Here is a 288,358-nt window from a genome sequence, read left to right on the forward strand (position 1 = left end):
AGCAGCAGGGCAGTGCTGGAGAGGCTGCAGGAGAGAGTAGCCCCAGGAGCTCCAGACCCTTGTCCTGTGAAGAGACAGGACAAGGGGAAATGGCTTTAAACTTAAAAAGGGTAAATTTAGATTGGATATAAGGAAGAAATTCTTCACTGTGAGGGTGGTGAGACACTGGAACAGGTTGCCCAGAAAGCTGTGGATGCCCCATCCCTTGAGGTGTTCAAGGCCAGGCTGGACAGGGCTTTGGGCAACCTGGTCTGGGGGGAGGTGTCCCTGCCCATGGCAGGGGGTTGGAAGTTGTTGATATTTGAGATCCCTTCCACCCCAAGCCATTTTATGATTGCCTTACTCCTTACCTTGCTAACCCCAGCTGGAGAGCTCCAGCCATTGACCAATAAGCAGACCTTACACTGGGGCAGCACATCAGGAAAAAGAGTGAAAAAAGCTTTGGGCCATTAAGACACAGATGGTTTTGAAATACCATAGTTAATTACAAACTCAGTGCTCCCTCATAAACGATTCCTCAGTCATTGCTTACACCCATGGCATGGATGGGAGTTGGTCACAACGAACACACCAAGCCCACCAGCAAGGTTCAGGAGTTCTCCCTCTGGATCTCCTCCAGCCCTGATAAAAGGATGACCTGCACTGCACCACTGGGACCAGGCTGGCCTCAGGACTCACTGCAGCCTTGCATGTTCACATGTCGAGCAGCCCAGGGAATCGGCTGCATTTCTGGCAAAGTGAAATCTGATGCGGTTTAGAAGTAGAAGGTAGAGTGGAAAGGATAGTTTTTTAGGACAGACATTTCCATCATTTGGGTATTTTATATGGGAAATTTTAAGATCCAAGGCAGGATGGCTGATGGAGCAGAGCATTGATTTAAACCACCAAGTGCCACCCTGCCCAGCACTCTCAGACTCCATGCGACTGCTCAAGCCAGGCCGGTGCCATCCAAAGGCAGGAGCGAGCAATTCCCCTTCTTCCTCCAAACCTACATAAAGCAGAGAAGCTGTTCAGCAACCAAGAACTAGTACCGTGCCCAGCAGCTGCTCCTGTCCACCACCATAGACAGCAGAAGAACTAAAACAAAGGGAGAAGATTAAGGAGTGGTTTTGCAAGGAAGAGGCAACAAAGCTCCAGTAGCAAACACCCAGCAGTTCCAGGTCAGAAACATGAACAGCTGATGCCCCGTGCACCAAGGTCTATGCTTTTCCCTTGGAAAGCTCCCAAGCAGAGAAGCTGAGAGCTGCAGGCCAGCCAAAGGAAGGGCACACAGCTCTAATCTCCTTGCCCAGCTGCATACGCAGAGAAACTGCGGAACACAAATGCTGGAGGGAAAACACCAATTATTCTCTGTCCACAACCACCATGGCTGGGAACTACGATAGCAGCAGGCAGCAGCAAAGATCTGACCACAACAGTTGATGTAAGAAATTCTGGATTGTTTAATCCATAGCCATTGTTGCAGACAAACAAAAAAGAAGTCTATGTTGCTAGTCCTTCGAAAATGGGACTCAATCTGGATTTACTATTTCAAGTGTTCTTTAATGAGACCAAAAATAAAGACTGCCCTATACCTAAGCAATGCTTAAAACCTGTTCTCTGGAAAATACAGTTCCTTTAAAATGCCTTAACATGTGACAGGACAACTATGACATGATTATTTAATACCTATTTTCTATAGCAAGGCTGAGGTGAAACTTACTTCTTTCTCTAAAGGCAATGAACTCAGGATGATGGTTACCATTTCATATACACGCAGAATTGTTGGTTGCATACAGATTTTAATATCCGTACAATCCTAGGAAAGTTGGTTGTGTTTTTTTTTTCTTTTTTTAATCAAAAAAGTTTTGTCCCTTCTCAACTAGATTCAAGTGTGACACTGACAAAAAGACTAGGGAGAAGTACCAGGTCTAAGAAAATTTTATTCCTCTCCATAGCACAGCACATGGCTTGCCTTCTCTTCAGCAGGGACCTCTGCTAAGCATCCTTGACAGAAAAAAATAAAAGTTAATAAAAGAAGAATCTTTCTCGATGCAGAAGTGTGCCCACAAGAAGCCTAGTACAGTCACACTGGTATTTTCCATCTGTAGCCATGGAAAGTTACATCAGCTGCCCAGCAAATGAAGCTGAGTGTGTTCTTGCTTGCCTACAATTTTAAAGTCTCCTTTCCTCCTTTCCAGGATGCTGACAGCTTGTTTCAGGTATAATCACAGCAGAGACGTGTCAGGTGCATTAAATGTTTGCTGACTGATGCAAAATAAATCTTCCAGGTTTCTTTACAGCAATTATTTCTTGTTTTCCCCTTCAATTCTTCCCCTCCCCAAAAAACTTGATTTTTTTCACCATAACTTAACTTTGTTCCTGTAAAACACTAACCAACAACCAGGTACCATTATTTACTGTGCTAAGAGAACTCAGATTTTACACACTGTTCAGAACATCTAGCTCTACAAAAGTTTACACCGGTATACACGGAGAGGGAAGTTGATCTCCCCACCACTGGAATGGAAAGAGCCAAACCGGCAGCCTGAGCTGGGACGTCATTCCTTATGGCTGTGCAAGCCACCAGAGGTAGTGATGGTGCGGGTTCTTCAGCAACATCCACCGGGACCTGTACAAAATGGACAGTGTTCTTCCCCCAGGTCTCCTCAAGCCCTGTGCAGTATTTCTGGGGACAAGGAATCAACGCAGTGCAGAGAGCAGGAACCCTGCCCCACGCTAGGTTTAAATCAGCGTACTAGACTCTAGTGGTAACTGGTAATGAAACAGCAGAGTTTTCACTATATAAAATTTATAAATTTATTTTTTGTAAAAATCCAAAGAGCACGAAGACATCTCACTCAAAATACTGGTAAATCAAACCACACTTAGAAAAATGAAAGCTGATTTTATTATCTTATCCACAGCCAATCATTTGACATGAACATGCATACGTAATTTTGCTACGCACACACCACAGTTTAACGTTAGTTATTAAAGGTTAAACATACAACATACATCCTTACAAAAATGAGTCAAAATGCAAACGTAACTTTTAAACAAAACAGTTTTTACTCATTTAAAAAAACTTTTGTGTTGGGTACCATTTTGTACAAACACAGTTAATTTAAACAAATCTGCTTTTAGTTTCCTCATGGTTGCACATGAAAATAAGCTGCAATAGAAAATGAAGTCATCAAGGGATTTTTAAATAGCAGAAGTAGGCAGTCTTGCCATGCAGAAGAAGCAATATTAAATATTAGTTTTTCAAAAAAAGAAAAAACCACAAGTTTAAAAATATTTAGTTCAAGTCACAAATCTTTCCCCAGTACAGAGAAATCCAAATGCAACGCATAATTAGCTGCCACTTAGGATGGCTATTCTGAAAAGTAGAAATACTTTCCAGAATTGATAATTTCATTGATTTGGCACAGAAAAGAAGTCTGAGCTTACTTAAGAACAAGAAAGTGATAAAAAAAAAAAGGTAAACAGGAAGAGAGAAGAAAAAAAAAAAAAAAAGCAAGAATGAACGAGATAGTAGTTGCAATCACTAAAAAAAAATCTGTGCATCTCAGTCATTGCAGAATACTGTCTGTCTACAGCAGGTGCGAATTCCAGGTATTTGTTATTGCAACATGGATTTAATTTGCTTGGAGGTAGTCTCATCATTCAAATGCTTTGTTGTGTACCTAAACACAGAAATAAAAGCCAAGTTTAGAAGAGTTTAGATGCTATTACGGTACAGATAGGTTGAGCCATAATTTAAGAAATTGTGTTTGTTAGGTCACAGTAAGCCCCTCGACCACTGATCACCCACTCCATGGTTACCCCAAGCACACAGATTGAACATTCAGAAAATTGTTATCAAAACTATACCCCAAGAGCCTTGCAACAAGAGGAATTAAAGAAAAACCCTCAGCTAGATGTTGGCTCACATGGTCATATGCCAGTTTGTAGCAGTAAACTCATATGAGCAGTTGTGGTAACCAATCATGAACACTAGCACCAGCTCTGAGCTCTCTGTCCACAGCAATATCTTCAAATAAGACATGGTTGCAGAGATTTTTCTTCCACATTTTCATTGACTAAACCATTTATAGATTCCTTAATGACAATGGATTTAACCACTTTTTAGCCTAATTTCCTGTTTAGCTAAGAAACTGTGCTCCTAAACCCAAAGGGTATAATATGCATATTATATATGTATATTTTATATATACATATGCATTAAAAATCTCTGCTTTGTCCATGTCCCTGTTTGTTAGGTGACTGTCCTCAACAAGTATCAGACCAGCCTTTGCTCTGGTCCTCATTTTCCTGTTAACATACTTCAAAAGGCCTTTTTATTGTCCCTCACACTTCTGGTCAGCTTCAACTCATGACTCTTGGCCACACAAAATCTCTCCCTACAAAGCAAGCATCATCCACATAGTCCTCCCATGTCACTTGACCTTGCTTCCAGAGACCATACACTTTCATTTTCTGCCTAAGCTCTAGCAGAAGATCCCTGCTGAGCCAGGCAGGCTTTCTGCCCTTCCTGCTTGACTTCTGACATTTTGGTAGTGCCTGCTCCTGCACTTCTAGGAGGTGGTACTTAAAAAAAAAAAAAAACAACTGACCAGCATCAATGAATCCCAATGTCTTTTAAAACAGTTTCCCAGGGGACCTCACTAACTAGTCTGAATTCTGCTCTCCCCCAGTCGAGGGCTTAAGTTTTGGTGACAGTTTTTTTTTCTATTGCCAAAGATTTTAAATTCGACTACTTCATGGTCACTACAGCCAAGGTGGCCATCTCTCGCCACCACTTCACCCACAAGACCCTCTCCATTTACAAGCAACAGGTCTAGGAGAGCACTTTTCCTAGTCAGCTCTCTTAGTACCTGTACCAAGAAATCACCATCAAGGCACTTCAAGAATCTCATGGGCCTGTTTGTCTCCAGTTTTGTAACATTCATAGTTGACATCTAGGAGGTTGAAGTCCCCCATAAGCACAAGGGCAGCTGTTCTAGAAGTCTCTCTGAGTTCCTTAAAGGATAATTCATCAGTCATCATCCTGGCCAGGTGGGCTATAGTAGACTCCCACCAGAAGTCTACCCACAACGAACTGAACACAATTAAAATATTTCTATGAAATTAATTCTGAACAGCTGATCTCCCTCCAAAATCCTTATCACTTTTAAGACACATTACTTATCTCTTGAGAAAACAAGAAAGCTTCCAACACTCCTCCAGAATCAAAAAGACTCAGGTTGACTTAATTTCTCATAACATCTTGAACCTGCTTCCACCTTGCACACACATCACAACTCACCTCTGCATCTCTTCCTGATAATTCCAAATGTGATGAAAAAAAGTATATATATAATTTAAATATCTTACCCAAATGAGTCAAATGTATGAAATACTAATATCATTAAAATATTTAAGTATGAATTGTGTTAGTGTGGCAAAATGTCAGCATGACAAAATTCGCACTCCTTAACACAAAGTACACAATGGAGTGAAGATGTGAACTACACTTTCTGCGTACTTTACTAATCAGAAAATAAGTTTTAATATAGCGCTTTCTCTCTATAAACCTGTGTTTATACTGATCACAAGAGATTCAGAGATAAGTAACAACACAGGTACGGAAACACTCAAGTCTCAAACCAAACCCATTTTTTTCTTTAATAATCTGAAAAAACTTTCAAAGTGAAACCATCTATGCCACCACATCATTTCACTTCTCACCACATCTTAACACAAGGAAAAACGAAAACAAATTTAAAGGAGTTTCACTACTGATAAGAAAAATCAAAACTACCCACTACAAAACTAAGAGAAAGACAAATTAAAGCTTCCACACTTCAAATGAAGTGAATGCATGGATAACCATACCCAGTTTTGCTTAACTATTAGCAATGAAATATGGTAATTTTTCAAGTAAGGACAAGAACAAAGCCTTCACCTGCCCATCATGGTTCAGCATTTCTCGCCAAACCTCTGATGCTGGACACCAACATGAAGAACAGGTTACTGACTAGAGATACGGCGTTGTGACCCAATTTGCAGTTTCAATTTCAAAGAATTACTCATTCTTTCTCTCTCCAATTTATGTGGTGACTTCTCGTCTTGTATATTCTACAGACATTGACTCTCCTGCTTTTTTACTGGGAGGGTGACAGAGCCCTGGAACAGGTTGCCCGGAGAGGTTGTGAAGTCTCCTTCTGTGGAGACGTTCAAAACCTGCATGCCATCCTGCGCAATGTGCTCTAGGTGATCCTACTCGCGAGAGGGGATGGACTGGATTTTCAGAAGTCCCTTCCAACTTCAGCCATTCTGTGATTCTGTGAAATACCTCGCTACAAATACTTTGTGACAGAGGAACAAGTTTTTGCTGGGTACCTAGGAAATATCTGCCTTATATGTCTTGAACTATTAGCAAAACAAAAATTGTATTACTCATACTCTACCAATAATACATAAAACACTTAAGACACTGTCAAATCACACACAGGTGAGGGTATAGCCAATACAAACCAATCCAGCCATTTCTTTAGGAAGCTGACAGAAATCACAGTGCACCTACTGCAGCTGCTCACTTGCATGTTTGGAAGCTCAGTCAGTAGATGTGATCAGTTAGTTTCCAGTATGTATTGTACTTTATACCTGAAGGTAGTAACACTGTTGACCAAAAGCCACTCTGTCACATTTACCTCTACACTCTTATACTGCATGCAGTTGAAGTATGCAGAAAGATATCTTAGAATGAACAAACATGCAACCTAGCTTTTTAAACACTGTTTCTTCACGTGTCCACACCTCCAGACACACTGGAAAAGAAGTCTGAAATAACCACATTCACTTTTTTCATGTAACACTGAATGAACACCTCATGGCTGAAGGAAAGACAATAGACAACTTCTGAAAATCCACAGAAAAATATTTCAAATAAAAGAGTACCTGAGAGCATTTAGAAGACCTTCTACACTGTTAGGAGGCTGGTCTTTAAGAACTTTGATGCATCCTTTCATCTAGAAGTTAAAAAAAATTTAAACATTTTTATATGAATACCTTTTAAGTTTACAAAAGTATTTTATATTGCTTGTCAGTAAAAAAAAAACTTATTTAGAAATTGCAGCAGCATAGATACGCTTTCTTGATATTGGAAAAGAATTAAGCTTTCAGTATTACGTTTTCCTACAACAGAATGGCTCAGTTAAATTCAAATCTGTTTTATCTTTACACAACTTTGATATCACGCTCAGCTGTATCAATATTAAGAAAAGCAAAGATTGTTTACAGCTCCTTACAATAGATCCATTGAGAACGCCATTCAGCCAGTGAAATAATGACAAAATCTGTAGCTAATACAATCAGAGAATAGCCTATTTGAAACAACCACTAAGCAGCATATGTTAACAGCATGCATTCCACAGACTTTTACTATATAACAAAAGCAGAAAGTTAGACCTTTAGACCTGAAGACTAGTGGACAACGAAGCTAGCATTTTACAAGAAAGTGAGGAACAAACCAGATGCTACTGTTATTTTCAGTCATTCTGATTTCTACCTTTCAACACGACTGTTCAGAGTATTTCAAGACGCTACCTGAACTCCGTTGGATTTTTCATGACTTGACGATAACCAATATGTATCTGAAGGCCTGTTTTGTATTTCTCACTACTTACATTTATGTTTTGCTGACAGTTAACACCATCCTTTTACTATCAATCTGAAAGGTACATCTGCCCATTTGCCCCTGCCCATGGCAGGGGGTTGGAATTGGATGACTTTAAGGTCCCTTCCAACCCAAACCACTCTGTGATCTGTTAGTAAAACCTGGAGGGAAGAAAGGAAGCCTACAGCAGCTTAAATATTCAAAAGATTATTCAGTAACAATAAACTTACATCAATTTTTGAAGTTTTGGCAAAAGCGCCCACCGGATGCACATGGTCATAGAGTATGATGACACCCACCATTACCCTCAGACAGAATGATACTGTTTCCTCGTTTGTAAACCTGCTTCTATATTCACTGCAATTGAAAAATACAGAGCATTATCTATCAAACAATACAAGAGATAGCTACTAGTAATGACCTAAAAAAGATTAAAGAGAAATCCTGCTGTATATCCTCAGAGAAAAATACAGTTTTGAGAATTCTCCTTTTTCCTTTCAACAATATGACTACAAAAGTCAGATCACTGCTTAGAAAGTGTTAACTGGAAGTTGAAGATTCTCAAACTTAAAATAGTGCCTTGCTGCTACAATATTCCACACTTTCCCTCACCCCCCCAGGAAAAAAAAAAAAAAAAAGATTAAAACAGAACACACTGACTTTGCTTTGAGTGCATCCTATCCTTTTTCCCTGCACCCTCTAATATACAAGCAACACAAAATTCTGACTCAGAAAAGGAGGGTGGGGCAAGCCTAATGAACAATGCTTAACCACTTTCTTGAACAGGTCAAATCATTCTTAGGCATGGTAATAATATAGTGTTTGAAGCTTCTAATAGGCTTCAAAACAAAATTTATTGTGATATTTGGTCTGAAAAAAGTAAGACATCATACCTCCTCTGAGTAGTTTTATCAGTGGGAAACTAGATCTCAGAAGAAACACAAAGCATAGTTTGACTTTCTGTTCATACTCCCAGAGCCTCTCCAATTTATAGCAGACAATAGACTGACTTCATGCTTAAACTTGTCTCATGAATTCCCCAGAAAGGGACACTAATTTTGTTAGTCACTAGTCAGTCCAACTTCCAAGAAGGTACCATCCAAAGCACTGCCCACAACCTCTCTTCCAGAAGGCCCCAGGCAATCATGCTCAAATTTTCCTGAATTATATATGAGAGAGCCTTTTATAAAAAATAACAAGAGGTTGCCTAGCTTTCAAAGCCAATCTATTTTAAAATATTAATATGTTCTGAAAAATAGACGTGATTCGCATGGCCAGCAAAATGAAACAAGTTAGTTGTTACCCTTGACATGAAACTAAGTTGGTAAAAAGTAAACAATTCTTAATTACCCAAATTATGTTTTTTCTTATGCATCATGTCTTAAAAAAAATGGATGTAATTCATACACTATACAAGCACTTATTGTACTCACGGGGTTTCCAGCATGACCCTGCACACACTGGCCATGGTGCTTAAACAATCCGTAGTATTCTCTATTGGTAAATTTTTATTCTGCAGAGAAAGATAAACAGTTTCCAATTTAACTACTGTGAAAGATTATACTACAAAACCTAAATCAAATCAGTAATCTGGTGGCACAGAAACACAGAGCAATTAAAAACATGAGTACAGCTAAGGTAAGTTAGGTACTGTTGCATTTTTGTTTGTTTTTAAACATTACTTTAAAAATTAGCAACCCATAGGGCATAGTCTACACTACTGAAGCCTATTATATAGGTTTTGCATGCTTGTAGAACTATCACACACCATTGACTTTTGGCGAGTTTAAACAAAAATCTAAGAAGTATTACAGAAATTACAGAAAAAGTAATACAGAAATTTCTGTAGTAAAACATGTGCATGTGCTGGAACAGGAAGACTTAAAATTGTTTCAGATGAACATTTCAGTCAAAGAAATGTAAAATGAGATGCAATTTTTCAAGGCATTTCAAGTGTAAAGCTGAATGAACAAGTTATTAAATGGTGTGTATTCTTCCCATTTAGGACAAAATTCATCGTGTAATTATCAGAAGCCAATCACAATACTTGTAGTGACAAGAGTCTATCACTGATATTTAGATAAGAAGGAAAAAGGATGGATTATGATCTTGGAATACTTGTTCAGTTCTGTCTCCTCTCTCCTTCCCCAGTAACGTAAGCATACTTAACATTATATAGTCAAGCACAAAGGTGCTTTGGGAAGGAGAAAAGGAAGCAACATTGCAATTCCCTTCCCTATTTCAAGCACACGCAAAAAAAAAACAAGCTGCTTCCCTCAAAATTTTAGTTTCTGATCCAAGAAACCACCAAAGCATAGGTGACATGCTTACCTCCCTCACCTTCCTCCTGGAGAAAAGCTTTCACTGGGAGTGTTGTCATTTATTTTATTTATTAAAAAAAAAAATAATAATAATCCATAGGGACCCTAATTCCTACAGCATCTGAGAAAGACGCTTCATGTTTCCTGAGGACCCAAAAAGCAAGTTTTGTTCCTAGATGACAGATTAAGCCTAGTAAAAGCTTTGTGTTTCTAAAGCAATGTCTGTCCCTGCATGGTTTTGAAGTACACCATCCAACCCATAAATTTATATTCTTACCTCTGACACAAATTTTGTTGTAGCATCACTTAAGGTTTTCAACATTGGTGTTGCTTCAGCGTAAAATAAAGACATTCTGTTTGCCAACTCATTATTTACTTCATTTTCTCCTTCTGCCTATAAAACAGAAGGAAAGAAGAGTTCAGTTGTTCTTTATACGGAAAAAATAGGAGATAGTATAAAGGTAAATCTCATCTCATCTAAGGGTTACCTACTGGGACATTGTTAATCCTCATACGGCTCAGAGTTCTTCTATAGTAGCTGAAGTCATTCTGTATAGCAGGATTTGTCATCTACATAGATATGGAAGAAAAAAAAGTTGTTCCAAACATCTCAAGAAAGATATAAAGACAAGTTTTCATAAAACTTAATACTGAGATCAAGAAACATTCAGCCTTCTGAAGTAAAGTCCTGTGATGTTGCAACAGAGATTCTCACAGCAAGCCCTAATGAGAACATGAAAAACAGTTGGTCTTCTAATAGGAGTTTGAGATTAGTAGGTTGAAAAAAGTTCTGGAAATGTGACTTGAATTAGACCAGTACATTAATGTCATCTCAGCTTAGTTCCTTGCACATTAGTAATAAAATAGCTGAACAATTGGATGTGCATATAGAAGAAGCAGCGGCAGCATTATCCCAAGAGATCTGCCAAATTCAGCTTAAGAAACATGATTAATATGTACCAAAATGTAATGAGTGCCTAAAGCTAATATATTTCTTCTGTGTTCCAGTTAAATCTAACCATAGGATGTGTGAACTAGCCATACATAGCAGGTATTTGAGCATCTAATACACGATCTATTCTAGAACAGAACACAAGACAAACTCCTTCAGTAAGCAGACTATTTTCTTCTTCTGAACATTTGCACTTACAAAATCATGTCAAGTTCTTACCTTAAGCTCATCAAACCGGAGTGTGAAGTGAAGAATTTCTGCAAACTGCTTAGCAAGAGCCTGCTCTCGCTCCAGGTGTTGTGTTGGTGAATATGGAGTGCTTGTCAGGGCTCCCAACAGACCTCGCAATCCCGCCTCTTAAATCAGAGAAGAATGTTTTGCAATATACATCTGCACCTGCACCTTGTTTCTGTATTCACTAGAATTCTGCACACTACACTTAAAATACCCATCTGCCAAGACACATGGCAATTAATAATAAGCAGGATTGATGAATTGTTTCTATGTGCCACTGTTACCATATTTACTTATAAACCGCTATAAAAACTCAGTTTAATCAGCACTATGACAGCAATGAAAACTTTAAAAAGTTTTAAAAGTTTTGTCCAAGCCCTGTCTGCAACGTGTAAAATATATTTCAGCAGTCTGTGTTAGTAGACTGTAGACTTTACAAGAAGATAGCATGAAATTCAAGGTATATACCTATCAGCAGAAGCTACATTTTGTTTGTTTTTAAGATAAACTCAAACTCAATGTATTAGCCTACCAGCTGGTTAGTGCTCCTCAGAGTTAATAAAGGGGTAGGGAAAGAAGATGGCAATTATACTCCCATTTTCTCCTCTCAGGTATCCACTAAAATCTGTTTGCTTTCACACGCAGAAGGTGGTACACATATATAATAAAATCCAATCCAGTGCATGGAAGGAATCTATACAGTAAGAGCTTTTATCTAGTAACAAGTGGTTGACCTGGATATGATCCATGTCTCTATATGTCAAGTGTACCAAATGAAGACAAAAAGCCAGTTCAGCTTACCTAGTCTTTGAGAAAATTCATAGAATTTTTTTAGTTTGCCTACTAGTGGAACAACTGCGCCCCATGCCTTCTCTTGCAGCTTCTCATCGTTGGGATGCTGTATTGCCTTAAATTAGAAAGAAAAAGTATGCTTAAATTAAAAGATATCTGAGACTTTATTGGAAATTCTCTGTAAGGTGATTGTCTGAAGAACTACTTATTTAGAATTCTACCGAGAAGTTCTTGGTAAAGAGACAAGTGCATGCACTAACCCAAGACTGTTCCAAAAGGATCTAAATACTTCTGTTGAAAATAAGTATCCAGGATACCAGGAAACAAATACCAAAAAATCATAATGAAATTGTTAAAAATAAAGCTACTCAGAGTATGAAAACTTACATATATCTAGTTAATTAAAATCAGTAACTTCATTGGGTTATCTGCAAACTAAACAGTTTAGTGATCAAAGCCTCTTTGTAATGTTAATCACTATGACCAGTTTCCGAAATTGTAAAAAACCACAACATATTCACTGTGAAATTCAGGCTAAGTATTACAGTAGGAACATTTAGGTACAATCAGCAACTTAAAGACATGGAGTATGCCAGAGCTTTAAAGCATAAATGCATAGACCTTATCTTTAAGGCTTTTGGCTTGGAAGCTTACTGTAAATTCAACCTCCCCACATTTTTAAGACAGAAACTAGCAGTTTGAAAATTACTAAGAAAACAAATAGAAGTGCTCATAACTCTCCTGTTCAATCTTTACAGTCAAGTCTGTGATTCCAAAAGTCACGTTTTCAGTCAACTCTGCGCTACATGTTTCAACGCACTCCTCTCTGGACCCTAAAAGCTTCCTCCAGGCCTTATCTACCTCCTCTCAGGTAGATGTCTCTCTCTTCTTTCCACAAGAGAGCTGCAGGCTTTGGTGTCAGATCCTACAGCCTCTCCTTGAACACGCTCCTTTCTTGAAGGATAAATGAACCAACTCCCCTTCTGCGGGTTTTGTGTGGCACAATTACCCTTCCTAAACCTAACTTATGACTTCAGAGAGGGAATAAAAACATCATGTTACTTATGAAAGATGAATAGCTATAAGTTATCAAATTTATGTCAAATTAGCAGGCTTTTGTCTGCTAGGATTTCTTTGAGTACGATATAGCAAGTACCTCCTCATTTTAGGAGCATTTATTCCACTCTCTACTGAAGATAAAAGAAAAACAGTGACATGCTGTACAGAAACTTTGCTCCCATTCCAAACTCCTACTGTAGTAAATAAAAGCCAGTTAAAAGGCATTGGAAAGGTCTCGTGTGCTAGGATTCCCACACAGGCTTCTTCAATTAGCACACAAAAAGATGTTGACATTACTGAATATTGTCTTGTAGTCATACCATAATCTTCTCAAATCAGACACTAACTCAAGAAGAGCTTATGTGGTAATATAAAAAAAAAAAAGTAACAGCAACAATTCCACAAAACATTTGAAGAGAATCTTTCACTATTACACAAGTGCGTTAATATTACTGAAAAAAGTGACATCCATTTTGCTGTTAAAAAAGGAACATTCCAGAGAGGGAATTCATGACAGCAATTTTAAGAGACAACATGCTCTGCCAAGACAGCTCCTGCAAGCAAAGTTACATCCAGTGGTACTGTTAGGATCAACGAACAATCACAGGCTGTGCACAATCGTAACGCTCTGGCTCACCTCTCGTATTTCATGGCCAGCTCCTCTATATGACTGCAAGTCTTCCAGTATTCCTTCTGCATCCTTTAACACTACATTCACCTGATTATAAATTTCCTTTTCAGATTCTGTAGGTTGGGCATCTAAACAGTAGAACATATTACATACATATATATGTAACAACATTACGGAATTCAAAAGGTAAACCATCAGCTACGGACAAATTCTTCATGTATCAACTCATTAAGAATTTTTGTTCTCTGAAGAGCTATAACAATGTATGAGGAACTCCAAGAGTAATTGCATTTACTGTAGTGGTCTTTTACATTAATTTAGCACCCCCAAAATCTACCTGGAATCTATTCTGACTTATTTACAATTAGGTTAGAAAAAGAAATCCTGGCAGGTTGCCTTTATATCAAGGTAACCAGTCCTCACATTGGGCAAACCCTCACCTGTGCTACAAACTCAGTGGATAGGACTTGGTTAAGTACTCAAAAAACACGTTCACTGCACATATGCTAACCTTAGCAGGAGGCATTCAATTTCTGCTGTTATCTGGAAACACTGCATCAGGTTATTTTCCTGCCTCCTCTGTGGCTGGTTGGAAAGCAGCTGTATCTTTTACTTTTTAATCTATTTAATTCACAAAACATTCTCTATTGCACTAATTGCAAAACTAGACTTGAGAACAAAAAGATCTAATGTAAACGTGTTCTTTTTTTTTTTTAAATCCTTTTCATTTAAGGATATATGTTGTCTCCTTTTTTTTTTTTTTTTTTTCAATAACGAACTAAAAACTTTCCAAAAGCAGATTTGATCATTTCAGAAAGTTACACGTGTTTAAAGAAATGTCATTCAATAGGAAGTAAGTTTTGAGAAAACCAAGGCTCTAGCATTTTAACAAAATCTCTTGGTACAAATCTCTGAGACCTGGCTTACCTGACACAAGATCAATTTTTCTTTTAAATTTCTGATGGAAGCTATAAGGTTAGTTCCTCTTAGACTGATATAAAAAAAAATTACTGTTAGTGTCACTTATTACAAAAGAGATTCTCATCTGTTTAAATAGGAAAAATATGATACTAAATAAATAAATATTAGGGTACTTTAATTCAGGATATCCCATGTTGGAAGTCAGGGGATTAACAACAAATCCCTTTTTTTTTTTCTTTTTTTTTTTTTTACAGGGATAAACAAAAGCTATCTATGGACAATATATCCTCATAATCTTGTGCTGTTTAAAGAGACTGGAAAATATCTTTTTTAAATGGAAGTGCTTTTTCCATGACCCACATGCACAACTCCCACTAATGATGATGGAAGTTAGGGACATTTAAATGGAAAAATCACAATATTGCAGTGTTACACACTAGAAAAAGACATTATAAAGCAGAGTGTGCATTGGGAGAAAACAAAAGTTTCACATGCATTGCTTGTCTGGATTTTGCTGTAATTTGTGCATAATACTTATTTTTATGGTTCATTGCAGAGAAAAATAAAGGAGGCATTATTAGTAAATATGCTTATACAGACTCTGCAACAATTTTCCTGTGCTATTTTGATAACCACCAAGAATTATCGTGGATGAAATAGAACAGGTCACTCCTTTAAAGAAATAAAATGTCTAAGAGCACCACATCGATTAGGCATCGAGTAAAAGTGGCCAATGCGTTTCAGATCATCACAAAGGTCATTTGTAATTTTGAAAGCTGCTGAAGACTGCTGTAAGAAATGAAGACAAAAAAAAATGAGGGAAAAAGAGCAGACAGGTAAGCACCAGTTGACTGGCAGCGGTTCATGCGCAGACATGAAATGCTGTAGTGAAATACAGACTAAGACGTGAAGCTCCGTAGCGTTCCAGATTGTGCTGTTAAATAATGCAATCAAGACTTGCCACTTGGATTGTCTCACGCTGAGCACCCCTCCTGCCTGTTTAATTTTTCATCGTACTTTTTCTTCACGCTCTCTTCTAAGGACAGCTTGTTTTCCTACACTGGGGTCGGGGGGTCTGCCCAGCAGAAGGGCCCATGAGAGCAACTCCTCATTTCAAAACCCCCAGACAAGCAGCACAGACGTGGTACTGTGACCTTCCACGTTCAGAAACAATTTGGATCTGGGAGATGATTTTCATGTGGTCATGAAAATCTTCATCTCCACAAGTCCACCAGCTGTATTTTAGTTCCCTAAAATGTTCCTGGAAGGCATAAGCCATTGTTTTAGGTTAATTTGTTGTGGGGGGAGAAGGGGTTTTTTTGTTGTTGTTATAGCAAACTTCTAAATATACCCATTTTAAAGTCCAGTAGGCACTGGATTATTTCTTTTGGTATGTATTTTATTTTGGTGCACCTTCGACAGACAAAACCTATAGCTTGCTTTGTCCCAGCTAAGTTCCTCATCCACCTGCAATTCCTCCTGGCCTAGACATGCAATGAAGCATTACATTTTTATTGAGAAAACAGCTCAAATTTAAGAAGTAAACCTAAAGGGATTGTGAAGTGAATGTAAAAGAATTTAGAATGGATTAAGATGGGTTAAAGTGAGACAATGTAGAAAAACTTCAAACTGCAGAGCAGGCTGGCTCAGAGCAATTGACTTCTTTGCTCCCTGGCGTGCTGCATCCTGCCCAAGGTGGGAAGAGGGAAAGGTGAAGAGGGAAAGGTTTGTCTTTCCAAGCACTGCTGGAAGCCCAAATAAACAGAGGTAGCATTCCCAGATACCAGTATGTGTCTGAGAACTTCAGCTATAGGACTTTCATTCGGACTTGAACTTGTTTCCCTCACCACCTAGGGCACGGAGCAGGAAAGCAAGCTGGAAATCGGTTTGGCAACTGAGGAAGAGCAGCCAGCAATGCCAGGTATCCAAACAGCAGGATGAGGAAGGAAATTTCAGGGATTCCCTCTTTCCCCTTACACAACTAAGGTCCTGTTACAACTTCAGGACAAGGTTTGGCTTTTCCCTTGCAATACTGTCCATGAGAAGAATAAATTGGCAGGTTTGATATAGTTGCCAAGGGAGCCAGCCCCTGCTCATTCATGACAGCTTTCCACTTCTAATCCAATATTAAAATAAATAAGTAAAGACTGAGGTCCTTCAAGCAAAAGGGGAGTTCTTTAAATGATTTTTAGATCTAATCAGACCATTACTGCACTAAATGCAATATACATTGAGGGTTCAGAAGGCTCACATGATAACAAAGACAAAAGAGTAGACCTGAAAGAACACAGATGCTGTTATGTGAACAAAAAGCTATGAAAATATGACAACATACTGCATGCTGGAAACACACATATCTAGTGATTATTTAAAAAACATATCTAGCTATCCTAAAGACTAGTGAAGGGACATAAAATCAGGGTTAAAATTTTATGCTGCACAGCAAATGCTATTTAAACTGGTATTTTTCCCAGGAAAGAAGTCATCTAAAATTGGCTGGGACAAAAGCCACCAGTAGGGGGGAGAAAAATCCCAGACTGCTGAAGATGAAATGATTTATGCATCTCTATCATCATTACTCCAGAGAATGTTATCTTTGTGGCTTTTCTGAAACCCAGCCAAGTTCTTTGGAGGTAATGCAGAACACATTCAGGGCTAGCTTGAGATCACTGTCTGCAAGCAAGAGTACTCTGTGCTTTAGCTACTATTCAAATCAGGAAATTTGGAAAGGATTTGCACTGTGACAGTGGTGACACCAACATAAAAGTTGAGCTCTAAGCTTCCAGTGTTGCAGGTCGCTGGTTTAAATTTATAACATTATCTTCACGAAGCTGGGCACTTTGCTCTGCTCACGTCCAAGCAGCACTGCAGAGACATTAGGAGAATATTTGAGACAATTATTTGTTTGAAGTAACTGAGGTGGATGACCAAAGAAAATATGAGCTTAACCCGTGTTAAGGCAGGGTAAAGCCCATTATATCATTTAATTAAATATTTTTAGCGTGTATTTTAAGTCACAGAAATAACTGGAATCTATCACCCAGCTAAATATCTGTAAGTCTCATAAACCTGTCTAAAGCATTTCCAAATTCAGCATCTGTATCCCTACAAAGCTTTATGGACATTTGATTTTTGTCTCTATGGTACTGTGTCAAGAAACATTTAACTAGCCAATTCATACCTGGATTGAAAAACAAAATACCTAAACCTGTATATTATTGGGCCAGGCATAACATAGCATTGGCAAATTTAGTTTTAATACAGAGCTTACTTGCTCATCCCCATAAAAACATAAACTTAAGTATCACGAGATTAAGTGCCAAGTCTTGAAGAAAGATCTTGACTGTGTCAGAGCCAAGTTTCTGTCAAGGCAAGCTATCTGAAACAGAGGAGAAAGAAGCGCAGATACACAGTATAGCAGCAGAAACACACACAGTGCAGAGTCCAAAACGAATAAAGAACAGTCTAACAACTCAGCCATAATACAAGTCATTTCATTTGACTGCGAATGTAAACATTTCATGTCAGCAACCTGCTTACTCTCATGCCAAATCTTGTTCATGCTCAAAACATGCACTTAAAAAAAAAACTGATAGATAAAAAACTGACTTTTAAAGTAAATTAGCAGCAATTATCGTTGAAATTGATTTTTAGAATTATGCCCCTTGCATCCAGCTAATTTGAAGTAATTTAGTCCTATATAATGGTTAGTATTTGCAGATGAAGCTGGAGCTGCAAATTTCCCCTGCATCATTTCTCCCTACTTCACTAAATTGCAACTACTCTGTGAATACGTAAGACTTGAACTGTTCTTAACCAACACTTTTATTTGCCAGTTCTTGAACACGACCCTGGATTATCTTCCTTTTATGGCCAATCGGTGTGGCTACCATCTTCCCATAAACAAAATGTTCAGAACAGACAAATGATAAAATCAACAGTACAAGACAAGGGTTTAGAAACGTTACAAGTTCCAACAGCATTAAAGCAAAAACATGTTTCTCCAAGCATTCCCTTTTCTGTTAGAACTAATGTAACCAACTGCCACTGTTTCACCAAACAACTGAAAAATAATTTAGAGGAAGGAACAAAAGATAATAAATCTCATATTATCCATATCACAATACTTTTTTTTTTTTTGTTTTGGTATGCCATTGTATTTTATTACATGGTCAAAATGCACTTGAAGATTAGTTTTCTTATTTTACGCTTGCTGATGCGCAGCTGGGGTAAAGCAATAGCGTATCAAAGCCAAGTGATTCAACATGCAGAGCAGCAGCCAACGACACTTACCTGCCATTCTTAGGCTATGTTATAGCATGCAACAAAAACTAAAAAGCAGAAATATCAACAGTATGTGAACCTTCCAGAAGGCTTGGCCCTGATCGAAAAAGCAACACGTCTCTTCTTTTCGAAAGCAATTTCATCTCTACGCATTGAGCCTCCCCTTTAAGGAGGGATGAGGTTAACTGTCAAGTCCCAGAGCCAAATCATGGAAGGTCTACATACACACCTGTAACGGGGTGTGTAGAGAGCTATGAATAGCTGTTGTGAGCCAGTCAGCACACGCAGCGTTGTTCTGCACCTGCAGGCACACTGGAAGTGCACAAAAAATAATTAGGTTTAATATTTCATCTTTCCTTTAAGATGCACGTATCTCCTTGTAATTTCAGTAGCTCTTCAAATAATTCCAATTCTTTAAAAAAATATTTTACAAGTTCTGATTAAAAACAAACAGCATTTTTGTTTTTAAAATGGGAACCATGTCAGATTCCAGAGGTCAAAATGCAGTTTGAAAGGCTTCCCTGAAACAAGGATTTTACATTTTAGAAACTCAGGGTATTTTAAAACAGATCATCGCTTTCATCAAAAGCTCGCTGAACAATTATTCATAGCTCAGGCATGCAAAGCTGTTAGAAAGATGGCAAAGTGAAAACATACATTTAGTACATGACAAATGCAGTCTACTGCAGGCAAAGAGTAATAGGTATATAAAATCATCTTCTCACTTTCAAAATCAAGGAAAAAATTTGGCCCCTGCTCAAGGTCTGTGCATGTCAAAACTTTAAGAAGGTTCCCCATGTTAAGGTACCTGCCAAGACAAGAATGAGAGAAAGAAAAAAAATATTCCTTTATAAGAAGGAACAGCCCAAATGTAGTCGAATGAAGCGATGGGGGAAGACGACCAAAGGCATCCATCAGGCATGAACCCGTCCTCCAGGCTCCAGGTGGAGGGAGACCCCACCTCGGGGCCGTACAGCTGGTGGTCCCAGAGATGCAACGCAGCTTCCCTGTCACAAGTGACGTGTGTCACCACCATCTTCTGTCTCCCCTTGGAGAAAGGGGCATGACTCCAGCTGAAGGTGACTAATTCTGTCCCGGTACACCCTAGCACCAGTGTCCTGAGCAGGAGTGCCATGGATTGAGGGCCAAGTACCATATTGGCAAGCATTGTCATGGTAGCCATGCTACAGATTTTTACCTGATGGGACAACAGAAGGGAAGAGCTTTCATTTTGGCAGCCCTTATAATTTTGTCAGAAAGCCATTAGAGAAAGCTGAATCAGGATACATCATTTCAGTGTGCAGAAAATGCTATCACAGGTATGCCCCAGATCTCTGACATGAGGTGCCTAAAACATTTGAGCAGCTCAGACGACTCCACTTTGGACTTCTGGGTGTCAAAATACACATTAACTGCACTGTGAATGAACAAACCAGAATCAAGAATGATTTCGTACTCACTCATATGTAAGATAGGATTACACAGAACAACTGCTCAGCACAGATTACCATGGCATACTGACAGAATTTTTCGTTTTATGATCACTCAATTTGCAGGCAGATGGACGGACATCACTGACCACAGAGACCCAGAATGACTAAGCACACGAAAAGAAAATTTACACAGCAGCATGATGGTGGCTTGGCTACTACTGAAAAATAATAATAAAAAACAAAAACACAAAAACAAACCACATGCAACCCTTTTTCAATTTGCAGATTTGCAACTGAGTCCCCTGGCCTTCATTCCAGCAGGTATAAGCAACCCTACCGTTACCCTTTTAAACGCACCAGCTGTGAAGGGCTGAGAGACTTACTTTCAAAATCCAAGAAAAAATGTGCTGCATTGTGGTCTATGTCCCTGGTTAGCACCTTAATGAGATTACCCATGCCAGCAAACCTAAAAATAAAAATGGCAAAATAATTTAGTTCCAACAACCGACTCCTGTGTTCATGACACGCCTGGGGGCAGCTGGAGCAGGGCTCCCATCCAGCTCTGCACGCTGCAGATTCATCACCTGGTGGTGGGAAGCAGCAAGTGTGCACTGGACAGTGCTTCTCTTCTCCCCTTCTTCTCCTCCATCAGTGGAAAAAATGAAAAGTAATAGCTTTGGCAAAAACGAAGTTCTGAACTACTGGCTCTTTTTATTGGAGTTTGATAGAATTAAAGAATTGTTACCTATGATGACTGAGCAATTGCTTTGCATAGCTGCTACAACCCACAAAGCAATTATTTCTTAGGAAAAGAGTAGCCTCCAAAGGACTGGTGCTGCTACAAGCCTGATTTTGACTCTCTCCATAATGCAAAACAAAACTCAGAAAGCCTCACAGCAGTAATCTGTGACCAATGGACAGTGTTCCCCCCAATAAAATCAGGTAAAAGTGAGAAGTCGAGAACAAGTTAGTCTTTTCCAAAAACAGGAGGTAATCAAGTTTCCACAGCTCTTCTTATGTTTGCTGTCACATCCCAGCTAAAAAGAAATGAAAAGTGGAAGAAAAATTAAAAGTTATTAATCTAGGTCAGATAAATTCACAGAAGTTTCAAACTTTACTGTAAGTTTCTGAAATCAATACCTTCAGTAGGACTACGAAAATAGCATTTCACAAAGAGGCAGCCTTTTCAATGACCTTCCAGTGTCTTAGAGACTTACAGAGGCTAAAAACACTTCAAGAACTACAGCCCTGAAATATCAGTTCAGTGGGGTACTGCTGCAAGACAAGCTAAAGATACTACCTGAATATATATTTCAAATCTTTTAAAAATAAAGTTATCAGTCTAACGTTGGTCTCAACCATCAGATCTAAAATCAAGTGTAAGGTTAGTCTAACTCTGCTGATCTACCAGTGTCTGCTCGTTTGTCTTCTGCTTTAAGATTGATGTACTTGGATGAAAGAAGCAGCATGGCAGTAAGAATTGTGAGTTTATGAGGAATTAAGAAAACTGAAGCAGTGTGAACCCTACACAAACTGTTTGGCAAACCAAGTCTTTACATCCTGCGCTGCCAGATTTGTTGAGTTCCAAAAGCAAATGCAACTGGTGTGTGAGAAGAAGCCAGCCAGCACTAAGTTATTTGCTTTTCAGGATCCACAAGATTCAACAATATCTCACACAATCATCAACAGCTGGGGAATCCGCAGTGAACTAATCCCTGGCTTTTTTACACTTGCTCAGGGCCAAATCAGTAACAGTCTAACAATTTCTGCAGAACAACCAAATGGGTAAAAATCCAGATTTTTAGAAAAGTTTCTTTGACCACAGTGGATTCTGCTCATAAGATCCAATCATTATGTGTGTGCTTGTTTTTTCTGCATGTTCAGCTTCTCCCTTGGATCACCTGAAAACACAAGTCCTGTTTCCTCAGCATGTGAACTTAAATCAGAAGTCCAATCAGATCTCCTAGCCCTTATGTGTGAAGATTTAGATTAAGATGTCCAGATTCAACTCTCATTTTCCAAAAAAAGAAATCCATCTAAACAAATGTTTCTTCAAATAGACAGCTTTCCTGCAGCTTTCTGTTCCATAGCTTACTGAGCAGCTCACGCATGTGCCAACAACACTGTGTAAAGAAGCAATACCAGAAAGCAGGTTATTACTCTTCATCTCACAGGAGCATTCTGTAACACAGGATTGAAAGAATTACTCGGTCCCCTCCCTCAACGAGGACATTCACAGTCTGGAAAACGCTGAAATGGAGACATTCTGAAACGCTCTCAATGACAGCAATCAAAGGCAGAAGTACAAGCTGCCTGATGACAACCAACTCTGCAGGTTCAGCTTTAAGAGCCAAACTTCAATCACAAAACTGTGCTGTAAGTGTTGCAATTCCAGTTAACAGAAGAGTAGCTAACACACAAAAGTGAATGGTGTTAAGAGATTAAAGAGAACTTTATGCCTAAAATTACCAGTTACTGACATGCTTCAGCTCTTCAGCTGCACTATCTCCTCCTCCACAAAAATATTTTCAATATCTCATTTGAATTCTCCCACGTAGGTTTGATATCAAGTGGCCTCCTAACAGCTTACAGGGTCATGCACGTGGTGTAAATATTGTATAACATTACTTCTGAAGGTCAGATTAGGGGAAAGCTTGTAGGGCCGAAATACTTCAAAGGTGAGGTTGCATGTAGCCACGGCAGAACAGATCATTTCATTGATTCCCTACCACTTCCTAAAATGGGGGGTAAATAGGGGGCTGGGGACTCAGATTTGCAATGTGAACAGCTTCATTCTGACCTTTATCTCCCCAAAAAGTTAGAGCCATAGAATATCCCAAGTTGGAAGGGACCTACAAGGATCACTGAGTCCAACTCCTGGCTCCACACAAGTCTACCCCCCAGAAATAAGTTAGTTTATATTCATACACAGTTTCTTTTCTGGGAGTGAGATTAACCAACAGCAAAGCCCAACACAAGGTTGGACACTACCCTGGAACACTAGGCACAAAAGAGACTTCAGCAGAAAATGCAACTGACCCACTGACAGCAGGTCAGTGAACAACCTCTCCCAGAAAAGGAGAGGAACTGAAGGTGAGAATTAATTAGTTCAACCGTGGCAGCAACAAGACAACAGGTGATGTAGGAATGCATTCAAATTTACACAAACACAGAGCTGCACGGACACTTTGTAGTAACAAAGCTCTCAACAGATTTCTTCTCCCTTGTGTATTGAGCACACTGAAACAATCTAGATATACTTTAGCCATATCACAGTTCCATGCAAAAGACACGATCACATTTGCTTTCTTCACAGCCAAATAGCTGCCACATGTTCAGTTTGTATGGAGTGAGTGGAAATCTGGCAGAAGCTGGACAAATGCAGTATCATTTCCGACACTTACCAAGGTGAGTTCTAAGTTACTCAAGACTCTCAAGTATTCCTAAACATCACAGGACTTGGTGTGCTTGAAGAACTGTAGAAATGACGATTCCTTTAAGTTGTAATCTAAAAAGCTAGACCTCAAGCAACTGGGAGGATTAAAAAAGCCCAATTTAGACCAAAGTTAAGGTGATATAATGGATTAAACATTTCTTGGGAGGACAATTTCTCTCCCCTTTTTGCACTCCTTGAAGCAAGGAGTGAATGCAAGATTCAAGAGATAGAAACTGACTCTTGCTGTGAGGCTAAGCACTAGTTTCTTGGGCTCTGAAATGGCCTAGAAGTGAGACAGTGGCACACTGTTACAGTGTGGAGCCCCCCAGATTCATGGAAGAAGCTGTGGATCAACATGCAATGGCTCAGGTTAGATGACTCTTCACTTCTGTACATTATTTTGCTTCGAAAGGTATAGCTGAGCAGCAGAGCTGACCTGTTGCACATACACACGTGGAACCTATAGAGGCAAAATTAAAAGTGACCGTTCTGTGAGGCTGTGGTATCAGCAGCCCACCTGAATCAACCCCAGGGTACAGCAATGCAGCTCAGAGATGCCTCAGGCTCCTGAGGAATCCAGATTTAGTAGAGTCTTGTTTTGTTCAGGATGCTTATTTGCACTTCTGCTGGTCCCAAAACACACGAAATTAGTCCATTACTGGCTCTAAGATTAGAGGTGATGACAATCTGCATGTTGGAAAAGGAAACAGTGTTAGAGACCAGCCACTGCAGTCATCTCCAGAGCCCGCTTCTACTATCTGATGCCCTGTAAAAGCATCAACACAGAAGATTTTAGCAGCTCTATAAAGACTTATCTTGGTAAATTAATACCACAGTGGCACGAACAGATTTAGAATGGATTTACCAAGCACTCTTCCAATTTCCTTGAAAGCCCATGTCTTCAGCTCAAGTAAGTACAACTACTGTTTTTAGAAAGTCAGATATGGTTCCAGTTGCCCGGCCCTGACCTTGCATCTACTCAAGCAGATCTTCCAGTATGAACTGTGTCCTTCTTGAGCACGTTGCCACATCAGTCAGCTCTGATTCAAGAAAGATTTAAGCCTATAGAAAGATCAAAGCCAACGCAAGCACTACTACTGACTGCATTTCCTACCCTGCAGTTTGGCTTCGTCCCAGAGCTGACTCAGAACTGGAGGTGACTTCTGTGGGTGGTGCCCCCTTCTGACCCACCATCACTCAGCTGCAACTGGAACAAAAGCCACACTGGGGTTACCCTTATCAAGAGGGATTTTGCACCTTTCAATCAAAAAATCAAAACATTCACAAACCCAGTCCTAAGTACAGTTTAGCTTACTACCTATTTGCTCTTCCACAGCTTCAGATCAAGCTCCAACACATTTTATTGAGTATTCTCATTCAGAAAAAAGCATGCTTTAAAACCAAACTTTCCTCTGAGGGGTCTTAATCATTAAGATTTTATAGTACAGTGCCCAAAGGTAACTCATTAGGAAAACAGACAGCGTAAGATGCAGTAAATACACATTTTACACTATTGAAGTTTTCTGTTGCCACGAATCCATCATCACAAAATCAGAGTAGGGAAAAAAAAGCACGCTGCTCGTCCGTGTCCAAAAGCCTCCCATCCCTGTGAAGCTGCCCAGAATCCCTCCTGGCATGCTCTGAGCGCCAGCACAACGCTCGAGCCACGTGGAGCAGGTTGTGGGAAATCGAAGCCCTAGCCAGGAACAGGCTTTAAACTTGACCTACTTGCACAGAATAAGACATATGGGATGCCACATCTCATTACAGTGATTTGGCCCATTACAGCCTTATGGGGTTGTATGATGTTGAGGGCAGTGCCATGATCAGACAAGCGGAAAGCGAAGGCATATTTTCAAAACAAGTCTTGCACGCATGCCCTTCATGCTGAAAACATCCCTGACACATTGCAGTGCTTTTTTTCTAAGCTAAGCCCAGGGGAAGTTTAATAGAAATACACAATGCAACTAAATTCAGGCGAGCACCGAAGACATTTCCCCCTCTCTCACCTGAAAGAAAAACTGTACGTTAACAAGGATTGTTTTCAACCGGGGAGCAGCTGAAAACTTAACTCTTTGTAAAAGGCAAAACACCAGGAGGATGCTCACATCACAGTCTGAGTTTTGCTTTGTTCTGCTGGCAGAACAGCATGCTTCCAAACTAATACCAAGTTAAATAAATGTGAAAACCCATGGCTGTCACCAAAGAACACCTGCCTCTAGAAAATGCCAGCTGACCTTTCAGAAAAACCATACACTATTCCCTGACTCCTTTTAACAAAGCTTAGGACTGAACAGGAACATCCAGAGAACAAAATCTCTGCTCAGTGAGAAGCATGTATCCATGCTCTGGAGTTTGGAGGTGCGTATGCAAGCACACACACAGAGCATGCACTTTCTTTTGGGGATTGAGTTTAAAATTTTCAGCTGGTCAGGAGTGTGCGCTACAAACCTCTCATCCAGGGAGATTTTGGTACAATTCAAAGTGAAAAAAAAAAAAATAGTATTAACATTATAGTATGACACAAAGTGCTTCAAGTTATAATCTGAGCGCTACCACTACCAGAAGCCCAGCTGAACGTCTCCCTGTATTGTTCCTCCGAACGATAATCCTATCAGCCCAGCAATTGTTTCAAGGCTTACTGAACATTGCCTGCCTCCAGTATCTGGCCACCAACAGGAAAAAAAAAGCCAGTGCACAAGTGGCTGCCTGCATTAGCAGAATCAAAGGGAGCCCTCAGCAACACACGAGCTCACGAAGCGGACAGCCCATCGGGCTGAGTGTCGTTTTCTGCCCCAGTGAAACAGTTCAGCTCCGCAGTCAGTGAGAATACAGCTGCCCTCAACCCTAAAAAGCCAGCGAGGGCTTGTGAACTACATTGTAGGAATCCTTTTTAAACCTTTTTAATATGTCTTAATATTTTCCTTGAATCCAAACGCGTTCTTCTTAGTCTAATGCACATTTTTTTTCTCTCCTGAGAAGTGCCCGAGAAGCACAGATACCCTCTGACATTCTAATCCCCACTGCTATTGTTATCGTGGTGCTTAAAGTAATTAAACACCTGACATTAAATGAAGTCCCAAAGTAACAAAACACATTGGCCAGACAAGAAATAATTATTAAATATTCATTATCACTCAATCTGGAAAAGACCAGAACGTGAGAACTGTTAACTGTGGATTTAGGAAGGAGAAGCTGGTGCTATGAGCTTGAAACGGGTTAGATTTTGGATGAGCTGCTCTCATATTCAAGACCCATCAGAGCTATAATAAAGTTATTAATGTTGAAGGTGTCAGTCCAGATGCTGTAATCTGAATCTAAGTGCTGAATCGAATGCATATAGGAATTGCCATTCCAGTCACCAATTCCACATAAAATGTGATATTTTATTCACCACTAAACAATTTGTTCTAGCAAAGGGAGGATTTCATCATTTTACACACACTTTTACAGCATACTTCAGCCTAAACCTATGCAAAGGCCCACACACTGCTTTCCACTACTGACATCTAGCGGTTATTCTTCCACACACCACTAGTTACAAATCATTTTTGATTTTATTCCCATGAACAATTAAAAAAGGGGATAAAAAGCCACTGAATTTCCTCTTACCCAAATAAAGCAAAAAAAAAAAAAAAAAAAGTACAAGAAAATGTTTCTCTATAGAAAAGGAAGCATTCAGGCTAGTCTAATAAAAGTACTGCTTAAAGGTTATTTAGAGCTTCCTCTGACACCAGTTCTTTTGGCTAAACTGCTTTTGATATAATGAACTACCTTTGCTGAAACTGAAGTTACTTTTTTTTTTTTTTTTTTTTTTTTTTTTTTTTTTTTTTTTAAGATCACACATCATCAATAAAGGCTCCTTTCTGAACAACAGTGAGCTCAAAACCTGCCATATCAGGAAAACGGAGCCCTGCCAGGGAAAACAGCCTACTGAAAAAGGCTCACATTCCTTGAAACCAGAATTGTAAAATACAGGCAGCTCCGTGTTTATTCAGACCATTTTTCCATTTAGAGGAAACCTAGGGAAAGGATCTGAAGACTCCACAGTTCCTCTAGAAGTGGCAGCGTTGAAGTCTTGTTAATTTGGGAATATTTTAGTGGCACAGCTGACAGTGAACGGCTTAGTTTATCATAATTCATGTCATTATGGAGTGTCAGACAAGTTCACAGCAAGACCTAGTTTGTCTGGAAGGATTATTCTGATTTTTAAAATAGAATTTGTATTGGAAAGGGGAGAGATGAGGCTGTGGAAAGTCCACTCTGATTTACCCTTGAGTAACTCTGCAACTATGCCAAGGGGAAGCCTGTAAGTAAAAAAAAATAAATAAATAATAAAAAATCGTAACTTTTAGGAGACAAAAGGCTTTCTCTAGACATATTTATACCCAAACGCAATTTACACTTCACTTTCTCCTTAGAAGTTTAAAATCTCAGGAAGTCTTCTGCAGTGCTGTAACTCCTCCAACAGGGGTCACTGCCTTACAATTTCATCTTCCAGATAAAGGGAAGCGTATAACAAATGTGTTGACACTATTTTACACTATCTTAGCATCTTACATGACTGAGAGCCAGCAATTTCCTTCCAGCCCAAATACAGTATTTAACCAACTGAGATTATCAGGGAAAAACTGGCTGATCTTAAAGTATTTTTTCCTCCATACTGATAAAATGATAAAAACTGAATGTTCTCAACTTTCTTTGAATAAAGAAAATATTGAAGGTACATAAAGATGAAAAAATACATTCAACAGGAGATGGAGATTGAAATTTTTTAGAAAATATTTTTACAAAAGCTCTTCTTACTCTACAAAAGAGGGTATGCCTATTAAAACAGCGCTATTTCTCTACAATAATAAGTTTCGTAATTCAAGGCTATGGTTTAAGAGCTATCAAGCTCCTTTATCAAAAATAAACACACAACCAAAATAATTTGTGTGCCAAGCCCTCCTCCTGTCAGTTTTTCATCCAAGAATAAAAAAACTAAGTTCTCCTTTTATTGTCTGGACAGCAGTGAGATATGTTCAACCCCTATCTTCACTACAGGGTCTAATACAATTGCTCTACCACCCTGAGTTGGCATTTCACTCGTGAAAAAGCATTCTTCTGCAATCCTGAGTTTATATGGAAATGTGTTTTCCTTCAGAACAGCTCCATTTCCATCCATGCAAATCAGACTGCCATACACTTCAGTAAGCAAGCTGGATGAAGTTTCCTCTGAGGCTCTGACAAACGGCCTGCCCAGTACTGCCATCTAATGTACTCATGCAAGGAGTACAGTCATCCGCATTGCTCCTCGATGCTGAAATGAAACGTTTCATTTTAGTTTGGCTCTGAACCACTACACTGAAGCCCTTTCAGTGCCTTGCAGCTCCTATCCTAACAATGTTATATTATCTAGTCAAAAAGCTGATGGATATATCTAGTCATTTACATATTTTAATCTCAAAAGATTTTCTCAGCATGTGCAAAAACAATCTCACGTGTATGAACCTGATGCTGACTGTCCATTTGAGAATTTCATTGACAACCTGTCCCTGGCCAACCACAGAGAAATAGATGTCCTATGGCCCTCCAAACCTCATAGCAGGGAAGGCAGAACTGGGTATTCCAGGAAAGCTTTCTGATTTTTCTGTAGAGCCTTCCTTTACCAAGCCACCCGTCAGACAGAGCATGCTTGCAGTCAGCTAACGAAACCCACCAGGTTCCTGATGGTACAACAGAATACGATCAGCAGAATGCTACCCCATCCACCTGTTTTCAGAACAGAAACAAAGTCAGACAGGCATTAGGCTGGGAAAAAAAAATGGTCTCTACGTGGTTGTTTGCTTCTTCAAAATTTCACAAGAGATTTCTTGCAAGATCAGGTTTCTGCAGCAGTCTGTTATTTCCAGTTAGTTCTTCAGATTGTCTCACGAGGCATAGTATCAACTACCTAGAGTCTCAATACTATTTTTTCCTTGTTAGAATGGTAGTGTGGAAAAAAAAGCCTAGACCAATGCGAACTAATTGTGCTGAATATCTCGTTTTATACTTTTTAATTCCCACCTAGTTTCCACTATTGGAAATACAGGGGAACATTTGCTATTCCCCAGAGATGTTACACAACCTGTAATCCTGTGAGATCAGCAGCAAGTATGAGGAGCGTTATGTGGAGCTCTGATTTCCTGCACTGGTCCCTCAGTGAATTCTGCAAAGCCATACCGCCTTGCACCACAAGATGTTTGCTCTACAGGTCTAACAGAAAGGGACCTAGAGACTCAAAAATCATTAGGTACTTTAGAGGAGACCCTCCTTGGTCTAGCTGTGATAATGCAAAAAGAGTAACTTTTTAAGAGGCGATGATATATTACAAAAATCTCTTCTGGGGGCATTACTGAAAGGAGGGCTATCAAAGTGTAGTGAGCCAAGCCAATCAGATAATGGTAATCCAGCTGACATAAACTAGCTGGATTTTTGCTAAAATTACTCAAAAGAGGGCTTTTAAAGGGAAAGACAAACAAACAAACCTACAGGATTAGAAGGAAGATCCCTAAACAGTCAGAAGAAACAGACAAAAATAGTAAGTGATCAATTCTCACTACAGAGGGATGTTACCAGTGGAGGGAGTTTCTCGCAGTAATGCTGTTCAATACATAAGCAGATGACCTGGGAAGGTCCAGAGCAGTAAAGAGAAAGTTTGCAACTCATGGTGATATTCAGGCTAGTGAGGAAAAAGGCAGGCAGGCAAAAGAACCTCACAAAGCTAACATGACATGACAATGAAATCCAATTGTGGAAGTGTGAAGTGATGAACCAAAGTAAAAACTATCCTAACTTTATACTGAAGATTCTCAACTCCAAGCTATTACAATTCTGGAACAAAACCTTTAAGTCACGTTCAGTTTAGCTAAGGTTTGCATTTAGCTGCTCATAAGCAGAGCTAAAAAAAAAAAAAATACTTAATCTAGGCGTTCAGAATTAAGAAAGGAATGAGGAACACCATTACACTTCAGTATTGAATCTGCAATTTATACAAGGGAATTCTAGTCCCTTAATCTCAAAAAAGAAATGGAAGAACAGGAAAAAAATAATGAAGGACTGCACACATGATCAAAGCTCTGCCACAACTTCCACAGAAGAAACAGTTCAGCTGTCTTATTCTCCTCATTTGAAAGATTTTCTGACATGGGGAAAATACAACAAAGAACTATAAAGTCATAAGTAATATGAGGAACACATAAATAAAGAAGCAAAACACAGACTCTTAACATTTACCAGTTGCACTAAACAAAACTAGAAGGAAACAGGCTGAAGAATAAATAAGGAGCTGATGGGTCTTTTTGCAGGTCAGCGCAATTCACTGAGAAAGGATGCTACAAGTCTGCAGCTGTGCTAGGGGAAAACCAGTACATACGTGGAATTTAAAGCCATTAAAGAACACTGAACACATTTAGCAATTACATTTGACTCAAGAACACTTGGTCTGAAAATATTTATAACCTAGAACCATCATCAATATATTCCCTCCTGGTTTCTGTTCATCCCTAGGCATCTATTTATGTTAAAGGTTCAAGTATTACTGTATTTTAAGCTTTTTCAATTTTTAACCTTATTCAGAAAGTGCCATCTAATTAAGTTTGCTGCATTCTTTAAAGGCTTTAAAGTTTTCAACAGTCTCTAGAACTTTACCATTGTTATCTTACTGGTGTTTTCCCCGTTCAAAATGTTGCTTGGTTAGGGCTTCTACCAGTCCCTTCAAGCCCTTTACACTGGTGATCCCCTTTTGGTTTGAGATGCTATCAAACTTTCGGCAGCTGTTTTGTTTCAGCATGGTTGGAGAAGGTGAAAACATTAACAGTCAGAGATATCTGAACTGATGGGCCGCTCAAGTGGCCAACATCATTTCTGTTTATAACTGATTTCCCTTCAACACCAGAAACGTTGATTCAGTTTCTCCAAAGAAAACAGAAGTTTCTTGCCATGTGCTGTAGCTTTTCTCTGGGCAGCCTTTCCTTCTGCAGGCAGCAGCATTTCCAGCGATACCCTGAGCTTTGCTAGCTGTGAGGGATGACTCACCTTCCTGAGCAGAAGCAGCACTGTCCTGGTAGAAGAGTAAGTGAGGAGTGGGAAAGGATTAGCAAAACCAAGTGCATGTATCCAGAGGGAAACAAAATGGTAATTTTTAATGGTACTTGGCTACACAGCCCCATGGTCCGCTTCAGTTACTCTTACACGGTATCCTTTGCAAATGCACAGCCTGCTGTAAAGGTTTGCACTGGTTCAAATTGCAGCTTTGCTAAAACACTTACCCGTGACTCTGGATTTAAAGGCTACTACCAGGTGAAAACACTACTACTGCTAACACTGGATCTTCTCCTATCCATCTGTTGCAGATTGGGAAAAATATTACTGTATGCTTGCCCAGTTCCTAGACTCACTCCATAACACAGGCAAGATAGTAAATTAGATGGACTGTTTATCTGATCTGGAATCACTATAAGCTCTCCAAAAAGTAACAAAAAACGATACAAATCTCAACAAAACCAGTGTTGTTGTTGTTCTTTCAAAGCAAGTCTTTCAACACATTTACCAAATACTAAAATCAGGGAAAATTATTTCTGTGACATTTATGCCTTATATTCTTAATTTCTGAATGGGATATCAAAAGAGTTTTGGACATGGCACTCAAATGTTTTCCCACTATTGTCAATAAAACTGATGAAAAATTAATTGATCTCCCCAGAATTTGAATAACTTTTTCATGATTCATCAGGAATGGAAGAAAAATGAATCCCATCTCACATTTGGTAGTTACCTTACTAATATGACACAAAAGACAGCTATGCTGGCACAGCACAATAAACACATACTATAACACATTGTGAAGTAGCTTAAAAAAGTAGCAGGTTATAAAACTAGAAAGGAAAGCCTTCACATGAGCATATACTACCTGTTCAGATTTATAAACTTTCTCAGAGTAATTGCTTCTGGCTTAAGGCAGGTGGCTCAGAAAAGATTTGAAGTTATGCAGTAACATAAGTAAAGAGACAAAAAAAAAAAATACTGAGGAAGAAAAAACATTCAAATTTTCCAAGAATTTTAAACATGATCTTCCAGGATAAGTTTTAAAGTGTGGCTAACTACTGTGTTCTACACACTAAAAATGCACATTGCTACAGTGAGCCTTCAAAATCATTACTAGGCTGTGTGGTGATGTACCAGGTAAACAAAAATCCAAATGCTTGCAACCCATTTAGTATCTTTAACCACGGGGACACATGCATTAGGCTACAGATCAAGGGCTTCCCAAAGAACATGATGGCTTGCAGAAGTTGTGGAAGCAACTTGGGGAAAAGAAGTTCTTGAAGAGAAAATTGCTAATATTCAGTATGGTCCATTTTACCCGTCCATATTAAATTTTTCATTCCTTATGTGTCGGGAGAGTTTTCAAGCAGGTTAAGTTTCGGTTCTTACCTACAGCCAGTGCTGCACTCTGTTCTTGGCCTCCACTCTGTTTCAAAAGAAAAAAAAAAGATTATGAAAATACATTCCTTAGCACCAAAAACCTTCAGTGTAATGCTATGCAGCCTTGCAAAAGCTAACACATCTGTTCCAGACAGTACTATTCTTCAGAATCTACTTCATAAATGTAGTTCTGAAGCTATGTGTTACTGACTTTTGAAAAATACATGAAAAAAATAGAATGCAGAATTGTTCTATCTGTAGGCATACAAATAAATAGGGAACAATTATCTGGCAACAAACTTGTTTCTAGGGAAAAGGGCTGCTGGTGTTAGATACTCTGAAAGAACACATATGAGATAATAAATTTAATTACTAGAGGGTCAAAGCTGTAATAAAATATCAGTGGCAAAATTAGATTTAATTCATATTCCCCTAAATCCCACCTACTCTCACCAGATACTTTATGCATGTTTTTTTCCTCCTCATGACCATAGACTGCTCAATTCACACTTTGAGGCAAAACAACAAAAACCAGAACACTAACTGGAAAATGTTGGTCCCCCTACAGGTCGGGGCTGAACTCAAGTTGTGAACAGAAACCAAAACCAGTCAGATCCAACAGAAACACTACTTCAAAAAGCTCATTTCCTGAAATAACAGAAAATTGAAATAAAAAAAAATCACACAGGAAACAACATTTAAGAACACAGAAGTTTCTACCTAAAAACAGATTTCTGGGTAGTCAAGAGCACCGGTTAAGATTATTTTGACTGGAAGTCCAACTAAATTTAGATAGACTAACTAAACAGAGCTATTAACAATCAGGAACAGTCCAAATTCATTAGAATGGCCAAAGTATATGAGTAAATGTGAAAATAACAGGCAGAAAAAGCACAATAGGAGCAAAGGTAGGAAAAATTTAAAAATCCCTAACAGTATTAGTTTATTGCTACAAATACACGACTAAATTTCCAATTGATACAATTATTAGAAAAATGAAGAACTGCTCAGCTCTTCACATCTTTCCATATAGAATATCTCATTTGTAAGCGCTGAACACTTTTGAAAGTGTGCTGATGCTCAGATAGCTTGTCCTCAAGGCTTCAGAGAAATGAGTGAAAGTTGATTATTAACAAAAGTCTTCCAGGGCTCTTGTGATAACGGAGAGGAGGACAGAAGTTTAGAGCCCTTAGGCAAAAGGGAAGCAACCAGGAAAGCTCAGAATTATAGGTCTGTTAGACCAAACAACAGGCAGAAAGACAGGAATCCACTAACTGGATTCCCATCTTTGTCACAGAATCACCTCAGTTGGAGCAGACCTTCAAGATCACAAAGTCCAATCATCAGCCTGACCCAAAGAGCCCCATCACTAAACCACGTCCCTGTGTGCCCTGTCCACATCTCTTCAATACCACCAGGGATGGGGACTCCACCACTTCCCTGGGCAGCCCGTTTCAATGCTTGAGAGCCCTCTCCATGAAGAAATTCCTCCTGATGTCCAACCTGAGCCTGCCCTGGCACAACTTGAGGCCATTCCCTCTGGTCCTATCACTGGTTACCTGTGAAAAGAGGCCAACCCCCAGCTCCCCACAGCTTCCTTTCAGGCAGTTGCAGAGAGCAATGAGGTCTCCCCTGAGTCTCCTCTTCCCCAGACCAACCACCCCCAGCTCCCTCAGCCGCTCCTCACAGGACTTGTGCCCCAGGCCCTTCACCACACACTTCTCCACACACACTACAGCAACTCAAAGTCCCCCAAACTGAACACAATATTCAAGGTCTCACCAGTGCTGCATACAAATGGACAATCCCTTCCCCGGTCCTGCTGGCCCCACAATTTCTGACACGGGCCAGGATGCCATTGGCCTTCTTGGCCACCTGGGCACGTTGCTGGCTCATGGTCAGCGGGCCACCAACCAGCACCTCCAGGTCCAAATTTAGTCCCGATGAGCACGCCTTCATGCAAAACAGACTGAGAATATTTGATGCTATCAACTTGGTTTATGCTGGCAAGCCGATCGGTATGAAGTCACACTGCAAAACCCAACATCACGGGGTATTTTAACTGTTGGTATTAACACTATGCTACACAATAAAGCACAGTGTAAATAGGTAAGGAATTGACTTACAGATTTATAGCAGTCAGTGGGGAATAATCACCAAACATCTATTAAAAATGGCAGGATGTGAAATTAATGGCGTGATGGATTCTTTCCAAGACTAACTTCAGGATGCACCTCAGTTCAGACACAAGCGAGTATCTGAATAAAGATGAGCCAGTGGTCAGGGTGCATTACCACATCTCTCTCAGCAGAGAGGACCTGCAATATACATCGCATCTCCCTTCTGAATCTGATTCTCAAGGGCTGGATGTGAAGATTGATACAGACAGAATACCAGCAGGCAGAAGATGAAACATATACCATGTAATTCAATAGGTAGTGAAAAATGAGTAATACAGAATCAAGCATTTTGCTTAGATTTCACAGTTTTGAGACAGCCAAGTATCAAACGTTATGTCACAGAGAGAAGCAGTTGTGAGGAATATTACCTTTTATTCAATGGGTTACCAGCTTGTGGATTTATTTTATTTTAAAAGAGTCGGGCAGCAGAAAGATTGATGCATTTCATTTTTTGGAACCTCTGTTACACAGACAGACACAGCCCCTGACTTGCAGCCTAACTTCACCACAGCAGGAGGAGGCTGAAGCATATGCTAACAACTCCTTAGGCCAAGTGGAGCAGGAACTCAAAGAGTTGTCACAGCAGTTGGAGAATAGATGGGAGAAGGCCTCCACAGCCATTAGTGCTGGGTAGTGAATCAGCAAGTCAGGAAAAGCCTGGAGTTGACAGAAGTTAAATGCTACCCAAATAGAAAAGAGGCACTAAGTAAACTTGGCATCCTGCAGATAATGAAAAGATTGCTAACAGGCTAACCAGGGGCTAAGCTCTGTGCTTTGGGTATCCATCTCACATGGAAGTGATACTGCTCAACTCAGCAGTGCATGAGAACAGATCCCAGAAGAGCACGAGCTCACCAGTAACTGCCAGCATGCAAACAAGGTCCTCTGCCCAGCTCCCTTGAACTTCTTGAGAAACCCCTACACGTAAGCACCGCCTTGGCAGCAAATGTAACAGATATGGACTGGTAAGAAAGGGGATTTTGCAGCTTTCCAACACCACGGTGCTTCCGCCTACAAAGAACTGAAGAGACTGAGTAGTAAGAAAAGACAACTTTGTTAGAAGGACCTTGATTACTTGCTGTGTCCTAGCTTGGTAGCTCAGCTCATCAGGAAACTTCAGAATTGCTCCACGAGGCAAGCTTCCACCACTAGTCAAAGCAAGTTCACAAAGGATTCCTGCACTCCATTAAGTGTTAGGCACGCAGGCTTTAGCTTAATACTAGGTGTTCAGAGAACAATCCCCTTTGGTACCTTGACAGATAAAGTATTTAAATCACTTGAAGTTCAAGATTGCACTGGGATTTGCCTTGCAAGCATCACCAACTTGGGCTCCATGCAAGCCCGAGGTGGGCTGTGGCAGAGATGTCCTGGGTCCAGGAACCTGAGCATCACATAAGTCTGAGGAGAACAGGACCTAGCTCAAGGACTGCACTGCTCAGGCATTTTTTTAGACACTCCTCCTCTACTGCTTCAGTTACAAGCTTGAAATGAGCTTGAGGAAACCACTCCAAAAACTGGTTACTCTTAGAGCTGGAAGTACACACTGAAAAAGAATACAAAAACAAGCCCAGTCCAACACAGAACCACAAGTCAAATACATCCCACATGCTGTGGGTAACAAAGAAAGAACATTAAGAAACGTTTAGTAATAAAACTTGATTTTTGACTTGAGTAACAGCAACTGATGGCTAAGCTATCAAAATAAATCATACCTAAGATTATGTTTTAAAAAAATTCAAGGTTTCCGCAGATGAGCCCAGATTCAATCCTAGGTGGACGTGAGCTCTACTGTTGATATTAATGGTGCTAAAAGAAGACTGCTAAATCTGCATGGCAATCACACATTAAGTCTCTGCAGAGGATGTCTATAACTACTTATCTCAGTTCTTATAACAGAGCAGGCAACCACTGGATTTACTTTAATACCACCTTTCTGACCTCTGGTTGTAGAAAGCATCAGCTCCGATCTTTCTTCACTGTTCGTTTTCAATCATCCCTCTAAAGCTAAGTTGGATCTTTACAGTTTGGGTGTTGTTCTCAACTTTTCCCAATCCTACATCATTTCTCAATACTGTTTTATAGGATCCCTTATAACTCAACCCTGTTTTAAACCTGTAATTTCATGACAGAAATGGTGGTCTGATATGAAAGCTTGCTCATTAGTTCTGGACCTGTGCTAGCCACCTACCCAAAGCACATGCTATGCTTCTGGTCCTTTACTCACCGAAGAAAGTTCATTTATGCCAACACAGCCACTGTGCTATACAGCTGTATTAGCATTCAGCTCTTCACACTTGTCATCCAGACAGCTACGGGCACCCTCAGGTCCATGTGCTCAGCTAGAAGCACAGTTAATTATTCAGCATGCTCCCAGAGAGGTCCACAAAGCACTGTTTCAGTTTCCCTAATGCTTAGCCCAAAGTCCTGGCCTCAAAGTGGTGTGGCAAATAGCTGTCAGGTTTGCTTTGAAGCAAATATTTCATGGAAGTTGAGATGCTGCACTATAGATGCACAAGAAGGGGACAGGGTTGTATGCATAAACCCTTCCATCCAAAAAGGTGGCAAAAACAGATAATTCACGAGCTTGTATGGCATAAGAGGATATTCACATGCTGACAAGACTAATACTCAGCATCTAATTTGGCATTTCATCCACTTACAACTACATTTTCCACACAAAAACATTATTTTGGCTTAGCAGTAACCGTAAACCGAACCATCCTAAGCCTAGTTTTTGCATCTTGTCAAATATTGGTACAGAAAAGAAAGCTGTAAGTTGAAGTCCAAGTCCAAGGGATTCCTTACACCAAATCAAAGAGTTCCAAATAACCCTTTTGATTTCTCCAAGCAAGAGAGAATTATGACATGTTAGGTAATGAGAACACAAATAAGGGCTTTCAGGAAAACAGAGATTGGATTTGGGGCTGTGCATGGGGCAGGGGAACATGAACTGCTGTATTCTGGGCTAAGCACCTTCATGCCTTACTGCAAAAAATGGGAGAAGGGGAACAAAGCCTGCAAGAATTATTGAAGCAAGTCCCGTGTCTAATAGCCAATTACACAAACACCTGAACTTGCTGTTTCTGGTAGTACGTTGTGTCCTGTATTTCTTCCAAACTTTCATAGGCCTAAATCCTCAAGCAATTCAGTCCCACACACGCTACACAAGCAGAATTTTGAACAGCTCTGTAGCAGTCAGGTTTTCCGTCCTCTCAAAGTGTTCAAGCATTCCTTTGGTAGGCACAGATACTGAATACCTTAACACCATTAAGTGATATTGCTGTTAGCTGTCTGTTTATTGCGTGTTTAACTTCCCTATGACTACTTAACCTTGCTATTTTTCTGCTATTAATGCTTCCTTTGAAGTTTCACCGTTAACACCCATTTGCGAAGTGTTCCTGAACACCAGCCAAGTGATTCAACAGCTCTTTATCTGAGCCCTGTAAATGATGCAATTTTTTTGGGGGGGGAACATGACAGTTGAAGAGAGTTGTGACTCACCAAGATGCGAGTAACAGAAACAAAGCCGTACCCTGTCCCAGGAAGCTTGCAGCAATACTCACCCACTTGCATAAGGAAAACATTAAGACAAGAAAAGGTCAAAAGGGCGTTCCCATTCACCATTATTAGGAGTATGTTATCGGCTCTGAGCAATCCCAAGACCCGTGCCCCATTCAGCAACACTTGCACAGAAGAGCCCTTATGTCTTACAGTCTAGATTCCTACACCCAGAGTAAACCACTTTCCTCAGGATTACACTAGGCCCTATCAACAAAAGGGAACTTCTGCCATGAAAGGGAACCAAGGGGGGAACAGAACAACCTACCACCCAAAAGATCTTTACTGTTGCTTTATTTTTGTTTGGTGAACTTTAACCATAATCCTCAACCATACTAGAAAATAAGAACTGAAGCCCCCGTTAACACCCCATCAGGTAGAACTGTAGGGTGACTCCAGACGAAAGCAGCTTAGGGTAGAGCTCCAGCAGCAACACAGCAGCATCCCAGCTCTCAGATGCAATGGATTCAGTTATTCCAGATTTTAAAGAAAACACACTGGTTTTTAAAAAGCTTGAAACACTGTTCTGACTGAAACTAGCAGCAGTAAATGCTTCTCTCAGGCTCAAGGGGATACCTAAGCAGCTTGCTTCACCTCCTCCCAAAGATCCCCATTCTTCCCCACTAAGCAGCTCTCGGCAGCAGCTCACTCGCAGCAGTTCCTCATGCACAAGCCTTGAGCATCACCGTGCAGGTGTCTGGCTCCATGGCAGAGCCTTGGGTCAGCAGTCAGTTGTGCTGGGAGCCCTCAGAGCAGATCCCCTGCAGCCAGAGGAGCCGTCCCACAGCGCTGGCAGTCCCCAGAGCACCTCCTACCTGCCAAGCAGTGCCTTCACCTCCACCCCGGCACCCGTCCAGAGAGAGCGGTGATAACCATTCCAGCTCTAATTACATAAAGGAAGCTTTTCACATCAGCTGAACAGTAATATTTCACTAATCAAAGATCATGATTACTCTAATACAGAGAAAAACATGGGTGATTGCATGCTAGTAAAGAATAGTACGTGAGAAAACTCAAAGCAATCCTATCAATGTGTGTCCAGAAAGGATGAACCTAACCAAGTTATTTTAACCTGCGACCTAAATGTTTAGTCAGAAGCATTTCAGATGAAAGCATGGTCAAAAATTCCATAATACTGACAAAAGACACAATGTGTAAATACCAGAGTCTGGGCCTAGCTCCTAGGGACCTTCACGTGCATTCAACAGCTTTGTCCAACAGACAGGGAAAAGAAGAGAAGCTGTAAAACAAAGTCTTAATTGCTGCACTGTAATTTAGTGATACTGAGTCTCAACACCTGCACAATATTTCTGCTCAATAAAATCCAAAATTACTTCCAAGATGAGATAAAAGGAAGCAAAAATAATAAAACTGCAGCTGCGGCCAAGCAGTAAGCTGGGCATTAACCAGATCTGATGGGACTACATGGTAGTGGTCCAGCTCCCTACAGAGCTTTTTAAAAAAAAAAAAAAAAAAAAGAAAAAAAAAAAAAAAACACAAAAAGCATATAAGAGCCCTTCTGTAAGCCAGGAAGTGAAATAAGCAACATCTGACATCAACCTCCTAGAACAGACCATATAAAATGTAATGTGAAATCTCAATCACCTGTCTCAACAAGCACAGCTTTTCGGGCCAAATGCCGCTCTAGTGAAAAAAGTTTACATATTTTGCAGGTCTGTTTAAAAGTGACTTTTGAAAAAGTCAAAACAACCCTTAAATTAATGTCTTTGATTTGAAGGTTCATTGAACAAACAGAACTAAACAGTTCATGTTGTCCTGAGCAATTATTTACAGGTGAAGAAAAATAGCAGCTTCACCTTCATAAACAAAACGGCATGGCTCAAGTCTCGAGCAGAGCACAGTGTGCTATGCGAGCCATTAGACCAGACTGAAAACCCCGCTTCTTTTTCTACTTACTCTACTAAGCGTTGCAGCAGGACTACTGCATATAAAAGAAGAACATTTTGGAACAGCTCAGCATTGAATTCCACTTGATCACAGTCCAAAAAAAACAACAACCTGTCATTGATCATTTGCAGGTTACTGCCATCTTCATTCAAGGTTTTCAGTAACTGTATGCCCACTGTGGAAGAAAACATACCATGATACATTGCATCAGCACAGGCAGACTAAGCACGTATCAGCAGTGAATGCAAAATTAGGCTTTCAAACCAGGACTGCACAGAAGATTATAAGCCTTTGATCTATTCCCATGCTATTGCAATCAGCCGTATTAAACAAGCCCCAAGACAAAATCCAGCAAATAGGAGATGGCTCAGTTCGACCTAAAAACTGCCAGCTATTCCTCTTTCCTGCCTTAGATACCAGCATTAATACAAAATAAATGCATGCTGATAAAAAAAATGAATAAAACCATCAGGATTTCTACCAAAATCTTTTCCAGCGAGCGACAAAAAACACAAGAGGTGTGTGTGCACCCAAGCTCCATTTTCTTAGAACCATTTCAACAAACCCACAATCACAGAGGTGACATCAGTTCAGGCTCTGCCAAACTGCGAAGAGAATTTATAGGCAAACCTGCAGCAATACATTTAGAGCAACACTATCAAAGGAGATGGTTTTTAACTTTTGCCACAAATGGGAAGTAAAAGCGGTTTCCGTTGTCGGAAAGATACTCGTTTTTCTTTATGTATTTACAGTATGTGACCTTACGGTGATGGATTATTATTCTTTTATCCTGGTGGTTTCCCAATATCCTACAGTTGCTCTCTGGTAGGCTCTGCAGTGAAAGCTTTTCACGTTACTCACAAGCACTTGGAATTTCATTCCTTTCTATACTGGCTACATAAGGCTTCCCCAAATGAAAAACCTCCTTCTGAGCACCCACATTAAAAGCTGCAGGTTTTTTAACACCTATTTCCTTGTTTAATAGAGGAAACATTTAGCATTGAGCAAAACAGAACAGAACCTTGCTTTATATCTCTTGCAGCACGTTTAACTTTTATATAAACTTCCCAGGCAGTCAAAGCCATACAGAAGCCTGTAACACGTGCAGTATGGCCTCGCTCAACAAAGTCTCTCTTCTGGATGAGATCCCTCATTACTAACCTTCCGTAGGCACGCAGGTATGGGAACAGACAGAAACAAACCTTCCTGTTCTTTTCAAGTCTGACAGATACCAAGGGATCTGCACTAAGAGACTGAAACAATTGCTGAAGAAATTTTAAGGATTCTGCCCACAAGGAAGCAGAACATTTAAAGTCGTGTCAGCCAGACAAACGCTACCTTGGAAGAGCTATACAAGCCACAACAAAGAGTTCCCAAAATTAATAATGAAGTGACATGGATGCGTTTTGTTTCCACTCTGCAAACATTACACCAAAGGTGTTTTCATGCTTATTAAAATTAGCACAAAATGCAAAACCTGTTAATCCACACACAGTGCAATAGGAGCACTGGAACAGACTCCACAACATGTTAATCAGTTTAAGACATCTCCCCGCCATCGTTTTACAGGGGAACAAGTTTAAGTTACGTGGAAAGATTTTTAAAATCTTCAAGCACGCACACAAGTTCAAGCTGCTGATGAGAGAAGCAGCTACAGAATAAGAATGAATAATTACGACAAATTATAGCTGCTCAAAAGCAGAAGATCGTTAGCAAGATCTTCTCTGAATGATTGATGCTCTGAAAAAACAATCCTGTATGAGGTAATATAATGAAAAAGAAAAGCTACTACATGAAAAATAGGGCAAACACTACAATGTTATATGTCCTTCACTGCCTGTGATAATGGAGTGCTGAATCATTACAGCCATTTGGGCCAGCCTGCCCCACACTAATGCCCAGCTGGCTAAACATTTCGATCTCAGTACCAAGATGCAGACACGTTGTGCCCCAAGTGATGCAGTGCTCGCAACCACGTTCTCTTTTCAGCATATTCCCAGAGTTGGGAGCTCCAAACTGAGACCTCGGTGAGCTCTAAGATGTGCTACAGCTGAGCAGGTCCTCACCTGGTGTCTTCCCAGCCTTTAAAGCTCATGCTGGAAACAGTGAGATCAGGTTTACGCAATGCTACCCCTGAGCTAATAAAGCCCTGCTTGGTCCTAAAGGAAATACTGAAGGAAGACAAGTATTTTACCACGGTTGCAGACAAAGAGCTCCCTTCTAGAGCTACCCAGTTTCACTCAGCACAGCCATCCTGTTTAACTTCTTTTGGCAAGAGATGGGGCTAGGGGAGTGGGAAGGGAAGCTCAAGTAAGGAAACGCACAGATGACCTCTAGCACTGCCCTCACTGCTGGGCCAACAAGCTTTTCAGTTGTGCCCAGGGCAAGCTGTGCACTCAAATTTAGATGTATCATTTGTTCTATCATGTATGATCAGAATAATCCAATACTTAAAAATGATTACAATACTTAAAAATGATAATTACAGTGCAGTTCAAGACTGATGTCAGTGAAGTACCTCAAACTGTGACGTACTAGAAACCACAAGGCTTTTTTTGCTGTAAACTGAAGGGGCACGCACTTTCAAACTGGGCATCTGGGAAGAAGTTTTATACACATTTTAGTATCTGGAGCTATTTTACAGAGCTCAGCACCAGAGCTCTCCAAATTATAGCTCACAAATAGCTGTAGCATGCAAACTATATATAAAAAAAGCCTAGACGAAGTCAAATGTTCTCGCTACGTCATTTCTGACAGATGCACATATATTAATGAGAGCAAAGCTCTGAAGGCTTGTAGGCTTGGCAGAGCAGCAGGACAAAGTGTTTTAATATTCTCTGTCAACCCTGGTTATTAGCGAGAGCTGTACAACACAACTTTGTTCTATCTCCAGTTGTTTATAAAACTTTGGTAAATTAACTATGGCATGGGAAGCTTAATAAGCATCTGTAAATATTTGGGTCACTGAAGCTTAATGTTTCCTTACTGGCTAGGACGCTGCTTCGTTTCGCGTTTATCCTTGGACCCAGCTGCTCATCCCATTCTGGGCTAACGACTGTCTCCTGGGTTACTCAGCCCTGTAGCTCGAATGGTAGCACTAACAGAAGCACAGGATTCAAGTTTTATAGAAGGTGTATAGTAAGGGATAGTCACAAAGGAAAATTGCACACTTAGTTTACAACTCTCTGGATGCTTCCCCTCCCTACTGAAGACTACTATTTTATTTATACTGAGTATGTGAGAAGTGAGCTGTTAATCTGGTACCACCTATGGATGCACACATGTCAAGTCACATTCAGATGGCCTAAATTCTCATGTTTCCTTGTGACTGGCTTGGAACAGCATAGCTCAACCCCTTAACTGGGTTGGTACGCTGCCAATAAGAGGTTGTAGCTCTTCCCTGATGATCTTTTTACTGTTCTGAACCTACTGGCAACCTACAAATGATTATAAATGCCTGTGAATTATGATACATCCTTAATTATATTATCATGTACTATTTTCAGTGAAAATTATGTCTCATTGAACACCCTTAGAATAATTAAAAGCACACTAATAACATCTACCAAAGCACCTGGAAATTTCAATTAGCATGCTTAGCCATGTTCAGCTTCTAAAACAGATTTCTTTTAAGTTTCCCTTTTTCTCTCCCTCCAGGCTCTGAAGCATCAGATCAGAAGTTTCAGTGTTCAGTTATGTTTCAAGTAAATAGCCTTTGTATAGTAAAAGGCACTGGTACATTGTATTAGTCTTACTGGAAAATGCAAATAGATGATGTTCAAAGTTCCACTCCAGAAAAAAGGTTAGTCTTTTTTCTTGCTTGGTAGAGAAGAATTTAATCACTCTGTATTCTATTTAAATCCCCACATGCTATTGACCAATATTTTGCCATTTGTCTGGTGATCTAGAGCTAAACACAAAAAGTTATTGCATAGATTATTTTTGGATTTAAATAGATCAAAATAATTTGCTCTCCTTGGCCTAAAATATTACAGAAAACAAACACTCAACAAACAAAGACACCTAAGGAAGTGTTTACCAGTTGGTAGTATCTTCTTGCAGTCTTAACAGAGAACTCTCCTTCCTCAGATTACCGATGCAGCAGCTTCTCTTCAGAATCTGAACAAACAGAAGAATTCCATTAAAATGAAACAATACACAGCATTTCAGTTACATCAGCCAGTGCCAGTGGTAAATCAGTGTTAAACCTGTGGTGCCAAGGAGCCAATGTGCTTTAGGGATCCAAATAAAACATAAAACACTTGTGATTTTATGGAACTGACAGTACAAGCAAATAAACAGGCTTCCTTACAAACTGTTCTGTGAGTCAGTAAGGCAATTAGCTATCCATGATCACAAGCATCAGAAATAGATTATTACATCTCAGCACTACGGAGCCAAGTTACATTTCGTTGCAGAAAAAAAGGAAGTCTCTATGGACACATACATATATACATACATATATATATTATATATGTATATATAGTGCATACTGGGGGAAATGCTTTGTTGCTACAGTTCTCATCATTTAAAGACAGATGAGGTCAATGACAACTTACACCTTTTTGAACTTACTAAGATGACTTACATTTGCCGCTTCAAAATTAAGTTTCTGGTTTAGAAACTTAAGACTCTTACAGTGCAACTGAACAACATTTCCTATGGAAATGTTCCACTGAGATCTACTGCAAGCACTCCAGGTGTCTTTCTGTTTATTTGGAGAAGGTTTACACAACAACCAACACCTACCTTTTTTAGTGCAGTAACTGGGTGATGAACTAGCCAAACTAATGCCTTTGTGTTAGGGTATTACATAAACCTGTCCCATGGGAGGTTGGCAGGCTTATCTCTCAGAGATTTCAACTAATTTACCTATAGTTGAGGGGTGTCACTTCACCTGCCTCCAGTGAAGCCGCTGCAGGCATTGCTCCTGGTACCACAATCTACCCCGCAGATACTTCACATCTCAAGGGTTCTTTTAAAGACTGATCCTCCCATTTAATCCTACAGTTCTCTTTGTTTCAGTAGAGAAGTCAACCCATTCCTGCAATGCATCTCATATTAGAGATTGTTTTAGAAATATAAAATACTGTCACATTAATGACATCTGCAGATCCAGCTGAAGAGACATGAAATATTCAGTGATAATTTGTACTACTTCAGCTTCTTTTACCTTAGATAATCCTGATTAACGAGCATTTAATAGGAAAGTATGGTGCTTCACAGTGAAATTTCTAATCAGAAAACAGTACTACGGATTTGTCCCAACTCAGGAAGGAGGAAGGGAAAGGGAAGGGCTCTGCAGTATTGGGGCTGGTGGATTATTTGAGTTTTCTGAAAGCTATCATCAGAAGTTACTATCCATTCCCTCCTCCCCTTCCCACCAAAAAGTACTGAAACCCAAACAGCACAGCTAGGAAGAGAAGGCAAGGACTCTAAAGATTAGTAGGGGTCATTATCTAAAATTTAACTGATAAATAAAATAAATTTGTTCTATTTGCAGTCACACTGAAAAAGTCTTTTGCTACAAATAGTTTTTTACAAATAGTAAAAAACAAAACAAAACAAAAAAAACACTGTTAATCAATTATAAGTTTTGCTAGTTTGTGTGCACATACAATAAGCGGTACCTGGCCAGTTATCACCCCCCCCCCTCCCAGCACTGTTGTATGAAGTACTGATTTGTTCCCCTGAGGAAGCAGAAATCCAAGAAACATCCATGACACCTTACTCGTTTTGTTAAAGCACAGGCTTTGTTTCAACATTTGTTCTCCTAGCATATTTCAGGCATGGCTCCTGCCAAGGAGCTCTCTAAAGTTAACAACTCCTGACAATTCAGTTAAACCCCCCTGATGGAAGCCGTAAGGTCTTATACTCACACGTAGCTCAGCACATCGCTGTCTTCAGCCCTGACAACTGGATTTGAAAGTTCTCGGGGCTGTGACCACTTATGCAATTGCAACATGCGTAATTTCCTTCAACACTCAACAAATACTTGGATCCTACTGCTACGCTGCAATAGAAAAAGCTTCCTATTCAGTACTAGAGAACAGATTCTTTTTCAAGCATGACTGCTGATTTCATTAAACAGAAAACTTGGGTTACACTTCCACTGGACCAACTCACATCGCCAGCTTTGTGTGTTCAAACCTCGTCATAATTACATTAAGTAGCATGAGGATTTTGTCTTACTGAAAGCTGTATCTAACCCAGCGTGGAGATCCTCCTGCCCCATGCTACCCCAGCACTGCTCTCCCCCTGCTCAGCGCTCCCCATGCTGCAGCTTCCCCCTAACACCTCATTCCTGTGTGCTGGCCATTCAGCCCAGGATTTACAGCTTCAGAGCAACTCCAGATGGTAAAAGTCAACATAGTAGAAGACCAACAGGTAGAGAGGAGCAGAGAAATCATGGCAACATCCACTCCCAGAGGAACTCTTTGATCTGCTCGTGCTGAGCAAAGAATAAAGCCTGGTGCAACATGAGGAACTGTTGAGGAAAGGCACTGCTGCAGATTTGGTCCCTACAGAAATTTGGAAAAAAAAATGAAATAAGAAAATAATAATCGAGCTTTCAAAGTAACTACCCCTTATATTCTTTTATATGGTCTAGATGATCTGTTTCCATTGATAAAACCTGTCAAGAGCTGGTAACCTATGATATAAATGACAACACTGAAGAATTAAGCAGCTGCCAGTTTAGCTCTTAGCTTTCTGTCAGTATTCATTCAAAAAAATATTTTTCTTTATTTCAATAGACCTCTGTGAAGCAAATTAACACTGTCTCTTTGACAGGCTAATTAGAATAGCTGGTAAACAACAGCAGAACACGCTCATTCTCAGAAGACATCCTTGCTTGCCCTCTGCATACCGCCCTGGCATGGCTTTGTAAGGACAAATCCAAAAGAAGGAAGCAGACAATAACCCTACCTGTTTCTGGCAAATTAGGGAGACCTCACCCGTTTACTTCAGCAGCCATCCCTCACAACTCACCTATTCGTTTAGGGGACCATCCCTTACCTTAGTTTTGTCACTGAAAGGGAAGGTGGAATTCAGCTCCCCAGCACAGTGCCCCATTAAATCTAGTTCTCCACACAAAACTCATGCTCACAAAAATTATTAACCGTAAAGGTGCAAAGAGTCTTCCATGAGTCGCATGGTGTTTGTTTTGCTCTGGTGTACGTGTTTCAACAGGCACAACCTCAGCCAACACCTCCCAAGCCTCCACGTGTTGCCCTTATGTGAGCTACGAGAACCTCCTGCCATTAAAGGCTGCATCCTCCACAGAAAATAGTAAAGCCAGTAACAGGAGGTAATGCATTTTACTGAAAAAAAAAAAAAAAAAAGAAATTCAGAGTACTCCATGCTACAAAGTTTGCTGAAATATTGTGGCAAAACAGCCCTTATTGCCAGATACAGCAGTTTCTAGGCAGGGGTTGAAGTCACCTCAAGAGGTTTTTCAGGCTTTGCCAGTGTAAAAGCAAGAGCCCACTCATAGGCCAAGCACGCCCTGTGTTAGAGCTGGGTCCACAGCATCACAACCAGGTAACAGGAATTGCTTGGAAAGAAAATGAAGTCAAAGTGTTTCCTTTAACTCAGCACAAACCATCAGCTGCCAACCCAACAGCCTCCAGTGTTCTGTCTTGCTCGCTCGGACACTGGCCTCACAGAGACACCAGCATGGTGAGGGCCTGGGGCAGCCTGAGCTGCCATTTCCTCTGTGATCCCTAACTTGGATGGCAGGCAAAATTTACATCTCTGTGGGCTTTCAAACAACTTGACAGGGTAGGTAATTGTAACTAAAAGCTCTGCCTGGCTCCTATGTATAGGAATATTGAGAGCAGCCCTGAGGAGAAAGGCCTGAGGGTTGATGAGAAGCTCGACATGAGCTCTGGGGAGACCTTACAGCACCCTTCAGGAACCTAAAGGTGGGGAGGGACTCTGTCAGGGAGTGTAGTGATAGAACAAGGTGGAATGGCTTTAAACTAAAAGAGAGGAGGTTTGGATTAGATATAAGGAAGAAATTCTTCACTCAGAGGGTGGTAAGGCCCTGGCAGAGGTTGCCCAGAGAAGCTGTGGGTGCCCCATCCCTGGAGGTGCTCAAGGCCAGGCTGGATGGGGCTTTGGGCAACCTGGGCTGGTGGGAGGTGTCCCTGCCCAGGGCAGGGGGTTGGAACCAGATGGGCTTTAAGGTCCCTTCCAACCCAAGCTACTCTAGGATTCCATAAATAACTCCACCTGGCATCAACCTGTATACCCAACACTGGTGCAGAGACACAAACCGCATTTAAAATCACGTGTTAGACACATCATTATCTGTGCTCGACTTTGCTTAGCCCAAAACACAGAAAGTGGAGAAGACAGCAAAAGGAATTTGAGGCAATGCACCCTCCCCAACATGGATCACAACAGACTGTGAGTGACAACAACCCATCAGCAGGTTAATGTATATCTGAAAGGCTCAGCATAGAAAGATGGGTTAGAAAATCCCTATAAAGATCCTTAAGGATAACTAAGTGTCAGAAGGCTTCTGGTAGTTTATAAAGAATTCTGTTGCCAGCCATAAGACAGCAGGCAAACCGAGCAGTCAAAATAACCCCTGCAGAGCTTCTGACAGACTGCTTGCTCTTCATAGTATGGCAGCTATGAAAAAAAGATCCAGTCCCCTATAAAAGCAGGAAAACCAATAAACACTAGCATTCCTATAGATAGTTTCCACAGAAAACAAAACTTGGTTGAAAGCTTCCATCACTCACCAGAATGATGCAAAGTTATTTTTTCCTTGCCAACTTACAATGCCAAAACTTCAATTTCCAGTTGGAAGAAGAAACTGTTCTGTGACTTGAGGAATTGCTGGTCAGAGAGCTATTAACATATCCCCAGTAGTTCCCTTCTACACAGCTGAAAAAGTAAGTTCTCATTTCTTTATTTTCAGGAGAGTAATGAAGCTGTTTAAGATCAAAAGAAACAATACTACAACTCAATAGTCTGAGCTTCAGCTGCAAATCACACAGTTAATAATGATGATGCTCCAGTGCATAACAAAGATTAAATGAGTTGTTTCCAAAACACAGTCCAGCTCTGCTTCCTCAGAGCTCCATAGCACTCGAGAGGTGCTCTGACCATTGTCAATTGCTAATTTTCTTTATTTACCAGACTTTAACATTTGATGATACTCCTTATGTGTTTGAGTGGGAAGGCACTGAAACATTCACGTACCAGAAGTTAATTCTTTGTGTAAAGTGAGGATTGTTCAGTTAAATTAAGAGTTGCAGAGATGGAGACAGAAAGCACTCACACATAACCTTTCCCTGTCCCCACAGCAAGTGTTTGGCGTGGGTTTATAGTACTACCAGTCCAACACAATGCATTAGCTGAAGTATAGTTTACCAAACAAAACACTGACCAGCTCTTCTCTGTGAATTACTCCAAAGTCACAGAAAGGATTTCCAACTGTAAATGCTTTTCTTCTTTCAGTGCCATATCTCAGCCATCAAACACCAGACCTGACATTCTGATCTCACAGTTGCATGGCTTAGCTACTGTCCTTTAAAACATAGGTTCTCAGAATAACCTGAAGTATTACAGAGGGTCTGAATCTGGGAATACTGCCCTTACCAGTTTTATTATAAAAATCTCAAGGCAAATTCATGGGGAATAGCTCAAGATGCAGGAGAGCTCATTCACACTTCATCAGCTTTGGCTACCATTAGACCATCCATCCATCTTCCAGCCTGAATTCACTCACCTAGTTGGAGCTCAGGAACCTGTGCCTACATTTACCATAAACACAGCAGCAGAAACATCACAGATCTTGCATTTAACATAAAACTGAAACCGCTAACAACAAATCTCTTTAACCATACAATGAGCATATTTCTTTATTTAAAAGAAATGTGGAACTGGAAGTACAGCTGTACTGATAGGAATCATTTGAATATTCAAACATGAGACAGAGAATTTAACTATGGGCAGCCAGAATATATCTGAGGCAGGACTTGAGAAAAACACAAACATAACCAGTATTTTATTCAGTTCCTCTTTAAAATAGTTATTCATATAGTAAGGAGGTCAGCTCCTTCGAGTGGCTCAGCTCTGAGGTGAGCAGGCAGGACACAGATGAAGCATTCCCCAGCTTAGTAATGAAATAGGTTTTTATAGCAGGATGAAAACGGCAGGTCCACAGTTATACAGACCAGTAGTAGGATTGCTCCTACTTCAGTGAGAGGATGCTCCTGATACAAGGCAAGGAAGAGAATATAGGAAAAGAGAACTTTGAAAATTTCTTCATTCTGAAGCACAGGCATCACATCTTTTGACCTGATATCTCAAGTTAATATTTTCTCCTTAATTATACTATACCTGGCCACGAGACTGAACAAAACACATTGTTAGAACTAGGAATTAATCCACAGGATGAACACAGGACCAGTCCTAATTTGTCTACTCTTTAGAGAGGTGGAATAAAGGAAGGTCTGTGTGACACAAACCAGCAGACCAGCAGTTGGCATTGACTACTCTAATGGTTGAAGATAAACAGCCTACAAGAACTCTTCCTAAGTAAGGCTCATAGCAAGAGGATAGCAGTTGCACATCCAGGCTCCAAGAACAGTTTCAGTTTTCCACTGGACAAAGACCTATTGTGAGCAAAGATTAGAACTGAGCCATTTCCCATGCCATAAAAATACCTTCTCACCAGGTCGTACTGCGCTGAGCCTTCCCTAGACCCACCCCTTAAACCTCTATTTGCAAAGTGCCCCAGCTCCCGCCAGGACAGGCACCAGCCAGGCTCACACAGGCGCTGAACTCCCCAAACAGATCAGAGGTTGGTTTCCCAACTATGCAGAAGAGCCTGCTTCTTTTGCATTAGGTGCAATTTAAATGCTCTTACTACTGAAACCAGGTAGCAGGGAAGGTGTACGAAGCCCTTGATCTAGATATCTGGTCAATATAGCCTTTTTTTTTCCTGTTTCCTAATCAGCTGGATTTAGACAAGCTTGTTATCTAGTCTACAGGTATTACTTCAAGCTCTTAGCCTTGTTTACAAGACCTAACTTAATCTCATGTTTAAGTAGCCTGAACTCTTCGCTTAGATGGCCTGAATGATCTTTTTAGGGCCCAAATATTTACCATTTGCTCTCTTAGATACTGCAGTGCTTCAGACCTCGAGTAGGAAGTCTCACCCTCGGAGGGCTGTTTGCACGCTGCCTCAGCTCTTACATCCGCTTCTCACCAGAGTCATTAGAGGCAACTGGACTCCTATTTCTGCACAGGAAATCTGATGAACTTTAAGCCATTCTTACACTCCCACATCCTCCCAGCACTTCAGTCTGCATCTACAGTACGAGATCTTTGTTGACAACGTAGTTAGAAGGGCCATCATCTCCACAGGCTTTGCACCATGCATTCAGTGCATGTTACAGGCGAGGTCAATACAGCAGCTCTACATTTTTTCTAAATTGCTTTGCATTTGTGGTGACAAAGGAAGCATTTAACAACAATTGCTATATTTTCCTACTGAAGTGCAACAACACCAACATTCAAACGGTCACATATGTGTTATAGAGGCTACGACAAAGGAATCAGCTCATCCTTTCCAAATCAAAGTATTCTGGAACAACAGGTAGAAAAAAATCTACTTTTATTTACAGACTGGTTGGACTGCAAAGCATTTTTGCTACTACAAGGCTAGAAATACTTGTTTCAAGATTAACACCTTCTGGGGTACAGTTTTTCACAGAGAAATGCAGCTAAGAACCTGACGTTAAATACACACATGAAAGAAAGGCCCCGTATTAGATGAAATTCACATTGTAGAGTCACACCCAGCACAAGTTCTTGTGGATTTTAAGTTGCTGAGCATAACTAAAAGTGCAACAAGAGACGGACATTACGGCTGCACTTCATCTACTTACCAGTAAATCAGAGTGGATGAAAGCACAGGTATCATCAGTACAAGCCCTGTACCCACCTGCAGTCATTGACACAAAGTTCTAGGACCACGGATTTCAAGAGTAATAGAATAACAGGAATAAATGGTATGAATAAAGCTTAACTAGACTTGAAATTGAAGCGCCTGCCTTCTGGAGTCTCCAAATTTACATCAGGGACTTCATTTGCAAAGAGCTTTACAGCCACGTGACAAGCGAGTTGCTCTACAGGTGGAGCACGCTCCCAGCTGCTCCTTCCTGAGCAGCCAGCAGGGCCCTCACTCACCTCATGTGGCCAAATGACGGGCAGCAGCACCATGTAGGAGCCCCACACTCAGTCCTACAGAGGCAGAGAGTCGTGAGCTCTTCTGAAGCACGACATCTGGAGGAGCGTTACCTGTGTTGTGCAACAGGAACCTGGGAGCAAGCTCCAGCTTGGCAGGAGGTACGAACAAAGTACACACACGCAGCGCAGATGCATGCCTTCTAGGAAGAAGCTGGGTCCACCGTGTGGTGCTGCAGTGCTCACCTGCTCCAGGACTGTGATTCAGCGCCTACAGAGCTGCGCAAGGACGATGATTCAGTGCCTACAGGGCGTGTTGGATGGGGTACAGCTGCACTGATGAATTGCACACAACATACGTGTCTGGCTGCTGGCAGGAAAGGGCTACACATGCAGCGTGGAGCACTCAGAAGTTATCTGCTACAGCAGGATTGATTAAAGTCTCCTTGCCTTCAGGTTCCTTCAAGATTTTCCTTCAGAAATCTTCCGTATCATCTATTTTAAAGGAGCTTCAGAGCAAGGGAAGATAGTTAACTGTCACGAGAGACAGGATTTAGCTCAAGGCCTGTCACGCCTAGCATGGGCTAGAACAAACATTACCTACTATGGGATTATTTGCATTGCCATTCATGAACTTAAGCAATTTATCAGGGACATCTCATGTGGCAACGGCACTGCCAAAGAACCGGATGATTTATTGGTGCTCCTCTAGCAGAGCTTCCTATAGCAGGAACTTTCCAAACACTGCAGACGTTTGCGAGCAATCTCCGAGTACTGGAACACGACAGAAACAAGGCCGAGGAAGTGAAACTTACAGAACTATAAATCCCATTAATAAAGATATGCTTGTCACTGTGACTGCACTACAAAATTACTTTAGCATTATGGCGCTGTCATGAGCACCAGAGAGAAACTAGAACAAACAAGCTGAGTTTACACAAGCGATGCAAAACCACTTGGCCAATCAAGGGGCTTTTAGTAGCTTTCCTCAGTCTATCTATAAAAATGAATGTGGTGTTACTAAGCCTCTGAAAACCATAAATATTAACCGTATTCAGTGTCTTATCATCAAAATACAGAAGTGGATGTTGGCCTTCTGTGCCTGTATCTCTCATATTTTTGTGGAATTTTGGTTATTTGCTTAAAAATACAAATAGCAGCAAAAATAGCATTACAAATTTGAGCAAGATCTACCAGGTCTGAGAGAATGAAAGCTTTTCACTTGGACATGCTTCAGTCAATGTGTAACTGCAGAGAAAACAGAGGAGTTTCACAGATAATTATTCATCTTGCTCTTATCTTACATTAGAAGGTATTTAGCTACAGGAACTCCATCTAGCACTGCAGTAACACGCATTCAACCCCAGATTTTAGCACAGGCTTCCTATTTGCTTTCAGGTAATTAACACTGCCGTACCTCTACCTGCAGCAAGGCTGCACATACACCACCAAGCATCACAGGACCTGAGCCAAGCGTGTAGTCTTTGAACTCTGCTAGAGGAAGAGATGGCAAAGGTAAAATTGGGTGAATCTGGAAAGAGATAAGTGTAGCAGAGGCTGCCTAGAGACCTTCTGGCAGTCCCTGAGGACACACCATGCCGAGCACACCAGGTAACAGATCTCCCCACTGTTTCACATCAAGAACACCAGCTGCTGACACAGGGCAGCTCCAAAAATCAGAGTGCAATTATACCTGGCAAAAGCACTCACGTTAAACTCTTGGGCATCAACTGAGAAATAATGGAAGTTGTTTTATTGTTGAAAGTTCTTGTCTTACAGGCAGTAAAAAGTTAACTATTTGAGCCAGTCTACTCTAATCCTGGACGTAACAGTAACTTTGCTTCAACATATGAATTAATATTCTACCCCAAAGATGCTTTATTAGTACTATTTCAAATTAAAAATCATGCAAGACATCCCAAATCACTGATCAAGTCATCTTTTCACAGAGGTTACAAATAAACATAAATAAAAAAGTGATGAATATATGTCAAATATCATATACATGGAAAAAAGTTTCACCCAGCTCAAACTGCAACATTGGTTGTTTTTGGATTATTAGAGGAGTGTCTTAAAATGTTGGGAAGTATCAGGTTAATGATTTTTAATAAATGAGGACAACTTTTTAAGATCAAAAATGAGTGTAAAAGTACTGTTTTCATTCTACTAGGTGTATTAGCAGTACCATACGTATAAATAAATTGCTCCACGGGCAAGCCTTAGATTTGAAGATAAGTTTGTGGTCTCTGTGAAAATGCTGAGCTAGACTGAAGCCATTAACAGGATCCACCAGCTCTGTCCTTTCCTGCCTCCCTGGAACAGGGCCACCAACCTCTTGGCTGGCTCCTGGTCAGCCCCGCGGGCAGAGCCCTGTCCCAGACAGCAGACACCATGCTTATGGCAGCTGAGAGCACGAGCAGTGAACAAGCTACCAACCAGTTCCAAAAAACGTGATCAGGTTTTCTCAAGAAGTCAAAGAAGTCAAGAAGTCAGTCAAAAACTAGGTAGGGAAGAGATGCTTGCTCTGCAGGGTGGTTTCTCTCTCTCTCCATAACCCCAGAGTCCACGCGATTTCTGTATCACCACAAACCCCTGACATACACATACACTTGAAATTTTGATTACCATAAGAAATTTCACCAATGCAAACAGTGTTTTACAGACATTTAGGGTCTGCCATTGCCCACTCTGCCCACAACACCAACGAGCTGCTTCAACACTACCTTACCCCAAGGATCACTGTTCCAAAGAGGCACTTTGTTGTTGGGTCGAGCTAGTGCAACACCTGCAATGATGGTTTCTGAAATAACTTCCCTACCAGCCACTAACAGCTACCACCCCAAGGAGTGGCTCAACCTTTTTGAGTTGCAACTCTCTCTACTTTGCGTTGTAAGCCCATGCTCTGTAAAGCCAAAGGCAGAACACTTACGTTCTTCTAGACTTTGGGGTCTTTGTTCTACCCTTTCTGAATGCCGCTGTTGTCGGAAAAGGTTTTCAGCCTGGGGTCACAGTACTTAGAGCACCCTGGGCTCCACAAAGGTGTTGTCACACATGCACACACAAGAAACAGAGCTGGAAAATTCCGGGTTTAAACTGAATATTTTAAACTATCAACATTAATATATTAAAGCCAAGTTGTGTGTCCTGGTAAGTGAATATATATATTTTTAAATGCATTTCGTATCTTAATTTTAGATGTTTCCAATGAAAACAGAAACAAAAACACACAGAACAACTCTGCCCTTACACAGACGTTACTCCAAATTGCACTCGGCCATATCAGGAACTCCCAGGAGCTGTCAGGGACACACTGGACGAGAGAAGACACCAGCTCGGAGCTTTTATCGGAACTTAGCGCTGCGTTTCATCACAGCTCAGTAGCTCCCCTGAAGGTTGTGTTTTTTTTAAATAAAATGTTTTGAAAGCTTAAGAGTTAGCAATGGTTTTAAGTGATATTATTTGTCATTGTTCACGATTTTGAAGCTGCCAAGAGCAAATTTCAGCTGTCATCAAGCTCCACGGTTACCCTTAACAGGCTCCTCTGATGCACAGGCATTGTTATCAGAAATATTCATCACTAAGGCATTCACTAGTGTTGCAACAGTTCAAAGACACCACCGTAAACACCGATCCCAGCACACAAACGTGTAGCTTTCAGCCCTGTGTTAAAGGATAAAAACTTATTTCTGCCTTGCTTACTCTTTAAAACGCCTGAGTGGGTATTTTAGGGAAAAAAATGAGTGCTTGTGAAGTAACTGATCTTCAAGACTAGTTGTGCTTTCCAAAATCCTAACCAAGTCTACTCTTACCCACTTACAAAATAAATGCTCCAAGAGACTGAAGTCAACACCACTGCAACTCAGAGAAACCTGAAACCTGTCCACACTTTTTTTTTCCCCACTTGTGAAGGCAGAGGGCAAGCAGCTCCTGATGCACACTAACAGTCAGAACCCCTGCAGTAACAAAGTCAACAAAACCCAGTAATTTCCACTCCTATCACTTGGAAATCAGTGGGCACAAGTTAAACTGCCAAGAAACCCAAGCCACAGGGCTGGCTTTAGTTAGAAGAACTAAAAAACACACACAGCACATCACCAAAACAAACCAAAACCTGTCCCAGGATTATTTGAGGAAAAGCGACCAGGCCAAAATAACACCGTTGTTGGAGAAATCTCAGCCTACTGGAGCTTCACGCTTGGTATCGAGGCCTTGACTGGGGTTTCATGGGCAAATCAGTCAAACAGTAAATGAAGTCAGGCCACAACTTACCTGAGGTGCTAGGTGAGGAAGAGGAGGCACCTGCAGCTCCCAGCTTTGCTCTTGTAAATCTTCAAGCTGGGAACCATTTATAACATGAAGTTACACAGCTGGATCACATTAAGGTAAGTACAGGCTGGCTTTTTTAGCCTGCTGCTGGTATTTGACTGAAAGGGGAAGTTAAGCCCTAGTATCTGCTCCTTCAGTCGAGGTGAACCTGCTTCTGGTTTCAGAGCACTGGTGAAATCGCACTGCCTGTAGCTACACTCAAAGAAATACAGAAAAGTATCCCTTACTGGTAGAAAAGTCTGGCTAGTTAGTTCCTTTCAACAGCAGAAAGGAGATGAAAAAATAATCCAGGAGTGCCACTCTTAGATGCTTTCAACACTGCAATGGCATACGAACTACAAAAACAATCTTGTATGTATATGAGCGAGCATCCATAAAACCAAAGGGTGAACAAAACACCTCCTTACAGCTTTAGTCTCCCAAAGCACACACAAAACCAGTACCTGAAAGCAAACAAACAAAAACCTGGTACGAATGCACAGAATTCAAAGGCGGCACCAAGGCCCCAAGTAGTCAGTCCCCCCGTTATTCCTGCAGTCACACGGGCAGGGGAGCTGCTTGTGACAATGATCAGAGGATTGGATTCATCTCCCAGCTTTTCTTAAAAGCATTCACCTTCACAGCTCTAATGGGAGGACTGACTTTAAAAGGTGTTTGCAAGACTTTCAGTGGTTCCTAGCTTAAAGCTCTGTTATCAGACCCAGAAGTGCCCATTTCCCCTTCCCATAACAAAAAGATCAGTTGGCCAAAATGACCAATTTTTTTTTTTTTTTTTTTAATTAAAAACAAGAAGGATGCTGGAATTGCCTAGGACAGCTCTAGACATTACCCCTTTAAGTCCCCCATGAGAAACGTGTTGGTTTATCCAAGCTGGAGCAGTAAGCATCATTGTTGCCTCTACACAAGTCTGATATTGTCAGAAGAAAAGCCTTGAGATACGCAGACCTAAAAATACCTGATGTTGAAAATCAACATAACCAACTACAACCTTGAGAAGAACTGCTAGAAAATTATTTAAGCTCAGAAAGAGCAAGCAGGCAGCGGGGGTGGCAGGAGGTAACATTAGCCACTTTCTCACCCGTCCTCATTACCTCCCAAGGGGAGAGGGGAACACGGCCTTTGCTGCTGCAGGACGCAGGAGGTTAGCTGCAAGGAACAGCAGGAAATTAAAGAGACAACACGATGAAAACTGGGGGGCAGTTGTTACACCAGAACACAGAGCCATACCATAATTAAGAACGGGATTGTTGTAGCTGGATCCAATGAAGCAGCTGAACTCATGGTGTTGGCTGTAACCTTTTATTTTTTTATTTTATTTTTTTTTTTTAACTGGAGTCAAGCTTTCATCAACTCCCGCGTTACGACAGTTTGTTCAAGGAGTCAGGCCTGTCAAGCCCTCTTGCAGGACTTCAAATCCGTACACACTTACAGCTTCCCTCAGTCTAACCATTATAAATAATCTCAGCTTCCTTGTTAGCAGCCTAGAGTCAAAGCTGCGCTTTTCATCACCCTCCTGTTATTCTAAGGTTACTCAACACACGCCCGTGACGTTGTCTTGAAGAGACCTCCGTTTTGCTTGGTGTACTTACTCAACGCAATTCCTCCCAGGATTAACCAAGGCTCCCATTTGATTTACCCTTCAGACACCGCAGCGGGGCTGCCTGAGTAAAGCTGAAGCTCAGCTCCTCCCCCAGGGTCGCGGATGCAGTGAGGCTGATCTATCTGCCCAGTTTCCAGAGCAGAGACTTACCCCCAAACAGTGCTTTTATTTATTTAAACACCTCCCATCCTATCTTCCACAGGACGGAGCCTCTGCTTTCCAGTTACCCTAACTTCCAGCTGCATCACAGGAAGAAAAATCCTGTCCACGCTCAGGAGCTAGCATTCATTAAGCACTGCTTGATTAGATGTTACTGCAGAAGGCTACACTCAAAACTCAGGTACACCAGGATGAAAATAGACAACAGAGACAAAAAAAATTTGCTGGAATGTATAAAAAACTATTTCGCCATTTATACTCCATTTATAGCACTCCACCAGTTATTTTCAGAGCAGCTCGCAGAATAACCCGCTGCACAGCGGGGACTGCAGCCCTTCCCTGCTCATCTTTATACACACACACACACAAAGCTCCTGCTCAGCAACCAAAATTATAAAAAAAAAAAAAAAAAAGGCATAAACAAATGTTTCTTCAGCCAGATTACTGCTTCAGGTACTCGCACAACTCCTGCCAGCGTTAAACTAAAATACGGCTTAGAGTTTTGGTGAGGGTTTCTGTGTGAACACGAAGCCACTACAAAGACACGGTGCCCAATTATGCTTAACGCCGTTTGTCAGAACTACCCGGGGAGGCTGATGCTTATCTCAAGGTTGCTTTGAGGCAACAGGTTAGCAAAACAACGTCTTAAGTAAGGACCACAGAGCACAATCGAGTCCCATTCGGAATAGATTTCTGAGAGGATCGGAAGCACAGCATCATTTTAACACAGATCTGAATCAGAAAATGTGCAGTTTAACTTCCCAGCAGGGCTCGTGTATTAACACAAGATGCAAGTCAACCAAATCTCGGGGCTTTAGGATATCCCACTAACCGCTAGCACCACGTACGGCTGCAGTTTCTACGGCTGCTTGGACCAGCAGCACAGAAAATAAGCAGCAGAATCAGCTTCTGCTGGCTTTCCTCCTTAACAAGTTATTGACCATCTTTTGATGACCTTCAGGTTAGGATAAACAGCTCAAAGACTTGATCTGGTGCAAGGTTAGGGTATTTCTGCTGAGCTCTATAAGCACATTCAACTAAATGTGTGGTGGTGAAACTGTTCCTCCCTTACCAAAATTTAAGGAGACTTGGGGATGTACTGGTGACTACAACACGTGAGTCCAGAAGTTAGCTTGTACCACGCTGCTCTAAGCTGTCCTTTCTGTTCTGATGACCTACTCGTCCTTAACGAACCCAGATGGAAACATGCAATCCAGGCTGGGAAGAAATAAAATGATGCAAACTTAAATCACCAGACAGCAGAAACATCTGAAAATAAGTTTTCCCACCCCGTCACTCACTGCTGGAGAGGCACACGAAGCTACGTAAGGCTCTTAACTTCAGGGAAACATAAAGCCACCAAAATAGCTGCAAAAAGTCAGTTTACACACGGCATGTGAATACCAACGGGAATCACAGTGACAAAATTCATCTGAACCACACCTGCTAGCAGAAAACTCCCATCTTCAAGCAGAAAAAAAAATCCAGTTTCACGCACAGAGCATCAACAACCCACTCCTAGGGCAGTCACCCAAAGGGAAGAAAACCAGAGTACCAGCACTGAGAAGCAACCACCCCACGAGCCAAGCATTATCTCTAGCGTGGAATTTTGCAATTCTGCATATTTTAAACAAGTCTGTTTAACACTGAATAGCGTTAGGAGCAGCTCTGTTGGAAAGCTGCTGGAGCTCTTAATTGGCAACTCCATTCCTCCTGCCCCTGCACCCCAAAAGCAAGAGGAAGGAGAATTTGTTTTTTCCTCATTCAGCAGGTTAACCTGAGCTTCTCCTGCTGGACACAGCAGCAAAAAGACAAGCCTAATTCCACACAGAGGCTGGATTTGCAGAGCAAGAGATGCTAAGACTGATGCAAGTGATCTGGGAAAAAAAAAAAAAAGTATGTATACACCCCCCCACACACACACACAGAGCTTTACAAAGTCACCTTCCACACAAGATGGTGTAAAATGAACAATCCCTTAGCATCTTTACTAAGAAGGAGATCACCACATGAAAGACTCTCAGGTCCTGATCTAGAATGACTTCCGAAGCAGCTCTCAAGGCACAGATTTCACATCCACTGCGATTTACCAGGATAAGACTGGCTCCCCTCCCACACTATTCTTTGGCATAAAAATATCTCACAATCGATCTCACAACCAGCACTACCACTACCTTTAAACACTGACTTTCAGTACTGCTATGAAAACAAGTACAGGAGTGTTTTGTTTTGTTTTTTTAACTAAATTTATAAACACAAGTGTCACAGCAAGTACCACAGTTACATTATTATGTGGAGAGAAAAAAAATAAAAGCCTGATTTAATTTATTTCACACCTATTACGCCTGCTAACTGGATGCCAACTTCACGTACCGCGACGAAGTTACTCATTCCTTGTCACCCTGCGCCGTGTTATTTATTCCATATCCCTTGATCACATCACCTCTCAGGTGCCTTAACATCAAAGCCCAGATAAGGTCAGCATCCTGTCTCTGCGCTCCAAGGTTTTCAATCATTTTAAGCATCAGCTCGGTCTGCGATCAGATTTTACAGAAAGCAGACGTGTCTATTAATTTACCAGCCAAGAAACTAGGTCAGCCATTTCCTGAGGTCCATGCAGATTCGCTACAATCAAGCAGAAAAAGCCGACGGTGGTGCACGTGGACAGAGCCCCTCTGCCCACCTGTGCTCCTCCTGTCTCTGCTGCCATCGAATCTCCCCATCACTTAGCCTGTTCCTCAAAGGGCAAGGGCAAGAATGAACTTACAGGGTGGAAGTCCTGCAGCAGCCTCTGATGAGATATTTCCATCGTATCACGACTTTCTGGTCCCATGCTGAAATATCGGGCATTTCCACTCCCCTCAGCTGCAGTGAGTGCCAAGAGCAGTGTTTGTATGGCTGTGAGAGCCTCTCCCTAGTTCAGAGGGGCCACCAGTTGTGCTTTAAAAATAAATACAAGGCTGCTTTCAGCTGACAGCTCCAAATGGCAGTGCTAAAGGCAGTTTAGTGACCCATCAATAGTCAGCAAGATTTCCTCAGTGCAGGCACGGACAAGACTTGCCCCGTTTCAGAACAGCAAGGGGAGTTCGGTCAGTGATTGGCACCTGTACGGTGTGGATAAAATCCATTTTACACCTCGACCAAGGAGTGAGCATAGCTGGTGCTTCCAAGTCACCAGGATGTTTTTGTTGTTTTATTTTCATTTTTCCATTGTATAACCACGCTTCACAACATTATCCATACCCCACTTCAGGGAAGAAACACCCCTAGGGTACTACGCTCAAGAAGATGTTAATTCCTTTAAATCTGGAGCACCCTTTCAACACTAACTGTAGAATAAAAGGAACAAAAGAACCACGTTTTGCTATTGTATCTTCTTTGCCTTAGCTAGCAGGCTTCCTTTAGACAAAAAAAAAAAAAAAAACACTACCATAAACCAAGATGTTTAATACTGATGCTTACCACTTAGGCTCCAAAATTGGTACTGATCCCAATTTCATTTGGGATCAGCAGATGCTGAGAAGAAAAATAAGCAGAGCTAGCAGCATTGCTGTCCTCCTGTCCACAGATTACCCATTTGCTGACTTCCCTCACCTCAAACCCCCACCTGATACCAAGCAGGATCCATGGCATTTTGTGTGTAGAGAAGAAAGCGGGAGCAGGGCTGATTTCAGACCCCTTTGGGTTTAAATAGTTTAAAATAGGGTGTGTGGGGTGCTTTTTTGTTTTGCTTACATGCAAGATGACATTAACAGCCAACGTTTTTTTCATAAAGCCGAGAACACACACACACAGCTGCGCTCTCCCTATTTTTCACGCAGAGTACAGCAGTTCTGCATTTATTTAGCAACAATACTGAACCCTCTGCAAAGGTTTGCTGCAAGTTCAGAACAGGAGAACAGCCTACATTTCATGTTTCCTTCCTTCTGTAAGGTTGAGTCACATCCTTCGGTCTCCTTTTAGAAAGCTAACAGATCACGTTAAAAGAAAAGAAGTATCTTTTATGGAAAAGTCCCGCATCCAGGAGAACACACAGCACTGGCAAAGGCCACAGTTCAATTCCTTGGCTCATTTTCCACGATGACACAGACAGAGAACTGCACACCTTCTCTCCTGCTGGAAGCAAAGCCTGGTGCTCCTCACAGCCAGCCAGCTTCGTCAAAGGATTTCACAGCTAAAGGAAAGACTTTAATGTTTATTAGGAGTGAATTAGCGCAAGCCAATTCCTTGAAATGACCGCATTAAAAACACACCTCACGTATGGGAGAAAGCAGAGTTCGATTGCCCTTGGAGACACCAACAGAATGCCCTCCTAAAGAGTATGAAATTTGAATAAAAAATTTTAAAAAAAGAATGAAAAGAGTAGGAAAATCCAAATGAAATTAAGATACGTATTTGTTTCCTTCAGTCCCTCTAAAACTCCACATAAAACAAAGCTTTTATCCCACTACACTTTAAGCCCTCACTGCCAGCAGAAGGAACACCCCTTGCCTCCTTCCCTCCGTGGTACCAGCACGAACCCCGCTGCCTTCACACAGGCAGAGCTCCCCGGTTACACTACCACAACCCCAGAAGTTGGCTGAAACCTGGACCAGTTTCCCCAGTCAGCTTAGTGCAGCCTAACTGGTGCCTGGGCTGGGACAAGCAAAGCTGTTCAGCTGCAAGCAGGTAAGTTTCAGCTTTACACAGCTACTTCTAGTCATACAACACACTGCTGTAGCCCTCTTCATCACGCTGGAATGGCCAGGCCTCTTCAGTCACTGCATGCTTTTATGATTGGCACAATTCAGCAGCTGGAATTAGAGGAACTCCATTAAAACTAATGAAAAAAAAAAACACATTGCAGACCTGCTGGAGTAAGTTGCATTTGTCACTACAACTTCCCAATGAATACACTATCAGATTCTGAAACAAACAATTACTCACATCCCACGTACCATGTAGCATTGTGTTTAAATATTTTATATTGATAAACAATAAGCCTGTGTTTATATTTATCACATGTTAGATTATGCATTACTATCCACACCTGCCACTGAGTCAGGATATGGGCAATGAGACAAATGCAAATACAATAATTTTCTTATAAATGGGACAGCCAGACAGAGCCGATCCCCTGCTACCAGGGGGACGAGGCATTTCCATCCTCCCTGCTCTGAACAGGCAGGAGGCCCTGGTGCACTGTTTCAGCCCTGATGTGCACCCTGGTTTCCTATAAACTACACCCAGGTTTCACTGTAAACCCACTGCTCCCATCGCTTTTAAGTGGCGCAAGACTCTTTAAGCATGAGACAATTCCAGGGCTGCAACTTTCAGCAACATTTTCAAAACTCAGTTCTTTGAAGTCTGGCTGGCTCTTAGAACAACAATGCAGCACATTTAGCACCACGACCACACTATTTCCATGTAAAGATTAAACTGGCCCCATTTTGCAAGGTACACGGAGCCAATTATTCGGAGCAGGTGCTACAGCAAAGAAGGAACTAATAGTTCGGTTTCCTGGGCTGAGGACATGGCTGTGTCAGAGACGAGCTTCCCCAAAAGGTTTTCTCTTGCTAATTGACCTACAAAATGTGGGCATAAAAACAAAACACAGACACAAGCAACCTAAAAACAGAAGATTCCCTTTCAGACGTGGTCAAGACAAACACCAAAAGCTCAGCCCAAGCAGATTTTCAGAATGACTCGTGCACAGGTCAGAAATTTGTCACAATGAAGTCTCAGGGAATAAGAGATGCCAGCTAGGGAGACCTGCATCTTGCAGCAGTGGTATCTGCAGCCTGGGACAAACACTGCTAGGCCTATTAATGATAAAGATAGGAGATACCAATTTTACTTTTACTGCCCGATATCCTACTAAAAAAGCTTACAGTACCAACCTTAAAGATTAGTTTCACTGAAAAAGCAAGCATTATCTTCCTTTTTTTTTTTTCCAAAAAGAATGAAGAAATTCAGTTTCCTTTTCAGACAGCGTTAACAATGCCAAACGTAGGAAGCAGCAGGACAACAACCAGAGCTATGGTACTGCCACATAAGACACTGCTCACAGCAGTTGCCCCAAACATCTTGGTTTTATGAGCATTCAGGGGACAACAAAGCAGAGAGAAGCGTGGTGGATCAAAACAGAAGGAGACTCAAAGAATGTTCCCTATGTCAGATATTTCCTGAAGTACGAGCGAGAAGAACATTCCCAATAAATGCCAAATAAAGAGGATTAGGAGGGCAATGAGTGAAACTGCCCAACCAGACATAAAGCGAGGGCACGAGACCCACCGTGCAGTTACTGCTGTCACGCTGCCCACAGGCAGGACAAATTTCAAGCCCGTCCTGTAGCAGCAGTCTCAGAAACTTATGAAGCACAGAACAGCTGCCAGCAATAACGAAGAGATGTTCAGCACAGTAACTGGCTGAGGAAATAAAAACACACTCTTTAGGTGCTCCCCTTCAGTGAAGGGCAGCAGCAGAAGTGTAGGAATCTGTACTCTGAGACCTCCTAAGGAAAGGGGGAAAAAAAGGAATGCCTCAACTCAACCAGCTTTAAATCAAAAAACAACACGAAAGTATCCTGAATAAACAGGGTCTTTATAAAACCTTACCCTAAACAAGAGAGATTATTCAGACATCTAACAAGGATTTCACTCACTGTCTTCCATTTCTTCCCCTGAACTTCCAAAGATGAACTGTAACAGCAGCTTTCATTTACGCTGACCACTGTCCTTGGAAAAAGATACACTTAAGTGCCTTCGTAAAATAACAATCAAAAGAAAAATAATTTATAAAAAGTATCTCAAATTGTTAAATGAAACTTCTACTCATTTACAACACACGATAAGAATGAAACACCCTATCACTTCGCCGAGAACAGCAGCTTACCAGGACTAAAGTAAATACTTGAAATTGTGTTTTTTTCTAAAGCTCTGATTCAGAACCAGGAACTAGACCGATTCTGAGCACCACAACTGTGCTTGTCATCAGAAAGCCTTTGGGTTTTGTGTTTATTTTTCCACACACCAAGTACTGGGAGATGTTCTGCAAGCAAGTTAAAAGCTCTATGCTTGGGGAAGCCAAACACAAATTACTTGAAGGTACCAAATTATTTTTAGGTCTTTGTCTGAGCATATTACACATACACCAAGACAAAATCAAGCAGCATTGAGTCATTCTAGCAGCGGCCTAAAGCCAAAGCATTGTGAAAATTGCTCTATATTGTACTCGGTCGGTTTTATTTCCTGACAACTGTCAGCAACACGCGGCGTGCCCTGATGAGTGCATGCAGGCTTGGCCCCTGGCAGCGAGGATCTGCCCTCAGCATGTGGAACAAGAGCATAAGCAGCGCCTGCACCGCTGGTGTACCAAAATAGAGGCCTGAAAATCACTCAAGTATTTTGGCCAGCAGTTAAACTATACGTTTCCTAAAAAGACACGTGGGTTCTACATCAGCTCGAGTGTGTTTGGGATCCAAACTGCCCTACCGGAGATGCTATTTTAGGATATAACACAGCTAACTATACTGCAACGTATGTGGACACATATGGGTCCGTGGGTGCGTGTCTGTGTCTATATATACCCACCAAGCTATACATGGAGAGCGATGGGAAGATCCCGAGGACGTTGCTTCACTGCGCTCCCGTCCTCTGGGTTTGTTTGTTTGCCTAACTCGAGATGAAGTTTTACCATGACTGTACTTCCTCTTCTTCTTCAGGGCTGCTGCTCCCCGCTCCCTCCTGACTCAGCCGCACGCAGCCGTGCTCTGGCACGCCGTGCTCCTGCCGGGTGGCACCGCAACGCTCGCTCCAGCCGGCGATCCCCGGGTTGCATAAATCCACCCATGGAGGTGAAGGTGGGGAGAGCTGACAGATCGCGTAGCTGAACGCACAGAAAGCCTGCAGAAGGCCAGAAAACAGCACCCGAGGCTCTGATTGTTTGATCTTTGTTAGCTCAGCCATTTTTACACGAAGTATCTCCAGTTTGAACGCCGATGTTCAAGTTGTTTGTCACCTACCCTGTACCACATCGCAGCCAGCTGTGCTTCTAAGAAACCCCCAGCACAGACTTGGCTTTTCAGATCAAAACCATTCCTAGGATCACTCCACTCCCTAACAGGGGTCAGAAATCTCAACTTTAAGGGCTCAATAAGATATTTGTCACTGGTGAACGCAAAGCTTTCAAGAGAAACCTAGAAGAGAAGCGTTCTTAGCCCTGCTAGCTGCAAAGCTGATCAGCCAAACATGAACTGAACGGAAGCCAACACAGTAGGCCTGGCAAGAAAAGGCAAAAAAACCACAGCTCCATCAGCAGAGGCTGCTGTTCTTTTCTTTACCCAGGAGTAAACTCGCTTTTTCCTCCTTTTAAAGTACCACGCAGCTCTCTAACCAGCGTAAGCCACGTTCGTAGGGCTAGTCTTACACAGAAGCTCCCTGAGCACGTTGAGCTAGCAGGAGGATCCAAAAAAACGGAGCAGCAAAAGCGTTTTTACCCTTCCCTCTAGTGAGGGAGCAAACAGATAGGGTTCTTCTAACAAGAAACTCGAGAATGAAACAACAAGCGCTGGTGGTTCCTGCCTTCCAGCGGCTGCAGCAGGACTGCCTGTCAAACGGAGCAGCCGAGCAACGTGGAAGGCTGAAACAGAGCCCCGGCTGCAAAACAAGGTGCCTCACCCCTCCTTCACCACACAGAGAGAGAAAGGAGCTCTGTTCGTAAAGCTGCGCCCCCGCTCTGACTTCCCCCTAGCACCTGAACCCTACCAGGTAGCTTTTTCCACCCCCTGGGAGTTTGACCCCAAAGCTGTGCACTGGGGAATGCAGGAACCAGCGCTATCTGCAGCGCAATCAGGGGGCTGGGGATTACTGATAGCACACAGCTCCGGGGAGCCACACAATGCCAGGATTAATCCTTCCGCATTTCTCTGAGCGAGCAGCGTATTTACGTGAGGAAAAAAACAACTCCTAGGAATACCTTTGCCTTTATGACAGCGAAATGGCAGCGTCCTGCCGCAATAAACCAAAAGACCTCGAGCGCTGCCGTGTTCTCCAGTTGGGTTACGGTGGCTGCAGGTCCCAAAAGCAAATTAACGCGAGATGTGAAGTCAGAATAAAGCCTTAAAATAGAATCATGGCAAGAAACAGCAGCGGGTTTGGTAGGGATGTGGCTGCAGTATGTAAACTAGTCTGAAGAGACGCGGGTTCCAGTCATTTCCAGCCATGCATGCAGAACTATCTGAACTTCTCTTCTTCAGGCCTCTGCTCCTCCTGTGTAAAATAGGAAGCAAGCCACTTCCTCATCTCGCTAGGCCATTCTGATAATAAATAACTGCACAGAAAGTGTGCTCTACTACAGTAGGAACTATACTAGAGAAAATTAGTTGCATTTTGGGAGTGAGAACTGGTGAGAGCATGGCAAGGACTGAATTAACAAGCACCTGGCACTGCACCCTGGGACAACACATGGACCAAAGTGAAGGGGTGGCACGGGGCTGGGTGTCCTGGGCTGCCCTCCTCCCAGTGATGGGTGGCTCAGCTGCAAAGGAAAGCCCAAGTAGACAGCCCTGCCTAGCAGGTAACTGCGGGCACCTCACCTCTGCACCTAAAGGGCATGTACTTGTGAGAGTTAATAGTAGAAACTGGAACACACTCACTTATCAATTACTTGTAACTTCAAGACCTCGTGATAATGTATGAAATGTTATAACGAGGACCAGGCAGCATGAAATTACTACAGAAATGGTCTCGTAGAAAATGAGATGTTCTTTCGACAGCTCTGATGGGAAAGGAGAGGCAAAACTATCTTTGTTGTGTGTCTGAAAAGCTGCTCAATGGCTCAGTGCTCCAACTTCTACCACCTCGCCACGTATTGGGCCAAGGCAGCAGAGACACGCTGGCTGCTAGCGGTAGTGGAAAAGACTCAGTGTGCTTTAGCTGCAGGCCGTTCCCAACAGCTTTCCTGACTAATTTTTCCTGCAAGAGCTCTTTGTCCCAGTGACTGATTTCCCTCACTGACCCCAGCAGGCTGGGTGAGCACGGACCAGCGCTGCCGTTCCTACACGATCCCGCAGCGCCTGCCCCATGTTCCTCACGCGGCCAGCGAGCTCCCAACACAGCTCTACACTAATTTTTGAGCGAGTTTTCCCCAAGGCAGCCCCAGATTCTACTTAGCATTTTTTCCTATTTTCAGCTCCAAATAAGCTGCTCCTCCTCCTAGCTTACTGCTACCACCCCTCACCTCAGCTCATCCCCATCCAACCCCTTTTCTACCCCCATGTTGTCTGACTGGACACGTTTATCAGAGCATGAGTTGTCATGGGGTCAAAACAAGGCACACTTTGGACGAGGGATGGGGGGAAAAGCAAAGTGAGATGCATAAACCCCGCAGAAAAACCCTGCTGCAGAGCTCAGGCACGCCAGAGCTCTTTGAAGAGCTGTCAAAAAATTTAAAGAATAGTTACAACATCTGTTCCCAAGCCTCACTTTTGGCAGCTACTGAAGTACTTTGACTGAAATTCTCTCGAAAACCTGACACAATATTAACATCAATATTATGCAACATTATTTGCTCGAAGTATTAAGTCTTCCTCAACAGTGACTTACACCGCCAGCCTCACCTACAGGCAGCTCCCTGCTGGGACACAATCCCACCCCGTGCTGGCTAAGAAGCCTTCCTCACTGGATGGTTTCTCCAGAAACAAGGTCGAGCATTGCTAGAAGTGGAAACTTCAGAAAAGGTAAGAAAACAATTTAGGATTTGTTAGGATACTCGAAAGCTCCTGTAAGATCATCCTCTGAACTTCTAGCCAGGAGATGCCAGCAGGTCACGGTCTTCTGTCACTGCTGCTAGGTAACAAATTCAGCTCTGAACTCCGAGCTGCAAAGTTAAGCACTGCTAAAGCACTTCAAGTACCCCTTTAGCATGCAAGAGGATTACATCTGCTTGCTTCTTGTTCCCACATGCAGCTGGCCATCTTCTGCAAGAAGCACCCAGAGCAAAAAATTGCTAAACCCTTCTTACGGTTCAGTTGGCTGTTCACCTGACAGATCCACATCCCTTCCCAGAAAGCACACAAACAGGAAATCTAAACCCTAATTCAACTGAATACCGTCCATCACCAGCCCCTGTGCTCTGCCTTGTCCATAAGATCCCCACTTCTGTAAGAGGTCAGCGATTTTATCTTTAAGATGAAGCTTCATGGAGTCTAGTGGTTACATATTTCACTTCCACATCACACCAGTTGCAAGTAACCATATGCCTCAGCACAGAAAAGGTGCAAAGACAACACCAAGAAGCGAACTGGCTTTTCAGGCTCTTGCCCAGGACACACTTGGGCTGAGAAGTTTCGCTCTCACAGACACTAAACAGGGAGGTTTTGTTTGTTTGTTTTTAAGAAATAAGAGCCATGAATATATTTCATAGTCAGACTTACAAGTTTTTTTTTCAGCCTACCAGTGCCTTTGAACACACAGCCTAGAATTCAGAAAAGCACACTTTTTGCGGTAAAAAGATTAGCCTGACCCGTACGTCGGCAGAAGTTGAAGCACACGCCCTGTTGTCCAGCACAGACCCCAAAATCCCCTTCTGCGTGAGGATGTCACCCTCAAGCCTGCCATAAATCCAAAGAATGGGAGAACCAGTAACCTCCCAGTGCCACACCTGGCTGGAAGCAGACTCAATTACATCTGACTTTTGAAGTTCCACGACTGCTAGATCCACTCGTCACACAAACAGGGCTTTCCAGTCAGCTCATTTACAACTCGGGCTCCTAGGAGCTCAGCTCTTACCTCGTACAGCACCTCAGAAGAAGTTACTCACGCTAGCACTGCATTTAATTTAGTCATCCGGTGCTACAGGAGAACCAGAACCGCCTCGTGGCTGAATTTCAGAGGCTTGTGAACCACACCAGTTGAGCACAACTCACTCACAGAGCAGCCTCCTGCTACCGGGGAATGGTTAAGCACGCAGGCTGGAGCCGGCAGGGCTTTTAAAAGATGTATCTAGGGCAGCCTTCTGCCAGGTTTCCTCCTTCCTCGACTGGTTATTGGTGCTGAACTTCTTTTGCCTGGTGGTCACTGATTCAGGCCGAGCCTGCTGATGAGAATCAGCCTTGCAGACAAGCGTATGAACTGCCTGCGGGATCAGGCTCTAGGTTTTGGTGTGGGTGGCAGACAGAAGGCCTGTTTTGCAAGGCAGGCTATTTTGGGAACGACAGCCACACCAAACCGAGGGCGCTCAATCCCACAAGCTAAGCTGTCCCAGACCCAATTCCTATTTGCACAGAGCCCACCTGGGAATCCCAAGGGCTGCAGCACCAGGCAGGCACTTGGGAAATAACTCCACAGACCATAGGGCACTTCCACCGAACAGGAGCCTCCCCCTGAAACGTTATCAGAGGAAGTTTTTATATACTTGAAGTTTGGACTTACTTTGTTTCAGAGATGTTTAGTCTCTGATTTTTCCTGCAGGCCCATGAAGAGCCCGTGTAAGAAAAAATTCTGGCTTTGGTCAGTCACACACCATGCCCTACATGCAGGGCTGGAACCGTAGGTTAGAGCAAACAAGGCAGACAACGATCTTTCCTCACATACCCAAAATGGTTAAAGAACACTAAGAAAGAAGAAGTCTGGTACCTAAAGGCCTTGTAAAAATTAAGATTATTTTTTTTTTAATTTTTGAAACTTGCAGAGCTCCTCAGAAGTACACAACTAACCATGTAGCCAAGACCACAGGACTCAGTTGGGAGCAGATGAAGGCAGCACACCTGATGACAAAGGTTGTAAGAACGAACGTGAGCGCGTGTTACCTCAGGATATCGTCAGCCTTTACCTCCTACCTATGACTCTCTTCGAACCACCCTGAAATTTAAGCTATCAGGAGTGAAAGGCAAATGAGCACACCATTTTGCTTTCACCTTTCAAAACGCTTTGTCTGTGACTAGTTTCGCTGTCTCCACAGCGAAGGTACGCTCTGCACGTCAGGCTTTCACATGAGAGGGGCCACAAAGCACCATTTCTAAAAAGGAGAATGCAATTAAAACCACAGGAGATGGGGAACACAGAAGGAAGTACTGTAACTAAAAATACCTCCTGCTCTACCTAGTCAATTCTAAAACTACTCATTGTTTGTTGGTGGTTTCTGCTAAGCTCTGCTGCTCACATAATCGCCATGCTCAGACCCCCAGTAAGCGCTGGAATTGCAGACGCAGAGCAGCGCCTACACCAGGCAGCTCGTTACTCTCAGCAAATTTCAGACGGTTTGAAACGTTCTGCCAGCTGCAGCAGCCAACTTTTGGCGCTCCAGAGAACATTCCTGAAGCACAGAAGGAGGGAAATTGAGGTGAATTTCGAAAAGACCCGGGGACTGACAGCAATCTGATAAGCCACTTTCTTCGTACGCGTGAAGAGAAAAAGCAGGCTTCTCCTTGATGGGTACTTAGAGGTATTAAATTAGATAATCACAAGAAAATATTAATACTCTTTACATAGATTAACATTACAGGAAGACTTATGATTTATTTATACCTGCTCTTGATACATGCGAATGAATGGGTGTTGAAAAGAAAGGTGCAGACAACTGGTCCTCACTTACAGCTGGGAAATGCTTTGAAATAACCCTTGCCCTGCGTACCTGATGCACCTATCCCAGGTGCCAGCACCTCACACCCCCAGCTCCTGACTCCCTGAGGCCTGAGCACAGCCTGCTAAGCACAGGAGCGCAGCGCTGACACTCAAGCCTTGGGTAGGTTCAGCATTTGTGTTCGCTTGGGCTTCACACCTCACCTGTAGCATTTTTTCTTGACTACTGATAGTCCATGAGATGCAATCTGACAACACTCGAAGTATTCCAGCTTTGAAGATGTATTTCCATTCATTTTTATGGTAACCCCCATAATATTGGCTTATAATATACTTCAGGGTAGTTAGCAGCACCTTAAGAGGCAGCAGTCATCCTTCTCAACTGAAGCCTGACTACATCAATGACTAGAACAACTCTTGTAATTACAAGAGAACAAGTGTTCAGGAAGGGCAGACAGAGGTGATAACCTTGATTTACTCTAGCACAGTTGTTTCTTAAAAAGAACAACCAAATCGTCCAGCGACTGCTTAGAAAAACAACCTGGCTCCTCACACATAAGCTTTACCTCTGCCTGCTTCTACCACAGGGCACTCCTGACTTCCATCCATGCCCCAGCTGGCAGGGGACAACAAAATGATACTGCAGGCAGCCCAGGCACCTGTGTGCTCCTATGCACAGTGTGGGGGGAAAATCCTGCGTTTACATTCACCATGCCTAGGCAGCTACCGAAATCCAAAGCGGCCCTCTCCGTACTCCTGGCCACATGACGAAGTCAGTTCCTATTACTGTATCACCCAATAATCCAGCAGGCAGCAACACAAACATTCCCCACCTCTCTCTTTATAACATCCAGGTGTCTAGTGAGCACCAGCAGAAGGCTGGAGACAGACACCTCGATTCTCTTCCCCACCTACCTTTCCATGACCTCCTCATTTCAAAATTACTGATTCTGCTAAGAATTATGAGGAGATACAACATAAAATACTTTCCATATTTTCCTTGATGCAGATGGTACAAGACTCACGCAAAACTCAGGGAAAGGAGCAGAAGAGTTATGTTTGCACGAAGAGAAACAGCTAACATCACGCTTCTGGAGACAGCGAGGCTCCTGCAGGAAAGGTTTCCTAGGAAGAGGCAGAGGATTTCAGAAGACAGCCTCTCCACTCATCAGTCACCTCAGGCGGCCTCAGCTAAACTGCAAACAATGAAGAAAATCTGGAGCACCTGATGACAAAGGGAAGTTATGTAACAGAAGGGATCCAATTCATTCCTCCCTTTCACACAATGGTGAGGCTTCATGACAGGGGTACCCTAAAACCGATCCTGGGATCACTTCTTTCTACTGACCCTATTCTCTGGCACCCAATATATGTAGCCAGGAACCTCACAATCTGACTTCAGTAAAATGCTACCTACCTTCCTCCTAAAACCTTGTTTCAGTCATGAAACACTCTCTCTAGGTCAAACAAAAACCACTCCTATTTCAGAGAAGAGCGGTATTTTATTCACCTGATTTAGGTTTTTACAGTTACCCTTACCACACAGAATTGAAAATGTTTTGCAAGCCTAACGAAGTATCTCACTAGAAAAAGGTATTTGTCAGGCAGAAGCTGACAAGTTTAAATACCAGTTCCAACCCTGACAATTGTAACCTCAGGTTAGTGGCTAAATCCCTCTGTCCAGCACCCTTACCAACCAGACCCTAGAAAACGCTCATTAATTTACAGGTATAATCAAAGCCCGTGCAGACAGAACACAATGAATGAAACTATCGGTGTACAAAAGGGAAAAAAAAGTTTGAGTAAAAGAAACTTTGCAGTCCATAACAGAAGCGGTAGCAGGGAAGGAGACAGATTACTGTATTAACCAAGATGTTTTGCTGGTTTAAGGATGCACGTACATATTAATTCAAGGCTTGTATTTCCCCATCACCCCGTCAGAAATGCAGGATGACAGATTTTAAACGTCGCTGCGACTCTACCACCACAGCAGAAAGACAGCTGTCATGCCGCCACTGACATCTGGATCCAGGGCTTGCTGATGCAATGGAACAGATAAAAAGGGGAAAAAAAAAATAATAAAAAAAAATAAAACACGTTTCAAGAGCCGTCGTGACTAACAGGCTCTTGATTTCGGCGGCATCCAAGGCATTCCTGGGCAGGAGGCTGCTGTTTATTAATAAACGAGACCTCAAAGTAACAAAACCGGGCTGAGCTGCGTGCGCCCTCGTTCTCGGGCGGCACAGGGCGAAATTCAGCCCCAGCCCGGGTTTGGTTTTTGGTTCTTTTGCTCCTGTAAGCGGCAGCTCGAGGCCACCACCATGTCACACCACTGCAGCGACAGCCCCAACACCTCGGCCACCGCACCCCGAAATGGGGCTGGGCACTGGGGGGGGCAAATCCCCTCGATTTCTGCATTCCCCCAAAAATTTCCACCCCCCCCCCTTAATTTCTGTATTCCCACCAATTCCTGCACCCCCTCCCCGATGCCTCCACTCCCCCAGATTTCCGCACCCCCCCCCAAATTTCTGCATCGCCCCCCTTACCCCTGCACCCCCCTCAATTTCCACATCCCTCCCAATCCCTGTGTGCCCTCCCAACTCCCACATCCCCCTAAAAAATTTCCACACGCCCCAAAATTTCCCCATTCTCCCCCAAATCCCTGCACCCCCCCCCCCTTCCCCAACCACCACCCCCAAGATGCCGGCAACACCTTCCCCAGTCCACCCGCTCCCAGCAACGAGCCCCCAACTGGGGGGGACCCTGAATCCCCCTGGGGACAACCCCACACCGAGAGACCTGGGGGACCCCAAACCCCCCGGGGGGACCCCAAATCCTCGGGGGGGACCCCAAATCCCCTGGGGGGACCCCAAATCCCCCCGGGAGCGGGGAAGGAGGCAGCGAGAAGTTGCGGGGAGGCTCCCTGAGGTGGAGCAGCGCTGAGGTAACGGGGTGAGGGCACCAAGGGGGGACCTTCCTCCCTCCCTCCCTCCTCCTCTTCCTCCCTCCTCCTCCTCCTCCTCCTCCCCGCCACTCACCCAGAGCTTCAGCCGGGAACCGGGAGCCGCTGCCTCCTCCCCTCCCTCCCTCCCTGCGGGCCGGGCCGGAGGCAGCGAGCGGCGGCCGGGAGGAGGAGGAGGAGGAGGAGGAGGAGGAGGAGGAGGAGGAGGAGGAGGAGGAAGGGGAGGGGGGGGGGGGCAGCCGCAGGGGGAGCGCCACGGGGGAGCGGCGGTGCGGGCGGGCGTGCGTTGACCCGGATGTACCGGTGGGGAGGGGGGGGAGCAGCGCGCATCCCGGCAGGTGAGTGCGCAGGCGCGCCCGGCTGCCAGCGCACTGCGCATGCACCTGCTTTGACTCCTTGTGTCTCGGGCACGGGAGGGGGGGGGAATGGAGGCGGGCGGGTGGAGTAGGGGGATGTAGGGGGTGAGGGTGAAGGGGGTGAAGGGGGTGAAGGGGACGAAGGGGGGGGTGGGGGGAAGCAATGCTTCGGTGCGGGGCTCCAGGCTACCCTGAGGGTCTGCAAAGAGTGTGTGAGGGGGTCTAGGGGAAGTGAGGGTATCCACAGAGGATGGGGGGGTTGTCCTCAGGGCATCTCAGCCAAGCTGTGAGGGCTGCTGTGGGCACAAGAGGTGTGTGGCCATATAGAGCCATAACGGTTGGGGAAGCCCTCCAAGATTGTCTGCGCCAACCATCCCCCTACCACCAATGTCACCCACTAAACCATGTCCCCAAGCACCACGTCCAACCTTTCCTTGAACACCCCCAGGGACAGGGACTCCACCACCTCCCTGGGCAACCCGTCCCAGTGCCTGACTGCTCTTTCTGAGCAGAAATGTCTCCTCGTTTCCAGCCTGAACCTCCCCTGGCACAACTTGAGGCCATTCCCTCTGGTCCTATCACTGGTTACCTGTGAGCAGAGGCCGACCCCCAGCTCCCCACAGCTTCCTTTCAGGCAGTTGCAGAGAGCAATGAGGCCTCCCCTGAGCCTCCTCTTCCCCACACCAACCACCCCCAGCTCCCTCAGCCGCTCCTCACAGGACTTGTGCCCCAGGCCCTTCTCCAGCTTCGTAGCCCTGCTCTGGGCACATTCCAGGGCATTTATGTCCTTCAGGCACTGAGGGGCCCAAAACTGAACACGGTACTTGAGATACATACATCCATTTACCCTGCCCCTCCAGGGTCCCATCCTGCCCAAGGAGGTGGCTGCTGAAGGAGAAGGACACCCAAGTTCACCCAAAAATGCCAGTGGTGCAGCACAGCCCTGAAACCTCCTCACACACCTCAAAGTCCAGGTCTTTGTCCTCATGAGTCACCACCGCCATTTGTTTTGACATGAGCAGCCTTTGCAGGTGAAGCATTGAGACTTAACACCCTAAAGCGAAAAGCCACTGACTCAAAAAATATGCGTCGTGCTCCAAGCCAACTGTGTGATTTATTTATTTTTATTTTAAGGCCTGACTCAGGGGTTCTAAGGAATGAGATGGGAAAGGACATAAAGCTCCTTCTTGGTGAAAAGCAGGATTGCTGACTTAAAGGCGTACGTAAATCTCTTTGCAGGTGGGTTGTGTTTTAAGAAGTAAGCAGAAAAAGGGAAAAATTAAATCCTTTGGTGAACTCTGAGCTGCCAGAGCATCCTGAGAAGGAACGTCCCACTACAGCAGTGGCAGGAGTCATCGTGCTCTCCGTTTCCCACAAAATGTAAAAGATATGCAAAATGTGTTAAGAAATACAAAAGTGTCCTTTAATGACACTGTTGATTTACTTATGTAATTTCCTCTCCACGTAGACATCTGCATGCAAAAACTAAATTCTGAAGGTTTCACCTTTTCCACACCTCTCTCATAACTCTGGTTTTGGTGTCATTACGCTCTGGGACATGGCACACCCCGAGTTACTTTTACTCCTGGTAGAGACTAATTTGCAAAAGCAGAGGGATAACATCAATATCCTGTTTTGGGGCTTGCTTCTTTTGGAAAATTACATATACACACACAGGAAGACAAAAGTTCTGCTTTTTTTTTTTTGCTTTTTTTTTTTTTTTTCCTCTTAACGTTATCAGGAATCTAGACAATTATTTTCAAAACTTTCCCATGAAGTCTCCTCTGACCTTCGCATTGAGTGGCTGAAGAAGCCAAAGGCCAGTTTACATTACGTTTGGTGAGACTTCTCACCTGATAGGTATCAAAAAGCCACCTTGGTGAACACAAAGCAACTGCAGATTTCAAGGCCTCGACTGTGATAATTGGGTGCTGCCATGTACTCTCCACCAGGAACAGCCCGGAGAATGAGAGGACAGCGGGGCAGGAACACACAGATACAGCCAAGACAAAACAGGTGGCTGGCTCTCCCTGCAGCCTCGCATACACAGCGTCCAAAGGTAAAGCGTTATCATCGACAAAGGTAATTACTCAAACTGAAAGAGCCATACAAGACACCTGAAAGTCTAACCACGTCAGCTACTTTCTCTTCTGAAGCCAAGCGCCAGTTTGATAACTGTCAAGTAATAGTGAATGCAGAGCTCTCCCTCCCCAGGCCAGTCTGAGAAAGAAGAAAAATAGGAAGTACTTCAGAGATTTACATGTCAGTGTATTTCTCTTCTTTGCGTTTTCACAGCTGTATATATGTTAACTTGAACTGATAAACTTAGGTTTTCTCCTAACTTGGCAAGGGGATTAGCGTAGATGATCTTTCAAGGTCCCTTCCAATCCCTAACATTCTGTGATTCTGTGAAGTACAGATTCAATAAACTAATGATTTGAAAGGACTGTGGATAAGATAGGATCCTGGGATATAAAGGAGGCAGTCCGTGAGGATAGTTTAGCACCAAAACCTGCCTGACAAACTCAATTTACACTACACTATAAATTCGGTCCTCAAAGAGCATTCAGGCAATACCAGGGCTGGTAAACCACGCTCCTAATTGTCTGCTGCCTCCACCTAAACAGGGAAAGGGGAGTGCTCAGGCAAGCCTGGGGGGGCTGTTACAGGTTAGTACAGATTGGAGCAAATAGGTGAGATGTCCAAGAAGATATGAAAGAAGATTTTCAGAGAAGAAGCTGATGAGCAGAGTGGCAGAAGACCAGAAGTCCCAGTTCTGCTTGTGTTTGATTCCTGTAGGTGGGTAGGCTAAACTGAAAGTGCCTGACATGACTTTTCACTTCTGCTGCAGTAAGAATTTTTTTGCAACCAGCAGATAAAAAAATCTGCACTGTAGGAGATCGATGCAGCCTCCTTCCCGAGATGCTGGCAGGTCACTACCACATTCTCTCTTCTCTGAAGACATTCAGAGTCTGCTTGCCAGGCAAGGAGAGATCCAGGTCCCACTGAACTGGATTCAAGGGAAGCAGAACCACGCTCCAACTTTATGCCGGATTCATCACGTGGGTTTAATGCGAGCCTGGGGGCTCTCACCTCTCTTGCACAGAACTTTGTCCTGTTGCGTGGAGCTAAGGAAACAATGCAACCGGCCTCAGGGAAGAATGGTTTTTGATGTTCATGACACTGTGAACTGCAAGGAGTTTGGGGAGGGGAAGGCAAAAGAAAGCCTCTCCTACTGAAACTATAAGGAGTTTTACAGTAATATTTACTCTTTAGGGCTCTCCCAAATTTTAACATACCCTCTCATCTTTCAGGAGTACAAGTAAGAGTGCTCAGAACCTGAGCATCACTGATGCTTTAACAGCAGCTGCACACTAAGACATCCACATCCCATGTAATAATTGAAGCATGAAAATTATTGAACAATCTGGAAAATGTTGCATGACTTAAAAACCTGCCAATTCTCGATTAGTTCTGACTTCACTTTTAATTTCTTAATTGCTCCTTCTGAATAGAAAACCATTTAACCAGGTTAGTACTGGGATAAATATATATATATATATATATATATATATATATAAAAGATGATATTTGCCAGTTTGCATGATAAAATTACAGAATGGAAATAGAACATAACTGCTGCTAGGGTCCTAAATGGCTGTTGATTGTTTTGTTAGCAGGAGTAGTGTTGCTGGGTAGGTAAAATTCACCCTTAGGAGAGAAAATGGGTCAGAGCATGTTCACAGAGCAAAGATTATTAAGCTCCAAAAGTACTGTTGGATGTACATGTAGCATATACACGTCCATATGTACCAGTGACAAGAGATGACTTTATTTTAGCTATAGATAGCCAGACAAATTAAGACAGAGAAGCAAAACTGCCCTTGGGTGCCATGCACAGCTACAATACTTCAGCTACTTTTAGGCTTAATGGTAGCCTAGGGGAGAAAGTCAAAAGTAGAAAAGGAAGTCATCTTTTCTCATTTGTACTCAGCAGGGACAACAGCGTGCGTTGTCCACTGACAAGTGCTGTTTGTGTGGCGGGGGGGGGGGCAGCACTAACTTTTCCATTACGTGGATGAAAATGGTAAGTAAGCAGCCCCTATCCATATCCATACAGAGATTTTAATTTTTAAAGAGACGAGATTTCTCACAGCAAAATTTCTAGGCTGGAAAACGGCAGCAGCTTTGCAGAGATCTTTTGTTACGCTGCCGTGGTTCATAGCACCTTTCAGCCCGGATAAAGCTCCCATCAGGTTCTGCCCTCCCTCTTCCAGGTTCCTCCACCTTTTCGAGTGCATGCCTGGCAGATGAGGGATTGCAGGAGCAGTCACATTCACACTACAGTGTCCTTTAGGGCTCTCGTTTTGGGTAGCAGAAATCCTCTGATATAAATGCAGCAGTATAAACAGTTGCAACAAAGTGCGGATGATCAACATAAATTTCAGAAAAAGCACAGACAAAACAAAAAGCCAAGGTCAAAGCATTCTGTGCTTACAAGGATGCCTGAAGTGCTTCCAGATACCGTAAGAGCAAACAATTACAATGTTTTATACTTGTGTTTTATACTAGTGTGGAGTCAGGCAATGCCATCTCAAATTGCCATCCCTCCCCTCAAAGATCGTTTTGATACCTAGGTGGCAAATGGGAAGAGCAATGCATTTCAGAAGCTCTTTCTTTTTACCCTAGCAAACCTGGAGAAAGTCCACTGTCTCCTGGTGCTGTGCCCCAGTCACTTCACGTGAGTACCTACATTAGTCACCTCCTCTTCTGCCACTCCAAATCTGAGATTATTTTCGAGTTCTCTCATCTGTTGATGCAATTGCTCCCTGCAAATGATCAGCACAGCCTCTTGGCATGCCTCAGCTGAGAGCCACGACGCACGCTCCATTAATGAACAGCTCCTCTAAATCAAATGACGCAGGAGACTTCGGTGTTGGATTGTGATCAAAGATAATAGGGATTTTATACAATAAAGCTCTTTTGTTTTTACATTTTGCTGCCCTCCCTCAGCAGAGCAGCTTACCCGTATGAGACAGGGAAGCAAAAAGAGGAATAAAAAGAAAATGGCAGGTGTTAAGCCTGCATTTGAAAAAAGAAAAAAAAAAAGACTGTAGACCAGTAAGCATAAGGGAAGGTGGAAAGAGGAACTGCAGCTTCTATTTTAATCATATTTTCTCTCTACTGGAAAATAGAAAGACAAATTATACTGGTAGACCTGTCAGAGAACAGAGCAGAAGGCAGCCTGAGATGCGAACATCTTCAGGCATCTCATTCAAGTCTGTAACACACAGAATTTCTTCCCTAACCAATGCATGGATACCAGCGTGCTCAGTACTTTGAAGAACCACAACGGCAAAAAAGCTGTGGGTAGCAAACAGGCGAACTGGGTGAACTGGGCAGCAAAAGCCCTGCCATGCACGGGAGATAACCCAGCACAACCAAGGGCAGCGGGTCATGGCCACGGACTGCAGTTGCCGACGTAGGGCACTCAGGTGGGAAGAAACACGAAATGCACGGGCTTTTTGTGACCTGTCCAGCACCCAGAGGTCTGCTCCTGGTCGCTCAATGCAGTGGAGAAGCCACGACCACTTCAACAGGTGCTGGGTCATCACCTCTGCGTCTGTGGAAGCACCCGAACGTCACCGCACGGGTTTACTCTGGGGGGCAGCTTCGGTGCCTTGCTGAATCGGGGTGCGTTGGAGGGTGCCAGGCACTTCACCTGACCTCCCATTAGCCCTCAGTCAAGTCAGTCTGTAAAACCGAGCTAACCACCAGGAGCACCACAGGAAACGAGCACCCTTTGTGAGCTGGAAGCTCCCCACCAGCCTCTTTCCCTTTTTTTTTCACAAAATGTTTCGGGTCAATCAGCAGTGTAATGGTGTTCCAGCTAATGGATGGAATCAATGCTTCAGAGAACAGGGGAGGCAATATTTAAGAGGGCCAGACTGTTTCATTACCCTCTGGAAGGGAAAACAATTTTTGTTTGGTGGATTTCAAGCAAAGGTAATAACGCCACCCTGACGGAAACAAATATTCATCGATTTCGTCGAGAACTCTGCCTACCTCAGGAGCAGGAGGCTGCACAAGGCTGGTATTTTACCTTTGATCACAGCCTTTGTAGTGATGTAATCATTTTGTTTGGCTGTTTCTGGGTGTTGTTTATCAGCATTTGGTTCATAAGTGGTTTTGGGGCCTCGTCTAGTTGTTACCAAGGGATGCTGTCAAGACGTTAGGAGACCATTTCACTTTGTCTCAGCTGTTCCCTTTGCTGCCGTGGCTGTTACTTTCCTCTGGGGATCGCAGGGGATGCTGAAAACTTCCAGCAGGGAAATCAGTAAGGTAATTAAAGCACCTCAGTGCAGGGCGCTGGAGAGGCAGTCTCAGAGGGGCCAATTTCAAACCCCAGTGTACGAATGCAACTTCACAGCCCAGGAGTGGCAGCAGGCATTGCTGGGGGAGACTCAAGCAGGGACACGCTAAAGCCACTGGCTGTGTCCCTTGGCTTGGGTCTCCTCCATCGCTGATGGCATGACAGCGAGCCGAGGGTGCTCTGCACCCCGCGGGGCTGCAGTGCCACTTTTGAGGTTTTTTCTGTCCTTGTCCCCCTCGTCCATGTTATAAAGACCTGGCTGCTTGTGCCCATCTGAAATGTACGAGTTCAATTTAGCTGATCAAAACCTGGAGTGGTTTTGTAACATCTACTTGAAGAACTGCAAACAAAACTCATCTCCATTTGTGATCTGAGCGATGTTGAGTACAAGGCTGCTGAATAATGAGAGAAAAAGGACTTAGGGTTGGGTTATTGGCTCACCAACTGTTTCACCAACTGGATCAACTGGATCTAAGAAGTCTGGGTAGCCACAACGACAGCAGCAGAGTCCATACTGCTCATAAAAGCAAAAGTCTCTAACGGCGAAGAGGACTTTGCCAGCAGAGGAAATAGAAAGCCAGGACTCTTTCCCATGCGGTAATCTGCGAGGGACAGACTGGGCGCAGATGAAGGCTGCCGTAAAACAAAGCGCTGGGGCATGCCCTCCAACACTTCCTCCGCTGAGCAGCAGAAGGGCTGCACACCAGACATCTCCCTCTTCCTTCTTCCTGAGCGTGGACGTGGCACCTTGGGCTGAGCCCAACCCCGAGTGCAGCTGGACAGCATGCAGTCAGCAAGAGAAGGGGCTAAAGCTGATGCTGCACATTTCGGTTACTTAAACATACACCGAGCTTACCTGATTAATGAAAAGCTAATAGTGTTCATGTCCAGATGAAACACCCCACGCATGGGTTGGGAAACATTCTGCTCATACCAAGCTGGACGCAGCCGCGCTCGAGACCGGTGGATTCCCCAAGCCAGAGCTGAGGTGAGGTCTGCTGCTGATCAGAGTGGAGCAAGCAGCTTCTGCATTGCCTCTACCTGAATGTATCATAAACTCTTTTTTTTTTCTTTTTTCTTTTCAATGGGTGGTCATATCCACCTTGTTATAAAAGATTCCTGTCTCAGGAAGTTGAAAGAGCCAAAAAAATGGAAAGAAGTAAAATATTCTTCTCCTGTGAGGCGCTAGGCTGTACCTCGGAAGAGCTTTGCCCACTTTTCTGGCCTTGGACTTCTTGTTAAGCGTCAGGAGAAGAAGCCTGGAGGTTTTGCAGCGAGAAAGCTCCAGTGGGAGACAGAGGGTGCACAGACCCAAATCCATAGGGATTCCTTAGTTATCCTTTTCACAAGACTTTTTATTTTTTAATTCTTATTCTCTTCCAGGCAAAAGCAAACAGTATCTGCTTCTTCATGCTTCTGTTATGTGCCCATTCTTATTTTAATCCTAATCACTTCTCTGATAAACTTTAAAAGTGTGGGAGGGGTCGATGTAAGCAAACAACGTTGCTCAGAGAAGACCAGCAGGGATGTGAAAGGGTCACGGGAACCACGTGGGAGCAGAGATGAACATAAGGACAATGAGACAGTCCTAAGTGTGCGTGCTCCTAAGTGGTTTTAATGGGGTCACTCCTGTCCTGAGGCACAACACGCTGCAGCTCGGCTGGCAGACTCCGGCCCGGAGCTTGTGAAAGGCTTTGCAGATGATTTTAGCATGGAGGGGAGTGTGCTCAAAGAGGCCCCGTGTGTTGCCAGATGGCCAGGAGGGGCACGAGTCCCCTACAGAAGACTGAACGGCGACCCTGAAAGAAGGCAGAGTAGGGGAGAGCTGTGCACAGAAAGGCATCTCACCTGGCTGAGGCTTGGACACAGGTTTCAGAGGAACAAATGGATGGCTTTCAAAAGGCTGCAAAGGGAGGAAGCATTACAATATAGTGATGGTCACTGAGAAGGAATGGCTGCTAGCTTATTCCGCAAGAAACCTTTTAATTTCTTCAATGCAGGACATTTCAAAACCTTCCTCACCCACCAGAAGTCGAGCTATTCCAGCCAATGCCTCAGCTTTCACTTTTCAGTAGGGGATGTTCTTCTGTTATTGCAGAGAAATAGAGAATATACTGTGAAATTAGGAGTGAAATTACCTACACAGGGTCAGTAACCAACACCTCGGGGCAGCTCAGCCACGTAGCAGCCGGGAACTCTCCCGGTTCAGAGCCTCTGTCACAAACCCTCCTGCAGAAGCCGGCTCCCCCTGCCCTACAGTCCTCCCCGCAACGAGGCGCCGCAGAACTGATCTCCGCTCCACTCCATGCAGAGGCTTTATTTCATTCTGAAAGGTGCCGAGGGGAAAACACACACGTGCACCCAAAGCCTTAGGATAAAGATTAAAAAATGGTTACTGTTTTGTTGCCGTTCCTTTGTTCGTTTGTTTGCTTTCTGTAGTCTTTAAAAATGCTTAACACCCTGCTTGGGAGCTGCGTGGTTCACTTTAATGCAGTGTTAACCATTGCAATTCATTAATTGACTTTTATGTTCCCATTAACTGTTGCAATCAATTCTGTCCTGATACTCCACACTTTTATCTCTGCTATGAAGAAGCTCGATTAGCTTTGCTTGGCTCCAAAACAATGCAGTGAACTATCCTCAATTATTAATAATCCGCTTCCCCTCCAATAAAGCTTTTTGGACCTTCACTACGGTCCGATGATATATTTATTTGGCGTGCAAGGATCAGAGCAATCCTGTGCACTCTCTCTGGGAAGGGACCCAAAAATAACTATCTGCTTGATAGCAACCCAAGGGAGCTCCTAAGGGAGTGAGAGTATCGTTTCAGGGCAGGTCATCAGTGGCTTAGGGAAATTAGTCAAATCTGTGCCTGGGGAACAGAGGCCTCAGGGTTTGTAAATGTGCGAGAGAACCTTTCCCCTCTCGGTCACCAGTTCAGTCCCAGCTGGTGCAGCGTGGCCTGGAAGCTCTGCAGCATCTCATGAACTCCTGGGGTCCCCTGAAACAAGCAGTGGGGCTCCTCACGGGCACGCACTTACACCTTGGAGCCGCTCCTGCTCCAACCGCAGTCTCAGCAGTGACAGACAGACACAGAAACGGAGTGATCCCTGCTGCAAAAAGTGGTAGACTGGCAATGTTTTAGCTGCCAGATGTGGAAAGTGGGCTTCATCCTGGCCGGCAGCACAGCTCTGGATTTACTGGGGGCACTTTTCCCTTCTTGAAAGGAAACAAAACCACGCATTACAAAGCAGTTTGTCTGAACCTTTCCTCACCAACTCCGCCAGAAGGACCCAGAAACCTTGCCAACCCCCTCCTGCAGTGCCCTAGCTCTCGGGCAGGAGCCGATTTCACACCCGGAGGCCGGTGCTGGGAGCCCCAGGACTGCAGGCTGCGCATCCAGCCCCGGCACAGGTCTGCTCGGACAGAGAGGAGACAAATGCTGAGCACTACAACCGCAAACCGCAGCTGTTGATGGGAGCTGGCAAGAGATCAGGGAATGCCGGGAAGCACAGAGGGCCGGCAGCAGAAGGTAGCAAGCCGAGGAAGGCTCTCTGATACTGGAGCTCTTTCGCTCGCTGCTTTTCCATCCTGGCAACTGGTTTCTGTGACTGTGCAAGGGCCCTGGGCCAGCACGGTGCAATTTTATGTGGTTATGCCTAGGTTATGTTGGCACTTTTCTGGGTAAACATGTCTCCATGCAGGCTCAGGTTCACCAAGCTTTGAATAATTTGCAGCTATGCTCTCTGCCGATAGCTGATTCCAGTTGCCTCTGTGTTTTATTTGAGGAGCAGAGCCCTGGGGCTTGCCAGGCACCCTCCTCCCTCCTTCTAACTCAGGACAGAGCCGTGCTGAGCAGCAGGAACAAGCCATGGAGAAGCCCTGTCTGCCAGCACGGCTGCAAGCAGGACACACGACGGGGCTGGAGGCTCTGTGCAGGGACCCATAAAGCTGGAACTGGGCGTAGGGGCTGCTGCGAGACCTCAGCCGTACCCTGGTGCTCCTGTTCCTTCACGCCCTTTTGAGTGGAAGCTTCTCAGGGCTCTCTTCATGCACTCCTAGGGTTTAAACCGTGCTCACATTCAGGCAGGGGCTTCAGGATAGTGCAGTACTATGAACGGCAAAGAGCACAAAAGCTTCCATGTGCAGAAAAGACAAAAGATAACGATAAGGCAAGGCTTCCTGTAACGCTCACCCTCTTCTGTTACCAGGATGTGCAAATCTAGCTCTTCCAGTCCATTATGATCAGCCAGCTTACACTCAGTGGCAGGTGAAATGTCACACCTCGGGGTTCATTTTCACTGCAGTAGGCAGAGAATTTGTCCTTTAAACACCCTTAGTATTAATGGGAAATTGAGCCAGCAATTTAAACTCCAAGAGACACAAACGTCTCATGGGGAACCCTTTGCAAACATGTTGACATCTTGATTCACAAAATGAGACACTTTTAAAAACAAATGCAAATTCGTTTCATTCAGGATCTGAGGTCAGATGGGTGCTGGAAGAGAAATGTGCAAGGAATGTTCAGTGCATTTGTCAAATATTTTCTAATCCCTGTATACTCAAGGGATGGAAAGGAAGGGCAGTTTTCCAGTTCTCTACATTACCTCTTCAGATGGGGCTGGGACATAAATTCACCTAGTTTACTGGCAGTAATGGTGTTGAGGGCAAAAGGAGGCTTTGGGATAAGGAACCAAGTTTCAGTGACCTCCAAAATTATGTATTTTTCACTCTGGGATATGCTCGGATACAGCCTGCCATTGCCTGTGTTTCGTGTGGGAAGTGGGATGCTCCAACCGGGTACGTGGGGGCAGGCACGAGGCTTCTTTTCCTCCACATGGTGGGGAGAGAAAAGGGAACCCACTGCCTGCGGTGTCTCCTCCGGCAGAGCCTTGCTTGGTGGCTTCACAGCAGGGTTTGCAGGACCAGGGATGTGAGCATCCCTGCAACACAAAGCCAGCTGCCTCCCAGGGGAGCACAGGGGCTCCGATTTTGCCCACCAGGAACCAGCAGAGGAGGAGGAGAAGTGCTTGGGAAGTTCCTCTCCGAGGTCTCCCCGAGGAGCCCCTGCCCCTTCCCTTCCCGCAGGGGGTTGTGCTGCCGGGAGCCGCTGCTCAGAGGAAGTTGCACGACTTCGGGCCCTGACTGAGAGCGATACTTTCCTCCCAGACACGCGGACGGCAGCGAAGAGGAAGAGGAAAAGCCCCACGCAATATGCAAATGGCCTCCTGCAGCTCGACGAAAACATCTGCCCAGGAACACCTCCGAAGCGCAGGCCCCGATTGCTGCCTCCAACTGGCTCATTTCTGCAGGAGAAGCATTTATGGGTCCTGCAGCACCTCCGCGAGCCCCCCGCAGAAGCAGGGGGCAGCCTCCTCGCCCCAAGCAGCAGGACCCCAATAAGAGCGCACCCACCGATTGCTTCTCACGGCAAGAGATTTATTTAAAAGAAAAAAGACAGATCAAACAGAACCTCAACAAGCTAAAAAGACCATTTTTTGCATGCACAGCAAGTCGAAGTCCTAGGCATAATCACCCCTCGAAGGCATAAAGGTATTTTAGAGGTATGATGATTCCTGCGACAGCCCAGGATACAGCCCTGGGTAAGAGCAGCCCTAAAACAAGCACGACTGAACCAGAAGCCAATTTTGCTGATAAAAGCAATGCCAGTAACACCTATAACCGGGGCGTCTGACCAGCTGTGGGCGCAGGAAGTCCTGGTGCAAGCTTTGCAAGGTGAGAGGAGCAGGAGGCTAAGTTTGCAGCTGGATCCCTCAGCCTTGCACTGCTTCTCCAGGCAGCTCGGCAGTTCATCTGCGCTGGGTAATGCCAGCCCTTGGAGTAAACTTGTCAAAGCTGTGCTAAGGCAATGTTTAGTGTTGATTTCCAAGCACCCTCCAGCCCCTCTGAACATACTAAGGGTTGGGGAATATCCATGCCTGGCAGTGAGGGCACTCGCTGCCTGCTTGCAGGTCTGCACCCAGCCTGGATCCAGCCCCTGAACCCCATCTCTGGGATTTGGATGATTTTAAACCCTACCTGCAGCTCTCCTGACTCTAGGTGTCAAAATCTCCCCTCATCAAGCACATACGCAGCCCACAAATATACACACAGAGCCATATGTCACCTCCACCAGCAGGACCAGACAGTTTCACCACCACAACTCCCTCCCCAGCAGCTCCCGGTCCCTTTCTTCTTAACATTTTCCCTTCCACCAGGAAGCTCCCACCTTTCCCACCAGTCCATTGCCCACTGACTCGTTCTCATAAAACCATTTGCATGGCTCATGCTGCAGGTGAAAACAACGGCGGGGTGCAAAGTGAAAGCTGGACCTGCTAGGAACCGAGCAGACTGAGTCATTCTTGTAATAGGAATTATTTCGGCAACTGGTTTCTGCTGCAGCCCATTAATAGCAACGCCATCACAGCGGAGGAAAGCAAACCATAGCTGGGGAGAGGAAACAAGAACAAGTGTCTGAGGAGCACTTCTCCCTCCCAGGAAATGGGAGGTAGAACCAGGCCACACCTGGGCTCTGATGACAAGTGACCCCGGTGCAGGACACCCAAAGTTTCATCCATAGCAGCCAAGGAAAGAAATTAAAGGTAAAAACGTGGGGCACTGTTGACATGTCACAGCACTGAAAGTAGCACTGGGACCAGCAAAATGTTAGCAGGTTTGGGGCAGCTCTCCCCTAACTCCTGACGACAATTTGCAGAGAGGAGAAGCCGCAAGGACAGGAGTGGGACGAGGCAAAGGAAGTGCGAGCTGCAGACCTCTGCTCGCCTTCCTTGGCAGTCAGCTGAATATTAATTCCCTGTCGGTTTGCGTAGCCACAGATAGGCCTGTTCTTTTTTAATTTTAGCCCTTGCCTAATTTAAAACTACAGGCATGCTATTTTCATGGGCTTCTTTTTTTTCTCTTTTTGACGGGCTGTAAGCCGCCAGATGCACCCCACAGGGTTGAGTAATTGGTCTTGTCCCAGGGGAGGTGGCAACCCTTAGTGAGAAATGAGGAAATAGAAAAAATTACCCATAGAAAAAACTGTCCCCACAGGCAGGGACAGCAAGCGGCACCCAGCCCAGTCACACACGGCCATCCTCCCTCTCCCACCCTCGTCCCCTCCAGCCATACACCCACCCTGCTTCCCATCACTTGCCCTGGCTCCTCTTGTCCCTATGTGCCAGTGTCACTTGTCTAACACAGAAGTGCTCTTCGTGTTTGCAGGGAGCCTCCTGCATGCTGGTTTGTGCCCAGTGCCTCCTGTCCTGGCACTGGGCACCACTGGAAAGCGCCTGGCTCTGTCATTGTGCCCTCCCTTCAAGTATTTGTACACATTCATGAGATCCCCCTGAGCCTCTCCTCACAGGAAAAGGGCCCACCATCCCTTCAGCACCCTGGTGGCCTCCATCAGACTCTTCCCAGTATGCCCAGCTCCCTCTTAAAAATCACAGAATCATTAAGGTTGGGAAAGCCCTCCAAGATCACCTGCTCCAACCACCCCCTACCACCAATATCACCACTAACCCATGTCCCCAAGCACCACATCCAACCTCTCCTTGAACACTCCCAGGAACAGGGACTCGACCGCCTCCCTGGGCAACCCGTCCCAGTGCCTGACTGCTCTTTCTGAGCAGAAATGTCTCCTCATTTCCAAACTGAACCTCCCCTGGCACAACTCGAGGCCATTCCCTCTGGTCCTATCACTGGTTACCTGTGAGCAGAGGCTGACCCCCAGCTCCCCACCCCTTCCTTTCAGGCAGTTGCAGAGAGCAATGAGGCCTCCCCTGAGCCTCCTCTTCCCCAGACCAACCACCCCCAGCTCCCTCAGCCGCTCCTCACAGGACTTGTGCCCCAGGCCCTTCCCCAGCTTCGTAGCCCTGCTCTGGGCCTCAACGTCCTCCTTGTAGTGAGGGGCCCAAAGCTGAACACAGCACTGTACTGGGACACTCAGAACAAGCCACAGCCCTCCAGCTCCAACCCCACCAGCACTGAGAAGAAGGGAGAAGATCCCCTGGACATATCCAGATGCCTGTCCCCTGCCTCTGCTGCAACACTCGCCCGCAGCGAGGCGCCGACCCCCCGACCAGGCGGGGATCCTGCCCACAGCACGTGAGGCGCTGCTGGCTGCTACTGAGAGGAAGCGAGTGGGTGGAGGGAAAAGCCCAAAGCGAGCAAAAATCAACAAACAGCACGCAGAGACACGAGCACAGAGTGCCCGGCATGGTTACAAGGACCCCGAGTTTACAAAATGCTACACAAATATGTGCAGGCCACGCAAACGTGTGCCTGAGGTGTGCGAGGAACCGGGAGGCCCTCAAAGCCCGAAGGGACCAACAGTGCCTCGCTGGGCAAGGGCACAAGTCCGAGCAGTTATTAATAGGCTGCACACCCCGGCATATTTTAATTGAGTACTTTCAAGAAAAGCACTTTAAAGATAATATTTTTTAAAAAAGAGGAACTGTTATTTCTAAAACAGGCACACAGGAAGCCCAGCTCTGCTGTCAGTTTTTGATAGAGCCGTAGTTCCTCAGTGAAGATTTCTCCCTGAGTTTCTCAGTGAAGATTTTTTGCAGCCGTGCCCAGACCTAGGAACACCACCTCCAGTTATCAGCCTCTTACTTGCACATTCCCAAGCTGTAAAACTTTCCTTCCTTATCAGCTCTCGTGGAGCAAGATTGGCAGTGCTGTGGGTTCAGTAAGACACCATAGAAGATGGTAGAAGAGTAATGAAAGCGGTCAGAGCACTGGCTGTGTATTATTCCCCAAATTTGGCAGCAAAGGAGGATTTCAAACGTACACGCTTGGCCCGGCGTGGCTGCCTCCGAGGCCACTCGGCGGAGAGCTCTTGGAAAGCGGGCAGCGCGTCTGCTCCGCCGGTTACAGTGATCGCTGCTGACAGGTCCTTCATGGTATCACAACAAATTAGGTCACAGATTAGATTTTCATAGTGCAGATTGCATCTACTGCCCGTGATTTTTTTCCTCGAATAGCGAGGGTTGTGGCCGAGAGGCCTGGGCTCAAGACTGGCAGCAAGGCAGATGTGTGGGGTGGGAGTCCTAATTCTGGCTGAGACAGAGGCTGTCCTAGGCAGGCTCAGATAAATGTCCTCATTTGCTGCTGCAGTTGGAAGGCCTGATAGTCTTCCCTTTCTACCCAGGAAGCCTTTGAGAAAACAAGAAGAGCTTGTTTGCTAGATACCCTGGAGTAGGTCTCACAGCATTTCTGCAAAGCAGATATCAAAAGCAGCATTTTTTTTTTTTTAGATTGCATTTCTGGGTGATAGAAAAGCATCTCATATCATGTAAAAAACCTGCTGGGAACGGAAACCAGAGCTGTACATCAGACTTGTCCCACCTAATTCCACAAGGTCACACATATACTCAATTTGAGCATCTCCAATGCAGGAGGGTTTTAAGGAAATAAACTCACGTGTGCAGCATTCAGAAAAACAAGCAAACAACCAAACAAAAAACCCACAGAACTCTGGGGGGAAGAGTTTTAAAACCACACCCAGCAGGGACAGCAATACAGCTCAGAAAGCAAAAGAAAATCCACGCTACATCAAGATCCACATAAAGCAGCGCAGAACGAAGGTTTTGAACAGCTGGGCAATTGCAGACGCCGTGCAAGGCGCTCTCTATCCATCACGAAACACAGCCTGGCTGCAGATGGGAAATCCCCGCTCCAACAACTGTATTGCAGGAGCCTGGAGCTCTGCAGGCTGCTCCGAGGCCATCTCCTCGCCCAGGGGCATGCTCCTGCAGGGGAAAGCTCCTGGTGGGACCGTGCAGCTCTGCATGACAGCGGCGATGCGGCAGATAAGCAAGCTTACAGCCACGGTAAGCACTAAAGGAAAACCTAAACCAGACGATTAGGAAGATAGATCTCGGCTGGAGCTAACCTCAGAGGCAAGCCTTTCTAAGCCACGGTTGAGACAGGCACCGTAGGAACAACCTTCAGCTTACAGGAGCAGTCCTGATGTCCACAGTGGCATCGTGCTCCTGGACACTCACTGGGCGGACAGGAGACCGCGCCGCTGCCACTCAGCCTCTGGAGCAGAGGCAGAGCGAGGCCAGGTGGTACTGAGCCTACTGAGCAAGGCTGTTTGCAGCAGAGGAACAGACCAGGCCGTCTTCCTGTTCTCGGTGAGGCAAGAGAAGCACACGATGCTGTGCCTGTTCCCCCACTGCAGGCTCAGACAGCCCAGTGCCAGGTGCCCTCAGCTCTGCCTCAGCTGAGCCCCGTCCCGATGCCAGTGTGGCTGGCCTGAGTCACCGCAGCTGCGACTCCGGCTCCGAAATGATCTTACCCCTCATTTCAGCAAAAGTTTTTCGCAGGAAATAAGCTTTTACTTTCAAAATACTCCTGTCCTTGTTCTTCTCCAACAAGCACAGGAAGTATCTCAGCCGAACATTGCCCTTTATTCTTCTAAGTCACTACTTATTCTCTGACACCTTTGAGTAAAAAGAAACAGCGGTGCACAGCGGCTGTGCCTTCCCACACCTACAGGCTGCGTTAGGCTTTCCGCTGCCCTCTCACACTGCTGCCGCTGGCCATGCCACCTCTAGAGGCACCAAACGAGGCCTCTTTATTTTGTTTTTTTCCCCAAGCCTGAGCTGCACCATGGACATCATTGCAAATCCATTTTATGTGCTCCTTGCTGAGCAATCCAAACTATCGATCTTGCTTAAGGAAAGAGATGCTCTCGACCTTACTGGAAATATTTTTGGAAGTCCTGTTTGTCAGACAGCTCCTGCTGGCTCCCAGTTTCAATGTGGGACACTGCTCTCCCTGCTCAGAAACCTCATCTCTCCAGCGAGCTTCTCCTCCTGACCCACAGGACCATCCATGCCACCAACCCCGCTGCACCCTAAAAACCAAGGGGTTACAACCAGTGGAAAATGCACTGACCATGCCCATCAGTCTGACCGGGAGCAGAGCAGCCAGGAGCCGATGAAACCCCACACTGCTGGGGGTTTCATTTATTAGAGATAATGAATTTTTAAACCACAAAACGATAACGTGACTCTACGCTGCGCAGCCAGATCACGGTTTAGGGGTGGCTGCGTGCGATTTCCTCTCCGTTTCACCACGGATCCTTTTGAAACGCCACGACTTGCTCAAGAGGCCGGGGCAGTTTTCGCACAGAGCCACCACCGTGACCTCGCCGCCATCCCTGCCCAAGCCAGGCAGCCCCCAAAGCAGGCGTTCTCGCTTCCTCACCCAGCTTCTGGCCACCTGAATTTCGGCCATGCAGCCAGGAGCAGGTGCTAGATTGGCATGAGGAGCCTCCAGCCTGGCACCTGTCCTGGCGCGAGGGGACAACCCAATGCAACTCGCCCAGCCTGAGACAGAAACCGACCCTCAGATCTCCATCCACTGCAGGCAGCGGGACGCGGAGCCAAACCCCGGCTTCCTCCCCAAAACCATCCACCCCATCTCACCCTCAGCTTTCCATGGCCATTTGGGGCTGGGTCTCCTGCCCCCCTCCGTCCTCCTAGGAGGGATCTGAGGGACCACCACGGGGGGATCCCCTCCCAGCCCCCCGCACCCTCCCTTCCTCGAGGCGAAGGCGAGGCCCCTCAGCGGAGCTCGGAGCCCCCCCAGCAGACCTCGATGGCCCTCTGCAGGGCTCCGGGTGCCCCCTCCTCACCCTTTACCCCTCGGGACCCCCCTCCCCGATTCCCCCCGGTTCCCCCCGGGGCTCGGTACCTGGGCGCGGGGCCGCCCGCGGCGCTCAGCCCGCCGCCGCCTTCCGGGTTGCCGGGGGCCGGCTCCGCCGCCGCAGGTTGGGCGGCGAGAGCGGTGCCGCATCGCTATAAAAGGAAGCCGAGCCCCGGGGGGAGGAAGAGGAGGAAGAGGAGGCTCCGGCACCTTCATCGGGCCCGGCTGGGCCGCCCTGCCCCGGCCCGTTGCTAGTGAGCACCAGGGGAGGGCGAAGCATCTCCCCCCCAACCCCCCGGGGGGCTGGGGGAGCGGCCCCAAAATGGGGGATATGAGGAGGGGGGCTGCGGGTTGGGGGCTGCTGGCCTCAGGGAGGGGTGCTGAGGTGGAGGAGGAGGAGGAGGGAGGGGGATGAAGGTTTGTAGCCAAAGGAGGATGTGGGCACAACCTGATACACTCAGCTGTTCTGCAGGCACCAGCGTGTCCCCTTCCACCTCAAGCACCTGGGGTGGTGACAAATCCACTGGGGTTTCTCCCCACCTGGGGTCCCCCCTGGGAGCCTTGGCAGGACCCTTCTTCACTGTGAGGGTGGTGAGGCTGCCCGGAGAAGCTGTGGGTGCCCCGTCCCTGGAGGTGTTCAAAGCCAGGCTGGATGGGGCTTTGAGCAACCTGAGCTGGTGGGAGGTGTCCCTGCCTATGGCAGGAGGTTGGAACCAAATGGACTTTAAGGTCCCTTCCAAGCCAACCCATCCTGTGATCCGATTCTGTGATACGACCCGGCCTCATCCCGCTACCTCAGCATGCACTGTGACAACCTCAGCATGGCCACCCTAGTCAAAACGCACATGAAACCTGTGAGGAAGCAGAGGATGAGGCAGCTTTTGCAGAAGTAGGAAGATAGCAGCCAGCAGCGACACTCAGAAGTGTCCTGGAAACTTTAAATGCGTATATACCAAAAATAATCTCCTACAACAGTCTTCAGAGTGCAAAGGGTGACAGAGCACTGCCCTCAGCCCGACCAGCTGGCTTGGGCTGTGGGCTAGCAGCTAGAAGAAGGCCCCACAGCTCATGGTCCTGGGGACAGGGCTGTGCTCAGGCACCTGTGACAACCCTGAGGAGCCCTGCATGGTGTCTCCTCTCTCATACCAACCATCGATGGCATCTTGCTCACAGAAGGAGCAAGGATTCCCCCGGGACCCCTGTCCCACCCACCCAGCACAAAGGGCTGCTCAGGCTGCATCAAGGCTCTCCCTCCAGCGACAGATGCTGTTGTCCTCCAGCACCGTCAATCCCTTTCAGGAAGGGACAGGGATTAGATGGGGTAACAGCTCTTAAGGTAATTTCTGTAAATGGCATTCTGCTGGCCAGCTTTACTGGCAGGAGCTTGCAGGGGACTGATGCTGCAGCTCGCTCTGCAGCCCCAGTGAGGCCCTGTGCAGTGGCACACAGCTCTCTGCAATGCCACAGTGACTACAAAACCTGTACACGGCCCAAAGCAGATGGAAAGGTGACAGCAGGGAGGCTGGAGGCAGAGCTAACAGCTCTGAGATGCTACATAGGAAACAGGACTGCTATACAGAAGCACTGAGCTCAGATCTCTTCTATTATGCCACCACTTGCAAGTTATTGCAGTAGATGAACCAACACTGTGGAGCACAAGCAGAACAGATGCCAGCTATGCAGAGGGGGAGGTGGCGACCCTAGGAAGACCCTTGGCTAAATAAATATTGCTAGGGGCTTTACTTTGCACAAAAAACACACCACTTAGGCAGAACACTGCCATTGGAAGATGGCAGGAAGAAAGTTCTGCTCTTCACGGTTTTGAAGTAGAGGGGGTTCCTCCACACCCACATTTATTATTGTTTTTTAATCTCAGCTCTCTCTGCGCCCCAGCCGGGAAGGAGGAACAGGAGGAGCTTTTCTGCTGCACCTGGTAGCATCTCACTCAGACCTAGCAGGAACACAGATGCTGGGTTGAAGAATGATCCTGAGCAAAATCCAGCCCTCAGCAAGGCAGCTGTGTTCCAGACCTGTGCCATAGAGATAGGGGAGATGTCAAAATCTCTTCTGAAGAAGCCCCCATCTTCCACCACTCGATGCCAGTTCATTTCACATGAAGCTCAACGCTGGAAGCTCCTTGCTCTATAGCTGTCCGAGCTGCTACATTTCCCTCATAAGCAGGCTCTGTGCACCCTATGGAAGCAGTTTTAACATTTTCTCTCCAGTGCCTTTCTGTAGAGGTTGGCCTGCTTCCTATATAGGGAAGACAGAGACTAAGGAACACCCTGGATCATAGATCTGCCCTTCATCCCCACGCTTCTACTGAGGCAACATCCCCCGAGTTGTTACACACAGCTTCTTCCAGCTCCTGGACGAGTTTCCACCCAAGAACAGGTCTCAGCTGGAATAAGAGCACATGGCTGGCAATTTCAGGAAGGAGCTGCAGCTCACCGACTGCTCAGCTGTAGGGGCTCTTGCTTTCCTGCCTACAATTACTGCAGTAGAGCTACAGCTCTAAATTCAGCATTTACAGTGAATCAAGGGAAGGCTAGGAAGCATGAGTTTATAGGTCTAGGGCCAGGGATAGGATAGCTTGTGTTATAGGCAGGTGATTACAGGCAGTGTAATCTGTCCTAATATGGAAAATAAAAATAAAAATGCCTGCTTTCATTTTCAAGGTATTTTTGAAACTGTGTGGCTCCTGGGGTCATCAGGTCACTCAGGCAGGCTGCAGGCTCCAGCAGAAAGCCATTACAAAACCCCTGCTTAACCAGCAAACAGCTGCTGACTTTGGGGCAGGCTTCGCTCGAGATGTGGCTTGTCTTTTTCAGTCCCAACGTTCAGCAGCACTTTTTAAATACTTTTCCGTAAGCAGCAGGTTTTGACTTTTCTTTAAACACTAAACTCCAGCTCAGAGGCATGTTTATACTTACTAGAGTAGCAGGGATGTGGAATCAGGGAGGGACAAAGAAAAACAGATTACAAAACAAGGTTTGAGAACAGCTTCAGACTTCAAGCTACTGCATATTATTCCCTACTGTTTACAGACAACTGTAGTAAAATCTTCCTGTAGTACTTCCTGGAAAAGAGACTAAGTAAACTAGTTAGCAAAAAACTTGTTAATGCCACTAATTGAACCGAACAAAGGTAAATATAGCGAAATAACCTCTATATGCAGCCATTCTAGGGCAGTCTTACATGTCCAAGGGTGATTCATTTACGCAACGTGATTAAGAAAAAAATATGAATTCAGATTTCTGAATTTCTGGTGGTACCTGAAGCATAAAAATATCCTCAAACTTTAAAGGAAAAAATAAAAATAAAAATGAGGGAATGGACATAACTACAGACCACCTTTCAGCAAAAAATAACAAACATAAGGGAGGGAACATTTCTAATCAGACACTACATGAGCCAAGACCAGGCAGGCAGGAGCTGCACAGCAGCATTAACGCTGGATTTAAAGCTCCAGGTAAGCTTAAAGCTTGTTCTAAACACCCGTCCATCAGGCAGTACAGCAAGCTATTGATTAGCTTCTCCTCTGCAGCTATAGCAGCTGCAATAGCCACCACAAATTGTTTGTCCCTCGCCCCCGCTATTATAAAAGGAGACTAGAGCAGACATCTGCCCTACTGCATACACTGGGGTCTGTTCTGCAACTTGCAGAGGAACAAGGCAAGGCCTGTACAGTGACACACTATCGGTTTTAGCGTTACTCCAACACCAGCTGACAAGAACTAGCCAAAACTCGCAGGTCCTGTGCACGCTGCGGCACAGGGGGCTGCGAGCTTAAGTACAAGTTGACAAACAGCACTTAGCTTATCTCAAGAAGAAACTTGAGCACTCTCTCGGCAGATGGCTGGGCTCTAAATCATGTCCTGTATAGCCCTGAAAGTATCATTAAGACAACTTGACATAGTTTGCATTAGGTAAGAAAATGTGGGGCTTACAGCTGTATAGATGGAAACATCTCACAGTCCTGTGTACGTTCTGTGGCCATCTCATAAGCCTCTGTCTGTTTTAGAAGGGCTAAAATAAGTGTGTCACCCCCAACAGCCTTAAACTCAAGGGCAAGCTGCTTAGTTGTCTGTAAGAAACCAAGGTCTGAAGCTGAACTTTAAATATTAAGGGATAACTTTTGCTCTTCTGTCATATTCTGGTTTCCTGACACCAGAGTGTGACCAGTCCAGGGTGTGAATGGCACGAAGCTGTGAACTGGGAACAGGACAGCCTGTTGGGAGAGTAAAGTTACTTGTTATTGATGCTCAAGTCAACTATCACCCAGAACTAGAGTTTGGGGAAGGGGGAAGAATCTGAAAATTATAAAATCATATTTATAGGGCTGGAATATATAGTGCTTTTTTTTTTTTTTTTTTTTTTTTTTGGGGGGGGGGGAGGGGGAGGAGAGAGAGGGAGGCTATTCAGAGTTTCATTGATTGGTATTTAAGATTTGCATCATTTTCACTGGTGTTGACCACTAGTCTTTGTTAAATTATGAGCTTTAAGTTTGCCATAGAAAAGAGTGAAAAGGCTGAAACTCTGTAAACCTGAATAACAGGGGGTGTTATTGGAGCATGTGCTTGTCTTGGCCTCTTCAGCACCAAACAGTACATGAAATACCCACCTCAATTTTGGCTTGCAAAAGGAAATCATACATGTCAGTGAAGAGCAAATAATAGGACAAAGACTGAGGTTACTGGAACCAGCAGATCTCTGAATGCTGCTGTGTGAAATACTGAGACAAGGTAGAAACAGAGCAAGAGCACCACTATTTAACCAGACTGCTTCTCCTGCTCCCTGGTCCACATTTCACTCCCCCTCCTCCAAAAATGTGTAGGCTATGCAAATTCAAAACCCCAAACTGAGCAAAATATTCCACGAAGAACCCAGGCAATGCCTGCACTACAGCACAGCGCTCAAGAAGCTACCTCATCGCAGCAGCCTCCTGAGCCCCGTGCTGTTGCAGTTACTATTTTTGATACAAACCAGACCTGATAACTCTACGCTCCAACTTTTCCTCCGGCTAAAGGATGAGAAAGTAATTTCAAGCGACTTGTTCGTTTTTGGAGCAGTTGGGTGTTAAATGAAAAACTTTCAAGCACCCAGCTGGGGGCAAATAAAATCTAGGCACTGGATCAGACCTGAAATTCTAAGCAATAACGTCACCTCCGTCCGGGAAAGGTTAGTACTGCTCCAGTCAGGCTGAGGGCTGCTGCTGGGTTTGGTTTTCCTGCTTACAGACTCACAAGGCAGAAAGGCAGAGGACCAAGCTGGGCAGCTCTTTTCAACCAGAAGGGCCAGCTTTAGAAAACAAAGACACACCGGGGTTTCCACGGGGCCTACTGAAGCCACAGAGAAAGCAAATTGAAACTCATGGACCAAAATGTTTCGATGCTAATTTTAGTAAGTCAAGTTTTCCAGAAAAAAAGGGGATTGCATCCATATTTAACAACCGTTAACACATTTAAATGGCACTACAGAAGGGGTGGTTTATAGTCAAGAGGAAACATGTCAAGTGTTGAAGTTCTACCTGTTGGGAATGCAACCTTTCTCCCTGGATGATATTCCAGTTGACAAAAGGGCCTTGGTTCAGATATCTGGGATCAACTGAATACATTTATTTAAAAGCAATTTTAAATATTAAAAAAGTAGAAATTAACACATACAGTACTCAAAAACTGTCACATTAAATACATGTGAATAGACATGTGTACTGATGTTTTACCTTAACATTCAATGAGAATTCAAGATTTTAACTAGTGGCATGATCAGATCTGATTTCTGTACATGTGATGTTCAATGTAATAAAAAAATAAATAGCAACTGTTGTTCAACAGTAAATAAGACATCTGCAGAGCATACTTCCCCCTCTGGGGGCACCTTCCCCTGGCCCTCCCCCCAGCCCCTATCAGCTAATTTTCCATAAAGATTTAGACTTTCCAAATACTATGTCATGTACAAAATCGCAGACAGTGGCTCATTGAGTTCAAATATAATACTGTACTTAAACTCAATCAATATCATACATTTTCAGATTTCTTATGACCCACAATAAGCCAGAATAAACAGAACTATTGTTCCCGATGGAACTCATTTAATTTTATAAAATGCATATGTATACTATTTTAAAGAGCATAGAAAAGAATAGACATTTGACTCTACATAATTTTACATGCCTAGGTTTTCTCTATATGGTTTGCTTTTTTATCAGTTTATTTCAAGATCACTTAAAAATACAATTGACCACAAAAGTGAATAGGTTTTGTTCTTTAATGCAACTTAAAACATTGTATTAATGGCTAAAATGGAATGCTAAATAAATGCTAATCCTGACTTCCTTTCCATAAAAAAACAGAGTAAAGTCTGAAATACTGGAACTGGTAATACTGAAGATTAGATGCCAGCAGGCTTGCTCACTCATTGTGTAATTTTATTTTTTTAATAAACTTTTATCATAAGTGATAAAACCATTAACAGTTGATAAATGTTTTTCCATTTTTTTCCATCTGGGGTTTAGACTCGTATTTGTTTCCATATTAACCACAAACAGAATTAAATATTCACTGACTACAGTCTTGTAAAACTGAATTAAAAATGAAAGCCCTCAGAGAGCCTGAGATGTGCTTTTATGAAATGAAAATCTTTCCATGCAGCCAAGACAATCTGCTTTGAAATCGCACTGCTAGGTACTGAAGCCAAAATAACATTTAACACAAGTAATGCGAAGCTACGTATGGAAGTTATGGAACCCGCTACAGACAAACCATGGGAAAAACCACAATTGCATTATGTTTCAAAGTTAAGAAATGATCTTGAAAGTGACACAGTTAATGAAAGTTTTTGGTAATGCATGTAAGTTTTTTCTGGCAATGCAGCTTTAAACCAACTTTCAAGAAACCTCAGGTCAAATGCAGCCTTCTAATGATTTTCTTACCAATTAGTTTTATAATAATGTTTGTTAGCTGGTGCTTTGAATTGAGACTACTACAGTTACTGTTTAGTGAACTTTACTAAAACCAGCTCGATACTTGTCATCCAAGTTATTAACAGCCTGATCAAATGCATGAAAGGTCGTATTAACTTCCACTTTCTAAAGCAATTAAAAATAATTTAAATTTATCCTTATACCACCACTTAAGAAATTTTATTTAGATAACTAACTTTTAGCAAGGTTGAAGACAGAGGAAAAAGAACCCACAAAATCATTTTTCAAAGAGCCAATTTAGCTATAAACAAATACTGTTGCAAGCTCACATTAATCTGAATAGCAATTAAGTTAAAATGTTCTCTTCTTCAAATGTAGCTATATGACTACAGTACTACTTTTGTACAAAGGCAGGTTTCAAGTAAGCATCTAAATGCATGCATAATGTCAACAGTTAACATTTTCTAGAAGTCCTTGGTTACTAAGAATTCAGTGAAAGAAACCAGCAAATTTCACATATATCTACGAAAGAACAATGACTAATTTTCATTAAAATAAGTTTTCGGATGAAATAAATTTGTAACTTGTCAAAGTGAGGTAATATCACAGGGGAACTGCAATCACAGTTTGGCATAGGTCCACATAATATAAACATGAAATGCTGTATGCACACCATAAAACATTACTGTTATCTGTAAAGTCAGTGAATATTTGTCTTCATAATTACACTTAACTGAGCACTATATTAAATAAATACCGAAGTGGGTTTCATAGCTGTAAACTGCATACACTTAGAAACTGCAGACTGATTTTTAAATTGTCCAAAACCATTCACTCATTCTAACTTTCTGCTAATTGTATATTGAGAATACCGAGTTATTAGGAACAGTCCTTTCTGTACAGTTACATGGTTGATGGAGACCACCTATGTTTGGAAAGCTGGCAGTTCATACATATTTTTAACAGCTTAGACAGAGATGTAAGTGCTAGATGCCGAGGATGGCTTCAACGAACCCAATAAGGCGTGCCAGGTTCCAAGGCTACCATAATACTGGCAAAGGCAGAATAACACAGTATATTTACAAAACATATAATTCAACCTCATGAGGTGAAACTTAAATGAATTCTTAATTTGTAACAGCAGCTATATATACAATTGTGCACAGGATTACAGGGAGGCAGCAGCGTTTGCTTTTGCTAAAAAGCCCGTCTTGCATGAAGAATGTGCAATGCTCAAGTTTAGTTCTTTTGTTGTTTGTTTTTACTAGTCTGACAGAATGTGCACAAAGGACACTGGAAAGACCCCTTTCCTCTCTGGCTGTCCTTCGATGTGGCCGATCTGCAACACAAGAGAAAAAAAAATGTAAATCTGCATACATATCTTGTTCACAAACAGCATTTATTCCATTAAAAACCAGCTGAATTGCATAGATACTATGGAGCCTCCGCAAGTTCTTTGATAGTTTAAGGCATACATTTGAATTTTGTAAAGGAGCAAAACAAAACCACACGAGCATATTATAAATAAGACAAGCCAACTACAGCTAAAGAGAGCAAAGCTACAGCTGAATTTAGAAGCCTGTAGGGGCTATATACACCACTGAATTTCAAGAACCTCACCAAAACTGAAGGCTGACTCTCTATTTTCTGACAGATTAACTTGCAGTAACAAGGCACGTGTCTCTCAGAAGCATTCATCTTAGTTAACTGAATAATGCTAAACATCTCACTTGAGGGAATGCCTGCTTACAATTGTGAAGTTACTTATGATAATCTGCATTGCTGGATACAATAAATCCTAGATAAAATTCACTTATTTGAAGTGATAAAGGCCTAGCTGTTTGCTCATTCAATTATAGCATGATTTCTAACGATTTATGTGCATAGTAGTGTTTGTAACAAACGACAGCATTGTCTCATTAAGCACTTTCCATATACAATTTCTTACATACTTTGAATAATAGTCATTTATAAAGAAATTTTCAAGCAACTTCTAACAAAGACAGCACTTTCTATATGAACTTTTCGTGTTCAAAATGCCTTATGGTAAACAATTGTCAAACTGATAGCACGGGGGTAGCAGTCTCGACTGACCACATAACCCTCTTCTCATCCTGCTACAGCACTGCTCACTACTTTCAGAATAATAATGTGCCTCCTTCCTCTTCCACGAACTAACAAAATGGGAAGGGGAAACACGCAGGGCTGGCCATTTCCTCTTGTGGAGCCAAATTTTTTGAAACGTATGAGTCAACAGCACTCATTTCCCCCCTCAGAAATGCTCGAACCGGAGCGCTTCATGGAATTTGTCAGGCATGTGGCTTCATAAAACCCCTGCGTACTTCACAAAACAGAATCAGCAGCTAACAAAACTATAATCGTGGACTGAATGGTATGGCGAATACAGCAGCTTTTTGCTGCCTGTTGCCCCTTTGATACCATCTTTTCAGCTGAAACTTTTCCACATTTCAATGCCCTGCTGATCAGTGAGAGGAAACCATGCAGCTAGAACCAAAACAGCAAAGATTGCATCGCACTTAGATTAGGAAATCGTAGGCAGCACTGCAAGAAGAATTTGTTTTAATCAAATTGAAGGCAACCTGTCTCATTTTCCCCCGTAATAACTCTCAGGTGGGGCAGTTTGATGCAGGAGGGCTTTGGAAACAACAATTAGAGTTTCAAGGGAGGTTGGAGCCCCTGAGCATGGCTGAGAAAGCCTGAGGTTAGCACTAAATAACCAAAGACAACAGCATAGAGAAGGGGGGAGGAGTATGATACAAAATTATGACACAGGATGGGAGAAAATGTTGATCGGCTACGTCTCATTTAGGGAAAAAAAATCAGCAACTGGGAGCACTAATTTCAAATAGTTTTTCAGACTCCCAGCAGCCCCTATAGATAAAAGTTATCATTTCTGGTGCACTGCAGATAATTACACTTCCCATTTTTCATGAAGAGCGTAAGCATGCTAAACAGGGTGAAGATATGACACATCCTCTTTACTTGATGGAAGGCTAGAGTATGATACAGCCCAATTTACGTAAATAAATAAATTTAGATGTGTTGTTATGAGCCTGCGATAAAGCCAAACCTAGTCAGAATGCTGCTAGCAGACTCCCAGGACCTTGCAGACCCTAAGAGAAAAAGGGGGTCTCTTCTAACATGAGTTTAAATGCTGGACATCTGTTTGTGCAAAACAACCTGCCCCTGCTGTGTTCCTCTCCTCTTCCTTCCCAGTAAAAAAAAAAAACAAAAAACAAACAAACAAACAAAAAACAACAGAACAACAACTACAAAAAAATATAAGACAAAAGAGGCTGTCCTTTAAAAGTCGTAAGGAAGTTTTGTGGAGCTATAAAAGGCAAAGATACATACCCACCACTCTTGGTCCTCTTCACCAGTTACAATAATTACTTCTCCTTCAACAAATGTGAGCTCATCATCGTTATCTGCCTGGCAGTCATAAATGGTCTTCACTCGCCTAACCTTGTTCTTTCCCTAAAAATACAGAGAAGTTTTAGATGAAAGACATGAGGAACAGCGAAAATGTACCGAATGAGTTATACCTTCCAGTTATGCTTTGTGTTATGAAAATGTGAAGCCCACCAAATTTCCTTCTCTGTAATTAGGGCATGAAAATCTAAAAACTACAATTCAACAAGGAAAAAAAAAAAGAGAAAAAGGAAGATACCTACACAGGTCTAGGTTTTTTCTTAAGATTCAGAACTCCCAAGAGACTTTTATACCTAGTGCACTGCATAAGTATCCTACACATCTTCCATCAAAGCTTAAATAAAGTCATTACATTCTTCCAATGCACAACCACCCTTTCTCCTACAACACATACATAACTAAAAAAAAAAAAAAAGGCAGAAAATGAATTCCAATCTCCTCTGAACACTACAGGAGTGGTACAGACTGAGGAAAATGCTGCCTTTAAATCCCAGTATTCCTTTAAATTTGGGGTTTGGGTCTAGCAGGAAAATACAGTATCCTCTGACTTCAAATCTGCTTATAGTATTGAATCTGGAAATTATTTCTGAATGGGTTTTGATCCATAATGTTAGTGATTTCTTATTAAAAAGAATCATAATTTCAGATGGCAGCATTATTTTGTGATGATAGTTTCCAATAGATATTCTCACAGTTCCCCTGTTTTGAGTCCAAGTATTTTCTAGGTCATATTTTGCTGCATGCTGCTAATTCATGTGAAAAAGCCTGAGCCATGGACTCCTCCCTGAACATATGTTTCTCATGGCAGGAAAAATGCTTTAAATTATTTCCAAATAGACTAAGTAAGCAATGTGAACAGAAATATGCTGCTACTTTATATTCACAGAAATATGCTGCTGCTTGAAAGTCCTGTGTTTTTATACCCACACTTCTTCAGAAACTGCAGTTCCTCTTTGAACAGAAGTAGTCAGAAAACAAGAATGCAAAAAACAAGAAGAGCAGAAGGAGATGAGAAGCAGGAGGGCTACAAAGAAAAAGTCAGCAGGTTTAGAGGAATTTGCGCCAAAAGTAACTTCACTGAGGAAATTTCCTAGGGAGTCTTCTCTTTGCTGTTACCTACCCTCTGCGTTTTGGCAAAAAAAAAAATAAAAAATGCTTGCAGTTCAACAGCAGAACAGACGCATAGCAAGCAGCACTCACACTGAAGTTATAGAAAAACAACAATTACATACGTAAGAGGTGATGCAGTGAACACAACGTTAAGACTAGAAAAAATGTACTCTTGAGACAAATGAATAGAAATACCTTAGGTGAAATTCATATGAGATCAAAGGAAGGTTTTTTTGTCCCCCTCCCCCCGAAGGATTTACTGCAGCAAGAAATTACTTCAAAAATGCTTTCTCTTTTTTTTTTTTTTTTTTTTTTTAATAAATTCAGGTAATTTGAACAGAAATCTTAACTATCGCAAGGGATTGAAATTCAATTTTAATGGATATTTGGAGCCCGTCCCAGCTTTCAACTCCAGAGAAGCTTTGCAAACAGCTCCAATCAATGCTCACTGGATGAAGGGACACAACTACTTTTGACAGATAAAAATTGTATCATTCAGCAAGGAGACTGCTGGAAGTTTTATTCCTCTAACCTTAGAGGACTGTGTGCAACTCTGTTTGTAAGAACCCATAAAAAAAATACCTGAAGTTGCTCCTGGTTCTTTTTGCCTAGTACTAGAGACAACATTTTAATATTTTATTCCTTTCAGCTAGAAGAGAAGTAGAAAGAAGAATTCGAGCCTGAGGTGGTATTAAACTTGGGAAGGTTTACAAAAGGATGGATATGAAGAAAGTGTATGTTTTTAGAACAGAGACTGGGGTACTGGTGTGTGAAAAAAATGAAAGTAATTCCAGGGCATGTAATTTGCAACTATAAACAAAAAACACACAAAAAAAATCACAGCCCTGTATCTAAATATTAGTATCTATTCAGAAACACGTTTTTTCTGTTCAAGACCAAATATTAATCAGCTGTTATAGTCATTAAATAATCCCTTTATGTTCTTATTTCCACTCAACAATTGTTTAAAAAGCATTTTTTTCTCTGTAAAACACATACACACACAAGTGTTCAATGTTATTTATGTTATTTTACAATCATTCAGAATAGGCTTCATTTCTCAAAAAATATCCTTTCAATACCTTATGTGTTATCAGTGTTGGTATTTCTACCTAATAATTTTGAACAACCGGTTTTCTAAAACTTCCGAAAACTAATCTTTGCTCCTCTATTTGGTAGCTAAACAGGCAAAAACAAGACTGAAGTACCCACACGTACTTGTGGCTGTTCTCACAGGTCTTAATGTTGCACTGTCATGTAGTATTTCATCAGTTTGTGCTGAGAGGAAATAGCGACAGGTTGAAAGTGCAAGCAAAACACATTTAAGATGAACTCTTGCACATTATTGCTGGAGGAAAAAGAAGTGCAGTGGACAAGAAAGCTGTATGTGCATACACAATGCTGAGCAGAGGAGTGGAAGGTAATTATCATGGATACATCATCATTTTGATCACTCCAAAAGAGAGGAACATTTAATGTACTGAACATATGAAAACGGCTGAATTTGGAGAACACTGAATTTTTACTCGTGATGTTTCTGTATAAAATAGGGGAAGAGTTTAAAAAACACAAACCCAAAAACCTTATCCACCATTTGCTGTCATTCCCTCTATTAGAAAGGGAAAATAGCTGACCAGTGTCATTTGCTTCCTTGTATTTAAAAGCACATAAACAAACAAATCATAGTTGCAGACACCTTTTGATCAGATCCCTGTACTTTTTATTTTTAATCTAATCTCCAGAGTGATCAGGAAGCCCTAGCACCAACTGTCTTCCTCAGCTCAGATAGGAAGTTACAGACAAGTCAAGCATAGAAGCCAGGCAGAATAATGGCCCTACACAAAGTGTTCTTTCTCAAACAAGCACACGAAGGGAGAAACTCACCCTCTGCTTTCACTACCAGAACGGAAGTCACATTTCCTTTCACATAAGTGCTTTGCATAGCCAATTTGACAAGCAAAACCAGCTCCTTTTTGATGTATTCTTAATGACGAAAATCTTGAGAGCACTCTGGAGTTTCATAAAACGATTTCAATATACATATGCATGAAAAAAAAGCCTCCGTTGGATGGAAATTGCACTTGCTAGCAAGATGAATAGCAAGATGAACTGGGGATTGAGCAAGGAGACTTGGAACCTAGTTATAGCCCCAGCTCCGTTACGGCACACCATCCAGCCAGGTCTATTTTAGAAATTGAGCAATATATCTGAACTTCTGTTAACCACATAAGTACACTTACATCAAATATTCATGACAGGAACATCCACAAGTTTGTCACAGTTTACCTGTAATTTACTTTTTTTTTTTTTTAAATCTACCGATTAATATCGGTCAGCACTAATAGGTGCTAACATAATTTTTAACAGTTACAAAAATCAAATATATAAATATTCCAGTAATCCACAAAGCAGTCAGCAGACAGCAGAGAAAACCAATTAACTCAGAAGTATGACTTGCACAGATAGACATGCCCAAGTTCCCTAGTAAATCTAAATACATCAGCATGCTCCCAAGACTACCATTTTATATTACTAGTATTTGCTTCAGCATGCAAGAGGCCTTGTAAACCCCAAGGATTTGCTGAAGCTGCTTGGAAGTACAAAAAGAGAACCTCATTCCCCGTCCCAGCCCATAACTTTACCAGCTTTGTGTGCTTAGCTCAAGGGCTTTCTTTTTTGCACAGATACTCCTATGGCAACTTCAAAGCCTTGCATGGAAGATTTTAACTAGCTGGAATAATACCTACCATATTTATTTTCCTGGGAAGTGGCACAGGGGTTTCTGGCAAGGTATGCGTTATGTCATTAGACTCTTCAGATGCTTGCTTTTGGACGGTGTCTCTAGATTGTACATTTGGAGAAAGATCTAAGGAGTGAGATTTTTGATTCGCCTCTGAGGGCTGAGGCTTTGGTGATGCTTCTCCACCTTGAGTTTTAGCCAACAGCTCTCCAAGCTGAGGTTTTGGAGGAAGGTCCTTCATTTGCGGCTTTGGAGGTAAGTCTCCAAGTTGCGGTTTTGGTGGCAAATCTCCTAGCTGAGGCTTTGGGGGTAGTTCTCCAGGCTTCGGGGGTAAATCTCCCACTTGAGGTTTCTGAGTTAGTTCCAGAGGCAGAGGCTTTGGGGGCAAATCTCCAGGTTGTGGTTTATGTGGTATATCGATGGACAGTGAGGGCTTAAACATTTCCGTGTGCTGATTGGATTTATCTATTGAAAGATGATGACTGGTTTCTATTTTTCTTAGTGCCACTAAAACAAAAGAAGAATGTTTATTCACAATCTCATTTTAATATTAAAGAACTGAGGTGCATATCAAAATCATAACGGTATAATGACCATATGTTCACCGAGCTCTGATAACTACCCATATGTCCTCCTAGTCTGTGACAAACGCACAACAACACAACTTCACTTAACCCTCTTTCGCTGAGGACAATGCTAGGTCTCATTTCATTGCCCCTACTGGAGGCCAGGAGTGCTTAACCCAACAGCTACTAGGTATCAATTTATAGATTAACCACTTGTGGTGAAATAAGGTGATTGGTACTTAGACTCGATACAAAAATATAAAATGCAAAAAAATATGCCTTTTGCAAAGAAGTCTATCAACCCGCTGATGTGACTGCAATGAAAATTCTCTTTAATGCCAATTATTCATACATACAATTGAACTTCATACAAAAACAAAATCAAGTCTCCGGATTAGTATCTGTAAAATCTTAAGGAAGAGAGCAAGTGACTGCGTATGTGTGTACAGCCTATACAACAAACTGTAGAATAGATTTTCAAACTAAAACTAAAGTGAATGATTTTAAATGTGTACAATTTACTAAAGAGGAGATATTCTACAATAATGTATTTTGCAGATTTTATGGAAAGAAAATGAAAATAGCTTTTCCTCAGTGTCATGTGCTGATTCTACTGCTTATTCCCTTAAGAAAAATTCTAATGGTATAATGCTACTTGACTAAAATCTACCTTAAAAACTTAAATTGAAGACAACAAAAAGTCCCCAAGCCAAACAACCTTGTATTAAAGGAGATGCAAGGGAAAATGAGAGAAAGAAGAAAAAAGTTGTGATCCATAACTAAAGTAACAAATTTTAACTAGAAGAAATCATTTTATATTGTAATCAACATTGGTTTATTGTATTGTACCAGCCAAAAAAGGTGGTATGACATTTTACTAAGAAAGCAACACCACTCACTTTGGATATCACCTACTACAAAGAACCTTTTCATGCTGTTTTATGGTTATTCATACCAAAAGAGCAAAAATTTGCATAATTTACATGGAGAAACTGAATAGCTATTATCAGAAGCCTCAATTAAAACAGCTACTAGACTTAACTAGTAAGAAATGTACAAGCACTGATCATCCACATTGGTTTGAGACTTAAATAAATAAATAGTATGACAAACCAATGCTAGCCCTTATCAAAGCCTTATGCTTTGATTGATCCCATATTAAAATGATATAGATGGTTACAGGTGAAAATTTAAGTCAAAGAAATGTTGATTTCATTACTCTACTGTAATGTAGAGTAATACTACTTTTCATACGCTATCATACCATTAGTGTCTCTTTCAAAAGATGATGTAATATCATAATTATCATTTCATAATTTCACATTTGCATTTTCTGTTGAACTCGTTTGTGCTCTACAGTTCAGCCATCTAGTTTTAAAAGTTTGGACAGGCAGTATTCACCTCCTGATCTTCAGGCTCTATAATCCTGAGTAATCATCCACTCATACACGCATAATGTATTCTTGATGGATTCTGTATTATGAGGAAGTAGCAGGTAGGCCTGCTTACTATTTTATAGTCTGATGCAGAAGTGCAAAAAACCTTTGAACTCGTAAGGCAGGTTTTATTTAAAGAGGATAAAAAAAGCATTTCTAAAAAGAAAAAGACCATAAGGTGTTGACTGGGATGATGATCTCAGCAAGTTTGTCACTGATATACATACGTATATAAATGAGCACATAAGAGTACCAGATTCCTTTCCAAGTAGTTAAAAAGACAACAACCCTGTTTGCTAAAACACGGCAATGGACACACTTGTTTCAAAGATATTAAGAAATTGGACACATGGGTATTAGGTAAAGAATTCAATAATAACAGTTGCCAAAGATGAAAAAAGGAGTGCTGAGAGAAGTTATCCACCCAGATACTCAAAAAGTGGTTGCAAATGGCATTCAACAACCTGCTCTTGTGTCAAAAAGTTCATAGGATCGTAGAATCATTCAGGTTGGAAAGGACCTCTAAGACGATCTATAGTACTAGTTTAGGTTTTAAGTTGTCCCTGCTCTGAGTGGGGTATTGGACCAGATGACCTCCTGAGGTCTCTTTCAGCTTCTATTGTTTTGATTTTTTTTTTCCTTCTTTCACTACGTTTTATAGATCTAACTAACTTTTAGTTTTATAAAAAGTTTCCCAATCTCCAAAACCTTTTCAGTTAAAGTTCCATGTAAAGTTCCATGGTTTGTGGTGTTTTGGAAATAAAGCTTTTGCTGAAAAGACCAGTATATTTGACACAAACACATACTGTCACACACATTTAAGAGAGAATTATGACAATACCCACAAAAAACAGTCTTACCTTTCTGAGGTAGTTTGGGAAGAACTCTAGGGCCAAGTGCAGTCTTTGCAGTCCCAGTGCTAAATCAACAGATGTGAATTATTAGTGCAATTGTTATAAAGTGTATTTCTTCTATTTTTTTCCCCTACACAACCATAATTTAGAAAAATCCACTTTTTTTCCTTTTTTTTTGTATAACCAATTTGTCACCTTCTCTGTGCAACACTCCCAAAACTCAAAGTGCTGTTAAGAACAGACTGCTTTTCTAAACAGAGAAAGGGACACACAAACACCACTCAGCTCTACTGCTACAGGGCAGATTTATTCTATAAACAAAATGTGCAAAAATGTACTCTGAAAATGGATGAAGCTGAACACCCAGACCAGCTCAGTGGAGAGACCCTGAACTTGAAAGAATCTTCAGTCTTTCAATATTAAAATAACTATATAGAATCATTTAAAATATCAACTGTCCTTTATGTGAGTGGTTTGAAGTTTTCCAGGACTGGGTCTATGCCTTGCATGAGTGTAACTGCACACAAAACTGCAACTGCATTAAGCAAAAACATATCTGCTACTCAAGTACTGGTACCTGCAGGCAAGCAACACCCTACATCATTGTCAACTTCTGAACTTCTGTTACAGCCATGTTAGCTACTCATAGTGGTAAGCAACAATACAAGCAGGACAGCTGGGAGTATTTCATTACAGTACAAAAATCTGAGATAGTTCCATATTATCAACTTTCCTCCTATGCTTTCTTTCCACTCTGGACTTTTTTTTTTTTTTTTCACCCCTGGAATTCATAACAGGACATCTCAACTTTGCAAAAATTGCTACGAACTTCAACAAAAAGAGAATCACAATCCTTCCAACAATAGCATACCTTACTCATTTTTATAGAAAAGGACTGGAAAAGAATTACACTAATCTGTGCACATACTCGTATGCTTTTTAGAACTACTCTTACACCAGTGAGTAAGAAACACAAAGATGACGTTTATAAGACCACCACATCTTGACTAGCAGATTGGAATTTTCATTTTTCATGTGGTCAATTTACACATCAATCACAGGCACTGAATTATACTTTTGTAACTTGCTGTCAGCAGCCAGGTCTACCTATGTCACAGGTAGCTCTCCCTGAGACACATACTACACTGTCTTAGGACACTGAACCCTAGGAGGCTTTGCAAATATCAGTTACAAGTATGTATAAATAAATGGTTGTGATTCCTTTTGCTTTCTATACTCAATTAGGAAGAGGCTCCCCAGAAGACCTACGTTTTTATTTGTTTTAAAACAAACAATGCATTAAAATGAACTCTGATCTTTAAGGAAATAAGCTATTTGTTGAAAATGTTTCACCCCTGATCCAAACACAACAGTGACACCTGTTTCCTCAAACAAGCAATCTTATAAAATACTTGCTTCCTTAACTCAATTTAATCCTAAACTACCATCAGGCTTGGCACCAGCTAAACCCTGCCGTAAAAGGGAAAATAATCTGACAGGTTGTTCTGCTTTAATGAAGTTACAATTCTGACGAGGTTTGTGCCTTTGGACTCCAGCCTTCTGAACGTTTTGCTAGGGTAACTTCATTGCTTCTCATTTAGAGGCTCTTTAAGCATAGATGATGAAGTAATAGCTAGCTCTGCTTCTTCATGATATATTTAGGTTGATTCCAATTTCCTTCCCCAAAAAAGCATTACAAAAGAGACTCAAGGCATGAAAAAATTTGATCAATAAATAAAAATCAGTATAATTTCAGAGTAATTACTCAAACAAGGGAGGGGAGTGACGAGCTCGTCAGTATACATTTAACAAAGCAGAGTCTTCTGCTGCATCAGCAACCTTGATCCCAGTACTCCTTGTTTCTGAAGGTAACTTTTGAAAATGAGCACAATGGAACACTAAAGCTTAATTTCCTGGCTTTAAAAGCTAAAATACATCATGACATAAAACTGTAAGAGCCAAACTCAATCTTTAACATGTAATTACCCAGGCCTTTAACTAATACCATCAAGCACATCTCTCACACTTTTACCGTCACCTTACACATATCAGGTATGGCACCAGCTCCTTGTGATGCAGAACATCACCACTTTTTCTTTGAATACCAAATGACACTTAGATGGATTCAGCAAATATGGCAAGTCTGCTGTGCTACCAAGAACACAAACACAGCCTGTCCAGGCAAGGCAGATCTCGCATTGAGCATGTCCACAAGCTCCATCTGCACATCTCCTGTGATGTGCATGATGTTACACATCCATCTCCATGCCCTGACCACACACATCTGTGGCCAGAGAAGGACTCCATCATCCTGCTTGAGGCACGTGTTTGTTACCACTACTATGCTTTGAAACTAAGGACTCTGGAATTGCAACACAGATGAAGTAACAAACAGTGACAGGACTATGTGGCTATCCTTACTAGTCCATCTATTGAAAAAGACACTTAACTAGTGGCCAGATGAATGTTTTGTGTTCCTACAGACTTGTGTGTCAGCACATAAACCTAGCAGAAAGGAAGAGAGTCAACCTGGAGGACCGAGACGATCCCTCTCTGCTATAGAGCTAACTTCTATGTCTACCTATATCAAGAGTGACACTGTGAAATGTTTTGTTTTTCCACAGCTAGGGGTATGAGACCTCACATTAAAGCAGATAACATGAAATGTCAGGAGACATGGAAATTAAACTTTTGTCCTGCCGGACTGTGATCCGAGGCAACATTCCCTAGCTCAGGCCTCGCTTCTGTAGGAGCAACAGGCAGATATTCTGGTACAAGTCATTCTGTCCATCCTGTTCAAAGGGTGAATTGTGTACGGGCAGCCACAAACGAAGCGTAGGAGGCTCGATGAAGCCAAAGTATTTGTATGGCAGTAATGTATGCAGAAAACTAATGAAGAAACAGCTAGGATTTTACTTCATACAAAAGACTTTTTTTTTTCCTAATTCACAGATTAGTTATATTTAGATAAATTTTCATCTTCCTTTTTATATAGAGATGTTTACCTTGACTGCTGAGACATCCCCTCAAACTTATTTGCAGCCTTAGTTGAAGGTGGGCCCAAATCATTACCTGAGGCGAAAAAAAACAATTACAAAAATGAACATTAGGATAACTGAAATACGATCAGCAGAGGGTGCAACTTAAAGCAAAGTCCAAAGTCTTTCAAGTATGCTCTATACAACACCTGAAGATTTTAAAGATCATTCTTTGCTAACAATTTAGTAACTGAAAAAGCTACAGGGACCTCAATAATCCAATCTGACCTTTCATATAGCACATTTCAGAATTCACTGCTAGCTCACATCTGCTGTCAAGGGAAGACTGAATTACATTGCTGAGTTGATGCTGTAAGGCATTTGTTTTGAATACTGTGTTTCAATTTTCCCTGAAAAGGAGATACTGCAGGCCAGTATCCAAATATATTTATGGCAGATGTTTACATTTTGAATTATAAGGCAAACCGTTATAAAAATCAACACAAATTTGATTTTATTCACAAAGTATCAACTTTCTAAGGATTGGTATTTTATCGTACAGAGTCATTAAATCAAAGGCTATTCTTTAAGCCTTGTTACCATAATGTTACCATAAATTGAACGTTAATTCATGGTAAAAACAAGATCCTGCGTATATTCAATTATATCAAAAGGTAGTAAAATCTAAACCCACATTCTTCTCAGCTCCTTCAACAGAAAGCTTTTCTTTCATTAATCATTATCCAACTACTTTGTTTTAGTGTCTTTTTTGTTCCCCCTTCTCCCTTATGTTACAGCATATCTCAACAGCCTTAAAGCCAACTTCAAAAACGTTACATCTATTTCAGAGACAAAATTGACTAAAATGGCATTTAATGATCCGAGAATGCACAATACTTCCTATGCAAAAGAATGACATACCTTGCTAGATAGCATTCTTACTGCATTGAGGTCTAAATGAAACAGAGAAGGCTGAGCCTCCCTAAAAGTTTTTGTTTATATTAAAGAAAAAAAGAAAGGAGAAGTACAAAACATTTTAAAGACTAAAAACAAACTAAGCCTTTCACATATAGATCCTATGGAAAATAAAAATATCTCACAGTTGCTATGGAAATCCAGCATCATCAAAAAGACATTTCTAGAACATATGTGAATTGTAACTTAATTTGCTTAGACATAAGCTAAGGATTGTTCTGCTTGAAGCCTCAGCTAATGCACAGACTTGACAAAAGCTGAAATTCAAAATTACAAGAAATATAGCAACACAGAAAAGGAGCTTCTGAAAGGGAAAGCAGTGAGCATCTTACAACATTCTTACACCAAAGCCACAAAGGCTCATATCTACAAGGGCCTTCCTCTTTTATAAACACAAAACTTAATACTTGCTTCAAATGCAAATGGACTTTGAAACAAGTTTTGTGCAGTTCTCAGCTAAGAAAAGGAGGAGAAAATGCCCCTCTTCTATCCACTGAAGTTTAGTCTATGTAGCATAGGCAGAAAGACAGAAGAAGCAATGTTCCACTACAAAAAAGCCTAACTCCACACTTGCACCTTCCTGTATTTTGGTTTCCTTCAATGGTTACCTGGTATTTTTTAAAAGAAAAGTTGACGCCAACTTAGCATTGGCTCTCTCCACACCTTTCATTCTGTTAGTGTTACATTATGTTATATTCTAGTGTATGGTATTCTAGGAGTTGATTTGGACTTTAAACAAAAAAAAAGTTTTTAAAGTCCAAGCTCTTCCTACGTCTTTACTTCCTCTGAAATAGTAGAGGACGACTATAGGAAACATTTTTCCTTATCCCAGATGTCTGAAAAAGTAGATAATCAAAAAGATTGCCATTTTGTACTCCTTGAGAAAAAAGTTTCACTTTTCATTGGACTCTGTATTTCACTTCATATTAAATCCTAGATTAAGTCAGATAACATTCTACACGTGAGCACTACAGGATTTAACACATGTAACTCACTTTGCTGGGGGAAGAAAAAGTGCTTTTATGCATTTATGATATTAATTTTGTGTTGACATGCAAATAGAAAGAGGACACTCCTAAGATACGAGTAGTGTATGAATGACCCCCTTATGGAAGTATTAGATTCCAGCTCAAAAATCTATGCATTTATGAAAATCCTGCCAGGAAGACTAAAATTACAGAAAATTACATAGGCTTAAGATTGATAGCTATAGGGAGAAGTTGACGGCATACAGAAACATTTATTGCAAAGAGGAAGAATTTGAGTAGAATGGAAAATAATTTCTTAAAAGCCTGTGTCAGAAAGGTATCCTGTTAAAAAAAAAAAAAAAAAAAGGTGCTGTTTCTGTATAACTTCTGCTGGTAGAAGGACGCAAACCTATCCGTGTTTGCATACAGACAACATCACAAAACCTGAAAACGTAAGACAACACATCCCACCAGGTAGGTGTGAACACTGTACAGGAGAGACTTGGCACAGAGCCCCAGGCCACGAGCTGTTCTGGGAATCAGGTGAACTGCACAGACCCACCGGGGGGCATCCGCCCCCAAATCGAGATCCACCCAGACCAATTGGCTGGTCAGGGCAGCAGCAGGGGTGAGAGAACAGATGCAGAGAAGATGCAGCAGATGACAGGGATGGGGTGAAGCAGCCTGGGAAGCTAAGGGTAGAGAGAGGGAGGCAGCAGAGGAGACTGAGCTGGGCCCCAGGGAAGCGTGGAATATTTTCAAGTTTTCTCAAGTGAGACTCAGATACAGAAGCCTGGAAGCTACAGTGCCCAAAGACAGAACTGTTGATTTATCTGAGCTGACATTACATCAAGCTGCAATCATCGGAAAGCAAGTACCAGGTGAAAGAAACCAAAGATCATATATCATCCAGCATAAAGGCTTTTCCCCTGCCCTTTTTGTTTTGCAGTTCAAAACTCACCCCAAGGAATTGGGCCCTTATTCTGGGGTCCATGAGGTAGTGGGCTTGGTGGGTCAGAGAGGGTTCTTTTGTGTCCTGGGGGTGGGGGAGGTGGTCTCTTCTTGGAAAGAGTGGAGCTGCCACTAGAGGTTTGAGTGCTTAGAGGGAGGGTTGAAGGAGGGCCTGCAAGATAACAAACAACCTTCTTACAAATACATGTGCATAAACAGCAAAGCAGCACCGAAAAAAAATCACAGTCAGACCACAGTGAAGTGCAGCAAAGGACTAAAATCAAAAGACGAGCCATGCCAAAACACCGTTTGGATTCAACGACACATTCACCGCATTTGTAACCAGGTTAGCTGTGGGGAGATAAGCAACTTGACAATAAAACAACACGCATACTTATGTTTGAAAATACAGGATTAATCGCTCCAGGATTTCTAATTTCAGGTATCGTCTAAAAAAGATCTTAAAATTAAGTAACATTTAGCAATTGGGGTTTCACTTACTATTTACTCATACCAGAACAAAATAGCATCCTAGATATTCAATTATGTGACTAGTTTTGTTGTTGTTGTTGTTGTTGTTTTTTACCTCCTTTCTCAGGGGCATGACATACCAACTCTCTAAGAAAGTGGAGGGGGGAGGAAGGGTAGAGAAATGTATCTTCAAATTTTTTTTGCTTTGTATTTTGAAATAAACCAATTTTTTTCCTACAGTTATTTCCCATTTTTTTATTTCTTAAACACATTCTTAGAGCAATGAAAATTGTTGAATGCTGCATATATATAAATATATATGAGAAAGACCTTTTGATCAGGTTGAGATTAGATAGTTAAATTTGCTTGTAGGACCTTATACAGTCACCTAAACCCTGCATGTCCCCCAAATCAATGTTGGCACAACTATTAATCAATACAGCGTGTTCTACATGCCACAGGAACAGATACTACTTAAAAGAAAAAGTAACCCCAGGGGAAAACAAGAGTTTTCCCTATTTAACTTCACCATTCACCTTCAAAATATCTTCAACAAGAAACTGAAGGAAGCAGGCAGCACAAGGCACAAGCATGCAGCGAGGAGACAACTGCTCAAGTCAGCCATCATTACTGCCAAAACAAATTATTTGTGACACTTATCTAATTTAGTTCTACATTACTTTAGATTAGCTTAAAGTTCATTTGTTTTTTTTTAATTTTCTCAACTAATAACACTTCCCTGCAGTCATGATCTTGCAGTAAATTCTGCATGTAAGAGAGCTTTGTTATCACAGACTGTGGATAAATGCAGAAGACTGACCAGACAGCCTTAAAAGCCAAGTTTATTTATATCTGAAATTTCATGTCTGTCATTGCATGCTTTGTAGCACTATAAAATCAGCTTATTTCTGAAAACTCAGCTTATCTGAACAGCATTTGAGACAAGACTTTATTTTTTTCATCAGCACATACCCTTAACCTGCACACAGAAGTGGATTTGCATCTTTAAAAAAGATTTGTCTGATCTCTATAGGCAGACAGAAAAATACTGAAGTCTGCATTCCTTCCCAAATATGTACCATAAAAGTATTAAAATCAGTGAATTTTAGCAAAGATTATTCTTCATTAGCTGAAATACTGAACATTGAGAAAAGTAGCTTCAATTACCCCATAAACATGTGCACATTTGCCAAGTATTTTCAGCTGGTGACCTTCCTCTTTCTTCTTAACCTCAAATAAAATGTTAACAAGACTGCCCCTAACGATCCAATCTCTTCTGTTCCAGAGTCAAGGCCTTTCACTGCTCAGCAGAATCTCTCACCCAAAACCCCAGCAGGTATTTTGGACCTGGCTTTTTATTACTTGCTCTTTTGAATCAAATTATACATTTTTCAGTTATCCCTCTCTATTTAATATACTCCCAAGTTCACAAAATAATTAACAGAAGCAGCAAATATAAATGCAAATTCGTAAGACTGTATGCTCTTTTTATTTTTTTTTCTGTGACCTTAAGTTATTTAAGAATGCAAACTAATTTAAAGCATGCATTTGAATGTTTCTCACATAAATAAATAAAATAAAAATACTGTACTGAAATTTGACAAGCAGTTACATACTTCCAAAATGTCTGCAAGTAGCCCTGGCTGGCAATTCATCCATTCTAGCATGCCACCACCTGGTGTCCTGTGCTGGGAACTACACTACAGCCTCACCGCGCAATGCTAGTCCTCCCCGTCCCTGCTGCAAACCACAAACCGTGCGAAGTTTGCTTAAAGAGAGAGAAAAAGTGCAGGAAATGCACTGAGGTAGTATTGCACATTTATCTGTTACAATAAAAACCTTCAGAATTGAAATAAACTTTGTACTTATTGCCAACAAAATGAAGAATTTTTCACTGTAACAATAACATTTAGTAGGATTAAGAACTCTTTCACAATGTTTATGAAGACGTATTTTACTCTTTGCATTAGTAAGATGTCGCCAGACATCAAAGTTTAAAAACACCCTCCTCTCGTTGCTTTAAAGCGTTCACACGGTATACAGCAATTAGAGGAAAAGGTGTTAAGCTATTAAAAACAGGACATCTCTTCAGACTCCTGGCCTATGTTCCTATATTAATTTCACAGGCGAGTAAATAATAACTTCGAATTCATACACTAATGATCAGATGGTTGAAACACCACTTTCAAATGAACAGTAAACAAAGGAAATCTTCAAACGTCTTTTCAGAAAAAGGTATTAAGTCACATGATGTTTTGCATAAAACAGACATGGGGAATGTTCTCAGATCTAAATCAGTTTGGGGAAACAGCTGATGGAATAATAAAGAGATCTGATACTGTACTGTTTGTAAAATTATAAAGTATTTCATATCACATAAAGAAAATCTCAAAAAAAAAAGTTTTTTTTTTTTTAAATTAGCCTTATCTAAGTAATAATCAGAGCAGTTGCTTTTCTAGATCAAAGATATTTTGTGATTCTAACCAGACAACAAGTAATCCAACCATTTCTTCTCCACAGTCATCATAACGATGTTTTCACACATCATTGTGAATTTCACGTTTCACAAAAAACATCTTCCTCCCAAAGGCCAAAAAAACAAAGAACCCTCTTAACCTTTAATTTTGTTTCCACCGGGCTCTCCCCTTCAGTGAGCTGGGCAGTTGCTTTCAGAATGAAGTACAAGCTATTGGCAACTTTTATGACTTTCATCCATTACAAGAACCAGATTCACGTGTGAACAGACCATATAATCTTAAATATTATACTACAGGAAATAACTGTAAAGAAGTCTGCAATTAATAGTGCACTGCGCTTCAGCTTTTGTGCCGTTAGTATATTATCTATTAGTGTACAGGTGAAAACATGCAAAGCTGTTACCATCCACTCAAGAAATGGTGGGTTTATAGTGTAAAAACCTCACATTTCTATGCGTTTTTTTTTTTTTTTACCACTTAATGAGAGAGATGGAAGAACCAGTATTCCAGTTAATGGTAGAACAGGTACTGAAAAGGAAAGTAAGTTTATATTAAAAATTGTATTTTTATTAACAAATGTTGGTGTTTTTATTTTTCAAGTTCTAATGATTGACACTTTTTGCATAGATATAACTAAAAGCCTTCCTCATTTTGTCTTACTTTAGACCATAATTAAAGAAATTGATCAGTCAATGCAAACAAGAAAGCTAGGAATACAAACTGATTCAATATTAGCACCTGAAAAGCCAATGCTAGAACCCATCCTGTTTAAAAAAAAATGTACCAAAATTTACATTAAACAAATATACAGTTTGGGTTGCTGCCTGAACAGAAGAAAAGCAACACTTGTCAGTTATCTCACCCTTTTTATTACGGTACTAAAAAAATGCAAAATTGGACTGGAATAACTATTATTTGACTTTTTTTTTTTTTTTTCTTCACATTTCTGTAGATGTGTTGTAGTAACTTTTGGTTAAGTCTTTATATGCAAGAGACCTGTAGAATCTTGACAGCATTCAAAAGAAACAGATGAAACTGAATGACCTCAAAGGCTGAAGTAAGATTATTTAAGAAATATTAAATATAACAATGTAATGGACAATGTTAAAATTCTAGAAAAAAACCACTGTCATTACACTTCCCAGTCCCTTGTAATCCAGAAGGTTTAATGAAACAGAAAGGTATAGAGAAGGGCTAGCATGATGAACAAACAACTTGAATTATAGCAAAATAAAAATACTCTATTAGAAAAAAAAGAGCTGTTAGATTTGCTTAGTCTAACAAAACAAAGACAGAGACTTGTATGATGTCTCTTCAGGCAGCAGCACCTTGATACAGACAACGAAAGAAAAATCACTGAAGGTAAACAATAATGTTGATACATGAAGTAATCTACCGGGCTTCAGGAGACTTCTAATCTTATGAGCAATGCAGTCAGGCAACTTGTAGAAGTCACTACTGAGTTAATTTGTTTAGAAACGGAGTCTGATCAAGAAAAGCAGCAGATTATCTGACATGGTATCTGGAACCACAGAGGTGTCCTCCAGTTTTATGTACCTACTACTAGACCTGCAAGAGAGTGTAAATGCTTCAAAGCCTGCAAATTTTAAGATCCAAATTTCCTGACGTTAAATTGATCCCTGACCTCCATATTCAACCCACACGAGAGAAACAGGGAAGACCACTGAAGACCAATTAACTTTCATTTAAAATTAAGGAAACCTGGCTTAGGTTTTCTAACCCTTCTACAAAACCAGCAATGTTGCCCTCACTTTGGATTTGCAATTAAGCTTCTGCAAGGGTTTCTTTAGCTATTGTTCTGATTCATTCACCTACTTAAAGACATAATGCAGCCATAAGCTGGAAAGTTTAATGAAAAATATGATTTTCAAACAGTTACTGATCACAGACGACTGTCAAGACAACTAAGTTGAACCTCAATAAGGTTAAACCAACTAATGGAAAAGGCATAACCATGGTGGCTTATGCAGCTACCGTACTCATTCTGCATTCTTTATTCTCTTAAGATTAATTAAATCCATAGCAGAAAATGTGAAAAGTAAGATGTATTCATAAACAAGCTGCTTTAGTGTAGAATACATTGGCTTAGCCAATATTCGTTATCTGTTAAGGCTCACTCATCCTCCTTCGCACAGGTACAGCTGATAGGCAGGCACATCTGTTGTGCTGCAGGAGCCTTCACTTCAACACTGACAGCAAATGCCTAAGGAGCAGTGAAAACAATCATTCTGTCTCGCTGCTTTGTGAATGTAAATAAACCTGAAGACAAATAATCTTGGCTCCAGCAGTTGTTTTTTTGTTTGTTTGTTTTTTAAGAGTTATCAAACTAGAAAATTTGGACTTACATTACAATGATGTATGGATAAACTTTTAAAAAAAGTCCCATATACACATACTCCAACAAGTTTACTTCCATCCATACCATTTTTTGATGAATCAAACTATTTTTTAGACATCATATCCACTAAAAAACATGGGTAAGAGTGGTGTGCATTACATTAATTGCTTTAAACTCACCTTCTTTCCCCAACACAGAGTTCAGACTCGATGGCTTCCACTCCGCTGTGATATCTCATCAAACACCATGGAACCTTCCTACCAATGAACTTCACTGGCAAATGAAGCCAGCTTACAGAAGGCTAAAGGGAGGTGGTTTTGTTTAAATACAAAACATGTTCTGGAGAGATTTATCATCTGTATATCCCAAAGGATATAAGACATTATGAAACTTTCAAAATGTCTCCTTCTAAAACAGGGATCTCTTCAGCTATTAACCACCCCCTACAGACTGTCTCCATGACCTAGCAGTGTCCCATGGTATCTGTTGGGGCCTTGCAGCAGAACAGGAACAAGTAAGAGTTTACATGTGGGGACAGAAGGTAAGTTTGAATTTAGATTCTATATGGTAAAATACAGTAAGGTTTTCTTAATCAAATAAGAGAAGATTTATTTCACCTACCTAACAAAACCAGATTTGATAATCAAACTTGTATACTTAACTTTGATGTAAGGGATACACTGTTACTACATCAAAAACCCATCAGATTAAATTTTGAAGGACTATTTTTTCCCTATAGAAACAAAATTTTGAAACAGTCTGACACAATTAAGATGTGTCAGTGTCTTATGAAGCAGAGATACTCTGATTTTTTTCTCTTGTAAGTGATATGTTCGGGGAAGTGTGTGGGGTTTTTTTGGTGGTGGGGGTAGATAAGGTGCAACGATACCACTAGAATAACTCTTCCACACAGATGAATGTTCTTGGTATTTACCATTTCGTTCCCCTGTCCTTTTGAGTCTTTAAGTTATTCCTGTAATTAAATTATTCCTACACAGACAGTGCAGATTTAGGTATTTAATGGATATTTCTAAACAATGATTAGATACTTTATGATGTTATTCAATGGAAACCAACCCCCAAAAAAACATTACTCACAGCCTGAAATTCTGACATATCTGAAGCAGAGAAGTCCAGTGACTTTAACTTAACAATAGTTCCATCTAATCTATCCCTCAGAAAGTAAATCTGGCACTTTCCACTTGGATGTAGTATTTAACATTACTATTATCATTAGAAGGCAATGGGTCTCTACTTTGTGATAATATCATATTATATTGTTGCAATATGAATAAGGATTTCTTGTGTATACTCCAAGACATGCAAACACAAAAGAATTCAAATTGTCATTTTTTCATTTGATTTTATTTTTAGTTTCACGATTGTGTTGATGCACTCATCTGGCAAACAGTTTGCAGAAACACCTAGGAAAATACTTATTTCTGAAACTTGATTATATACTTGGAATGAAATATGCAGGCAAATATTCACCTTCCTGGAAAAAAGACAATTTTCTGAATACATCCATATTAGAGCTATAATGCTAAAGAAATTATGTTCTTTATAATCCCTTGAAGCTGACAACATACTAAATACATATACTAAGTAGAGACAGATGCAAGACGAGCTCCTTAACCTTCTGAAGGAAACGGGATTGACAATTAGTCAGGATTCCAACTCTTGTAACTTTTATAATGACACACACACACAAAAAAGAAGTTATTCTGGGTCAGACTGAAGGAACAGCTATGCCAATATTCTGTGTCTGGCAATGGAAACTCAGTAGCAGTCATTAGACAGAGAATATAAAAAAAAAAAAAAGTGGGGTGGGAGGGAGGGGAAAGGTTATAAACTTGTAATGCCCACAGGAAGCTCAACACAGTGAAGTCACAAGCAGTACAAATGAGTCCCCAAATGAAACTGATATAAAGAAGTTCAGACTGTGAAATCTGATGTGAAAAAAGTATGTATGCCCTGGCAAAATTGCTTTGCCTTTTAATGGAAAACAAGCCTGTATAAAAAGCAGAGCCAAGGGATTCTGAAGTTGCCAGTACATGACAAAGACTGATGGTGGAACAGTAGTTCTTAAGTCCAGCATCTGAATTGTATAAAAACTGACATTTGATGTCAAACAACTCTGTTCTGTCCATTTTACTCCTTTACTTTTCTGAGAGCTTTTCACCATTATTTCTGAGAACAAAGTTGACTACAAGTTAAGAAAAGAAATATGAATTTACAGCAGTGCTAACAAAAGAGGCACTACCACTCAAGCCTTAAACTATGTTGAAGCCTTTGTAACAACCACTTCTCTCTAACAAGTCTACTACAGAGGCACAATTCAGTTATTTCTAAATTAAGAAAAATAAAAAGATGATTTTTTTCTCTAAAGCTATATTTGCATAAATTATGGAACAACACCTGTTATATTTCCTCTAACTTCAAAATTAATACTTATTTACAGATAAAATCATAGAATGGTTTGGGTTGGAAGGGACCTTAAAGATCACACAGTACTAATCTCCCTTTTCCATGGGGCAGGGACACCTCTCACCAGACCAGGTTGCCCAAATCCCCATCCACCCTGGCCTTGAACATATCCAGGGATGGGGCACCCACAGCTTCTCTGGGCAGCCTGTGCCAGTGCCTCACCAGCCTCTGAGGGAAGAATTCCTTCCTTAGAAAGATAGGTATGTTACAGAACCACTATCTACACGACAGAACCACAACAGCAAGACTAAGTCTCACGTAAAAGTAAATTCTCTTCCCTTTCAAGCACTACCAAAAATGTCACTATTATTAATCACAGGAGAAAATGTAACTCACTCATTTTGACTGAATGAAGATTGAAAAATCAACCTGTAGCACAAATACTCCTTATGGGTAATTCTACAAAACCTTCTTGCCCTCTGCCAGAGGCTATATCCTATAGCCTCTGCCAGAGGCATCATCCTATAGCACTACAAAACAGCAACCCTTTTCTAAGAGACCCATATTCTTGTGAATAAAACTGGTTTAAAGTGTTTCTCCAAAATATAAGAATAATTTCTACATAAAATGAATCAACTTCTATTTAGCAAATTATTATTTTATTATTACAACATACATGAATGAATGAAAGATGAATGAGTCCATCCATCACAAAGTGCCCTTTGATTTTGAGAACATGCATTGAATCATATTAAAACATCAACATAATAAGAGAACTATGCTACATCTTGAAAAACTGTAATGCATTTGATTAAAGGAAGGACAGCTGTGGAAAAATTACTGCTTGCAAACAGTTTCAGGACAGACTTACCTTTGCCAGCATTTCTAGGAGGAAGAGGAGGAGCATCTGCAGTTGGAGAAGTGGGTGAATCTGTGCTTGTAGAAGCAAAAATTTGATTGGTAAAAGCTCCATAGGAGAGTCTCTGTTTGTCTCTAGGAGTGCTAAATCCAGGAAGAGTCATTTTGTCTTGGGGGGAAATACTTGAAGAGTGACAAAAACTTTGGGGTCTTGGAGATCTTTCTTTTTTTATAGGACTAGGCTGTAAATAGAAAGACAAATATATTATACAGGTGTCTAAATACTAGATATAGTTCATATGTTCAGGAAAGAATAAAACAGAACATATTCTAGCAGACACGAGCGTAACTTTATTGTACAAATAACCCCATGTTCCTTTCTTTCTCAGGATCAAACCTAGAAGATCCTTTCCTCTGTAACTGATAAAGATTGTAGAATCAACAAATCTATACACAGAATTATTACTAAAGCAGTAAATATATAATGTATTAAATAATACACTAATAAAAACCCAGTAGTTTTCAGATTGTAACAGTAATTGTTAGTTCAAATAGCACTTTACTCAGACCAGACACTTAACTACAAAGATCAACAACACCCATTAATACATATTTAAAATTAAACAACCATTCCTGACACATGAGATTTGTTTACTGAAGCAGCAATATATTCAGTGGTATGGCTCATCTTTTAAGTGTATATAACTGTTCTTAACAGCTGCAAACAGAGCTACACAATCTGCCTCATTCTAGCTCTGGTTCAGGCAGGTTTATTACCTCCAGTATAGCATTAGTCATCCTCCTGAGGATCCTTGCACAGATTAACATTTTGTTCTCTACTGTCCTTGAGGATATGTAAATTATTTGGGTTTCTGAATTTTTCAGTCCCAAATGTGTTTAACTTTATTATCTGTGAAATTTCTTTCTACAGCACCCATGTAAAATATGAGAGGTGTATTCCCATTTACTACAGAAACAGAGCACAGAGTAATTAACTCACTTGCTAAAGTAGGACATTGAAGCTAAGTTTTGACATCTTCTCAGATGGCAATTATCCTATGCCCTCAAGTTCTGTCTTTTCATTACTTCTTTTTAAATCAGGAATAAATTGCACAGCACAGTTTTTGAAAAAATACATAAAGTTACTGATTCAACAATTAGGGGTTTTTTTGTTAACTTATGGAAGAAGTAAGTATGCAAGATGTGGATTTCCTTCAGCCAAAAATGTAAAACCTAGAATTCTGAAGGGAATAGTGACCACAAAGTAATCTACGTTTATTGATTTGTATTCTCTTGTATGTCTTGTCAAAGCAAAACTTCTGAACCTCAAGCCTAAAATAATTAGGTTGACAAAGTGCATTTAAAAAGCACTCTGGCAGTCTTTAAGCAGACCTTAAAACTAACTTCTCTCCACAGCCCCCACAGTATCTGTAAGGAAAAAAAAAAAGTTAAAATGGATATCAAGTTTTCACTCATTTCCACCGAATGGAAACACTATCAGCTTTTTGCAAAGTCATATCAGTAACTCATGTTTACCTTATCATCTAAGTCATCGTCACTTTCATCAATTTCTTCCTGCCGAAGATTCCATTCATACTCTACGTGGACATGTGGGTTTAGCTTTCCTGCCTTGGCTTGAGAAAGCTGAAAAAGTAATTCATATTAGAATACTTGCTCTTCCTTCAGTGTCAATGAAGTTAGCTTTGTAATAGCAAGCAATTAATGGAAATATTTAGTTTTAACATTTCCGAGACACTACAAAGAAAATTTCAATCAAGGCAATCATACAAACCTCCTCCATTTATTTGAGGTACTGAAGAACTGCTAAAATCCAAAAAAAAAAAGGAGGATTTTATAAATATGTGTAGAAGATGTCATGTTTGGCAAGCATTTGAAAAGATGGTATGGAGAAAACATACATGCACAAAAGCAGTATGCATCTGGAGACTTCCTTTCCAAAACAGAAGGGCAAAAACTGTTTATGAAGTCTTGTACCTATGACTACTACCTCTCTAAACTCACAGTCCTTGTGTTGGAATCACAGCGAAGGTACCTATCCTCATTTAAGTATTCAAATGTTCTTTACCTTCTCCTCACTGGGATCAGGCCAATTCCTCTACTTTGCCAGTCCAAACAATGTATTCACATTCTTTAAAAATCTACTACTACTTCAGTGATCAGAAAAAAAATGCAGTTCATGGTTATTCTGAGGATATAAATCTTCTGAAGTAAATTCATTGATTTCCCGTCATTATTTATTCCTTCACATGCTTTAAACGTAGGCTACTAAGAATCATAGAAGAGCTTGCGTTGGAAGGGACCTTAAAGACCATCTAGTTCCAAACCCCTGCCATGGGCAGGGATGCCACCCACTAGATCAGGTTGCCCAAAGCCCAATCCAGCCTGGCGTTGAACACTTCCAGGGGATGGGGCATCCACAGCTTCTCTGGGCAACCTGTGCCAGTGCCTCACCGCTCTCTGAGTAAAGAATTTCCTCTTAATCTCTAATCTAAATCTCCCCTCTTCTAGTTTAAAACCATTCCTCATTATCTGGCTGAGCAAAAAGTTGCTCAGTGTCTTTTTTATGATCCCCCTTTAAGTACTGAAAAGCTGCAATGAGGTCCTCCCAGAACCTTCTCTTCTCCAGGCTGAACAGCCCCGGTTCTTTCAGCCTGTCTCCATAGGAGAGGTGCTCCAGCCCCTGATCATCTTCGTGGCCCTCCTCTGGGCCTGCTCTAACAGCCCCACATCCTTCTTGGGCTGGGGGTCCCAAACCTAGATGCAGGGCTCCAAGTTGGGCCTCACAAGAGCAGAGCAGAGGGGGACAATCCCCTCCCTCAACCCTGCTGGCCACCCCTCTGGTGATGCAGCCCGGGACACAGTTTGGCCTTCTGGGCTGCAAGCATGCAGCTTGCAGTGCTTGGTACTAAGTGATTCAGGAGAGGCTGTAGCCAAACAAGATCTTTTCTAAATAAAATTTGCAAGAGAACGTATTTACAATCTCTTATGCAAGTATTAGTAATTATCAGTAAGTAACTAATTTAGTTGAAATTTAATGTAATTACACAGTTAAGACTCCAAGCAACAGAAATTAGCTCAGTAGATCTATTATTTTGCAAGCATTTAGATATTTCTTATTTCATCTTTTGTTTTTGCCCATGGCAAACAAGATGCTCACTCATTTCTGTCTCACTCCTACCCTCATCTCATTGTTATTTCTGAGAAAAATGCTGATAATTTTGCTCTTCAAGAATGGAAGATATGGAAATAATTAAATGAAGCAGAGCATTTACACTAACTATAATAGATTGAGGTATTTGCAGAATTTCAATTACAATAATCAATGCAATTATTTGCTAGATAAATTCACTGATAAAATCCATTTTTTTTGTGTTTCTTCTTTAATACAATCAACTACTTCACTTTAATGGCAGATATTACTTTCTTAAGTATACTTTGCAAAGAAAAAAAATCCATTCCAACTGGATGTTGTAGAGCAGACCTGTTTTTCAGCTGCTGGAACACTCAAAACACTGGAAACTGCTTACAGCAGACATGGGAGTACTTGAGATGTCAGCAAGAGTACCACCTGATAAACCACTGGAAAATGTGGACTTGCGTATATAAAAAAAGAAAAGATTGTGAATTGTGAAGGACAAGCTCTCTTGATTGTGTAACAACTAATATATGACAAGAGCCTTTCATTGTCAAATGAGAGGTATTAAGTTCACTAGCTGCAGAGAACAAATAAATATCCTCTCTGGATTGTCAAAATGAGGCAGAAAAGGGCTGAGAAATACTAGTAAGCAGCCTACCGTTTTGCAAATTCTTCTGGCTTTGTCTTGTATGTGACATTTCCACAGTACTTAAGCTTTTAAATCCCTTAATAATACTTAAATTCACTTGCCTGCTAAATGCATGCTAGTCTGGAGCACATTAGAAGGCTAAGAACAAACAAGCTTGTTGCTCTGATCTAGAAACCTTATTCCTGGCTAACTGTTTCAGAAGAACACCTGGGAAACATCTTTTAAATCTAACACTTCCTTCCTCAAATAATTAAGTATTTCCAGTAGAAGTAAGTTTTTACCGAAACTGTTACAAAGAAAATGATTGTTACATTGCAAAGTTAAAAAAAAAAAAAAAAATCTGTGGTAGGGCCTTCAGATCACAGCATAGCCAGCTGGGAGAGAAGTTTGAAATACAGTGAAAGGTATATCTTAAGAGATCACATCTTTAAAAAAAGTGAACTTTTCCCCCACCCACCCCATTCTTACCAGTTCCTCACATTGGACAGCTTTCAGTCTTTTTGCCGTGTCTAGAGCTGTCTCTCCAGCTTGGTTTACTGCAAAATCAACAATAAGAAAGAGCAATTATTTGAGAAGTTTAAAGGATCGATTCATCAAGTTTCGCTATTCTTAGCAGAGTAACTTCTAAAAGTTTTCAGAGCATCTATTTACTCTACAGCAGCTGCAGCTCTAAGACTCCACTTTAATTGCTCATGCATTTCATGTATCATCAGGTTCTTTCTGAACAGCAGCATCTGCTGGGACAGTTCCCAAATCCCTCCTAACCATCTTAACAGAGAATACACAGAAATTTATTCAAGTGAGTTTTACTGGCAAGGGAGTTGAGTGGAGCTTGAAATGACTAAGTAGGAAAAGCAAGCAGACAGAGTAAGATAGCTCAAAAGAGAGAACTTCTAAAATAAAAAGAAAAATGCCTATGTTGATCCAAGCACATTTTACTCAAAGTGATTAACACAAAGTGGTATGAAACCTGAATTTGCAGACAGAAGTTTTATTCTAAGTTGATATTAACAAACTTTCTAGCTATTTTATATTTATGAAGACTGTAAAATCTTTTACATTTTAAAATAACTCCTGGCAGAAAGGTGATTTTAGTGACTGAGCACTGGAAACAATCAAACTGAGGCCTCGTAGGTAAATATCTCTATGTGTTATGTTATACATAGAATGCCAATCATTAATTCTAGAAAATAAAAAGCAGTCAGCTCGAAAGGCCACATTCAATAACTATGCATTCGAGGAGGTTTTATACAAATTTGAAAGAATTAAGATCCCTGGAGGAAGAGAGGGCTCCTTACTGAACGATCTGAGATGGATCAAGAGGTTTAGCATACTTAAGTATGAAAACACAGTATTTCTTAACACATGTAGGTTAAGAGACTACATAAATTCTAAACTTTCAGACATTAAGAATAAACCTGTGCTTCAAGATATAAGAAAATGTGGTGTTCCTACTTGATTTTTCAAGGATTGGGGTATGGAAGGGACACCAGAAAGGTAAGGACACTTCTGAGTTCTGCTTAGGAGAGAGTGACCAGAATGACCAATATACACACTTAAGCTTGTTCAGTTAGTTTCCCCATTTTATTAATTAGGGACATACATGCTAAAAAAGGTCATATCAAGTCTTTGACATAGTTTTAGAATCATTTCGTATTTTAAGGGTGTACTAAAAGGCAAAGATTTCTGCCATTGAGCTATGAACTTAACTTTAAAACAGTTTGTAGACTGGCCAGTGGAGGAAAATGATGTCAAAGATGAAAAAGGGAAAAATAGAAGTTCATGCTCTTCATCTTGTGCTAACTCTTGAGAAAGCTTCCTTCCTACAGCAAGAACTGACACAACACACAAGTTTTATAGAGAGATGATGACACAGCTCTTGAACCTAACAAGCTAGATTCAAAATACATTCCTACCCTCCAGCTACGACAGGGATGGGGAGCACGTAGCAAATTGATTATATTAAGAGTAAGCAAAAGTTTACAGAGATTCCATTTCTTGTGAAAACTTCTGCTAAGACATGATGAAAAATGAACTGATACAGGTATAGAAAGTGTTGTATCTTGCACACAAAGACAGCAAATAGAGGAAGAAGAAAGGCAGCTGAGAGAGCTAATCCCTTCTCTGATCAGCTACTGTGGTGGCTTGGGAATGCTGGGTGAAGCCACAGTGCCAAGTGATATTAACATTAAAAACAGAATTAACTGTTGTGTACACAAAGTCCACGTGCATCTGGAGTGGAATTAATGTGAACAGCCATTTGAAGCTCCTTAACATACAAGTACTAGATGAATTTTATGATACAAACAACAAACCTAGAATCCAGAGTATTCACAGCGTGTCAGAATAACGAAGAAAAACTAGGGATTATCAACTAGTATATCATATTAGAAATTTCTTGTTGCTAATCTTTTAAGACTAAGTTCAATTTCTTAACTGAATGCTTTCTTTAGGCTTGTTGGCAGGAAAATCTTCATCTTTAAAACACAGCGGAGGTTTTTTTGTTTGTTTGTTTTAACAAAAAAAGCTCAGAATACAGTGGGACATAAATAAAAGTGGTTGAAAATTTAAAGGAATTTTTAGGAAATCACTGTTTTCTAATATTAAATAATGCACTTACCTACATCAATAGTTGGTTTCCCCCTCAAAAGCAATTTCAAACACTCAGGCTTGTTATATATACTGCAGTAGTGTAGAACCGTATTACCCAATGCTGTTTGCTTATCCAGGTTTCCACTAAAAACAAATGGAAAAAAAAAATAAGAAAACATACAGTATATGCAATTCATTTCAGATCTAGCATCTCTATAAATAATAAAATAGTTATGATTTCACTTAAATACTTTATTGGGTGAATATGAATTAGAATTAAAGGAGAAGTGAATATTTTATTCATTCAAATGAATATTACTCCAAGACTATTAAGAATTATGGCTCAAAGCATATTGCTGGAAATTCCTGAGCTGCAGTTGAAAATGACTGAGAATCTACAGATGTTCATAAGGGTACACAGTTAGGGAAAGACAAGCTGTGCAAAGGGCTTCACAGGGTTTTTTTTAACAGTGTCCTTCCTTCAGTCTTCAACTTCTAAAATAAAGGTTATCCAAAAAACTTATTAACATATATTTGGATCAATATAATACACATTTATAAAAATGAAAAGCTCAGGAGATGACAACTATTCCTCCACTCAGTATTACCCATATTGAACAGGAAGAGCAGGCAAAATGCTGAGCCCATATGGTGTAAAAGTCCTCTTACATTTGAGATTCAGACAAAAATATTGAACGCTGACAGAAGCACATATGAAATGATAGTTACCCAAAGAAACTATAAAGTTACATAAATAACATATCAAATTATAAAAAATTTAAAAAAAAATCAAAAATAAAATTTTCAATAATACTCAAAATCATAACTTGGCTTCTAATACAACTATTAAATTATGGACCCAAATGGCTAGTGAATATCAGTTGCTTAGTTTTTTATTTGTTTAAATAACACTTTTATAATAGTCAATATTCCATTTAACTTAAACAAGTAGTGGTAGAATAAAGTTCAAGTGACTTGAAGGTTACAGAGCTAATCTGCACAGTGCCAGAGATGATGCCAGGAACAAGGACTCTGAGTCTGCTGTTACTGGAGGACCAAACTTCCTCCCTAACGATGCCTAAATGCAGTGCTCCATTAACATGGAAGGGAAGGAAAAAAACATTCACTCACTGCATTTCAAATAGCAGGTATGATTTCCTGTGCTCAAGGGGAAATAAATCATTCCTGAAATCAAACACCCAGCCCCTAGGTCAAGCATGCCCTGATGAATCTTTTAGGTTTTCCCTCACTGTCCAATCTCTCACCTTTCTGCAAAAGCCAAGCAATTACCAACTCCTTTAACTTAACACAGTTAATGAACTACTAGATTTACTTTGAAAGAGGTGTTCTAACTTCTATTCATCATTTTCTGATAAAGATCCTTGTTTTCCACTCTGTTTCCTTGTGTTTGTCCTGTATTTAGAAACTTGTCATCCATACTTTATCTGAACTATTCATTTTCATATGTTCTAAATCAATTATCTTTTTGCTCTACGTAAATGAAATTAAGATTAAAACAGAAACTTCCTTCTGTTTTTATTCTACTCTTTCCTCCCCCTCTACTGACTAGGAACATAAAGGTCAACTCAAAGGTATTAAATTAAGCTTTTTTGAAAGATATGGAAGGATAATAATTCTAAGTGATAAACACCATCCAAAGCATTGCAAGGATGGCTTTGAACACCTACATTTTCTGTAATTTTATCAAAAATGTGCAATCCATACCAGTTTTGTACAAGGAAGTCAACCAGATGGAGAGAGGTTTGGTCAGCAGTCCGGACTGCTAAATGAAGTGCTGTTTCACCTGGCTCCTAAACACATGCAAATAAAAGTTAGATTTTTGCATTTTTTTTCCCTGCAGAACTTATACCAGACCTGAAATATGTCACTTTTTTACAGTAAGTTATTCTACAGAAAAATATCCAGAAATATCTCAAAAACAGACACTGCATGCTTCAAAGGAAATGGCATCACTCTTTCTGAGATCATAGCTTGATCATAACCAGTCCTCCCTTTGGGTGGATAATGATGGATAAAAAAATCCCCAAAAGCCTTTAACTATTGAACTTGCTAGTAACTAAAAGCATCCAAAAGTGTTTCCATAACAAGCATCCTGTGGTATCTCCAGTGCTGGGGCTATATTGAACTTAAACTCTCAATACCAGCAGGTGCTCTGACCTTTGCCAAGTTATCTGCTTTCACAGAACTTGCTGAGAATGTTCTGAGATCTCTCTATATTGAGTTTAAAAGTAATGGGAAAAAATTTGGCTGATCAAGTGGTTGCACAGCATTCTATAAAACCTCTACAACCTCTATAAAATCAAGTTATGCTGCTCTAGAGTAACATTTCTATATGGATACTTGAAGTGAAATGGGACTGATTTTCAGAGAAACCATTACTGACTTCAGCAGGAACTGTTAAGTATTCAGAACTGTGTTAAATAAATTAAAAAAAAAAAAAAAAAAAAAAGCCTTTTCCTGGCTGATAGAATTATACTTTTGTAAATGTTTAATTACAAGCTGTGCAGGCATTACATTTATTGCTTCCTCCTATAGAATACACAGAGACCTGTATACAGCCAGTAATGTATTCCTTCAGCAGCTACTTCAAATGCAGATGTGATACTGCCTGTGGCATCAGCTGACTCTGGGTTCTCTGGGTTAGTAATAAGCCAAACCCTCTCTGTCTGGTCCTTTTCCTAAAAGGAACATACTGCAGAACCCTGCTTTTCAACATACTAAAGCTGTACCTACAATAGTGTATCACAGTACTATTGCATCTCACACTCCTTCAAACTAACTGCTGGCAACACACACAGTCTTCTATTGTCCCCCCACAAGGGCATCACATTAAGGAAAGCCAGAAAAACATTTTAATCCATTTTTTCTTTTAGCAAAATAGGCAGCAGCCTGCAGTACCGGACATTTTACAGATATACTTTACTTAAAATACTCAGCTTTGTTTACCTGATAAGCTTACCTGTCCAGGCTCTAACAGTGGCTCCATTAGCTCTACCCCCTCTGCATAGACTTGAATTAGTGCAAGTAAATCCCTGGATTTGACAGCCTCAAGTAATTCACTCAGTTTAGCTGCTGAAGATGCACAAGTCTTCCTAGAGAACTTATGATCTACATATTTAGCAGTGATAAATTCTTTACGTGCAGTCCTGTGGGGTGTGAAAATAGAGCTTGGTTTAGAAATTTTTAGAAAAACGGGTCAACAATTTAAATTTTAAATCACCTTGCCTAACTCAGTTTTCCCCCTCCCTTCAGAGTTTCTAGCAGATGAAGACTTATTTATTACTGTAACATATGCTTTTCTTGTAAACAACCCTGAAATAACGTATTTGTTCAATTGTATCCTGCATTCTTGCTAAATATGAAAGTTACTCTCACTCTGGTAACTAATATCAAAGATAAAAACAAAGCCTAAAACGTGATTTCTCATGGAAACACACCTACATATTAAAAATACAAGCATGAAAAACAGGCTCAAAGAAAAAAACATACGAAAGCAGCTACAGAACAGCCTAACAGATGAAAAGGTCTTCTGGCAAAACCACATCTGTTATGCTCTCTGTTCAACTCCTACACCAGGGAAAGGAAGAGAAAGCGTGTCACAACCTCAAGACAGTACTGAAACTAGTGTCAGCGTAGTTCAAGGGCATTACCATTTGAGGTTGCACTACAAAATTGAAAAACATTCAAGATTCAGTAGCATGCTCTATAGAAGTCCAAACTTACAGTTTTCTATAGGGAAGCTCAAGTAGCTAAAATGCAACTAGATAGCAGAAGACTAACTTTTAAGAAACACCACAGATGGAATTAAAAAATAAGTTTTCTGCCATTGTAGTCTAGCTTCTAGCTTTTTTTAAGCTTCTTTTTTTTTTTTGATTAGCTTCTAGCTTTTTTTTTTTAATTGCTTAAGACATTTTACAAGCATGTATATATTCCATGGTAAAATTAATATTGAAGAATTTAGAGATTCAAAACTTACATATCACTTGATGGACTCGGTTTAGGTGAAGGACTAGGTAAATTCCCTTCCATAATATCATTAAAACTATTATTTCCTACATTCTTGGCCAGCTGCAATAAAAAGAAAAAAAAAAAAAAAGGTTTTTGTTGTCTTTTTTTTTTTTTTTTTTTTAAATAACAGAAAGCTAAAACCTGGACTAGTAATATGCACTTTCCACACTATTAACAAAAAGTAGAACACAAAAAGTTGCAAAATTAAAGCACAATACTTACGTTAAAATGGAAAGCAATTAAAATCAAGTGTGAATCAGGATTTTTTTGTAAAAAAAAATCAGTTTTTGTGACTTCTCAGCCACAGCTAATTATTTGTATTTCTGGATAAACTGCCTCAGATACAAAAACAATGAAAAACTAGCAGCATGAACACTGGAACAATGCTGGTACACTAATCTGGAAGTTCTGGAAAAATGCTCAGACTTAACAGAAACTTATGCTTGGCAAAATTTGCTTTAAGTGAATACTAACTTTGCGAACTCACAAAAAAAAAAAAAAGAAAAAAAAATAAACTTACCAAGAGTTCAGACGTTCCTAATTTGTCTAATTCCAAAGACTGGATTCGAGAAATATGGACACCCATTTCTCTGTGTATTCCAGAACACTCTATGCAGGTTAAAATGCCCAGATTGGTTGATAGCCACGTTGGATCTGTAGAATTGAAAAACAAAATATTTAGTGGAAGTTCAAGAAAGGGTTTTCTATGGTGGAAAGAAATCCAAATGTAATCCGAAATAATTCCTCATTTAACCTTTTAACAAATGGAAATAAACTAAGAATATCTCATAATTTTCCCAAAAATGCAGTGCAAGTATAACCATACATTGTGACCAACAGAATTTGTTTTTTCAGATTTAGTGACAGTCCCAACGGCACTGAATTTAGACTTCTAAATCCATAATGTATGACTACATTAACACGTATAACATTTGCTTCTTCTAGAAAGAGGGTGAGCTTTTGTTTCCCGTTTCTAAAAATAACAGGCATCCTACATTCCACTGCTGACAACTTCTGAAGTCTTAATATTTACTTCTTAAATAGTATTTCTTCATAAAAAAATTGACCATAGCATTCTGCAACACGTAGAATAGTAATATGTTGTGGAAAATTTAAGGAACTAAGGGGTTAGTCCAATAAAAAAAAGTGCACTGTCGTGGAGATCTCCATCCTCAGATTACAAATGTTACTTAAGGAGCAAGATCAGTCTTTTGAAGGAAAAATAGTAACTGTAGACATATTTTGTATACATACGTGTCTTCAAATTAATCTTCCTTGTCCGAAATATTAACAGATAAAGCATTAAATCAAGACTTTAAAGCAGAGAGCTGGGGTGCAGGAGTGAAGCTTAAAACTCCACTATAAATTAGAAGATTAATTAGAACTGTAATCCAAAATTTCTGTAGCTTTACACAACTAAATAATGGAATGAACCAATTCTAGGACTTGACATAATTAATTTGCAATATTCTACTTTGTGTTTCTATCTAGGTATTTCTCACGTGGATCAGTTCTGCATCAGTGAGCATCTCCAAGATACATTCTATCTACTCAGTTCCCAGTGAAGATCATCTTCTTGAATTACCTCCTTAGATTTGAAAGCTGTAACAGCTACCAAGTACCATACCAATTCAGTAGTCCTATGCCAAGCTGCTGCTTCTTAAACTCCAAGTGACATATAACTGGCCTGTAAGTGTACTTCTGAAGATAAAATTGGATAGGATTCTAACTCTGGGTCTCATTTCTTTGCATAAAACTACTTATTCCATCTACAAATATTTTTTGATACTGCAATTCCAGTAGTCTCATGCCAAGATAAAACCTCAGAGTAAAATCTGGGCCAGGTCAAGTTTTCCACAGTCATTTTCTAAGCATTACTCACTTCTACTTAGTAGCATGCACAGGATCAGTGATGCCAAGCAACTTCCATTCAAGTGCAACAAGCATCTAGAGACAGTGCAACAAGAACAGTTCAAACTCCAGAGGGGCTTGAACTGCTGGAAGTAAGCACAGACAACACACAAAAATATTTTAGTGAATTAAACAGAACTAACGTATGAAAGTCAATATTTGTTCTTTTAAAAGCAGGTTGAAGACCGATCAATATATTGCTTAAAAATTAGTTTGCACCTCCAAAGAAAACACTTTGCTAGCAACAAGAAGTTGATGACATTAGCAAATTGAGATACCTGGTGAGCCACAATCACAACAGACTTCATTGCCGGGTAATCTCTGTATGTCATCAATAATGGCTTTTGTCAGATCCTCTAAACTGTTCTCCCCTGTGCTCTGCTCTCCACGGAATGCCATATTTAATGCTTCTTCTTTGCTGTTAGTCAGTACTGATATCCATCTAGCACAAGATAAAGACCTTAATGAAGATCTGCATTTGCAAATACAAATTTATCTATAAACAGTAGAAAGTTTTCCAGGAACAAAATATTAGTGTTGATATAGAGGAAGAATCACATTTTGGGACCGAATAGGGGAAAAACTGAGACACAAAGGAAAAGAACTGAGAAAAGGTAAGAACAGAAAGACAGAGAGAATACAGGTCTCAAATCTAAGGTCCCTTTTGGCAATCAAATTTTAAGTTAAAGCAGTGCAGTTTTCAGTCTCCTCAAAGAAACAGACGCTGTGGAAGAGAAAGGCTGCCAATAAACTCCTGTAAATTTAGCTGTCGTAAGTAGGTGTCTTCCTAAAAAGTAGATTTTCCTAAAGCCTATCCCATTAGTAGAAGAAATTCTAACCACTATTTTCTTCCATGTACATCGTTCCTTGCAGAGGACAGAGCAAGCACATTTTGGAAGATGTTGATTGCCTTTCAAAATGCAAGTCTCAGTGCACTAACCAGAGCCAAGCATAATGGCCACATTAATGAAAATGGCCATGGCAACAAATGGGTAAGGAGTTCAAAAAGAGAAGATGACAGGAGAGTAACGATATTGATAACCAACATTGAGTTTTAAGAGCACCTGCTGACTGCAGCAAATCAAGATTCCCTAATGATATTTCAGGCATTAGATTTCCCTGTGCAGTCACTCTGCCAGTTTTTGATTACACCATAATGTTTTAATTAAAAACAAAACAAACCTCTGGCTGCTGCCTTAAAGGTCAAACCAAAGTGGAGAAAGTGATTACACTAAAGACAAGCACATTGCAGACGCAGCGTTACCTAATTTACAAGAAGAGCATGTTAAGAAATCCTCTGAAGTATAATGATTTTAGTTGGTTTTAAATCTACTTCTGCTGCAGATATTTTGCACAGAAATATTTTAGCAGTGCCCTCATTCCATTTCCTGTTTACAGCATTACAATCAGCTCCAACCATCATTCTGAAATGTGCTAGAATATCTATGATAATCCAAATACACTAATAAAAATTCAGGCTGAAGTTTATAATCTCTCCTTGAAATAATAATGCAAAGATAATTTTAAAGGGTTTCAGAGGTAAATTTATGTAAGTAGTCTTGCAATGCAGATTCAGAGCCTGAACAGGTATATGGGCGGCGTATACTATATACTTCATATACACATGCTTCTGAAATATGTGGGCTGAGAATAATCTGGGAACTTGTACCTTAAAGAAAATGCTTTAAAGAGCTAGTGAAAATTTAATCTTAAAAATAAAAGAAATGGAAATGTTTGGAAATAACTTCGCTCCATAGTTTATAACCTGAAATCAACCTTCACATGCATTTCTCTCTCCAGTTATATGACACAGTATAAGGACCCACGCTAGATGGCACTCTTCTGCAATCTTTCTGATGAAATCTGGTGGTATTAAAATGTAAGAGGAGGCAGTGCCTTGCTTCTAATGATATAGTAATGTTGTGGTAAACATAGGAAGTAAAATAATCATTAAGCTTAGAGCAACAAAATTTATCCTGACCTTTGTTGACAGTTCTTTTCAGGGTTACGATTTCATTAGTTTGTTAAAAATTAAGAATCTGAATAAAACTCAATTATGCAGTAACAATTAAAAATATTAGATGTAATTAAAATAAACATGACTTCACTAAGCCAGCTGTTAGTTCGACACAGATTTCCATATCAAGAGCTTCTAAATTTTAAGACAACAAATTATTTTTGTTTAGTTTCCTCAGCTAGGAGGAAGCCACTGTCCAAGTCCACATGTCCCTGGTGTCATCTGCGAGACGGTCAAAGCACAAGGTAACGCAGCGTCAGCAAGCCAATTTAACACAAAGACAAAAATAGACTTATTCTTAATAACTAATGCTAATTATACATGAAGTCCACAGTTGGTGGCCAGGCCTTCCTGGCATGCTGTACGTTCGGAAAAAAACAATTCATATCAGTAACTATGCCATAACTATGCCATATTGAGTCAATGTCAAAAGTTATAAAAACTTTCTCACTGCTGTTCTTCCTCTTTTTCTTATCTGTACCAGTCATTTTTCTTTTCTTCCTTCCCCATTTTTTAATTTTCTTTCTTTCAATATATTTGGTTGGTTTCACAACACTACCAGCATAAAGCTGACAGTCAAAAAGCTTCAGGTAATAGCGTAGTGTTCTTTCAAATCATTTAAAAATTACTCAAGTCTCAAACAATTGCTTTGCCTTGTATCTAACAGAATAAAATAGGTAGTCCAAGTTTTCTGCTGCACTTTTTCTGGACCACAATAGTTTCCCTTGGTCTTACTCAGATTCCTCTTACGTCTTCAGTATTTCTAAGCTAATCGAAATCCAGAATAACTGTGTTAATAGTTTTGGTGGTGGTGTTTTGTTTTTTCAATAAAACTTTGTCTTCTGAAAATCTGTACCACAACATTGCTGTTTTCATGTAAACATAAACAGAACAAAATTAGTCTAGTAGTTTTCAAACTTTCAGGCACAAGTTTGTATGGAACTAGCAACAGGACCTTCCAATTCCATCTTCTCAGTGATAGATTGAAGTTATATGTTTGCATAATAGCAGAATAGTTAATCCCACAGAAAAGGATATGCTCTTAACCTTCAAAAAAAGGTGGTAGAAAAGAACTAAAAAGTCATGCCTACTGTATATTTGGCCTTATCCACAATTATCAACATTAGAAAGCATCTACTATTGTAAATGCTTTTTAAAAATCTGTTTAAAGTCAGAGTGTGTGTTTTTTACAATACACATACAAATACACACACAAAACCACTGCACCCCACCCTGTGCTTTATCTACTGGAGAAGTGAATAACCACCTGAGAATTCTGAAGGACAGTCAAGCAGTAATTAAAGGTCAGCAGACAGCTGGCTGGATAAGAATCAAAAAAGGCACTGAACTCAGGGAAGTATTTGAGGGAATACAGTAACTGAGCTGTAACAGAATGTGAGCTTCAATTACTTGTCTTTTAAACTGTCTGCTATTAATGTATTTTTATTTATTTCTTTATCAGTGAAGGTCTATTTGGAAGCAGTTCAAAATGAACAGAAGGAAAAAGTATGCAAGGTCATCTAAACGTAAAGAAATGCATCTTGCTTTTTTTCCATTTAAACGTGAGGCTGGAAGGAAAGTGATTTGAAAATCTATTTCTACATTTATTTCTCAGTGGATGCACAAGGAAAAAAGGAGTAGTGGCAGCACTAAAATTAGGTGGGAAAAACGCAACAAAGTGGAGGAGAAAGATGAGAGAAGCGCACATACAAATCAAGGGGAAATTGGAACCAGAGGGTGACAAGTATTAGCGAGGAACTGCAGCCTGTAGTACATACAGAACAGTCTTAAATCAACAAGTTTGGAAGTCAAAGGGTTCTGTTCACATGACATGTTAGATAACAAAGCTATTAAGCTCCTACTCAGTGGCTGCACAAGGAAAACAAAACATTTGGTTTTATTGTAGTTTTTCCATCAACACAATAGCAGCCATTCTGGTTCATGAACTAAAACTAGTGTACAAATGTTCTTATAGAAAAAAGTAGTGATTCCACGTGCATCTCAAATCACATAGCATTATTTGGGGCACTACAATAATTTTATGAAATGGAACACTTGACTATGTAGCATTACAGTAACTTTTTGCTGGTGGCCTACAGTGCCAAAGTGCAGGCAAAATGCCCTTAGCTTCTATTAGTTTATCAGCATGTGTTGCAACACTGGGATGCAAATAATGCCTCTTTAGCTACATGAGACCTTTAAAACTTGCAGTGGAGTATTTTAATGTTGTTGCAAGTCCATTTTCCCAGCCTCTTTATTTTAAAACGATAAACTAGATTCTAGTGCAAAGTAGATGGGATTTATACTTTTAATGGGAAACAAAACCAGCCTGGAATTTCAAGAGTCCAAGAGCAGCCAGCTAAACTGAGTTTATCAACCTGCCAATAATAAAAATTATTTTAGTAAGGTATTCCCCTGCTCATGCACTGAGAAAAAAAAAAAAAAGCAGCTTCCTCTTTTAAACCAACATGGTAATTTATGGCCAAGACACAAAAATCTCTGCCATATTACTCATAAAGAGCATTACTGACCAGCAATATTTTCTTGCTTACTAATAAACTTACTGGAACAATTAAGTTCCAGAATGACTAAGCAAGTCAGCTTTGCACTGATAACTCATAACACACTAACTGCACTCTGCCAACATAAGGCTGTGGAAGACGCTGGGAGGAACCAGGTGCATGATGAAGAACTCTCCAAGCTTCTCATTTCACCTGCTCCTCCCAGTGCTGAGCTGTCGACATTGTTGCCTCCCACTACCGCCAAATACCTTGAATATCTATCAAACATTCTCCATAATTTTAAAACAGAGACAACAGTCTTCCATTAGAAGATGGACAAGCAATAAAAGTACAACAATCCTGAAAAACAAGGCAGCCTGGAAGGCTCAGGCTTGCTGCACTATTCACTGTAACTTTATTCCTAGGTTTTTCAGGTGATGAGCATTGGATCGTGATGTTCTGCACAACAGCCTTTTGATGACTGTGAAAGCAATATTCAAGGGAAAAAACAAGTGGCACATGGCTCTCAGGAAAAGGGGTTCTGCCATAGCAGGAAGTTGTTTGTTTTTTTTTTTTAATGAAATAATCTGTTTGGAAACATGCACTGATGAAGCAAGTTACTGGATTCTAAAGTACAAAATCTCAGAAATATGCTTTGTTACTTATTTCTCGGCCTATTGTAGAAAAGACGCATTACTTCTAAATAATTTCTGTATGTTATATAGAAGTTGTTTATCTACTTAATGATTTTAACTTAGAGAAAAAGGCAGCATCAGAAGGATGTAAAAAAAGACATAAAAAAGGGAAGACGTAACTGCAGAAGAGAGTTGACAATTAAGATAAGAAGAATTTAAAATATTTCATTTGAACCCTAATAATCTCATCTACTGTATTAGCCAAGCAATTGGACACAAAAAATGTTCTGGAAGGGTACACAATCCAAATTAGCTCTTGATTGTTTTTGTTTATTATTTTAATGTTACAAGGTTTTCATAGCACCTTGTAGTAATACATGTAAATCTAAACACAACAGTTTACATGTATACACTCAACAACCAAAATAAGTGTGCATTACTTTTGCATTAACTGAGAAAAATAATTCCACTGCTACATACGATTTCATACACACACCTCTACAGACAGAAATCTTGAAAAAGTATAAACATTCTTACGCTACGTATTCTTGTTCATCTTCTGCTTGAAAGTGGTATGTTCTGTTATCTGAAATAAACAAACATCTTTTAATTTGACACATGAAAAAAAAAAAATATCAATGAAACTGTTACTAAACCTATTCAACAACCAGAGTCTTTAAGAACAATGTATCTTAACCTATGACAGTAATTCATGGCTGTGGAAGACAATTCAAAAAAAACCAACAACAACACACAGAAAGATGAAATGGTGAATTCTGATTTACACCAGGAATATGTATTTCAAAAACCTATGCTTCAAAATGTTAAAGAATAATTAGCATAAGTTGTATTTTATCTCACAATCCTTTCTGAAGTCAAATCTGATACCTCAGTAGCAGAAAATAGTTTATTCCCATCGTATTTTTCCTTCTGTCTTGGTTAAAACATTTTTCTGCTTATTAAAGAATGAGATACAAACTGGGTATTAGCCCTCACATTCAAAGGTTTCATAGATTGTTCTTGTAAATATAGAATGCTGAACTGCTTGCTATTTAATAATGTATATGTAAATCTTGAAATCCATACTCATCTACTTCAAAAATGGTTAAAAACCTAAAGGATACAAAGACCAAAACAGGGAGAAGTGAAATCATAGAAGCTCTAATGCTGAGAATACAGAAGTTGCTACCAATTTTAGACAAAATAATTAATATTTTGCAAGGAGTATAAGAGAACAAGAGAAACTGGGTTCACCTTGCTGCTTCTACTCCCTCACCTTCAACCCCAAATAGTGCTCAATAAATCAAACAGATAACGAATTAAAACAAGGTCTTCCCCTTTACCAAGCGGATACAGCTTATGTTTAACAGCTTAGCACAACGTGTGTCCGTCTGAATTTAGGAAAACAGCACTGCATTTCATGGCTTGTCACAAATGAACAGCACTAATGTCACACACAACACGTTCTATATTTATTGGTCTTTTCAACCTGTTTTCAAAACTAGAGGGATCCAAACACTCATGAGACACTGCATGTATCTGGATACAGATCTGAATTTGAACTGTAGCCTCATTCTTGTTCTTAATGAAAGTATCTTGTAATCACAAGACTTCAAAACATTTTTAGAAATCCCACATAATGCAAGACGGTACTAAAATTGCTACATACGTGATATTAGATCAAAAGACTTCTTATCTTCTGCATTTGGCTTCACCTGGCAGGTTAATAAATTCAGTTTAGCTGGTTGCCTGTTGGACTAAAAAGAAAATTTATTTTACTTTAAATATATCTTGATTTAGGACTATTTTTCCATTCTGAGAAATGGGCACGTGTGATAGTAGTTTAAAGTTTGGACATGAATACATGTACGCCTCCAAAACAGTTGAGACCAGCATGATTGTGTCTGACCTGGCTTGTCAGAAGGGCCAGATTTAAAACAAAGCTAAAATCCTCATGGCAACTGTTCCTGACTAATTGAAAGGCATTAAAGGAATAAGCCTTAATTTAGAATAAGCTACTACTTATATCTTCTACCGTACTTCACAAACAATGACAAATCTACTTTTTTTTTTTTTTTTTTTTTTTTTTTTTTTTTTCATAGTCTTAAAAACTTTAAAGGGATGTTAGAAGCCGGAGATCTGGAGTTTCATATCTTGGACTAAATATGGCTACTAAAGTAACAGCAGACAATATGACATGATAGATAAATATGACTCTAGAATAATTTTGGTATAAACAGGCTTAAAAACTATAAAGATACTGTATTTAAGTTAGCATAGCTGTTAGATATAAAATAAACATGAGATGTGTTATGTATTAGTAAATACTTCTGAACTGATTTTCGAAAATTGTTCATGCTAGAAATTGTGAAAAAGAAAAAAAAAAAAAAGAAAAAGCCATGCACAAGAAACAAACTAAAAAAACTAGAAATGTAGTTCCCACATTGTCAAATGTTTGGCAGGACAAGATAATCAGCGCAGTCTTTTTAACACTCAAGGAGCAATAGTTCCTTGAAGGAGTAAATATACAATTGGATTCTCAGTTTTCAAAGTTTAGTCTCAAACGTACTGTCATGATCTGAACCTTTCATCACTGAAAACAAGAAAATTACTTTCCACTTGGCACTACAACAGAACATAGGAAATGGACTGCTCTTTTTATACAGCTACATAAAAGCAATGGAAAACTACAACTAATAGTGTGATTCAAAGAATTCTAGACTGGCAAGATTTAAGGTTCATAAAACATCTCTCTCTATATAGAGATGATATATAGATATATGATATATATGATAAACCTCTCTCTATATATATAGAGAGAGGTTTAAATAGAGATTTAAACTGAACCATTACTAACTTTACTAATTACTAAGGTATTGCTAACTACTCTCAAGTTATTTGATTAAACAACTCCTCAAATTAGGTGAGGATATATTCCTAGCCATCAGAAAAAAGCACAACCCTCCGGAGTTATAAATAACTTCCTTTTAACTTTCTTAAGAAAGGAAATTAACTTTAGACACTAATAGTCATGACCATCAGTGGAATTTAGGGAAAAGGTCAAAGAAGGGTGCTGAAATATGCCCATCTCCTTTAAAAAAAGTAACAGGAGTAAGAAGTTTGTGTCATGCTGCCCCAAGGTAATTTTAGGTATTTTTTTTTTTTGCCTCTACTGTGACATTGTTATTGCTTCCTCAAGATTTAGCATTCCTAGGAAGACACTTCAGATATATACCCAATTCCCCAAAATTCCCAACACTTGCTATGATCAAGATCCTCCACCCTCCTCTTTTTTAAATAAAAGTCTTTTTTTTTTAAAGCAATCAATATATTCACAATTTCCTTAACAAACTATTGATTAATACATTTTGAAATTCAATTAAATGTCAGAGTCTATAGAAGCAAAAAACAACAAAACATGTAGGAGCCTAAAGAGGAGTTTACCTACCGCAAATCTTCCACAGGAAGATTCGAACTAATTTCAAATTACTTTTTTTTCCCCATTTTCTCCTACTGAGTAGTTGAATGATTGCAATTTATTTCTTTAAACAAAACCAATGTGTGGGCATTAAAGCGATTTATGTTTTTAATATCCTATGAAGGAGTAAAATGTCTGTAGTACAGACACCTATATATGAACCAGTTGATTAGTCATTCAGTACAGTCAACAGCTAGAATTGAGTTTATGACATCTCACCAAATCTACCCAGACTAGTTCTCCAGTGGCTCAAAGAAGAGTCCATAGCATCTTGCTCTAATGCAGTCTCTTTGTAGACCGCTCATTTTAGATAGATGCTCATAACCCACTACCTTTGACTCTACTCAAAGGTAGAGTTAGAAAAGGTGTACTGCTCAAAAAAGAAAGTCCATCTAACTTGAAACTCTTCATACTAACGGTCAGTAACAGCCAAACAGTTTGAAAACAGAGCAACAATTTATAACCATACCTCCTTAAGTCTATCTCCAATTTCCGATAACTCACAGAACTTTAACAGTTTGAAGCAGAAGTTGCATCTTTTTTGTAATAACAGAATGCAAACAGATTCATTGTGAAAGAGTAATCAAAATTTATTATTTTAATAAAGACGTATAAAAATAACTTACAGTTGCATGTGATATGGTAAGAATTCCATTTTTAACAGTGCACTTTCTTCTTTGCCATACTTTCCTTAACCTAGGTAAGAACACCACCAACAACAAAATCAGTATCTAGACATGATTTCAAAACACATTTTAATCCCTTATATGTTTTGACAAGATTATCCTTGAGAAACAGAGGCAGTCGAAATTTTATTAAATGCCTTAACAAAACTAAGTTGGATATTTATGACAGGACTTAAGTGCTTTTCAGAGACTTATAACGACAACAGCTTTCTTTTTAATTTGACATAGGATTTTTGTTTTGACTTTTTTGTGTTTACTGTAATAATTTCTGATTGTGATCTGATTCAAACTGCAAAAATTCTTCAGTACTTATGGCACATGTAATAGGTGAACGTGCCTTAAGCACCCAGAGTACAAAACAGTAAAAATCCATGCATAAACAAGAGCTCCCACTATGTATTATGCAGTCCAAGAACATACCCATCACTCTTCTTTAAAAGATAGCCTTTCTTCTCACTGCCATATTCCTTATTCCCCTGGAGCTGATGCATACTGTATCCTCCTTGCCTGCTCTGAGAATCCTAAAAAAAGAGAAAACACTGTTACTGTGCACATCAGGATACATTAAGTTTTCCCAACCTTCACTCCTATTGACTTCTTGTCTCTACAACAACTTCACAAATGAATCAAAACTTAAAAAAGAGAGAACTCCTAACAGATGTTTTACATCCATGCAAGAGCTTGCTTTTGCATCACCTGATCTTGAGCTAACTGCGCGCTCAAGACTATTACCTCATTAGGAGTGTTGAGTATAGTATGGATGACCAATATGTATCTAAAAATAATGCCTTTTTAAAATACGGGAGCATAAACTGCATAATCTTATAATTGAAGAACAGAAGGCTGACATCAAATTTCAAAAATAAAGCAACAGAATAAAGCATGCATGTATACAGATATATACATATTTACACAAACAAAACCAAATGCTAATAACTGTTTTTTTAACCAATTAAAAATACACATGTAATTCATGAGTTTTAGTGAATGATGTCAACTGAAATAGCTTTTGACCTGACTTAGTGAAACAATTAGGTGGAATGGATTAATAAGAACATCAGAAAATCCCCCAAAGTTCATTAAAACATTGACTTACTCTCCTAGACTTCGATCACGAAAGGCAAAAGCAATAGAGGAAAGAGAAAGCACATAATTTTAAACAAGAATTATTATTTTAAAACATACTCCTTGAACATAAATTTTATAGCCCCCGTATATAACAAAACAATTATCTCCCTTTCTAATGACACTACTAGAAAGATGGCCAACAATTCTTTATTAGGCACACTGGTGGTTTTGCTCATTAAGTAAAAAAAAACATGACAAAAAAAGAAAAAAAAAAGAATGGAAGTTAGATTACTTCCCTGGTTTCCCTGTCAGGTCACTTTTTTTTTATTATTATTTTTTGGTATGACATTTATCAGATGAGTTCAGAGAGAAGTGATTTGGTAGAACTGTCAATTGTGGTTGGAAGCATACTGAAGAGCAGTACATGTAACGTGCTGCCACCAGTATTTACACTACCACAGTAAGAAGCTGATTTTTTTATACATAGACTTTGAATCCCCATTGGAACAAGAGTTCTATTGATATCGGCATTGGAAAGAACATAATTCCTGTTCTGAACATTCCTGAACATATAATTCCCGTTCTAAAGAGTGCATCAGATAAGAGATTTGGGGGAAAAATCCAAATGCCAAGAAGGAAAAAACAAAACAGACGTGAAACATGAGTCTAACAATTAGCTATACTGAAAGTAAAGCTGTCAGGTGCATTTGCAAAAATAATTAAAACGTAAGAATACTAAAAGATATGCATTTTAAAGGCTCAGTTTTCTTTGAAACCTAGAAGTGCTTAAACGTTAAAAAGCTTAACATATAAAGTATTTCACAGCATTAAAATTACACTATTATTGCTTAAAATATTTTTACCCAAGGATTTAAACCATATTTATTTTAAACAGACAGTTCTTATATAAAATTAAAGAAACGATATTAAGACAGCACGTAGTGGCAAAAGACATTACATGCAGCAGTGCCCTTGTAAGTTGTACTTCCCATTGTGAAGTTACAGCACCAGCACTTCTGCACAAACCAACATTCACAGATTGCCAAGATATGTCCAAGAACCAGGTAACTCCAAAGATTACAGTAATAGCTTTTCACTGATGCCAAGGACAGGCACGCCAGCAAAATGTGTATGAGCATTACAGATGTCTGTAGTGATACACAAACACAGAATCACAGAATCACAGAATTTTCTAGGTTGGAAGAGACCTCAAGGTCATCGAGTCCAACCTCCAACCTAACGCTAACAGCCCTCCACTAAACCATATCCCTAAGCTCTACATCTAAACGTCTTTTGAAGACTTCCAGGGATGGTGACTCCACCACTTCCCTGGGCAGCCTGTTCCAATGCCTCACAACCCTTTCAGTGAAGAAGTTCTTCCTAACATCTAACCTAAAACTCCCCTGGCTCAACTTAAGCCCATTCCCCCTCGTCCTGTCACCAGGCACGTGGGAGAACAGACCAACCCCCACCTCGCTACAGCCTCCCTTGAGGTACCCATAGAGAGCGATAAGGTCGCCCCTGAGCCTCCTCTTCTCCAGGCTGAACAAGCCCAGCTCCCTCAGCCGCTCCTCGTAGGACTTGTTCTCCAGGCCCCTCACCAGCTTCGTCGCCCTTCTCTGCACCCGCTCAAGCACCTCGATGTCCTTCTTGTAGCGAGGGGCCCAAAACTGAACACAGTACTCGAGGTGCGGCCTCACCAGAGCTGAGTACAGGGGGACAATCACCTCCCTAGCCCTGCTGGTCACACCGTTCCTGATACAAGCCAGGATGCCGTTGGCCTTCTTGGCCACCTGAGCACACTGCTGGCTCATATTCAGCTCATATTTCAGCTTGCATTCAACACCTTGAATGCAAGCAAAAGTTAAATGATAGTTGTATTATAAAGCCTTGAAAGAGTAGGGAATACTGTTAAGTCACTTAGGGAGTTAATGTTTCTTCCCAAGTATGGATACTAAGTGTTGGTTTCTTCATAGGTGTTATTTTAAATTCAAAATGACCTTAAATGCTTTAGTAGATTTAATAGCTATGCTATCTCTCATCATCTGTGACAGAATGTCTGTCTGAGACAAGAAGGAAGTCTCATTTATCTAATGGCAATTCCAGAGAGCCTAACTGGCAGAATTTACAATCTGGATAGGAATCACAAGTTTGGCCTTCCCTTCTCTTACAACAGAAAGTCAAAGGAATTTAAACTTTGGTTTCAAACTGTTTCCCTGCCAGAATAATTTTTAGAAGCGTACTTCTGAATCTTTACAAACCCACCTGAGAAAATCCCATTCATTTCATCTTCTTCAGCACTTTGATTAACTCACAATTTTTTTTTTTTTTTAATTTTTATTTTTTAATGGTGAGACTATAATGAACTAATGTAAGAGGGGAAGAGGGGAGAGAATGTATTCTCATTCATAAGCAAGTAGGCCATCTGCTACAGCAGTAAATTCCAGCTTTGTGTACTTTAAGAGTCAGACACACTCAATCCTGGACAGATGACCTGAAACTCAGGCCACATGTCTTCAAGTTTCATTGTCACTTAGCTAACAAATAATGACTGCTGCAATGCTATACCAAGATTAAAATACTGAATACCTAGATAGCAGAGACATTGTTTTGTTGATCTCCTCAACATTTGCAAGTATTATTTCTGAGTTAGGTAACATAGCAGAATTACATGAGTGAAAGTTCTTACGCTGATTTTGAAAGACATCTGTGATCAATTTTATCCAAAATAGTGTATTCCTGCATAAGAGCAGATTTATATCTCTCCTGATTTGACTAAATATCTGAGAAACACAATACCGCTTCTTTTTCTTCAAAGACATGATTTCAATTCTCTTCAAGCCAAATATAGTTTTTACATTTACCATGTTTTCTATATAGATATGATAAATATCTAGTTGCAATTTCTTAAGAGGCCTAGAACATCTACATTATAATTTTATAGTTTATTTTGCTGATGCCTGTGAAGTTATTTCTATTACAGCTTGTATCTAAGTTTCAGAATTTGACTTTTTATTTTTATTTTGAAAATGAGGTAACTTTCCACTGAAACAGAACAATTCTCGCTACACATTCAGGAAGAACATAACCAAGAAACTAACAGTACATCTCTTGTAATTATTCTACTTGTGATACCCCGCAAGCAGTTTTTGAAGTTTGGCTCATACAATATGCTGCCACACATGTACACTACATGGTACTTAAGAATAAAGACCTGTTTGTCCTAATTCTGAGATTCACTAGCTTGAACTTAGCACATGCAGCAGCCAGGAGAGAAGGGGTCATTCTTTTGCTTCCCACATAAGCAGCTTGTGCAAAGAAAAAGGTACTAATAGGAGAACGGATTTTGTTTCCTGATCTTGTGTCCTGAATTGACCCATAAAAACACTTCATGAATTTAAAAGTTATTTCCAAATACCTTTTGAAAGCTAACAGTCTTTGTTCAATTTCTGGCAGTGAGCATGGAGAACAAGCACAAGTTACAGCCACAGCAATTCAGGTAGCAGGGAGATTACAAATGTAAGACACGTATGTGAAGTTCTGTATGTTTTGTGGAAAAAATCCACTTGGTCCATGTGCACATTGTTAGTTCTTTCCTCCATGTGCAGAGTATTGGGAAAGATAGCAGAGAATGAGATAAGGGAACACCAACTACTAGAAAGAGCTGGCACATCTTACAATAAGTTGGTATCTACTCAAAGATGCACCTGTTATCATGGGTGACATATCCAAGAAATTATCAAAACCATGTTTTGAGGTTGTGTTGTCCTTCAAAGTGATGGGATTAAAGATGCAGGCAGAGACACAGCCTAGTTGCCAAGGTTCATCTGTTTCAGATGTACATCTATATTATGAAAGCACGCATATGCAAGTATTCAAAAGAAAAGAACACTAAGATAGTACTCAATCATTCCTTATTAATTGTGACTGTGAAATAATTCACTAACTTCAAGGCATTTATCTATATGCAATACCTATAATTACAACATGCTACCTACAGAATTATGTTAAAACCCATAAAAATACTCATTTTCCCCAATTACTGAAGTCGCATTTTTGATGAGGTTTCCAAAAGGAAAAGAGACATTTGGTAAGCTTCACACAACATGAAGAAAATTATGAAAATTAATATTAATATCCTTTATTATCCTTTCAGTATATATAATACTGGAAGAACTGGTGCAGCTTATGAAGAAAGGTTATGTCTTAAAAGTCTCCTGAAATTCTGTGAAAGAATCAGTAAGCAGACAGACTTGAGAAACGTGTGATACAGTCTATCTGGACTTTCAATCAGCACAATTTTCACTTCCAAAAGTGAAACAATTACAGTGCTATGGGAGCAAATAAGTTAAAACCAGGAAATAAATTAATTTCATAGAAAGATGTGACAGGACACATGGTGTCAAACATTAAAACAATCTAGAAAAGGCTAAACTGGCTAAACCGTTCAAGTTTGTTAGATGGTATTACATAATTCAGGATACCCAGGAAAGTCTTTCATGAGGATCTCACAATCATGAGTAACTTGACACTAGATAGATGAAGATAACTGTAAATTAGATACTGTGAATTGGCTATTAACATTCAGAAAAGGATGCTATGGGTATAAGTTTTTGTTTGTTTGTTTTTAAATACTCTGCTGCATTAAGTGTTTGTGAGTTAAGTAAATGTAAGGACATCTATGGAAAGAAAAAAAAAAACATCAGAAAAGGCAGTGATGCTATCATAAATCCACAAGCACTGCTATCCTGAGAAGGGTATGCAGATCTAAAAGTTCAAAACAAATGAAAAAGGGTTGTCAGATAACATGCCACGATGGTGGGGAAGACATGGGTGAAACAGGCACTACTAGTTTACACTGCTTCAGAAAGCAACTGCACAAGTTCAAAGAGAAGAAACAATAGAAGCATTCTAAATATAAAGGTATCACTGTCAGTATGGAAACATGACCAGGATAGTCTTACTATTAACAAGAAAATATTGTGGGAAAGTATCAGCATTAATTCCTCTACATTTTACTCAAAACTCATGACTGATCACTGTCGGAGACCTTTGGCTGACTCAGTGTAACTGCTCATAAGTTCTATTCTTACGTATATTTGATACTAGTAGTACTCTCCAATTATATCCGTGCATGATCAAATATATGTAATGGAATGCTAACTGTCTAATGAATAATCATTAAATCCCTCATATTTAATAATAAATATTTAGTAAGATGAACAGATATTTTACGAATACTATTTTTCTATTTACCTAAGAAAAACATGAACAGAGGAGAATTAAGTGAACTTTTTCTAAAGGAAAGCAAAAAAATATAAATAAAAATCAGCTCTCAGGCATTATGACTTGCACCTGTTATCACGGGTAAAAATTCACTATTTATATCCTAGTTGCTAATTTAATGAGTATTCCAGAACACCTGCAAAGGACATTGCATGTTTTCCCTTCACTTCTGATACCACAGTGCAACTGATGATGTATTTTAGTTTTTAGCTGCCCTGTCTCAAGCACTTAACTGGTTCATACATAAATTTTCCTTATTATGATACAGCATGAGCAAAAGGGGTTTGGGGAGGAGTACAGCATAATAAAATCCATATAATTGAGCAGATGAACAGTAATATGGAAACCACTATGTAAAGGCTATGTCCATGTCTACCCTGGACCACTTAAGTCAGGAAAATCCTGAGCACAACATGGCTGGAGGATGGCCGGATAAGAAAAGCATGCATCACTTTGCATTTTTTCCTGAACATTCATTCTTGATCATTGCCAAGGATAGGATGCTGGGGTAGATGAAGTATTTATATGATCCACTGCAACTGTTATAGTTAATTGGGTTTACATGGCAAGGTTTTGGTAGTAGGGGCTGCAGACGTGGCCTCTGTGAGAAGAGCCCAGCAGCTGCCCCATATCAGATCAGAGCCAGCTCCAGCTGGCTCCCAAGGGACCTGCTGCTGGCCCAGAGCCGAGCCAATAAGTGATATTTGCACCTCTGTGAGAGCAGATTTAAGAAAGGCAGGAAAAAAAGAAAAAAAAAGTAGCTGGGAGAGAGGGGTGAGACCCAGCCCCGCAACCCCCAAGGTGAGTGCAGCAGGAAGTGCTCCAGGCAGGCAGCAGCAGTTCCCCTGCGGCCTGTGGAGAGGCCCCTGGTGGAGCAGGCTGTCCCCCTGCAGCCCGTGGGTCCCACATGGAGCAGATCTCCACACTGCAGCCTGTGGAACAGCCCCCAGTGGAGCAGGTGGATGTGGCCTGGAGGAAGCTGTGGCCCATGGAGAGCCTCCGCAAGAGCAGGCCCTGGGCCGGAGCTGCAGCCCGTGGAGAGGAGCCCACGCAGGAGCAGGGGGTCTGGGGGGAGCTGCCACCCCACGACCCGTGCTGGAGCAGTTTGCTCCTGGGGGATGGACCCCATGGGATGGAGCTGTGTGGGAGCAGTTCCTGAAGAGCTGCTGCCTGTGGGCAGCCCCCGCAGGCTCAGTTTGGGAAGGATGGCATCTCATGGGAGCATCCAAGGACTGACCACAGGTTCCCCTGTGCCACTCAGGGTCAAAAGGTGTTTTTAGTTTACTTTTAGTTTCTCACTGCTTTGTAATAGGCAATAAATTATATTAATGTCCCTAAGCTGAGTCTATTTTGCCTATGATGATAATCACTGAGTGACCTCCCTGTCCTTATCTCAACCCTTTAGCCCTTTCCCATCATATTTTCCCCCCCTTTCCCTTTGAAAAGGGGAATTGAAAGCGCAGTTGTAGTAGAGCTCAGCCACCCAGCTGACTAAAACTACCACAACTGTAAATTAAAAGATACATGAAAATACAAAACTGTACAAAAAACATTGAATAATTTATTTTGATACATTAAAGTGAAACAGAGGATTAGTCAAGGTATTGGTTGTTGAAATGCTGTTGGACATTAAATGTTACTTTATGAAGAATGTGATGAAACTAAGTCTTCTGAATAAATTGATACACAAACTGAGAATGAATTAAACCAATTTATGAATTCAGAATTCATAAATTCACATTACCTCTGAAAATAGTACATCTAAATTATTTACCTCCTTTTGATCAAGCTGCAGAGAAGATTTTATCAAATCACGAAGAGCGGTAAGTTGTTTCTTTTCTTCATCTTGTGTCTGCTTTATCTATTGAAAGAGATTACCATTATAAACTACAAGTCGCAAGCTAAGGTAAATATACAGTTCTGTATACCCTGTTCTGTTATACTTTAACGGTTCATTACATCTAACGCAACTAAGTCACTGAAATATTAATTAAATAACTCCAATAAGCTTCACAGATGACTTAAGGAATGGAAATACTGTTTAATCTAGACACAAACTACAATAGCAAATGGAATTATTGTAATTCCTATTATAGAATACAAAAGCACTTGGGTGACAAATGAGCTTTGATTCTACTTTACTACGTGACTTCCACAAACAGCACAGGAAAGTTAATTAACCCAAACTGTGGTGGTATCATCAAGCAGCTGTACATGGGAAAAAAAGTGAAAGTGGCAGCTCAAATTGGTGCTAGTTATGTAATCCAATTCAAAGATTCCCATTTTAAACTAGGTCTATTTTAAATGCAACATTAAATCAGTAGTAGAATGACAGCTGCTTTTCATTTTAACTGTAACAACAGGATATATGCTTTAAGATAGAGACAGGATGTTTTTCTTCAGTCTAGTTATACGCATAGAATCAAATAACATAATTTATATGATACAAATATCTAAAATGTATCCATATAAACATACAAAAAAAAAATCGATTTTCAGACATTCAACTATTTACAAGCAAACTTACATTATATAAGTCAGCAGCCAACTTTTCAATATATTGTTTAAGTTTATCAGCTGTTTTCAAGCCATCTTGGAAGAAACTATAATGAAAAATACCTGTGATTCATCAGGAATACAAATAATTCATCGAATAAAGTATGTTGGTTTCACCTTTTTTTTCCCCCCTCCCATTATATTAAAAACTTAACCAGCTCCATGTTCAGAAAAAAGAACACCTCTATCCCAATGTGAACGGTTTTATTATCAATCTAACCATTTTACAGCACAGATTAGACATTCCTCTAAGAGCAATATACTTTGAAAAGGCCTGAAGGTTGCATTTCAATCCAGAAATATTTAATTTACCTTGCTGAATTTAGTTTCACTATATAAAAATATGCGCCAAACAAGAATTTCATGTTAGTAAATGAAGTGGCAACACCTAAAGTACATGTAATTCTTGCCAGATAGTAATCATAAAAGTTTAACAATTAGTCTTGTAAAATGTTACAAATGCTGCACATTCAATTAACTGCACTGCTGAATTCACTAGTTAACAGTTTATTGCAGGGCATACATGCTGTTGTAGATAAACAATTCCTACTTCTATCCTCGGGCATTTATTCTAAGTTAGAAATGTGAAGGAAATAAATTGATTTTTATCACTGTGAAGCTTTTTTTTTTTTTTTTTTTTAACCCCTTCAAGGGATAAGGATTTCCTTAGGAAGCTTTAGGATTTCAAAGAAATTAATGATTTTCACAACGATTTAATATAATTCACATGAGACCATTAAACAGAATAAACAAGCTACTTCTAAAATTCTGTTCTACCATGCCTCAGGAACTAAAATGAACTTTGTATGCAACATGTAGTGTTTTCCTTTGGCCTCTTTCTCTATCACTCTCCTCCACCAGTTACTTTTTACTCAAAGACTTCAGCCTAACAAATCAGCTGGCAGGTCACAATTGTGGTAAGAATTCCTAGGGTCACCAAAACAAATTCAGAACAATGGAAAGCAAACACCGATGTAAATTAAATATTGTAAATAAAGCTTAACAGCATTTCACTTACTTGCATTGTGCATGATAATACTTAATGAGATTTTGCAGAAGGTCCACACCTTTTTTTGTCTTGATTTCATTAACCTTAATAAGATACTGTATGGACAGTGAATAAATATGCTGATTATCATATGCCTTAGAACGTTCAACTGTTTTCAAACAATAAAACATCATTTGCTCAATTAATTAATTATCTTTGTGTTCAACTTGGGTGTTAACTCAAACTATCAGTCCACCACAGTTAAGCAAAATGTAAATTAGGTAACACTTTATATGGTCATTCCTAGAAAAATTTATTCCTGAAAGCTCAACCATACACCTGAAAAATAAGAAAATACTTCTGTGGTGCATTTTCAGCCCACAAATCTTACCGTAACAATCTAAAAACAAAACAAAACAAAGAAAACCAAGTTTCAGAGTTGCTAAAGAAATTATCCTTATATTGCTGTACTATGTTACATTTAAATACACCCCCACTAAATGATAAAGTAGATGTCATCATACTTAAGTAAGACCCACAAAGCACTTCATGTTACAGTATCTTAATTAAAAGCTGAAACTTCTTACTTCACACATCTGTAGCTGAAATAGCCGCCTTTCCTTCTCCATTTCTTCTGCTATCTCAGCTCCTGTTATTTCCGTTCGTATCATCCCATGCTGTTTCGCATGCTCTCTTTTTTCCTTTTCAATTTTTGTACTGAAATTAGAATAGATTTTAGAGAATTTCTTCTACCTCGTGATCATTTGTTTGTTTTTGCTTTCTTAAGTAGAGTATTATATTAAAGAAGCCATTCTGAAGACGAGTACCCCTATGATAGTACATCCCCTCCCCCCCCTTTTTTATTATTATTATTTTTTATCCAGCCATGAAGCTGCCCTTCCTCCTTTAAATCCTTTAACTACATTACCGGGGGAGTGGGAGAATCTGTATGTAATTTTTTTTCTGTATGATGTTCTCCATAGCTGTCATCTTTATATATTGCAATGTAAATCATACATATAAAATATGTATGTATGAAAATACTGACTTGATAAGAAAATGGCAAGATATCTTAAACAAGTTTCTCATTTCCTACAGCAGGAATTAAGAAAAGCAAGATGACAGCATGAAGTTTACCACAAACACCAAATGATATGACTTCCAGCCATTACATTTTCAGAGAAAGCCAACAGCGAAAGTCTGAAATAGTGAAATACAAATATAGAACTAAGACGCCATCCTGAGATTTTCTAATTACAGCTTTATCATGTGGCTCCCCTTATTCAGATTTCAGAGTAGTTTCTCTTCTACTGCTCTGTATTTCTCAGTACAGAGTAGAAAAATCTGAACTATTTATTTCTCCTCTTTAGCCACCCTTTTGAGAAGATAAACACTGAACCTGTGCTTCTAAAACACATGACAAAGCAGTGTGTGTTTTAGACTGCTGCCCCTTGTCGGGGCAGGGAAGATAGGGGATGTGGGGATTTGTGTGTTTACTGGTCTCTGAACTTTAAACAATAGAAAATTCCTTATTCCTTTCATTGATATACTGAAAAAAAAAAGCAAAAATAAAGTTTTTTTTTTCTTTGTTCCCCTGATTAGACGTAAGTGAAGCTAATAACATGATTATTTTGGTATCCTCTATTTCCCTTTTTAAACAAGCAAAAAAAAAAAAAAAAAAATCAACTCCTGAGACCTCTTTAGTTCTGATAAAGCAACTGTCGCTGCCTTGGGAGCATTCTGAACCATTCCACTAACGTTTCTGAAACTAAAGTGCTACTTGTTGCCAGCTTTCTATTTTTACAAATTATTCTTTACCCATAGACAGGTACCATAATAAGAAAACTGTATTTTTTTTTTTTTTTTAAGCACAGATATTTCAGAAGTGACATTAACTTCACTAAAAAGTTTGCCTCTCAAAAACGTAGTTCTACAATATAGAATGACATAATAAATTATTTTTTTAAACTATCAATAGATTATATCCATGTGGCGTGAATGCCATCTGAAATCCCCACAATTATTTGCACAGTGTTCAGTATCTAAGCATTAATTATCTTCCTTACACTAAAGAAATATTGGGTACTCTTACACAAAGAAAAGAAACTATTTTATTTCTATCAGCGCACATGATACTGGAAACACACAGATTTCTTGCTCATATTCATATTTATATCTGAAGACAAAGTACATAGCTTGGGACTAGGAGGAAAGGGAATCTAGAGAGAGGGAGGAAGGTCAAGAAACACTTACAATTTGGTTTCATAATCCTTCCAGGCTTTGTCAAAAGGCTTTTTGAGGTCCTTCGGAAACAGAAAAATTACTTAAAACATTTTTAAAACTTTGTTTTTAAAGTTAAGGTATCAAGTCATAAATTGTAACAAAAAACTTTCTTTTTTTTAATAGACTCTCAAATAACTATTGAAAAAAATCATTTCTGAACCTTGTGAATTATTGCTTTCTTGTGCATCTTACAACAAGCATTTACAATGAAATTCTAATGAAGCATCTGAAATTGTAGCCATGGCAAATTTTTATTTTCCTCTACAAAGATACTAATGGATGCCAACATAAGAAACAATCTCATGGTGAATGGAAGAGCCTGGATGACAGCAGACCCTAAAAGCATTTCCATAAATATAAAGCTCATTTTCAACACTTACACCTTTGACACCTTTTAAGTCTCCTTTTAAGAGAGAATCCAGCGTGAAAATAACATTGTGGCTTAAGCCCTGGAGCTGCAATGAAAAAAAAAAAAAAACCAAAACAAAACATGACACTGCTGCTATTTAAAAGTTTATTATGATTTTATCAAACCATGAGACATGCCAACATGTCTTATAACTTCACTAATGAAGTTGCAACCATCTCAAATTTTCTAAATTAATAGGAAATGAAAGTCTGGAAAGAATTAATAAACATTCACTTGAATCAGAGAGAAAGGCTTAACAGTTAGCCTTTAGATATACAGGGTGATATAAAAACTGATTTTTAAAAAGAGCACATAGTTAAGTTCTGAAAACATCAAGATAATCTTCAGTCTTTTTAAGCTCATAGTTGAATACTGTTTAATTATTTAGGAAGCCTGTTAGCTAGGGGAGTGGGGGGGGAATGAATAATTTTTTTTTTTTTTTTTTAAAAAAACTTCTTGAGTAAGAAGCAAGGACCTGCTGTGCTACAGGCAGGTAATGTGCAAGGCACACGTTAATTCACCTACCAACTTAAATTGCAATGATTTCTCAGGTCTTCGACTGTTCCTAACTACTTGAACTACTTGGGAAAACTGTTCTTCTCCTTGCCTGGTGTAGAAATGTGGCATCTGCTTAGATACTCAATAGTTTGAATTTCACCCCATTAAATTACTGCCTGGTTGATTACATATCAGTGGAAATGCTCCTGACAGTAGAAAAATCTATCACCATACTCCCATCTGAACACGTGCGGGTATGTCTGATTGCTGAAAAATCAGATCAGTGCAAAGAGATGTGTATCAGTATTATTCTAGTCTAGTACCCACAAGAAAAGTGGGTTGACTCTCCTAGTCCACTGCTTCCTTCATTTCTTCCTAAATATATCTGTGAATTCTTCAGCTCCTTGCTAATTTTCTAGTTTCCTCATGAGGGGAGCGGAGGGGCAGGCGCTGAGCTCTGCTCTCTGGGGACAGCGACAGGACCTGAGGGAACAGCATGGAGCTGGGACAGGGGAGGGTCAGGCTGGCGGTTAGGGAAAGATTCTGCACCCAGAGGTGGTTGGGCACTGGGACAGGCTCCCCAGGGCAGTGGTCATGGCACCGAGCCTGCTGGAGTTCAAGAAGCCTTTGGACAACGCTCTCAGACACATGGTCTGATTTTGGGGTGATCCTGTGTGGAGCCAGGAGCTGGATTCGATGATCCCTGTGGATCCCTTCCAACTCGGTATCCTATGATTCTATGATCTCAGAAATAGGACAAACAGGATGTTCTTCTTCATTGTCATATAATGGCAACTCTCAGTTTCTTTTCCACTGGACCTCAATTTCTATTCTAGTATCGTGAACAACTTTTGTTGCCGGTGTAATTGTATTGTATTGATGCTTAAGCAGAACAGTTGGTCAACAAAGCAGACTTGCTTACAGAGAGAAAAGAGGTGAAAAGCTTTTTTGAAATGCTGCAATATTTGTAAAATAAGCTTGCTTGAGACTGGTAAATGAAGAAAATTTTGCAATAGCCAATTTTACAATCTGTCAACAAGAATTTAGGTAGATAATGTTTCATGGACCAGCTGAAATAGTATGATGTAGCCTTGAACACATCAGGTGTGGCTCAAGTTAAAGAGTTTTTTCTTCTTAACGATGACTACTTAAAACACCACCACCACAAAAACAACAACAAAACAAACAAAAAATCCTGTAATTCTTGCTTGCCAGGCAAAAGAAGATAAAAAAATTCTGTAGAAGCCCTGCAAGAAATCCTGTGGTCCAACAGAGAGCTTCCAAGAAACGAGTTCTAGCCTCAAACTATCCAATTTAACACACATTTTAAAATACTGATTTTAATTGCATGCTAAAAGAAGCTTAAAGGAGACTAAAATGACCCAGAATGACAGAAGTCTTCAGAGAAGAAAGCAGGCCCCTGGCATATCTACTGTTCTTTAAAATTTCCAACACTGAAACAAATGAGATGATCCTGGTAATAGGATCACTGGAATTGGAATAACTAAGAATCAGCTAGAAAATCAGCTGTCATTCCTCTTTAGCTTCTTCTGGAATCTGTAAATTCATGGGAAAAATATGTTTTTTTTTTTTTTTAAAATCAGGTATAAGATATTATGAAAGTTTTTTTTTGTTGTTGTTGTTGTTGTTGTTTTTTTAATTAGATATAAGAATCCAAGAACAATAAATTAAACCATCGAGTTCAAAAGCAATAGAACTGATATTTCAAAGCAGTTAACTTCAGCACTCTGAAGGAACCCACCACACTCAGTGCCAAGCACAACATTCATTCAAGAAATCCTTAGACAAAGTAATGGAAATAATACCTAACAAGGGCTACAAACCAAAAGATACAGCCTCCAGCTCCAAAGTCTCAGCTGCAGATGGTTTTATGGTCACAGCACAGAAGTCAAAGCCAAGGTATCGGTTACATGGAGCTTTGACCTGACCTAAGGCAGCTGTGATTGTGCTGGGGGCTCTCAGGATTCAGAGACAGCAGCCACCAAATGCTGCAGGGGTTGGGGAAAGACCAACTCTTACGTGATTCCACCTTACACCAGCTGAAAGTCCCTGATGCAGAAATAATCGAGGACTAGAGAGAAACACGGAGTTCATTTGTGACGACAAAGAACTTCAAGCTATGAGAAGAAGTTCTTCAAGTTGAAGTTCTTCAAGAACTTCAATGATAATTCAATTTGAATTATTTCTTAGGTGAGTAACATCATTCAGTGCTAAAAAAGTAAACAAAATCAGATGTCCCCATAACAAAGTATCTGCCTGTAACAATGATGTCCGTTTACTTGTGCCAGCCTGCACTGGTTTTGGCTGGGATAAGGTTAGTTTTCTTCACAGTAGCTGAAGAAAACCATAGTGCTATGGTTTGGATTTGTGGTGAAAAATGGTGTTGATCATACAGCAATGGTTTAGCTGTTGCTGAACAGTGCTCAAAAAGAGACATGTTTTTTTTTCCTGTTTCTCATAATGTGGAGATGCATATTTTAGGAGGGGATACAGCCAGGACAGCTGACCCTAACCTAACCAAAGGGAGATTTCACAAAATTACAGAATGGTTTGGATTGGAAGGGACCTTAAAGATAACTTAGTTCCATGCCCCCTGTCCTGGGCAGGGACACCTGCCGCTAGGAGGGGACTGGAAATACTTCAAGTGATGCCAAGAAGGATGTCAAGAAAGCTCCTGGAAGTTTTACAGCTGAAAGAAAGGCTGCAACATTTGCTATACCTTACATACCAAAAGACTTGGAGAGAGCCCAGCTACAAGAAAAATATAAAATTGATGCTTCCACTTTCTGAATATAATGGCAATTAAACCCATAAATTGCACATTCGCAGGAAATGGGGCTTCATTAGTTTCAGCGTTCAAAGATCTGTTTGCTGTGACTGGTTTTATTATTCATCTCTCATCAGAAGAAAAAGGCCTAATACTAATTTTAGATGAGAAAAACCTTTATTTTCATAAAAAGAAAAAAACCTTTACATCATCTTCAAAAGCCTAGTATTTAAGCAATGGATACTTTGTATACAAGAGGGAAAATGGAGTACTAACATCAGCTAAGCATCATCCCCAAATCATTAGTTTTTTCCAAGAGGTGAAAGTTTCTGTTTGAAGTAAGATAAAAACAACCATAACTAATGGTATTTTTAACCAGAAAGATTTGAAATCACAGAATGAGTTAGAATTAAGGTCCACAGAATACCTTAAATCACTTGAGAATGAAAGCTCAAGATTTTCATCTTTCCTCTTAATTGCCAATTAAAAATGAAACACAGCAAATTTGTAGTAACATTCTTTCTACAGATAATCTCTACATGTAGTATTTTGTTAGTTTCCGAAAAAAAAACAGAAAGCATCTTTAAAATTATCAGGAACATGAAGTACAATACATAAGAATGTACTGTACCACCTTATTTTGAAAAAAAATAAAAAAAAACAAAAAATGAAATCTCTCACCAGGTTCTTCAGCAGCGTTGATAATTCTTTAGTAAGCGTGGAAAATTTTACAAAAGCTGTGCCAAGATCTGGATTATCCCGACTTAAAAAATTACTTCCAAATTTGTCTAATACTTGTGCATAGTTTTCTTCATTTTGAACATGATCTGCAAAGAAAAAAAAAGTCAAAAGTTTCTTGTAAACAGTATTATTTTAATATAGCTCAAAATGTATTGCAATGTCGTAAAAAACAGCGTTCTTTCCAAAAAAGCCACAAAATAACACATTTACTAAAAACTATTATTTATTTATTTTTTAAATATTTAAAAGGATTAATAGGGAGACATATATGCTTCTTTTAAACCAGACACTTGAATTGGTGTGGAGTACTTGTATTAAGAAACTTCTGTGTCAGTCAATACAATAGTAAGATCAATAGAAGAACAACCAAAACAAAAATATATCCTCATTTTGTGTTGTGTAAACAATTCAGAAATGTATGAAGTGCAGACTGAAGTAGACACTTAATTGCTTGCAGCACAGAATGCTTTCACAGAACAAAAAGTCAGTGGCATCAGATATAAAACCAAGGAAAACAGATCTGAGTCTGATAGCATGTTTAAAAGAAATTTGTCCTACAGGAAAAGATTCCCTTTTAACCTGCAAAACTGTGTTATCCCCGCAGAATATATCCCACAGTATTTGGTATATAGCCAAATAGTTGTTTTAATAGCAAATTTGACATACAGAGAGGTCTGAACCAAGAAAATGAAACTGAAGCCAACAAAAACAAGAGAAATTCTAAACACAAAAATGAAAAAGAAACTCTGAATTACAGACCATTGTTCCTGACCATTGTTTCCTGCTTTTTTTACCTTCCTGTCTGGTATCTCTTCACTTTTTTTTTTTCCTTACTTCCATTTTAATGTCTTTAAATAGAGAATCTACTGCTACAGCCGTTTGAGTGACTTTATCATCTCCATCTCTCTTTGAGGAATTTGTTGGTATTAGTTACATAAGCATTTAACTTTAATGAGATTCCTAGTCTAGTCTTTTGTTCCGTAAGCCACAAAGACAAAACCACAGCTATTCCAACTACTGCCTGCTCTGTGCAGTGAAATGAATATGTATATCTATCTAACTGTAGTTGCCAATAGGTACTGTGTTTTTCCCCAAAGGCCCTGCAAAGTTTCATTTTCTGGTTGTATTGCCTGAAACTATCTGAATCACAAGGGAAAAAGAAGAAAAGGGAAAAAAAAAAAACTGAAAACACCAGAAAAACAGAAAGCTATAAATTTCAAACCAGGCTTAGGGATAATTTCCCACAGTGCATGGATCTACTTTGACATTAACTAAGAGCTGGTTAGGAGTTAAGGAACACTTCCAAGGTATTACAGACACATAAAATAGTCCACTAAGGGTCCAACAAAAAAGTGAATCGCCTATTAGAAGACAAAAAAAAAAAAAAAAAAAAAAAAAAAGTAAAAACAAAACCAAAACAACCACATTGCTTATTTACCAAAAACAAACCCCAAATCCCACAGCAGACAAGTAACATTCTAACATCAGTTATTAACACTGAGGTCTTCAAACAGACAAATATTTAATCGTATGTTAATATAGTATCATAGCTTGAACAGTATGTTTTTAGTAGGATTAAAACTGTTCCAAAAGCATATGGTTTCGATCAAATAGGTTAGTATTAAAAGCAAGGAAAACACTATGTAAAAATAAAATATGCATTTTGTTTTGATGTAAAAGCTGTTGCATAAATATACACAGAAGGCTTGAGCTACGAAGGAGCTTTGGCTTATACAGTCCTGAGCTAATAAAGCTCAAATGTAACCTACTGCTTTGAGGGAGGAGGAAGGGTAATTCAATAAAGTTGGTAGGAAAGCTGTTAGATCATCAAGTCCCTGTGCTTGCAGGGACAGAGTGAAGCACTTCTGACTCCAGCATATCTCCTAGCATTTCCATTTTAAACATTGTGTGTTGTTTCACAGAGCACAGACATTTTCAAGAATAATTTTCAAGGAGACTGAAAAAGAACAAGCCCAAGACTATTTCCTTTATCTGTGGAAAGGCGAAGTAATTCTGCCAGAAAAAGGAAGCAGGAAGCAGATGATTGTCCTAGAACAATATAGAGGAAACTCTCCGGAATCCCATACCACAAGTCACCTACATCTAGGCATCAGGCTGATTACAGAGGTATTCCTTTTACTTTGCACGCAACAAACACACAGCATTCAACTACTGTGTACAAATAAGGCACAGAGGTTTTTGTTTTTGTTTTAATGTAAGTATCAACATAAGTCCTGTGAAAGGCATAAAAATATTTTCTTTTTACTAAGATGCATTGTAGCTCTTTACTTGGCCTTAAAGACGCATTGAAAATTAAGTCTATAACGTATCCTATGCTAAAAAACAGTATATGAAAACCCAGGATGCTTAGAGCAAAGACTGTTTGGAGCTCCAACTCCTCGTTCAAACACAGAAGTGACTTCCCAGTGTCCTAATGTAATTTCCTTTGCATAAGGTTTTAAGTGTGTAAAGTTCGTGCATGGCTTGATGTTTACTTCCTTAGACACAAGTGGTATAGGAAGGACTTCAGTAACCCCCCAGAAACGTGAACACTGACAGCAGTATACACAAACCATGTTTTCCTTCTCAAACTGGCTCATGTGTTCCCAATATTGTAAACAAAGCTCAATATTGTGAATATGTAACAGCTTCCCCAGACATCAACCCACTTTAGCAGCTCCCTGAGAGGTGGTACAAGGACCACAGACATTTTGGGGTGTGCTCTGCTCCCACTGACAATGGGAGCTGTTAGTGGGGTCAGGGGCTCACAAATCGTCCCCTCCCCGATGTGTCCTGGCAGGGGAGCCAGTGGCTGAGCCCACGTCTGGATCCCACTAATGCAGGTATGGAGCATTGTCTGTTAAGAGCAGGAAATAACAGACAAAATACAATGAAATTGAAGCCTTAACTCTCCTTTGTCTTAAAGGATTCTGTTCTGACCTGAACTTGTGAACACTGAAGAACAGAAAAGGAGCTAAATAGCTTACAGAAGAAAAATGCATAAACACAACTCCTTCCTTTTAATGATTTGACCTAAATTATGCCTGAAGAATATACAATTTACTGAATTAGATCTGCTTATCTGTTTGAGTCTGAAAAAGAGGAATCACAACTCAGAATCAACTTGGAATTGTTTTTATGTTGCATTTATAAAAGTGCTTTGTTCTCTGGGCAGCCAAAGGAAAAATAATAAAGGTCAGAGCCAAGCTGCATTTATGAATGGAAAAACACACACATGAAAAAGACTCAGAAAGAACAAGACAGCTGGCAAAGTTAAAGGGGATGGCAAAAGAAGATATTTGAAATCATAAAGCACGCTTTCTTATTTCATCCTTCAAAAAGCTGAAATGAAATGAAAAAGAGTAGAAAAAATCTTTGACCATTGTATTCTCATCTGTACTTGTTGATAAAGCCTTCTGGACTGAGATTACAGTATGCAAAATAAAGGTCTCTTTCAAAGACATCTAGAGCAAGGTGCAGCTCTGGGAGTTGCAGGTTCTCCACATCACCATACTCTAAGAGCACTGAGAGAAGACGAGCCATACCAGAAAGGTAAAGGACTTTTTGTATTTGTGTTCATCACTAATGGGCTCAAGCAGCTCTCTGCAAGGATTTCCTTTCAACGCTGCTTCTGAGGGCTTGTATCAAATTTAAGTGCTAACAGGAGAATTCGTAGAAGCTGCAAAATATGAACAGCAGCAAATCACTTAGACCAAGATGCAGAAAAGAAGAACATGTAAACTATATAGTTGTAAAGTAACGCCTCATATTTATAACAGCCTCAATATAACAGGAAAAATGAGACAAATCTAATAGCTGTTTTTAATAAGAGCTCCACAGAGAGCAGAGAATTCAAGTGCACACCAACAGAGCAGGAGCACCTATATATTACTCAGGCAAATTGGTAGGAATTACAGTGCAGAAAAGAACATGCAGATAAGTATAAAATGCTAAACAAGAAACACAGGTTTTATATAAGGAAATTTTATTTCACAAAACTATTTCCTCTCCCCTGCCCTCAAGGAATTGACAGGCATGTAGGGAAAGGAATTCCAGGTTCAGCATCCCATTTGGATTCCTGAAAAGATCCATCCCTCACCTAAACATCCACAGGAACTAAGCAAAGAACAACAGGGACGAGCTGCACATACAGAAATAACTGGTCAAAAAAAGATGAGGTGGGGGAAAGGAAGGAAATCAGTTACTTTTCTCTGAGGGATGTCACCAGCGAAGCCCTTTATGAAAGGGCCCACATCATTTAACAAGATCTAGTGGAATAGGAAATAAGCTTCATAGAGATAAACTTTGTTGCTTTTTTTAACATACAATACTATGGGTTATTCAGGGCAATAAAAACAAAAGCTGATTCCAGATGTGAAATTAATTTGTCTAAACAGATGTTTACAACAAAAATCCCCGTACTGGAGTTTGGCATCTACCCTTCCCTTACACTCAAGGCAGAAATTCTTCCAGTTCAGCTCATCCTCATGTGAACGCACAGGAAAGCAGATGTAGCTCACCCCAGAAGTCTATGATTTGATGGGCTGAACATCTGCATTAGGCAGCATAACGCACATGGGGAAGCCCCCCTAATTTTAAGAAATCATCATGTCTAGTTATACAACCAAGTCCTGGAGTAACAACGCCTCGACATTCAGCAACCAAGCAAAACAAAGCTGAGCCATGAGAAATGGTTAAGAAATATTAGAGGATGCTAATCCTAAAACTAGAGGATGCAACAGAGAAGGATAAACCATCCTTGTGTGTTTAAACCCTCCATACGATGCGTAGTTCCTGTCCCTGTCGCACCAAATGCTCTCTTCTTCCTTCCTCTTTAAAATGAAAATGTTATGCTGCCATTTTGGAGAAAGACAGTAAGGATGGTTGAACGTATGTGACAGTTTATGTAATAAAAACAAACAAAAAAGATATTGTGGCTGACAAGGCAATCCATATCGTTCAACAGGTAGAACAGCTGACACTGAATCTAATAGGGGTTCACCTGCAAAGACCAGTCCTCTAACACTACTCCAGCAAGTTTGGGTCTCCAAAATCCCCTACTAACTCTTATACCTCAAATTTTCCGTGGGCATTAAGAACATGGGAAAGTCCCTCAATTTCACATCAAATGATCCAAAGGAGACATGTACAGGGCCAGTCTGCTTCTCAGGGGATTTGGGGCCTGAATAGGATGCACGGGACAGCTTTGCAAAGGAGCGAGAGTGCCTTGAATCAGACTGATTCAAGGATGTGAATGCTGAAGGTTTACATGAATTTATAATATTTTATTAATCTTGACTGAAGTAATTCCATATCTTCATAACATTGCAATCTAAAAAGAAAAAAAAAAAGTAATAAATAACCCCCCCAATCTTTGCACTGTTCTGCTATTTCTTCAAGCATCCTTTATTTATCATTGCAGGAGACCTGATGAACTGCTTGTCCCACACAGTACCTTTGATCTTGCATGCCATTTCATGTTTTTATTTCTCTGTTGTTTAAATTCTTTTGACTGTATCTGGAAGTCATACTGTAGAAATAGAACTATTAGTAATAATTAAAAAAAACACTACTGAAAATCTACAGCAAAACTGACTGCAATCTACTGCTCTTAGAATTCAGACTCGATGTTATGGGGAAGCTAGTGAGAACAGATTTGCCATTAGTTCATGGAGCAGTCACATAAGATAGGTTCCTATTACACATTCCCTGTATCACGACAGAAATAAATCACAAGCTGTATATGAAAGAAGTGGTGAGAATGAGGTATTAATTTGTTATCTCTGGATTTCATAAAAAGTACTTTCCATAACAGTACATTCTGGCAGAAAAAAAAATAAATAGGAAGGGATCTTTAAGGGATTTCCACATTTTTGTGCTGGTATGATTTCATTTCCACAGGCGTAGTTCCAAATCTAAATCTGACAGATGGGGGAGGGCCAAGCACAAAAAGCAAACATCTTTGGGTGACATTTAAATTCTCTTAGTAAAAGAGGAGCGTCCCTTGAGGTTCATTATTCAGCAACAAAGAGAAAACCCAACATACCACAGGGCTGGAGTGCTCGGGTATTCTGAAGAATTGCGTATGAAACATTGTACTGTGTAAATGGCACTATCCAAACGTTAACCTCAGGCAAAAACAAACAGACAAACAAAAGACATAGAAAAAATCAAATACCCACACCCCAATACAACCCCCCAAAATTCTAGCTATGACTTTTGGTAGAGTATAAATTGGTTTACTGATCTCAAAAGAGAAGAATCTGTATTAAAGCTGAATAACTCATCATCAGTCATAAGTCATCAGTCTGGCTAGAGTTCTCAAAGGAGATTAGGAAGCGCAGGAGATGCAAAAAACATTTCCTACTCTAGAATTTTAGATAAGGTTTAGCAAACAATAAAGTTTTTAAACAAACCAATTTCAATTTCAAATTCTCAAAAATATAGAGGCTTCCCTCATGAAAACAGTCAGCTAAATTTTGTCTGAACAATGGGACAGAGCTCAATACATGACAATGCATTCCACAGCTGTTTCTAGCATGCTTTACATGAAGATAAACATCAGCAAAATCCACTTTCACCAGAGAAGCATAAAATAGATGCCTTAGCCATTCTCTTTGTACAAGCAGGAAAAGGGAGTTTGAGGTTTAATTAGCTCAATATTTTTATATCAACTTATACAAGCTTCCACACGTATAATAAAAACTTCCACTTTTTTTTTCTCCTCTTACTAATCCTAGTTTATCAGTTACTATACAAATTGCCTCCAGTGCACATTTTCAAATTATACTGTAGCCTATTACCACAGCATTCTGAAGAGGGAGCTAGAGTATTAGGAACGGTATGAATTCTTTTGAAGAGAGCACTAACTTGTACTTTCAAAACAATACTTTTTAAAAAAAAGAAAAAAAAAAAAAAAAAGGAGAAAAACAGCTACCAAATTATCTGCAGTTCTTTTTAAGTACTAAGACAGCCAATGGAAACCATTAACCAACCTGCTATTACTTCTACTCGATGTGACAAATTCATAACATAGCACGGCCTACTTACAAACACTTAAAATAATATTACTTTTGTAACAAAACTCAAACCAAACAATGGGTAAAAATCCCCAGTAACGTTTAAAACATGCAGAAAACTTGTCACATGTTCGATGATGCCCAGCAGCTTTAAAGTTCAGTAAATAGGTACTTTCAAATAGAAAGAGCTGCTTGGAACATCTGAGAACTTTTAAAAGCATTAAAGTAAATACACATTTAATCAAGTACTATTCTCATTTTGTACCTGGCTTCACATCCTATTAGGAAAAAAACACTCAGCAGCAGCAGAAGTTATAGAAAAGCTAATCAAAATATGATGCAAGTAGCACAACGTTAGTGATTAGCAGAAGCATGAAGAACCTACAATTCATTAAAAGCTCACACACATCCATAACCTGGAGTCAATGGGACAACAAAAACACTGTCAAAACAACACAGGAACAGTCATTTTGGTTTTAAACTAAGGCCATTAAGAAGTGTTTTAGCAAGCATTTTCCTTTTGCATGAAAATGCTTAATTCATAATTTCTGCTGGGGAACAGGAACTGGGATTTACTAAACCCCATTATTCACAACCAGATGGTTACTAGAAGGTGTACAGCTCTGCTACCATATTTGTGTTTGACTTTTTTTTTTTTTTTTTTTTTTTTTACCTTAAAAGAAACAGAGGTAGAAGACATTTAACACATCTTTAAAACCCAGTTTGTGTTTTGAGCGGTGTTTGATCATCATTTGTTACTGAACTCTGATTATTGATTCATACTCTAACCACCAAAGTCACTACTACAGCTTCAATGCAACATCAACAGCTTCTGCAAAAGTGCAAAATAATGGTAAGCCTCCACTATTTAGGCATACAAGTGAGATATGCCATTTTTATTGTGTTACTAGTAGAAAGCAAATGCTGAAGGAACAAAATACATCCAGCTGTAGATTTTTTTTCCTGCAAGTTTTTAACAAGTTATCCTTCTTATTTCACCTAGAAGTGTGCTCTATATATATATTCAACCCAGGATACCACCTTAGGACACTGCCTTATAGCTGCTCTAGTTGAAGAAACCTGCTAGAAATTTTAAGGCAGCAGGAAAAATTTCCTCATGGAAATTCTCCTAGAGGCCTTTAGGAAGCACTACGAGGGTGAAAGAACAGGAAAACATTGCTTCTGATTTTGCATCAAACCAAAGTAAGTTTTTAAACATTTAATCCTAACACTGGTAAACAGATAAGCATCCTACATGCTATGTACTTAAACAGCATAAATTGTAAGACACACTTTTCAAACTTGAAATCAAATTATTAGGTTCTCATGTAGAACTGGAAACAATGTCTTACCTTGGCCTGAATTATATATTGCTTTCACAGATTTTTTTACTTTCTGTAGTGCAGTTCTGTCTTGATCCAATGCCTGTGAAAACAACAAATAAAGGAACTTTATATATGTCCTTAATCAATCAAATGAATACACTAAAACATTTAAAAACACAAAATGTGTAGTTTCACAGGCTGGAAAAAAATTGCCAATATAACACATGCAGCCTGCAGGAAGGTCTCAGGTCATCCTGCCCCTTCAAGCTGAATTGAAGAACTGATGTGAAAATGATCTGGAGGCAGAGAAGAGCAACAGTGACAAAACTAAAAGAAAAAATGAAACTATTTTAGTTTTGCGATAGGACAAAGCATTTATTCAAAATGTAACATATTTCACACAAGAAACCACCACCAAACAACCAACAGTCAGAAGCTTCTACTGTAACGCTTATTGTTTCTGCTATAACTAAGCTGCTTGTGGACTCCATAGGTTGCCCCTATTAGCCCCGTTCCATCTACAGACACAAAATATATTCTCATATATAAGTATGTATATACCTAATGGGGGGGAATGAGAAGAGGAATGTGAAAGAAATCCATGAAAAATCCTTTTATTCAGTTATAAATAATTTATAGCAATTACTTTGACAAATACCAGAAGTTTGCACAAGCAACCACACTAACCACTTTCCCCAAGCCCCACAACTTTTGTAAATATAGAAGATGAAAATACCAAAGAAAAGGAGGTACGATCTGATTTTGCACAGCACTGAAAAAGAGTATTTACAAGACTAATATTCAAATATACATTTTCAGGATCCCCTCATGGATTTGAATAGTTTCAAAATCCAGAAGATGAGGTCATTATACAATAATGATGAATTTAGATTAGATTTCTGGACACTTTCTTCTTTGTAAATAACTTAGCTTCCTTACCCTCTTGCAATCTGATGTAAGAAATCTAGTTAAGATAAGAAAGAACTGTTATGATATAGCAAAATATAAAATCAAAATAAACACTACTCTAGACTTGTGGAATGAAGACTTACAGCTTGATACTGGTGCTGTTTGCAGTGATCCAGTTAATTTTGCTTAAGTGTGAGCTTTGGACATCCTGCATGCACAGCACGTTTTACACAAGTCCTGCTGTACACGGAGAATATATAGAAAATAATTTCAACATTTCTATTTTTTCCCATTTAGATCATAGCTAATTTCCCATAAATGATGTCAGACTGATAATCTTATTTTTTAATCAAGCTGGCAGTGTTTGCCATATAATATTCCCATTCAAGTCACTGAAAATTGGATAACGCACTCAGAATTATTGTCAGGATAGCAGCCCAGCTAATCTGTCAGCTGGAGCAGACCACGAATTTCCCATGGCAGGGCTGCCTGGGTAGCTATCATTATCCACTGGAGGAAACTTGGAAGCCTGAAGCTCCTGGGGGTCTGGTATCTGAAGAGTGGTGAACTGATGCCGAACTTGTTCCTCAGCAGGCAGAAAGGCAGCCACGCTCATGGCATAGTGCATCTTCTCAGAGAGGGTCACCACCAGCAATGGTATGGATGAAAACTTCCTAAGTTTTTACTGTCCAAACTGAAATGATTGCAGTGCACAGTGGTAGGCACCAAGAATCTCAAAAACAAAACAAAAAACACTACCACCAAACAAGAACCACCACAACCACCACCACCACACCACGGCAGCCGCTCCAGGACAACAGGAGCGCAGAGAATTGGAGGTGGTGGTGGTGACATACACCAAGGCTCTGGTTCACAGCAACAAGAATTTCAGTGTATGCATGAACCAACTGAGAGAGAAACCAGCTGAACTATCTCAGTTCTTTTAGGGTGGCCCAAGTTCAACAAAGCAAAGTGTATTACAATTGAACAATACATGAAAATCTGGAAGAAAAAGTAGAATTTCTGTTCTTTAACATGCAACTAAAAACCACCAGATTCTTAACCACACAAGCATTTCTACAGTTGAAATAACTAGAAAATTCGGAACCACAGAGTTTATAAAAATGTTTTCTAATACTGTTTAATCCACTTTCCATTTGCATCAGAACTCAAACAGTCGGAATTAACAAATATTTCTTCTGCTCCACAATGCAATGCTTGCTTTTACTTGACTTCTAGACATCTAGACAGAAAGAGTTAAATTTTTTACATTTAATAAAATATTAAGAACTCTGTGTTCTTTTTCAAGCCAGTGCACAGCAGGCAATTCTTCTCAGATTCCTTTGCAAGAGCTGTCAAAAGCTTTGGCTTCTGTCTGCGTGCTATGCCAGACAGTCACTATCAGACATTTCCACTGAACTTCTCCATCTTCAACTAGCAGAAAAGACAGTGTGATTCACTAATTTATTGAGTGTTTGAGTGCAGGGTAGTATAAGAAATCAAAACCAACATTTTGGAAAAGGACAAATGTTAAGGTTGATGAGACTCAGAAATACAACTCAGTGTGATGTTCTAATACTGAAGCAAACCGGACACCCAGAAAACAAAACCAAAGTGGAATCTTTCTTGGAGTTTGCTCCTAAAGATGTCAATCCGGAAAAATTAGAACAGGTAGGCTAGAAAAATTTCACAAATTGGACTTTGATATTCAATTACATTTAGTCACTAATATGGAGGGAAGAGGAAAGGGAACATTCATTACTTTGAGAGCAGTCACTGAGCAAAGCCATATACAGAGGTGACATCCACTGCCTGAAGGAGCCAGAGACCTAAAATCGGAATGACACCACAGCTCTTTTTTTTTTTTTTTTTATTTTTATACTTGCAAACACAAGCTTTATATGAACTAATTTGTCACAGTCCAAAATTCTTTAAATAAAATAAATCCACACGCACTTGTAACTATATATCAGGGCAGCGCAGAAAATGCCTACCACAGATGGAACTCAATGCTACATAGGATTCTAGGCATCCAAACCCTGTTATCTCGTTTTTGATTTAAAATACATACATATATATATATATATATATATATAATATATATATATAAATATGCAGACATTTTGTTTCTAAATAAATTACATTCCTCTTGAAGCCTTTTGCTCATAATTTATAGCTGCATTCTGCTGCCGAGGCAGTACGCTGCACTCAACGCTCGATTCCGTTTTTATTCCCGAGTAATATAACCTTTGCAATATGTTAAACAAGGAAGACACAGTCTTGCTCACCCCAGTTACGTGAAAGCATGTTTTTGCAATATCTGTTCATTTTATTTTGCAGTATTTAGAATACTAGGTATTTTTATTCCCCAATGTGGAAAAGACAAATGACAATGTTCCCATAAAAGTGATGTAGTTTTTTATTATTGAAATGTATCGTGTCTTAGAGAACCAAGGAATTCTCTGACACAAATCTTCAGGTACTCAGACATGCTCCTGGATACCTTCCTGTATACCTCAACTCTTCCTCATCACCATCCATTCATTCCTGGAAAATACTTCTTTCTTCATTGCTATGATATGATCTCCCAAGACATCTTTTTAACTTCCTTGGGAGAACATTTTCTTACCCTCTGAATACTTTGAAGCATTCTGAAGAGACAGATTATTAAAAGGTACCTGCAAACACAGGTTTGCTACCTCCTTGGTTGAATAATGCTTTATTCTCAAAACCAGGTCATCTTGGAGACAACCTCCATATTTATTCAAAAATAATGCAAATACGGCATTCATATAAAAAGCCTTGAGACACACTTGTGAAAAGAAAAAAACAACACACACACTCCACTTTCAATCTGATTATATAAAACTAAACAAGCAAAGCTGCTTGCTCCTCATAGCAGCAGATTTGCTATGCATGATCCCTGAGATATGGCCTGTTAAGGTTTCATCTTCCTTCACTCCCTTGGGTTGAGCTGTCCACACAGGCGCTGCTTTTGACTCTCTTTAGAACCTCATCTCTTCTGAATGAAGCATAGCTTATTTTTGGACCAAGTTCTATTTTAATAGCTGCTAAATATTAAACCAGAAATTACCCTACTGTGCAGTACGAGAAGTGCTAGATGCTGGATTTCTATCTTTGATGTACAAAACCTGCCAAGGTTGCACTTAGACAAACTACTAATTGTTTCTTTAGAAGCTTGGGCCTTTTTAGCACCCTTGTATACATATATGTACATACATACATTTGTGTGCATGTGTGAAGATACAAATCTTTGTATCTGTATGCACATGCATGTCAGTCTATACACTAGAGACCATAATTACAATCATTTAAAGGTACTTGCTCCTAATAAGCATGAAGACATGGTTTGACCAACACAGAAATCTTCCTTTCTTGACTGACGTATAAACCACTCTTACAGGTACTGATCGCAGAAGCATTTCTTATATACACAAAATTTAGCTCTTCTAGACACTGACACTGTGACACATGGATACTGTGCTAGGGGCAGACATTTGCAGAGGATGCTGTGGCCCCTTACTTCCATTAAATCTAATAAAAACTCCAGTCTCAGTTGTTGCCTGTGCTTTGTGCACCTTTACAGATGGAAGACAAGACTAAAACTGATTTGTTTCAACCTTACAATAATAAAAAGTTGAGTGGCTCAAGATACTGACAATCACATTTATATATCAGCAAATGTTATTATCATCTTCAATTAGACTTAATCCAGACAAAATACATTTTCCAGCTGGAACAAACTGCTCATCTATGTACCAGAGGTTTAGAATTTCACTAAATATTTAGGAGGTTAGCCCTAAAAATTTTCATGCCCAAAGCCCACCCACAAAAATAATATACCAAACCAGAAATGTTTTAAACAATTACAATATTTTGCTCAAGACAAACCCATGGCAGAAGCCTGAAGGCCATCCAAGCATGCATGTGTATTTGTGTCAAAAAAAAAAAACAACACACAAAATCCAACCCTCCATGTATTTTAAGAAATTAATTTCATATATAAAGTAATCCATGTGAAGCATAAAATATTTGAGGTCAGACATGCAAATGGGAATAATAAACACTTGGTAGTCACATGCACGTTTCGTCAGATCCAAGGCGTTAAGTTATTTCACAGAAATACATGGGGCGATACATTGGCTTTGAGGGACTATGAGACATCAAAGTCTTTCGCTCACCAGCTTAACCCTGGCACAGAAGTGACTGACATTTACTTGTCTACTACAAATATGTTTTCCATCTGCTCAAGTCCCAGCTGGGATAGCCATGTAACCAAGCACAGCAAAGGCACCTTACTGGTATTGGACAGGCATTTACCTTTTATATTATATATATATATATATAAAATATATAATTTAATAATATATAATATATAATATATATAATATAATAAAATATATAATTTATTCTTAAAAATAAAGTCCAGCCTTTGTGGGATGGATAATAAATGTATATACATACATATACATATATATATACACACACACACACACACACACATATATATATATACATCACAGAATCACAGAATTTCTAGGTTGGAAGAGACCTCAAGGTCATCGAGTCCAACCTCCAACCTAACGCTAACAGCCCTCCACTAAACCATATCCCTAAGCTCTACATCTAAACGTCTTTTGAAGACTTCCAGGGATGGTGACTCCACCACTTCCCTGGGCAGCCTGTTCCAATGAATTGGTATATATTATATACCACTGAAACACGGTAACAAAAGAAGCCCTGATGATTTTTCCAGCAAAATGTAACGAAAACAGAAGATGAAAGTAAGCCTCTTGTAGCCTTCCCCCTGAGAAACAAGCGGACTACTGAGCTCTCTTAGCTCTCTATATGGAGATGATTTGGGCCACCCTTCCTTGTCCTTGCACCTCCACCCTGCTTGTGCTGGCCCTGCCAACCACAAGTTTGCCGTCTGTTTCCAATTGCTGCTCTCAGCACATGTCTAAACGACAAAAATAGGGGAGCAGTTAAGAATTTTCTAGAGACACTTAATCCCTTTGGGTAAAAGACGGATACAGAATGGTGTATTTGAACTCATCCTGAATTACTTAAAAACCCAAAGGGTCCAAATGAGAGAAAACCAAACATAAGTGCTTGATGATGTGTTTTTTCACTGTAATAACCAACACCATCATCATTTAGTACACCATTATTTACCAGCTACTCCCAAAATAAGACCAAGTTAATCTTCTCAAAAAATAAAAAAGAGACTAATTTCCTTGAAGTTTTTACAATTTCCAGGTTGTGTTTAACCACAAACTAATAAAAAGAGCATTGGTAATCAAATTGAAGAAATATGTATCTGCAGAAAATATTTTCTTGGGGTAATGCAATGCTTTACAGACATCCCACCAACAAACTTCTCTTCTATCACATGCTGCTCGCATTGCATTGGGCTGTGTAACAGCAGCCCCTCTCCAGGCTGATGTACATGGGGAACACCATCGGCCCGATCGTGTTATCAAGGTCACAGCAGAGGAGCAAATCACTCGCACAGCCTCTAAAAAAAGCTGCAAAAATAACCGTCACTAGATTATTCTTCAAGCATTACTCACATGGCAGTATAGACAAGATTGCTTATAAAATCTCTATAAAAAGTCAAAAATAGCTAAATTTTAATCTGTCTTGACTACTGCCCTTTGGATCCCCACAGGCAACCACACTCCTACCCAGATGCCTTTACCGCAAGGGCACAATGGCAGCTGCTAATTGCTATCTAGGTATGATTACTTGTAGACAACGTGAAATTAGCAGCACGCTTTTCCTAATGAGCACGGAGGTGATCTTTAATCTCATACATGCTAAGACACATTTGGGAATATGTAACAGTATTTTGGGAACCTCCATCCTTTATGATGAGTTATATTAATATTTGAGTTCAGCTAATTGTGTGCATAAAGCATCTTTAGAGCTAACTGAAAAACAGAACTATGACATTCGTTTCCAGATCCAGTGATGAGACAGGTAAGATTCCCTTTCTAACTGATGTGTAGGAGATGCTAAAAGCCCTCTCCTAGTGACAACACCTGAGGGGAGCCAGTGACAGATGCAAAATATTCCCCCAGGCACAAGCTCTAAAACAGCTCATGCTGGGGATAAACTCATCCGGATGATAAACATCCTTACCTTTACACAGGCATCCACGTGCCTCTGAATGTGCACTAATGATAGCACCTCTACTATCACTCATAATATCCAGATTCTCCTCATTATACCAGTCAGCTTAATCACTAATTATTACAAACCTAAGCAAGAACACTGAATGGGTTGGCTTGGAAGGGACCTCAAAGCCTGTCCATTTCCTACTCCCCTGCCATGGGCAACTTTAAAGGCCCAAAGGGAATGATGATCTTAATCCAAGAAAGAAAAGCCCATTCTCTGCTCTTACACACCCCTCGTTACACTTTCTTTTTTTTCTTTCCCCAAAGTCAGGTAGAAATGCCTGCGTGCAAATATTTTGAGTGTTTTGAACATCAGTACTGGCTACCAAATAATACTCAACAAAATGTTTTTTTTTCAGTATACAAATATGTAGTTCTGTAGAAGTAGTATATAAGTGAAGTCCTTAATTTATCAAAGATGCTTGTCATTTGGAAAAAAAACAATACCGTATAAAGCATAATTCTCTTTCAAAAAATCTAACCCCAAAAGCATATTTATGAAAGGCGTAACTAAATACAATTCACAACAGCCCAGAATGGAACAAGGTTATTTTCTAAAACAATCAAAAAATAAATATGTGAGATAACATCCAACAGTTGAGGCAAGGTCTTTCAAAAGTCAGCTAGACAAATAGGAGATAGCACGCAAACAGCACAAACCCAAAACCACTTTCAAAGAACAGACATGCTAGCTGACATGAATTTGTAAGGAAGTAATCTGATTCTTAGTAACTTGACTTGGAAAAAGAAAAAAAAAAAAAAAAGCACAAATGAAAGTCCCCAGTCGCTCCCCTCCCACCACACTTGACTGTAAATTTCACTAACAGGAGAGTCCTTCAGCTGCCCCATCACACTTAAATACCACAAAATATTTTCCTTCTTTGTTAGCTCTTTTCTCTTTTCAAACCACAAAATATTTTGCAGCATGCGTTGTATTTAAACTGTTATCCCAGTAACTCACAGACATTATCTAGCCAGGGAAGCAAGAGAAACTGGATGTGGACGCGTGAGTTACGGTTATTACCACCTTCTCAGGCAGAAAAATTCTTCAAAAGTGTTCTACAGAGATCCGATGAATTTTACAGGAGCTCAAAAATGACATTCAGGGATGAATAAAGTACTCACTCATTCAGCCATCGCCAGCATGACAGTGGTGTTGAAATTGCACAGTACGCTTACCCCTGCCAGCTCTAAATTTGAATCAGTATTATTATTTGTTGATATTTGGTATCAGCTAGCAGCAGAGATATGAAGGACACCAGATACACAGTTGTGGTAGACCAAGCTGTTCCAAAGGGTTACTACTCCTAATGCGGCCACTTTTTTCCTGCAAATAAAATTGCATCAGCCAGTATTTCTTTTTCTTTACTTCAGAGCTGAAACAACCCATGTTCCTTTGCCTCCCACCTCTGAAGAAATACATAAATGCACACACTGATGTGTGATTGCAATGTTACATTTCAGCATTCAGAGAGAGAGGAAAAATATTAATGCATTACAACAATTGTATATAATATTTCGATTTCTGTCTACTGATTCCTAACTATAGATTTCAAAAGTTACATTAGGTTAAAAAAAAAAAAAAAAAAAAAAAAAAGGGAAGGGGAAGTAGTATTTCCATTACAGCATATCGTTGAAAACTACTGCAGCATTCTGGGACTCAGATGTTTGATTTTTGCTATTGGAGAGGACTATGAGGACAGATTCAATAAGACTTCATCTCAAGCTATGTTAAACTTATGATCACCAGCACGTACTACGAAATTCAGAGCTACGCCCAAATAACCAGCTAGAAGATTCCAGCATTTAATGCTTATCACACCCCATACAATGTAGGGTGACATTGTAGGAGAGTAACAGGAGTGAGGGAAAATATCAAGTCCAGAAACAGTACAGAAAATAAGGACACGTTCCAACACACAATTTTTTTTTTTTTTTTTTTAAAAAGAGGTGGATTACAAAAGCAGAAGTAAGTTTTGTAACATATAACGTTGTACTTCTAATTGCTATGTTTGGTCTTGGGCTAGAGATGACTTACAAAATACCCAAGAGGGTAGGGGGCTCAAAGGGGGGAGATTTTTATTTTTTAAAATCTCAAGTATAATTCAGGTATTAAGTACTAGAGTTAATTTTGAATTTCAACATCATGTTCATCGATACAAACGTTCTCTGAACATACTTAACTTAATAAGGGAAGTTACAAGACAGGAGAAGTGGCAATTTGAATAGCCATCACTGTGATACAGAGAACAGAGAAACATAAGGCAGAAAAAATACAAAAATGTGTTACATATGTAACAATATATATACACTTTAATTACAAGAATATTTCTATATACAATGTAAGATACTATTGAGAAAGCAGATCTCATTCAAAGGCAAGATACAGTGAAACAAGACGCAATCTCCAACCTAAAATGAAGACCTCTCATCCAATTAGGTTCTCTAGAGCTTACTTTGGAGACACAGGCACACATCGTGATCTGGCATTAAGCTTAGAAAGGAATCGCCAACTTACGTACAGAGGCATTCAGCTGTAGGGTGAAATGAAGGGTGAAAGAAAAGGGTGCACTAACAAGACAGAAATCCTATACTGTAAAGTAGTGTAACCTCCTTACAGTACAAGTTGCCCCAACTATGTATATGGCCTGACAAAGTCACTGGGACCACACAGAAACCACCGCTTTCCCTTCCATAGGAAGGGTACTTTAAATGTAGTGTTGATTTTAAAGGAACTGTTTGAAATTCACAATGAAACGTAACAGAACTTAATAGTAACATTTCCAGTATGTTAGGAAACAGTATGAGCTCTTTGTAATCTACCCATTACTTATTTCAAAGCAATTTTTAACATAGCACTGTGTTTCAGTAAAAATAGCACTACCCCATTTCTCTTTTAAGAACGTATTAGAGAACAGATGCTCTCACCAAATATTCTATACATTTTCTGAAGAATATCAGACAAGTTAGAGCCAAGATCCTAAACATGACTAAATTGTACTAGCGTATATTTAGAAGAAAATTTCTGCTGTCATATAGAATAATAGCTGCATTGTATCCCATTTAGAAAATGCAACCATTATTTGTCTGATCACAAATTTAACTGAATATTGCTAACAGAAGTGACGTCCTATTTATAACATGAGTATACAGTTGTGACACTAACTGAATAAATAACTATTTTGTCAGGCACCACTTAACTTCCCCCAGAATATCCCAGTTTTATGATGCTTTTCAATTACAGATTAATCATTTTAGGAGGTATTATGAAGCAGCTTGTGCAAATTAGAAACAAATAAACAGAAGAGTCTATAGGATGAAGAAAGTCTTTGGAATAAGCTGGGAGATATGAGACTGTTTGAGAACCTGGAGCTTTTAAGGCATTCAAATTCTGCAGCCTAACCAGCAAAAGTTTTTCCAAGGTAACAACTTCCTCATACACACAGCACCCAAATACCACATTCAAGTTCCGTGGAGGTGAAGAAGATCGTATCTTGCACAGCCATCCCCATCTTCCTCAAAATAACGTGAAAAGATTTTTGCCCATACTTGTACAAGACTCTCGGGCAACATATCCATGCTGCATGTCAAATAATTATGCAACAAACTTTGCCCTATCAAATACTATTTCAATGAATTTTCATTAGATAAAACATAAGCTTTCCAGATAACTCTCAGATAGTAAATCATAGGCATAAGAAGCCTAAACACAGCAGTAAGTATTAACACCCCAGAAATCAATAATCTTGCTCTACTAATGGCAAGAACAGTTTTTTCCTTAACAGCCAGATTCTAGCAGCTGCTATTGATTTTTGGTTTATTTCACTTGGAGTCAAAAACAAAAAGGGAAGTCTTTCAAAATCTCATATTTTAATCACTTCCTTTTCATGCTAGATATCACATGGGAAGTAGGTTTTCCTCCTGTTTACTCTCCTCACCCTTTTTGGAAGGGGCATTCCTATATCAGAAAACTGCTTCTTATTTAAGGGATTTAGAACACATAGGGACCTGGAGTGCCTCTCCTGCAACAACAAGTAGGCAAGGGGAAAGTAAAATTGGCTTTGGTAGATCATGAAACACCATTTCCAGCAGGTCTGGCTAGAATATAAATGCAAGCACTCAGGAAAAATCTGTCTGTAAATAATGCTTTTGGATACAGGAAGAATCAGAAAACAGTAGTGACAATGAAAATACTGTAGGCTGCTTGTTTTTTTTAATACTAATATTTTTCAAACGCATTCTTACAGCTGAAGAGGATGTACAGCACTTCAAAAGAGAACAGCTTGGCAATACTCTTTTCTCTAAAGCAGAGAGTGTAATTTACGATTTAAGACTGAAAAAGGAATCTGGGCAAGGTAATGAAAACCAAAACTGCTAACATGGGGAAACAACAGCACGTGGACAAAGCTGATCATTGCCATACAGCTGTTCATTGTTGCCCAATATATAACTAGAAGATACACATTACACCTGAGCATAGGACGAAGCAATGGCAGAGTTTAAAACCCACCCAAAATAGTAGTAATTACATAATGAAATATATTTAACTTGAGACCACATCACTCATATTTTGGTAATTTTTTATTTATTTATTGTTATGTACACAATTCCCTCCTTCCCCTTTTTGAAGCACAAAATTAAGACTAAAGCTAAAATCATTAATTGATGGTATTTATCTGAAAGTTACCCTGGTTCTCAAAAATGATTTATTCATCCCAGCTCACACTAAAAATTATAAACAGCTAATCCCAATGGAAGTAGTTAGTGCTTAAATAGAGCTAACGCATCAGTCAAAGATGCTCAGGAAGCTCACTTTGTTGACGATTTGAAAGAAAAACAAGACAGACTGAAGTACTGAACAACAGTAGATGAATAGGCTGCTGCATTTTAATTTTAAATAATGTCTCACGAAGTTTCAAAGCAGCAGCTATGAACAGAAGATTAAATTCTAAACTTACGCAACAGCGTAGTCTTGACAAACATCCTTAGACTCAGGTGGTACAGGACATGATACAAGACCATCACCAATAAATGCAGAGCCTTATTATAACCACTTTTACTGGGCCAGAAAAATACTTCCTTCTGCACTCCCCTCCATACCCATCTTCAAGGTTTAAAGATTTTCTCTGGAATGCAGAATGGATGTATAATAGAAATGATGAGTAATATGAAAATTCAGACAGGAAAAGCTAAATGGTTAAGCAAATTAAGATCAAGATCAACAGCACTACCTCACTTATCCTTCATGTTCTGGCTGGTGTATTAGGACAGAAGCACCAGGCCAACAGGCAGCCCTGGAGATTTTTGTGAAAAGCTGGACTGCTCGTTTGCTCTGTAGGATCTGAAAGAAATGGTTTTCCTGTTTCCCTCTGCCAACCACTCGCTACCACTACCTCATTTGTACCTGCACGCTATAGTCGGAACAGCCGCAAAGTCAAGAATAGAGATCAGATGAAAATTGCCCTTCTGCTGCATTACTGCCAGCACAAAGGAGGCCAGCTACACACACAGTGGCTCTACCCCTTTCAGTGGATGCACAAACTTATACCAGATCAAAATCACTGTATGACTGTGACCTGAGAAGACTCGTAGCATTAAATAATTTTCCCTGCACTGAGATCTGTTCCAGTGCAGCTGCATCCCTTGTAATCTACCTACATTTGAACCATGAAGATACACTTTGGAGTTGTAAAGCTTGGATCCTTAGAAACCAACTCTGAAAAGTCATCAGTCCACATGCATGCAGAAATGGCATTTACTCCTTTGCCAGCAGGGGTGACTCAGGCTACAGTTTTACTTCTCTAATCTCACATTCCTTCACTTGCTTTTAAAACAGTTATATCCTTCAGAAACTCAGCCGCTATTTAAAGTAGATTAACTCACTGGAGTTCCTTATGCCTTTGCTTATGATCTTCATAAGTGCAGAAACTATTGCCAAAGTAGGAACTGAAGTTTTATGTTTGCAGTGAGATATGGAGCTGTAGAGAATTACTGCACGTGACAATACCAATCTAGCAAAACATGAACAGCACGGTGCACAACTTTCAGTGTGCTCTGTCGTTCACTCACTCGTAACCCAGTTTAAACACATCCTGCTACTTTGGTAAGAGCATTTATCCCCTGCACCACAGCATCACTAATGCAAGCAGCATCCCCTCTCAGCATGCTCCTCACAGAGAGGGAAGGCATTATTTAGTAAAAAAAAAAAAAAAAGGCCAGAAGCTGGCTTTGGTAAGGTTTTCTTTCTGTTTACGCCTTCAAGAGGCGCAACACAAATCACTGGAAATAGACAGCAGCTTTTCCAGAATTTGCCTTGAATTTCCTTTCACAGGGCAGCCCCTCTGAAGTCCTGCCCACTCCTTACTTACCTGAGCCTGCCAGTGTAACCCCTGAGACCTCCAAAGCTCTGTGCTCCCAACCATTAAATGCAAGTGCGATCCCTTTGGCCTGCCTTGTCCTGAGTCACAAGTCCCTGGAGCTGGGAGATTGTATTGGAGAAGGTCTCCCTACATTTCTGCCCTTGCCATCTGCCCTCGGCTAAGTCAGATGAGATCCTAGGCTTTTATCAGCTTCTGTCTATCCCAGAACAGCTGTTCTTCTCTCACTAATGGTATTTCTGCTGTATAAGCTGCAATGAGAATGAATTCACCAGAAGATAACTACATAAGCACAATACCAAGCCACAGACAAACATCAATAAAAAATAAATAGATCAAGCAAAACAAAGAAAGAATAAAAAAAAAAAAAAAAAAGCCACACAACAAAGAGCCCTATAGCAGCCTATGGCAATTTTTCTCTTCTTTGTGATCTAGGCTGTCATTGCAAAATCCTATTTAAATAGAAACTTTTCCGAAAATCTTCCCCTTTCTAGCAATAGTTAGGTAGCAAGGTATTAACCGAACAATTCCGTTCACTGGTCCAGTGAAATATTTCATACACTTTGGTTTTCAAGCAGACACAGCCCTTATACACCAAACCACACTCCACGAATTACACTTATGTGCTTTAGCAAAATCAAATGATTAAACTCACAATGGAAGAAACAATTTTTCAAACTTCAGTTTTATATTTTATGGTAGGTCTTAAAACTCGAAAGAGAACAAAAGCCTATTTTGTTTCATGTATAGAACGGGGAATGTTTGCTTTTACAGTCACACAAAAAACATAGCTCTGATTTATTGCCAGTGTTAACAAGGACAGCTGTTTGATATAGCATTTTTGCACTAAACCCACCAAGAGTTGATGTCAATCAACTTCTTTTTTTTTTTTTTTTTTAAATATTATTCCAGACCATCCATTCTTCATACAATCATAGGAAATTTACTGAACTAATGCATTTAATTGAAGTTCTGAGAGGACAGAGGATCTATTCAGCAAACCCTTTTGTTTTGATAAAATCCATAATCCTTTACACAAAAGATGAATTAATTGTTATCAAGCTGGTTGCTGGCTCCTAGACTTTTTAAAATACCATTTTTGTAATACAGATTTTCTTTATACATATACTGTCTTAGAAAGAACCTTGGGGCATCAAACACTGAAAAAAAAACACCAGGCTGATTCAGCCTTCATCAGTCACCTTACCAATGAGGACACTTGGGGGTTGGACCCAATAATCTCTTCAGGTCCCTTCCAACCCCTACAATTCTGCGATTCTGTGACAACAAGGCATGGCGATTGAGAAGCATTTACCTTGACCCAGAATGTTTTGACAAAAAAAAGAATACTGGTGATTAATAATCCAATGTCTACCAGGTAAACCACAACCATATTCCAATTTACACCATAGATGGAGGGTACTGAAAACAGAAATATTAACACGAGACAGTACGCGGTAACAAGTCGCTGCCTTTAAAGTCCTGGTTCGATACACAACAGTGCCTATGGAATTCCAGCTCAAAACATCCCTGTTAATAAACCGGTGGAATGGTATAGCAAGGCAGATATCAACACATACCATTTTTGCACTCTCTCCATACGCATCCATCTCTCCCTTTGGTTAGAGACAGCCAGGAGCCTAGCAAGCAACAGTATTTATGGTCACATGAATTTAAGTCTTTCCATGTGAACTCACACAAGAATATCGTAGGATTCCATTTTTGCCTTGCCTCATTACAAGCTTCCAGTAGTTAGCAAGAACAGAGTAAATCCTATACCTGGCAACTACAGGCTCTGAAGCTTTTCATGAATGTTGCATTGGCTGGCTCCCAGCTAGCAGTGCACAGAATGCTAAGGGCTCCACTTGAGCAGGGCTGCAGGCAGGACACAAATAGGGCAGTAGAAAAGGAAGCTGTGTGCAATGATGCAAAAAAAATCCTATTGCTGATTTGTATTCTGCCTGAATAAGAGGAAGAAAGTAAGTAAACCTCCAGCTCATTCAAATGAGGAATATAAATAGAAGATTCAGTAAAGAACTATTTTTCTAAGCACTGGCATTTGGAACACATTCAAACTCCAGCTATGTACTGGATTATCACAAAAGGCAACACTTGTTAATCACAAAATTGGAGAGTCCCAAAATTTGGATATAGACTGATTTAATGCCAATGTTGCACAGTTTGTGTAACGTACACAAATAGGAATTAAAGACACGCAGTACAGTAGGCGATGGCAACCGTAGATAACTATCTCCCACGGTGGACGTGATTGTATGGTACATTTCACAATAGTTATCAAAAGATGAAAGACAGAGCTTGAGGACCATAAACAGGGGATTATTTTGCAGACATTCAACTGAAAAATCACAGGCACTGAGGAAAAAATTGGTGTTAGGGAAATTATACAAACAGTGAAGCAAAATAAGCTTCACAGTGGAAAAGCATTTAAATTACACCATAACAAGGAAATGACGAAGCAGAAGATTTGCAATCCAGAGAATTTTCAAGGGGTATTTATTACTTGCAGCTCACTTTCCAGGAGAGTGCACAAATACAAAGCTACCTCAGAGAGGGCGGGAACTCCTAGGTTTGCTGTTGTTTAAAGGAGGGGAAGAAAAAAAAATCAACAACAAAACCACACCACACATATTTGAGCCACTCCATAAAATAGAACCCATATCTATAGTGACCAGTAGAGCACAGTATTAGGATAGGATCCTCTAAGCCAAACACACTTTATCCACATTAGATGCATCTCAGACAGGTTTACTCCCGCTCAGACCTAATCTGCTCTGTGGACTGAATGCTCTCTAGCAGTTGGAAGGCATCTTCCAGTTTATTTTTGTCCAAGAGCAACTCAGTTTTGTCTACTACAATACTCTGTGACATGAAACACATCGTAGCAAGGAGGATAACTAGGAAATTTACTTCAAAATAACACTCATGCTCCAAACATCAACCCAGCACAGAGTGCTGAAATTTGAGATTGCTACCAAAGATTTATTGTCAGATGAGGGAGATTTTCAGAAGATGATGGTTAGATTGCCATACACTTACTCATTCTCCAGTTCTTTAAATTTTGTGCTCATACCACACCAAGATATATCCATTCATTGCTTCTTGAAAGCGGGAAACAGGGGTTATAGACTGCACAGAACCGGTCTGCCATCACTAGGTTTATACGAAGAGTCTCTTTTGGTGTTAGATATGAGCCTTAGTACTCAAAAAACAAACAAACAAAAAAAACCCCTAAAGTTAAAAGTGATACTTGTTGCATCTCAATGGCTTGCTATCCTTAAGCATATAATTTGGTAAATAAACATCTTTGGAATCAAATCTATAAAAAACTTCATTGACATGTTGGCAACATCCCAAGAGCCACCCCAAAGAAAGCAGAGGAAAATGACAACCATACCCACAAACTCCACCCACATGGCTTATGGGTGGCTGATTCCAGCAGCTTTGCAGAAATGAGGCTGCTGCAGCTCCGTGTCCCTAGGTCCAGCCAGTGCTGAGGCTGAAAATGCATTCCCAGGATGCACACACAGCACCAGTGGCTCCATCCTGCCCTCTCTATGGTTGACCAGGACAAAAATGCGTTTTTGCAGTGCAACGCGCCTCATGCAGAGGCACACACGTGCAGTGTCCCAGGACACAGTGTCTCCAGTGGCCAGCTTGGACCCACTGGTCCCTCCAGCAGCCATCTGGCAGACTTTCCAGTCCCCAGCTCTCTTACGGATGCTTCAAAACCTGCTTCCCAGGTGACTAACTCAATAGTTTAATACTAGTCCTGCTTAAGATTTGTTAGCTTAATATTGCACACTGCCATACATACCCACACAGCACGCATGCACTGCAGTCACTGGCACACACGGCACACAAGCCCCTATCATCCATAGCGTAACTCCAGTTTGGCCACCAACTAGTGTGGTCTGACACCAGCACTTAGAGCTCCATATATACACACGCACATAGAAGAGCCCCCTCACCTAGGGAAATAGTTAAAAATTAAGTTTAAGGAAGTGATAGATAGACTGCACTGGTGAGACAGGGCATGGCCAGAAAAACACGCTAACTAGCAATTTTTTGACATGCAACCAGCTCCTTTATCCCCTTATCCTTCCACTTTCCTATGCTTGTTCCTCCCCAAACCACCTCAAACCCTCCCGTTCCCCACCTTTGGTCCTGAGCACTTTGTAACAAGCCCTGTACAATCAATCCCCTCCATCCCACAAGCCTCGTGGTCCTGTAGGTACAACCCTCCCTCAGTCTGTAAGGTGATCTTAAGAGCCCTTCCCTTTTAGCATCCCGATGGGTTTCATACCTGGACAATGGAGCTGTCAGTCCTCCTGTGACAGGCTTGGGAAGAGCCAGGTCAGGAAGCTCCATCCCTGCAATTAAGATTTCCCCTGGCTCCCTTTGTGTTTGTGGAGAGGAGCATTTTATCACACAACCTAACGCTCCCCTCACCCAGGGGAAAAGACAGACAGGCCTGCACCATCATACACTTTGTACCTCTAATACTCAGCAGTTACACTGCTGTAATATGACAAAATACTTAAAGCCTACAAATCGAATCAGAAATCTATTAGTACGCACATGCCATTCCAGATACCCTTAAAAAAAATTGAAGATAAATTAATTTGTAATGGGATTAGGACTTGCCCTATCCCATTAACCATTAATGAGAACTATCCCACAGATAGCATATTGTAATAATTCCAAAAATAAAACTTAGGTCAAATCATCAGCTTCAGTAAAAGCTGAAATATTCTCTTATGCAACCGAAGTGCCCGACCACAAGCCGAGCTCCTTTGGGGTGAGAGCTCTGCACGCGCTGAGCACAGCCTTGCATCAGACGGAGGCAGCACATGAAAGGAAGCGAATATGCTTTCTTACAAAAAGAGGAGCACAACAGGACAGCACTTGATGGCATGACAGACAGCACTCTTTTCAAGTTTCTTCTGACATCATGAAAGAGAAGCATGCAACGTCTGAGCATGCTTAGGAGAGTTCCTAGCAGGCATAACAGGTATCACACAAGTCAAGGAAGCTCCTTTCAAGTTTACAAGCCAACTTCTTAGGCAAAAAAGCAAAGGCAGCCAGAATCAAGGATGGATGAGAGTAGGAGACAGCACGTAAGAGACAACAGGTTAAGTGGAGAGCTCTAAGATTACTCCTCCCCCAAAACCAAACAGCTGACAATTTACATACAAGCCACCACAGCTATTTTCAAAGAATCACAAGAAACTCGTTCTCCACGGGAACGGTCTTTAAGATAAAGCACATTCTTCATCTGTATCCCACAGACCAATAAATTTGTCAAGGACCAGATTTTATTATTTTTTTAAAAAAGCATCAAAATCCCTGCGAAAGCAGAGGTTCTCACCCTTGCTAAGGTCAGACCTCAGCAAGACCCACAAACTCCAAGATACTGCATTTTACGCCCCTCTTGAAGTGCTACAGGTCCTGATGGCTGCCTCCTTGCACGCCATTCAAAATACACCACCTTGGGAAAAAATTGTTTTAACCTACTGACCTGAAGATCTGCAGTTTGCTCATGTAACTGTCTTTTTCTCTGCCTGTCATTGAGGTTTACTAGGCTCTTTTCCAAATCCTTGATCAACTTAACCCAGCATGCCTAGTCTTTCTTCAATCTAGTCTATCTAGTCTCTTCCTTCTCTCATGTTCAATATTTCAGTTCTCCCCCAAGTCTCCATCGCTCCCATCTTTTCATTGTCACTTGATCAGTGTTTCAGACAGCGAGACCATTGTAGCTAAGCATGTTTTGTAAACTCAGAACAGGGTGAAAGCTCACATCCTTCCAAAATTGTATTAATTCCACTGCCTACCCAAACAGCTGATAGTCTAACCAACACACTTCAACACACTTCCAATAGAACTGCAGAACAGCCCGAGTCACTTACTCGAAGGCTAACCAGTTAAGGGAATTCATAGATTAACTCAGACCACAAATTTAGAACAAGCAAATGTGATGTAACATAAACCTTTACCTAAAATTGCAGTTAAAAAAAAAAAGTTTTCCAAGGTACCACTACAGGAACAGCATACTAGCTAAATTAAAGGAAAAATGCAAGACTTCTTCAGAATTTCACATTTTTTTTTCAGCAGAACGATTTTCCAGTTAGACAATTTGCAGCCAGGAACATGCAGGAACACACATCAGCTTCAGCTGGTCCTGTGTCTCACTTGCAAGGGCAACTACTACAGAAATGTTCCCTGGGAACCTCTGAAAAGCCAAGATTTTGGTTGTGTCCTGACAGCACGATTACAAATTCAACAAATAATTACTTAAAACTTACACGTTTCATGCTGCTAATATTTACAGTGAAACAATTTTAATCCCCAAGACATTTAAATTGCAAGGACTATATCAAATTGTTAATTCAAGGTGGTTCAGTGTAATAAAATCACACATGACAACAGGGCAAGGTCACTCAGGTAACAAGGCACGTTCATCTCTTGCAACTATTGTGTGCACGTTCTCACACACAGGAACAGCAAAATTGAAGAGCTTCATTGCAACATTTCACAGCAGTTCGTAGTAACCTTGCCCCTCTGCTCAGCTGTCCACTGAGGTTAAGAACTAAAGATTCCTGTGCAATTTGTGGTAGTGCATAGCTTTATTTTGTCTAGATACTGAATGTACGAAGTGCTATTCCTGTGATGAAGCATCAGCAGATTTCAACTATGCTCACGTTATACAGTCTTTGGTGCTGTAAGGAAGAAAACCTTTCTGTGAGTTCAGCATGAGCAAGTACTTCTGCCTCACAAGGGAGCATCTTCCAATCCCTAAACGTCATTTAACAGGAATTAAACTATTACAAACTACTGGAGTTAGGTGAAGTACTAGATTATAAAGTGCGTCTGATTTCCTGAGTATCTTGAAAAAAAAATCAGCTCTATTCAAAGCTTTGTGAAACTGGAAGAAAAAACACATAATAAAGTATTTAGCTGGAGGCAATTTTCTACTGCAGAAAGGATTTTCCAAGGATGTGCATACAAAAATACCACGGGATGCTCTTTTGGTATATATTTCTAAAACTTACAGCTAAAAAATCAAATACCTTGCAAACCTTTCAGTTTTACAGTTGAGTAGCTAATATAAAAAATTAAAAGTTTTTTTTTCCTGGTTCTCCCAAGGCAAAACTCAGCGTTAACACCAGGGATCCAAAGTATATTCCTGCTTGGTAAGAGAGTGCTGATGCAAAACTGATACTCCAAATAAAAAGAGTTTTAATAAAACACTTTGCATTTTATAGTGATCCCAGTGGAAGGGGCATTCACATGGCATCCTGGTTTTCTGACAATGGGAACTTGTACAGACCCCTTATTCAAAGGCAGGCCTGTCAAAAACCTACCAGTACTGGGTATGCAGAAACAATGCTATTTAAAACCAACCTCTCCCCTTAATGTCTTATAGAACACAGATGTCTTGGCAAGGCTGTCACTACAAAAAAAAAAAAAAAGAAGAAAAAAACAAGCCACAAGCTATTCAACCAACTTCCTTGATTGTGTTACGCCTGAACAATCACATGCTCAGTTGAGACCTCTATTCTGTTTATGCCTCCAGTCAGTATAAGGTTGTTTATTAGCATCAGCAGCAGTTTTGGTTCTCTGCATCACAGGAAATCATTTGAAAACTCTTCCAGAATTCATCCATCCAAATTAATAAAAATAAACACAAGTCTTGAGAATCAAGAAATTATTAACAATTTACAAATGTCAAAGAAGTGTTTTTCTTTTTTTCCCGTTTATTTAAAAAAAAACACACCTTAGACATACAATCACCATACAGCATCTCAATAAGTGAAAATGAAATCTAAGCACACCTGTGCATGCTCCCAGCTTGGAGCCCACCTTTGTACAGGTTACTTCCATTAACAACACTGCACAGCCACTGCAGCTGCCCAACTTACAGGACTTGACTGCATCTGTACCGCAGATTACAAAGGAATATTACAACCAGAAATCACACTTTCTGAATCATCTAGCAGTTTCCAAGCAACTCAACTGTTAGCAGGAGCATTATTTTCAAAAAGTACCACAAAACACGCTAAAATGTATGTACCTGAAGGGTACCTTTTAGGTTTCATCTTCTTTGAGGTGTCTAAGTGCCAAATTGGAGCCAGATCAATCCCAACTGCTGGAAGAATGGGATGAAAAACAAGCCATCCACTGTCTTGCTCGCCTGTAAATACCATTGTCTGAGGTGTCTTAAACATTCAGGTAGAACAACACATCTGGGTGGTCTTTATATCACAGAAGTCACTCATGCAGTTACTGAACTCAAACAAGTTGTTCGCTTAACACTGGCATCAGTAAACAAAGGAGTAATGTATTTATTTATTTTTTTAAAAAAGTTGAACTACAACTCTTTCATCATGCACTACATCATATCAGGAATATTCTCGATAAAATATTTACTGATATATACTTTTCTTCTGAATTTTGCACCTTATAACATTTAAAATACCCTTAGAGAATATGAGAGTTCTTCAATGAGTAATTCTTTCCTAAGATTATGCTTTTCTTAAAAGTTGTATTTAAGAGAATTGAATGCACGTGATCCTGAGAAAAGACAGACAATTATGGATAAAACAAAGGTGTTTTTTTTGGTGGTGGTGTGGTGGTTTTTGTTTGTTTGTTTTTGGAGGGGGGTGTGGGTTGGTTGATAAATATAAGTGATAGGTCATTCCACAGACCCCTTCATTCTTGAAAAGCAGGAACAGGTTACTGTCCACTCTTCTCTTGAATTTAGGAAAAAAGTCGGAGATTGATTATCCCAAGAACAATAGATCTCATTGTGACTTAGAATTAATTCAGTACTAGTAATGATACACTTATCCCAATCACTCATATAAATCATATAAAGTACAACCAACAGAGAATATAAAGTTCAATCGATTAAAAAAAAGGCAACAAGAACAACAACAAACAAACATTGCAATGCTGCAATGCAACATGCTTAGGTGGTCACCAGAAGGGACAGGAAAATCTTACCCAACCCTCAGGCAAGTATTTGCCAATTCGCCTGTTCAACAGGCTAGTGGGCGAGACCTTGTCCCATATTTGCCTCTCCAAGGAAGAAAGAAAAATTTGGAGAAAGACTGTATGTCTAGACCTTTTCCCATTTTCTGCCTTCAAGGATGAGATCAGTCACACACAGACACCCCATATCAAGGCTGGCTGTGCTTTCTTCCAGGAGCAGCTGGGGTAAGAAGACAGAAAGAAGGCAGGACAGGCACCTGCTTACCCAAATGACCCAATTGCTAACATGAGAGAGAGGGCAAGAACCCAAAGCGAAGTCTGGTGCAGTCCAATTAAGTATCACTTCCCTATTATTTATCTCACCTCCACCATTTAGAAACATTTGCGATTGTGTAGCTTAAATCATGAGTTAATGCTTTAAGATTTGCTCTCCGTTTGTGCCATTACAACAGAGGGGAATGCTACAAAACGCTCCAGCTGCCTGCTCTGTCCTGCAGAGCCCTCAAAGGGCTAAAGCTCCCACCTCAGCTGAGCAGGGCAGGCAGTGAAGGGGCAGGACAGGCTAAGAAATTCATACCCAGAAAAATTCAGGTTTTTCTGCAGCTCTTTGGATTTCCAAAGGCTTTGTGACCCAACATATGGGCAGCAGAAACTCCTACTGGGCCTGTAGATATTCAGGAATCTGGGCATCGGCACCCATGCATTATATCCAATCTGCAAGACCTACAAGGCATGCATTGTAACTCCTAAAAGCCCCGCATTTATTATCCGCTTGCAGACCAACTCCTACAAAAAGCCCATTTCTTCCAAAATTGTCAAACTTGCTACACATGCAATAATCCTGAAGAACTGATTTAAATGTCCCTTAAAAAAACTTCTCTGTAAAACTAGTTCCTGGCGAGTACTTGTAGGCGATTTCATGTCAGTCTTACAGAAAGCATTACACAAAGTGTGTGCTGATTCTGCACATTTTGATCAGCCTTTCACTATTCTGCTCTCTTATCCACATCCACATTTGACTGCCACTTGGCTAAGGACATTGTCAAACTCAATTTTAAAATAACTTTACTGCTAAGTAGATGTCAACCCTGCTTGGCAGGGTTTTGTGTTTGTTTTTAAGTTATAAACTGACTGTGGAATTTGTTTTCAATTTTGGAGTTTTTTTTTTTTTTAATATTGTATTTCATTTATCGTTTATTCTTATCATGAAAATTATCATTTTCATGAACTGGGCAAAGCTCTTCAGATACGTTGTTTATAATCCCCTTTAATTAAAGGCTAACAACCAGTAAATGCTATTCATTAAAAAAAAAAAAAAAAAAAAAGAAAAAGAGAAACTGAAAAAATTATACACATGAAAATCAAGAATCCTTTGAAGATATGACTTCTCATTTAAGAGCCCATACCGTTCCTGACTGGTCAAAACTGTTCTCAGCTGTCCCAGGCATGCACTGTGACTTGCTGAGGTTACCCTGGTTCATAATGATTACACAACCAGGAATCTACTTTAGCCATCCTCCCGTCACACAACCTAACCCTGGTATGGGTGCCTCCTCTGCTTCTGGCCCTAAGCTGAAACTGGGTAACTTCCTAGACACAGGATGATGCTGATCTTCACTGGTACTGTTGCAATATTCTGACCTCCTGGGTAAGCTCCTTCCTCTATGGCAGTTTCTTCTAACCTGTTCGGTAGGCATGCTTGACACCTGGGTGTGGTACCGGCTTGCCCACTTTACTGGACACAGAAGTTAAAAATGTGACGACTGGCGAAGAGTAAGTATATTGAGACTGGGGTATGAAACAGAAAGGAAACACCAGGCACACTTATGCAAGCTAAAAATAATGAAGTAATAGTTTCTATTTGCTGTAAGCAACAGCTTGCAGGAGTAACTACTTTCTCTCTTCCAAACTGGTAATTTAGTTTAAATGTGACAGCAATTGTGAAGTCCTGCTAATTTTACAAGGAAGAGGCTTAAAGGCAAATCCATTAGACCTAAAAACAAACCTTTAAGAATATTTGAAAGCCAAACACTGAACTACATAAAACATGAACCTAAAATCCATTTACAGCTTACTATCAGCAGAAAAAATGACGAGAACACAGAACACAGCATCCAGGCTGTAATGTTTGAAATACTGGCTTTTATGACTACAGGTGGATAACCTATTCATCCACATGCAACTTTATTATGTTGTTAATAATAATTACAGTCCTTTGAATGAAACAGAAATAACACTAACATTAGAAAAAAATCTCAATTTTTCTTTGTGTTACATTTATTCTCACATAACTCAGATTATAAATTTTCTAGTGTAGTAGCATGTCTGGAAAGGAAAAGCTAAACAAGAAACAATTTCTCCTTTTACTTCTAATAAGAGACAGTAAGACTGCAGTTTGCAAAGGAAATGACAAAAGCAACTTGATAAAGTAAACATCGCCTGGCACCAAAACAGAGCTACTCCCTAACGAACATCAAAGACCCACCCCAAAAGACTGTGCTTTTGGTATCTTTGGGCCTGACACAAATTCCCAGTTAAATCTAATGATACATTTTGCTATCTCTGAAGAAAAAAAAAAAAGCCATGTGCTGAAGATAACATGGAAGCATGACGAACATCATCTCCCAGAAGTGCATTACTTTACATTTCCAGCAAAAAGCCACTTCTGGGGCAGAGAGGATCCTTTTGGGAATTTTTCTAAATGCTTTAAAAGTGGCAGGTGAAATATCCAGCTCAGGAAACAAATATGCTGCTGGTGGAGACCTACAAACAGCCAGCCACCAGGAACAAAAACAAGCAATTGCCTTCTTCAGCAGCAAGAGCTGAGGAAGTGACCCTTGTTGTTGGACTGTCCAGTGCTGGCTGTGCAGGCGTGCAAGGAAGGTGAGAAAAACAGCCTGGGGAGAAATACACTGGGCACCCCAGCTGAACACACCACTACCACTGGCTAACTGGGAACTGTGTAACACCAGCAGCGTGGCTCACCTACCCTCTGACATAGGGATTTGTAATGAAACAACAAAGAAATGCCTTGGTTAGCGAGTTACACTTGGAGGAGCGCACCCTGTACCTCTTTCAGACCTACTACATGCAGATGTAGAAAAAGGGTAGAAAAAAGTAAAGGAAAATATGCCAAACGGGAACATGAAAAACCAAAGTCTCCTTTTTCTATGACTAGCAGTGACAGTCAGCTAAGTATTTTTAAACACACGGAGATTTTCTCCATTCAAAGCCTGGTAATCTAACCTTTCCCCCTGCTGAGAAGCGCAGGGGAGGCTTGCTTTTTCTTCCTGCCGCGGGCAGAGAGCTTCACGCCAGCAGTGCCACCTCCACAGCCCGTGTCCCCGTGTCACAACGCTTCTTGCAGTGCCGCTGAGAAAGTTTCCGCTTCCTCTGCAGGCACTGCTGCGGTTGATAGCGGCTCCAGCAGCGCAGGAGCTGCCTGGCAGCAAGGTGCCGAAGTGAGGAGGGGAAAAAAAAGCGAACAAAATACTCTGCGTAAAGACACAAAGACGACACTGGAAACAATTAAGGTTTTTTTGTGGTTTGCATTTTCTTTTTTTTTTGTAATTTAACTCATCTATGTAGGTCAGAGAAAAAGCAGTTGGTGTTAACCTTACCCCTCGCTGCACCCGCACAATTCTCAGATGATGTAAGAAAGCACTTCACAGCATTTGCTCTGCAGCAGGATATTCTAATGTGAGAAGTGCTGTGTAATTTTCCACAGAGAAAGAATAAGAAGTTTCCTGACATTTTCAATATCAGCTTGAAGGACAGGGAGAATGCACAGGAAGCATATTCTCTCATCCCATTTTGCTGGTGGATGACAGATGCTCTTCAAATAAATAATTAAAGGAAATTTAGATGCTGATGTCTTCAGCTTACCTCTAAGCTAAAACTCATCCATAAGCATTCCAGTCTTGCACAGGCTGCCTGGTTAGAAGGTCTTTTTGCTTGAAAATTGGGTATTACCCCAATTGTAACAGTTCACTTGCAAACACAAACCGTTTGGAAGTACATTAAAATTAAGTTTAGTGTGAGATGAAACTCCTGCTGAAACACTATAAATATTTAGCTCTACCAAGTTAGTGCTTACATATAATTTTCACTGTATTTCAGCAAGATATGTCGAAGGAGGCTTTCTCCCTGATAAGCAACTTCAAATCTTTGACAACAATATTTTAAGTGATTGTACCTAAGTAAACGAACGGTTGTCATTTCAAAAACATTGTCAGAAAGTCAACAATGGCAAAAGAGCCAGTAAAGGAGACTACTAGAAGAAAACATCCTTCAACAAATTGTAGTCATGAACAAATAAGGAAATTACAATAGTACTCTGCAAATTAAATGTTAAAAAAAACACTCGTGTTTATAATAACATTCTTCTAAAATACATAAACACAAGGATATTTTTCAAACACATTGGAACAAAAACTTTGCCTTAATTCTGCTGTGCATCTTCTCTCACTTCAAACCAAGAAAGAAACTGAAAAACCATGGGGAGGCATGGACCAAAACCAAAACACCAAAAACTGGAGTTCAGTGAAGAGATCTCTCAGGACGTGAATCATTTAATAAGGTTGCCAGTAAACAAGCGGACAAGGCTATCTGACACGATCCATCTGAATTTCTAAAAATATCTAAGAATGTTTATTACCAAAGGATCTTAAAAAAAAAAAAAAGACAAAAAAAACCAACAACAACAAAAAAAAAACACACAAACAGACAAGACATGAGGAGAAGCCATTCTTCTGAAGCAGTAACTTTTTTTTTTTTAAAAAAAAAAAAAAAAAAAAGGGAATAGATACTAGGAATAAACTGCTGGTTTTTTCATTCAAGCAAGTCATCAGGAAGTAGTTCTATGATCTGCGCAGCTCACTGTATTTGCAAGTGACCTAGAAAAGGCTGTGAATGGTGAAGTACTAAAAGAGGGTAAGTTCAGATTAGATATAAGGAAGAAATTCTACCCTCAGAGGGTGGTGAGGCACTGGCACAGGCTGCCCAGAGAAGCTGTGGATGCCCCATCCCTGGAGGTGCTCAAGGCCAGGCTGGATGGGGCTTTGGGCAGCCTGGTTTGGGGGGCGGTGTTCCTGCTCAGGGCAGGGGGTTGGAACCAAATGGGCTTTAAGGTCCCTTCCAACCCAAAACCACTCTATAATTTTAAGAGTTTTCCTGAACCATTCCTTGAATATTCAGGAGCTACAAGGACAACAAATCAGCATGCTGCAAGTCATCAGGGATGGAATAACAGCAGCACAAATGGCACGATTATACCTACATGCAAGTTCACAGGACATTTATAGTTTTTATCTCAAAGAGGCAAACAAAGCAGAATAAAGGAAGGCAGCCTGACTGACCTGAACTAGGGAGACAATTCCCAAGAGAGATGAGTTTAAACATACATACACTAAGATTCTTCAACCTCAAGAAGAAATGTAGAACAAGAGAGGCCTAATATCTGGAAGGCATACAAGAAAAAAGGGAATGATCTCTTATTTTCATATGCTACACAAACTAGAGACTTCAAATGTTAGCATCAATATGCAGGCTTCATTTAAAAGTCCACCTTTTCCCCTAAGCAACATCGAGGTAAGCCATGAAGTTTAGGTTGTCACAGACACCAACTAATTCTTTCTGAACCTAAGTAATTAGTAACAGTGAAATCTAAAACATCAGCATGTTGAATAGTTCATCACCTTCAGCTCAGGAAGTTTCTGATCTGAGAACTGATAGAAGAGCAGCACAGTAAGTTTCTCTGTTCTTCATGTTCTTCACAAGGCATATGCTATTGATCTCTGATTGTCAAGAGGCAGGATACTGAGTTAGGAGAACTCATGGCTTGATTCAGCAGGGTAGCTATTTCTGGTGAAAACTTCTGAGAATAGTTTGTGCAAGTAAATTGTTTTTATGCTTTCAGCCATAACAGCTCAAAAGTGTTTCTCAACTCACCTACTGTATTTTAATTCTACCGATTCATTCTTGTTTCTTAACACAGGTGGATCTCATTTATGTAAACCAGTGAGCTTGAAAATCTTTATTTTGAAGCAGCTTTGAAAATGGAAAACAGATTATAGATAACTATAGATAGACTATAGATAACTATATTCATAACTAGTACAGTTCAGTGAGACATAGATTGCCCATTAGAACAAACTGATCAGCAAACAGGATCTTCAAAGTTACAAATATTTTTAATACCTTCAAAATAAAAGCACTCTTTAAAGTGCTATATATATGTAAAGGGTTGTTATACAAGTATTTTGGAGTCCTTGCTACAAGGAGTAAAGCATTTAAAAGCCTTTAACATAAATTTGAGAGGGACCTGACATTAGGTGATATCAACAAGGATGAGGAAAGATACAACAGAAGGATGGAAAATTGTGTGAAAAACACAAACACCGATGTAAATCTAAGTCAGCAAAAGAAAGTAATTTTCTTCTTGTAAGAATTTGACTTTTACATTCAATAGCAAATCTACTTAAGATAAATCTTGCAGGTGTAATGAAACTGTTCACCACTGGCCATAAATTGGTACCTTCCAAGTGTTTCAGTCAGATCCTTCCTTTATATTCACCGCAATGTTCTGCCCCATGTCAAAGCAGAATTTCATATAACTTCAATATAGAGGAACGCTCAAGTTTAATACTGGTGAAGTTTTAAAATACAGCTTCATTTTTCCTTGATTAAAACTAAAATGAGGGGTGGGTGGGTGTTTTGTTTTTTTGCCTCTAACATCCTGAAGCAATAGCATGATGCCTCAGCTCAGTAAGTACTAAGCTGTATGCAGTCCCCAGCAGTTCCTGGAACACAATGATAATCTTTCATTCTCTACCTTTGCATTGTATTTCATCATCAACACCTCATGCAGAGTTTTTTGGAGAGCAGGGTTCCAGACAGCACAACCCATTATACCAATACATCACACACACTTTAGCAGTGCATCACTTGGTCTGCCTTTGACCTGTCATTCTCCTGTCTGCATTTTTGTTTTTCTAGACAAGCTATCTTTTCAACCCACATTTTCTTCCATTCCACTGTCAGCTCTTATTAAAAGAAAAGAAGAAAAAAAACGCTTCAAAGGCTGCAAACTCGATGTGGCAGAACAGTACATCCAAATCAGGCTCTAAAGGCCATCCACACACACAAAGTATGCATTTGTCCACGTTTATTTTTAGCACCTAAGTAGGGCTTCAAACTCAACTGGAAGTTTCTTATGAAGGCTCAAAACAGATTTGAAGGTTAAACCAAACACTGAAGCCCAACATAATCGTAACTAGTAATTCCCAGAAGCTGATCTGAGCCCACAATGTAAAACCGAGCACCTGTACTGCCCCAAACACAGACTGCCCTTAAGGTCCAGGAAGGAAGTGACATACCCAAGGCCACACTTACTCTTTGTGCACCAGCCTGATTCCAGCAAAATGCCTATTCCACCAAGGAGAGCGCGCTGATCCTCTCCTGGCCTTGCTTTAGCAGGCCAGAAACAGAAAAGCAGCAGTTGCATTCAGACAGCAGCCCTGTACCGATGCCTACGTGTATTTTGCACTCGCACAAAGGGTAGAAGAATGAGGTTAATGAACACAGAAGCCTGACCATGGGCTCCATTCACATCTTCCTCATTACCACGTAACACACACACTGCCTCTGGGAGACCACGTGCCTCTATTTTAACTTTGCCCTGGCCCATCCTGTGTACAGGTTGGGTGGCGTTGTGTGAATGAACAGGGGTGGTTGTTTATAACCATTTTCCATCTACCCTGATCATCCTCTCATTGGCTTGCCCTCTTCTTCCTTCCTGTTAAAGCTTCATGATATTCAAACCCTGCTCTGAAAACAGAAATATTACATTTCCTCTTGCAGTTTTAGGATGCTCCTGTAATCTCACAGCTTTACAAGGATGAATGAATTTGCCCGTACCTCTGTCAAAAACAGTAAAATGATAGCTTTGGGTTAAAAGCTTTCATTAATGTCAAGCACCGAGTACACAGACATTTCTTAACATCTCATGCTTTCAATTAACGCAATTAGTTGTCTTCAGGTGGAGACCTCAATATTCTCTCTGTTCAATTAAACTACTCAACTTTTTAGCAAACTCTCAGAAGCAAAAGAAAAAAATAAAAAATAACTGACACCTTGGAAGATGTCTCAAATTCGTTAACTGGACCCATGTCTCCGGCATTTGATTATTTTCATCAAGAAGTCTTCATTTCTTCTTCCTGTACCTCTCTGCTTCACATCCAGGTTTTAAGGCCAGACAGGAAAAGACACTAAAAACCTCTTACTGCTTATATAAACAATAGTTTGTAATTCCCTCTATCAAAACATGGTGTTTAATCATTTTAGTTTACCTAAACCTGTGTTTAGAGTGATAAATCAAGATTATATCAATTTCTTTGTACATATGTTATATAATAGCAATAATAAAAAGTAATAAAGATTAAATTCTCAGTGATGGTCAAGCAGTAACTCCCTGTGTAAACGATTCCCACAGAAGCACCCTGAACTCTCCACGTGGTGGAGATGCCCAGCAGGTTGGCAGCACAGCGCATGCCCATGCTGACTGGGAAGTCCTTCAAGCCCTGCACCAGGTGATAACACACCCAAACCCTGATGCTCAGGAATCACAAGTAGCTATCACACTTGTATCACATGAAAGTAAATGGAGGTACCTGTAGAGAATGTATTAAAACCTCAAGCAAAGCTCCAGCTCTGCTTCATGCTGCCATACAACCAGCATAGTTCAGGTTTTCTTCCTCTGCCACACAGATGATAGGATTGTTTCGTAATTAGTGGTTCATAAATCCACTTGATGAAAGATATTCAAAATGCCCTGTTAAATCGAAATCACTGTCAAACGTTAAAGCAGAAGGCTAACGAACAAAGCCCGGCCTGCATGTTTATACACTGGGCAAAACTGTTTTGTCAGAGAGGAGGCATCCATCCAAACATCTCTGTCTTCAGCACAATACAGCTACCAGCAGACAGTCACCATCCCATCCAGCAGTTCACCCTTATAGTTTGAGTCATAAAATTAATGATTTCATGTTAACCCCCACGTCAGCCATTATCTCCTCAATCTATACCATGAACTATGCTCAGCACCTAGCCAGACTCCCTGCATTTTCTCTCCTCATTTCCCTTTTGCTTTCCTCCCAAGGCAAAGGCACACACAGACAAAAGAGACATGGTTATATTGTTATAAAAAATAGTCACACTATGCAATGCTCCCTGCAAAACAAACAAGACCATCCTAATAAATACTTCCACACATTGATTTTATTGCATGGTTATCTTAGGATATGCAGGCAGTACACACATCTGGACCCAAAGCACCATTACTTGTAGGAATAAGCTATATGACATGAAGCAATATAGAGAGTGACAGAAAAAACGAAAAAGGTAAGACAGCTTTTTATTGTTACTGTCAGAAGACAGCAATAGAGAGCAAAAATAAATCCAATAAAGTTGAAAGGGAATACACAAAGGCAGATAATATTTGTAACTAGGTTTGGCCTGCCACAAAAACATTAAAGCCATAGAACAACGTCCACAAATGTTGTGAGATCCAGAAAGGCAGTAGCTGCTTCCATATTTAGAATATGCGCAATATTCACTGATTCAATTTAAAGGAAGCTGCTTTGCTGCAACTTGTTGCCCAATTAAATGAGAAAAACAGGAAGCCATACTGAACTACAAATGAGCTCAGCAAACAGACGGGGCTTTGCTAAGGTTACAGACATTATAATCCTGTTACAGATATTTTAACCAGAAGCTACCATATCCTATATGCATGGAAAAATAATATTTTTTGAAGAAGCTGTCCTAGACGTGCTGAAACAAAGCGAGCAAGGCAGCGTTCGAAGAACTCCAACTGGAATGGAGAGACAAGGAAAGGCAGGCAGTGAATCTGAGGGTCTGAGTCAGCAGCATCTATGACAAAGAGCTTAATTAACCTCCAAAGTGTCAGCAAAGAAATAAATCGCATTTCTTCTCACGTTTTCCCTGCCAGTTCGTACAGCAGCTCCTTCCAAGCACTTTCTGTGAAAGCAATACTAGTTTGGCAACAAGATCAGCACCAAAGGGCTATAAACATTTCTTAAAAGGGAGGTGTTGAGAGAACTAGCATCCTCTTCCCCACAGCTGTACTGGTGAACCAACAGTATCTTGGTATACAAGCTTCTGCAGGTGACCCCCAAAGAGATGCTATTTGTCTTATATACTTAAATCACATCAGCTCTTAAACACCAGTATTTTTTTTTTTCCAAGTCTGTACAGACAGCCCTGGTATGCTAACACTGAAAAAAAAATAAAATAAATGAATAGGTCTTCACATCAAAGAGCTTCTTCTCTCAACCCTCATAGAAAGGGCTACAAGATGCAAAAACAATCCTCCCCCCAAAAGCAAACAAAAAAACAGTGAGAGTGCTGCAAACATGACAACATAGGACAAACTACAACACATATCCCTCTGCTTTGCAAAACCCAAAATGATTTTGCCTAAGTAATTTTCCCTAAGCCATTATCATAAAAGCCTTAATTTTTATAAGGTCTCATACCGAGAACTATTTGTAAAAGAAATCAAAGCATTGTTTACGAGGTTAGGAAAATGTAGTATGCAGGACCAGTTTTACAGTTAAAACCTTCAAGGCAACTTCATTCAACTTTAAAGTCGGCAGAAGCCTTAAGATCACATGATTTAACATCCTGTTAATTAGGCATCTGCAGTGATGCCTGCTGTCTGCTATACTGAGCTCCATTTGAACGGCTAACGAAAAGTGTCAACACTCTTCTAGGGTAAGAGGTTGGATTAGACAACAGACTTAGGATATTCCACTTGAGCTGGCAAAGCACCACCCCTCTTTTAGTTTCTCATTTCCCCCTAATTCTGACACTTAGTGAGGGACAAAAAAAACCAAAATGCAACCAACAAGAACATCTGTATGTCAGTACACCTTACATTTACACCACCTCCTGAAAAACTCCTAGTTTGAAGCTTCAAGAACGCTTACAAGAAGCGCTGAGCGCTACAAGAACACGAGGACGGACAATCACAGCCCCGCACGCTCCCAACGTGGCACACACTTGCCCATCTGCTATACTTTTACAGACCACTTTTCTTGAGTTTCCAGACAATATCCTCACGGATTGCTCAACAAGTCAAGGGACTTGAATTTCCCAGACCCACCCCAGCCTCATTCAACTTCATGAAACTTGAATTTTAATAAACTGTCACTGCAATGGCTATTAACAAATAGCTTTTGAAGGCCGTAAGCAGGCACACTGTCACCACCGAAGAAAAACATAGCTTATTTTAACCTCCCCATTCCATTTTTCTAGCAGCTGTCCACACTTCCTTGACGTCCATTAGAAAACCCAACAGCTCAACTACTTCCAATGCCTGCTTAGAGGCAAGCAGTGCTACTAAAGGCTTCGTAATACTACTTGCCACCTTTAGGACTAAGTACTACCAAGATCAGCACTACGAAAACATCATGCAATACAAATTTGAATATGGCAAAAGTATCCCTTCTCCAGAAAATGTGTAATAACCCAAGTATTGCTTGGACAAAAACAGTCTTCATTAGCTAAAAGCCGAAGTATCTTAGAAACTCAAGTTTCTACACCAGCAGTCACACAATCTCAACCTCTTAAAACAACCTGAATATAACAAATACCAAATTCTGACAATTGCAGTGTACTCACTGAGGTTTAAAGACTGAAATTAATAAGTCAGTTAAAGTAAAATACAGAACTTTGACATAGATATATGAGGAGCAGAGCAGAACAAAAATGTTACAGGAGTCTCGCAATCATTAGGGGGTTTCAAACTTGTTTTAAAGAAATGAAGACTTACCAACCTAACTCCTAATAGTGTCATAACAAGCTCAAACTCTCCTGGCGAACAATCTTGCTGTATTTTCTCCTCTCTCACCCTCCCACCTAAGAAGCTTTTCTGGAGTGCTGTGGAAAAGACTAAGTTTCCTAACAAGAACACACCTTCAAAAGTTTCTGTTTTCAATCCCAAATTCTTGCTTTGTGAGACTCAAAATCAAAAGATAATTTTCCTGAAAAGCAAATTATAACACAAGAGAAAAGGAAATTATTGAACTAAATTCAAGGTTGGTGCTCTAAAACATAAAAACTAGATCATTTTATTCATAGAAGTTAAACCAGCAGAGAGATAATTAAGCTGTAACATAATCATTACTTTTTAGAATAAATTGACTTTCTACAAATGCTGGCTGATCATTTAAAAAAAAATAATCATATCTTTGTCAAACACTCAACAACTCTTGAAACTACTCTTAAAATAATCATATTCCCCTCCCCCAATTTCATAAACGTTGTGAAAAACAGATTCATAAAAATATGATTTCCATAAAGTCCTCTCCCCGCTATTTCAGTAGTCCGTCATCGAAGGAAAAAGTTACCAACCTTGCTTCCATTAGTTTCACTAGGTTTAAACATGTTTTTGTCAAAAACAAGCTCAGCATAAAGTTTTAGTTGAAAAACACAAAAACACATTCATGAAGCTAAGTAACTAATTTATTCTGGCTACGTATCTTCTAGAAGATTAAGTGATGCAGCCCAAAAAAAGTTAAGGAGGACTACATTTACCATCAAACAACTTTACGGAGGACTACTTTTACTATCGAGTGGAGTTTTGAAAGTCTCTGCCGCCAGAAATTCCAGCCTGTCCAGACAGCTGTTCACCAGATTCATGATTCAGAAAAAAAAAAGACGAACAAATCCAAAAACCAAAGACCCCCCACACTAATCAGATTTCACAGCTTCCACGTTTCCTCCCATTACATCCCTGAAGACAGAGATAATGGCCTCCCCTTAGCCTTGTAAGTTTGGGGAGGCCAGCATGAGGATGACCTTCATCACCCCAAGAACGCAGTGATGACCCACGTTCACCTTGTCATCCACCTGTGTCCAAGGATTATTTTTTTCAAGCTTTTTTCTTGGAAAGCTGCCTCCTAGCCAGTCCCAGCCTGATCTGGTGCTTAGGGACATGGTTTAGTGGGTGACATTGATAGTAGGGTGATGGTTGGACGAGATGACCTTGAAGGTCTTTTCCAACCTTAATGATTCTGTGTATTTTTTTTTTTATTTTTTTTTTTTTCCTGGTACAGGACTTCAAGTTTTTCTTCACTCAACTCCCCCAGGTCCCTCCTGTCAGGCTCATCCAAATGGTGACTGCCTTCCAGCATAGCAACCAACTTGGCACCATCCAAATGTGCTTGTTGGAGACCACACTCCAGGTCATCATCCAGACTGATGACAGTCACCAAGTCATACTGGCCCCAGAACAGGTCCTGGAGCGATGCCACTCAGCCTGCCACCATAAGGACTTTGCTTCACTGACCAACAGGCCCTGGGCTAGGTAATCCAGCCAACTCCCCACACGCCCTAATGCCATCTTACCTGGTCCGTATCTCACCAATCTGGACAAGAGGACATGATAGCAAACCTGTCAGAGGCCTTGCATTCCTACAGGCTTAGTTTGCAGCATCAAATTAGATTTTTAGTTCTTAGACAAGGGGGAAAAAAAAAAAAAAAAAAAAAAAAAGAACAGATCCCTGGCACTGATATTGTAGAAATATTTCTAGCTGAACAAGCTAAGACTCCGTTACCTATTAATAAACACAAATTTGTGCACCAAAAAGACTTCTGTGTTTCTCCTGATAACAAATGCAATAAGAAGGATAAAAATAAGTAAGGTCAAGATAGAGGTGGCGATTAAAAAGGGGACAAAAAAGAAGCATACAACCTCTGGCTTAACCATAGGAATGACCTTCAGGCCTGTCCTTTCACCAGAGTGAAAGAGAGACTGTGTGTGTGTGGCCATGTGGTCCCAACAGGGTTTTGTTGCTTTTTCACAGCAGCTTTAAAGAAAAAGTTTCCCATATTCATCACAATTAAATCCACTGTTGTCCTCAAAAATCTCACTTGTCACACTGCTCATACAAAACCTCAGCATTAGCCCACAGGTATTAAAAAACCCACACATACAATGCAGATCAATACTGTCACTTCAGAAAATAGAATATAACTGCTGCACTTTTGAGCAGGGACTCGACTTTCAGCTGTATTCCTTCAGAAAATAAAACCCCTGCTATCATCTCCGGAGTTTCTCTTTCACACTTACCAATAACGTTTAGGCTTCTCAGCCAGCATCAATCAAACCTGACAAAATAGTCCCCAAGATCAGTACCAGAGCACACAATATTAACTGGATTCTGAAAAGTTTCCCCTGAAATATAAAAATGTGCTGTTTGTTTATGGCACTTTTTCAGAGCATTTTTGTATCGCCTACCTCTGCACCTTACAATACTAACAATTAGTAGTTTGGGCTTGATTCTGCCTAATGATTTTGTCACAAGGTACTATTCAAGTCTAAAGTTACATTCCTACAGTTCTCTCCTGTAAATTTGTTTCATATTTGTTTTAAAGAATTATTGCCTAACACTTCCATTCACTATTTCAGAAGTCACAGTAGTTAGCAAATGAAATCAGTCAATGTAATTCTGTTTCAAATTATTCACATTCAGTCTTTCAGTGATGCCATGGCTAGATTTAAAACATATTAAAAAAAAAAAAAAAGTGCCTTTTTTGTTTTTAGTAATAGAAGACCATTTCACTAGACTTCAGTCTGTATACGAGAACCAACTTTAAGCCACGTAACTTTAAGTAGCTCTTTTCTCAGTGAGGGCTCAATGTAGAGCCCAAGTTCCCATGACTACATGCTACACCCTCTGTTGGGATTTATCTGAGCAGCATACTGAGCAGAGGGCACCAAAAATCACCTTCACAGCTTCCTAACTGATGAGCAAACATGAAGGCGCCTGTTGGGAGTTCAAAAAATAAAAAGAGGCAGTACTTCTCTAAAAAACATGTGAGCTACCTACCACAAAGTTATAAGTACTTTCGAAAGTGTGCCTAAAATGAATACAAAATCTCAGAAGGCAAAGCTAATTAATCTGCCATGACTGAGACTGTGACTTAGAAAGATTCTGTGATTCTGTGAAATTTTTTTTTTTTTTTTTCCCCTCGCATCAATCAAATTAGGGAAAATGATATTGCCTGCTTATTGTAATCAATTGTTTCAACTACTATCAAATGAAGGGTAAAAAACGATTTCACACTAGATGAAAATGATCTGTAGCATCTAAATGTAAGAGCATCCTCAACTACATTTTTGTGAGACATGCTATTGTAAATATGGGATGTTGCTGTCAATATCATCTCTTTCTTCACCACATCTTCAGTATCATGATCAGGAGTCACTCCCCATGAGCAGACACTGTGGCCTCTGTTTACATTATAGAGCACTCATTTTTACTTCTTTGGTGCAATTTGCCATTCAGTGTAAGAACAGCAATCATTAGGCTAAACTTCATTTATTGGCCAAGAAACATTTTTTTTTTTTGTCTGTGTACTGGGTCTGGCTGGAATGTTAACTTTCCCGGCAGCAGCCCATACAGTGCCGTACTCTGTACTTGTAGCTGGAACAGCAGTGTTATCACACCAGTGTTGTGTCTACTGCTGAGCAGCAGTGGCACAGCATTGGGCCTTTCTCTAACCCTCCTAGGGGGTGGGCAAAAAGTAAGGAGAGAAACATCACTAGGGCAGCTGACCTAAACCAATCAAAGGGATATTCCATACCATGTGGTGTCACACTCAGCAATAAAAGGTGGAAACAGGAAGAAGAGGGGAGGGGTGGGCTCTCGTTGAGAAGACGTCGGTCCTCCTCTCGAACACCGGCTGCGTGCGTTGAGGCCTTGCTTCAAGGACGTGGTCAATCATCGCTCATTTGTGGGAAGTAGAGAGTAATTTCTTTCCTCTGCACTTCCATATAGCTTTCATTTATTTTGTTTGTTTGTTTTCCTCCCTTTTTCCCCTTTCCCTTTTCTTTCCCCTTAGTTAAATTGTTTAGTTCATGGTAGTCTTTATTTAATTATTATAATTATTTCCCTTTAATTAAATTATCCTTATCTCAACCCGTGAGTTGTTCTTTGCTTTACTTCTCCCCCTCCTTATCTAAAGGAGGGGGAGTGAGAGAGCGGTTGTGGGGTTTAGCTGCCCAGCACGGTAAAACCACCACAGTCTGTTTCTTCTAGGATGGTCTGCCACCGAAAGCATACTTCTTCAAAAACTGAAGATTGCTTGTGACCAGTTACACAAGAACCAGATCCTGAGTACAAAGCTCCCTGTGGTGCAAGACTGTTTCTAACTGCCATATATAAAACATTACAAGGTTTGGAAAAGCTGGGTTTTGGTCTGCTGCTGGAGTCTCTAGGACTTTTTTTCATTATTTTATAAAAAATAAAGAAGCAGGATGTTATGATTTATCTGTTGCAGTTATACACAGGTGACCCTTCAATGGAAATTAAGTGATAGAAATAGTAGAAACAATCTTTCACTTCAGACATAAAATAGATCTTACCAGCACAGGCTAATGAACAAAATCTCTGCAGACTGCCAACTAAAACAGAAAGCTGACTTAGAAACAAAACGCTACTGCTCTCTTGCCTGGTTCCATCTGCCTCCCTTGATAGAGTATCTCTGCTTAAAAAGGATCTTCGCTCAGAAAAGCATAAAATCACAGTAGATGAACTGACCATATAGCAGTTTCAGTGCTAACTACAGCTACATGTTTCAAGAAAATTGTGATCAGGCAAAAACCCAGTTCCCTTACCCTTGTTCTACAAGTTTTCCCACGCATTAGATTAAGGGAAATCTCACAGAAACTAAAGTATGAAGGGAAAGTTGCACATGGGAAACTACAAAGAAAGGCTATACACTAAAAACCAACCAAACAAAAAAACCCGCACGCAAATTAGAGTATGTTCCCAACTCTAACCTTACGTAAGTGTTCATGATGATGAAGCACACTGAGAAATCTTCTCCCTTCCAGTTATGTTATATTATACCAAACTGGCACTGTGAACAACAGAATTGGCTGTTTGGCTCCGGCTCAGCCTAACACAATTATTTCACTGATGTAACATGCATACATCTGTTACAAGACCAGTCCACACCAACAGATCTTCCAACCCTAGCAGATCAGCACAATGGAAAACAAAATAAGCAACAGACATTGGGTTATTTTTTTAAACATATCTGCAGCCATATTTTGTATTCCACTCACCAGTTAAATATTTATTAACAAGAGTATGACAAGAGCTAATTTTCAGACAGTGTGTTTTCAGTTTCCAACTTCTCAATGAAGAGCAAAAAAAAAAAAAAAAAAAGAAAGATACATTACTGAAGGTGATCAAGTAGCACAGGAGCACAGCAGTAAAACAAGCATCAGAAGTAACTGTGGCTCTTCCTTGTTATACCAGCAGCTTCCAAATGATCCAGGTACTGCAACTTCTTATCTAGCCAGCCTGCCTAAAGGGAACTTCAGCATTTAAGCTTAACCTCTGTATGTCATGACAATCCTACAAAACATCTGCTTTAGAACAGGCTGGTCATGATAACTGAGTTATCCCTCATGTGTAAAGATGTCCTTTCAGCTGGAGCTGGGGCACAGTGAAATGGTAATCAAGACAGTCTCGTGGAGATCCCACACGTGCAGCACTTATTCTCTGAACAGATGTCATCATTACCTAAAAATCCAAACTAGCTCACGCAGTAATATCAACTCAGGGATTAAAATCCACTCTTCAGAAAATCTATTTGAGTAACAAAGCATGGAACAACTGCAAATATAAAAACATGTTTGGTTGGAACAAAGCAGAGGCTATTATTTTAAGACACTGCATCAGTGATCTGTCTATACCATCTTAGGATTTCCACAGTTTGATTGTTTTCTAAGTGATTAACCACCCATTTAGATAATCCACCTCTTTATGGGAATGGTATTATAAAAGCTTCTCCCACTTTCATGCTGAAATATGAATTTAAAAAATGTCTTCATCATACAAATGCAATGCTATCCTACAGAGAACAACACGGAAAGGAGCAAAGATTTCAGTTTCTCTTGAATTAGACTACAATATATGGTTTTGTTCCTTCCCCTTGGGGTTTGAAAAGAACTCATTATTTTAGCATTAGAAAGAATGAACTTTAAAATCTGTGTTTACTGATGGCCAACAGATAACACTCACACTTATAAAAAGTTATGATTAAAATATTTCTTGTGGCTCTTTGGTAATTACTCAAGCAGTAGATTCCTAACCCCAGCTACAAAGCTGACAGGGTCTTTTTGTTGTTGTTGCTCTGGTGCAACTGGATGACAAAAAGAGTTTTGTCTCTTTAGAAGAAAAAAAAAAAACAACTTGCAAACTTTCAAAAGTTTCAATAGTTTAAACAGTGTGAAACCTTTCTAGTCAATCTGCTACCTACTACCATGTACTTACTATTTTTTTCTCTGAGGATATTACAACAGATTTGAGTAAAGTTTAGTTTTACTATTTAAAAATAAGTCATGCTGAAATCTGTTCAGAAAACCATTCCTGGGCTCCTGATTTTTTGAGGTCTGCCTTTGTATTTTGTTGGGCTTTCCAAAAACTTGCCAAAATTCTAAGGCGTCTTAATTTGTGAAAATGCCTGCGCTGATACTTTACCTGAAAATTGTCCCAAAATTGCATCTAACTGGATCCCAAGTCTAATCTGAAAAGAATTATATCTGGAGAGAGTCGTAACTAGGAGAGAATATGCATCTATCTACCTAGAGAGCTGAATAAACTGTACTTCTACTGGAAGAAAAACAAGTGAGAAAAAAAAAAAGAAAACAACAGCAGGTGATTCCATCATCTACTTTATTATTTCAGAAAACTTACTAATTGTGATTAAGGAACAGTAAATTCACAATTCTGTGGTGCCTTCACAGAACTAGATACAGACGCACATACACAAACATGCAAACAACTATTTCTTTTTTGTCACATTCTTAATGAAAAGGTGGTTTAGTTCTTATCACTGGTCTGAGCTACAGCAAGAATTACCTCAGACTGAGAGGCCAGGAAACAGATCCAACTTCTGTTAATCTGGTTAATTTCCCTAGTGTTTCAGTTCATACAAGAGTTTTAGTTCTGTCTCATTTAGAATAAAGAAAATAATTTGCTTATCCAAAAATGACCTTACAGTCTCTGGGGTAGGTGCAGCTTGTTTTAAATTATGTTCACTTTAACTCAAGCTAAGAGACTTCATGCTGCAGAGCCCTAACAGCACAGAGCTTGACGTTGTCTGCAAAAGCCTACTGAGGCTCCAACCCACATGCAACATTAGGTTAAAAATCAAACAGCTGAAAGGATGGGATCATCCTGTTTGCCTTAATATAGTGGGCTCAGAATTGAAGTTCAGGAGCTGCTTGAAGAGCTCTTCAGTCATCCACGATGCACGGACAATAGCAGCTGTAATAAGAACCACATAACAGCCACTTCAACCGTTCAATTTCAATCCACTGTTCCATATGAATCACAGCCTTGGGTGAGCAGATGTACAGAAACCAACGCAGCTTTAAAGTAGCACCAGGAGAACTGTGTATGCAAGCTACAACTACAATAAAGTCATACAGCCAAAGACTGTAATGGAGCACATCACTCGCCACATTCTGCCCATCTGCATTTCTTCATGCAAATTAATACAGATGAATTTGGGAGAGTTGCAGGTCTTCTGCAGTACCTATCAGCAGCGTATATCTGTATCGTTTCCCGTTAAGTAAAACTTTCCTATACTGACAGATAATCAAAAAAACACAACCCAAGTCCAGAATCAATTTAAGTAGCAGACATTAAATAGAGCACACAAAATAGTTGCAAAAAAGAAACATATGAAATAACGCAAGCACTAGAAGCACCCAGTATTCTCTTCTGCTCTGATTTCTTACTATCAAATCTACCATTAAAACTTTGAAAATACACACAATCCACAGAAATGGTTCAAAAAAAAAAAAAAAAAAGAAACGCTGTATATTTATCTTCTAAATTTAAACTGCCCTCATTTGGTTCTATTTGGAAGGGCATTACCACATTAGTACAGTCTGAGTGTATCTCCCAAATTATAAAAGCATTTTACTGTATTCTTACCCTGAAAGTCACCAGTGATGGGAGAACACACGCTTAACTCTATGAATGCTGTCATCAGTACTAGCAAATAGAGAGTGGCTGTACCTATTCCACATAGTTAAGACCAGGGGGCAGCAATACTGTCAAACACAAAACAGGTTGATTTCTCACAAGTCTACAAAAGCAATTACGGCCTAGTTACAAAAAAAAAAACAGTTACAGGTACGGAAAAAAAGTTGCAGAAGTTAGTCAAAGTTATGTAATTTTTAAAAAATAAGATAAGTGATTTTAAATGCAATCTCACAGTCATTCTATTACCTAGTCAGTTTCTGTAAACAACAGCACTAGGAAAAATTTAAACATGGAAACTTTCTACCAAGCCAATATTAAGCCATTTTAGTCCTATGGTATCCGATTTCCCATATCCAGGACCACCAGAAGAACGCCATGATCGATATCCTTTCCTTGCATGCCAAATACTTTGCTCCTACCAACACATTCAGCAAAACTAAAAAGAATCTGAAATCCATCTCCAAGACAGGCACTGGCTCCTCGAATATCGACAGATACTTGTCAAACTGAGAGCGTAATCCAAAACAAGAACACATTGTGGTTTATGAAGCAACAGCAAAAAACTGTTTTCTTCCAGTGTCGTTAGGCTAGAAACCTTCAACTGAGTGCAGGGTAAGAGATGAGCTACACTTAAAAAGTCCTTTGGAAGACATTTCCTCTTAGCTGCTGACCTAGTCCCTAAGAAATCTCATTGAAACCTCAAATAGGAAGCAATAGCCTGATATCCCATAGAAAGCAGCTCTCTAACTTTGCCTGATGTAATACATACGTTCCCTGAAGCAGGATGGACATTTAAATGACACTAATAATAAGCAAAAAAAGACAACACCGAGGCTTCAAGGTTGAGACGATGAGACAATCTGGCCACTTCTACTGCCTTATTTTGCTCTCCTTCCACCACTTACTTTGCTTTCCTCTCTCCATATTTACCCCTCCATCCTCCACCTCAGCCCTCAAAGTCCCCCTCCAGGTTTCTGCGGTCGGATTTCTGCGTTGCCTTGATCTAACGACACGGGGAAACGTCTCAGGCTCCCAAACCAAACTCAACCTCCAGAACACCCAACACCCACACTTTTTTTTTTCCCCTGCTGCAGCAGCCACCAGGAGCCCGAAGAAGTACGATGCTGGCCCCCAAGTTCCAGCAGCCGCTCCGTGCGCTGGTCTCGAGGATGTGAGGGCAGGAAAGCTTTCTGCAACTGGCTCCACACAAGCGCAAAGTCCCACGACTCAAAGAGCAGAGGAGACTACGTGCATACCAATGCCTCCAGCTCCCGTGGATTTGGGCTGCAAGCGCTGCCCCGTCCTGACGCTCCTTAGGGAAGCTAAAACATTAAACAAGTAAATAAATAAATAAAACGAGGGGGGAGAGCAGCGAGGCTCGGTTACCTCTTCCAGCAGCGTGACCGTGTTCCTGCAGTTCTGCAAGCGGGTGGTGAAGCTGGAGGTGGTCGGGGAGTTGTAATCCTCGGTGGTCTCGGCGATGAACTCCGACACGGTGATCTGGTCCGGCATGATCCTGGGGAGCCACACCGAGCCAAGTTTGTTTTTTTTTTTTTTGGGAGGGGGGGTTGAAAAAAGGAGGGTAAACGGGGGGAAAAAAAAAAAAAAAAAAAAAGCAGAGGGAAGATGTTAAGAGGCGGCAGAGCCCCGCAGCATCAAGGCGGCTGAGTCGCAGGGAGAGGCTGAGCCTCCTCGCCCCCCACACCACCCTCCTCCTCCTCCTCCTCTTCTTCCTCCTCCTCCTCCTCTTCCTCCTCCCGGGCAGGAGGCGAAGGGGGGCGAGGCCCCGCCGGTGGGGAGCAGCTCCCCTCGGCTGCCTGCGGGGCCGGGGCCGCCTGTGAGGAGCGGGAGGAGGAGGAGGAGAAGGGAGGAGGAGGAGGAGGGAGGGGAGGAAGGCGGGAGGGCAGCAACACCCGCCGCGCTCAGCCCCTTTTCCCCCCTCCCTCCGCCCCTCGCTTGTCCCCGAGCTGAGCTTGGGGCTCGGGCGGGAGGAGGAGGAGGAGGAGGAAGAAGAGGAGAAGAAGGGACAGGGGCAGGGGTATGGCGACGGGGGCTAGCGACAAGAGGAGGAGGGGGGGCTCCGCCGCCGCTGACAGTCACCGGGGAGCCGCACGCGCTGCCCTGCGCCCGCCCGCACCCGTTACGTGGGCCAAGGAGGAAGTGCTCGGCGCAGGCGCGCCCGCCCGCCTCGCCCCCTGCCGGGCGGGGAGGTCGGGGAGGGGGGGGGGAGGTTGGTTTAAAATTAAAATGTTTTTTAAATTTCAAATCGGGATGTTGCTAACGTCGGCGTTGAACGAAAAGGCGGCGTGTGTGTGTGTGGGGGGGGGGGGGGGGGTCGGGGGGGAGCAGGCGCGAGAGCGGTGGGTTTCAGAGTGAAAGGAAATAGTGTGAAAATGTGAACTGTGTAACTAATGGGGGGGGGATTAATGGCAAATAAATGCTAACTGTAAAAAGATAAACATTAACCATATAACTAATAGAGGGAAATTAATGGCTTGATATGAGCGATCGTTAATGATTTTTAATTAATAAGATCGATAATGAATGACTTAATTAATAATAATAACAACTGCTGTCGGACTGCTGAGGCTGACCGGCTGTGACATCCCGCTCCCCAGCCCGGTACTAGGCTTGGTTCCTGCATCCCGGCACCAGTGGAGATAAATCCCAGGGGTGACAGCGGGTTTTGTTTTGTTTTATTTTCCCCTCAGTCCATCGTAGGCAGTTAAAGCCCCGATTGGCAATCATAAGCCCTTGTACTCTGGGTGCTTTATGATACAAAGCATGAAGATACCAACTATCGTCCTGCAACTGCACTACTGATAATGTCATCGCTGTAAGCAACCTGTGCTGATTTTTTCCCCTCCTTACAGCCAGGTACTTTTTAAGGGCCCCGCTCTGGCTCAGCACCACTCTGGAAGCCTCCAGCACCGAGCTTCTCTCCCAGTCCCACTTCTGACTGACTTGATGGCTGGGGCTCAATGGCTCCGACCCCAGTGGCAGCAGCACCAGCACCAGCCTGAAGCCCCCATCCCACCCCCAGTATCTTCCCTTTGTGCTGCTCATCAAACCCGCACCCTTTCAAAAGCACTATTTCTTCATAAGTCAAACTGTTAAAATGTCCTTTTTTTTTATTACTGCATCATGGAACTCTGGGAATGGACGGACAGTGATAAGGAGGTTTTATTTTTCCTTTTTTTTTTTTTTTTCTTTTTTTTTTTTTTCTTAAAGCTCAGATTCAGGGCCCCATATGTGCCTTTATAAAGAAGGCTGGGTCTCGGGAGACTCGAGTAATTATGGTCATCTGCCATTTCAGCCTGATTTATTTAATCAGAGTATGTGTTTTCCTTCTCTTTGTATTTGGGATGCTCTCCACAAAAGCCAGAAAATTCAGGACTGGTAAATGCCCTGACATCTGAATAATTGAAAATGAGCAATATGATACAGATACGTCCAATTCCAGGGTTTTAGCATTCTGTACGTCAGCACCTGCTCCTGTGCTACAGCACACTTCGGCTGGTACATGGTTTTCAATGTAATTCTAACAAAACACTCAGAAACAGCTTAAAATACCAACAAGAGGCTGCAACACCTGAGTAAGCATTAAAAGGAGATACCTGCTTGGTTTATACCCATAAAAAATGATGTCACCAGCAGGATTTGCAAGCAGCTCTGCCAGCAAAAATATGACCAATGCTCCAGAGACGTGGGCCTGGCTGTGGTTTCTGTGGCACAGCAGAAGCCCTGCATGGCCATGGGGTTGCTTTTGGGGGTTACTATGGCACCAGTGGCCGTGGGATGTCACAGGGCTATGAGAGGTAGGGTGGGCAAGGGGCGGAGGACACCAAGAAAAGAAGTGCATGGGAGTTGCACTGGAAAAAAAAAATTGAGCGGGTGGAAAAACAGAAAAAAAAAAAAAAAAAGATTGAGAAAGCGAACCGAGTAGGTAGGAAGAAAATCAATTGAGGATCGTGTTCGTAAAAGCAGTGGAGGAGGAAGAGAGAGCAAGGAGATAAAAATGGTTGACAAGATGAGGAGCAATCTGGAAAGGAGAGTGGAAAAGAATGATTGGGGGGTTTGGGCCAGGAAAGGGTTGTTAGAAGAAGTAAAAAGAGCTATTCCAGCATGCCCAGCATGTCTGGATACTGGATAGCCGATGGATATGTCCCTGGGGCCAAACAGGGCCTCTGTGGTCACCCTGGGTGACCCATGGCACCCTGCGGGCCATGGCCTATCATACAGCTCTCCTTGCCTCAGGCCCACTGCCCAGGGCCACTGCAGCCAGGGACCTGGGCCTCCCCTGACAGATTTCACATGAGGGTAAATCCATGACAGCATTTATCCGGGTTTGGTGAGCTGAGTGCTCCCACTGCAACGTGTTGCTTTGTTCTTCCTCAGGTTGATACTACTGGGCTTATGCACCGGTCTTTGGATGGTCTTTGCTCTCCTAGGCAGACTTTTGCCCGTAGAGTGTGTACAGATTTCAGGAGGGATGGGTTCTTTAATCCTACTGAGAGAAATTTAAACCTTGGAGCTGAAGAGCATTGAAGAGGAAAGGAGACAGGGCAGGGGAACTGTAGCAGCAAAGAGTGGCAGGAATGAAGGCATAGCTGGGCAGCTTATGTGTTTCCTCATCAGGCAAAAAAAAATGATCATCTGACATAAAATATTAAATATATAAAAAGCAGAGAGAATACAGAAGAATACCAGGAAATAAGGAGAAAAGCACAAGGCCTAGAGATGAAAAAGTTGCCACTAATGATAATTGCCCGGTAGTCTGTTTTTTTAACTGTTCTGAAATTGTTCGCTTTTTCCTTTATAAAGAATGTGGTGCTCTGTTCTGCTGCTTTGAAGCAGCAGTTGATATTTCCCCATATAAATGCTTGTATAGAAAATAACCCTATGGGCATGACCTCTTTAGGCTTAGATTATCTCCCCGCTTAAACTCAGTAGAAGCAGGATTAACTAATTAGTAGCATGTTAATAAAAAATAAATGACACAATTTGCCTATCAAAATGTGCTTATATTTAACCTAGTCAAATTATATAACTGTTTCAGATATCTTTTGGTGGATTTCAGATTTAACCATGTTTCCTGTTTTGAATGCGATCAGCATCTGAGATTTACTTCTAAATGTGTAAGATGCACCTCTCTATAAATTGTCACTAACTGAAATCACTGTTTCACTTCACAAATGCCAAAGAATAATCAGCAGAGTGTGAAAGTTATATTTCACGGCGTCTGCTCTAACGATGTCTGCGTCTGGGCTCCGGGGGCAGGCTCTGCTGCAGCCTTGTATCATGCAAGGCTTGCCAGCAGCAGCCACACTTATCTCACTCCTCTCAGTTCCCTGAAGGGAAAGGCATCACTGTGTCCATCCTCGGACATGGTAGCACAGGTAAGAAGGGTGCAAGCAGCCCTGGAAACACAGCTTTTTGCTGGATGATACATCACAGTCAAGGAAGTTGTGCTGTTCTGCCATCCCACCCAGTGATTCAGTTTGCAAATCCGTTTGATTCCTTTGGCCTTTCTTACCATGACTGCCAACAGGAGAGTTAATTACAGCTATAAGTGCATGTTAGCATGTTGATAATATTTCTGCAGGATTTGTGATACCACACAAATACTGCTTAGGGAGAGGCTGAACAACATAGCAACACCAGCAGAAATTACTAACGCAGGTGTTTTGCAATCAGCTGAGTAGCAACTGTGGCATTTTTCATTTTATAGTACTCCAGTCATCGTGTATTTAGATTGAGATCAACAGCTCATTCACAAGAGCCAAGCAGTAGTCATCAGGTGATGATGACTGTTATCATTGCAAACTTTCAACCACCACGGATATGGGCCAGGGGTGAGCAGCCACACTGCGCTTGCACAGCTCCTCATGGCATCAGCCCCATTAACTGCTGAAACCACACAGTGGTGTGAAAGAGAACAGGAGGATTATCTTTCTACTAGATAGAGGAGGTTGTGGCTCCCCTGAAAGCAAGCAGGATGTATTTTTGGTCGTGTAGCCATGCAAAGTCAGCTCTTCAGCACTGCCGTGCTACAGCGCGTGGCAGGGCTCTGCTGGGTGTGATCATGCAGAGAGCAGCCCCAGGACCACCCCAAGGCCACTGCTGCCTGCTGCAGGGAAAACAAGCTGGCAAACACACCTCAGGTGTGGCAGCCTCCAGGTTTTGGGAAACGAGCTTGACCTGGGTCCCTGGCTGGGTGCCAAAACCTCTGCCGAGCATGCTCAGACAAGCTGCCACCTGCATCATGTGCAACCTGCCAGCGTGACTGTGAGAAGAAGGAAATTGCTGTGTGCATGGCTGCTATGTGGATGGCTCTCCTTCCCCAGTATGGACACAGTCATGCCAGGATCTCACATGTCAAATCTGCTCTTTTTATTTTCTTTCCCAAAAAGATTATGCCACTTGGTGCCTACATTCGTTTCTTTACTTGTGAGTTTCCCATCTTGGCTATTACTGCTAACAAAATTAGTGTAGATCAGGCATTAATGTTAAATGAAAACATCAGATCATTGCAATGCGTATGTCTTTGTTAGTAAACTATGTCGTTGTTCTTGTTATGCTCCTTAGCATCTTCATGAGCACAGAGAGTATCAGAATAGCAACAGAAGTAGAAGAGTGCTAAAACCCATCAGGAAAATATCCTTAGGCTATATTACTATACTACACTGATATTCTGGACAAATCTGTGCTTTGGTGTTATATTCATGCATTTCAGCTAAACACAGCAGTCAGTATTACTTCTCATCTTCTTAGCTCCCCTGACTCCCTCTATGGAAGCACTGTGTGGACCAAGGCCACCATGGTGTCCCAACACCCAAGTGAATTGTCTCATAGAATCACAGAATAGTTTGGGTTGGAAGGGACCTTAAAGATCACCCAGTTCCAACCCCTCTGCTATGGACAGGGACATCTCCCACCAGACCGGGTTGCCCAAAGTCCCACCCAGCCTGGCCTTGAGCACCTCCAGGGATAGGGCAACCACAGTGTCTATGGGCAGCCTGTGCCAGGGCCTCACTGCCCTCTGAGTGAAGAATTACCTCCTAATCTCCAATCTAAATATCCCCTCTTTTAGTTTAAAACCGTTCCCGCTTGTCCTATCATTATCTGGCTGAGCAAAATGTTGCTCTCCATCTTTTTTATGAGCCCCCTTTAAGTACTGAAAAGCTGCAAGAAGGTCACCCTAGAGCCTTCTTTTCTCCAGGCTTAAGAGCCCCAGCTCTCTCAGCCTGTCTCCGTAGGAGAGGTGCTCCAGCCATCTGATCATCTTCATGACCTTTCTCTGGACTAGTTCTAACAGCTCCACATCCTTCTTGTGCTGGGGGTCCCAGACCTGGACGCAGCACTCCAAGTGGGCTCTCACAAGGCCAGAGCAGGACAGACCCATGAGGGACACCACTTGTCACTGGCCTCCACCTGGACATAGAGCTATTGACCACCACTCTCTGGGTGAGGCCTTCAGGCCAATTCTTATCCACTTGCATTTTGTCAGTTTGATTGAGCCTCCCTGAGAGAACGTGTACGCCAATTGCTGTTGTTACATTTTTGTAAGTTTATTCTCAGATAACTTTTGACAAAATTAATTGGAAATGCTCTTTTAAATGTATGGCCATAAGTATTAGAGCAAGCACAAATATTTCTGATTCAACACGTCTTTGAGTTGAGTGTTGGGTTTAGGGGATAAAAGGAGCTTCAAATCAACAAGAATCTTAGCAGGGTGGGTTTGGCAGCTCACTTTGGAATATCTCCTGCATTAAAACTCAGGAATCATTTTTTGTTAATGGAACTCCCATAGCTTTGTTATAAAAAATAAGCCCACCCCATTTACGTAAGGGCATGTAACACCACCCCTTGGTACTTCAGCTGGAAACATTCAGTCAGGAGAAGGTTCACCTCCAGGAACAGCGTCCTCTCAGAGAACGGTCCCATCGGCTAACTGAACCTTGTATGAAGGGTAGCAACTGCATTTTTTAACCTGCAGCATGTTTGCACTTTTAATATCACATAAGTGCATGATGTACTCACAGGAAAAGGCAAAGTCTATTTTAGACAGCAAAGCCTACATCACACATTGTGACTGGTGCTAATTTGCTTGAAGGGAACTTGCATGGTAAACTGCAAGTGGTTTTACTTGAGAAAGAAGGCTGTTGAATTTGACATTTGCAAACAAATCTTTAAAATTATTATATTATTGGGACAGAATAGTCAGGTAACTTTCCGGTCAAGGAAAACCATTCATATCTAAATAATTTCTGTGCATGCAGAAAAGCAGACTCCAGATCCAGCAAACATGCTGATTGCATTTCTGTATTTTTAAGCTACAGTGTCCTTTAATTTGGCTCATGAAATACATGAGCTGCATCAACAATTACTGTTGTTGCTGTGACTGTTTTGAATACAAGAATCAGCTGATTTCAATTTTAATACTGGCATTTCCAAGCATTTGTCTTCATTTGATATTCAAAAGTAGGTAAGAAAAGATAAGCAACTGTCTTAGAAACTACAGTATTCATTTAAAAGTATGTTAGCATAAGCCCTGGTGGCTTAAACAAAAAGTTCATTCTGCATTCTTTCAATATTAATATGATAGCAAAAAGAAAACCCATTGTGTTCTCATTATATGTGACATTTTGGTTACATTTGTGTTTTTAACACTATATGTGCCAAATGAAAAATCCAAACATATAACTGAATGATATATTTTGCATCTTTTTTGCATCAACATTTGCATGTTACTTGAATGTCCTGTGCAAGGAGCTGAACTGAATGAGAGGTAAGCCCAAACAGCTATCTCAAAGGCCAGCTGAAAATATCAGCACTGAAAACTGAGCATAGCATTGAGTTACGCAAGATTAAACCAACTAATTTGCTGATTCAGTTTTGCCTTTGTTGTTTTGGTTTTGTCATGCAAGATCAAGAGCCATGCAGACAAACACGTAACAGCATTCTGGGCTCACAGTCACAACAAGAAGTTCTGGAACCTCTGCAGCCTCCAAAGGGAAAAAACAGCAAAATGTCAGCCAGCAGCAAGTGGAAGCAGGCTGATGATGGAAGGGATACCCACTTTTTGTTGCAGGTGTGCTGAATTTAGTATTTTTGTTGCATGCAGGGTTTTTTGTTGTTAGAGATGCTCATTTATGAAACCTTACTCTAGTTCATCAGATGCATAGTACTGTGTGTGTTAGGAGGCATCAGATTCAAACACAGCCCTTAAAACATCTACAGAATATAAAAACCCAGCAGTATATTCTTACATAAGTACCATGTTTTGGAGAGTTCAAAGAGCTCAAACTCTTGAGAATGTCAGAGGAGCCTCTGGCATATGTAACCCTTGTCTGTGGTGCAAGTGATAGCCTGCTCCTTGCTGATGGAGACAACCACTCTTGGGCTGCTGGCCCTATGGGAGCTGCTGGCCCAGCAGGACCTGCCAACATGTGCCAGTGAGGGTGAGAACCTGCAGGGGAAGCCTGTGCGCGGTTATCCTGACCATGACCGAATGCTTGGACGGTTTTTGGGAAGGGCATAGCAGACACATTTGAAGGCAGCAGGAGGAGTTAAATGTTGGTTAGCATGAGAGTAGGGGTTGCAAAGCACAAGACTAAGCCAGTGTAGCATGAAGGGGAACTCTGTGATTAAACCAAGAGAAATGAGTCTGTTAAAAGCAAGAATCAGTAGTAGCTGAATACGTTTTTTAAATATGGGAAATAGCAATGACTAAGACTGTTACTGCAAAAAAAATGAACATGTTGCAGGGCAGCTGGCATAGCAGGCTCTCCAAAAGAAAAAGAGAATGAAAAAAAGCCTCAACCCGCACTGCAAACATTTCAATATTTTCTGTTTCCCTCTGGAAATGATATAGCTGTGTCATTATCCAGGCACAGTTCTGGTTCTACCTAAGCTGCTAGATGTATACTGATGGCAGCATGAATCTTGCCTGCAGTGAAACTGGAGATTCAGGCCAAAATGAACCTGGGAAGCAGTTTGAGGACTAAATAAAGGCTCTGTAGACCTGGTGGTATCTTGTCCTTGAGCTGCCACTCGCAGCTGTGACATGGCATTTGATCACTGTGTGCATCATTTCTCTATCTGTGGAATGCAGACAATTGCATGTATTTTTCTGGGTGAAAGCACACTAGGCTCTCCAGCTGAGCAGTGCTATAGCAGGACTGAGTATTTTTATTGTAGATTTTATTGCATGAGTTTTAAAAAACAGCTGAAGAATGAGAAGAGCTCTCAGGCCAAACAATTTCATCAACATTTTATTGGACAGACAAAAAGGATTGGCAGGCAAATAAAAGGACTGCTTCTACTAGTTGTTCATGATGTGAAAACATAAAGGAAATAGAGAGTTTAATTTTTTTTGGGGGGAGGGTGGTGGGGGCTGAACTTCTGCTGTGCTAATCAGATGCATCGAAGTCATTTGCAAATGTGCACATGTATGGACCTACTGAGCTGAAGTTCAAAGGCTGGCTTATAGTGTTGACTGAACATAGTTTGTTTAATGCTCAAAGGATTGTCATCAAGCAAAAATGGCTCAGTTTTAAAATTAGGGTCTGGACATTTGTCTATTAAAGCATACGTTTGAATGTCATCTTTGTGGGGTTCCCTTAAAATCCAGAACAGCAGACAAGTGTCTGGAAACTTTTGGAAGCTGGTCTTGCCACATGGACCTAGTCCCATTGATGCTAAACAAAATAAAGAACCTCAAAATTTTAGTCTGGAATTCCATCATAGCATCCCCTCTCTCTGTCTACTTATTTGCTTCTACTTTTACCCATTTTAGGTCACTAAAAAAGAGCTTGCTGCTTCCTAAGTTAACTGGTTTTCCATTGACTTCAGTGGAGCATGGTCATCAGCCCATCCATCCTGCCCCTAATGAGTTTTTTTAATGCATTGCCAATACCATAAAATTCAAAAAGGGAGCAGGAAGGGTTTCAAAATTCTTTTCTGACAAGTTTTGTGGGAAGATAAATGTGAGTGGAGAGAAAAAATATTTATTGTCTCCATGGATAGAAAAGCTTTGCCCTCATCTTGCTCTTTATCAAGAGAACGAGTATAGGAAGAGGATCCTGTGAATGTCTCAGTCATGAGAAAAGTCTCACTAATGGTTTGCAGCTTCCTGGGAGCTGCAGTCAAGAAAAAAATCCTCAGGAAACCAGGTTTCATTAATTTCAATGATTTTACCACTACTTATTTGCTTGTTTGTGGTTGTACTTTGTTTTATTCCTGCAAGAAAATCTAGGAGCAGTATGACTCAAAAAAGTAAGTCCTGTTTCAAAATCAAGTGGAAATATCAAGCTTAATAGCTTCATACTTTTCAAAAGATGATTGTTTGACTTCTGGACTCTTGCTTATTTAGGCATTATGGGCTTAAAAAGGAAAAAAAAATATATGCATATGCTTTGTGTGACAAAGCAAATACACCAAAGGAAGATTTATTCAGTTTTCAGAAGATCAGCAGCAGTGATTCACCCTTCTTGGCTGGGCTGGAGTGCAGTATGGCCAACCTTTCCCCCAGGGACGAAGAGAAGATGAAAGACCCACACTGCTGCCATCCCCAAGCGGGGAGCAGTGACCTGTGCCAGGAGAGCTGCATCCAGAGCACCAGGTACAAAGCAAACTAAAGCCTCCACTGCAAATGTTGTTGTTGTAGGGGGTTCAAGTCAGGCAATCCAAATGCCATTTTAGTGGTTCAATGAAATACAGTAAAAGCTTTAAAACAAGAGCACTCACCATCCAGAGACTGAATAAACAAAAGCATATTTAGACAACTGTGTGCTATTCAGCGTTTTGCATCACAAGAAGAAGAGAGTCTCTCCTCTTTCAAGCCCCCGCACAAATCCTGCCATAGATTTTGCAGGCTGATCTCAGAGATGGGTTGTTTGCAAAGTTAAAACAACATCAGTTACCAGATCTGGACACTTGAAAGGAGTTACAGAGTGTCATTTTTATACCCTCCCCTCCGCATCCAACTTTGAAATCTATGAAAGCAAAGCAAAATACATAATAAATATTATCGTTTGCTCCAGTACTTGCGAAGGCAGTCAGTGTTTTCTAAGGATTTACTGATTTGTTCGATTTTTTGATCCTTTAAGGATCAATAGGTAAGATATTTTCTGAAAAACACTTTCTGGTAACATCCAAAGTGGCATTTAGCAAATAAAACAAAAGCAAAAAACTGGCAGGTATTGAAATTGATAAAACCAATTTCTTTGGGGCCTATTTTCCACATTTTTTGGTCTGCTTTTTACACTTCAAATCTGGTTACTTATACTTATGTCTTCCTTCTTCCTTACCGATTCCATAATGAATCTCTTGAAGAAAAACTTGAAAGCCTGGAAGCTGAAGATCTCATGTCTCATCTGTCACGACCAGAAACCTACCTAGATGAGGAGAAAAGATGGCACAAATAAATAAAATTGGCCAAAGCTGTGGGACTGACAAAGTCACTTATTCAAACAGTTTAAAGCCACGTTTATTAATTAATTCTTCAGGGACAGCAATTTATCCTATGGTATTTGATTACTGTATTTGATATTGTGAGTTTCATTAGAGTAAACAGACCCATTAGAAACCCGCTGAGAATAGCACCTTGTGAAAAGTGCTACGTCGTGAGAGCTTCGTTTAGCTGACTGGGGAAACTCTCAGTGTGTAACTAAAAGTGGCAGCACTCGCTCAGCTGCTGTGTGTGCATGGCAGTGAGCACTGCCTGTCCTGGCTGTCTGACACTTCCCTCTAGAAGACCCTGTTTTCAGCTATAACTTCAGTTTAACCGCTCAGGCTGAAAATTTCCATGTCAAATGCATGCAGCAAACTTTTTTTTTTTTTTTTTTTTTTTTTTTAGTGGGGAGTAAGGGGCAGATATGATTTGAAGGACAAAGAGTTTGGGTGGAAAAGTGATGTGGAAGGATGGATGCTGCATGTAGGAGAGGGGACGAGGGGATATGGTTGTGCCAGGACATGGACTAGTAGTTCCAGACCCTTTAATCAAAATTCTTCCCTGCCACATGGAAATGGTCCATACTATTTCCAGTTTAAGACTTGTGTTGCTGTGGGGGCAGGAAAGCGATGGAGATGCTGCAGAGCCTCTGGAGGAGGTAGACAGGACGGGGACACTTCAGCCACTGGGCTGAACTCCACATTAGGTCCAATAGAGGGAGGCTGCCCCAGAGCACAGCCTTCAGTCAAGCACCGAGCACAGCCATACATGACCAGACTGCCCATTTCCATCCGAGCACCCCACTTAATTCCTCCGTGAGTCTTTGTTTTCCTCTCTGAGGGAAGTCTTGCTATTGCTGTTGACCTATTTCCCTAGAGGCTGCTCTAGTTTGTTTATGGGTTTTGTCCTGTTTGTTTTATGTTTCCAAATTTGCTATGTGGGTCTGGAGGGCTGCCAACCCTTAACATTAAAAACAACGTAGGATAATCCCAGTCTCCAAAACATATGGGATTCAATTAAAAATTGCGACATAAAAGTTCTTGGATGGGATATTACTATCTTTCTTTTCCCTTCTGTTTCTGAGCCTTTTTAGGATACTTTCAAGTGATGTGGTCAAAATATGTTTTGCCATTAGGAGGACTAGAGGCCTCATTAACCAAACAGATTTCAGATTTTTACATATATACATAAAGGATTTGAGATTCTACCATGTGCCACCAGCTTGGCAGCACCAGAGAAAACATAGTTACAGCTCTGTCCATAAGACTGAGCAGTGCTTTAAAGGAAGAGCTGTGTTCTTTGATATGAAGTCAAGTATGTAAGGTATCTAACATACACAGAATAAGGTATAAGTTATCTACCTTATACCCAACAGAAGTATATGCCTTATGTCCAGAATATTATGCTCGAATTTATGAATGAATGAATAAATATTATATGCAGGGAAAAGACTATTAGAAGAAGAGTTGGGTGCTGCACTGTTTTTCATGGGCTGGGAAAGGCCTCCAACAGCAGATAACAGTACCACAGTCTTACAACAAAATCACAGCCACTGGCAACCTTGGATCTGGCTCAAACCATGATGACATGTCTGTTGTTTAACATTACAGCACATCTGTTCTTTTTAATGATATTAGCCATCTCCTTAGGCAAAACAGTCACCTTGATGATTGCAGGTTTATGCTATTCAAATCAAAACAATGTTAGATTAAAAAGAAAAAAAATATATAATGGCTCGTTGCTTTTAAAATGAAGTGCTGACCCAGGTTCACAAGTAAGTATGATTTACATTAGATTATGTTTTGAACTGATAGTAATTTATTTGTATTTCATCCATTTTTCAAAAGTCCAAAAAGTCACAGAATTTCCTTACTTCCGCTGTAATATGCTACTGAAGATTATTTAATTACCCATTTGCTATAGGCAGTGTTAACAGCATTTGCAGTTAGATCTCAGTGGCTCAGGGTGATTATATTCCCTTTCTAGGTCTCATGTTCATTTTTGGGCCTCTCAGTACTACACTAACTAGCAAACAAAGTGAAATGTGGAACAAATCCAGAAAAATATTTGTAAAGGAATCAAGTTGGTTGAAGTTATCAGGAGTGATTGATGAGAAACAACAATGAGAAGGAAACATACATGGCTTCCCCGGAGAGAAGAGAGTTGGCCCGAGTTGAAGAAGCTCACGTGCGTCCAACTCCTTGTCTCAGTGGCCTTGGACAGGTTATTAGACCTGCATTCAGATGGCAAATTCCTCAGGCCTTGAACGCACGAGAATGTTTCATCTTTTATAAAGTATTTCCAAGGTTAAATACAGCTTTTAAGAAACTTGGCCCAAAGACAGATGACCTCTTGCCTCTCTACTTCTTGCCTGAAAAAAAGAAGGCTGCCCAACCATCCCTAGCAATGTGAGGGTAACGTTATCAGCTTTATGCAAAGTGCTCATATATGACAGCATGTGAGTGGGAGCAGGGAGTGAATAGGAAATAGAAGAACCCAGAATGGATGGAGAACAATGAACACCTGGAGCAATATGATTGCTTTTTGCCTACGGACACCCACAGCTGAAAAGAGAAAGACTAGTTGGGGCTTAAGTAAGAGAAAGAGGCCTAACGAGGAACAGGATGACATTAAAGTCACATGGAAACTGGGTGTCAACTGAGATGTGTTAATACAATAGCAAATTCTATTAGTCCTCAGATGAGGAAAGCATTTATTCTTGTGCCTGATTATGAGTACTTGCAATCATATTAAATTAATTGGTGCAATCTAAGTGCTTGACTAATCCTAGCTCTTAACTAACAAGTATAATGAGTTGAATCCCCATATTTTTAAGCTTTTAGAACTGGTAAAATAGCATGGAAAGCCAATGAATACTCAGGGTAGAATATAAAAATTGCAATGTATATTGGATAACAGGCAAGAAGAAAATCTTATGCAAGGATTTTGCAGAGAAGAAGAAAATATCAGGAAATATTTTTGCAGTCTGTAATCACCTGCATTTGATACTGCTTAAACTCTCTGTGATTTCATGCATAAGTCATTTAATGACCTATTTTGGTTTGCTTTTAGTTATGGAGGATTTATTTTTGCTTTCATAATAGAATACACAGTCTGAACAACCTGGGGAGTATATACCTAAGTACATATTTTGCATGCCTAATGAATATTTTAGGACAAATATTAACCAGACGTTTTTCATGAATGTTTGAACTGGAGTTAACCCACCTAGAAAAACTCAAACAAGCAAAAGTTAATATTGTTTCTACAGTCACTGATGTAGCAATAATAGTAGTTGTACACCACCATGCTGAAAATCAACTCCCTTTATGTCCAAACAATAGCGTGAATCACAGAATTCTGACCTTGATATACAAATGTGATCATGTAGTAATTATAGCTCTTGTACTTTCTGTATAAACAGACTACTTCATCTGGAAATGCTGTAGAGTACTTCTTCATTCTGCAATTTACAGCTAATGACTGAGCAGAAAGCTTTTATATCCCAAGAAGTTTTAAAATGATGCAGGTAGAAAATATCTTATTTGCTGCAAATGAGCAAATGAAAAAAATAGGCTGGTTATTTTAACTACTGGGAATCAACTATTTGCTCTATCTAGATTCTGTTGAAAAGCATGTCTTGCAAATTTTATGATTGTTTTCAAAATCATGTTTTACAAAGATTATTGAAACTATTTTCATGACCAAAATACAGAATTAAACCACTCAATTCATGTAATAACTGACATTTGCTTGAATCAACTGTGAGATTAAAGAAAATATATTTTATTTTATGCCAAAATCTGCTATAGGTTCCTTTTGCTTGTGTCTATGTTGTTATCCTCCAAACAGGATGCAAGAAACCTATGTTCTCTGGTTTCACCCTAATCCATGATTTGGATAACGCTATTAGCATGTGGTCTAACATATGAAGGGAATTTGAGGATATTTGTCCCTGGACATGTCACCTCAGACCTGATTCTAATATATCCTAAGCAATGAAAGCCCCATCCTGACCTCATACATTAGCAGTGTCCTCAGTGCTTCCATAAAAATACACCATCAAAGCACTGGCATGCTTATGGGAATGAGCTGAATCGTGAAAGAAGTAATAATAGAAAAGTCATCATTGAATTGCATGTACCAAGGCAGTACACATATTTCTTTGTTAAATAGTCTGTTTTACCCTGGATGTCCACACACAGCTGTCCTTACAAGAGGGCTCGAACAGGTTTTTAGGAATTGCTGTAATTAACCTCTGGGAAGCCAAGGGCAAGATGAGTTATGTGGTCACTGCCTGGCCTGAGTGCTCAAGGCAGGGAAAGTAGCACTCAGCAAAAAACACAGAGGCTGGCGACCACCAGGACTGGATTCTTTGTCAAAGCATCTGTCACTTGTCTTTCTCTTTCATCTCACAGCATCTTTCTCTTTCATCTCACCTTGTGCACTGGTACCTGCCTTACTGTGTGAGCAGATCACTGCATACCACCTGTCCTGCTCTGTGTTCACAGTGGTCTCCACTCAATTTCTGCTTGTTTTACTAGCGATACTTCTGCTTCTCTTACAAGTTATGGATGATAATGTAGAATAGCTTAGAGCCCAGATAAGACCCTGAAAAATTGAGTGACAATCTCTTTGAGTCCGTATTTATAATTGTTTCTGAGAACTGTCAATTGCTCAATTCATAATCTATAAAATATTTACAATATGACTTTAAATACCTCTAGTTTCTTAATCAAAATGCTGCTTGGTGCCAAAAGCTCTACTAAAGTTCATACTTACTACATCAATAGTATTGATTTTTTTTTTTCAAGAAAATATAAAACCTCAAAAACTATGAAAACAGCTTTCTTGAAATAAAATACATTTCCTTTAATTCCATCCTGGTTGCCATGTATTGCATTACTTTTCAATAATTCCTTTTGAATAGTGTCTGGAATTAGCCATTCCAGTGTTTTACAATGGATTGATGTGAGGTTGAGAGGATTATTAATCCTCAGGTCATTCTATTGAGCTTTAAAATATATTGGCAAAGTAGTTTTCTTCCATGAAATAGCCATGTGTTTGAATACATATTGAAAATCAACTTTTAAAATTCAGGTAATTCCTTGTACAGTATTCTTAGTAAAAACAAACAAACAAACAAACAAACAAAAACTCGTTTTAGGAGATGGCATTGCTGTTAGAATGGAAAATCATTCTCCACATTCATCTGATGATACAATCCTCCTATGATTATGAAATGATCATATGATATCTGGGCTGTACAAAGGGCTATAGAATAGTTGCACTGGACAGCCTAAATCTGCTTTAGGAATTCATGCCACAAAAGTTGATAAGTCTAGGGTTTAACAGTTTTGTAATATATCACCACTGTACAATTTTACAACACATCGCTACAGCGAGCCAGAGGGTTTAAGTGCAATTGTTTGGTAATTTTCTGCAATCTTCTTCAAAGGTGAATTTTCAAGACTCAGGTATATGACACAGAGATTTGTGTAAGTATTTAGACTGAAGGACTCTGCAGTCTTTGATGCCTGTCTTTTGTTATTTGTTGAAGGCCTTCAGGACGGCGGTGTTGTGACTTAAACCTCTTTGGATCTACTTATGAGTGACCTTTTTATCACTTCCTACGATATCCATCAGCTGTTTCTTGGGCTTGGGGAAGATTTTTTATTTTGTGGAGGCAGCAGTTAATCAGAGCGCCTGATTCCCAGCTGCAGACCTCTAGAGAGCTCTCACAGATCCTGTCAAGGGTATTTTCTTATATTTGATGACAAGGCTGCCATCCACAGTCCAAGATTTTGAGTTACTTGCAATCTACTTCTGAAGCCTGTGAGAAGCTCATGACATGAGAGTGTTTTCCGCCTGCTCTGCAAGGTTAGTAACTGTTTAATGATTAGTTCAGTATGGAATCTGCAGTAAATAGTCCTGTGCACAGTATATGGATGATAGATTAATAATACAATCTGAATGTTACATCCTCTTGTCACTGTCCCCACTCATTTTCGATAGCTGCTTATTGTGGGCTGAATTCAATAACGGCAACTTGCAAATGGATTTATAGGATTGTACAAATCAGAAACGACTAAACCTGTTGTAGCCATGTTAAAAATCAGCTTCTCTCTGCATGGTGCATCTGAGCTTTCCGTATCATCCCTACTTTTCTGCTGTGTGGCGGCAGCTCTCAAGCAAAGCCAGTGGCACGCCTCCTGCTTCTAGCTGTCATCAATTGTTCAGGCACTCATCAGGTCTCGCATTGTCTGAACACATCACGAAAGTCAATGAACACATTTCCTCCTGAAAGGATCATTGCTAATTCTTCTCCAAAGACGAGTCCCACACAGACGGTCTGTAGCAGAGCCAGGAACCAGACCCCGATGTGCTCATCTCAGTCTGCTGTCTCCAGCACAAAGCCAGGCTTTGAGCAGAAGGATGACTCCACAGTGCCTTCTGCCAGCTCCTCTTGTCTCGGTACAGCTCTGCCCTTCAAACTGCCGTTTTTTTCATGCCTTCCCATTTGGCACGTGCCAAGCAGTGCCACTCTCCTGCTTAGGGACCCTGTGTCTGTTTCACATCCTTTGGCTGGTACAGCACTGCTGGCCGTTCTGGCTTTCAGCAGTGCAGTCAGGCACAGAATTATCAAAGTCTCTCTATGGAATATCCAGAAATACAAGGCACATAGAAACCTCAATACAAGAACACAAAGATGTTCTTAAATATCCTCTCCTTTCATTCCTCACGCCTGTATCTCCTCCTGTACTGAGTCATGTCCAGATCCATGAGCATGCCTTTGAAATCATATGCACTATTTATATAGAAAAATGAGATTATCTCAAAGGAAGTGACAGAACAGAGCCTAAAACTTGATCCAGACTCAGTCCATGTTAATGGGATTCTTTACATCCACTTTAGTGAGCTCTGACTCAACTTTTAGACTTTAAAAGTGGGATGTATCTGACAAAGTGTCTTTGCCTGGGCTGTTCACCCCGGGCTCCCTTTATAGTTACTGATGATAGAGTCAATACTGTCAACTGAAACTAGGTTGCAGCTCACCTCATCCAACAAGGGTAGATGTTGAAAAAGACATGCTAAAGGAGATATCTACAAAGGTCAGATGAATCACAGCCTAAACTGTCTCTTCCATTTTACTGACTAAAAGAGAGAGTAGGGTGCCGAGCACAGAGGCAGACACCTCTTGGGGTGCTGCATGCCCCAAGTGCGTCACAGTAGGGCCCTCGTATTTCTGCCTAGACCATCCTGTGGGCATATACAAGGCTGTAGCCCTAGTTCTACATTTCAGAAGAGATGCCAAGACAAAGAAAAGAAAACTTAAAAACTAGGCTTTTTATGGAAGCCCCAGGAAATAGTATCCATTTGGGTATGCTACCATGACTGTACCTACCACTAGCAATCTGACAAGAAGTTTTAACTATCTTTAGAAATTTTTAGCTACAAGAAATTACACAAATAATATACAATAAAATTATAGTACAGGTTTATATTAATGAACTGTGATTATAAGTTTAGATACTTTGACTGAGAGAAGAATGATGCAGCTGAAAAATAAACCGCCCTTTTCCAGTTTCATTTGTATCAGTTTCCCTTTTGAGCTCACATGATGGTGGTGCTTGGACTGCTTGTCTTAGTGACAGCATGAATTTACTCTGAGACAGAAGCAATCAAGTCACATAGCTTTCAGGAAGATGGGAAAGCATCAAGACTGAGTCTCTCCAGGCTCTGATGGTAGTTAAAAATATGGAATAACTCATATTTTACCTCTCTAAACCTCCCCTATTACTTAATAAATCACTTCACAGTGAAATGAATTTGAACAATGTATTAATTAGTTAAATTGGTTAATGAGTTGCTACTATGTCAGCAGGTGACAATGAGATGATTTTTTAGACGCGCTTTATGGTTGGTGCATGTTGCAGAAAGCAGAGATGTGCATGGTGGGAAACTTGAGGTTTCTTCTGCTCTTCTGCAGCTGTAGAGCTGAGCTGCCTGCTAAGCGAATACTTGGCAAGTACCAATGTTAAAAAAAAAAAAAAAAGAGAGAGAGAGAAGAAGAAGAATAAAAAAGAAAGAGGTAACTATTTCAAGGGACAATTATCTAAATGAGTTGGAGAAACCTGGAATGACTAAGCCCCTGATCTCTAGAGAATTTGTTCTGAGCACTTTGATGAATTTTAAAATGGTGTTGCATTCTGGGTTTTAATAATGTAGTCTTGCTCTTCTTCTCCTGGCTCTAGGCAACTGTTGTTAGGTCCATTTTTTACAAAAGCCTAGGGAAACTGAGTTAATAAGGGAAAGTCACTAAGCCAAGTGCTGCAAAGCTAACTTGACAGGCACCTTGCCAGATGCCTGAGAACAGGCAACAAGGCAGGTGTCTGGTACCTTCAGCATTGCACCTCCTGAATGAACCTTTTTATCAGACATGTTACAGACCTGCTTCACTTTTACGTCAGCAAATAATATTAATTAAAAGGAAAACAACAACAACAAAAAAAGTTTTGGTATCTCTAGCACAGTCAGTAGCTTAGGTAGCTTTGATTTCCTCCTCTGTTATATTCATGAACTGCGTCTGGTTCTTGACAAAAGAACACACATCTCTGATTAAAAAAAGCCACCAACACCAACAGGAAACTTCAGTCTCAGTCCGTGGCTTATAATTTTAAACCTGTCTCTTCAGTGAACAGTGTTAGAAACACAAATATTTTGCTTCTCAAGGCTGAAGCCACAAAAAAATCTGGGACTGAAACATCAACCCAAGTGTTAGCTTGGAAAGCCTCAGTCCCGGGGGGAAATTCAAAAGCCTGAGTCAGCTGCCCACGTTTCTCTTTAGCCCATATCGGGAAGTTTGGACACTCGAAAGCAGATTCACAGAAGAAAGCACAGGAAGAAGGAGCCACCTAAGCCACCTGACAGTGAACATGAAAGGCACAACTGGACTTTGATAGCAGTCTTCAACAACTCAGTAGGTATCTGTCTTTGAGGCAGACCTGTACTCATGAACCTGCCCCTGGAAGGAGAAACCTTATGTGAGCCCTTAATATCTTGTAAAACTATAATGTTGTCTATAATACTTTAACAGTTAATGAGACTGTGTGCCATGGAGGCTCTGTGTTCAGTCTCTTCCTTGCCTGCTCAAGACCAGGTTTTCCACACTTCTCCTGTAGGCACCTAGGACCACTTCTGCAAGGTCTAGAAATTGTCAGTAGTTATGACACAATCAAGCTAAATCTTTCTTTGTGAAAAACAAAAGTACTCTGAATCTAACTCAGATTTTTCTGGGGAACATCTGATCCAATTTAATTCAGTAAATCCCATTCCAGTCATTAATCTCCAGCCAATTTTTTTTTTTTTTTAATTTTATTGCACATTATGATTTACTCCAAAGCTCTATGTTCATTGTTACGTAAAGAAGCAGTTGCTCAGATCCTCTTTCTCTTGATCTCCTGATTGGGAAAATACTGCACAGATGTAAGACTATTACTCCTCTGAGAGAACTCTTCCCCAATTAAAAATAGTGTCTCTGAGGGAAATTATGGTCTTGTAAATAGCTTCTGCTTCTAAGAAAGACTACATTAACAGTATAAATTAGGCTGGGTTTCTTTATATCAGATCTACTGTTTACTGCAAAACCAGTACAATAACAGACACAACTGATATTGAACAAATATCCCGGGAGGGCTTAAAAATGTTGAAATTGCACACGTGTATCTTTCGGTACTTAAAAGAACCCGATTTGCCTCATGCATTCCTGAATGAACCTATTTCCTTTTTGGGAAGAAAACCCAACAAACGTCTTGTTTTTAACATGCACAGGAAAAGACAAAACAGAAACATAATTTTCTCATGATAACTACTGTCGAAATCAGAGGGTGTTGCCAGGGTTCACACAGATGCTGCCTGGTCACTGTTGTCCGTCCTCCTGTCTGTGGAAAACCACAGCAAAACCCACTGCAGTTTGCATCTGGAGTGGGAGCTGGATGTGACTGTTCAGTTCTGGTGTTCGTGACCACCACTCATCTCCTGCTAAATCTAGTACACTAATACAAATTGCAGATGGCTAGAGGTGCTAAGGAGTGAAAACACTCAACTGTCCTTTCTGGGGATCTGAGTTTCTTTCCCTTCTAAGTTCTGGAGGGAGCCCAGCGTCTTTCTCTAAGACATGAATTGACTTGTCTTCAATGGTCTGGCCCAGCTGGTGATTTCTATTTAGAAGGGATTTGGATTGAAAAAAACAAATGTTCTGCAGCTCAGGACTGACATACGTTGTCTTGCACTGGGAAAATCAAGCAGAAGTGCTGAACTCTTGTCTACTGAAACCTTCCTTACTGGATTGAAATAATTGACCTCACTTTCCAAAGAACATTGATATAATTTATCCAGGACTTTGGTATGAGCTGAGGCTCTGAATTTTAGACAACCAGCTTTTGAAAATTACTGATTTAAGCATTATCTACAAAGGACAGCTTTAGCAAACAGGGTTCTCTCCTGGTACTGCTTGCCTAAGCAAAACTTCGCTACTGTACTGGCAGTCAGCACTCATAGGCCAGTAATACTGATGTTAGGATATTATTATTCCTAGGGAATGCTTTCCCTATTAATGTGGTGGATTAATGGTCCATGATATTGCAAACAGGCATGTCTTTCAAGGAGAGAGAATTAAAGTAGCGGGATAAATAACAACAGGTGTCTTTCCCCTAACTCTTGTTGCTCCTAAAGCTATTCAGTTTTGCATGAACACGGAGAGAGGACTTTGGGTGATGAAAGCCCACAGAGGCACCCTGCTGCTCCTAGGGGAAGGCTTTCAAGTGGCAGAACGATGGGTGTATGGCTGCTTGTGGACTTGTACCTCCTGCGTGAATTTAGCTCTGGGTATAATGAAGTACAAATGCCTGTTGAAGCTTTTCCCACAGGTTGTAGTGAGCACAGTGCCTCACTTCCATGCAAGTTATGTCTTTCCTCTTTTTTCTCACAGTAGAAGTGACTTTTTCATTGGGGAGGAGGTACTCAAAGATAACAAACTGTTTCTTTATTCTGTCTATCTGCCTGTGTTCATGAAATATGTAGCATTTGAGTTCTCTGTTCCTCCATAAGAATTGACTGAAGGGGTTCAAAATCACAGAGGGGCACACAGTGCAATTGCCTTAGCCTCATTTATAGAGACCAGACTACGAATGTTGCAGATTTCTTAGTAACACATTATTTAATATCCATTTCAATTATCAAAGTCTCTGTGATTTATTTATTTATTTTTTTCCTCCCAGAACATAAAACACAACAAGAATGTGATTGCTTTCTATTCTTTTAAATGGCGATTTGTACTTCAACATCCAGCATCATGAAAAAGCATTATCTAAGATTCCTTGTTTTCCTAAGCTTCAGCCTGGGGTCATGTTCCCTCTTGTGCATATCTATTGTAGGAGTTTATCTGTAAACCCAATTCTCTTCCTCAAGTTGCAGAGATTGAATGACTTTTGCCCTGATATGACTCATGGGACATGGGTCTACTTCAAATCCCAGCTCTCAGAAGTAGACACTTAGGACCTAGGGTCTCTTCTGGCTGTTTGGGAAAGGAATCAGTCCTAAAATGGGCAGAATTAATCTTATAAATGATCCTTGTGGCATGGAGCTTTCTCACTAAGAGGAACTTCACAGTCAGGCTGTTCTCTGAAGGCAACAAAAGGAATGAATTGTAAGAGTTTGCAATATACCATGTACATATATCTATATACTACGCTACAGTGGCAACAGTACAATTACTATTCTGAGCTTCCCAGGAACTCTAGGAAGAAAAGCATAAATCACAACTGTCAAGTGAATTCTCTAATTCAGACCAGGTGCCAGGTAGACTGTCATATGGCTCAAGCATACAGGAGCAAAACATGACTTACAATCACCTTTTTATCCTTATTCCTGCCGTTACTGACACCCATTAATTCTAATATTCTCAGTGGTATGGAAATTGGTTTCAACTGAACCCAATCTCGTTTCACTGTCTAGGTGGTGAGAACAAATACCAGCTGTAGATCATCTTGTGTTAGGTGTAGATTTTTAACCCCAACATGACCAACGCAACAACACATGGCTCCTTCTCAACAACAAGTTCATAAACACACAAAATAAAATGATAAAGTATAAATGATGCATGAGATCTAGGATTCTGGCTGACTCCTACCTTACCATTGATTAAATCTGGAGTCAGATTATGACATTAATCTAGGACAAGTGTGAAATCAAAATCCTGCCTTGGTGGCTGATAAATAATTTAATGTAGAATTATAATATCCATTAGTCTTCATAAAATATTTTCAGAAATTACCAAGGTAGAGATCCCCTTTGTTCATGAATATAGATAACTGAATTGTAGGATTTTTGGATCCTGACAAGCTTTGCTAAATACTCAGCTACTAATTATGAACAGAAATAAAAGGACACCTGCTGAAATAATTATTAAAGGATATGCATGTATGACCTGCCTCTGATCAGATGGATGGAACTAGTATCCTACACCAGTAGAGAATGCAATCTTCCACATTTTATGGAGAATGTACCATTAGGTAAATGATTATATCGGTAAAATTGCTAATTTGGGTGACTATTAAACAACTGGTTTTGAAAGCAGAAGGAAAGTAGCAATATAGTTACACTCTAAATGAGATGAAATAAATCTATACACTCCATGGTGCTGGCATAGATTTTATTTACCCACAAATAAATCTGGAATATTTACACAAAACTCAATTTGTAGCAGCACTATAAAGTTACTAAATAGCTAAAAACCTCATGTAGGAGACTAGGATTGGACCCTGACTGTCAGTAATGATTTAACAGCTGTAAATTGAAGACTTTTTTTTTTCCCCATGAATTTGCCTAATTGCATTTTGAACTCATATAAGCTTTTTTCATGGATGTTAAAAATGTCTATTAGTTTAAAGGAAAAATAACACATATCCATGCTGCAAATGTCTATCCAATACAAGTACAATGTAAGCATGGGCTTTGACTCCAGAAGTCTTTCAGATGAAGTGCTGGGAAACTTGGATTTTAATCTGAGGAATTATCACTATATGTAGCCCTGTTCGGCTCTTGCTTCCTACGTGTATGTTATCAGCCACTGCTGGACCAGGGTCTTGAAGCACTGGCTGGGATAGTTTTATCTTCTCATATGGAACCAGAGTATCATGCTAAGGCCTTGGTGTTATGCTGAACCTAGATACGAGAAGGTGTGTCCTTGTGCCTGAAATGTCCTGCTGCCTCACAGTCTGGCAGTTCTGGCCAGAACAAAATTGTTTCCTGTGCATTTGGCCAACTGCATTAAAAAGCGCATGCAGCTGCACCAGACTTGGCAGGAGACGTCTCCCTCTTCCTGCCCCAGTAGTTTTGAGGAGCACATTGTCTGTGTGCCCTGCATTTCCCATCTGCACACTCCCTTCTGGCTGCTCCAGGGATGAAGGGGAGGAAAGTGGGAGTCAGCCACACTTCTGCTGCTGATCTGGGTAGTGCCATGCAGTGACTTGCCTGTGGTCACACCATAACTCAGTGCCAGAAGGTGGCTGTCCCGTGGCTGTGGTTTGGCCACTAATGGCCGATTTCCTTCCTCCCCAGACTGCAGAATATAAATGGAGAAGCATGTGTAGTCGCAGATCCTGCCAGGACCCTGGGGACACAGCTTGGTTTCCAGCTGAAATCCCACCCCTACCTCTTCCACAAAGCCACAGCTCCAGCTGATGAAACAAAGAGGGAAGACCTGGCAAGGCCTCATTTGCCTTTTCTCCAAAGCAGGTTGAATTTTCAGCCTTAGGGCCTGACACCAAAAGTCATTTTCTTTCCTAGATTAAGGGCAATTCTGGTAATGGTTCAGATACTGTATTTTTAGCTGCTGAATTACAAATGAGGCTTATAGCTGGGTGAAGAAAATTAATTGAAGTTCAGTATTTGCACAAGTAACATTTAGAAACTTGTCTGCTTGTTCTCAAAGACGGGCCCTCCTGGATATAGACTTGGGATGAACCAGAAATGAAGAGAAACTAAAAACCCGTGATCTTCTGGGAGCTGCAAACTCACTGAATATCTCACATGGGTCTCCTCCAGTTGTAGTCTTAAGATGTACTGGTTTCTTTAAGCACCAAATCCTTTAAAACTGGACATTATGTACCCCGACAGCTCTGTCCTGACAAGCACTGTGGCACGCATGGACGCCGGGCCATTTACCCCCACAGACACAACTACTCCCATCGCTTCTGTGCACATCCTCCCTCCAGCCTTTCCTCCCTGCCCAACAAATTCAGGCCTAGAGGGACAGAAGAGCATTTTTACCACCCCAAGCTACAGCAGGGCTGCTCCTCGCTGCCTTTTCCCCAGCACCTCCTTGAGCCTCCTTCTCCAGGCCTACGCTTCCCTTGGAGATCGCCCTACAGTCGCAAGTGTGCTCTGCTTCACCGCAAAGGCCTCCCAGTTTGTTTGTTATTTTTCCTCCTGATTTATTTACGAAAGTTGTGTGCTGAAATGCTCTCCCACTGGCCGCCACCTCTTTTCTCTGCTGTGTGCTTCCTGCTGGGTGTTTCGCCCTGACACACCAATAAAGACGTGAAACATGACGTGGGGGACATCTGCCTTGTGCTGCCGTGCATCGACAGCAGAGAAGCTCCAAGAGTCACAACCTTCTTCTTTTTTTTTTTTTTTTTTTTTTTTTTTTTTTCCCCTCTTCACAGGACTATATTGCAGGATGTACAGGGCTTCCTGCTGCAGCCCGCCGTGGCCCGCAGCCCCTCGCTCTCGCTAACACCACCGCAGTCTGCAAACGTTTAAAGGCAGTTTCTTCGGAGTTAGCCACATGCTTCGAATTGTTATGTGGTTAACCACCAAGAACAAACCCCCACACAAATACCTACGGATCGACTTGCTCGAGCCAGGGTGGTAGCGGTGGGGGTGGAGGGGAGGGGGGGCTTCCTTGTTTCGTTTTTGATGAGAAGAAAATCAAGTTTTCTTGACTATTCCAAGCTGCTAGCAGCAGCCACATCGTGGTACGCACCGCTTGTCGTTTCTGCATTTGTTCATGTTTACTTCTGATGAAAGGAGCCTTGTTCGGCAGCCCTGGTCTTGTATGCCAGGGGCTGCATCCTCAGCTTGGTGTAAATAACCTTTCCTGGTGAATGGGAATGGAAAATGCGACTTCCTCTACGTGAGCACTGTGCGAATGAAAAGCCGGGAGAAGCCTTCTGCGCTTTGACATTGCCCTATCCCATGTCCCTTAACTCTTATAAAAGCTGAATGCTTTTCTGCTGACTCACAGAGGCAGATGGGTTTTGTTAACTCCAGCCGAGATAAGGGAGAGTACAGGGAAAGCATCACTGCCTCTCTGGCTTTGCATTTCGGGGGGATCAAGCAAGGACCCTCAGTGTGGATGGAGCTTGCCTTGTGGGTACCATGTGGATGAGAACCAGGCTGGATGGGGCATTGAGCAGCCTGGTCTAGTGGTAGGTGTCCCTGCCCATGGCAGGGGGTTGGAATTAGATAATCTTTAAGGTCCCTTTCAACCCAAACCATTCTGGGATTCTGTGTTCTACAAGGGCAATACCTGCTCCAGGCTGAACCCTACCACTTCCCATTCTCACACTAATCAGTGTCTGAAATAACAGGGCCTAGCATCCTTCTCTCACCACCTGGTGCCCTCTCCCTGAAGCACTGCTCCTCCCCAAAGCACAAGAGAGAGCCTTAAAGCACAAGCGCAAAGAGAAAAAGTGCCCCAAAACAAGAACACTCCTCCAAAATCCTTGGTAATTCCACTGTGCCTATTTAAGTCTTCTTGAATTATAGAATTATGTAATGACAGTTCCCTTTGCTTGTATTTCCATCTGTTCATGTAGCACTCATGATAGTGGACCCAAATGGAAATAAGAATAATCCTTTTGCTGTGTACCTAACTTTAAGATCCACCTAAAGTTCATTTTCATTTAAAAAATGGCTGACAAAAGACCCTACAAGGTGGGTAGAAGAGGCTCAATGAAACAATTTTAATCCCAAAGTGATCAGGTAAGGAATTGCATTCTTTGCTTTTTCCAGAAAATAGCGTGGAAAGGAGGGGTTAAAAGCTTACATTGTGGGGAAAAATTTCAGGGAAGGTGGCTTAGTTCCTCTGGTCCATTCATCATCTGAGCAGAGAAATATCACTGCATGCATGAAGTTAGCTCTGCAGGACTCTCTGCCTGTCAAAACTGTTTATCTGAACTTGCCAACAACAGCAAGAAAGGCTGGAGGACTGGCGGCCGTGATGGTGAATGAGTTGGACACATGTGGAGAAGGTGCACAAGCTGAACTTCCTCACTGATGCAGAAGAGATAGAAGAAAAAGGGAAAAAATGTGAGGTATCTAACTGTAGAGAGCTTAACAGTGCAATTAGTTACGAAAAAGAATTGGTCTTTTGCCACATTTCTCCATGGGCAACTGAACAGATAGGTCTTCGTGTCCAATCAGCCATCAATTAGCTGCCGAAGGTATGGGGACAAATGCCAACATAACCAGTTGCTGGAGGATACTGGCCCATTAACATATAGCAGTGGGGAGTTGAGCTGGGAATATTGCATTTAGATAATACAGAAATAATGTGATAATCATTTATTAGGGCACTATTCAATGCTTGGTACAGTTATATAAGAGGTACCAAAAATTCCCACAGTCTAAATCAAAGCAAGCCTTAAACCTTTGTGAGGGCTATTTGGACAAAAGAAAAAAAAAATAAGAAAAAAAAAAAGAAAAAGAAAAAAAAAAAGGAGGGTGGAGGGGGGAGGGAAGCGAATTCACATTTATAAAAAGAAATCCGCACACAATGAGCTGAAGGTTGTGCTTCTGCACTTCCTGGTCTGGGTGTGAGCAGAAGAGGAAATACCAAAATACCACCAGAAAAAACTTCCCACAGCATTTCCAACCTGACTTAAACCAGAAAGCTCTGACCATCCTGCAAAAAAGAGGGAAAAAAGCAACTGAACCAGTCCCAAGGCTCCTGCTCATCAGACAGCCAACCACATTTCCAAAGCTGGGGGATCTGGGTAGACTTAGAGAAGTCTTCACATTTCCCCTCAGTCTTCATCTGTGCTCTCTATTTTCTGCAGTTCACTGATCATTAGTGATGTTCCGACTCTTCTGCCAGCTTTGAGAGGAGCACGTTTCTGCTTTGGCCACTTCAGTCGCAGCCATGGACAGAGCACAGCCACGAGACAGGACACCAAGGTCTGGTCTAACTCAGGTGAGGAACTCCTTGTCCCCACTTTCATTTTTTGGGGATCCCCCACACTGAGAATACACACCTATGTACACAGCAAGAACCAACATTTAGATGCATAAAATACCATCAGTTTCAGTGTTGCCCTGTGTTAATAATTAAAATCGAGTTCCTGAAGGCTTGCAGGCAAAAAGACGCCAGTTTGGTCTGGCTGGTATCACACAAACCTTCTGCTGATACTGAGGAAAGAAGAAAAGCTTGAAGAAGAGCAGCAGGATCACATTCAAAGGGTTGTGCAGAAACCCAGCACACTAGGCAATTGTTAGTTTAAAACTTCAAATTTGGAAGCTCTGGAAAGAATTTGGAAAATGTATTTTTCCCTTTATTGGTATAAAAAAGTAAGGTATTTTCTCCTGCTAAACCCCAACATTTTAAATGATGATTGATGTGCAGTATTATATGCTAGAGTTCAGGACATTTTCAGTAGTCTAATGAAAATCAGAGCTAAAGTAGAGAAAGCTGTTTTCATTATATACATTTCCTAGTATCTAAGCAATTTCTGAAACAAGATTTTTCCCTAAAATTAGAGAACCAAGTCCCTGGAACAGGTCCAAGGAGCAGCTCAGGAATGTGCAGTGCAACCACAGCCTGCAGCTAAGGGACACAACAAAAGCTGCAACAGTGATGATGTTTTATCTTCCACATCTGACTCCAAAAACTCTTCCATGGATGCCAGCAATGAAATCTGATTCAAAGAGGTCTGAAATGAAGATTTTTTTTTCTTTTCAAAGCTGACTCACTGATTTTGAAACCAGTCAACGTGTTGCATTTGTGACCATGGTTTAACTAAAAACACCTCAGGCTAGTAATAATGCTGCCATGGGCTCTTGCATCCAAAAATGAAGTTAAAACCTTAGCTAAGCCTCATGTTTGAATATAGCTTTCCAGTTTGGAGCAGCACAGCACTCAGCATTTTCCCTCCAACAACGAAAGCCCCTTTCTGGCCTCCCGGAACATTACTGCAGAAAATACGCTTTCACTCCTACTGCAAACTTATTTAAGAGACAATAGGAGAAATAGTTATCACATGGGTTTTTCTTCAAATTTAAAACTGGATCAACAATAAAGCTTAAAAGACCAAGGAAGCATACAATGACACTCATAAAATGATCTTTTTCTTTTACGATCAAATTTCACGCAGATTGAGTTGTTGCAATTTGCTACATGTGGCCCCAATTCTGCAAGCCTTCCCTTAATACGAGCTCTTTTAAAAGCCACTGAGGTTGTTTGTGTGAGTAGAAGTTACTCACATGGGTAAGGACTGGTAGAATCTGGCCTGATAGATTTAGCTACGGTAAAGTTTACCTAGATGTTATCTAGGCTGTAGAGCAGTGTGTATTTTTAGCAATGAAAAATGGACTTAATTATTTCTATTTATTTATTTATTTATTTATTTTTAAGAAAAGTTTTACCTTCAGCTATACCCCTCTGCTTTTTGCAGTTTGCTCAGCAGCCACACTCTGGCTGCGCTCAGCCTTTGTCCTTGTCCGAGAGCTGTACGGGACTGAGCACCCTCCCAGCCGATGCCCTGTAACTCACCAGGACTTGTGCAGGCTGAATTCCCATTCCAGATTTGCTCTTCAAACCTAAGGCCATTGTTCCATCTCAAACTAAAATGTATTCTCCCATGGGCAGCTGGAAAAGACCATTTTTCTTCAAGTTTTATTTCCCAAAAAAAAAAAAAAAAAAAAAAAAAAGGAATAAAAAAGAAAAAGTCAAATAAAATTAAAAACAAAGCAAAACAAAACAAAAACAGGAAATCCAATGCACGGCAAACCCAGAGTTCTGCAGTCTAAGAGTGTTGATCTGCATCCATAAATGTCCTGACCGGTGAGGAGACACAGGCACTACAACTGGAAAGAGAGCAGGAAGGAAAGCCTACCATGTGAGCAAAGTGAAAAAAAAAAAAAAAAAAAAAGTTTAAAAAAAAAAGTGAGAGAGAAAAAGGTCTGCTCAGTGGACAGCACTTGGGCTGATAGCAGGGATTTCAGGAAATCCAAACACTCAGACAGGAAATCTGAACACTGGATAAACACACCATAATCTCCACAGATACAGCTAACGTGCAGCCTCTCCTGTTAACCCTTCGCCTGCCCATGGTGGGGGCTGCAGCCAGATATGTGATGCCTTGTAACACAAGCTGCCCGGGGGGGGTGGCTCAAAACTCCGAGCCCTCCTTTCCCTGCATTATAGCATTATAGCAGGGAAAGGAGGACTTGTACCCAACTTTGCTGCTCCAGCATCCTGTTTTCCTCCCTTTGTTCCTAGATACTGATGCTTTAGCTAAAAAGTGTATAATTTTTAGGTAGGGTTTCCTCCTCCGAGATGGAGTTGATATTGCACTCGGTGCACACTCTGTGCCATCAGCTGTGGCTACCTGGGACTCCTGAACCAGTGTTACCTCTCTCTCTGCTTTCCCCCCCTCTCTTTTGCTGTAACACAAGATTTATGTGTCTGTCTGTGGGACACTTGCAGGCTGCCAGTGATGATTTACTGTAGGGTTGGTGCAGAATGGGAGGGAAGGGAACCTCCAAAATTAGAGAAAGGTCTTAAAGGAGAAGCAGAGTCTGAAAACTCCCTTTATGGTATTTTGTCAAGGAATTTAGGATTGAACTCTGCAGTCCTTAGCAAAATTAAGATTTAGCCTGCTTGGTTGCTTGTTTCTAGTGAATACACTCTCATCACTTTATTTTTCGTTTGAGTCTTCTTAATTGATTTAATTATTTCTATAATCTACCTTGGTTGAACTATAAATGTAAAAATCTTTGTTAGCTACAATAGAAAAGGAAAGCAATAGCACTTCCTATCAAAGTAGGTGTAGAACTCCTTGCTCCCAAAGATGTCATTCATAAAATGAAGTTTTTGTTGGAGTTGTCCCATTGAAATCCAAAGGGCTATGAGCACATGCAGAAAACTGAGCCCCAGGGTTTTTGCAGGATGCAGACTGCTGTGTTTTTGTAGGAGGACAATTGCAGGCTTCACCACTTTTCAGAGGTTACTCACTCCTAAGGCAAGGGCCCACTTCCAAAAATGTGGCTTCTCTGTAAAAATTGACTCCACCTTTTTGACACAGCCCTGACTATAGTATGTTAGAAACAAAACTGGTGTCTTCAGATTTTCTGATTCTCCTAAGACCTAATGATTAAAAAAAAAAAAGTATATTGAGTTTCACATGCCCGTTTGCTAGAGAAGTATTTAGACACAGAGGTAATCTCCACTGGCCGGTGCCCTGGCTCAAGGCAAAGGCAATTAGCTCCTCTGAAATAACCTTAATGTAAGTCCCACATGCAGTACGAGCCTATATAATTTTTTAGGGTACTCACCAGGAACAAAATATGAGCACTAGAGGCAAACAATTCCTTCATCACTTTCTGCTAATTACGGCAGGTTTCTGCTTCTTATTTCAAAGAGAGAAGCTCTGGCAAAAATATAACGGATTACAGTGTTCCCTGGAAGTGGCCAGGTTTGGCAATCATGCCCGGTCTACTGAGATAGGTTGTGTTGGCCAAGTGGTGCTGTGGGCAGCCTGGCAGCAAAGTTGGAGTGGAAAGTGTGGATTTGGGGGCATCTCTGCCTTGGGAAGTCTGCTCTGGTTTCCAGTTGAGTTCTGAGTCAGGACACAACTTCCAGGTTGGGTCCTCTCATTGCCAGTCATCCTCCCACTACTTTTTAGGATGCGTGAGGCCAGTGATGGAAGTCAGTCCCTACAAATGCAGCTGGAGCGCTGGCGGCAGCATCTGTGCAAGTGGCTGGTAGAACAAAGGCTTTGCTTTAGAGGCATGAAGTCATTCCCTTTGCCTAGCACGTGCTACATGAAACAAGTACCAAATGGTTGCTTGATGATGTCAGGAGAGAACTGGTGGAAAAAAACAGGGAAAAATTAAAACATCTGAGTTTTTTTTCCCTTCCCATGTATTTTGCCAGTGAACTACTTCAGTAATTCACTTTTTTTTTTTTTTTTCCATAGAAGTTTTTCTGTTGTCACTTTTTTCACCTTCCCTCTTGCATTCTCCTTTTAGTTCCACTTTTCCCAGTAGCAAAAGGAAAACAAAAAAAGAGAAAAAGAATAAAGCACAGCCTTTTTTTTTTTTTTTTCAGTTTAACTGGAAAAAAAAGAAAATATTCATAACCTCTCAAAATATACATTTTTAAAAATTTCCTTTTAAGTTTAAGAGACTTTTCATTTGAAAACATTCAAGCAGCTCTACAAAAGAAGAGCTGGGGGAAGCGGGATATAATTTATTACCACTAACATCTGCTGTAAATCAGTTAGAGGTAGACAAACATTCCCTGCCAGGGCACAGTTAGGTCAAGGTGAGAGGGGATAAAGCAATAATTAAAAAGCCTAGTGTCCTCTGGCTACCTTCAATAGGCTGTGAAGAGAAGAGCAAGTGCTTGCTGCAAAACTGGCTTTTGTCTTGAAAAATTTCAAAGAGAAGAAAAAAATTAATTGTTATGTTCAATGGACAACTATCAGTTTATAAATTTTTCCAAAAATTTCTGTACAGAACTGCAAAAAGTGGTTACACTTTTGTGGTTTTCTAGTTAAAAAAAATGACAAAAGGTTGTGTGTACTCTGAAAAGTTTCACTTGATGAGAAATTTCTATTGAAAAATTCTACAGAAAGGAGTCTTTGTCAGTCCTAGTGAAAGGGAGAAAAAGGACAGCATGGCAGGTAGTATAACAAAGCTGACAAAAATAAACCATACAGAAATACTCAGCAGAAACAAAGTAGAGAGAAAACTTCAAATAGGCCAACAATCATCGAAACTAAAAAAGTGAATGAAGATTCCTGAAAGGGCAAAGCAGCTGCAAAATCCCCACTACCAACTGAGAAAAAAAAAAAAAATAGCCAGTGGCCTTACTCAAGACAGACGTGAAGATGCTTGCTTTTAAGCTGGAAGAAAACAAACAAACAAACAAACAAACAAACAAAAACAACAAAAAATAACAACACCCCCCCACCATGAACAACAACAAAAAAACCACCACATTAATCCTTGACGTATCCACAGCAGCTGAGATTTCTGCTCACTTGTTCTATATCCCCAGAATATAACTTTCTGTAGACCTCCAGCTGATAACGAAATTCTCACTTTTTCAACAAAGAACTCGAAAGCTACTGAATTAAGACAGATCAGTTCATTAAAGATTAAAAGGGTTTAGCTATGTATGTGAAAGATAAAGCACATGGAATTATAATTGAGATTGTGAACAAAATGCTTGTGAAAGAGTTATCATTAACCTGCAAGGCCCCAAGCTCTGTTATTCTTCATGTTTCAATGACAAGCCTTATTATAAATAGTTAGGAAAATTTTTCAGTATAGATTTGAAACAAAGATCTGTTCTTTATTTTCCACCACCCTACTTACTGGATTTGGAAGAGACTTCTGCTAAATAATGAAAACATTTGGATACAAAAAGTGATGGTCCCATTTTTGTCATTCTTCACCCTTCAGTCTCACGGGGGCTTTATACCCTTGAAATAGTGACAATATATTCACATGAAACTAATTTACCCTTTTGAGTGGAGCCAGCCCTGTGCACTCAGCAGTCCCACATCCTTCAGTAGCTACCAGAAACTGGATGCCAGAGAAATACTGTGGCACGCTTACACCAAGTTCCACATTCACACTATGGCTCTATCTGGATTTACAACAACATATGCTTAAACTTAGCAAACATTAGAGAAAATGAGTAGAAAACACTAACCAAAAGGATTTCATAAATACTGACATAACTTCCCATAAGCTATAAACACTATTTTTTTCCACAAAACTTCAGTAATTAGCTGGTTTAGAGACTTCTTGCCGTGCTACAAAACATATCTCTTTGTACACTGACTTTCAGTTTGAACATGTTTGCTTGGAGATCCCTGCCAATTTTATTACAGTCCATTCCTTCCTAAATGAGCAGCCAAGGAGGTTTACTTTTGAGATCAGCATCCCTGCTGGCACTTCTGCACCAGCCAAAGCACCGAGCCCCCTTCATCCAGCAGCAAGCCATGTGCTCTTACATTAAACAACAAATGTTGCTGCTTTCCCCACTGTTCATTCAGTGAAATACAGCAGAAGCTGTGTTTTAACAGGTTTAACAACATGTTTGTACATTTATTAAGCAAATAACACCTCTTGACGTTATGAAAAGGTCCAGGAATTGGAAACTGCCTTGACAAGAAGCACTTGACCCTTGGTGGTAACTACAGGCTGTACCACTGCACAGGGGGCTGTGCACATTTCGTTTTTAACTGTTTTTATGTTCAATCGTTTTTTATAAGGAAAAAAAGACCAAAGCATTTCATTTTTTCTACTTTCCTTTTCATTCCTCCTTCCTAGCTGTAATGGCAAAAGGGGGAATGTTTTCATAGTCCACTTTTTCTCCCCTACATATATTTTTTCTAAAATGGTGTGTGAAAAGGGAAATTAAAGACAAGTTCAAAAAAACTTTTTAAACAGTTCTGCTCAAAATATGCTGCATAGAAATGCAATCAATAAAGGGCACTAAAGAAAACAGCTGTCACCTAAAGACATCTCCATGGTGTGAACATAGCTTCAGGCTCCATTGTTTGCTATATGTGGAAAGTCCAGATAACACTGAGAAAAAAACAGAGGTTGAATTATACACCACAAACACTAGCAGCAATAAAATGCTGCCGCACAAGGAACAGGCTGATATATGAATTTCCGAGAGTCACTCTGCATTGTTCCCTGGAGGTTTGCAGGCTGGCAGCTGTGCTGAAAGTGCCAGGTTAGGAGGACACATCGGACATGCTATGAGCATCACTCTAGGCTTGAGTTGCTCTGCTTTTGCCACCAAAGACTTCCTCAGCTTCTTTTCTAAAAACTGAAAGAGATGCCTCTTCAGTGTGTTGTCATAGCTTGGCTGCAGGAAATTTAAATGACAAATGCATCATGTGAACTTGTGAATAAACACTATGACAAATGCCCAGATGATCACCAGGTTGGTTTGGCAATTAGAGATTTCTTAAAAAGAGAAATAAACTTCTCATGATCTCAGCCTTTGGAAGTCATATGAGAAATAATTTTAAACATTTTTTTTAGGAATGAAGACCAGACATACACATAAAATTAGTGCTAAAAATCTTGTAAATCCCTTATTACTACGAGTTGAGTATTTAAAAGTATGGGTGGGTGCCAGGAGACTTGTCATAGAGATGTGAGAGTCAACACTGCTATAAATGGTACAAACTTCATGTGCTATAAACACTGTATATTTGTATACAGCATAGACTGTATATAAGAGCTATTAGCCAAGGAATCTTTAGTGGGATCTGGAAAAGGAAAGGGCATAGGGAAAAAAATAAAACATATTTACAATACCATTCATGGCTTTTGTTGGGAAATAGGTGATGACCATTGTGACAACATCTGTAACTGGGAAAACAGTGCAGTTGCCTCCATTAGATCTGATGAGTCAGAAAGTGCCGTATCTCATATCAGAGGGGCTGCAGCTCCCCTCCTCTCTACAAAAGCATGTGGGACCATCACCACAGAGGTGTGATGGCTCATGGGGAGAAGAATGCAATGATTAGGAAAGAGACTTGGTATTGTCATGGAAGGACTGCAGCACTTCCCCAAAGGAGGAACATGCTCTGCAGATGTCTCATCGCCATCATAATCCCCATTGCTTCACTCTTGGCTGGTTATGCTCTGGTTATAGGCTTCTCCTCAGGAGACATGCCTTCAGCTCTTCTGTGGGAGGCAGTGGCTGCCCACATCTCACTCACATGCCCCCTGGTAGTGGGCTGAAGCATTCATCCTGGATCATTCAGGATCACATTCCTCTATCTCACTTCCACTCTACCATGTTATCATCAGAAGTTTCAAACGCTGCAGCACACTATGCTCACTGAACATCTGCTTTAGGGCTACACAGCACACGTGTGAAGGAGGGTCATACGACATCAAGCATGAATTAAGTCTCCTGTCTGCTTTTTACTCTGTTTTGCAACCTGCTATTCCAGCATGTTTGCTGGTGGGCAACACAGTGACTCCTTTTGGGGTAAATGTCTTGCTTTTGTGCCTTCTAGTTGCAACATACACTGTCCTGCTGGCTTTGTTTTTCAGAAGGAGGTTCCTGTATCCCTGGTGCTCAGGCTACTGTGGAGTAATGTTCAGGCAGTGCTTCTCATACAAATGAGGGATCATACACTTTTCATCACGTGGTGGTCAGATGAGTGATCTGCTGCTTGATCTTTGGTTACTCAGTGACTAAAGGCTTTATAAAGGTTTTATAAAGGCTTTAAAGGTTGATAACCTGTTCCTAGCAGCCTCACACCCACAGACCAGCCTTCCTGCTGCCTGAGGCCTGCACCATACTCCAACCCAGCAGTGCTGATGAAGTTTGGGGTGGCTCCCTGCTTCTGATCTCTCTCCAGTCATCTTCCCATACATAGGAAGCAGATTCTGTTGATGTTATATAGATTGTAATTCAGAATAGTTCAGCTGGACCTTCAAAGGTCACCAGGTCCAACTGCCTGACTTCTTCAGGGCGAACCAAAACTTAAAGCATTATTAATGAGGGCATTGTCCAAATGCTTCTTGAACACTGACAGGCACGGAGCATCAAACATCTCTCTAGGAAGCCTGTTCCAGTGCTTGACCACCCTCAGGGTAAAGAAATGTTTCCATATATGCAGTCTGAACCTCGCTTGGGGCAGGTTTGTGCCATTCCCTCATGTCCTGTCACTGGTTACCACAGAGCAGAGACCAGCACCTCCTTCTCCATTTCCCCTCCTCAGGAGCTGTAACATGCAGTGGTTATTTAGTGAATATTACAGAGTTCAAGCTCTTCTTTTGGCCTCAGGTCACTCACACAGGCTTCATCTAAACCAACAAATCTCAGGTCACTTCCAAATTTCTCTGTCTGGTTGTGTTTTGGCTTCATCCTAACCTGGAGCCAGATCCAGGGATATGCACTAACCCCACTTTCCTCATACATCACCCCATATCTCCGGCTCAGGTGAGACACTGCCTTGGTCTCCCTGACTGTGTCTCTTACTGTGTCTCTTACTCTCAAACTATGCTTTGGTTTGGGGTTGATTTTCTCCATACAAGCCTTATGTTTGTTATATTTGCACTGTCAATTTGTGGTTCTGAGCCTGAATTCCCGTGGGTAGTGAGCCCCCAGTCTTCCTCCAGACTGAAGCCTGTGAGCAGGTCAACATCTCAGTGATGTAGATGATCAGAAGTGTCACATGCAAGCTCGAGGCCTAAGACAACACAGAATTAAACATCTGTCTGCCTGAAATTCTCCATGTACAAATGGGGAAAATGACAGTTCATGACCTTACAACACATCATTCGGATATAGTACATGTCACAGGTTGCTCCAGGGATAGGATTTGTAAGGCCTGAGCATGTATGGTAAGCATGAGATGCTTACGACATCTAACATTTCCACTATTATCACTCTACTGGTCAACTGATTCTTCACTGTATAGGAAACTAGAGAAAATATCATAAAAAGCAGACTGGATGACATCAGTTTTCCCCCTCTTTCTTCAGCACTCTTTATACATTCAATATGAAACCCTGGTTTTGTCTCGTAAAGTGTACAATAAGTTTAGATGAGAATACATTCTTGTCTAGGGGAGCTCCAAATTAAATGATTTCTAAAATGGGCCTGGAATCAAGAGCCACTGCTGTTTGCTATGTGAAAAAGAAGAGGAATATTAACTTCTGTGGGAGGAGGAGCTGTACCTTAAAAAAATAAGTTGCTATTGAACGCAAAGCTGGTTTGGAAAGCTCGGATAATTGGAAACACATGTTCCTGGCTGCAGGCATACAGCACATAAACTGCAGAGAAAAAGTAATAATAGAGAAGACATAGACTATTTGAATATATAGCGAGAGAAATCAACATTTTACAACTTGCTAATAGTGACTATACCTGAAATATTGTTTTGCTTTGTTATTATTTGCTTAAGAATACAAATATATCTGTAGACTTTCTGGTGTACATGGACTTTATATTAAAATAGAGATCCCAGGTATGTTGGATGATAGTATTACATAAGGAGAATATTTTAGTAAACTATCTGAGCAAAAATGACTCATAACGATACAGCTGAATATTTTATTTTAAACACAAAATGTGAATTACTTAGCACCTAAAAATAACACGCCCCCCTTTTAACTTTCAATGAACTGTGTTGACGTTGCAGGAGTTTCTAACTTTTTCAGTGCAGCAAATCATCCATCTTTTGTAGTCTGTTAACGCAAATATCTCTTTTCAGGCCAAAGCTTTGAAACCAAAGCACACATAAACCCCCTCACACCCACACTCCCTTCAGTTTTCAGCTTTTTGTTCTGCCTCTCCAAGACAATTCCTTCTTGGGTAGTAAAAGCCACAGGAGGAAGGAAAGGCTGTGAAAGTCTGCACAGAAAAAATGAAGATTTGATGTATGCAGTGGAATATACTGAATATTACGAACCTGCCTCTTCCCCATCTTTGACCACTGAGTTTCTTCCCTTCCCTGTAGGATATGTGTTTCTCACTCCTTGTATCATCTGTGATTTTTCTTCCCTCACTTCTTGGCAGAAGTGAGCTTTGTAGCTCTCAGACAAGTGTCCAGCAAACGCTCAATACCAAAAGTATTTGGGGCAATTTTGGTTGCTAAAGCTTAATTTTGTCTACATTTATGCTGGCATTCAAAGATGTGACAAAAGGCACACTTCTGTCTGAAAAGCCATTTTAATGACAAGTTTCAAATTCTTTTAATGGATGGAAGGAATGAAGCTCCATGAAAAAGGCCTCCACAATGCTGTAATGTGGGGGTGGGGAGAGGAGGTGGAGAGGGAGTTTTCTCTGCAGCTTCATCATCTGGAATGACTCAAGCCTTTAAACTTCCATAAAGAAATAATTATTTAAAATAGGTCAGCCTGAGACAGACAGCTAATGTATATAATGTGGCAGTTGCAAGCAGATGCAGTTTAGTGTGATAATTTTCTCTGGGTTTTGACATGGTTGAGGATATTTCAGTAATCAGTGGTGCTCCCTGCAAAAATTGCCATCTGAAGGCCACTGGAATGAACAGAAAACTTTCCTCAACTTCTATGATTTTCAGGTCAGCCATGTGAAGCCTTCAGTGCTATGCTTTTTATTATATTCATGGGCAACATGCCAAATATGGTGGTTGGGGAAAATACCTTGGTGCATCGAAAGCCAATTCTAGCACAACATCTCAGGATTAGCATAAACTTGCATTTCACACATTTGTTGCTTCACTTTGCTGATGTCATTCAACTTATCTTCACTGAGGGCCACCTTAACTATGTGGCTAAATGTTTTCTCTTCTGCTAGCAGCCACATATATTTTCTCAGCCGTGAAAAAAAAAAAAAAAGAAAAGACTTTTCAGAGGACAGACAGAAATAAATGTTGTACAGTGGGACCTTAAAAAGCCTGCACCATGTCCAGGGTGTATTTATTCCAGCAAGATTAGAAACTTATTCCCACGCCTACAGGTGTTTTCCAGCTTTTCTGCGATGAGCTCCACATCTCAATAAAGAAATTGCCTCACGGGCACTTATCCTCCGAGTCATTGTGTAACATCCCTGTGGCAATTTACATTACATGGAAAACCATACTGAAAAAGCATTTGTGCCTCTTTTTAAGAGGCCTTTAGAGGAATATGGGTATTGACCTTCCTGTAAAAGTTGACCATGGTTTCTGCTTTTGCTGTTTATCTCATCTCTTCTCCTTCCCTTGGCTCTGTTCCTCCCAAGTAAAATCCAGGATGAAAGCCAGCATACCACAGGAACAGTGAGCTCACCGGTACGCTGTGGACCACAGCTAAGGAATCTCCATCCCAGTCCTTTTCTGGTGTGAAACTTCCGTGTGACATGCAAAGTGCTAACAGGATCACAGATCATATTTAATAACCAAAATAAAAGAAAGGCAAGTCAACACCCCCAGTGATTACTTAGGAGAGGGCTTTACAGCCAAGTGTAACACCTCTCCCTGATGCACTCTGCTGTATTTTTCCAGGATCGTTTGCCCTGTTCTTGCAGAAACAACAGGATGGCACTGGGACCTGAACTCTGACTCTTTGCTGTTTCTGCTATTCTGGTTGCTGATGCTGCTCTTTCACAGCAGCTGAGTTGGATCCAGATGGAAATGTGAGTTGTTTTTTCTCTGAAGACAAAACATTAACAAAACCCCTGCCACTTTTATATAGTTAAGAAGTTGTTTCTATCATTTCTTGGCATGATAGACTGTAGACTAATTAACATAGTCTAATTACATGTGGAAATACCATATTGTTTCTTGTTAACATAACAGATTCACATCAACCTCCATCCATTTTAAAAACATGATTTTTAGCCCTTTTATGTATTTATGTAAGGAAAGTGTAAAAAGAAAAGGACCCATCTTTTTCTTGGACTAGTAGAGATGGGCATGTTGGAAATTTCAGAGTGGAATGATACATAAAGTTAACATTAGCTATGACTGCCCAGGATAATATATTAATACATGGAAATATATGTAACTTTTGTGAACATTATTCTTTTCTTACAACAAAGGCAAATCTTTAATGCCTGGTCTATTCTAGAAGGTTTCTTTAGGACCTGTCAAATGTCTGTTCCTATCGTGCCATGTAGGACAATCCGGGATAAGAAAATAATGTGACAGTGATTATAGGTAGAACTACATGTAGTAACAGCAGGAAATTCCTATTAGCTGATGTCTGCTCCAGCTCCCCAACTACTTACTGTCAACTTTCATTGTCAGCTTTTAAAAATTTATTTATGTTTTCAAGAAGAGTTGTTGAATCAGTCAAAATGTGTACCTGAACGGTTGGCATAAAGCAACCATTGCTGGGAGCAACCCAGTCAAAGTTTTCTCATTTGGGACATTCTCTCTAATTAAGAGGATGTTCATGATTTCATAATAATAATTAATAATATGAGAGTTCATCTGAGCATTCTTGATCTAAGAAAAGTGTTGATGGTTTATAAGAAGGTTACAGAAAACAGGAGAGATGAATGAAACCCTGGGTAGGTTTAACTTCAGATAACCTATGACTTAAGTGACTGACTCCTTATCTGAGCTCTTCCTTCCGAGGAGCTCCTGATGCTTATGACTTGGTGTGCCACAGGGCATCAGGCAATGGCCATGTTGACTCCAGAGCACTGGAGGAGGTTGGCCAGCTCCCAAGAATCAGAAGCCTCCCAAGCATGCTGCATGCTGATAACAAAATGCAGCAGAGAAATTTTCCTCTTTTACGTCCATGGGCAGGAAAACACAATACGTGCGTTACCCACATAAGATGCTGTACCATGTTCTCACCTCTTCTCTGAGCTCAGTTAGAGCTGAAGCTTTTGAGGGGATTGAAGGGAACTGTTAACATGTAATGTAACAGTTATTCCAACATCGATGAATGCCAGGGTGCCATTTTTTTCTGGAGTTTGGCATGCAGAGCAATATCTGATTTTAATGAAAATTAAAGCACTACTCAGTGCAAGTGAAGGAAGCAGTGTTTCTTCACATCGTATTCATTCCCTGATTGATCCCAGGTTGTCCGTTGTGTGTACAGAGGCACCTTCCCTCACCCATTGGAGCCACTGCAGCTGCTTATTGGTGTTCAGAAATCCAGCCGAGACCAAGAGAGAACAGGAGCCCATGTGGGGAGTGCAAACCAGAAAGCTGAAATTACAGCAGCTGGATCTTGGCCAGCAACACAAGGGCTAAAAACTGAACTCTCTGAGAAAGCTGCTGAGACCTTATGTGGCAGTCATGGGCAGGATGTTTGTTTTCCATCTCCTCCAGGGGACGGCACATCCACCAGTACTTTCCCATCTCAAGGCCAGGCTGGGACTTTTGTTCAGGACTGACTCAGAGGAAAGGGTGCCACTCAGTGAATCACCGTGCGATTTCCCTCAGTTTTGGGGTTTTCCTTAGAGACCTTAACGCTCACGCTGGAGCCATACTGCCTGATGGATGGAGCCACCAGGACGGATGCACAGAGAGCAATGCTGCAGACAGGGCACTCTGCAAGCATGCTTGTTGCCCGAGGCCTGCACCAGCAAACGCATACACATGTGCTTAACTCTACACTTCTGAGGCATAATCCCATTAATTTAAATGGGATTACTCCTGGGCTTAAATTCCTGCAGGATCAGCACTGAGGTCTGTAGCTGCAGCTGCTGGGGGTAGCACAATGAATGGTGTAACAAGAGCTTCAACCATTCTGTAAGGAAGAGCTGTTGTTGCTTCACCATTTGGGCAGGGTGGTTCTTGGCTCTCCCATGTGGGTGAAATTCAGGGAGCACTGAGGAGCCCTGACTGGCTGACCATTCCCACTGCTCATATGCTCAAGCCCGACAAACGAGCCCTTCCTCAGTTCCAAGGTCTCCTGAATCTTAGCTTTGCTTAACCTTCCTTTACCTGCAAACCTAAATTGAGCTCTCCTGTGATCTCTACCTCTTCTTTGTCATCCCCAGGCTGCACGGAGGATTTTTGTCTGCCACTGTTCATGGATCACCTTAGCTGCTTTGATCAGTACAGTATGGGGAGCCCCTCCCCCTTGATTATCTTCTCTAAACAAGCATGTTTCCTCCTGCTTAACATCCTTCTGCTAATCTCCTCCATCCTGCTGGAGCAGACTGCCCCTTAAAAGAAATAATGTCTCTGCTCACCCTCGGGTCATTTTGGTCATTGGACCCTAGTGCCAGCGCAGGAGTGAACACATTGCTTGCAAGAGGAAAGTTAGTTACAGCTGGGGGTGAATAAACGTCCTAAAACTACTGCTGCCCCAGCATGGATGGATTTTTTTCTATGCAGTTTTTTTTTTTTTTTAAATTATGATTATGATTATTATTTTGTTTTGTTTTTCTATCTGAAATCACCTGTCCAGTTGTTTTTGGTTTTATTTTTATTTTATTTTATTTTATTTTATTTTATTTTATTTTATTTTATTTTATTTTATTTTATTTTATTTTATTTTATTTTTAAATAAATCAGTAAGCCTGTGAATTAGTGACTTTATTTCAATAAATAATCAAATAAATTAATTAATAAATAGTTTACCTTTAAAGGTTGATGCACAATATATGTACATATATGTCTAACACATACAGATTTGGGAGAGGCAGTATCCAAGAGAAAGTGAATTTCTTTTGTTTAACTGCATGTACTTTAACATTTTAGTTTTAGGGGGGAAAAAAAAATCTCCCACTGGAGACCTTTTATGCCAAGTTTGAGCCTGGAGCAACTTTTTATGGCTGAGTTGCAGTAACCCCTTGAATGTAGTGGTTTATAATGGAAACTCTGACAAACCCTTAGCTAAAGTGCTTCTAACAGATGTTTCTGTAATGAAAGGGTTGTGCAGAACAGGCAACAGAGAGCAAACTGTATTTTGTATTTTGCAAATATTACGAGTGATTGTGCACAATTTGTAAAATGATGGTGGCTTTAACCCAAAGTCACAACTCTCACACCAGGCTGCACACCGGGTGTGTGCATAAATTAACAATATCCCGTTTTGGTAAAGCAGCCAGCTGTTGAACGTAACTTGCTGCCTCATTTGTATGGATTTGAAAATACAGGTCATTTTGCTCTCCTGAACAGCAATTCAACCATCTGGTAGTGGTGGTGGTGATAGCTACGCTCTTGTTCATGCCCTGGAGATGGATGCCATCAGTGTTCAATTAAACAGCTGGTCTGAACAGAAACCAAATGTACTCCTCCATAACTGAGAGCTGTCTTTGCTGTTTCTGCATGCTGCAGCATCTTATGCAGGCCCAGACGTGGCAGACTGGACCTCTTGGTCTCCTTCTCTTGGGGGTGGATGAGTAAAAGTAGGTTGAGATGCTCTGGGGATGCAAATGGGCAGAGAATCAGGCAGCCATGTCCTCACAGCACATTGCTAACCCCAGATATCCAGATGCCTTGGCCCATGGTCACTGAAAAATCGAAGCTTTGCTAAAAACGGAATTAACAAGAGAAAAAGAACTCGAGCATATAGCTTCACCAGAAGGGCAGGTTTTAATTCTAGAAAAGTTATCAGAGGGTATTTTGTGTTTTTGTTCTAATCTTCCTGTCAGCACTCATTAAGTGGCAACCAGAGCCACTGGACCGTCACCTGAGGGTGTGCTTGATGGAGCTGCAGAGACCTTGGCAGCCAGCTACAAGCCACACAAGGCTTGCATAGGCAGGATAGAAATTATTTATGTATGTCACATGCATAGATTCGTTCCTAAATGCTTTCCTTTTTATGATGGTGTTTTGTCAGGCTGAATTCCTTTTGGGTGAGTAGTAGTGGCAATGTGTAATTAACGTTTTCCTCATTAATGCTCTGTTAATACATGGTACCCAGAAAATGCAGTGCTTGTGGCTGTATTCATCATAGCCTCGCAGGGAGTTTGTGGAAACTCCACTCTCATCCATCAGTACAATGACCAAAGGCATATGCAGCACCGAAAGACTGAGAATAAACTGTGTTTAATACATCTTCCAAGCAACAGTGGAGAAATTGGGCCCCCGAATTACAGAATCACAGCATCACAAAATGGTTAAGGGTGGAAGGGATTTCTGGAGGTTATCAGCTCATGCAGGGCTACCTAGAGAAGGTTGCCAAAGGCTGCATCCAGATGACTTTTGAAGATCTCCAGATTGACTTTATCAATTCACTTTGAAGATCACTGTCACGTTACTTTTAAGGCCTTGATAACATGAAAGCATGTGTGTTCAGGAGTGCTTGCAGGAGTGGGCTTCTCTATGCTGTTGCATTTGCTGCTGTAGTGGATGCAGGACTCCAGCTACTCACCATGATCAGGCTGCTCTACCCTTGCAGGGTAGTTTATGGCATCAGCACATCATTGTCTAAATTAATATGTCCATTGAAAGTTCTGTTTAGCCACCTGCTATTAACTTCTCAGTTATCTACTCCTTGGATGGGACTTGGTTGCAGCACTTCACAATTTTCTTGATTTTCCATCTTTGATTTTTATTTGTCATGGTCCTGACACAAGTCGAAGCAATGACCTTCTCAAATGCCACCTTTGATGCATCAGAGCTGAACTGGCGTGCCAGTTGCTCCAGCTTCCCCGAGGAGAGCACAGCCTGCCCTGGGGCAAGGAGCTCATTATCACCTGCCTGTTTCATGACCACAGATTCCTCTTTTCTGAGAAGTTCAATGTTTTTACCAGCCTTCTCTTATCTTTCTGTGGTGGAGCTGTCAAGAAGCAACAGATACAGATTTTTTTTTTTTCTTTTCCTGAGTGAAAGAAGTAAATTTGTTATAACGGATTCAAAAGTGGGGAAGTTATGTTTATCTTAGCTGAGGGACAAATAATACAGTTGTAACCATAAACAGAGAGGAAAGGAAAACCAGAGAAGTGCAATACAGGAACAGTCTCAGGAGAACACTCTCAAGCTTACCCTTCATCAATCACCATGGCTTAAAGGGATAAACATTTTATGCCTTCCTTCGCCTACGCCACAGCCACCTCATCTGCTGGCAACTTTGGGCCTGTACTTTCCTATCCTTAACAGACCCCTAATAATCCTCCTCTGGAGAACCTATTTTGATATTTAAGGGAATTACATTCAGAGGAAATAAATTGTAATCAAGTGTTCATTACTTGGACTTAGGAACTGCTGATCTCCGATGTGCCTGCCAAAATTGACTCCCTGCAAAATCTTGGGCAGAGCACAGGTGTGCAAATTTTAGTTGCCAAAAAGATCAATAGTTATTTTGGACTGAAAATTTCAGTAGGTCTGTTTCCATATCTGAACATATGGATAGCCAAATATAAGCCCACTAAAGTATTATGGTCATTAAAACACACAGACACTATGTAAGTGCTATATACATTACTTTAATGGGAAACACTGAGCAGTGTATTCTTATTGTTTAAGTGAAAGTGAAGTGAAGTGAAAGATCACTCCATCCTGAGTGATCTCTACTAGGTCAAACATGACCCATGGCAGTGAATGACTTTCACTACTTACATAAATATGTTATATTTATTTCATCCAATGCAATCCTTCCTCCCATGCTCTGTGTTTTGTCCTTCTCTTCCACTGGCTTCTTGGCAGAATGCTCTGCAGTTTTCTAGAGGATTGGAGTGAACTGAACCATCCATTTGCTGACCATTTGAAATGATGTCTATCCTCCAGTCATTAATCTGTTCCTCACACAGGTTCATGCATAAACAATAAATTAGCTATGAGTGAGCAGTGATATATTCTGAAACTTTTATATGTATTCATATTCAAAGCCATCCATAAAAAGATGTTAGAATATTGCTGAAGTTCAGGATCCATTACTGTGTTGTCTATACAAAGGGAGTCTAAGGTGGTAGAGAATCATACCCTTTTAGTGCTCAACCTTTTAAAGCGTGAGTGGTAATGACAGATTTTAGTTAGCAACATCATCTTGGTTTGTGATACCATTATCTTCAACAATTTATTGTATTGATGCAGTTCATGGTAGCAAAGTGGCTATGAAAAATGAGGACCAAAGGTTAATTTCTGGATGCCTTTAAATTGATGGCAGAACTCCCAATGACTTCAAAGTGTGAAGATCTCACCTTGTTTTTCAGCTGGTGTAAGTTGACATACCTCCATATACTTCAATAAAATCAATGAAGCTCTTATGATTTATTGCAAGTGAGAATCTGGCCCTTAAGCTATTAAGGTTTGTAATTTATAAAGCTATAATTATGGAACTATAATTCCATCAAGGGCTTCTGGCAATATCATGGACCAGAGTTAAGTGAATTGTGCAAATAAATGTAATGGTCTTGAAGTGCAGTAGAAATACTGCTCTCTTTTGAGATAGGACTCTTAGCACAAAGATATTAAAATATATTTTATCCGCTCACAACAATAATTGGAAAAGAAACGCTAGCTGTAGACTGAAGATACCCAGGGCACTGAATTAAAACATGCATTTTGAAGCAGCCACTCCAAAACTGTGGAAGGTCCCCTACACTGCTGGGATAACTCCAGGCATAAAATCTCATCTTGAAGCTGATTTTTATGTTAGTTGTCATTATCCACCACCTTTGATAACAAGGCTCTAGTTTCAAAGCTGGACATATCCAGATAGCACATAGGAGTCTGGACTTGTATTACCTAGCAATGTACACCTGTGTGCATGAAGACGTGCCTGAACAGCAGGTGTGGATGGAGACCCATAGTAGGGAGGGAACAGCATAGGTATATGGGATTCAGGAACATAGACTGTGTATGGAGGAATTTATATTCCCCTTTTCTGCCTCTTTTTGACCCTCTTTCTCCATTCTTTATGTAAATCAGTATCTGGATAATTAGTCACCCGGTTAGGCAAAGGCATATACAAAAAATCTATAATGTTCTTGCACATAATGACTAGGCCTATAAAGCTATATGTGCACCCTTGAGTCTTCCCCATCTAAGAATCTGCATCTGCTGGTCTCTCTGCTGCCTTTTAGGTCTCTGAAACCACAATGGAACCCATATGTAATTAATCTTCATTAGAAAGATGAGTCTGAATCACTGTCCTGAATCTGAAAAAGTCTGGGGCTTGGAGAAAGCACATGCACAGATCAAGATTTAGTTTGGACCAGATGTGGTAATTTTGAGGATACAGCTCTGTTTTGACTAGCAAAGACATACTTTTTGTGAGTCAACCTTTTAAAATCAAGGCAGACAAATGAAGAAATTAAAAATAAAAGTAATAATGAAAAACTTTGAGTAACACATTGCCCCCTTCTTATTTGCTCATGTAGCACAGGATTTTTCAAGAAACATACTTAGCTGTGGGCATGAGAGACCAGTCACAGCTCCAGATATTTGTAACATCAAGTAATTGAAAAGTGACTTCAAGTCTCTTTGTGCCATGGTAAACTTTATTTTCTCTATATTTGCTCAGTAGGTACCGTAAGGAAAATAAAGGACAGATTTTCTCTGTGGAAAACTCCCGCTGAATTAAATATTGGTGAAACTAGAGGATCTTCAAGGATAAGGGACTCTAGATAAAAACATAACTGCCTCCTGAATTCAACAGATTTTCTATTCATTAAATAGCATTTTATTTGTAACGTCCTGTCAAAATTAAAAGTATTCCTCCTCCACACCCTCCCAAAGTCTTGAAAATGAGGTACACGGTTAAAGTTAACTACCTGCTTGAGCAGTGCTTTGCTGTACCAGGCATAGGCCTGATCCTAAAATCAAAGCATGGTTTTTTATTGCCTTCCATGGGCTCTAGGGCAGGTGCTATGACAATTTCTCCCCCGCACTAAGATACAGAATGTGTTATGCATCCCAGTGGATTTCTCTCAGGATGCAGAAAAAGACACTGTAGTTTAAGGCTAAAGTCGTGTGCTAGTGAGATAAGGATCATATCTGTATTTGCAATGATACTGACCCAGTTTATACAGCTGAAGATCTAATCCTTGCTAATAATAAAACAGTTAATCTTAAAAATCTTTTTGTTAGTCTATGCTGAAGGAACCCCAAGCTGGCAATTAGCTCAAGATTTTAAATACACCAAGAACACATTTTAAATACATGCACATAATTCTGGGGAAATGATTCATAGAGAGGCAAGCAGACCTGAGGTGAAAAACATCTCAGAATAACTTGGACGGATGATGGCATTTATCAGTTCCTTGTAGGAAAAGGAACCTAACTTTTATTGAAACCTCAAATAAGGAAGCTTCTTCTTTATTTGGAAATCTTACCAGAACTGAGTGGCACTGCCTGCTTTAGTACAGGCTCTTTGATGAGTTCCTCTTACCACAGCAGACATGACTGCATATTGTACCACACACCATATATTACTGTTTACTGTCATTCTGTTGGTTTAATTGACTGCAATGTGTCATCTGATTTATTAAGCTACAGTAAGGCACATGGATACTTAACTGAAGTATATTTTACTTTAACATAGCTCTAAATGAGTGCAATGACCAGACTCCAGATCCAAATTTTCCTAGCAGTTGCAGTGATCTATTTTCCACACGAAGCAATTTATAATGTGTGCAGGCTAGGATTGCTTTGGATTTCTGGTCAGCCCTCTCCCAGGTCTAGCATGCAGTGAACGCACAGGCACTTGCATGGGCAGTGCAAATGGGTGGTGTGGGAGGTGTGGGCATGACAACAGCGTGCAATGTGTTGTGATGCTCAGTGGATGTGTGGGTGTGCAGTGAGAGCCCCATGGCCACTGATGTGATGGAAGTGGAGGTGCTGAGTAGACTCATGCTCACATTCATAACGTCTTTGGCTCATGCAGGGACTGCTTTCCCCTGACCAGCAGCCCTACACAATTCCCCTACACTATTAGTGTTGCGGAGCTGCACCTTCAATCACAGAAGTCCTGTTGTCACCTGAATGTACTGAAGACATCTTATCTACATCCTGACTAATAAATTTAAAAGTATCGGGGGATTTCCCAAAGGGTTGGCACTTTTCTGCACTGTTATATTGTTAGAAGAAGTCTCCAGAAGTCTCATACCTCAGGACCCAGCATGGACCAGACACCTTTCTCAGCAGGCCATCTAGAAGATATTACAGTATTTTGGAGGGAAAAACTGTGGGACTACGAGTGCAGGTTATCCCAAATCAGTTGGCCTCAGTGCTAGAGAAGTCCCAGGCACAACACACTCTCTCATTCAGAGTCGCTAAAAGAACCTGACACAGGGCCAAGCACAAGGGTGGAAAAATCACATTTTTAATGAGGGGGCTCCATGTCGGGCTGCAGGCAGCACTGGAGGCCTGAGGCCTGGCACAAAGGGGCGTGCAGCCTGGGGGATGCCGGGCCTTCTGCTGAGGCAAACCTTGTGGGAGTGCTGGAGGATTACCCAGCCCCACTTGGGCAGGTGCCAGAGGCTGAACAAAGCCACTCGAGCAAGCTCAGGCTGCATCCCTTGTTTAGATTTTGTCTCTGCTTTCAGAGGATTAGTGATGATTTGCCGCAGGGAGCACTAGTCTCTCCTGTGCTGTCTGGATGCACACCGGCTGCCCCAGCTGGGCTCTCTCTGGGCTTTCAGGTCACTCTCAGCCCCAACAGAGCTGTGTGGACACTTTCCTACTTTATTCTTGCTGGGGAAGCCCCTGAAAAGGGCTGAACATGGCCAGGGGCTGCCCACCCTTGGCCCTCACATGAGCTGGGGGTGAGCAGGCAGCTTGGGGTGGCTGGAGCTGTGCCCCTGCCTGTTCCCCATTGCCTGCTTTCCTCTTTTTCCTGCTCTGAGGCTGTGCTCTAAGTGCAGTAACCATTTTGGTTTTAATTAGGGCTCAATACTAATTGCCTTCAATGAAGCTATTTTCACACCACAGCTGACCAAAGCCAGAAGACGTTAAGTCTTAATAAATCATTCCTCCTGCTCCCCAGGGTGGAGACAAAGAGTGAATAGGCAGTAGGCACTGCCTTAGCCTAATTGTCTCCTAAAATATGCAGACAGCTCCTGCAGCAGCCAACAGACAGGCACGTGTGCATCTGGGAGGGGGGTGTCTCATGTTGGTATCGATGTCCTTGTGCCAAGGGAAAATTGCCAGCATCCCCCACCTGCCCCGGCCCTGGCAGGAAGGCCTGCATGTGCTGCATGCTCAGGAAGAGGAGGAGGCATCTCCTTAAAGTCAGACAAAAGAAGCCTCTCCTCACCCCAGCTGTAAAACAAAGGCTGGAAATAAATCTTCCTTTTCCACTGACTGGGCAGGTTTGGGGAGAGAGATGCCAGCTAGGGAACTCTGACACAGTTGAAAAATAAAAAGGATTCTGTGAATCAACAGTCTTGGCACTGCAGCCTGACAAATCCTCCCCTAATCCATGCAAAACCTCCCAAACCAGCCAGCAAAATGCAGGGGGAAATTCAGCTGGCCTCAATTTGTCCATCACCTTCATCATGCACTGATGAAGCTCCAACTACCCTGGGAGCTCCTGGTCCCTCCATAGCTCCTGGCCCCAGAAACTGAACTTCATGCTCAAAACCATGCCATAAATTGAGCCTGCTGAGCTCTCTGCTCCTGTAACACACACTGCCTGGCCTCGGGTGGTATAATTTGTACCAACAGGGAAGGTTTGATCCCTTGTTAAATAACAGACATCACAGAAAAATAGGGCAGGGAGGGACTCGGAAGAGCTGTCTAGTCTCTTTCCATCGCCTCCGGTTAGCATCAGTGGGAACAACCTGCTCCTGGCAGATCTGTGCCCTGTGTCACTGAGGTGATACCCCTTGGAGCCGAGACGAGCAAACACCTTCCCTTTTGGCAGCTCATGCAGCTGACAGGTCTCTCTCTGCTTTGTGATAAACGTATTCTTCATCTCTGAATGATTATGATAATTAACAGAGGCTGAGGGCCAGATCCCCACCTGGCAGGAACTATTAGGGCTCTGGACAGGCAGTGGAGCTGTGCTAGATTAGATCAGACAAAAGCCCAACAATGCTCCTGAAATCAGTACAAGCCCCTAGAGTTGGTAATGACCCCAGACTTTGCTCTGGTGTCTGTAGAAATTGCTTAATCCAGGAGCACAGAGGAGGAAGAGCATGGTAGGTGCTCAGAACTACAGCTGATACATTACTCTGCCTTGGAGCAGGAACAGGATTAAGGCAGTGAAATCAAGGAGAGCGTTACTTTTCCCAATCTACCCCATTACAATGGAAAAAAATAACCCTCCTTTTTAAAGAGACGAAGGTTAAATACACTCACGCACACACAGAGACACACACAAAAGAGAAATATTAAAAGTACCTTCACATTTTCACAACGGTGGGATTAGATTTTCTGATTCTCTTATTTCACAACACTGCAAAGGATCTTAAAGGGATTGATGGCTCTGCAGGGCAGAGGCTGTGCCTTTATTTTCTTTGGGAAGTACCTTGCTCGCTGTTCCTTCTTGCTACCAGAGAGAAATAACAAAAAGCTGAAGGGATAAGACAAATATGCTTCTTCAAGAGTTTCTAATAAAATGATAACATTGAGCGAGGCTGCCAGTATGTTCTGTGTCCAGATGCACTGCAGCAGAAGGGAAGAATTTAACATGTTTTGAAAATGCCAATTGTCTGTTGCCAAAGATGCATATGATCCCGCTGCCAGCAGGGTAGGCGGCGGGGATTAAGATGTCAGAGGAGACGTCATTCTACCTAGGCAACGTGGGTTTCACTGAAGAAGACAATGCAAAGACAGTACTGTTTCCTGCAAGGAAGATTCCTTTTTCCCTCGTGGTTCATTCTGAGTTCCTCATCGTGGCAAAGCTACTTTTACAGAAGCCCTTCGTATTCTCTGGAATATCCTGAATATCTTTACAGTGATAGCAACCAAGACATAGGATGGATGTACTTTTCTACCTGTAAAAGGGACTTCTCTGGTCCCCCATGTCTGTGAGCATCTCCTGGTCCTCCATTTCCACCTGAGAGGCTGGGATGCATGCTAGAGTTACTATGTTGCAGAAGGAATGTAGCCCTAGGTCATGTCCAACATATGAATCAGAACAACATGGATCTCCTGGTGTCCTCAGCATTCACCTGCCCCAGCCTGTAAGCAGGGGATTCATGCAGAATGGTGAAGCCCCCCGTGTCCTCATCTTCTAGCTGCACTGCTGCATCCCGAGGATGTGTAATCACCATGTCTCACATGCAGGGTGAAACCCAGCTTTCATGTTTGGCCCTTCTGAAGCGTCTCCTGATCATCCCGTTTCCTTCAGACTTTTTCTTTCCATCCTGGCTCTCTCTGGCACTTTTGCTGGAGGCTGGGTGCAAATTTGGATCACCGGTCTTGTCAGTGCAGACTCAGGAGGCCTTTAGGTAACCCCTGCCCAGTTCAGAGATTTTAAACATGTGCCTAAATCCCTCCCTGCTGGGCCAGCATTAACCACACTCTTAACCTCAAACGTGATTAGAAGCTGTATTTCAGTGGGAGTTAAGCATATGCTTAAATTCTGCTCCATTCTAAATGGATGCTTTCTTGAACTGGAGCCTACATTTTTTGTATGATCCATCTTTGCTCCTCCACATACCTCTCGTGCAAATTATTCTGCAATACACATATGGCTCAAAAAGTATATCATTCTATGGCTTTTACACAAAAAGCCCAATTGATACATCGCATACTTAACCTCTTGAACAAAGGAGTTAACTTTACAGGATCAATTTACATGCAGGGGCCAAAGCTTTTGGATGGAAACTAGCTGTCATGTGGTGTGCAGTCGAAAGAGCAAACAGCTTATTCATTATGATAGCATTGGATTCAGAAACAAAACACAGACGGCAGAAAGAGCCTGCCCAGATTTCCAAACATATCGCCTGTCCCTGCACTGAAGCATGTTTATTTAAACCTTCTCTCTGTGCTTGCAGTCAGTTATTAGACTTAATTCCCAATTTCCTCACATTAGGTGGTTCAAACTGGACCCTACTGCTCACATGCTGCTCTCCATCATGTACAAGCAGCTCCTACCAAAGCGAGCAGGAATTTCATTTCTGTGTCAGCATTGACACCAGTGCTCAAATGGACATCAAACACTGGGCTCATTTGTCAGTGGAACGTGTTTGTGCAAGAATACACAGCACTCACTGGACCCACAGATTCCCAAACTTTGAGTGTGACTCTTTGAATGACATTTACATGTACATACTCTTCATATAGTATCTTCACTTTACCACTCAGTTGTCTGCTTTTTTTTATTAATCATTTGCAACTCTAGGCACCCAGATGTGCTCATTTCACTTTCAATATAATGGATGTGCAGGCTATTAAGATGATGACTTAAGTCTGTTAGTGCTTGGCCATGGAAACTTAACCCCTGTCTGCAAATGCTTGGTCACAGAAATGGCCTCATTAATCTGTTGCTGCTGTGTGCATGTACTTGCTCTGTAAAGCTCATGTGGGCTAATCCCACAGGACTTGATCCAAAATTTGCTGAAGGGAGTGGGAGTTCTTCTATCAGTTTATTGAGCTCAGCCCCAGGATTTTAAGGAAAAGAGAAAACATTATAAGAATAAATTAAACTGTTTTAGAGAGAAGCTATTTATAATGTAACGTGGCATCATCAGTTGCCTCCAAATTTAATCCAGCAGGACACCTACATTTTTTTGCATGTCCTCCTACAGTAGTATCAATCGGAAATTCAAAACCAGAAAAAAAAATGACTTATGTAGATTATTTTCCCTGTTTTTTAAAGATGTATTTAGAGAGATTTCTATCCATGTCCTTTACCACATACAGAGTCTTGTGTTGCTGGTTCGTACTGCTCTGCAGTGGTGTACTGGATCAAACTCAGGTATTAAGCCTCGCATTTGTGGCTGTCTCAGTACGTCTACATGACTGCAATAAGCAGGGAGTCATAGTCGGGTGAAGCAAACATACAAGTGGCAGGGAAGGAGAGACAAAAATAGGGAAAACATGTTTTATATCAAAACCAGCCATCTGGGCTCACTGCCTGTCCAGTGAAAATGGGCTGTAAGTGGGACAGTACACGGTCTCCAGACTCCCTTGTTAACTGCAGGGGAATTCAGGTCCCATTGGGAATTCCCAGTTTAGACTCACAGGCTCAGCACAACCCGCGGTGCTGAGAAAATTCAGCTTTGGACTTGACTCCCAAGTCAGCCCCTTTGGCTACAACTAGGGAGACGCACAGGGCCAGGGCACAGGCTAGAGACCCTCCTTGGTAAACCATTAATTAGAATATTGCCTCAAAGGTTTTTGATGTTATCCAACCAGCATCGTCCCAGGAAGCCTGGCAGCACTGCTCAGAGGAAACCAGGACCAGCAAGAAGCAAGGAGGGAGGTGTTCTGGTTTGGGGGTGCAGAGCTCAAAGGACATGATCTGCATCACTTCATTTGCCCTTAAGCAGATGTAAATCAGAATCATAGAACGGTTTAGTTTGGAAGGGACCTTAAAGATCATCTAGTTCCAACCTCCCTGCCATAGGCAGGGATACCTCCCACCAGACCAGGTTGCTCAAAGCTCTATCCCACCTGGCCTTGTACACTTCCAGGGATGGAGTACCCATAGCTTCTCCGGGCAACCTATTCCAGTGCCTCACCACCCTTATAGTGCCTTTTCTTCCTTATATCCAATCTCTTATATCTAAATCTATTGTATTTTAGTTTAAAACTTTTACCCCCTGTCCTATCACTACAAACCCTGGTAAAAATTCTCTACCCTTCTTTCCTATAAGTCCCTTTTAATTATTGAAAGGCTGATATAAGGCCTCCTGGGAACTTTCTGTTCTCCAGGCTAAACAATCCCAGCTCTCTCAGCCTTTATTCTTAGGAGAAGCGTTCCAGCCATTTAATCATTTTTGTGGTTCTCCTCTGAACCCAAAGTATCCTGGCTTGTTTTATTTACCAATTCAGATTTTGCCCTTGACCCTAGCATAGCTTTTTTTTTTTTTTTTTTTTTTTTTTTTTCTAAGGTTGTGTAACAGCACCGATTCTAGCTGCCATGGTGGGTCTGGCTCCTCCACTCCTGGACATTAACCTAAGGGGTGAGGAGATAGACCAGGAGGGATGTGTAGCTCCCTCCATCCATATCTCCCTGCAATACACTGAGGTCATCATCTGCCTACAAAGTCAAAGCACTTGCACTGGTCCTGCTCATGACAAAGCCCATCACCTAGACACAGTTCAGCTGATAACACAGACCCGGGCCAGGAAACAGGCACACTGCTTCGACAGAGGAGGTGTAACACAGTAGGGGCAGATGAGCCAGTTGGGTTCTGCTTCCAGTAACAACACTTGGGATCTTCACTAACAGATGGAAACTAATTCTAGATGCCTCTATGCATTTCTTTTCAATGCCAGATGAATATTTATACATATCTATAGCTTGTTCTTTTTTAGGATTTTCCTCCTGCAGAACAAGAAAAAGTATCTGCAGTGACTTTGGCACAAAGCTTACATATATCTTGTCCAGGGCCACGTGATGAGTAGGGATGTAGGTATGCTCATAGAGTTCAATGCTGTATGCCTGAGAGTGTCCTTGTGACACACTGTGTGCAGAGACACTCTATCCTTACAAGTGAGCGTAACTAAAGGAATTAACTGTCCTCTTCCTGAAAATCTTTAGGAAGTGGGCGCTTAACCCCTTACGCATTTGAAAATCCCCATCATGGTACTCAATAGCACCACTTCTGGCAGCATAAGTGGTGGTGAGGGTCAGATCTTCCAGGACTGGGAAGTGCTCCAGAAGTAGCCAAGAGCAAAATAATAGCTGGAGCTGTGATGTGTTGAAAAGCATGCCTACACAGGTAGGGTCCAGACACTGAGTCCTTGGGATGAAGAGCAGCCTCGCTCAGCAAGCTTTGAAATGTTTCAGACTGTCATGCAGGGTGAACCAGGAAACCACTTTTCAAAGCAAGATTTCTGTGCCCATCAATGGATTGGAGAATTTTTTGGGGTGCTGTATAAGGTGGGGTTTGCTGCAGCAGTCTCATTTGATTAACACATGTGATCAGGGGTAGGAGCTGTACGCAAGTGGGGGCTGCTCCATATGCTCAGTGTCTGTGTATGCCATTGTCCCCTCATTTTAACTACAGCATCACCCCAGCCATCCTCCTCTGGATGGACGTAACCTCATGACTTAGTGTTTTTGAGGGGTAACAGCTCAGATGCTGCCCTCTTTCCTTGGTCTTGCTCTGCCCCATTCTGCTAGAGACATCTTTATTGGCAAGGTCTCCTCCGTGTCAATGCAGAGACATAAATACAGCCTGAGCTGGCTGCTGTGATTTCAGATTTGTTTGCATAAATATTCTGAAATTATCAATATGTTCTGAGCAGATCCACACAGCTTTTGTGATTGGGAAGGAAAAGAAATGAACTCCAGTCATTAAGTGATAATCACACAATTACTGTTTTACATAGGCAGACCTGGCAATGAAATATCTGTCTCGCTGGCTGCAAAGAGATCACCAAATCAATTATTTGCGTTAACATTTTATTCCTTCCCATACTAGACATTTGTTCAGCTTGTTTATACTCACACCACATGGCCACAAGCTGTGTAGTTAGTAATAAATGAGTGAATACATTTATCTTTGGAAACTTAGGCTAAGCCAAAAACTTGATCGCTTGTTTTTCTAGGAGAATAACACATGTGAGATTTAGTCAGATAAATCCCATTAGCGGTAATGGGATTGCCTATGTTAATTGCCCATATAATAAATTCCGATAAAACAGTTAGGATTTTACAGTATATGGCAGGTTTCTAGCATTAAATAACTGATGATCACAGCAATGTGGGGAAGTACCAGGACTTTATGTCTCCCTAATGGAGGTGAGTCTTAGAGGTGGGTTCTGCCCGTTGGACACCAACATTTAAACCAACTTCTGCTCATCTCCTTCATTGTCAGACCATGACACAGCTGCCACTTCACTGCCTTAGTGCTGGTCACTGTTCTACCTACAGGTGTGAATGTCCCTTCAGAAAAGAGAAAAAGGACAAGTCTTCCACCTCATCTTCTCCAACTATTGCCAAAATTAAACCCTCTGCTGAGGCCTACTAGCCATGAGAGGTCGCCTATAGGGGTGACAGTTTCCTGTTGTGACTGCTGAAGATTACTGATCTTTTTCTCTTTCCAGTTCTTGTTTATTGTGCATTTTGGGTTAATTCAGAATGGCCAGGAGATTTGTGGATGATAGCTGGCACAGCCAGATGTGGCATGTGCCTGACCAGCTCCATGTCAGTCTTGCTGCGTAGACGAATGGAAGAATCTCAGCAGTTTTGCATGTAAACTGCTGCCGCGCATGCTGTGCTTCTGCTACCCCTCTGCATTTCCCTAGGGCCTCTTCCCCCTTCTTATTGGGCTTGGCTTCCTTGTTTACCTATCTGGCCCTATCCCATGCAAAAGGAGGCTGTAGAAGCACAGAGCAAAAGAGTCCAGTACAAGTCAGATACTGAAAGCTTACGTAGGAAAAGCATTATGCAATTTTCCCTGCCTAAGCTGCTTAAACATTGTGAGAACAAACACATTCCACTAACTTTTTTGGAATAAAACCCTATGATTGAGAGTGAGCACAACAAGCAGTTTACGCACACAGACCCCGTGTTGTCTCCAAGCTTGTTATTTTGTTGGAGTATGGTTGAACTGAGCCCTCCAGAACCAATGTGTCTTTAGAGACACACATCTCTCCTCTTCTCCCCTTCTTATAGCTTAGAGCAGCTAATCTAAAATTTAATTTCCTGAAAGTCACCATTCTCACAAACACAACCAGAATGCCCACTCTACAATAAATCTATTTATATCTCCAGCCTGAGTAAAATGAAGCCACTATTTTAAAATCTATAAGGGTAAGTGGATCCAATACTCACATGGACATGCTCCTTTTCTGCTGGGAAGCTCTTACACACAGAAACGTTAACAGGATTTACAAAATCCATCTGTTTGCAAAACCAGCATCTCCAAGTGCATTCAGATTTGTAAGTCACAGCAGGTGCACAAACTGTGGCTGACTCATGCAGCATGCAGATAGACTAGTGCTGCTCCCCGTTTCCTCTCGCTGACAAAGATCGCGTTTTCACTCCTCACATCACTGTGAACAGCTGATTCGAATTTGCCAAGTCAGAAAATTTAGAGCTCAAACTGTTTGAATCAGTGGATTCAGTAGGGAAATTTTGAAAGCTGGAGCAGAGTGACAAGATGCAAAGCGTTTCCACTGGCATTTCCAGAGCCCCTTATGGCTGAGGATCTCTAAGCTCCTTATAGATATTAATGAATTAAAGCTGCAGCATTCCTGAGTGCTGGGTAATTTTATTATCCTTTCTGCTAAGAGGAAAATGGAGACACAGAGAAAGTGGCTGGCCTGCGGTTTGTCTGCTCAGCTGCTGGAGGAGGAGGCTGCAAGATTTCAGCCCAAACCACATGGCAGCAGCAGTAGAGGAAAAGCTGTTGCCTCTTTTGGGGAGTGGGGAAAGTGTCTAGAGAGTCCTTCTCCTCCTGGGCATACATGCAGCACATTCTGCCATCCTAATGACAGCAAAGGTCTTCTCTCTTCTCTCAGTGTGATTCCCAAAGGATCACAGTAGTTGGCTCGCGTTTGCTCTGCACAGACTCCTCAGAGAAGCTGTAAGGATAGGGGTCCCCTTCCTTAGACTGTGTGCTTACATGAAGGACGGCTGGCATTTATTTATACTTAGCTCAGGTATAGGGTAAAAAATGCCCTTTCCATCTGTTCAGCACTCCAGAACTGACTAGGGAATTTATCTTTGCTAGCACAAGTGTGAAAAGCTCAGGGCTGCTGAGGTGGTTTCATTTTGCTGTTTTTCTGAACACTATTTTCTTTCCCCTTCATATCTTTCCACTGATGTTTCCTTCAGTCAGTTGCTTTACATGTTGTATTTTGGATGGATGTCCCATGCCAGACCCAGTAAGGGAGGGGAAACCCCATTGCTTGAAGCAATATAATAATGACAAAGCTTAAGCTGAGAGAAATATTGGGAAATTATGGAATCAGACCAATCTAGCAACATATTTCAATTGCTCCAGATCTCTGTTGATTTTGATTCAAATGAAAATCTGGTGGCTAGCTTCATTCTGGAAATCACCAGATCTGGGCATCCTCAGAGGAAGAGTCAGGGGTTCATAGACAGCTGTGCTGCAGTGTATGCCAGCATGTGGGAACGGGAATCGTCTCCTGTTTGCCATCTGTAACTGAGCTTGTGAGGGGCCTCCCTGCATTACATTAATGGGGAGACATCAACTCTCCACACTGTCCTGGGTTTGTGTGGCCAGGTTTTGGTAGTGGGGGCTGCACGGGTGGCATCTGGGAGAAGAGCACAAGCTGTGGGCTCATGTGGGCAGAAATTGCTCATTGCTAGACAAGAGCCAGCAGGGCAGGAGGTGCTTGAGGCAAGCAGCAGCAGTTCCCCTGCGGCCTGTGGAGAGGCCCCTGTTGGAGCAGGCTGTCCCCCTGCAGTCCATGGGTCCCACATGGAGCAGCCCGTGGAGGAGCCCCCGGTGGAGCAGGCTAAAACAGGGACCAAATTTTTGTATACTGCCAAGAGTAGCACTGGCCAGATGTAGCTCTTTGTGGCCACTGCCCATGCGAAGGCTCCAGGCAGGGGGTTGGGGTTTGGCAGAGGCATTCAGCTTAGTTTAACTTTGCTGCTAGCAGGATATAAGTTGCACTGACACAAAGCTCAGAATCTCATTTACCCTCTCTCTTGGATGCTTTTTGCAGGTCACTAAGAAGTTTGCAGTGTGAATGTGGCCTGACAGACACCTTATTAATAGCAGGCTCCTGTATGCTGAGATCCACTACTCTTGCAAACACTAACTTGCATCGCATTGTGCTGGTGTCTGTGTTTTCAAAGCTTCTTCACAATAACTTTATGTAACAATATTGTAATGAAGAATTGTAGATGTCTGTAGCAGACAACTGTTTTTATATCTCTGGTCTCAGCTTATTTTCTTGCTGTTTCTGAGGGTTTCTTCTTGCTCTACTTCCTCTACTTCCTCTTTTTTTTTTTTTTTTCTTTATTTCTCTTTTTTTTTTTTTTTTTCTTCCCTTATTCTTATTCTGGAAAAGAGATTTGTAAAGAAGGTGAGTCATGTGCCATGCATGCAGAGAATGGTCATGCTCACAGGCTCCTTCTGTTTTCCTTTCAGGGGTTTTGAGTCAAGAAGGAGCTTTTTGCCTGGAAATGTTTTGTCACCAGCAGAGCTGGGTCAGCGAGTCCTGAATGGAGAGGCTGCTGAAGCAAGAGCAGATCCTTCATTTTTCGCCTGAAATGGATTGGAAACAGCAGACCACTTGGGTAGTAACCTTATACAAAGGGTCTTTGGCCCTTTTTTTGTCACAGGCCAGTGTTGCTCCAGGTTGTTCCACAACCACAGATCTCAATATGTTTTCTTTTGGGCTATGGCTGGGGTGTGCACCCTGATGGAAACTCTGCTGGGACCTCCTCTCCTGCTCTCAGCATGACCCAGCTTCCCATTCAGGGTGAAGAGGAGCAGTTTCTTGTTGAAGATGTCAGGGACTGTTTCTCAGGGCTGCCCTGCACCATGCAAGATGAGCCCAAGGCTTGGAAGGTCTCATGATGGTTTGCTGGCTGCCAGGGGAGAAGTGGAGGCCTCTGATAAAGGAAGTAGCTCTTGTCTGGTTTGTGCCCTGTCTGATGTGTCTTGACTCATTTTGAAGAAGCTGATTTTCATCTTGCTGGAAGCTTTGTGGTGCAATTATTTTCTGAATTAAGTGGGTGATATATGAAACCAAAATAGAGAACAACTGAAAGTCTTCTTCATTTTCTATTGCTCTTTGCTAGATGCAAATCAGCTCTTTTGGGAGGGCACCTCGACACAGCTCTCAGAGCCAATTTCCAAAGGACAGGGAAGAGAGACATGCAAATTAAAGGTCTGTAGACACTTTCCCCCAGCTGCTACCACTGTCTACTGTGGTACCCACAAGAATATGGCTCTGCCTCTGCGTCATCTTCTCCCCACGCTGCCTGGAAGTACCACAGACTCCTACGATGCTAAGTAACATCTGAGGCCTTGCTCAGATCTCAGAGAAACTTGACCCAGTTTCTCTATCAAAACACCTGCATTACTGAGCTTACCTAAGTTGCAGATCACAGACTGAGCAAAATCTTAAACATTAAGTTTTTTTTTTTCTTCCCAGAATTAAATTTAAAGAAGCATGTGGTTGACAAACAAAGCCTTATTTCAGCTTGATTTATTCTAAGGTGCCCTAAATATTTTGCTTTCCACTTCTGTTGAGTGCAGTATTTTTACTGCAGGCTCATGGTAACATTGCAGAGATCTGGGGAAGACTGGGATTTCTGGATGTGTGAAAGCTATGAGAAGAAATTAGGTGGTGAAAAATATTCCCATGATAACAACAAAATTATTAGGAGGTGTCTGCTATGTTGGACTGTGCAAAAATAATTAATGGAATTGACATTTATGTTAGATGTAACTTAAGATTTGATTGCAATGAGATTAAATAAGGAGAAAATATTTCTTCTGAATATAAAATGCAGTCCAGCTAAGGGGTTCATATGTAGAATGTTTTTTCTTTCAACTGACTGGGCTAGGATCTTAGTTTCTTTAAAATTATCACACTTAAGGTTCTGCACTCCAGGTCAACAATTTGTTTTTTCCTGATAATGTCCCAAGTCAGGGAACTGCAGACCAGTGAGGACAGCAGGTCCTGTTGTTATGGGATATTTTCCCCAAGATGTTGTCCTGGACTTTATTTCAAGCAATGAAATTAAATAGTGACCCATAAAGAGGGGAGTAAAAGAGGTAACCTGCATATTTACTTGCAGGAGGAGTAGGCATTCCCATTCATATTTATGCAGGACTTCAGAAAGCACAGCACTCATCAGTTTTTTCTTTTGACCATGTTGGCCATGTTGGTACAGCCCCAACATTTTCCCTGGGGAAAATGGGTTTCCTTGCCCCAGTTGAAGAACATCCTAGGTAAATTGTATCCCTCCCCATTGTGCTCTTGTGCCTGCTTAGTTATGTCAGGGCTGGGCACAAATGTTTGACCTTAACGGCTCTGTTCTCCTGCCCCATGTTATGGGAATTCTTACTGGAAAAATCAAAATGCAAACACAAAAATCAAAACCTTCAAACGGCATGGCTCTTTCCCTCAAGGAATTGGTTTTATTATACCAACATAAAGATGACTTTGACAGTATAGCTATTTCATGGTTTTGGGATAGAGTTAATCTTCTTCCTAGAGGCTTGTGTGGATGCTGTGTTTGGGATTTTTGATGAAAATAATGGTGCCAGCACATGGATGTTTCAGTAGTGGCAGAGCAGTGCTCACCCAGAGCCAAGGACTCCCCAGCTCCTTGTGCTGCCCTGCCAGTGAGGGAGGGCACTCCCAGTGCCCCAGGAGCTGGAGGGAACACAGCCAGGACAGCTGGCCCCAAATGCCCAAAGGGACATCCCACACCATGAGGATGCGCAGTGATGGCAGCTGGGGGAAAGAATGAGGCAGGGGTCACTGGGAGCAGTGGCGTTTGTCTTCCCAAGACACTGCTACATGGGGAGCCCTGCTGGCCTGGGGGTGGCTGGCATCTGTCTGCCAGTGGGACAGGTGAAGGGATTCCTTGTTTTGCTTTGCTTTGCCTGTGTGTGTGGCTTTTGCTTTACCTGGTGAACTGTCCTTATCTCAACCCATGGGTTCTTTTACCTTTACATTACCTTGCTTTTACCTTTCTGATTCTCTACCCTACCCTACCTGGGGAAAATGAGTGAGCAGATGTGTGGTGCCCAGCTGCACCACAACAAAACCATCAGACTAAGAGGACTTGACCAGCAAAGCTGTCCTGGGGTAGAGGTAACCCAAGACTCTGCTTCTCTTACAGCATGATGTACTACACACTGCAGTGGCCTGGCGAGGATGCTCGCTGATGTTGCATATAACTGCAATGGACACACAGAGTATTCAACCTTGGAGAACTTTTCCTCGTGTTCATGTTCATGTTTTCCTCATGCTTTATTTTGGAATTTGCTGCTGCCAGGAAGAGCTGCAATGTGTCCATAAGGTTTCTAAGGCAGATGCGGGATGTCTACAGCCATCATTTTCCTTATCTCATGCACCACCTGGTGTCAGACATGGCCTCTGAGGGCTACCTTTCTGCAGTCTGCTTATATGGAATGGTGTCAGCAGTTATTTTATTTGGTGAAAATTATCTTGCCAAATAAGAATTATGGCAGAGGCAAGGAGCAAAGGATTATTTTTCTCCATGTTTGTGTGACAAGTCTGCCCAAGGCTATCTGGCCACACTTCACAGCACAGCTGAGAGAACTTCCCTCTCGCTCACAAATTCAGCCAGTTGTCCAAGTTCTTCTCATGTTGTCCCAAGCTAAAATACTTCCCTTTTGTCTTTAAAAAAGGCAGGAAGAATTGCCAGTTCCACACATGTGTGTACTCACACTAGGACGGAGAAAGCGCTATTTAATACTCGCATTATATTTAACAGCTGCACTTCTTCAGCAAAACAGGAGTCAGACCAAAATATAGCTCATTGTTTTTAATAAAAGGAATACCAGTCTTGCCAGATGTGGTGTATGTTTTTCCAAATGAACTAGAGCAGTGTCCACAGCTGGGTATGATATGGGCTTGTGCAATAACATCACTTGTTTTTGCATGCCTGTGAATGGCAAGGCACAGACTGGTGTTTAAGAGAAGACACAAAGGGTTTTCCTCATGAGAACAGAGTGAACCTAACAGAAATGGAGTAAAGGCTATTTGCTGTACTGTTGACCCTACTACGGCAGTAGTCAGCCCTTGGATTAAGGCATGTTTCTCCCAGCAAAGAGAAACAAGGCTGACGTATCCCTTATGATGGCTATTTTCCTGTCGCACTGATGAAAGGTGATAGCACTGAAATACAGAGGGAAAGCTGAGTGTGTAAGATGGGGAAGTGGTTCTGAAGAGGCTTGTTGTGTTCTTCAAGCAAAGTTATGAACACCAGAAACTTAGAGACGCACAGAGTACAGGGTAAGTAAGGCAAGCATATCGGTTTATAAGAGCATGTGAAGCTGAACTGGTCAGAGCTTTCCTTAAACCAAGAGATGAGCTGGGAAACATCACTGATGTAGGACCAGGTCTCCACCAGGTGTAAACTGTAGTAGCTTCATTGACAGTGCCTTGTCTTCAAATTCTATGGCTTTTCTAATGATTTTATGTATTTATTTTGTGCTTGTGCTATAGAAGACTCTTAAGTCATCCTGGAACTCAGTTTGCATCTGCATGATGAACTCTTGTCCCAACACAAGGGGTGGATTTGTGACTCCTCCCATGTGACTATTCCTGCTACTGTTTGACATCTTTCACTGACAGTCTCTGACATCTGGAATTTGTTGGGAGTGAAAAAAGAAATGCTCTAATAACAAATAACCTCTGAAAAGCTAACCAGACTCATTTTCTTTCCTGATTGATATTAGGATTTTGCTAAATGAAGAGGAAAGGAAGGATGTTAGGGTCAAGCAGACTGTTTGTCCTCACTGAGCAGTGCTGCCCCCATGTTGAGCTACTTTAAAACAGTTCTGCCCATTGCAGAGCAGATGGCTCCTGGAAAAGGGCCTACGTTCAGGGGAGTCCAGGTACTACTGTGCTGTAAACAAACTTCCCTTTTAAACAACTTGTTTCAGTGCTGGCTCTGGATAAACATCATCTTGTTTTAATCACTGACTCTTATGGCAGCAGCAGCACCACTCCAGGTCTTGCTCATGACATCATTAAAAAAATAAATATTCCCTCTCCTTGCTGATGTGGTGGCACTGACTAAATAACTTCACAGCTTGAAGAGGGATGTACTTAATTCACTTATAGCTGGGTTAGTGATATCAATAGGCTAATCTGGTTATTAACATTTTTTAATTTTTATTTATTTATTTATTTTTTTAAAGCTAGTTGCCATAAGGGTAGCCCAGGCAGGCCTGACCACAGTGATTTCAAAGGCAGAGAAGACAACATCCCTGTGCAGGCAGGAGCTAATTGCTTTCAGGCGGCCTTGCTGCAGACTGTGGTGAAGCCTCCGGGTCCTAACTCCTCTGGCTCCCCTTCCCTTTTCCTGCATGGTGTGATTTCTATGATCAGCCTTTGCATTCTGTGTATGCCTGTGAAGCTGTTTAGTGGATGAAAAAGGTGTGTGTCCTATTTAGCAAAGGCATGATTATTTTAAAAATGGAGTTTTGGACGGACATGTCCTTCATCTGGACAAAGGCTAAGTTCAGTATTTGGCATGGGTGCTGGACAGGTGAGTCCCCAGACTACAAGTTCAAACTGTGCCCAAGCCAAGTGATCCCTCATATAGAATTTAATTTCTTTTGTGTTGTCCAAGCTCCTTGTTATCAGAGGCATAATCACATAAAACTCCTCTGTTCTGGTCCTCTGTGGAACCTGGGTGTGGGCTTTCCATTGCTGTCATATCATAGGGACATTACCCACCAGGACAACTAGAAGAAGTTTACAGGGAGCAGGAGCATGGGTTTAGAGATCCCCAGTGGCCCTCACTCCCCGGGCTTTGCTTTGAGTGCTCCCATGTAGCAGCACCAGGGAAATGTTTCTGCCACACTGGCATGCTGACAGTGCAGATATAAGCTGGCCTTTCTCAGGGGAAGAAGAAAATTGGGTTATACAAGAGTTGGCTGTTCTCACTGATGCTGAAGGTTTCTATATTCATGTTGTTTCCCATGTCTCTTCATCATGGCTTGACAGACTTCAGGTTTGCTCTACCAGGACTGCCTTGAGAGATGCTTGAATCTCAGGATGGATGATTCTGCCCTTCACCCACTTTTATTTCTATTCTGCAGGCTGATTATCAGTATGAGAACATTTTAAATTTGTGTTCAGGACCCAGAGGCAGGTTTTGAAATGAGTTGCATACACAACTTTCTCCATAGTAACTTATCTATTGTCCAACTCAGAGCAGAAATTAGCCTTAGGTTGTGTACGTTTCTGTTTTATGGCAATGAAAGAGGCAGCAGTGATAAAAGCTACTAAAAGGTTTTTAGAGCAAATGTTTCATAATTGTAGGACATGGCAAAATAAAAGTCACTAAAAAATTCAGACTGCATAATCTGAACTGCTCAGAACTCAGCAGCTGCCAAACATGGAGGGAGTGAACGTCTCCTGCACAAGCAGTAGGCTGGTGTGATTGAATGATCACATAACCACAAAAGGTAGATATATTATTTTAGTTTAGCTGCAGATAACACCCTGTAAACTTTTCCTACTCATTTGCACTCTGTTGTCATAGTAGTCTATTATCTGATTAATAGCCTAGCTTTTCTTACATGTGTTCCTATTCAGGGCACAATACATTTCTAATTTTGTTTTTGGAGTCTATAATTATTGCTCATCAATTCCTCTCACAGAAGACCACCCTTCTTTTGAAAATTCTTGGAGTGGATTTGCACATCTCAAAGGTATGTTACATCCTCCTTAAGTATACCTCTTGACATACATTTGGTCATTGGAAAGAAACTCTGCAGGAGAAATAGGTCTATCATGCTTATGTGCTGAGCACAGAAGGGGAAAATGTATGTTGGTCAAATATGAGAAATAACCCATGTTCCAGACCAGTGTACAGGAATATCCCTGCTGTCCAGGTAAAACACACACGTGTCGCTTCAACAAGGTACACGTTAGTGTTGATATTTCAAGGATCTGTACAGTGAGAGTATAATTTCTTCTAAATATCGTATGAGAACAAAGTGTGGGAAAATTTCTAAGGAAAATGTATGGTGAACAAAAGACAACTCTGCAAGGAAACACAAACTGAGCTGTAGTAATGGAACAAAAGCATTGCTTGAGAGGTATAACATGATAATGTAGGTAAAGACAAAGCCATCTCACTGACATTGCACAGAGTTAAAAGTGTGCAGCTAAGCTTTAATTTTATTGTAGTCCTAAGCTTTTTATTTTTAATTGTGTATCTTATTAGTTCATTATTTAAAAATGAGTTAGGTAGTTCTAGGTAGTCCAGATATTACACCGCCTACTCACAGAGCTTTCTTTTTCTTAAGTATCTTTATGGATTTTTGTAACAAACAAGAACAACTCAGGACAGATGTCTTGGAGCCATCAGTGACAGCTCTTTGAAATCACTGACTTAATGTTAAATAGAAACCAAGAAAGTCAATTAAATGGCATCATAAAAATAAAAGGGCATCATCAGGAAGGATATTGCAGACATGGCAAAGACTCTTCTTGCTGCTACACTGTTGGTGCTCCCAGCCCCTGAGTCTTGTGTGTGATCCTGGTTTCTGCATCTCAAGGCCATTAAAGAGTTAGGGGAAGTTCTGAGGAAGGCAGCCAAAATAGCATCAGAGAGGCTAGGACTTTTCTGTCTGAAGGGAAGGCTGAGGGGGAATCTGATCGGGATTTACAAATTCAGGAGGTGGTAGGCAGTATGACTGCAGAACTGGTACTGACCACATACCACAGTACTGAAACTACTGGGGACTCACTGAAACTGGTGAAGATCTTTTAAAAACACATAAAAGAAAGAATTGCTTTACATAGGATGAAGTGAACTTCTGGTATTGATGTTAGAGGAGACTGTGAAACAGGCCGTGAACAGCAACCAGAGGGAACAGATGGGGACATATCCTTAAACATCCATGTTCCAGTGAGAGTAGAGACTGGGGAAGTGCAAGGGAAATAAACCACAGGCAGTATCTGGCTGGTGTGTTCTCCCTGAATAGCATCTCCTACTGTCACTGGTGGAGGAGATGGATGGCGGATCTGATACAGCAGGGTATTTCTAATGAGCTGATGCTCTTGTGCAGAGACAGCTGATTCATTTTGACTTCTGATTAAAACCAGGGAATTTTTGAGCTAAATGGAAATAATTTGAGGGAGAATTTCAGGGAGTTATTGGTGATTTTAAATAGAAGCTGAGTAATGAAGAAAATCAGACATCTTTAAAAAGCGTGTTACCTCTTAATAGACATTCTACATTTTATTTTTATATATCGTAGAACAATAGAGTAACATTGGTGGAGACCTCTGAAGGTCTCTCAAAGCTGGGCCAGCTTCAAAGTTAGATCAAGTTGTCTCTTGTCCTTTCATCATACACCTCAGAGAAGTCTGGCTCCATCTTCTCTGCAATGCTTCTTTTAGGAATATAATCCTTCAGCAAGCAGTATAAAAGTGGATTTTGTTTCCATGTGTATTTCAGCAACAGGCTGTGACCTTGCATTAATACAAGCTTCCCGTGGATGGATATATATTCTCTGAGTGTTCCCTTCCCATCTTTCTTCCCCACAGGACTTTCCTAGTGCAAGTGTTGAGTGAATAACTCATTCCCTTGGAAAATGCACACCCCTTTCATAGGAAATTTTTATAGAAATAAAGAGGAACCTCAGGTCTCAGAACTATTTCCTCTTTTCTCCCTGACTTCTGCTATGAAGGTGGTTAGAAAACACGGGCTGATTCTGATCTGCTCTGATCTGCTCCATATCTTCCTTTGTGTCCTGGAAACTATGATGAATGTGCACAGCCTGGTTCATTGCATATGCAGGAGGGAAAACTGCCAAAGGTATTCTGTTAAGTAATACTCTGAGGAGGGAGAAGTGGAGAGTGGAGCTACACCTTGCTGGGGTCTTACCAGGATATCAGTACAAACAGGAGTTCAAGGTAGCTGGAGAAAGGGGAACATGCACGTAGACCGCAGATCACGTCTCATGAGTGTAGGATGTGATGATGACTGGCTTTTGAGTAAAACAGGCAAGGACAGAAAGGGCTTTTTACGTCTTTCCACTGTACGAACATATACATGCACTTCTGCAGAGAAAGATCACATTGTCCCAAGGACTGGGAAAAATGTAAATTATTCTCTTTTGGATTTCTCATTAGCCACTGTTGGGGAGCAGGTATTTTTGACCCTAAAATCTTGTTTTCTGTGACCAAGCACTAGGGATACTCTGCAGGGAACCACAGTCATGGCCGAATCCATACATTCATCACAGGATATACAACAGCTTTCACCTTAACATTTAGGTGTTTCTGGACTCCCTGGCTATGTGAATTCCACAGGAATCATATAGGGTCCGATTACACAGGAAATGGAAGATGAAAGACCAAAAGAACTTTGGGCAGCTAGCACAGTAGAGAGGCAGGATTTGGTGTATCTGGCTTTGTCTGTTGAGGCCTATTCAGTCTGTTGGTGTGCACAAAAAGCTATATATCCCACCACGTGGTGTTTTCCACCTGTACCAAGCACCCCTATCAACAGCTCTGTGGAGAAATGGCACGTGCTGGAGCAGAGGGCAGGACATTATTGCCAGAGTTACAAGAAACACAGAGACATTGCAGAAGTGCTGATGTTCCTCTCAAAGTTGCTGCTTGCACTCATTGCAGAGTGGTGCTACTGGAAGCAATAACACAGCACTGACACAGCACTTCATGCAAACGTTGGGTAATTAATCTGCAAAGCAGCAGGAGATGCTCTTTGTGACTGGTTCTCTAAGTACGCCTAACGGACTAGAGTGAAGAGTGCTATTAAAAACCATGCTTACTTCCAAATTGTCCCTTGGCAACTAAAGAAAAACCTCCAGAAGTTGCCATGTCCTCATTGTTTTATTAGCCCATTTAATACTCAAATGAAGAGAAAGTTTTCCAGAGCTGGTCCTCAGCCTGCCCAGCTCACAGAAGCTTGGCAGACTTCAAAGAGCTGCAACAATTTATTGTGGTTCTTACTCCAGACATTTTGTAAGAATGAATACATATTCTAGCTGGAAAACATTTGTCTTATAAAGATTATAGGATATCCCAGTTAGCAGAACACTGCAGATTATCTGTTTTTATAGGCTTACCCTCTTCCCTGCCTTGACCCTTTGTAGTTAAAAGTTTGGAAACAGACTTGCTTTCGCTACTAAGTTCATTTTCCAGTTATTGAGCACTTACAGCTTTTTTCCCTTCCCCAGTGAAGCTGCACAAGAGCAGCTGTGGGAGGAAGGAAGGATAGTTTTGTGGTTACAGCTTATATTTGGGGGATGCCAGGGCTCTGCTGCTGGTCCTGCCTCTGGTTTCCATGCGACATGGAGTAAATGTCTAACCTGTTTTCCAAAGTGCTCCATAGCATTTAGTGTATCATGCCACTCTATCCTGCAACTGCATCCTCTGACTTGTTAAAAATAAATAAATAAATAAATAAATAAGTAAATATAATTAAAAAAATGTGATTACCTCCCAAATGACCACAACAATGTTTTGCCCCAAAACATGCAGGGAGGGTAATTATTTGCCCTCATAAGGAAATGCCACTCTTACTCTGGTAAGGGTGCATCCTTGAAAGCTTGAGCTTTAATTCCCAGGTGTGCAGTCCAGAGTGCTTTAGGTTGTGATTCTCAGCATCCATGGATGTGGGTGACTATTATTGTGCATTTAGAGCTACTTGAAGAAGGAGAGTAGCTGTGGCAGCCCTTGGTTTAGGCATTCAAGCTCTTATTACATGTGGGCAGATATGGAGGGCTGGCTCCTTGGGCAGAGCACTCTCAGAAACCTTCCAGATGAAGCCTCATCTCCCTGCGGTGAGGACAAATCTCTTCAGGGAAATCAATCACTTCAGGGAGCTTCATCCCTGAACTTCCCTGGGGGTAAGCACTGAGTTGCAGCACAGCACAGTCTCATAGGAAAGAGAAAGAAGAGGGTCTCTGCTCCAGTAACATTGAAGCATGAATTCACATCCTTGAGTCAAGGTGTGCCGTTATTTACAGGTAGAAGTGTTTCAGACAAGAGGGGTTGAAGTTGTGCTATCCTAGGAGGCTTTATAGATGGCTGCTCTGTTTCTCTTCTGGATGGTGGGAGGCTGCAGCTCATAATCACCCTGCTAAACTGGTAATAAGGAAATGTGTCAATAGGGAGATTTTTGCCACCTGCCTTCATGGCAGCTCCTTGAGCCACTAGAGTTCAATTGAAGGTTTCTCTTAGGGTTTTGCTTCTTAATATGATCCTCTGAATTTTACTTGCTTTTCAAGCTCTACCCTGAACATATATTTTCCTTCTGCTTGTGTCCCTGACACCTTTGTGGATTTAGAAAAGTCCACAAAACCTTCATATTAACCTTTCTTGGGGAGAATATTTAGAAATCTCAATAATACTAAATTAGTCCTTTTCAGTCCCTTTGTGTTGTTGTCATTTTCTGAATTTCCTTGTAATTTGTCAACACTTCCATTTTCCATTACAGCTCTAATGATATCTAGCACATATAACAGTCACAGAATAATTCAGCCAGCAGAATAATTCAGGAGTTATTACTCCCTCCCTTTTTCACCAAACCCCAAATTAAGAAGAAAGCTACTGAAAGCATCTCCCATTAAAAGAGCAGAGTAACAATGCACGAAGTGCTACACAGACCATTGTAAATGATCCAGGCATTGCAAGGACAGCTATTGATGTGGTTGAGATAACGTTGAGCTTCAG

General features: G+C 40.9%; 2 protein-coding genes across 5 annotated transcripts; both read right to left on the bottom strand.

Moving 5' to 3' along the window:
* Window positions 1–2,871: 2,871 nt before the first annotated feature.
* On the bottom strand, window positions 2,872–94,149 carry CYRIB (CYFIP related Rac1 interactor B). 2 transcript variants are annotated; one of them, XM_084282249.1, is made up of 13 exons: window positions 94,056–94,149; window positions 44,838–44,917; window positions 33,162–33,198; window positions 19,562–19,644; window positions 13,638–13,759; window positions 11,951–12,056; window positions 11,135–11,271; window positions 10,456–10,533; window positions 10,241–10,357; window positions 9,076–9,155; window positions 7,873–7,999; window positions 6,925–6,995; window positions 2,872–3,668 (listed from the first exon to the last, which is right to left on the bottom strand). In XM_084282249.1, the coding sequence occupies exons 4-13, from the start codon at window positions 19,632–19,634 to the stop codon at window positions 3,605–3,607; spliced, it is 975 nt and encodes a 324-aa protein (XP_084138375.1). In that variant the 5' UTR covers window positions 19,635–19,644; window positions 33,162–33,198; window positions 44,838–44,917; window positions 94,056–94,149; the 3' UTR covers window positions 2,872–3,604. The 2 variants fall into 2 exon arrangements, with proteins under 2 accessions (XP_084138375.1, XP_084138374.1); XM_084282248.1 differs by lacking the exon at window positions 94,056–94,149 and adding an exon at window positions 75,691–75,823.
* Window positions 94,150–101,985: 7,836 nt separating this feature from the next.
* Window positions 101,986–227,161, bottom strand: ASAP1 (ArfGAP with SH3 domain, ankyrin repeat and PH domain 1). Of its 3 annotated transcripts, none has more exons than XM_084282900.1 (29): window positions 227,080–227,161; window positions 216,152–216,281; window positions 172,199–172,271; window positions 163,768–163,913; window positions 159,772–159,846; window positions 159,362–159,411; window positions 157,696–157,825; window positions 157,139–157,224; window positions 156,092–156,167; window positions 155,339–155,425; window positions 147,631–147,731; window positions 147,151–147,220; window positions 144,716–144,803; window positions 143,584–143,632; window positions 138,172–138,335; window positions 136,503–136,636; window positions 135,951–136,042; window positions 134,934–135,120; window positions 133,679–133,764; window positions 131,982–132,097; window positions 129,830–129,897; window positions 127,092–127,199; window positions 125,539–125,797; window positions 116,974–117,135; window positions 114,097–114,163; window positions 111,098–111,156; window positions 108,243–108,742; window positions 104,308–104,430; window positions 101,986–102,271 (listed from the first exon to the last, which is right to left on the bottom strand). In XM_084282900.1, exons 1-29 carry the CDS (start codon window positions 227,136–227,138, stop codon window positions 102,197–102,199), a joined length of 3,420 nt encoding a protein of 1,139 aa, XP_084139026.1. In that variant the 5' UTR covers window positions 227,139–227,161; the 3' UTR covers window positions 101,986–102,196. The 3 variants fall into 3 exon arrangements, with proteins under 3 accessions (XP_084139026.1, XP_084139025.1, XP_084139027.1); XM_084282899.1 differs by having other exon boundaries at window positions 155,309–155,425; XM_084282901.1 differs by lacking the exon at window positions 116,974–117,135 and having other exon boundaries at window positions 125,569–125,797.
* Between the last annotated feature and the right edge of the window lie 61,197 nt (window positions 227,162–288,358).

Source organism: Netta rufina (genome assembly GCF_964035555.1).
Source record: "Netta rufina genome assembly, chromosome: 2".
NCBI classification, from domain to species: Eukaryota; Metazoa; Chordata; class Aves; order Anseriformes; family Anatidae; genus Netta; species Netta rufina.

Bases quoted from the DNA above. Each gene is read 5' to 3' on its own strand.
- CYRIB (XM_084282249.1), bottom strand. From the start codon at position 19,634: ATGGGGAACCTTCTTAAAGTTTTGACATGCACAGACCTTGAGCAGGGG. The intron at 13,760-19,561 runs GTGAGAAGATGA...TCTACTGTTTAG, and splicing joins TTTTTTCCTTGATTTTGAAA to ATGCCCAACCTACAGAATCT. The intron at 6,996-7,872 runs GTAAGTTTATTG...TTTAACTTCTAG, and splicing joins CCAAAACTTCAAAAATTGAT to ATGAAAGGATGCATCAAAGT.
- ASAP1 (XM_084282899.1), bottom strand. From the start codon at position 227,138: ATGAGATCTTCAGCTTCCAGGCTTTCAAGTTTTTCTTCAAGAGATTCA. The intron at 155,426-156,091 runs GTAAGTTTGCTT...CTCTTTCAATAG, and splicing joins TGGCTGCTGACTTATATAAT to ATAAAGCAGACACAAGATGA. The intron at 104,431-108,242 runs GTAGGTATTATT...CTGTATTTTTAG, and splicing joins TTCCCAGGAAAATAAATATG to GGAAAGAACAAGGTTAGGCG.